The following is a 280,400-nucleotide window of genomic DNA, read 5'->3' as shown; positions in this document are numbered from 1 at the left end:
TTTCCCCGACTATACTTCAAACGTATGTACCGAAACGCCAGAATGTTTTAACCTTTCACAAAAATTAGCTGTAAGTAGAACAGATGGATTGTTAAAAAGTTACTCTTGTCAATTTGGGGCTCAGGGGAGGGATGGTGGCTCAATGGTAGAGCATCTGCTTGGTAAGCAGAAGGTCCCAGGTTCAGTCCCCGGCATCTCCAATTAAAAAGGGTCCAGGCAAATAGGCGTGAAAAACATTCTCCTGAGACCCTGGAGAGCCGCTAAAGGGGAGTGATGGTGGCTCAATGGTAGAGCATCTGCTTGGTAAGCAGAAGGTCCCAGGTTCAATCCCCGGCATCTCCAATTAAAAAGGGTCCAGGCAAGTAGGCGTGAAAAACCTCAGCTGGAGACCCTGGAGAGCCGCTGCCAGTCTGAGTAGACAAGACTGACTTTGATGGACTGAGGGTCTGATTCAGTAGAAGGCAGCTTCATATGTTCAATTGATGTGTCGGGCAAAGCTGTCGTCAGTAGCTTTCTCCGGTGCGTCTCAGCAAAGCCATGTGAAATCTTCACCCGGAAAGGCTGAAGGGAGGAGGCGCCTTCTCTCCCTTCTGCGAAGCTGGCCAGGGGTTCCTGACTGTGCACCTCAAACCCAAAAGTATCCTGACCGCATCTCTTCTTCCCCGCCCCTGCTTGTGGCAGGAGGGAAGAGAGTAATTTGTCAAAGATGAGAGAGCCGAGGAGGTACATTCAGCCTGCAGGCCCAGTTGTATCCTTTCAATCCAAGAGAGATATTGGGATTTATTGAAGAGTCAGAGGAGCCAACGAAGGCTGTAGGGTGTCTTACCGGGGGCAGGGAGAGCACAGCCTGGAAGTGTTTGTGTCTCTCTGAGCATTAGCTGGAGAACCTAATTATCTAAAACTTGTCCTTTGCAACCTGTTAAGAGGATAGTTACCAACCTCCTCCGAGTACCAGCAGCTAACCAGTCAAAGCCACTGCGCAGACAGGACTTGTGCCAGCGTTGATCCCTGACTACCAGGCTTCAGCAGCGATCCTAAGAGCACTGGTTGGCAGTCCCACCACGAGGACCAGTCGGTCTCCGCTCATTCGGTTTGATTAGCTAGAAAGAGCACTTTGTGCTTCCCTCCCCTCCCCAAATCTGAAAAGAAGAGGGGCCGTTGACAAGACTGGCTTTTCGGAGTCCTCGTGGTCCAGAAGGGTTAAGGGCTCGAAAGAGCCAACCTTGCCAACAGCCCCCTTTTCAGGATGTGGGGCCACCTCCCTCACTGCCAGGTGAGCGCATGCACTTTGGTGGCAGGCTGAGCTCCGCCTGAGCCAGCTGGGAGCTTTACAGTGGATCTGAGAGTCTCCCTGGCCATTAAGTGACTTCACACACAAATATGGTTCTAAGTGAAATGGAAATCTGTACAGAAGTCAGCCTTTAGTTCTTAGGAGTCAGAGGAAAGGCATTCCAGCAACGAGGAATTTAGAGGTGGGCAGACATGTTTCTGGACTCTGCAAAAATTCAAGCAGTTCCAGCTTTGTGCTTTTGAATACATGCATTCTTCAAGTTGCTTGTGATGCGCTCATGTCGAAAATCAAACCACTACAACCTCTGGGGTTGGATTCACCAGAAGATTTCCATGTGCAGCAGAGTCCTTGCAGAAGCAGAAGAAAAGCTCCGGCTACTCCGTTGTACTAAGTCAGGGGTGGTGGCCAAACTGCAGCTTAGAGAAGGCATTTGTCTCTTTAAATCACTTCTCCAAACCAGCTTTCTTTCCACCTCCCTTCCCCTCCTCCCTTCTTCTTTTGCGGCTCTCAAACATTTGATGTTTATTTTATGTGGCTCTTCCATTAAGTAGGCCTGGCCACCCCTGTACTAAGCCATACACAATCTATGCCAAGCTGTTCTGCTTATGCAAGGAATCTTCTGCTATATTTTTGCTGATTATTCCCCCCCCCCCAAAAGAAAGCGTGTGTTTGCGTGCCATATTTTAAACTTGACACTTGTTTGGAACTCTTGAAGTGGCCGCTGCAATCTGCTGCCAAAACCAGCTAGGTGGAGCAGCAGGTCTGGTCCAGGCATGAAAACGCTTTTTCAGCTGCCCGCCTCACACATCGCCAGATCCTAACCACTTTGGAAAGCCTTGCTTGCGATCGGCAAATAAATCTTAGCAGTAGTGGCCAAGTGGATTCTCACAAAGTACAATCCCAGAGGGATTCTGATTCGGCAAAGCCAGCTCTTGGGTGAACCAACAGAAACGGACGTCCTAGACAAAGTTAATGAGGCGGGTTAATGTGTTTACTGTGGATTGAAGATCTAAAAATTCCTTTTAACTCCCTTCCTTCCCCCACCAATTTCTACCATTGTAAAAACTGAGAACTGGAACCCATTTTACACGGAAATAAGCGACCGACCTTTGAAGAGAATGATGTGCCTTAAGTCCACCCGTGGCGTGGAAGTAAAGTTTTACAACAGCACCACTGGCCCCCGCTGTCGTTTTTAATTCAAAAGCTCCACAGTGAGAACAAGTCGTTTGCAGTTCTTCTTGCACTATTGTTTTGTACATTGTTCATTCTTACCCCTGCTTGAAGAAGCATTTCCTATCACGAAATGACCTTCTGGGGTTTTGGCTTCATAGTAAAACATGAACATTATTTTATTCACCGTACCTCTGCATGTATAAGCAAAAACAATTTCAGTATAGGTCATAGAATTGGATACTGTCTTTTTAACAGTATGTTGTCATTTTTCTATCCTTTTACTGCTAATTATATATATATATATATATTCTCCAGTTTTATTTTGTGCACAGATGTTAATATATTTATGTAATGTGATGTGTAAAAGTTATTCATAAATTCAATAGATAGTTTACTTTGGTGCAACGCTGTATAAAAATGCGAAGGGGTTTATAAAATCTTTCAGAAAATTATAATTATCAGAACATATGGTATACTTTTGAACTGTTATTTTTCATTTATTCTATAAAATGTTTTTTTTTTTAGTTCTTAAAAAGGCCATTGATTGTAGAGGAAACCAATTCTTAAAAGCCTGTTATTTAAGCAGCCTTCACTTTGTCAGCATTTTTGCTAAGTGTTTGGTGGTGGGGGTGACAATTTGTATCAAACTCAGATTAAAATGGTTGTAAACTACCTACTGACTTCTTTGAATGCTGAAAACTAAATTGGTAACAATGAAAGAGAAATTGAGATCTCCTCATTCAGTTTGCTTTGATTTAACGTGGATTCTCAGAATCTCCAAACGTAATTGACATACATTTTATAAGAATGTTTGAATCCAATGGCACCTTTAAGATCAACAAAGGTTTATTAAGAGAGTTTTAGGTTACAAAAACTTAACCCACCCTTACTCTTTTGAAAATGGAATATTGTGCTCCATTTTAAAACTACACTATCCTGTTATTCCGCCCTGATTCTACAGCCAAGTCATCAAACAAATTGAGTTTATTGGCATGTCCAAAATCCAGTTTAAAAAAAATCCACCACCATTGACTATCCTTGTGTGGGCAACTGAAGGATATAGAATCATAGAGTTGGAAAGGACCTCCAGGGTCATCTAGTCCAACCCCCTGCATAATGCAAGAAACTCACAAATACCTCCCCCTAAATTCACAGGATCTTCATTGCTGTCAGATGGCCATCTAGCCTCTGTTTAAAAACCTCCAAGGAAGGAGAGCCCACCACCTCCAAAGGAGGATGCCTGTTCCACTGAGGAACCTCTCTAACGGTCAGGAGGTTCTTCCTAATGTTTAGCCGGAAACTCTTGATTTAATTTCAACCCATTGGTTCTGGTCCGACCTTCTGGAGCCACAGAATTCCATACCATCCTCTAGATCAGGGGTGTCGAACTCATTTGTTATGAGGGCCAGATGTGACATAAATGAGACCTTGAGGGGCCAGGCCATGTGTGTACCTATTTAAGATTAGGTAGCTGAGATATAAATTTTATAAAGAACACAAACACAAATATATATTTTAAAACAACTTAAAACATGCTTTAAAAGTTAGACTCATTGGTCTTAAAGTTGCTTTCTTTACTTCTCCATGGGATCCAGGGAACTGGGCAAAGGAAGCTCTGGCTCTTTACTTCCTTCCCCAGGGATTGGGGTAGTGGGGGGGAAGCCTCAGCCAATAGAAGAGGCTTGGCTCAGTACCTCTGCCAATAGAAGAAAGAGAGGCTTGGCTCAGTACCTCTGCTGTGCAATTGAGAAAGCCTGGCAAAGCAAACTATTCCTCTCCCCTTCCTCCCCCAGGGAGGAGCCTCAGCCAATGGAGAAAATAGAGGCTTTGCTTTGTAGCTCCTGTGTGATTGAGCAAGCCTGGCAAAGCAAGCTGTGATGCAGAAGGAAGCAAGAGAGGGAGAAGGAAGCAGATGACAGCCAGTTGCTCGGGGGCCTAATAGGAGCCCTCCGGGGGCCTGATTCAGCCCCCAAACTGCATGTTTGACACCTCTGCTCTAGATGGCAGCCCTTCAAGTACTTGAAGATGGTGATCACATCACCTTTTAGCCGCCTCCTCTCCAGGCTAAACATGCCCAGCTCCTTCATAGGACTTTGTCTCCAGACCCCTCACTATCTTCGTCGCCCTCCTCTGGACCCGTTCCAGCTTGTCTAGATCCTTCTTAAAATGTGGTGCCCAAAACTGAATACGATTTGAGCATCTCTTTGTCTTTGTTGCCTTAGGGTTGGGAGAGAGAGAAGGTGCAGTGAAATGTACAGGTCAAGTTGCTGCACCCGCAGCCCCCGGCATGCCATTTCATGCAGGCACATCCTCCACAAACATCTACTCCGAGTTTCTCTCATGGGTGTCCATTACCTCCATGAAGGGACTGCTGGAATTATGTCCGTTGGATTCTACCAAAATGGCAAGACTTGCTTGAAGTTCTGTTTCTTCGTTTATACGAAAACCGTTAATTCAGTATCAAAAAAAGAATTTAATTCCACACACTTTATTTTATACAATTAGGACAAAGGCAGGGAGTTTCCACCAGCACCGTCAGCTGGGCCTCTGAGGAGCACGGAATTCAGCTGCATTTGGAGGATAACCCGGCTAGTATATTTTTTTTAAAGGCCGTTCTCACAAACTTCTACACTTCAGAAAAAGCCACACAAGAACACATTTTTCAAATACAGCTGTCCTGGTATAAAAACGTGTCTTAGTTTGTAAACATGTTGAATTCTGGTTCTGTGGACCCTTTATGGAAATTTATTACTATACTTTTCTGGTTTGGTTTTTTTACACAGACAAGTGGCTCCCCCTCAGCCACTGCAACTGACCGCTTGTCATTCAGCTGACTCCTGGTCCAGAAGTTTGCAGAGGTTCATTCGCGTTTTCTCCAGAGCTGCTGTTTTTGCTCGGCGAGATAATCTTGAGCTGGCCGGTGGGACAGGCTGCTCACTCTCTTCCCTGCTAAAGACAGGCAGATGGAAGTCACAGATGCAAACTGGTCCCATTCAATAGTTTTAAACTAGATGCTTGGCGAAAGGTTGACGGAGGGGTGACATGATCGTGGTTTACATGATTATGCATGAGACAGAGAAGGCAGAGAAAGAAGTACTCTTTTCTCCCTTTCTCACAATATGAAATTGCTGAGCAGATAAAAGGAAGTCCTTCTTCACCTAAAGGGTGATTAACACATGGAATTCACTGCCACAGAAGGTGGTGGCAGCTATAAGCATAGACAGCTTCAAGAGGGGAATGGATAGCATCTGGAGCAGAGAGGTCCATCAGTGGCTATTAGCCACAGGTTATGGGTGGAACTCTGTCTGGAGCAGTGATGCTCTGTATTCTTGTGCTTGGGGGGGCACAGTGTGAGGGCTTCTAGTGTCCTGGCCCCACTGATGGACCTCCTGATGGTACCTGGTTTATTTGGCCACTGTGTGACACAGAGTGTTGGACTGGATAGGCCATTGGCCTGATCCAACATGGCTTCTCTTATGTTCTTATGCAGCAACCAACGATGGGGCTGGTTATTTCAAACTCCCAGGGACTCTGGCCATCCCCTCTGTGGCTCAGCACTTCCATGTCAGGGGTGCCTATCTGGGCTCTCTTTCTTCACCCCTTTGCAGACTCCTCTCTCTGGCCTTCCTTCACTTCACCTAGCCCATTCACTCTCCACCCAACTTTGCTAAGCATCCCCCACCTTTGACCTGCTGCATTCTCACACGTCTGCCTTCCAGGAAGGACTAGAGCAGCTCAACCAATGGCAGCCAGAGATCCATGCAGCTGCCCAATCCCTCTGCAGCATTTTCAGACACCCCAGCCAATCGTGACATGCACCATCAGGCCAGTGCTATGTCTGCAGTACTGAAAAGCAGGTCTTCAGACATTCCTTTAACTTGCACTAATAAGAAATTGGAGGAACAAGGGAGATTCGCCTAGCTTGTACACTTTGGAAACAATGAAAAACAGCAGAGGGTTTTCTTTCCCTATGAAGAAAGGTTGAAACGCTTGGGACTCTTTAGCTTGGAGAAACGTTGCCTGCGGGGTGACATGATAGAGGTTTACAAGATAATGCATGGGATGGAGAAAGTAGAGAAAGAAGTCCTTTTCTCCCTTTCTCACAATACAAGAACTCGTGGGCATTCAATGAAATTGCTGAGCAGACAGGTTAAAACGGATAAAAGGAAGTCCTTCTTCACCCAAAGGGTGATTAACATGTGGAATTCACTGCCACAGGAGGTGGTGGCGGCCACAAGTATAGCCACCTTCAAGAAGGGTTTAGATAAAAATATGGAGCACAGGTCCATCAGTGGCTATTAGCCACAGTGTATGTGTGTATATAAATTTTTTTGCCACTGTGTGACACAGAGTGTTGGACTTGATGGGCCGTTGGCCTGATCCAACATGGCTTCTCTTATGTTCTTATGTTCTTAATAAAAACTATGAGCTACAGAAATCGTTGGAATAAAACATTTGCCATATACATACAAAAAATTTTTTGCTATCTGCATACTTGCACAATCATTGTCACAACACAACACCCAGAGATATAGAGATCCTATTTACAGTGGAGCAGGGGAGCTCAAGTAGCTCGCTTAGTCGAAAGACTGAGATTTGAAGCGTGGATATTGTCTATTAATATAATATATTACCTTGCATTTTCAGACGTACTTCTACAGTTTCGCCTTCTAGGGATAGACTTTGGTTCCACAGTTGTTTTTTTCAGACCTAAAAATTACAAAGGAGAGATTTTTTTTTTTTGCCTCCTCGGCTTAATTGCAGATTTCTGTTGCATCATTCTGTTGATGACCTCTTTTTAACAGGTGTTTCAGAAAGAGCTTATTTCATGAGTCCCCAAACCCACCCCTTTCACATTGCACCCTTCCACCATCACCAAAGGCAGGCAGGCCAAAAAGCTGAAAGTACATCCATCTATTAGGGACTGGTAAATCTGGAGCCAAAACTACCAGGCCTCCAAGAAGCAGAGGCCTATAAAATGACACATCCTTCCCTTCAAATAGAGGAATATTTGTGCCCAACACTGAAATGAATGCTAAATTTTCTCTAATAGAAATTAATGCTGAAATCTTCTCAAAGTCACAAAATTTAATGCCCAAAATGAAAATGTGCATATGCCAACATTTGGGAAAATAATAACAAGCACAACAATAATGCATTATTAAGATTTCCAACCCCTCCCATTCAAAGATCTCAGAGCAGCTCACAGCAACTGAGATATGGGTCAGGTCCAGGGGGAGAGAAACGGGGAAAGTAAGGCCCCAGTTACACACCTTTTATTGCAGCAAAAGCTCTGTCCACATAGAAGACACTCACAGGTGTCAACCAGAAATTTGGCAAGTTCCAGAATCTGCTGCCTTCCCTTTCCTAGTGCAGTCATCTGAAGAGCTTCTCCCACAAGAAAAGGGAGAATGGACAGAAATCCCTCCCTTGTGTCAGCTTTTGCCCCATTAGCAGAGCTTCCTCCACTCACACCAGAGGGTTGGGCAGGGCAAGGTTTCTGCAGATCTTAGAATCATAGAGTTGGAAGAGATCCCCAGGATCATCTAGTCCGACCCCCTGCACAATGCAGGAAACTCACAATTACCTCCCCCTAAATTCACAGAGTCTTCATTGCTGTCAGATGGCCATCTAGCCTCTGTTTAAAGGAAGGAGAGCCCAACACCTCCTGAGAAAGCCTGTTCCACTGAGGAACCGCTCTAATGGTCAGGAAGTTCTTCCTCATGTTGAGCCAGAAATCTTCTCTTTTATTCAATCAATCAATCTTTATTGCATTAGCAACAAAATGCCATAGGTACCGACAACCAGGCAAAAAAATAAAATAAAACATTCAATACAATAGAATTATATAAAGCATGATAAAATTTAGGCTGAATTATCAATAAAATTTATCCAATGACAGCCTAAGAAAACAATTCACAGTAGTAAAAAGGCGAGTAGTTAATATATATCTTTGCTCATTTTTTTATCTATAATGGCAGCCATATACTTTGCCACTTGGAAACTAATATATTTATCTCTATCTGACAATAGAAATACTAATTTTTCTTGATCCGACCTTCCAAGAAGGTGAGATAAAATGGCACACAAAGACCCATTTCGTTCTGCCTCATGTTTTACACAATAAAATATGACATGAGATAGGTCTTCAATAGACATTTGATCACAGGGGCAAACTCTTTTCTCATAAGGTATCCAGTTAAAACTACCTTCATTGGCTAATAATGGTAAAATATCAAAATGAGCCCTAGTAAAAGCTTTTCGATACTTGAAATTAATTAGATTAACAAAATATGGAGCAGATACCAGAGGTGAGGGTGACAACTGTCTATAAATCACAGAAATTCTCAATCTGCCAAATAGTCCCGTATCAGCTTGAATACACTGATCCAACCATCTTTGCTTAAAAAGAGATTTGGCATTGTAAAAACCAAGGGATCGCAGATAATCAACCGAGAAGCCAAACTTGGCCACTATTCTCAAAACAAAACTATGCCAAGACCTAGCCTTCATTTCCCCATATGCAAAAGTAAGTAATTTGGAAGCCATATGAAAAATAACCTTCAACCAAAAATTGATAGTTATTTTATGAACTAAGGTTGTTATCTGAGATAAAGATAATTCTATTCTAGTCATTACAGAAGGTGTTGAAGGTGGGACAGCAAGAAGCCTGCGTGTAAATTTATTTTGGGAAATTTCTAAAGTATGAAGATTTCCAGAAGCCCATACTGGCGCTCCATAAAGAAGCTGGGGTAATAACTGCATTTTGTAGATTTCTGCATTTTGTAGATCAAGCATCCACCTCTTCTCCTATAAAATGGCAATAGCCCCACTGCAGCTTTTTTGAGATTACGCTTAGCGTAGTCAATACGAGAGGCCCAAGAGGCTGATTGATGGAACAGCACACCTAAATATTTAAAAAGGGAACCTGTTCTAGTGGTTTCTCATCCATTTTCCGCTTATAGTAATGGGATCTTCTAGCAAAGACCATAATCTTGGTTTTATCATAGTTCACATGTAATAGATTGTCTTTGCAAAATTGGCTAAAATGTCTCAATAATCTTCTAAGGCCAATTTGGGTTTGAGAAATTAACAAGGTGTCGTCTGCATAAAGTAGGGTAGAAATAAATTTTCCTCCTACTTTAACTGGGAAAAACTATGGACCTGCTAGATAGTCTACTCTATCGTTCAGGTATAAATTAAAAAGAAGTGGAGCCAAAATGCACCCCTCTCAGACTCCTTTTGTTGTTTTAACTGGGTTGGACAATTGACCATGAGACCCAAGTCGAATCTTCATACTTGTATCGGAATAAAGACCTTTTATACGTCCAAGCAGCCTATGGTCAATATTCATATTGCTCAGTTTTGTCCATAGGTGGTTCCTTGAGATCGAAACAAATGCGGCTTTAAGATCTACAAATGCCACATACAATTTTTTGAAAGGACGAGTTGTATATTTACTAATAAGATGCTGCAGTAATAGACAGTGGTCAAGAGTGGAGTGATCATGTCTGAATCCTATTTGATGTGGTACTGTCAAATTATTCTCAGATACCCATATTTCCAATTTAGATAGAAGATGTCTAGCATACAATTCCCCGACCACATCCAACAAGCTTATTAGCCTATAGTTTGCAGGGTTGGTACGATCATCTTTCTTATAAATTGGGACCACAATAGAGGAGGTCCACTCTTCTCTTTTGTTATGTCTCACACTCTTCTCTATAAACCCCCAGTGCTCCAGAGCAGCTTTTGGAAAGGCAGGGGGAACTGATCTTGCAGCCCAACATTCTATGCAGTTGTGTTTTGTTCTTTTAAGACCTCAATTGTCTTCTATCTTGATTTCCTTTCTTGAGTTCCCAATATAACAGATCAATCCAAAGGCGGTGGAAGTGGGGGGGTCCAGGGGTTAAAAATCTCTGCAAAAGTGTTGATTACAATGAAGTCAAAGACCTCAGTGGCACCAACATTTCCCATGGGGAGAAAGAGAACTGCCTTAGACAAAACCAAACCCTACAGTGCTCTCGACACAGAAACAATGGGCATATCTGCTTCTTCACCCAAAGGGTGATTAACATGTGGAATTCACTGCCACAGGAGGTGGCGGCGGCCACAAGTATAGCCACCTTCAAGAGGGGTTTAGATAAAAATATGGAACACAGGTCCATCAGTGGCTATTAGCCACAGTGTGTGTGTATATATAAAATTTTTTGCCACTGTGTGACACAGAGTGTTGGACTGGATGGGCCGTTGGCCTGATCCAACATGGCTTCTCTTATGTGACACAGAGTGTTGGACTGGATGGGCCGTTGGCCTGATCCAACATGGCTTCTCTTATGTTCTTAAAAGTATTAGAAACTGGAAGGGCGGCAAAATCTTGCTGGAGTTTAACTTTTACATAAAAGGCAAGAGGGGAAAATGTGTCAGCATGGATATGTGCTCTGTTCTGCTGGTAGAATCATAGAATCATAGAGTTGGAAGGGACCTCTAGGGTCATCTAGTCCAACCCCCTGCACAACACAGGGGTTGGACTTACAAACCCTACCTTTGCTTCTTGTCGATCTCAGCTTTGCCGTTGTGCTCCCTCCTTCTTCGCTAGCTTCATCCGTTTCTTTTGTTCCTGTTTCAGACAGCAAACACCATCAAGATACTAAGAACAGAGTTGTGCAAGGCAGGCTTGTTCCGAGACAGGCCCTTTCCACAAATACCCGCTTCAGAGCACCACCTTGACATCTTGGGCCGCATCCTTCCTGAGCTAAGCAGAGATCCTTCCGGAAAGTGCATTGCTATTATTTTAGCTAGGCCACAAAAATACTGAAAAAGGCAAGGTAGAATTCTCACTACGCTGAAAGATTTGGTCCCCATCTTGTATTACCCAGAAGATGGTTTGTTTTATTAATGAAGAAAATTTATAATACATTTCTGAACAGTTACTTCTCTCTCTCTGGGCTGGATTTCAAATCAGCTCTAAGGGGAAGGATATGGGAGTGATGACCAAGGGATCCGCCAGGTTCAGGGGACATCTGGCAACAGGGCTCCAAAACAGAAGGCTTGTCCAGCTTGGAGAGCCAGTTGGGTGTATTGGTTAAGTGTGCGGACTCTTATCTGGAAGAACCAGGTTTGATTCCCCACTCCTTCACTTGCAGCTGCTGGAATGGCCTTCGGTCACTCATAGCTCTCATAGGAGTTGTCCTTGAAAGGGCAGGTGCTGTGAGAGCCCTCTCAGCCCCACCCACCACTGTTGTGGGGGGAGAAGATATAGGAGATTGTACGCCGCTCTGAGACTCTGATTCAGAAAGAAGGGTGGGGTATAAATCTGCCCTCTTCTTCAGCTCACAAGCCTGCCACTGCAGAGGGGACCAGCTGGCAACAGGCCCAGATCATGGGGGGCGGGGAGGGCTGTAAGAAAAGCTGGGCCCCCAGCTGCCTACTGAAAGCAGAACTTTCCTCCCAGACAGCCCTGCAAAGACGCATCTATGTATACAAGCATATGAAGCTGCTTTATACTGAATCAGACCTTTGGTCCCTCAAAGTCAGTATTGTCTACTCAGACTGGCAGCGGCTCTCCAGGGTCTCAAGCGGAGGTTTTTCATGCCTGGACCCTTTTTAGTTGGAGATGCCAGGGATTGAACCTGGGACCTACCGCTTACCAAGCAGATGCTCTATCACTGTCACTGCCCCTCCCGGTGTTGACTCTATAGCTCTTCTGCATCCCCAAATGCGAGCTGGAAACTGAAAGACAAACTTGTAGGCCTTTGCAGCCTGAAGGGATCATCTGTGTGTAGGGGGGAGGTGAAGGAGATTGTGACCGCTCTGAGACTATGAGATTCAGAGTATAGGATGGGATATAAATCCAATTTCTTCATTTTCTTCTTGCCCTTGCTCCTTCCATCCCTGCAGACACAGCCTGGATTGCAAGCCAGGTTGGTTTGTTTCCTGCTTAAGACTTCAGAAAATCTGACAGACATTTCTAAATGACTACTCTCCCCACCCCAGCTGGTCTTCTAATGAACTGTAAGGTGAAGGAACCGAGAACGGCAGCAAAAGGGTCTGCCCTGTGCCTTGACAGCTTTTCACCTTGTCCATGAGTCTCTGGGTAAGAGCTGAGCGGAAAAGAAGAGCAGCAGTCCCCAACTTTTTCCAGGCTGTGGGCACCCTGGGAATTTTGACACAAGGTGGTGGGCGCAACCACAAAATGGCTGCCACAGAAGGCGGAGCCATGAGCCACAAACAAACCCAAGGGCAGGGGAGAAGAGAGCTAAATTTAAAAAAAAACATTCAGGGAAAGAGGGAGAATGAAACCAACACCATGCTGGCAGCTGACACCAAACCAATGTTTTAATCTGGACAGCCAAGCAGATCTCTAATGGCCAATTAGAAGCCCAGAGAGCCAGTCTGGTGTAATGGTTAAGTGTGCGAAGTCTTATCTGGGAGAACTGAGTTTGATTCCCCACTCCTCCACTTGCACCTGCTGGAATGGCCTTGGGTCAGCCATAGCTCTCATAGAGGTTGTCCTTGAAAGGGCAGCTGCTGTGAGAGCCCTCTCCAGCCCCACCCACCTCACAGGGTGTCTGTTGTGGGGGAAGAAGATAAAAGAGATTGTCAGGCACTCTGAGACTCTGAAGATATAAATCCAGTATCTTCTGCTGCTGCTGGCCATACCACTTTCTAAAAATACTTGGCAGCATTGGGGGGGGGGGGTCAGGTGGTGCCATGGTGTCCACAGGTACCATGTTGGGATGCCAGGTACAGGTAAGCAACCTGTTGTTATTTAGATTTGACTAACTGAAGATGGCCTCATAGTAGATTTGCTCTTTTTGTGTTGCAATTGATCTACCTCATCGCATCCTATCGCATACTTCTAAATCCTGCATTGATATTCCTGAATTTTTGGGACTCTGTTGCTGTTCCGGCAATTCGACGTGAACCGATTGTTGGCTTGCTAGCAGCTGCCCAGGCTTCAATAGCCTCTTTCTGGAAGGCTTCCACTGCTCCAACATCAACACCTGCTTTCCAAAGTGTGGGAGTATTTTATAATGGACAAAATCAACTCCAACCTTCAACAATCTGATTCCTCCAACTTCTCAGCTAAGTGGTTTCCTTTTGTGAGCTATGTAACATCCCAAGAAATTCCTCCACCTAACCCTTCACAAATGTCTCTACTGTACTTTTAATTTTTCTTCTCTACTTCTGTTCTTTCCTCTCTTCTCTGGAGCACAGGAGCAGTTGTATGTTTGCGTTTAACTGTCACGATAGTTATGTATTTTCTTTATATATATTTTTGAGGATGTACTCTATAAACATTTATATATATGGTACATATGAAGCTGCCTTATACTGAATCAGACCCTTGGTCCATCAAAGTCAGTATTGTCTTCTCAGACTGGCAGCGGCTCTCCAGGGTCTCAAGCTGAGGTTTTTCACACCTATTTGCCTGGACCCTTTTTTGGAGATGCCGGGGATTGAACCTGGGACCTTCTGCTTCCCAAGCAGATGCTCTACCACTGAGCCACCGTCCCTCCATTCATTTATAATTTAGTTATGTATCTGTATTTTATTATTAACTTATTTTTTATTCGTTTTTAATTTTTTATTTTTATGTCTGTCTGCTTCATTCTGCTCTTGGAATCCCAATTTTAAATAGTATCCCTGGTGCTACGGTATTTGCTTTAGGTCCGATACACATTATGCAGTAATGCTCGAGTACTCAGACTCTTAAGCCATGTTATGCTTATATTGAAACTGCATTTTATCTAGCATTTCGTTGCTGTATAAGTTTGGTGACTTTTTTTATTCTGTATCTTTTGAAATTTCTTAATAAAATTACTTATGAACTTTAAAAAAAAAACCAGATTTGCTCTTTCTTATGCATACACCTGCACCCCTTCAAGGACTCTTACCCACATTACCTTCCTCTTGATTAACAGGAATCGAACTTGCTCCATCAGTCTCTTGCTCCTCGTCTTGAGTTACTGAAGACAAGCCAGTCTCTTGGGTAATTGCAGAGACTTCTCCACTGATGTGGCTCCCTTTGTTTAAGCTGCTCTTCACTTTTTCAATAATCCTTAGGCAGGTTTTATCCTTCACGGCCTGACACAAATAGTAACAATGGGTAGAAATGTAAATTAATTGGTTGCAAGCAACACCAGTACCTTTCCCATCTCAGACATATGCAGGAGTTTTAGTTAACTGCAGGTTTATACAGAGCGAAAAAAGGAACATATTATTCCACATTAGTTGCCAAAAATTAAATCGAAACTTGATATGCAGAGCTGATTGAAAACAGCAAAACGTTACCTCAAACTGAAAAGTCCCTTAATTCTACAGGCTTCTTTCAATTATAAAACAAATAAAGGTTATCGGCTCACAAACTGCATTCTCCAGAAATAAAACCTCAAAAGGGCAGTTCATTTGTCACATGAACAGGTGGGGATCCCCTCGTGGCGAGACCAGACTTCAGCCCAAGGGCTCCTTCCTGATTTTGTACACTCGAGAGCAGGCCTACCATCTCACAGAGCCTGGAAGATCCTGTGCTTAAAGCGACACAAGCTCTCCCAGCCTGTCCCCCATCAAGGATTAGGAGAAAACCGTGTTTGTAGCATTAAAGCTGTATCACTAATTACCGTTACTCAAAAGTATCACTAAATACCTAATATCATATTACGTGACTCTTTATATCATGGAATTAAACAATTTACTGATACTTCTTTATGAACACGCATGAAATGACTATATAGAGAACCTACAGTGTCGTCTTAATTGATACGGTGTTGTCTCTTATGGCGAACTGGTTCCAGGTTTAGGTCTTACCAGACCGCGGCAAATTGGCTGCTAAAGAGAACTGTTTCCTTGTGCAATTTATTTTATTCATTTATTTTTCGTATTTACATCCCGCCCTCCCCGCTGAAGCAGGCTCAAATTGACACACGTAATGGACTGAGCTGTGGTTCCAGAAAGATCAGTTTTTTATCGGACGAAGAATCGCCATCGAAACACGCCGACTTTACTGGAAGCATGTCACAAATTGTATTTTCTGGGAAAGAAACTCTGGCCCCTTGTGCGTATTTGTGTGTGCAAATACTCATTCCTGTGTCAGTGGACTTTGGATGGAGTTTATTGTACTTAACATTGTCCAAGTGGATTTTGGAATGTTTATATGGTCATTTCATGCAGGTTCATAAAGAAGTATCAATAAATTGTTTAATTCCATGATATAAAGAGTCACATACTATGATATCAGGTATTTAGTGATACTTTTGAGCAACATAATTAGTGATACAGCTTTAACGCTACAAACAGTTTTCTCCTAGTCCTTGATGGGGGGCAAGCTGGGAGAGCTGGTGTCACTCGCCTAGTCTTCAACCTTCTGTGTTTCCCCCCCTTTTTTGCGACACCCCATCAAGGACTGGCAGCCTCCAAGTGGGGCCTGGGGATCCCCTGGAATGACAGCCCACCTCCAGACCGCAGAGACCAACCCCCTGGAGAAAAGGGATACTTTGGAGGCGGGGGAACCTGTGGCACTGGACCTCCCCGAGCTCCCCTCTTCTCCCCCAGCTCCACCCCTATAGCTCCAGGAGTTTCCCAGCCTTGAGCTGGCAGTGGCTGGGGGGATCTAACCCTAACCCCCACCCCCTCTCACTTTGGGTACAATTTGAAGGGTCGAGAAAAGACTGCACAGGCCCAGAGAGTCTCTTTTCTGGGATGCCCGGTCAAGCTTGTATGTTCGGCTCTTATCCCAGTAACCTGCACCACCAGTCTTTGCTAGCAGCAATTAAAAATAGGTAAAAAAGGTGTAAGCACCAGTCGTTTCCAACTCTGGGGTGACGTTTTCACAGCAGACTTTTTAACGGGGTGGTTTGCCCTTGCCTTCCCCAGTCACCTACACTTTCCCCACAGCAAGCTGGATACTCATTTGACTGACCTTGGAAGGATGGAAGGCCGAATCAACCTCGAGCCGGCTACCTGAAACCCAGCTTCCACTGGGATCGAACTCAGGTCATGAGCAGAGAGCTTGGACTGCAGTACTGCAGCTTTACCACTCTGTGCCATGGGGCTCCTAGCAGCAATTACGGCACTCCCTTTTCTCTCTGCTTCTGCCCACATCTTTGCTCAGCTTCCCACTCCAACCAGTCTGTGTTTGTGGTTTTGTCGCAAATAGACATGGTTCCGATCATACATCTCTTCTCCCCCGGCCTCTTCTCTTCCAGAACAGGGTTACACAAGAAACTGGTCTTCCTTGTTCTCACCTAATTTCTCCTCCTGCTCCTCCCAACTCTTTCCCAGCCTCCAGAAACTGCAGTTTATTTGCAGTTCAAGAATTACATGGAGGCAGGATAACAGCCAAAGGCTAGTATTTGAGGGGAGATTAGAAAGAGAAATTTTATAAGGACACAGAACTCTACATACTCAAGTTATGGTTCGTTCAAGTTCGCTTTTTGGTTAAGTTGCTTACATTTCTTTTTGATATCAAATCCATGTTTTTCATGTAAATGTGTTTCAAAAGAACGGGGGGGGGGGGGGAGGAAATCAGACCATCTGGTTTCTACATACCTCAAGAATCTCGTCAAGCAGAATCTGGAGGTCTTTGGAGACGTCTTTATTTAATTCCAGGGAACTCAAAACTTTAGTATAGATACGGACATCTGGTGCACTTGGATCCGCCAAGATTTCATTGCAGACTTTCACTGCTAAACTGTCATGCACTGTAGAACCCTGGGGGGAAGAAGTCATCGCAGTATTGTGATATTTGGCTGTGTGTCACCTTCGAGGGAAAAGCTAAACTTTGTGGCTAATAGTAACAACTCTTTCCATCCTGCAGCCTTCTAACATACCACAGTTAACCTGGTGGAGCTAAGGTCATAGAATCATAAGAGTTGGAAGGGACCTCCAGGGTCATCTAGTCCAACCCCCTGCACAATGCAGGCAACTCACAAACACCTCCCCCCAAATTCACAGGATCTTCATTGCTGTCAGATGGCCATCCAGCCTCTGTTTAAAAACCTCCAAGGAAGGAGAGCCCACCACTTCCCGAGGGAGCCTGTTCCACTGAGGAACCGCTCTAATGGTCAGGAAGTTCTTCCTAATGTTGAGCTGGAACCTCTTTTGATTTAATTTCAACCCATTGGTTCGGGTCCTACCTTCCAGGGCCACAGAAAACAATTCTGCACCATCCTCTAGATGACAGCCCTTCAAGTACTTGAAGATGGTGATTGTATCACCTCTCAGCCACTGGAGATCTCTTGGTGATGGATATCCAGGTGATGGAGAAAATGGCTGATTTGGAAGGTGAGCTCCATGGCATTATACCCCCCAAAATCCCTCTCCTCACCAAACCTCACCCTCTGCAGGCTCCACTCCCAAAACCTACAGATATTTCCTAGCCCACTGCTGGCAACCCAAGCCAGAGCCCACCATAGGCGTTCTGCATGCAAAGACCATAAAACAGCAGCCAATGAGGTAACACTGAATTATTGTGCAACTTGACACATCCAGACAGTTGCTCATCTTCATGCACCCAAACAAATTTGTGGCCACGAGGAACGTCCCAAGGGCCACTTCTTCCGAGTGCTGCTAAGCACAAGCAGGGGGTAGGGTGGGATTTCTTCCCGATGCAAAGCAGAGGTATTCAGACAGCCTTCCTGCAAAGCCTTCCCAGCGAGGGGAGCAGGAATAATGGCTCAGCAGAACAGAGGGCCTCGGTCACAGCCAAGAAACCGCTCCTCAGCCCCGTCTCCAAACAAGATAGCAAAACCCCGAGAACGTGCATCCACATACCTGGAAATCCTGGGAAGTCCTGGCGCTTTGATTCAGCCCGCTTGGTCTTGTCAAATCCACAAACAGCTCGGATACGTTACTCGCATCCACTTCGGACAAGGGTGACGATGCGGGAGCGTTGAACAAGATGCGCAAGGTTGAAAGGTAAGCCTCCTCAAAGCATTCCTGATTGGCCCTAAACAAAGGGTTGATATCAGGTGTTACAGGTTGACTAAAAGGTGCCAAGATCAACAAGCTTCAAAATCCCCATGCCCTTTAAATCCAATATTCCAAGATTTGTTGTGTGCGTTTAAGTGCCATAAAGTCACTTCAGACTGACGGCGACTCTATGACTTAATGGCCTCCAAAACATCCTAACAGCCTCGCTGTGGTCTTGCAAACAGAGGGCCCTTGTGGCTCCCTTGATGGAGCCGGTCCAGCTCAAATTGGATCCTCCCTCTTCTCCTGCTGCCTTCGACTTTTCCCAGCACGACTGTCTTTTCCAGCGACTCTGGGCTTCGCATAATGTGACAAACCCACCATAGCCCCAGTCTAGTCTTTTTAGCTTTCAGTCTTGATTTGACTTTTTTAAAGCACCTGTCGTTTCCGACTCTGGGGTGACATCGCGTCCCGATATTTTCACGGCAGACTTTTTACAGGGTGGTTTGCCATTGGGGGGACGTATATCCCAACCTTCTTTACAAGTGATCTTAAAAGTGCCAGGTATCTAGGAAAGATACAGCCAATTAAGATCAGGCGGGTGCTGTCCTTGGCACGCTTGAACATTCTGGACACAGCAGTACTGAGGGGCCGTTTCCATAAGATTCCGCTAGAAGACAGGATCTGTCCGTGCGGCCTGGAGGAGGTTGATACTGTTCCCCATCTTATTCTGAACTGTCTTTTCCACACAGAGGTAAGGTACAAACTTCTGCAGAACCACCTAATGTTAGCTGAATCTTTAAATCAGGCCCAAGTCATGCACTTCCTCCTAGGGGACGGGTGTGATCAACTTTCCCTGGATCTTGCTAAGTTCCTATATGTTTCCGACCTTGACAGGAAGAAATTTAACACTGCTTGTATTTGAAAGAAAGTTGCCCTTAGTTAAGTATTGCCTATATCAGATAATTTTATTACTACTTTGATGGTTGTACATAGTTATTATATTGTTATGTGATATTTTAGCTTGGTGTTGTGTTGTGTTGTACTGTTATCGATGTGTTGTGTTGATTGGCCTAGAGCCGTATTAAACTGACTGACTGACTGACTGACATTGCCTTCCCCAGTCGTCTACACTTTCCCCCCAGCAAGCAGGGGACTCATTTGATCGACCTCGGAAGGATGGAAGGCTGGATTGCCAGGGCCATGGCATGGAGGCAGGCAAGGGGAAACCACCTCTGTCAGCTGGGACTGACAGCAATAGAGAGATACAGACCAATTCCCCGGGGCTGCAACTTGCTTCGCCTCTTTCGCATGGCAAACAGAAACTGGTTTTTAGAGGATCTTGTTTGCTGGGCGAAAGAGGCGGAGTGAGCTGCAGCCCCGGGGCAGATAGTGCGAAATCTGACAGAAGCCCTGCGGAGAAGAGGAGAGTGAGAGCGGCATTAAGGCTAGTGGGGAATCAGTCATAGATATAGATATATAACCCTGCCTTGAGTTTCAATCGTATTGGGCAGCTAACAGCTGTTTTAAGTAATCAAATAAGTTTTATTTCTGCTGAGCTGTGATTATATTTGTTGTATGTATAGTTCATGCTAGGTGGAATGTAGAGAAAGGAAGCAAGAGCCGTACCTACTAGAATAAGCAAATAAAGGGAAGAAAACTCCCAAGCAATGCCGGAGGTGTGTGTCTTCTTCAGTTAGGGGATTATACCACAGCAGAACGAGTCGAGAGAGGAGTTTGGCACTGATCAGTCGCCCAGAGAACATCAGCTTGGCCAGGCCCTCGGCAGCCTCGGTCCTGAGTTCAGAAAACTGGAAAAGAGTCGTCAGAGGGGCGGGAATTCCCAGGCTAAACAATGACACATTCCATTTCTACCCCATAAACTCAACAATCCTTCAGCAATGGCAGTGGACAGCTTCTTTTGGCAATCCAAAGACTGGGATCTCTTAGGAAACACATTTGTCAAAGATATAATGAAACCTAATGTGGCTAATGCATTTATTCTGGGCTCTATACCCCCCTTTGCTGCTACAGCTGGCGCTTAAGGAATGGAAGAGGGTGCACCGGCATTTCCTCCACTGTACTCCTTTTCTCACAAGTATGGGCTGCCCCCAGAGCATGTATGAGTTGGCAGCAGAAATCAGCTTCCCAGAGTAAAATCTGTTGGCTTCTTCCATCTCCTTCCTGCTCCCCTCCCTCCCATGGACACTCACAATGACTGAAGGTACAACAACTCTTCTCATTCTCATTGCTTGTGTGTCTTTAATGCTACTTCCCCCCCCCCCTTTTCTGCACATGTTCTGATCTTTCTAGTGGTCAATTTGATATTACATTGCTGTATGTCTGGCATAAAAACCTGCAGGGAGATATGCTGGGCATACAGTGATGTAATATTGAGTCAACCACTAGAGGGAGCAAAATACATGCTGGAACACGCCCCCCCCCCCCCTCCAGAAGCAACAGGGACAACACAGGTGAGAAAATGAGAACGTGGAAGAGCCTGGCATAAACAAAAGAGATTGCTTTCCTTAATATTTAAATGAAATGCTCATTCTTAAGTATTCAACTAGCCCCTTGCATTCCCAAAGCTCTTTAATTAAAAGGGTTATGGAAATTGAAAGACCTCCTTTGAGGACAAAAACAAAATGTTTTTCCTCCACCCCAAAATCCCACTGAGACGTCAGGCCAAACATACCCACAAAGTAAACCAAGCAGCAGCTCCCAACTCAATAGACATTGAAACATAGAAACAGCATTTTGAAGCTCTGTTAATCAGCAGAGGGGCAGTCAGACAGAACCATCATCTTGGAACACATGAAACTGCCTGATACTGAATCAGACTCTTGTCCCAGTCCATCAAACTCCATCTTGTCTACTCAGCCTGGCAGCAGCTCGCCAAGGTCTCCGTGAGAGAGCCTTCACCTCACCTCCTACCAGATGTTCTAACTAAAGATACCAGGGACTGAGCCTGGGACTTTCTGCATGCCAAGCAGGCGCTCTACCGCTGAGCCACAGCCCTTCCCCTTAACTGCTTAAGGATCTCCCCCATCCACACAACCTTCCGTAAAAAGATTAAGACCAAACTGCATCTTATTCAAACCTCCAAACTCACCCCCCCACCACCACCACAAGAGTGTTGCTGGTGCTCATCCTTTTACCTCACTGTCTAAGAACCCTGAAAGAAGCTGAAGGAGGTTGTGGGTGGTGGCCATTTCCTCTTCTTCTTCAGCTTCCTTCGTCCCCTCTGCAGACAGGCCATTTTCATCCTCTGCCTCCTTTCCACTGAGGGAATTGCCACCTTTTTTTGCTTTGAAGGGTTCTATCCCAAACAACATCAACTGGTCAAAGATGGCCTTCAGAGCGCTCAGCTTTACCTTCATTTCGTCAATCTGCAACACCTAGAGGATGTTTTAAACAAATAAACAACAAAGCCTGTTTAGAATAAATACATTGCTATGTCTTATTTCCTGGCTGCTTTTCCAGGAAACTGATCAGGGAGCATAACCAAACGACAGAACTAAACACACAAAACCCAGGCCCCATGCAATGAAACCCCAGACAATGCACCCAAAGAACAGTAAAGCAGACATGAGGCGACCCTCCAGGGAGACAGTGTTCCACAAATGGGTCACAACGGCTGAAAGATCCCATCTGCGGCTGCCTCCCGACCTTAATTTCATGTTTGTGTGTGTGTGTGTGGGGGGGGGTGTTCTGAGGCAGGGCTTGAAACAAAGTTCATTTCCGGCAGGCAGAATGACGGCAGCCCTTTGGGAATCACAAAGCCCCTGTTAAACTGTCTGCTAGTCATGTCGCCCTTTAACCTCCACTCTCTGATATGTCCTGAAGGTGTCATCCTGCCTTTTATTTGGCATGCTGCTTCTCTGTACCAAAAGTTATTGGAAATCGGAAATAGAAGCGTAGCAGCTTTCACTGCAATATCACCAAGTTCACAACAGGTTCCCGCATTAACATTCCTCTAGCTGTAAAAAGCAGTGAGAGTCAAATGCAGCACCCATTACTTTCATGAGTAACAAAAGCCTGCTTAGACCGGCAACGTGAAGAGGGGACAACAGAGACATCTTTACCTGCAATAGCAAGGGAAGGTGCTGGCTGGCGAAGTCTTTGCTCTGCAGACCGCAGGAGCCCAGACACAGAACTGCCATATTTCTTACGACTGGCTGGATGTTAGTAATTCCTGGAATCACCTGACGTGGTAAAGCACAGAAGACAATTCACAAAAGCCAGGCTTCTAAGCCGCGGGCTGGCCTTTCCCTAGGACTGCTCTGTGGATTCTTACTAGCTACGTTTTTGTAGACAAGGGTCACCATGATGTCCACCAACACCTTTCCTGGTGCCCACCAAGGGAGAACTTGGGCAGGGCCAGGTGGGGCTTTTGCCCAGCAAGGCTTCTGATTGGCTGTGCAGATTTTTTAAAAAAATGTTGCTTTGGCAGCAGGGATCTGCTTCCCTCCTTTGTGCAAGGGGGCAGTCAAGGGGGAGGAGACAGAGGGAGCAGGAGACGTACAAAGGGAGGGAAGGCAGCACTGGGGTGGGCAATGAGGAGGGAAGCAGATCCCTGCTGCCTCTGTGACTGAAGGTAACCTGCAGCAGCCATTTTGCGGCTGGCTTGTGCCTCTCATGACAGCTGTTTTGCGGCTGTGCCCACCAAGCTTTGCCAGAGTGCCAAAGGTGCTGACAGGCTCAAAAGGGTTAAACCAACAGAAATCAAGGGACTTAGACGAGAGTAACTCTACACTGTAAATCACCACATAGGAAAACAAGAGTTGATATTTCTCTCCACCTCTTCAACGTTCCTGTCTGTCAAAGTGCCACACACTGTAACAAATCCTGGGCAAGGCAACTAGGAAATGCTTTTCTGGGCTAACAATTCCTGTTGACATATTTCCAAAGAGTGAGCCACCGTAGATATGCTTGCAAAGTAAAATGGTACGTGAATTGTGGTTTTAGATTTTTGCAAGCCAAATGTAATCCAAATCTAAGCCAAATTCAGCCTCCCCCATATCGGGGCTCAACAAGTAATGCCTAGCAATTCTGTGAGGGCTGGAAGGCAGGGCACTTTGACATTGCAAGCATGAGCTGCCTTCTTATAGAAAGAACCTCTCTTTCCATTTCTGTATGTGCACAGACAGAGGGACCAGAAATAAGACACAGACACAAGAAGAAAAAGACCGCAGATTTATACCCTGCTCTTCTCTCTGAATCAGAGACTCAGAGCAGATATCTCCTATATCTTCTCCCCACCACAACAAACACCCTGAGGTGGGTGGGGCTGAGAGAGCTCTCTCAGCAGCTGCCCTTTCAAGGACAACTTCTACGAGAGCTAAGGCTGACCCAAGGCCATTCCAGCAGGTGCAAGTGGAGGAGTGGGGAATCAAACCCGGTTCTCCCGGATAAGAGTCCACACACTTAACCACTACACCAAACTGGCTAAGGGAATATTTGAACCCATAAGTGTTCTCCACTCACAATACATCTTTTGAACTCTCACACGGGTCTCACACTCTTGTGTCTGTTAAAAAAGAAAAGATAAAGGAAGTCCCCTGTGCAAGCACCAGATGTTTCCGACTCTGAGGTGATGTTGCTTTCACAACATTTTCATGGCAGACTTTTTACGGGGTGGTTTGCCATTGCCTTCCCCAGTCATCTACACTTTTCCCCCAGCAAGCTGGGTACTCATTTTACCGACCTCGGAAGGATGGAAGGCTGAGTCAACCTCAAGTCGGCTACCGGAAAATCCAGCTGCTGCCGGGGATCGAACTCAGGCCGTGAGCAGAGAGTTCAAACTGCAGTACTGCAGCTTTACCACTCTGTGCCACGGGGCTCTTCCTTGTGTCTTTTGCCACGTACCAAAGATTCCGTTATCCCATGCATCGTTGGACCCAATCCTTTGGAAAGGGAGAGCTGTTTGAGGAGTTCGTTGCACATCGTCAGACATTTCAGCAGCGTTTCAGGATCATCCTTTGAAAACATAGAAAGGGAGTTTATCAAGAAGGGAAACGAGTCCTGTCTGATGCGTGCCACGCCTCCTCCAAGCAAAACTATAACGACGCTACCTCCCACACGCCCATCCAGGCTGAATATTACACAGACACAGTCACTTTTATATACATGAAATAAGCACAAAATAGCACAAAAAATAAGTGGCAGCACCTTTTCCACAAAGACTTCATTAGACTGAGGCTCCTCTAACTCTTTTAACAGGTCGCTTTTAGTGCTTTCCAACTCCAGGATTCTCTGTTTCAGCAACGCTGCCTGGCTGAAGTCCTGGATGGCCACACACTGCTCGAGTGCATCTTTTGCTTCCATCAGCTTCACTTTTATTTCAGCCAGCTGGAAGGAGAACCAGGCATTAGGCCGCAAAGTCACTGGAAAAGATCCAGAGACGCTCAGGGCTCTGGACAGTTTTATCAAACAGATGTGCTCAGTCCCCTTGAGTTGAGTCGCCTCCACTTACTCTAAGTTGCTGCTTTCTTATTGTGGCTGCATCTACAGGCTGGTCGACTGTGACGAACCCTTGACGGACCTCTGAAATGGTTTCTGCCACCTAGTAAAGTAGACCAAGCTCAGACAGAGCCATGAGGAAGACCGCCCCCCCCTTTCTATGGCACTGGAGGAGGAAGTCCATGCTTTGCAGAGTGGAACTCCTCCTCCATGCGGCCCCCGTACCCAAAAGCACCAGCCTGAACAGCAGCTGACTGGCCCCTCCCCCAGGAAAGTGAAAAGCAGGTGTCAAGTCTGTCTATAATTCTGGCTCAGTCAAAGAGCATTCTGGGTAGAACCAAAGTATAACCAAATGCTGCTAGCTCATACTCTCCCTACCCCCTCCTTTCCTGTAGAGGGTAGCTTTGCTTTGAAATGGAAATATGTGAAAGTCTTATCTGTACCTTCTCAGGCCTGGCTCAAGGAAGCGAGTCAGGAGCCCACTACGATCAAGGCCATACAAGCCTAAGAACGAATTGGTAATGTGCCCTGCATAATCCCCCCCTTAGGAATTCCTTTGAAGTATCCCTTATATGCAATGTATCTACAGTATGTTCTTTAGTCTTTTCAATGCTTGGCTCAGGCCTCAAGTATCAGTATCAATAAAGTAGTTTCTTTGCATCAACAACAACTCGTTATTGAATCTGCCGACTTGACAGCAGGGATTTCTTATAGCAGAAACTCCTTTGCATAGAAAAAGCCCAGCAGAAACTCAGTTACATATTAGGCCACACCCTCTTGTCAAGAGTTACCCTGTATTGTACCCTCTTGCCATATACCATTGTATTGCTACTGTCTTTGAATATGCCTGCATTCCTGCTTTGCTCTTTGCACATCTTTCACGCTGCTTATCTGAAGAGCTTGTTAGCTAGCTGGGTAGCTGACTGGTTTCCTATGCAACCAAGGTCAAGAGCTGGAGGAGCAAAGATTAGACTAGACACCTGGGCCTCTAACATGAAGGGAGGGGTCCCGCGTAAATCTTCCCATGTTTGCTTGGCACGCTTGGGGGCTTGAATTGTAACGGTTGGTACGAGGGGTTATAAGCAGAGCCTGCTTGCTGAGACGTCAGTTTCAGCAAGACACTGTACTGACTATGATGCTTGGAATAAACGTCTGAGTTACCACCCTGCGTGTTCCTTGACTCTGGGGTCTGATCCCTCTGACACCAAGCCAGCTGGAACTGCGTTCCTGCTCAAACCCTGGGACGCACACCCCTGATGTAGCCAATCCTCCTGGAGCCTACAGTAGGCCTGGTACTAAGAGCCCTGTAAGTTCTTGGAAGATTGGCTACATCAGGGGTGTGTGGCCTAATATGCAAAGGGGTTGCTGCTACAAAAAAGCCGTGGCGAGAAGTCGCTATAACACTAGATCAAGCATACTGGATACTAAGATACTATGCAGCAATGAGGGGGCTTTATTAAAACGCAAGCATCAAAGTCAAACTTTTGGAATAGAAGACAAACTTTGGGACAAGTTATTTCAATAAATAAAAGCAAACTTGTCACAGAAAGACACTATTTTAAACAGTGGGGGATGAATTAAGAAAAGGGGTATTTTGAGATTTTTTTTTTCATATGTTGAAAGGAAAAGGCTAAATGCTAACAAATGACATACACATGAAAGAAAGAAACCAAAATGGAAGGACTGTGCTAATGCAACTGCTTACAATCTGTATTCTTCTATCATCATCTTTCAGAATACTGAGCAGTTTCTCCGTAACTGGTGGCACGAGGGAAGCTGAAGAGGTAGGAATCATCAGAATTTCTTGTAAGACAGTCAACAATCTTTTTCTTCATTATAAAAAAGAAATACATTAATGAAGTCTTGTGCATCTCTCATTATTAGGAAAAAATACTATTTTTTAAAAAAAGTGTTACTGATCGTGAACATTTTGATGACTTTTAAATTCCAAAGAGAGATAATTAACTGGTCTGGTCTGATAATACAAAGAATATTGGATTGGGAGGAGGAGAAGACTGGATTTATACCACACCCTTCACTTGGAGTCTCAGAGCAGCTTACAGTCTCCTTCCTTTCCTCTCCCCACAACAGACACCCTGTGAGGGAAGTGGGACTGAAAGAGCCCTGACAGAAACGGCTCTTGAGAGGAAGAGCTCTGTGAGAATTTGTGACTGACCCAAGGTCACTCCAGCAGGTACATGTGGAGGAGTGGGGCATCAGACCCAGTTCTCCCAGATAAGAGACTGACACTTAACCACTACACCAGACTGGCTCCCACTAGATCTGAACCGACCCAATAAGCCAGTTATTTGGACATTTGTATCAAGTTACATTTGGAAGCCACGTGGCCTAGTGAAAGCATAGTGTATTACATATCTGATGGACTCATGGCATAGCAGAGCAATCTCCCTTAATCCCTTAAAGCACTGTTAAACTGGGCCACATGTGCCATTTCAATATAATGCCAGGTGCTGAAGATATTTTACAGTCCCCCTCCTTGCTCCACATGGTTGCCAGCTCCGAGTTGGGCAACCCCTGGAGATCTGGGGGGGGGGGGGGAGAAGATACTGGATTTATATCCTGCCGTATACTCTGAATCTCAGAGTTTCAGAGTGGTTACAATCTCCTTTACCTCCCCCACTCCCCACAACAGACACCCCGTGAGGTAGGTGGGGCTGAGAGAGCTCTGACAGAAGCTGCCCTTTCAAGGACAACTTCTATGAGAGCTATGGCTGACCCAGGGCCATTCCAGCAGCTGCAAGTGGAAGAGTGGGGAATCAAACCCGGGTCTCCCAGATAAGAGTCCGTGCACTTAACCACAACACCAATCTAGGGAGGACCTGCATGTGGGGAAGGGAGCAACCTCAGCAGGAGATATAACTCCCTTATATAAGCCCTCCTGGTCCACATTTGGACTGGTTCCCCCCCAGTTGCCTGTGAGCAAGGTAAGAGACCTAGATGGCTGGTTCCAGCCCCCGGGCCATAGGTTTGATATATCTGCCTTAAAGGATTACATTATGTGAGCCCCGTGGTGCAGAGTGGTAAAGCTGCAGTACTGCAGTCAGAGTCCTCTGCTCACGACCTGAGTTCAATCCCAGCGGAAGCTGGGTTCAGGTAGCCGGTTCCAGGTTGACTCAGCCTTTCATCCTTCAGAGGTCGGTAGAATGAGTCCCCAGCTTGCTGGGGGGGAAGTGTAGCTGACTGGGGAAGGCGATGGCAAACCACCCCGTAAAAAGTCTGCCGTGAAAGCAACGTCACCCCAGAGTCGGAAACGACTGGTGCTTGCACAAGAGACCACCTTTTTTTTTTTTAAAGGATTACATTAAAATAAATACATTTTATCCGTCAGCTCCACTGTTCCCATATTAATTCAAAGCTACGCTGAATTCTGATACAAGATGAGGAGGCAAGAAGAATGCAACGTGCTTTGAGCAGAGCAGCTTCATGTTTTCTAAAGCGATTTCAGACCAGTTAGCAAAACAGGACTCATTTAGATGGCAACAAGGAACAGCATGCCACAAAAAACGATGCAGAAGAACAACAAAAAAATATCAGCGGTGGCACCACTGTTGACGTCTAGTTACCTTCCTCCCTCTTCTGTGGTATCCATGCAGCCTACCAGAAGAATCAGCTGCCGGCCTATAAATTCTTTGGTCATCAGGTGTTCGATACAGGCCATGTCCTCCTTTTCTTCTTGACTGAGAACCGGCATAGCCTGAAGGTAACTAAAACAAGAGGTTATTTATTTAGTGGCATCTGAGCAATGCCTTCCTGCACCTCCCCCCACCTCCAAAAAAGATCTGGGGCAGACTGGCCATTTAACTGATCTAGAGGGGCAAGCAGAGGAACCCAGAGGCTCACGGCTATGAATTACTGGCAAACAACAGTTTTACATAATTGTAAATATAATATTCAAAAAATTGAAATACAACCATTTCAAGTGTACAAAATAAACAATATAAGCAACTTCATGTGTGTTTTTTCTTTCTTTCTTCACCTTGACCCGACAAACTCCCACTGAAACTGGGAGGCGAGCAGCTCAAAACATATTAAACGCCACTGCAATCATTCAAGTGATTTGAAAGCAAAACCAGTGTTTATTTTGTACACTTGGAATTGTTGTATTTAAATTTTTTTAATATTATATTTACAATTTTGGAAAACTGTTGCCAGATGTAACGCTATCCCATCAGCAGTTACCTATGGTAGATATAAAAAAATCCCACTCTCATTAAGATTTTGTACGTGCAACTTAAAACAAGTTGATTCGTTGTCCCACATTCTTCTTTACTGCTCCCAATATGATACTATAAAGCCTGAGGTTTCTAGACCCAGTTCTGCTCAATAGGACAAGTTGCTCAGATGCTTGCAAAGGTTTGCCAGCTTCTGAACGATTTGGCATCTGAAATAACTGAAAAAGTTGCTTTATTCTTGAGTCTGGTAATCAAGGATGGATTGTCCAATGTATAGCTGAATATGACCGGTTTATTTTGTTATTTCTGTACCTCTCTTTTGCCTTATTTATAATCTGATATGTGCCAATAAAGGCTTGTATTTATTTGTTTGTTGTAAAACTGTTGTTTGCCAGTAATTCCCAACCGTGAGCCTCTGAGCTCCTCTGCTTGTGTCTATGTCACAGCTTCCTCTTACTGCTTCAAGAGGAGGCATCGGGAGAGCCCGTTCCCCCAGGCAGTGCAGCCAGCAATGTTTGTGAAGTGGGTCAGGAGCAGTGTTCCCTCTAAGCTGAGTTAGCATGAGCTAGTCTTTTTTAAGTCTCCGGCTCACGCATTTTTGCCTTAGCTCAGGAAAAATGGCCCCAGAGCAAACTAATTCATGCAGCAGCTCACCACTTTAACGCCAGTAGCTCATAAAGCAGAGGTTTTGCTCACAAGACTCCACAGCTTAGAGGGAGTATTGGTCAGGAGAGGCAGCCAGTGTGCTCCTGCCTAGACCACCCCTTCCCTATTCTTCATGAAGAGGGCAGGTAAGGCACAGGGTGAGGCTGACGCTGCGGCTCCAAGACAATTCTCTGGTGAGGAAGAGACCTCAGCCAGAAGGAAGGGCCCAAGGATAGGAGCTGATTCTGTGATGCAGGTTCCAGGGGCCATTTTGGTCTCTTAGTTCACCACCTGCTATTGATCCTAGAATGCTTTACTGGGCTGGAAGGTAACAACCTTACACCTTCAACTTGGTCTGTCTGGGTATCAACACTGCCTCAACACTGTAGTGGTTAAGCGTGCAGACTCTTATCTGGGAGAACCAGGTTTGATTCCCCACTCCTTCACTTGCACCTGCTGGAATGGCCTTGGGTCAGCCATAGCTCTGGCAGAGGTTGTCCTTGAAAGGGCAGCTGCTGTGAGAGCCCTCTCAGCCCCACCCACCTCACAGGGTGCCTGTTGTGGGGGAGGAAGATAAAGGAGATTGTGAGCCGCTCTGAGACTCTTCGGAGTGGAGGGTGGGATATAAATCCAATATCTTCTTCTTCTTATGATGCCTTCATTTCTAAATGAGGTCTCTTAAAAGAAATCCCTGAGCTTTGCAACACTGCTTGGGAGTTCGAAAACGCCCCTTAGGTGAGCCTTCTAAGACTTTTGCCCTATACTGGAAGAGCCTCTCTCACACAGATCCAGCACTGCCATTAAAACAACTTCGCCCAACTTCACTGTTTTGGCATTTTCCTCCTTTAGAAGCATTTCGGAAAGCAAGCTGAAGGGCTGATTTTTCACAAAAAGCAGGTGGCAACCCAGTACTTTCAGCTGGAAGGAAGAATGATAACCAATGTTCCCTCTAAGGTGCAGAGTCTTGTGAGCAAAAATTCTACTTTGTGAGCTACTGGTATTAAAGTTGTGAGCTACTGCATATGTTAGTGTGCTCTGGACAAAAATGTGTGAGCTGAGGGTTAAAAATCTTTGAGCTAGCTCACGCTAACTCAGCTTAGAGGGAACACTAATGATAACTACCTAAGGAAAAGCAGAGTGAGCTTATCTCCCAGTATAATTTACTGACTTAACACATGCATGAATTTACCTTAGCACATAATCTGCATAGATGGCAGGTTCCGGCAGAAGGTGCTCTAAAAACTCTTCTCCTTCTTCTCCTTTGGATTTTAGGTACTCACAAAGAGCCCTCCAGAATAAAGCATTCTCAGCAGTTAGTTTCTCTACTGGAATTACTTTCCTTTAAAATACAAATAAATAAATAAATACCACCTCTCTCTATACATATTTCACATTATCATCCAGGGAAAACACGAAGCCAAGTTTCATTTTACCCGTTAGAAGCAGTGATTTTTAGAAGGAAGTCAGTACATTTGTGAAATCCAAGATTCACGTTCAAATTCAGAAACTGCAGCAGGGCCAATAAGTTGTTGAAATACATGGCACATCTTCTCAACCTTAATGAACTACGTACAAGAGGAGACTGAGGGAGCTCTCTTGAAGTATTTGAAAGGCTGCCACTCAGAGGAGGGCAGGGAGCTGTTCCTGTTGGCAGCGGAGGACAGGACTCACAATAATGGGTTTAAATTAAAGGATGGAAAGATACCAGCTGGATATTAGGGGAAAATGTTATACAGTAAGAGTAGTTCAGCAGTGGAAAATGCTGCCTAGGGAAATGGTGAGCTTCCCTTCACTAGCAGCCTTCAAGCAGCGGTTGGACAAAGACTTGTCAGGGATGCTCAAGGCTGATTCTGCATTGAGCCGGGGGGTGGACTAGATGGCCTCTTTGGCCCCTTCTAAGACTTATTGAAACAATATTGAAACAGTTACTTAAGGCACAGGCATTCAGCTACTGGCAAGAACATTTCATTTAAGCAAAGGACTAGTATGCTCATTCAAAATACTTCCATTGCTACGTGGTAACTAAGTATAACACCCGCTTTATTCCCAGTTAATAAAATTTCTGTATAGATTATGTAATATACACAGGTACACACATACAAGCCAGTTTCCATTTTTTAAATTTCCTTTTATTCCAATTCATATATAACTATACAGGGCTTTTTTTGAGCTGGAACGCACAGGAATGCATTTCCAACTGGCTTGGCATCAGAGGAAAAGGAAAGGGAAAGGTTCCCTGTGCAAGCACCAGTCGTTTCCGACTCTGGGGTGACGTTGCTTTCACAACATTTTCACGGCAGGCTTTTTACGGGATGGTTTGCCCTTGCCTTCCCCAGGCATCTACACTTTCCCCTCAGCAAGCTGGGTACTCATTTTACCGACCTCAGAAGGATGGAAGGCGGAGTCAACCTTGGGCCGGCTACCTGAATCCAGCTTCCACCGGAATCGAACTCAGGTCGTGAGCAGAGTTCAGACCACAGTACTGCAGCTTTACCACTCTGCACCATGGGGCTGCTATCAGACATCAGAGCGGTGTGGCCTAATATGCGAATGAGCGTCTGCTGGGCTTTTTCTACAAAAAAGGCCCTGTAACTATATATACAAAGATGAGATAAAAAATGGAAAGCAATAGCAGTGCACCATAATTGGCAAATTCATCCCACTTTTGAATGGTCAAATGCCATACTGATTCAGTCTGCTGCACAACTCTCCATTCTCCGTGAAGTCTGTGCCTAGGATTCCAGAAAACAAATTGTCTAAATAAGTTATCCCCTGCCATTTGGTCCTTAACTCCTCTCAATTTGAGACATAATCTTCTAATCTTATTGTCTAGTTCCCCCAATTTGTTCTATAGTCTAATAATTTTCTCATAATTCTATGGCTAATAACCTTATTAACGGTACATTTTGTTTCTGATATCTCAGATCTATTCTTCAGTTCCTCAACTACAATTTTTGGTCCTTAAATTCTTTTAAAATCTGGAGGATTAATTTGGTCTTTCCCCCATTAGGGAAGGACGGTGGCTCAGTGGTAGAGCATCTGCTTGGTAAGCAGAAAGTCCCATGTTCAATCCCCGGCATCTCCACTAAAAAAGGGTCCAGGCAAGTAGGTGTGAAACACCTCAGCTTGAGACCCCGGAGAGCCGCTGCCAGTCTGAGTAGACAATACTGACGTTGATGGACCGAGGGTCTGATTCAGTATAAGGCAGTTTCATATGTTCAAATTGGATTCTTTTTTCTATGGATTTCATGTTATTATCTAATACTGTTATTGACTTCTCAGACTTTATTTTTTCTTCATACGTACTGAATTGTTTTAAGGAGAGCTCTCATGCTGTTCAAAGAAGAAACAACATTAACAGGATTCTTTTCCAGAAGAAAGTGTGTGATTCTATATTGTATATGCAACATGATCATTGTTATTACTTATGCTATTGTCTATTATGCTGTTGTCTAAAGGAGAGCCAGTTTGGTATAACGGTTAAGTGCGTGGACTCTTATCTGGGAGATCCAGGTTTGATTCCCCACTCCTCCACTTGCACCTGCTGGAATGGCCTTGGGTCAGCCATAGCTCTCGTAGGAGTTATCCTTGAAAGGGCAGCTGATGTAAGAGCTCTCTCAGCCCAGCTACCTCACAAGGTATCTGTTTGGGAGGGGGAAGGTAAAGGAGATTGTGACCACTCTGAGATTCAGGGCATAGGACGGGATATAAATCCAATATCATCATCTTCTTCTATTGTATGGTATACTATTCCAGCAACCTTCTAACTGACAACTATTACAATGTCTATTCTTTGCAGGGGCTTGTTATTTTGTCTAATTTAGTATAAGGCAGCTTCATATTCATATACCCAACAGACAGGGAGATCCTCCTCCTGCAAGAGCATTCGTTTTGCAATCTTCCACCCTAGCAAGCCTCATTTAACCACTCACAAGACTGAACAGAGGCACTCCCTGTTAGCCAACTGGATGCCTTTTGATCAAGAGTCTTCTGTCTGGGAACTCCAGCTGCATTTTCTTGAGACCTGAAAAACTACTGCAGCGCTGCTTGGAAAATCTCCAGCATATCAGTGTTTCAACCTGGGATATTTGACAAGTACTTGGAATAATGCCCTGGATGTTTATCACCATATCCATCCAAAACAATAAAAATTAAATAGAAGCTCTACCAGCAAGTGTTTTTGATTTACCTCTGCACCAGGGGTCATTCTGTAGAAAAACAGGTGGTGGAGCTCATTAGCATAACTCATTAGCATATGCCACCCCTCCACCAGTCAAAAGCAACCCGACGCAAGAAAGGAGAGCCCTGGGCGGGCGAGGCCTGCTTGGGCTGGCTAAAGATCCAGCCGGTCCAAGCAGGCCTTGCTCACCTGGGGCTCTCTTTGGCCATCCCTCCCCACAGTCAAAAGGCCAGCAAGCCAGCCACCACCCAAAATCACATAAGAAGCGGAGAAAGGGTGGCACGGGCTTCTCCAGGAGTTAATGAGGGCTGCTGGGGGCATGGCAAAGCTCCTGGTGGTTGGCTGGTTGCCCGCTCTCCTAATCCTGGGATTGTTATGCAGCTGCACCTCCTATTCAATGGACAAGGTAGGTGGGGAGGAGGGGGGGTTGTCAGAAAGGTTCAGGAGCTGCACTCCTGTGACCTCCTGCTGAATTCACGGCCTGCTCCGCACAATAAAGAGCAGAACAAAGTTTGAGCCAGTGACGCTTTTAAGACAACATTTATTCTGGGTATAATCTTCCTTGTGCGTGCACACAAAAGCTTATATCCAAAATAAAATTTTGTTGTTCTTATTGGTGCCACTAGGCTCCAACTTCATTCTACTGCTTCAGCTACCAATCTAAACAATAATGAACAAAAAAAACCCTGAAGTTAAAATCTGGATAGTGGCAAACAGAATTTTTTTTTTTTTTTTGGTCAGACATACCTTTCACTGAGGTCTGAAAATTTTTTAAGTAACTCGCTGCATGGAGACAGTGAAAACATGGCGTTGAGGGCTGAAATCCCCACCTCTGGGCAACTCTCCACATCCAGCCGGTGAAGCAACTCCAAGGTGTTTCCTTCAGCCAGACGCAGCCAGGCCAGCAGCAGCTGCTTCTGCACCACTCCTTTCACAGATTCTGTGGAGCAGAGGAAATTCAGCACTAAACAGAACTGCCCCAAGTGCTCTGTTTAAGTATTTTTGCAGAACACTGAATAGTCCCACGATTTCCAAACTGGATCTTTTAAGACTAAATAAGAAGAAGACGACGACGACTGCAGATTTATACCCCGCCCTTCTCTCTGAACCAGAGACTCTGAGCGGCTTAAAGATAAAGGTAGTCCCCTGTGCAAGCACCAGTAGTTTTCAACTCTGGGGTGACATTGTTTTCACAATGTTTTCATGGCAGACTTTTTATGGGGTGGTTTGCCATTGCCTTCCCCAGTCATCTACACTTTCCCCCCAGAAAGCTGGGGACTCATTTTACCGACCTCGGAAGGATGGAAGGCTGAGTCAACCTCAAGTCGGCTACCTGAACCAGCCTTCACTGGGATCGAACTCAGGTTGTGAGCAGAGGGCTCTGACTGTAGTACTACAGCTTTACCACTCTGTGCCACAGGATTCTTACAACTTCCTATATCTTCTCCACCCACAACAGACATCCTGTAAGGTCAGTGGGGCTAGGAGGACTCTCACCGCAGCTGCCCTTTCAAGGACAGCTCTGTCAGAGCTATGGCTGACCCAAGGCCATTCCAGCAGCTGCAAATGGAGGAGTGGGGAATCAAATTCAGTTCTCAGATAACAGTCCAGACACTTAGCCTGCAAAACAGCCCTCTTCCGGTTGGCATATAATTAATTGTTATCGAAATGCCTGAATATTCAAATCTCGAACATCAGATTTTTAATACTAGAATATTGAAGAATTGATTTAAAGAAGGTAGCATAGTACATACTGAAGTGAGTTTTACATGTTTTTATGTATTTTATATGTATTTTATGTATTTTATCATATAATTATAATTATCAATGTATTATTAATGTATTTTAAATTGAGTTGTTAGTTTTTGTGTTGTAAGCCGCCCTGAGCCCGCCTCGGTGGGGTAGGGCGGGATATAAATCGAATAAAATAAAATAAAATTAACCACTGCATTAAACTGCACTGCACTACACCAAACAGTATACAAACACTTTACCCAAAACTGAGCAACAGCCAAGGCTTCCTGATATGATTAAAATTTTGCTTGGAAATACCTTCTTCTGCTGTGCTTTCACGCCCTCTTCACATTGTTCCTAAATCCTAGCTCTCCTCACCTACAGTCAGAAGGTCAATATGTATGCCTTATGTTACTTCCAAGATGCTACCCATCCAACATGTTTTCAGTGGATTTTAACCAGTGGCAATGGCTTTGCTTGTTTTTATGTCGGTTGCCTGTATTTTACACACTTCTTGGAGATTGCTGTCATCTGCATTCTTGTAAAGTGATTGTTTGGGACAGGTGAGATAAGAACATATTCAGTAAAATAAACTGTGTGGTAGGAGAAGGCTTAGAAAAGAGTTGGATTCTGGCAGGAAAATATGCAGTCAATAACATGTGGGCGTGCACAAAGTCTCACATAAGGAATATCAGCAAATATTGCAGCCTGCCCATGTCTATGTTTGATCAAAAGAACATCCAACTGGTTTCAGTGACACAGTCTCAACCACATAGACATGCATGGCCTTGTTTCAATGCAATTAAACTTTGTAGATCTTAGAGGTGCTACTAGGCTCAGACTTTGTTCTCCTACATGTCTGACCTGCGCTGCCCTCTGCCCCCTCAGACAGTCAAATCAGTCTGCTGGGATCGGCCACAACTATCACACAGGGTTCTACAAGAACAAACTTGGAGAGCAAGTTTGGTGCAGTGGTTAACTGTGTGGACTCTTATCTGGGAGAACTGGGTTTGATTCCCCACTCCTCCGCTTGCACCTGCTAGCATGGCCTTGGGTCAGCCATAGTTCTGGCAGAGGTTGTCCTTGAAAGGGCAGCTGCTGGGAGAGCCCTCTCCAGCCCCACCTACCTCACAGGGTGTCTGTTGTGGGGGAGGAAGGTGAAGGAGATTGTGAGCCGCTCTGAGACTCTTCGGAGTGGAGGGTGCGATATAAATCCAATACCTTCTTATCTTCTTTTTTTTTTAATTTCAAATGATTTTATTAATGAAAATTCTGAAAATGAACATATCATAGATAAGTATAAAAGTTACATACAATAATAAAAATAACCAATACAATAACACACATTAAACATAGAAAATAAAAGGGAAAAAACCAATAGTAGGCTTACATAGTTAAATATATTAAAGTAAATTATAGCCACAAAAAATCTTTATATAATTTAGATTTGTTGTAAGAATTAATATAAAATGGATCACTATCGATTTTTTCTAAGATGGGGAACCAGGTCGCTATGTATCTTCTTACAAGCCTGAGGAAACTTTCAGGTATGCAGAAAATCTTGCTGTGAAAATACAATTTGGAGGCAACAATGTTTTTTAAAAAGCAACCTCTGCGCATGTACATGTCACAAGATGCTTGATTCTAGGCACATAAGCACACGAAGGTGCCGTATACTGAATCAGACCATTGGTCCACAACAGTCGGTATTGTCTATTCGGACTGATAGCGCCTCTCCAAGATCTCAGGCAGGCAAACAAGTGACTGTGGCTCAGCAGCAGAGCATCTGCTGGGCATGCAGAAGGTCCTAGGTTCAGTCCCCAGCATCTCCAGTAAAAAAGATCAGGTAATAGGAGACGTGAAAGAACTCAGCCTGAGAACCTGCAGAGCTGCTGCTTGTCTGAGTAAACAATACTGATGTGGATGGACCAAGGGTCTGATTCAACATAAGACAGCTCATAGCCCCTTTCACATCACCTACTGTCTGATCCTTTAACTGGAGATGCCAAGAATTGAACCCAGAGCCTCGTGCATGCCGTGCAGATGATCTACCATTGAGCTACAGCACCTCCTTCCTTTGAGCTGCCACAGCAACTCACAATGAAGCACAAAAATCATGGGTTGGAGTTCATGGGATCAACAAGAGGTCTGAGCAAGGGGAGAAAGAAGCAAGGGCCGAAGGGGGAGTGGGATTTCTCTTCCCCACAATTCCTTGTGGGTCCCCCACATGTTTCCAAGTGGCATCCAGGCAGCTCACTGGAACTAAAAACCCAAGAAACGTTTGAAAAAGTAGATTAAAACTGGCAGACAACAACAAAACAAAAATTAAGATATTTTCTCTTACCTGATCTATCGTTAAGCCCTTGCTGCAGAAGTCTGACTCTCTGAGCTATTGTCAAAGCTTTCATATGAACCTTTTCGGCCAGAACCTTTTTTAAAAAAAGAACACACAAGTGCTAATGCTTGGCGAACACAATTCCTTTCTATAAATCAGAGCCAACAACTTTTATATCTAAGCTCCTAGTAAAGATGATTGACGCTTTAAAAGTATCTCTCCACTATAAGCAATGCAATAAATACTTCCCAGCTGCTGGGTCAAAATACACTGCTGAAACTGTTGTTGAAACACTGGCTGATTTGTCTCTCACACATGCATACACTTCATCTGTATTTTGTCACATAACTGGGGGATGGAAACGGGCCGAAACTCAAAGGAAAGGATGAAGACTCATTGAAGTTGCATCGTTTGTACCATGCCTTTGTCCTAAGGAGCCCCAACAAGCAGCTTCTCATTTCTGCCCCACAACAGCAACTCCAAAACCATCAAAGAACCACCCATCGATAAGCAGTTTCTGGCAAAAGGTAAAACGTCTTACTCTTGTCACTCATTTTACTGACATCCTTGGGGGAGAAGGAAGCTTCCATGGACATAGACAGAATGTTTTTACAGCTGGATCAGGGACATATTTAGCAGTGAACCATGTTCTTCTAATGTCTGTCAAGACCCCAGTAGTTCAAAGAGCTCAAACAGTCCATCAATGGCTATTTATTGACTCCAGACAACCGTGTATAGGCAGGAAGGACTTTGCAAAGACTAGCTTGGTGGGCTTCCTGCCCCCTTATATAGACTTAGTTAAAGCCATTACATTTTCAAAGGAAAGTGAGAAGCAGCAATCCCTCCCCCCAAATTATTCCCATGCCCCTTTACACAGGTGCTCCTGATCTGGCAGAGTGACCTTGGTTTCCCTGGCAACCGCTCAAACCAATGTGGAGGATTTTGATAACTATTACGAACAGATAGGAGCAGCAGAAGCGAGGAGACAAAAGTAGAGTTCATCAGCAAACAGAAAAAAAGGCAAGGCACTTGACAATGTCAGTGGAAATGTGGAAGGAGGAAAAGGCCCAAAACAAAATCCAACCATATAACCTTCTAAACTGGATTTAATGTATTACCCCACCATATAACATGATTTCCAAAGCTGTTCTGACTAACAGCTCTGAATTCCTATGCAGCCTGCCACAGTTAAGTCATACACTTCCCCTTAAATAGCAAAGAAATGTAAAAAGGAAAGAAACGTATATGTTCCCCTACTCCTCCTGGGCCACCCCCACCACCCAAAATAAGTAATTGCCAGTCAAGAGAGGAAGTGGGCTATGAAGAAAGCAGAAAGCATTTTGCTACAATGATTCTAAACGCTGCCACAGGAGGTGGTGGCAGCTACAAGCAGACAGCTTCAAGAGGGGAGTGGATAAGTATATGGAGCAGAAGTCCATTAGCAGCTATTAGCCACAGCATATTGACGGAACTCTGCCTGGGGCAGTGATGCTCTGTATTCTTGGTGCTTAGGGGGGAAACAGTGGGAGGGCTTCTAGTGACCTGGCCCCACTGGTGGACCTCCTAATGGCACTGGGGATTTTTTGGCCACTGTGTGACACAGAGTGTTGGATTGGATGGGCCATTGGCCTGATTCAACATGGCTTCACTTATGTTCTTATGTTCTAACAGAGGGTTTACTGATCAGAGCTGAGATGTTTTGACCAAATTTTTAAAAGCCTCTTATACCAAGCAGTCTCTGCACAAAGATATTTTTACCCCAGAGAGAATCCGACCGAGTTCTACGTGGTTCCGCTACATTTTCAAAAACCCTTAGTTACCGACAGAAGCTTGTTCACCTGGTATGCTAATTTCCTGACTGCTTCTTTGACATCCATGGTACGGCCGACGATTTTGGACAGAGTTTTAGCTGACGGACCGATGCATGACAACACGGCACGCCTGACTTCTGAATTGGAGTCATTCTCAATCATGTTGCAGTAAACTGAAAGAAAAGGTGTTTGCGTGAAACTGGGAAGCTAAACTATGTAACTTTTTAAAAAGGAAGCAAAGCAGGAGCGATGCTGACGCACCTTGGAGTACTCATATTAGAAGAACTGTCCCTGCAGCTCCAGGATGCATCTGGAAGCCACAGTCAGTCAAGACTTCCCATAATGCTCTGTGAAAGTTTTTAAGCCAGAGCATCTCTGTCCATTGCATCTCCCATATTTGCTATGTGAAATACTGAGGAACAGTAATACGGTAACAGCAAACAGGCTGCCACTTTTGGAAAATAAAACGTACTGATGAAGACCCATCATGTAGACAAGCATAAGAGCTGATGATGGGAACTGGGCCATGGCTTCGTTTCCTTTAGTTTTAAAAGGCAGAAAAAATCTTTGTGAGGGTTAGTTCTGAAGTTTAACACTAAATACTTTCAGCCACTAAAAACTTTTACAGCTTAGAGATGTAAAAGTCCAGAAAAACAAAAGAAAATATCCAGCCCCTTCTACAAGGACTCCCCCTTCCAGTTTTTCTGTTGGAGATTCCTTTCTGTCCAATGGAAAACAGGAAAGCTTGTGCGTGTGTGTGTGTGTGTGTGTGTGAGGGGGGAACTCCTGTGAATTATTTCCTCCTTTGGAATGATGGAAATCCATCCTTAAGACTAGGTTTTTCTCACTCAAAACGTATAGCATGAAAAGAAAACTGAGTATTGATTCCATTTGACCAAATGGAAAACTGGGAAGTTTGGGGGAAGACTGAAAAAAACTTCTATGATTCCCCCTCCCTCTTTTGGCTGCAGTGAAGTGTTCTTTAAGGCAAAGTTTTATTTAGAACATGTTGCATGACATTTTTATGCAAGACAATCTACACCATTAATAATGGTAACACCTATATCAATTGTAGATATATACAACATATTTTCAAGAATATATTGTTTAAATGTGAACAGTTTTGGCAATTACATGACAATATATTATTAAAGAGTTCAGTGTTTGCAATGTTGTAACCATCCTGAGATCCAAAAATTATTACAATCCTACCTGCTGTGAATGTCTAAGAGTCCCCCTGTCAAATTGACACATGCTTTGCTTACTTCAGAGTTTGTTTCCTGCCTTCAATTTTTTACTTTTTCCTGCCTCTCAAATGGCTAAGGAAGCACAGAGTATAGCAGAACAAAACAGGAGTCAAGTTGCACCTTTAAGACCAACTTAGTTTTATTCAGAACGTAAGCTTTCGTGTACTCTCTAAGCACACTTCATCCGACGAGGAATCCGGTACAGTGAGCAAAGCCACACGTAGTCGGTAGTCAGTGGCTCAGAATGCAAACTGGTACAAACTTAAGAACCAATGACAGTATAGTAAAATTATCTGGTAGGGAGTGGTTTAGAATGCAAAATGGTAAAAAAAAAATTAAGATTCAATGACAGAATAGTAAAATTAACACATTGATCTGAGTAGCATGAGTAGTAGCTCAATTTGTTAATTTTACTATTCTGTCATTGAATCTTAATTTTTTTTTTTACCATTTTGCATTCTAAACCACTCCCTACCAGATAATTTTACTATACTGTCATTGGTTCTTAAATTTGTACCAGTTTGTATTCTGAGCCACTGTCTACCGGCTATGTGTGGCTTTGCTCACTGTACCGGATTCCTCATCTGATGAAGTGTGCTTAGAGAGCACACGAAAGCTTACCTTCTGAATAAAACTAAGTTGGTCTTAAAGGTGCAATCGACTCCTATTTTGTTCTACTACTTCAGACCAACACGGCTGACTACTTGGATCTATCTACATGGAGTGTAGCAGTTTGCAACGCTCCCAAGCATTCAATATATATTTTCTTATAGAATACAATGACACTTATAATATTACATTCCGTACAATTTTCCAAATTGCAGAATTTTAAAGCTAAAAATTTAGTAACAATCGATTCCAATGAAACTTTTTGAAAAAAGAATCTCAAAAGTTTAAAGACACACCACTGAATGAAAGCTCAACAACATACCATTAACTACAGGGCAGTCACTGTCCTTTGGATCTTGAAGTCTGGACAGTGCCAGCACAGCCTGGATTCTCACATTTGGAATACGGTCTTTCACTCGAACAAGCATGGCACTGTTAATTCTATCAAACAGCTCATCTTCAATCTGAGCATTCTCTGGCAGGCTCCCCAGAAGTTTATTAATAAGTTGGCACACTCGAAATCTAACTCCTTTGCTGTTAGCGTTATGACACTAACGAGACAAAAAAAGAGGGAGAAGGTCATTTTTACCATTGTTCGTGAATTTTCATTATTCATAAATATATATTCCATGCCTGTGCATATGTGTGAAAAAGATTCCTTAAGTTCACATTTAGCATGAATTTACTTCTCTTAATATCAAATTTGCCCTGACCTGGATAGCCCAGGCTAGCTCAGGCTCTCAGATCTCAGAAGCTAAACAGCATTAACCCTGACTAGGAAGTGGATGGGATTTCTCCAAGGAATACTAGGGTGGTGACGCAGAAACAGGCAAAGGCAAACCACCTCTGAACATCTCTTGCCTTGAAAACTATGGAATTGCCATAAGTCGGCTGTGACTTGATGTGGAAAAAAAATATCAAAGTTACTCGGGGGGGGGGGGGGGGGTTGGGGGGGGGGAGAGAAGAATCCCAATTTTTCTAAACTACAGTCTCGACAGAGATAAACTAATTGAAGATGAAGAGTATTTACTATGCCTAGGAGATATAAACTAGAGATGCTGAACACATTTCCCTCTGTGACTTTTCTGGAGAGCCAGTTTGATGTAGTGGTTAAGTGTGCAGACTCTTATCTGGGAGAACCGGGTTTGATTCCCCACTCCTCCACTTGCATCTGCTGGAATGGCCTTGGGTTAGCCATAGCTATCGCAGGGGTTGTCCTTGAAAGGGCAGCTGCTGGGAGAGCTCTCTCAGCCCCACCCACCTCACAGGTAGGTGTTTGTTGTGGGGGGAGAAGATATAGGAGATTGTAAACCACTCTGAGTCTCTGATTCAGAGAGAAGGGTGGGGTATAAATCTGCAGTCGTCTTCTTCTAAAGCTGCTGTCCAAACACAGCAGCTGTAGCTACTGTACACTAATATCCCATACCACTCAGGGAATGGAGTCCCTGGTGGATACACTACAGAAACCCCAGTCAGTCAGTCATAATGGAAGTTCTGATAGAGGATTGGGGACCAATCCATTTCTGCCTGTACTTTTCTTTTAGGCGAGAGAGATAACAAACGTTGTATCCTAAATGACGTTATCCAATAATACTGAATATTGAATTTACATTACTACTAAGAACATACATGCCGTTTCTAAGCAGATTCACATAACGTCTGTTGGATAATAATGTCACAAAGGGAACTGATCTATCCAGTGCTGGTTTTAGGATTATACTGATTAAGGTACCTGAAGAAGAAAGTTGAACAAATAGTTCAGGAACGAATTTTCAACTTCCTCCTCCTCTTTGTCTCCAGCGTCATCTTTCTGAGGCTCATAGAAAGAAACCAAAAACTTGGCCACAAAATCGATCACTTGTTCTACTGCAGGTTCTCGTTTGTAGATTATCATGACATACTTAAGGTAATGAACAAACTCCTCGTGGAAACGGATCTTGTCCTGCAACTAAAAGCAACATGTACACGGTAAGCTACATGAGCTCACCAGATACAGATGAGAAGAGACATTCGCTAGTACATGGCAGACCCAAATGGTTAACAATGACAGCTCTTCCATCAAGCAAAGGTGAAAGAACAAGTTGAAAATTAGTTATTGCAGTTGCTCAAGGACATGATGACCAAGAAAAGTCAGCCCTACAAGCTGACGAGAGTAGAACATGCCTGATAGGTACAGGAGTCAATTCTTTCTACACAAAAGCTTCTTTCGCCTCTGCTCAACACATGCAGCTCAATAAAAGCCCCAAATAGTCTTAAGTAGTCACTCATCCAATAACCTATGACAGCTAAAAACGCTGCCAGGAGATCAACCCAGAAACCTTTTGTAAAATGGAAGAGTTGGTTTTCTATTCTCATCAGCAGTGATGAAAACAGATTCATGCAGGCAGGGGGGACTAAAGTGTTTTCCGCATGCAACTCATTGTTCTGGACCTGTTATGGCCCTGGGTCAACCCTCTTCTCAGCAGTGAGCGCACAAGGTGGACTTAGACAAGCCACAGTTCTTACAGTCTCAGCTCTCTATTATGGAAAACAAGTACAACACAGGTGACCTTAGAAGGTTTACTTAGATAACTGTGAAGCACTTTGAACACACAAGAAAAAAATATATAAAGGCTTTATAAATGTTATAAACTTTATAAAGTTCTATACATTTTTCTAGCTATAAAATATGTTGATATTAATTTAACATGGTTCAGTACAGATATATGGAGACAGCGGTTTAGTTACCTTATTGTACGTTCGCTTCAAAGATGCCACTAGCTTTCCATGACTCTGATGAGGTTTCTGGACTTGCTCAAAGGCCTCCTTAATACAGATTGCCTTTGCCATAGCTGCAGAGAGAGAGAGATTTAAATAAAAATATGTCAAATCAGAACATCATAATACCCATAGTCCACTTAACTAGTTACCAGCTTCACCTTGCCACTAGTCTTTTTTCTAACAAGCCTTTTCAGTCAGAAAACATAATTGGAAATATGTTTTCTGACAGAAGTATCAGACCTGTGATTCTTAGTGCAAACCCTTTTATTCATAATCTCAACCGAGGACTAGTCAGTCACTACTGATACAAATAATGCCACCGAATGGATATAAAACTGAGGAATGTAACCAGATAACAGCAATCGCTGCAATCCTTCTCTACGCTAACGCTTGCTTTCTGTATGTTATAGTTGTTCAACTGTACAGAACTAATCCTTGTTCTGATGCTCGTCTGTCAGCTGCACATAATGGATTGGACTAGATCAGAACAAGGATTAGTTCTTGTGCATCTTGTACATTTTTAATAGCTCTACATGGAATTATACTTTCTGAATTATACTTTCTGACAAGTAAAAAGAGGGGCCTATTTTCAAGGTAGGATTTTTGGAACAGGCTTTCCACTAGGGCTAACACATGTAAAATTTCCTCCAGAACAATCACTTACTCCATTCTTGTTTATCAGGTAACTAATAAACAAACAGGAACAGGCTCAGGTGGTAAGGAACTTAATAAATCTCTTTAAACATATTGGGAATTACTTCAGAAAAGAATCAACAACTGATATTAATTAGGAGTTGGCAGGTGGGGATAATAGGTAGTAGTTCTGTCCAGTAAATTCCTAGTAGGTACACAGCAAAGCATCCCTGAGATAGACTCAAAAGTTTGCAACAGGTCCCCCATCCCAATACACCACAAAGATTTAGAGTTGCTATCCTCCAGGGAGAACCACTAATGCCTCTTGGGAGTAACTGACTAACTGCATGTATATTCTTTTTGAGCATTGGGTAAGCTGTGTTTCTCTTGAATGTGGTTTGTACTTTTTGAATTTTTGTAAGCAGTTTATCTCTTATATATCTCGGCTTGACTTCGCGAACGAAGATTTAAGAAGGGTGCAGTAGTCCACGTCTGCTGCAGGCTCGCTGGTGGCTGACAAGACCAATGCGGGACAGGCAGATCCGGCCACAGTGGCTGCAGGGAAAAGTATGATTTGGGGTTGGTGCTGTAGCAGTGCGATTCTTCCTCAATCTCCTTTTGTCCTCAAGACCAGCTACGCGTGCGTTCTCAAAGGAAGAGACAGCCTGGTGGATGGTGTGCCTCCATGCTTTGCGATCTGAGGCTAGGTCAGACCACTGGTGATGGTTGATGCGACAGGTGCCAAGGGATTTCTTCAAGGAGTCCTTGTACCTCTTCTTTGGTGCCCCTCTATTTCGATGGCCGGTGGAAAGTTCGCCATACAGAGCAATCTTGGGAAGGTGGTAGTTTTCCATCCTAGAAATATGCCCTGCCCAGCGCAGCTGCGTCTTCAACAGCAGTGCTTCGATGCTTGTAACCTCCGCCCGCTTGAGGACTTCAGTGTTGGTCACAAAGTCACTCCAGTGGATGTTGAGGATGGTGCGAAGGCAGCGCTGATGAAAGCGCTCAAGGAGTCGCAGGTGATGACGGTATAAACCCACGATTCGGAGCCATAGATGAGGGTTGTCATCACAACCGCTTTGTAAACATTGATCTTTGTGCCTTTTTTCAGATGCTTGTTGCTCCACACTCTTTTGTGCAGTCGGCCAAATGCACGGTTTGCCTTTGCCAGCCTGTTGTCAATCTCCTTGTTGATCTTGGCATCTGAGGAGATGATGCACCCCAGGTAGCTGAACTGCTGGACTGTCTTCAGTACTGATTCACCCACAGTGATGCAGGGAGGGTGATAATCTTCGTGGGGTGCAGGCTGGTGGAGAACTTCTGTCTTCTTCAGACTAACTTCTAGGCCGAATAGCTTGGCAGCCTCTGCAAAGCAGGACGTCATATGTTGCAGAGCTGATACCGAGTGGGAGACGAGTGCAGCATCATCAGCAAATAGTAGCTCTCGGATGAGTTTTTCCATTGTCTTGGAGTGAGCCTTTAGTCGCCTCAGGTTGAACAGGCTGCCATCAGTGCGATAGCGGATGTAGACACCATCGTCATCATCTAGATCTACTGCGGCTATATCTACTATATATTAGTTCCAGATTATGAAGTATTTTGATCAGAGGAAGTTGATATTGAAACACGTAAATTCTACCTGGGAAACATGGTATCAAATATACTTCTTATTCCTCCTTGAGTCTTCACTACACTGCAACATTGTTGTTTTGAGAGTCTTTCAGCAATAACTTTGTTTCTCCATGTCAACACTGCTACACTATAGCAGCCCTTTTGGGTGGACTCTTTAAGTGACTCTGGTTTTTGGTATGATTTGTAATGATTTCAATGTATGCTCATAAATTGCGAGTATGTAAAAATAGGCTTATTGCTTTAAATGAATTCATAACTTTATTACTTAGCCTTAAAGCAAATGTATCTTGGCAATGAGCTTTAGTAAGTGTTTCTAGTTTACTGTTAGTCCTTAGAGACTTCTTGAAAGATTTTACATCTCTTTTGAACACGGTTCTCTCTAGGTTATCCTCCAGGTAGGGCCTGGAATTCTCCTAGAATCACAACTGCTCTCCAGACAACAAGCATCCGTTGCCCTGGAGGAAGGGTTGGCAGGTCCAAGTCAAGAAATATCTGGGAACTTTGAGGGTGGAGCCAGGAGACTTCGGGGGTGGAGCCAGGACCAAGGATGTGACAAGCACAAGGGAGTTCTTTCTGGCCATCACGTTTAAAGGGACTGCATGCTTTTAAATGCCTTTCCTCCATTTGGAAATAATGGATAGCGGCACCTTCTTTGGGGACTCATAGAATTCGACCCCCTGCTCCAATCTTTTTGAAACTTGGGGGGGGGGGTATTTTGAGGAGAGGCATTAGATGCTATGTTGAAAATATGGTGCCTCTGTCTCAAAACACGGCCCCCCAGATACCCACAGATCAGTTCTCCATTATACCCTTTGGGAATTGCTCTCCACAGGGTATAATGAGAGCTCAGCAGACATCTCCCTCCCCACCTCCTGTTTTCTGATAACCCTGAAGTGAGGTTGGGGGGGGGGCCTTCAACGCAGGAGATCCCCTGCACCCATCTGGGGATAGACAACCCTGCCTGGAAGAAATGGCAGCTTCTGAGAGTGGTCTTCATCGTGGAGGTGCCAGCCTCCAGGTGGGACCGAAGGATCTCCCAGAATTACAGAGCTTGAACTACGGAGCTCAGTTCCCCTGGGGAAAACGGATACTTTCGAGGGGGGCCTCTATGGTGCTGCATTCCATGGAGCCCCCTGTCCCCCCAGGCTCTACTCCCAACTCTCCAAAAGTTTCCCAACCTGCAGCTGGCAAGTAAAAGTCCCTCCCACAATGGCCAGAGGAGACCTGGCAAGGCTAACTCTATGGAATAACATCATCACTATGCTCCACCCTCCCCAGGCACTGCCTCACCTAGGGTTGCCAAGTCCAACTCAGGAAATATCTGGGGACTTTGGGGGTGCAGCCAGAAGACACTGAGGGAGAGCTAGGAGCAAGGGTGCGGCAAGTACAACTGAACTCCAAAGGGAGTTCTGGCCATCACATTTAAAGGAACCGCACACCTTTTAAATGCCTTCCCTCCATTGGAAATAATGAAGGATAAGAGCACCTTCTTTGGGGCGCATAGAACTGGACCCCCTCATCCAATCCTTTTGAAACTTGGAGGGTATTTTGGGGAGAGGCACTGGATGCTATGTTGCAAATTTGGTACCTCTACCTCAAACAACAGCCCCCCCAAGGCCCCAGATACCAATTGATCAATTTTCCATTATACCCTATGGGAATCGGTCTCCATAGGGAATAATGGAGTGCCCAGTAAACACCCCCCCACACACTTTCTGATGACCTTATAGCAGGGGGAGGGCCTCCAAACCGGGGGGATCCCCTGCCCCCACCTGGGGATTCAGTAAATAAGGAAACTTGTGGTGAGGAGTTTAGGCAAAGCAAGAAAAACACCACGCACCAAATGTTGCAATATACTGTAAGTGCAAAGCACTCTTTTACTCAACCACTTTATCACTGTAATTCTTAAATGTCCTTCAAAGCAAGTAAACAGTCCTTAGTAGAAACTGAAACTTTAAATGTTGCCAGGTATGAAAATCTGCTGTCTTCCGGTCTTTCTGTTGAGAGACGCAGATAGCCTGCCTATTCCTCTTTGAAGAGCAATTTAACAGGTGTAGTAGCAGCAACACGACTCCTATGTTCAAGTTCGTGTTTCCTTTACACTTCCTCTGGCTGCTGTTTTTACACTCCGGAACCTGTGCTTAGGCAACAGCTCACAGTCATATCTTATCAGCATGCACGAACGGTTCTTAGACCATTCGTGCATACTGATAAGATATGACTGTGAGCTATGACAGCAGATTTTCATACCTGGCAACATTTAAAGTTTGAGTTTCTACTAAGGACTGTTTACTTGCTTTGAAGGACGTTTAAAAATTACAGTGATAAAGTGGTTGAGTAAAAGAGTGCTTTGCACTTATATTGCAACATTTGGTGCATGGGTTTTTTTCTTGCTTTGCCCACCTGGGGATTAGTAACCCTAGCCCCACTCCCCAAATCTCCAGGAATTTCGCAAGCCAGACTTGGCACCACTACAAGGTCTTTCCATGCAGGTAAAAAATGTAAACAGTTGATAGTTGTTGCAACTGCAAAGTTTCAAGATTCCCCAGGTTGGCTGTTTCAGTGAGCTGACAGATTTTACAGCTTTAACATTTCCTCCAGCTACTTCAAAACCACTTGCAGGCAGTGTTCCCTCTCAGCCGAGTTAGTGTGAGCCAGCTCACAGTTTTTTAGCCTCCGGCTCACACATTTTTGCCTTAGCTCAGGAAAAATGGCCCCAGAGCAAACTAATTGATGCAGGAGCTCACAACTTTCATGCCAGTCTCTCACAAAGTAGAATTTTTGCTCGCAAGGCTTCACAGCCTAGAGGGAGTATTGCTTGCAGGGAAAGGCCAGGAAAAACCATCATCACAGAAAACAAATGTACGCTTTTCTAATCTCCATGTAGTCCTGAGCCCCTGTTGCTCAGCCGAGCCTACCTCACAGAACTGTTGTGAGGACAAGGCAGTAACGATGATGCCCAGGGTTTTAGGAATCCAGGCTGCAAGTTAAACCACTGGAGGGGGGGTGATTTTTCTCAACCTTCATTAAAGGAGGATGTGAATAAATTTTAAGGTTTTGTTTTTAAAAAACACAGAACTTAATTGAAATACAAACCTGTAATATTTTATACATTATTTGTACTGTTTTACTGTTTTAATTGCTCTTCATATGTAAAGAGCAATGTAAAGGTGTTTTTTTCAGGTCTTTCTTCGTAGAAAAATCCCAGCAGGAACTCATTTGCATAGTAAGCCACATCCCCTGACCTCACCATTGTTTCACACAGGGCTTTTTTTGCAGGGACATGATGCCAAGTCAGTCAGAACTGCATTCCTGTGAGTTTCTGCTCCAAAAATGGCCTTTATTATTTGTTTTTTGGAAAAGAAATCATATTTTAAAAAGAGAAATGGTACTTAAAAGAGGGCGGGCAAAACGTACACCTTGGCCACACCCAATATTAAAACGCAATCTGAGAGGCGGTTTTTATTTAGGAAGGAAACCAATCAGCGCAGAGGGGAAGGGCTTCCCCTTTAGCCCATTGGCTGCGCCTTATGCCAATCCGCGACGCCCAAGGGCGCGCGCCACAAGCCCCGCCCACACCTTCCGAGGCGGATTGGGGGCGCTGAGGGGACACTTTCCCGAGCCTCCTTCCCGGCTGTTCCCTGCGGCTCTCACCTGTGACCGCGACAGCGGCGCGAAAGGGACCGAAAAAGAAAGCCGCTCCCGCGCTTCTCTCACGCCCGCCGCTCTTCTCGGTTCCCGCCTTCGCCTTCAAAAAACGTCACCTCAACAAGGAGCGCGCTGAAAATCTCGCGAGACCCGGGAGGGAGGTCTCGGCAGCTGGTTCTGGAAGGGGGCGTGGTTAACAATAAGCCGCGGGGGGGGGGGGCGGGCGGAGAGAGGCCTGGAGACTTTTCGACGCTCTTCGGTTGGGCTCTGTTGCCCTTGGCGACCGAGCGGCTTTCCTGCGCAGGCGCTGTCAACAAGCCTCGCGGGGGCGGCCGTTGGTCGATGAATGTTTTGGTCAGGCTCAGAAATACTTTCATGTCGTCCGGGGCAAGGCATAATTTAATGTGTTTTTACTAAGGAGAACGTGGGTGTGTCTGCCCTGCCCTTCCTCCACACCCACCCACCCCAGGGGCAATAATCCCTCTAAACTGTGGGGTCTTGTGAGCATAGGGTTGCCAAGTCCAATTCAAGAAATATCTGGGGACTTTGGGGGTGGAGCCAGGAGACTTTGGGGTGGAGCCAAGATCAAGGCTGTGACAAGCATAATTGAATTCCAAAGGGAGTTCTGGCCCTCACATTTAAAGGGACGGCACACCTTTTCAATGCCTTCCTTCCATAGGAAATAATGTAGGATAGGGGCACCTTCTTTTGGGGCTCATAGAATTGGACCCCTTAGTCCAATATTTTTGAAACTTGGGGGGTATTTTGGGGAGAGGCACTAGATGCTATACTGAAAATTTGGTGTCTCTACCCCAAAAAACAGCTCCCCCAGAGCCCAAGATACCCGCAGTTTAATTCTCCATGATTTTCTATGGGAATAAATCTCCATAGGGAATAACAGAGTTCCCAGCAGACATTTTCCTCCCCTCCTCCCGCTTTCTGACAACCCTGAAGCGGGGGGAGGGCCTCCAAACCGAGGGATCCCCTGCCCCCACCTGGGGATTGGCAAGCCTATGTGAGCAAAAATTCTAATTTGTGAGCTACTAGCATTAAAATTGTGAGCTACTGCATAAATTAGCTTGCTCTGGGGCCATTTTTCTTGGGACTGTGGACTGGTACCAGTCTGTGGCCTGTTTGCAACTGGGCTATGAGTTGTATAATTATTTCGTTATATATTACAATATAATAATAATAAGTGGCTGCAGTGTGGCCGGACCTGCCTGTCCCGCATTGGTCTTGTCAGCCACCAGCGAGCCTGCAGCAAACGTGGACTATTGCACCCTTCTTAAATCTTCGTTCGCGAAGCCAAGCCGAGAGAGAATAATAATAAGGCATTGGATTTATATAGTGCTCTCCAATCTCAGATTTATATAGTGCTCTCCAATCTCCTTTATCTTCCTCCCCCACAACAGACACCCTGTGAGGTGGGTGAAGCTGAGAGAGCTCTCCCAGAAGCTGCCCCTTCAAGGACAGAGTCTCAGAGCGGCCTACAATCTCCTTTATCTACTTCCTCCACAACAGACACCCTGTGAGGTGGGTGAAGCTGAGAGAGGTCTCCCAGAAGCCGCCCCTTCAAGGACAGAGTCTCAGCGGCCTACAATCTCCTTTATCTACTTCCCCCACAACAGACACCCTGTGAGGTGGGTGAAGCTGAGAGAGGTCTCCCAGAAGCCGCCCCTTCAAGGACAGAGTCTCAGAGCGGCCTACAATCTCCTTTATCTACTCCCCCCACAACAGACACCCTGTGAGGTGGGTGAAGCTGAGATAGCTCTCCCAGAAGCTGCCCCTTCAAGGACAGAGTCTCAGCGGCCTACAATCTCCTTTATCTATTTCCCCCACAACAGACACCCTGTGAGGTGGGTGAAGCTGAGAGAGCTCTCCCAGAAGCTGCCCTTTTAAGGACAGCTCTGCAAGAGCAGTGGCTGACCCAAAGCCATTCCAGCAGCTGCAAGTGGAGGAGTGGGGAATCAAACCCGGTTCTCCCAGATAAGAGTCCATGCACTTAACCACCACACCAAAATAAAGAGCACAGCTGTATCATCCCGAAACCATTGTGCCCCACCCTGGTCCGTGGAAAAATTGTCTTCCACAAAACTGGGCCCTGGTGCCAAAAGGGTTGGGGAGCACTGGGCTAAGGCAAAAATGTGTGAACTGTAGGCTAAAAAAACTGTGAGCTAGCTCACACTAACATAGCTTCGAGGGAACACTGGTCAGGGGTCATTTTGTAGAAAAAAAGGTGCCGGAGCTCATTGGCACAACTCATTTGCATATGTCACACACACCCGACATCACTGAAAGGAGTACTAAATTATATCAGCTCAGCATCTACCTTAAAAGGCTTCTTGAATGATAATCGTAATAAAACCTGACTCCCATCATACTTTTTCAATTACTTTCTCCTGTGTGGCCACAGTGACGTGAGGAAGATTTCTATCCGTCTGCTTTATATGTTTTGGTTATTTTCCATTTTTTGTGGGGATAAATATTAGATAGTTTGTCAAATCTTAAAAGTTTAGCCAAGTTCTCACAGGAGGTTTGAACAATGGAGCCCAGAAGCAAGTATTTGCCACGGGTGGGGGTGAGAAAGAGCGCAATAAAATGTAGAGGTTCCGGAGCTCCACTACTGTGAGCTCTTGCCCCAAATGAGACCTGCCCCCTCCTGAGTCCTTCAGGCTCGAACTGCAGGGAAGTGGCTGCTGACCAGAGCTTCAGGGTGACCAGCCTCATTCTCCCCCCATCACCACCTGCCCCACTGGGAAAGCCACCCGAGGACTGTAGGGAAGCGGCTGCCGACCGGATCGTCAGGGCAACCAGCCTCATTCTCCCCCCATCACCACTCGCCCCACTGGGCAAGCCACCTGAGGACTCCTTCAGCAACACAGCTGGATCTTCAGGAGAAGGGGACAAGGGAAGGTATCCTTCCTCCCATTCATGGGCTGGAGCTGACCAATGCTCCCTTCTAGGCTGAGCAAAAATCCTACCTCAAGAGTTACTAGCATTAAAGTTAGGGCTGACCCTGCCACTAGGAAAACTAGGTGACTGCCTAGGGCGCCAGCCTTCTGGGGTAATGAATTGGGTGCCCCCATGTGACTCAGTGACATTATCAGTGTGTGGGGTGGGGCGGGGCAGAAGCCTTGTCTAGGTTGCCAGACAGTCTAGGGCTGACCCTGAAAGTTGTGAGCTCCTGCATCAATTAGTTTGCTCTGGGGCCATTTTTCTTGAGCCAAGATAAAAATGTGTGAGCCAGAGGCTAAAAAACTCTGAGCTAGCTCACACTAACTCAGCTTTGAGGGAACACTGCTGACCCTTCCTTAGCAGGGCCCTTCAGTGCCTGGCTTAGAACTCCTGTGAAATTTGGTTTAAAATGGAAAGGTGGAGGAATAGTGGGATTTGGCAGTGCAATTTTTAAAATAAAACATCAAGAAAAAGCACAAGGAGCACAGCAGAAACTAAAAATATGAAATGTTCTGAGCCTGGGAAAAATGAAAGTTGGGGGCATAGTGGGACTTGGCGATGCACTTTTTAAAATAAACCAGCAAAATTAAATTGTGGGTATAACTTTCATGTGCACGTACACGTCTTCAGATACCTTGAGCTTTCCTTGATGTCGGGTGGTGTTTATATTATGTACGTAGCCTACACACAGGGAAGAGCTGTAGATGAGAGATGTCAAACTCATTTGTTACGAGGGCTGGATCTGACAAAAATGTCAGTTTGTTGGGCTGGGCAACGCGTGCTGTAAAATGCAATGCCAGGTACCGGAGATCAGGCCTGGTTCTGGGGGTTTCAGCACCCCAGGCCAAAACCTTCACCTCCGCCCCCTGCAACTTCTGTTTTTGCATGCTCTTGGCCCACCACTTTGCTTGGCCCTCTCCCGCTTCAAAGGGAGCTGGAAAGACCTCTTCCCAGCTCCCTCTGAAGCAGGAGAGGGCCGGGCATCCCCCCCACCCCCGACCTTGCCGAGGCTTGGAAAGCCTTGTTGAGGTTAAAAAGACAGCGGGCGCGCTCAGAGCCTCTGGCTCTGAGTGCGCTCGCTGCCACACACACCCGACTTCACCGAGGCGGGGTAGTGGTGGCAGTGAGAGCACGCACTCTGAACGTGCCCACTGTCTTTCTGACCTCACCGAGGCTTTCCAAGCTTCGGCAAGCTTGGGAAGCGGCCGCAATGGGAGAGGGGGCGCCTCATGGCTGCCTACTTAGCCTCCTTCCATGCGCCCGCCCTGCCAAAGATGTGAACTTTATAAAGGACACGGGCCAACCCAATTAAACGACTGATTCCTAGAAGTGAAAGCAATTGATTTCCTGGGGAACCTTCAAAAGCCTGGCTCTTCCAGATCCTTCACTCAGTTCTCATCTCTTCTGTGTTTCCCACAGAAGCAGCGGAGTGGGGTGGGGAGGCCTGATGAAGATCCTATTAACAATAACTTTGGGGGAGATTTTTGTCCTCCTGTGACCCCTTTTCCTTCATGGGCTGGGAACAGCACCAGTTGCTTGTGGGCCAGATAAGAGCCCTGGATAGGGCAATTCTGGCCTGTTGGCCATATGTTTGACACCCCTGCACAGTGTAGATTCATTTGGAGAAATGTTATTTATTTAGATAAATAGCCACTAGGGATCAGTATAACTACATTTGGATTTTGAGCATGCTTTGATGTCCTACCATCTATCTTTTATCTTCTTCTATATATATAAAAGCCCAACCCTGGTGGCAAATCTGAGAATTTTCATTCATTGGAAATCTGAGGATTTTCATTCGTTGGATGTGGCCTGCACAGAATTGGGTCGCACTGTCTCTGGCATGCCATTGGCTGACTCTACTCTCCCCTGCCCACTGCTGGGCCCCATCAGGCAAGACCCCACCAGAAGGCCATTGACCTTCAAGGGAGATAGTTCTCTGCTAACGGGGGGCTTACTGATAGTTCTCTGCTGACGGGGGCTTCTCTTCAGGAAGGCCAGGACAGCCTCTCTGAGAGCACGCAAAACAGTGAGAGAGTGGGCAAGGCAGAGCGAGAGCGGGGAGGCTGGTGCCATGGCGCAAGAGCAGCCAAGGTGGCACAAGAGTGGGGAAGGTGGCACAAGACGGGCACGAAAACAGGCAAGGCACTGTGAGAGCAGGCAAGGTGGTACAAGATCGGGGAAGCCAGCACCGTGGTGTGAAAGCATGCAAGCAGCGCAAGAGCAGGTAAAGTGACACAAGAGCAGCCAAGGGGGCATGAGAGCGGGCAAAGCAGTGGCACATCACAAGAGTGTGGGAGGCGGTGTTAGAGTGGGGAAGGCACCACCAAGGTGTGAGAGCAAGGAAGGCAGCACGAGAGCAGGGAAGGCGCCTCAACGGTGGCCACGGTGGGATGAAAGCGGGGAAGATGGGACAACAGCGGGCAAACTGGCATGAGAGCATCCAAAGCAGCACTGTGATGAGAGCCAGCACAATAACGGCCAAGTTGGCACGACAGCAGGGAAGGAGTGAGAGCAGGCAATGCGGTGCAAAATTGGACAAGGCGGTGTGAGGAACAAGGTGGCACGAGAGCAGGCAAGGCAGTGCGAGAGCAGGAAAGCCGGCGACACAGCACAAGACTGGGCAAGATGGCGCGAGAGCGGCTAGGGTGGCACAACAGCGGCCAAGGGAACTCATGGAGGTCACACAGATTTACAACTGCTCTCTAGATAGCAGAGATCACCTCCCCTTGAGCTGGGGGGAAATTAATGTCTCGGGTGGGTGGGAGCGAGGTTGGCAGGCACTTGCCCCTTCTTTCAGGGTCTTCTCCAGCGAGCACTCCCTTTACATTTGGTGGCCAAAGTCTTTGAGCTTCAGCTTCAGCATCTGACCTTCCAAGGAACAGTCTGGGCTGATTTCCCTTAGGACTGACGAACTGGATCTTCTTGCATTCCAAGGGACTCTCAAGAGTCTTCTCCAGCACAAATATGGGCAGACAAATGTTCTGGGGCAAAAGAAACTTGCTGCCTACCATAGGGGAAACTATCAAACAAGGTGCCACGCTATTTTCTCATTAAAGACCTTCAAATGTGGGGGATCTGTTCTAAGAGCTGAAAGCTGACTTGCCCTCTGCACAGATGCAACAGCAACGAAGAAGGCCACTTTCTAAGACAGGTGTGCCAGGGAGCAAGGTACTAATGGTTCAAGAGGGGGATTCATTCATAGGATTTTAGTGCTATGGGCAAAGATCATTGCTGTGTCATCCTCTTCATTTTAAACAAGGTTGCAACATGGGTTCTGATTCTGAAAGGGAGCATGATAATAAGCTTTGTGGAGGTGGAGCAGAGAGGCCCGGAGTTTTGCCAATGTGATTCGCTTTGGTTCTGTTGTCATGGGAGACCAATTAGCTTTCCTGCACACATCAAAACATTTGTGGGGCAGATAAGATCCCTGGACAGGCCAATTCCAGACTGTTGGCTGTATGTTTGACGCCCCTTGCGTTGATTCATTGGGAGAAACATTTTTGTTTTAAAAAATAGCCACTAGGGGTCAGTGTAATTGTGTATTTGGATGTTGAGCCTGCTTGCAACATGGGGAAAAAATCGTTAAAAATCGGTTTGCCATTGACTAAAATGGCCCATAGAGTATAATGGAGCCTGAAAAAACTGCTCTCTAGATCCCCGGCAGAAGCTGGGTTTTCAGGTAGCCGGCTAGAGGTTGACTCAGCCTCCCATCCTTCCGAGGTTGGTAAAATGAGTACTCAGCTTGCTGGGGGGAAAGTGTAGATGATGGGAAGGCAATGGCAAACCATCCCGTAAAAAGTCTGCCGTGAAAACGTCGTGATGCGACATCACCCCAGAGTCGGAAACGACTGGTGCTTGCACAGGGGACCTTTCCTTTTCCTAATATGAGATTCGGCTTTCCAGTGCTGCTATGGCATTGCAAAAAAAACAAAACAAAACAACAGGACAAAGATCAAATTGGGTAGGAGGAATTTCCTGTGGAACCATTGTTGCCAATCTCCAGGTGAGGGCTGGTGTGCTCTCCAGGTGGCAGAGATCAGCTCCCCTGGAGAAAACAGCTGCTTAAATTAGGGTTGCCAGCCTCCAGGTGGGGCCTGGAGATCTCCTGCTTTTAAGATCTTATCTGGCCTCCTTACAGGGGAAGTGCTAAAACTCTATGCCAACAATGTTACTCAAAGAATTTCCTGTCTCAGACCCTAATTATTTTTTAAGAAACTACTAATAGCCTTAACTAAGTTGTAAAAACTCAGAAGCGCCCACTGAACAACTCTCAGACCAACCGGCTTGCCCCTCAAAAACAACCTTCTGAAAGTCAAAACTATGCCCCCCAACAAAGCAATTAAACTTTTTAAAAAATGCCTAGGCAAGGGCAACCTTCCCCCCAACCCAAAGTAGCCCCCTCTTAACAGCCCTCCCTTTAATCCACTAGGCAAATTTAAAAAGACCTAACAGGAAAATATTTTGAAGCATTACCCGGCAAACCAGGAGATGTCTTCTTCCTTCAGCCAGGGACAGGACAGGAGTCGGGGGTATTCCTTCAGAAATGTTCAAGGAATTCAGCAGCAGGGTAACGCTCTCTGGCCATGTACAGAAGATTTTCAAAATGTGAAAAATTCACTGGCATGCACTTCTTTGCCCCTAATTGGTCAGACTGTCCGTCTCTCCCTCCCCACCCCCCTTCCTGCTGGCTCCTAGGCCTTACAAAGGAAAGCAATTTAACTGTACTGTGTAATTAGGAAACACAAAGGCATGACAAATTAGATAAATTACATACTAGCCTTGTTTTTAGCTACTGGTTTATTTCAGAAGTCCATTCCTTTGCTAATCCATTCCTGAGTATGTGTGAAATTATAAATATTAACCATTCTAGAACATTTATTCTTATTTGCAGTAAAATAATAAACTTGCTGCAACAAATCCCTCCCCCCCACACACACCCGTTGCCCTGATTGAGTTCACACTGATAAAACAGTCGTTAACTTGATGGTTGAGTGATTGAGAAACTCATTGAGAATCTTCATCTCTTAATGGATTCTAATTGTAGAGACAAAAGAAGATGAAAGATTCTCCTGAAGTATGCAAAGACAAAGTATTCTTATGTTAAAACAATTTTTATTTAGTAACATATGGTAACAATAGCTTATTCCTGCATCATTAATAACTTATTTTTATCTATCCCATATATTACTTTCTAACCACCCCTCCCTCCGTTACTTGACCCCCGCCGGTATTATTTACTTATAATACTAATATTAAAAGGTACCCTTAACTAATAAAAACAAAAATTTACATTCTTCTTCCTTCTAAGACTTAATCATTATCAAAAATTGTCCAATGTCCTTTTATTTTCCACTCTTTTTCTACATATCTTCTGAACTTTTTCCACTCCATCTTAAAAACTTCTAAGACATAGTCTCTTAAAATTCTTGTTAATTTGTCCATTTCACTCCATGTCATAACTTTTACAATCCAATCCCATTTCTCTGGTATTTTTTCTTGCTTCCACAACTGCGCATATAATGTCCTAGCAGCTGAAAGCAAGTACCAAATTATAGTTCTATCTTCTTTTGGAAATTTTTCCATTTGTAATCCCAACAGAAAAGTCTCTGCAATTTTCTTAAATTCATATCCCAAGATCCTAGAAATTTCTTGTTGAATCATCTGCCAATACTTTTTTACTCTTTCACAAGTCCACCACATATGGTAGAAAGAACCTTCATGTTTTTTACATTTCCAACATCTGTCTGGCATCTTATTGTTCATCTTTGCCAACTTTTTAGGAGTCATATACCATCTATACATCATTTTAAAACAGTTCTCTTTAATACTATGACACGTCGAAAGCTTCATAGAGTTCTTCCACAAATATTCCCTAATTTCCATCTGTATTTCTTTATTTACATTAATTGCCCACTTAATCATTTGAGATTTCACTACTTCATCTTCCGTAGACAATTTTAAAAGTAATTTATATAGTTTTGAAATTAATTTTTCATTGTCTCCAAGCAGAATTTTTCCCATTTCTGTTTGCTCTTTTCTTATTCCTTCCGTTTTAATTTCATTATCCACCAAGCTCTTTATTTGTTGCATTTGGAACCAATCATATTTATTATTCAGCTCTTCAGCAGTTTTCAATTCTATTTTGCCACTCTATTTTTAATAGTTGATTATATGACAACCACTTTTCGTCAACCGTCTCAGCTGTTATTTTTATTACTTCTGCTGGCACTATCCATAACGGTTTTCTCTCATCTCCATATTTCTTATATTTCATCCACGTATTTAGCAAATTATTTCTTAATAATGGTCAGAGCAAAAACCATCCTTTTTTCTCATAATACATATAAGTGTGCCAGCCAAATTTATTTCCATGACCTTCCAACGCTAAGAGTTTTTTGTTTAACAGCATCATCCATTCTTTTATCCACACTAAACAAACTGCTTCGTGATATAATTTTAAATCTGGTAATTGGAATCCGCCTCTCTCTGTTGCATCTGTTAAAATTTTCATTTTAATCCTTGGTTTCTTCCCAGCCCACACAAACTCTGAAATTTTCCTTTGCCATCTATTAAATTGTTTACTGTCTTTCACAATCGGGATAGTATGAAACAAATACATTATTCTTAGTAGAATATTCATTTTAATTGCAGCTGTTCTACCAAGCAATGACAAATTAAGTTTATTCCATTTTAACATATCTTCATCCATTTTACGCCATAGCGTCTCATAATTATTTTTGAACAAATCAGTATTCTTCATTGTTATCTCCACACCCAAATATTTTACCTTAGAGGTAACTTCACAACCCGTTAGCCTCTGCAATTCCTTTTGTTTATTTACTTGCATATTTTTACATAGAAGTTTTGATTTTTCTTTATTAATACAAAGTCCTGCCAATTCCCCATATTCCTGTATTTTAGCTAATAACAAAGGTGTGACTTTTATGGGATTTTCATTTATAAACATTATATCATCTGCAAATGCTCTATATTTGTAAGTAAATCCTTTTACTTTTAATCCTTCTATTCTTTATCTTCTTGGATTTGCATCAGTAAGGACGGAGTATTCTTCTCTCCTTCCCCCTGCCATTCTCCTGATTCCCAAAGAAAAAAAAGCCAATTTATTTTTTGTTTTGTTTTTTCTCTGGTATGTTTAATTCAGCTACCAGGTCAGATCAGAGAATCTGACTGAGCTTTATGAAAGCCTAAAATTACCGAAAAGGACATTTTTCGGGGGTTTTCCACATTTTATCTTTACCGAATGCACACCCCTATTCTACCATTATTTGCAAAATACTAACGTTTGACCTTGGTTCCAAGGTTTATAGAAAAAGGTCTGTCAGAATGGAGGTGAAAAGGGTCAGTTCCGCACAAAACAACTTAGAATCATAGCATTGGAAGGGACCTCCAGGATCATCTAGTTCAACCCCTTGTACAACTTCAAAAATACCTCCCCCCACACATACATCCCCAGTGACCCCTGCTCCATGCCCCATAGATGGCAAAACCCTCCAGGATCCCTTGCCGAAGTCTTCCTAATGTTTAACTGAATTTTGTTTTGATTTAATTTCAACCTATTGGTTCTGGTCCTACCTTCTAGGCAACAGAAAACAATATTGCACCATCCTCTATGTGACAGCCCTTCAAGTACTTGAAGATGGTGATCATATCCCCTCTCAATCATCTCCTCTCCAGTCTAAACATACTCTGCTTCTTCAACCTGTCCGCATAGGACTTGTTCTCCAGACCCCTCACCATCTTCATTGCCCTCCTCTGGACCCGTTCCAGCTTGTCTGTATCCTTCTTAAAATGTGGTGCCCAAAACTGAACACAATACTCCAGGTGAGGTCTTACCAGAGCAAAGTAAAGCGTGATCACTTCGCGTGATCACGCTTTACTCTGTTAATACAGCCCCAAACTGCATTTGCCTTTTTAGCCACTGCATCACACTGTTGACTCATGGTCCACTAAGACCCCTAGATCCTTTTCACACATACTACTGTCAAGACAAGTCTCCCCCATTCTATAATTATGCATTGGATTTTTCCTACCTAAATGCAGAACTTTACATTTTATCCCTGTTAAAATTCATTATTCATTTATACATTTTCCACCCTGTCAAGATTATCATGTATCCTGTAACTTCTTAATGCATAAAGGAGAAATGTGTATCAAAGAGTCACTTAAGTTCCCCACTAGACCTTTAATCCTGGTTCAGCCGTGTCCCCAGAATCATAAACTCACCAGAATCGTAAACTCATAGAGCTGGTTTCTGTGATTCCACAATTCAAGTGTACAATGTCAGTTTGGTGTAGTGGTTAAGTGTGTGGACTCCTATCTGGGAGAACCGGGTTTGATTCCCCACTCCTCCACTTGCAGCTGCTGGAATGGCCTTGGGTTAGCCATAGCTCTTGTAGGAGTTGTCCTTGAAAGGGCAGCTTCTGGGAGAGCTCTTTCAGCCCCACGCACCTCACAGGATGTCTGTTGTGGGGGGAGAAGACATAGGAGATTGTAAGCCGCTCTGAGTCTCTGATTCAGAGAGAAGGGCAGGGAATAAATCTGCAATTCTTCTTCTTCTTCAAGGTCTAGTGCAGAATTGGCCTATAATACTCTGTGTGTGGCCTATACACACCCACCCACCCACACCATGAGAGACACTTGTGGGTGGGAGGGGGGGAGGCACTGAGTGCCATGGAAACCCATTTCACGAGGTAGTAATTTGATTGAGTTCCAATCCACACTGTTAATCCAAGGGGAAGTGGCTGGGAATCCTTAAGGAAGGCAGAACAGCTGTGCCTTCGATTTTCATACCTTGGAAGAAGCATAAATATAGGATGAAAGGAATACCATAGGTTTGTCCATAGTGCCCATATTCATCCAGTCCTGGAAGCTAAGTGTGGTTGTCCCTGGTTTGTCCTTGGATGAGAACCACCAAGGGCCACAATGCAGAGGTAGGCAATGGCAGACCACCTCTGTTTGTCTCTTTCTTTGAAAAGAGGGCTCCCAGAAGCTGCTACACCTTCCATCCCCACCACCGCAGGATTCATAGGCTGAAATGTCTCATTTTAGCCCAGATTCTCTACAGTTCCTCTGGAATTGCCTGGACTTTTGTCTTATTACATAAAATGTTTTCAACAGCTTCAACAATTTTATTTAGCGAAATCACTTTGGGGCACATTATCCTGTGAACTTATGCTGAAAATGCTACAGTTCTAAGTTTTCTTTATCTCTCAAGGAGCTTCTTTTTTAAAAAAAAAATGAAGAGGTAAATGAAAATAATGTGAGATTTGTCCTTTCCCTTGCTTCTCCTTGGTTGTTCCTAGGGCTGAAATTTAGATTTTCAGGTAAGAACATAAGAGAAGTCATGTTAGATCAGGCCAATGGCCCATCCAGTCCAACACTCTGTATCACACGCGGGACAGGCAGATCCGGCCACAGTGGCTGCAGGGAAAAGTCTGATTTGGGGTTGGTGCTGTAGCAGTGCGATTCTTCCTCAATCTCCTTTTGTCCTCAAGACCAGCTATGCGTGCGTTCTCAAAGGAAGAGACAGCCTGGTGGATGGTGTGCCTCCATGCTTTGCGATCTGAGGCTAGGTCAGACCACTGGTGATGGTTGATGCGACAGGTGCCAAGGGATTTCTTCAAGGAGTCCTTGTACCTCTTCTTTGGTGCCCCTCTATTTCGATGGCCGGTGGAAAGTTCGCCATACAGAGCAATCTTGGGAAGGCGGTGGTTTTCCATCCTAGAAACATGCCCTGCCCAGCGCAGCTGCGTCTTCAACAGCAGTGCTTCGATGCTTGTAACCTCCGCCCTCTTGAGGACTTCAGTGTTGGTCACAAAGTCACTCCAGTGGATGTTGAGGATGGTGCGAAGGCAGCGCTGATGAAAGCGCTCAAGGAGTCGCAGGTGATGACGGTATAAAACCCACGATTCGGAGCCGTAGATGAGGGTTGTCATCACAACCGCTTTGTAAACATTGATCTTTGTGCCTTTTTTCAGATGCTTGTTGCTCCACACTCTTTTGTGCAGTCGGCCAAATGCACGGTTTGCCTTTGCCAGCCTGTTGTCAATCTCCTTGTCGATCTTGGCATCTGAGGAGATGATGCACCCTAGGTAGCTGAACTGCTGGACTGTCTTCAGTACTGATTCACCCACAGTGATGCAGGGAGGGTGATAATCTTCCTGGGGTGCAGGCTGGTGGAGAACTTCTGTCTTCTTCAGACTAACTTCTAGGCCGAATAGCTTGGCAGCCTCTGCAAAGCAGGACATCATATGCTGCAGAGCTGATACCGAGTGGGAGACGAGTGCAGCATCATCAGCAAATAGTAGCTCTCGGATGAGTTTTTCCATTGTCTTGGAGTGAGCCTTTAGTCGCCTCAGGTTGAACAGGCTGCCATCAGTGCGATAGTGGATGTAGACACCATCGTCATCATCTAGATCTACTGCGGCTCTTTGAAGCATCATGCTAAAGAAGATCGTAAAGAGAGTTGGCGCGAGAACGCAGCCTTGCTTTACACCTGTGCCTATTGGGAAGGGCTCCGAGAGGTCGTTGCAGTGTCTGACTTGGCCTCGCTGGTCTTCATGTAGCTGGATGATCATGCTGAGGAACCTTGGGGGACATCCTAAACGTTCCAAGATTTGCCACAGGCCTTTCCTGCTAACGGTATCGAAAGCTTTGGTAAGGTCGACAAAAGTCACATATAGACCCTTGTTCTGTTCCCTGCATTTCTCTTGGAGCTGCCTGAGAACAAATACCATGTCGGTGGTGCTCCTGTTAACTCTGAAGCCGCACTGGCTCTCTGGGAGGAGTTCTTCTGCAATGGTGGGCACCAGTCTGTTCAGGAGTATTCTGGCAAGGATTTTGCCTGCGATGGAGAGCAGGGTTATCCCCCGGTAGTTGGAGCAGTCTGACTTTTCTCCTTTGTTCTTGTGTAGAGTGATGATTGCATCGTGAAAGTCCTGTGGTAGTTTGTCTTGTTCCCAGCAGGTGACAAGTACTTTGTGAAGTGAGCTATGTAGTACTGTGCCCCCATGCTTCCAGATCTCTGGTGGGATTCCATCACCTCCTGCAGCCTTGCCACTTTTCAGTTGCTTGATGGCTTTAACAGTCTCTTCTAGAGTGGGGATCTCATCCAACTCTGTTTTCACTGGTTGAAGTGGGGTGAGGTGGATTGCTGAATCTTGAACGACGCGGTTGGCACTGAAGAGAGCCTGAAAATACACCGACCACCGGTTCAGTATGGATGCCTTGTCTGTGAGGAGCACTTGGCCGTCTGCACTACACAAGGGACTCTGAGCCTGATATGATGGGCCATATACTGCCTTCAGGGCTTCGTAGAACCCTCTTAAATCACCAGTGTCTGCACACAGCTGGGTTCTCTCTGCAAGCTTGGTCCACCACTCGTTCTGAATGTCTCGAAGCTTGCGCTGGAGGTTGCTACATGCAGCGCGAAAGATTGCTTTTTTCCCGGGACAGGAGGGCTGAGCAAGATGTGCTTGGTAGGCAGATCTCTTTTTCGCTAGTAATTCTTGGATCTCTCTCTTTTTTTTTTTAAATTTTAATATTTATTTTCAACATATCTGAGAGTACACCAGCGAAGAAAAGAGAGAAATAAAAAAAAAACAAATAATAGAAAAAAAAATATCAAACCTATTTTTTACATCTACTTTCCACGCTGCACGGTTTAAATATTACATACAAAGGCTGAATGTGGCTAAATACCAATATCCTTTCATAAGTCATACAGAAAGAAGAAAGAAAAAAAAGAAAAAAAGTAATTAATACAATTACAAACAGAAATATGGACCTTTAAATTAAAATCATTTTTTTTCTAACCAAATATAAAATTTTTCCCATTTCTTCGTAGCTTCATTTTTCGACATCCCGTTTACTAAATTTGTTAAAATATCCATTTCGGCAATTTGTAATATTTTCTGGATTAATTCATCTTGTTGGGGGCGACAGTTTTGTCTCCAATACTTTGCAAAAAGAATTCTGGCCGCTGTCAGAATGTAAACTACAATGTACTCGTCTTCTGAGGGAACTTCATTTCTTACTAAAGAAAGTAACATTGTCTCCGCTTTAAGCTGTATATTTGTCTTAGTTATTTCTGATACCATTCTGTGCACTTCTACCCAATATTTCTTAGTTATTTTGCAAGACCACCACAAGTGGTAAAACGAACCATGCATCATTCCACACTTCCAGCATTTTGGAGAGATCAGAGGGTTAATTTTGTTTAGTTGAACCGGGGTAATATACCACCTGTGGAAAAGCTTAAAAAAGTTCTCTCTATAATTAACCGGTTTTACAATCTTATAATTGTTTTTCCAAAAAAAACCCCACTGCTCTAAAGTTATGTTTTTCTTCAAATTTTTGGCCCATTTTATCATGGACTCTTTAACCACTTCATCCTCAAGTTTCCTTTGCATCATATAGTTATAGACTTTCTTAATTACTTTGTCATGACCTGTAATCAATAATCTGTCAAAATCGAAATTCACCTTAGTGAAGCCGAGCAGCTTATCTTTATTATACTTAGTTATTATTTGCGTCATAACCCACCAATCTAAACGGATCCCCAATGTCTCCAGCTCCTCTTTCTTTCTTAATTTATTACTTTCGTCAAGCAGATCTGAATATCTACACACCTTAGCCTTATTCCGTAATTGGGGTTGAATTGAGGCTTCTTCTGGTGAGACCCATCTGGGCGTTATTCTATCATATATTTTCCTTTTGAGTTTCAACCAGACCTCATATAGAGCTTTCCTAATCAAGTGATTTTTAAAGTATTTTTGACTCTTTTGAATGTACCAGAGATTAGCATGCCAACCCGCTTGCAAATCAAAACCCTCTAACGCTAAAATACGATTATCTTCCAGTGTAACCCAGTCCTTTAACCAAAGAGTTGAACATGCTATGTGATAAACCTCAAAGTCGGGAAGACCTAAGCCTCCGTTTTCCCTTACATCAGTCAGGATTTTCCACCAAACCCTAGGCTTCTTACCCTGCCAGATGAAGGTTCTAATCCGTTGATTCAGTTTATTAAAAAAGATTTTTTTCGCTGCGAAATTAACCATTTGCAGTAAAAATAAGACTTTAGGAAGGATATTCATTTTGACTAAAGCGGCCCTTCCCATAAAAGATAAGCCCAAGTTGTTCCATTTTTTTAGGGCTAAATCAGTTTCTTTTAACAGACGAATATAGTTATCTTCATATATTGAACTGCATTTGTTTGTGATAGTTATTCCAAGGTATTTTATCTTTTTTTCTGTTTTGAACCCCGTTCTAATTTCCAACTCCTGAATCTCTTGCAGGGATATGTTTTTAGATAGAATTTTTGACTTTTGCTTATTGACCTTCAAACCCGCAACCTCACCATAGTTATTTAATTCCTTTAACACCTCTTCTACTGATTCTAGAGGATTTTGGAGAATCAGGACCATGTCATCTGCATAGGACAGCACTTTATATTCCTCCCCTTTTATTTTTAATCCTGTAATTTTAGTATTCCTTCTAATAGCGTTATTTAAAACTTCTAAAGACAAAATAAATAACAGGGGAGATAAGGGACAGCCCTATCTCGTACCCTTACCTAAAGTTAGCTGATCAGTCAAGTCACCATTTACAATTATTTTTGTAAACTGTTCGTCATAGATTGCTTGGATATTCTGAATAAAATTAGTCCCAAAATCCATTTTCTTTAAAGTTTCAAATAAAAAAGTCCAGTCCAAATTGTCAAATGCCTTTTCTGCATCTCTTGATTGTTCTCATCAAACCAGTCCTTGTTTTTCCTTGTGGAGAACCCGAGGACTTCTTCAGAGATCAACAGGATGGTAGTTTTTAGGTGTTCCCAGAGTGCTTCTGGAGAAGGGTCTGTGGGGCAACTGGGGTCCTCAATTATTGACTGGAGTTTTGCCTGGAAGGCAGCTTTAACTTCGGCTGACTGAAGGCTGCCAACCTGAAGCTTCCTCCGAGGGATACCTCCTCTCCTGGGTGTGGGTTTAAAGTGAAGACGGAGATTGCAGCGTACAAGACGATGATCCGTATGACATTCCGCACTGGGCATTACTCGGGTTTGTAAGACATCTGGAAGGTCTCTCTGACGCACCAGAATGTAGTCGATAAGGTGCCAGTGCTTGGACCATGGGTGCATCCAGGTTGTCTTCAGGCTGTTCTTCTGCTGAAAGATAGTGTTGGTGATGGTGAGCTGGTGCTCCGTGCAGAATTCTAACAGGAGGCGCCCGTTATCATTGCAGTTGCCAATGCCGTGTTTGCCAAGTACTCCTTTCCAGGCTTCCGAGTCTCTACCTACTCTGGCATTGAAGTCGCCAAGGATGATCACCTTGTCCTCTGTAGGGGTCTTCCGTACGAGGTTGCGTAGATCAGCATAGAACTTGTTCTTTTCTGCAGAATCTGCTTGAAGGGTTGGGGCATACACACTGAAGAGTGTTGCATGCTGCTTGTTTTGAAGTGGGAGGCGCATGGACATGATGCGATCTGAGTTTTCGAGTTTGGAGGCAATGGAGTTCCTGACCATGAAGCCAACGCCAGAAAGGCGGCTCTCAGCCTTTGACTTACCCGACCAGTAGAGGGTATAGCCAGCACCATGTTCTTGAAGACTACCTTCCTCAGGGAAACGGACCTCACTGAGAGCTGCTATGTCAATATTCAACCTGAGAAGTTCGTGGGCAACTAGAGCAGAGCGTCGTTCAGGGCGACCACTGTCTACTGTGTCAAGCATGGTTCTGATGTTCCAACACGCAAGCTTAAGTCTTTGCACACTTTGTGAGGCAGGTGCATGCCTTTTCTTTGTTGTTATTTTTTGACCGCAAGTAAGGATGCCCGTTGACCGCGGCTAGCCAACTGGGGTGGGGGAGACGAGCTTTGTTTAGGCCACCTTTTCTAGGCCCCTCTCCGTGTGGAGCAAGCAGTGCTGTCCCTAGATAAGGCTGCTTGGTCATTCAGGGTGCTGCCGAAAGATGCTTTCGTCTCCGGGTCAGCATCAGGCGACCAATACCCTGAACCGCCTACATGCAGGATCGGGACTGCGGCTTTCAGTGGCATCTTCCACCTGCCGTTTCGCCCCTTGCCCATCGCTGCAGGACTTGGTGTGTTGTGGGTTGTGGATGTGGATATGCCCTTCAGGCCTGCGCAGAGGAATTTTTAGGTGAAGCACAGTGTGCGCAGTACTGGCTCCACCCTTTCACCTTGGGGTCATCTGCCATGGCCCAGTAAGCCGGGACGCTGGCAGCGAGTCCTCCAGGTGGTAGGTGTTACATTAACGAACTCTATCTGCCCGGGTTTGATGTTAGAGTTTTCCTTCTCTTGGCTGGCGAGGTTGGTGAGCCCAGCCTGCCCATCCGGTTATACCGCCGGACATTCGGTCGCACCATGACATGGCAAACTCTGTGAGAAACGGGGGGGACCAGCGGGAAGGTGTTGCCACGGATGCAGTAATGCAGGAGAGGCCATTGCAGTGACCATCTGCCAGGCATAGCCGGACAGTGACCACGCGGCGTTCACTACACAGGGAAGGAGAGGCTATGTATTGCGTATACACTTTCCCTGGGGGGGCAGGATACCCAAGAGGGAGCCCCCCCTCCCCCCATATATATATATATATATATATATATATATATATATATATATATATATATATATATATATATATAGACACACACACACACACACACTGTGGCTAATAGCCAGTGATGGACCTCTGCTCCATATTTTTATCTAAACCCCTCTTGAAGATGGCTATGCTTGTGGCCGCCACCACCTCCTGTGGCAGTGAATTCCACATGTTACTCACCCTTTGGGTGAAGAAGGACTTCCTTTTATCCGTTTTAACGGGACTGCTCAGCAATTTCATCGAATGCCCACAAGTTCTTGTATTGTGAGAAAGGGAGAAAAGTACTTCTTTCTCTACTTTCTCCATCCCATGCATAATCTTGTAAACCTCTATCATGTCACCCCGCAGGCGACGTTTCTCCAGGCTAAAGAGCCCCAAGAGTTTTAACCTTTCTTCATAGGAAAAGTATTCCAGCCCTTTAATCATTCTAGTTGCCCTTTTCTGGACTTTCTCCAATGCTATAATATCCTTTTTGTCTGTCTGTGCAAACACAATAGGGTGTTTTGTAAAGCTTTTACTTTGAGGTGGGTGGGTTTCTCTCTCTCTCTCTCTGTGTGTTCCTCCTCTGACTTGGCTAGCCCAGTCTTGTGGCATCTCAGAAGCTATGAAGAGTTGACCCTGGTCAGTATCTGGATGTAGGCTTCCCAAACCTCCTGCTCTGGCGGGAGACTTCTGGGTTCGCAGCCTCATCTCCCGCTCTTCAAAACTCTGGAAGCGGGGGTGGGGGGGGAGAACATACCTTTAGGCTTCATGTTGTAGATCCTGAGCCGTTTGCAAAATGTCTGCCCCTTTAAGGCTGGGCAGGAAGCAGGAAGCAGAAAGGGCTTCTGAGAACGGCCCCTCTCATTCTTTTGCTTTCGTTTTCATAGGAAGTAGAGTTGTCCGGAGGAAGATCTGGTAAGTGTGTGTGTGTGTGAGAGGGAGGTGGCAGGGGATTCCCTAGTTTGGAGGCCCTCCCCACCTTTAGAAAGCGTGGAGGGGGGAGGGAAATGTCTACTAGGCACTCTATTATTCCCTATGGAGAACGATTCCCATAGGGAATAATAGGAAATTGATCCGTGGGTATTGGGGGCTCGGGGGGGGGCTATTTTTTGAGGTAGAGGCACCAAATTTTTAGTATAGCATCTTGTGCCTCTCCCCAAAGTACCCTCCAAGTTTCAAAACGATTGGACTAGAGGGTCCAGTTCTATGAGCCCCAAAATATGGTGACCCTATCCTTAATTATTTCCTATGGAAGAAAGGCATTTTAAAAGGTGTGCTGTCTCTTTAAATGTGATGGCCAGAACTCCCTTGGAGTTCAATTATGCTTGTCACATCCTTGTTCTTGGCTCCACCCCCAAAGTCTCCTGGCACCACCCACAAAGTCCCCAGATTTTTCTTTAATTGGACTTGGCAACCCTATCTGGATGGAAGACTACCAAGGAATACCAGGGTTACAACCAGGGCCTGAATTCAGCAGGAGCTCACAGGAGCACAGCTTCTGAACCTCCAGCCAAGGTCTGCATGCAGTGGGGAGTTCTCTCCCCACTGCACACAGATCCTGGGGCATATGCAAATGAGATACGCTACTGAGCTCCTGCACCTTTTTTTCCTCCCAAATGACCCCTTCTTACAACGCAGAGGCAGGCAACGGCAAACAACCTCCAAACATCTCTTGTCTTGACAACCCTACAGGGAGGGGCCGCGGCACAGAGGCAGAGCGCCTGCTCGGCATGCAGAAGGTTCCGGGTTCAATCCCTGGCATCTCCTATTGAAAGGACCAGGCAGGAGGTGACAGGTGACTCTGCTTTTTACTTTTACTAACTGTCAGGTTCTGTTGCGCACGTTTGTGTGTTGCATGCCATTTGATCTTATATAGCGGTGGTGTTGTAGCATTACTTTTTAAAATAATAATAGTTCATCGTGTCATGCTATCCAGATCTTCATTATTTGGAGAATCTTGTTGGTCTGGAATATCACGTCACAAGGAAAGTGCTAGATTATGTTGTACTCTTTGGAATACTACAAATACTAGCAAATTATTTTCCACCAGAGAGTCTAATGAAGCACAATAGCTTGTAGATGCCCTGTACAGTGCGCCGCTGAGACAGGATTTGCCACCCTCTCCTTAGCATCCTACAGAGAACTTATAATACACTTTATATAAAGCACAGAATTTAAGAGAACAATTCTGGTAGGGTTGCCAATCCCCAGGTGGGGGCAGGGGATCCCACAGTTTGGAGGCTTTCCTCCCACTTCAGGGTCATCAGAAAGCGGAGTGGGGGAGAGGGAAATGCCCACTGGGCACTTCATTATTCCCTATGGAGACAGGTTGGGGAGGGACGGTGGCTCAGTGGTAGAGCATCTGCTTGGGAAGCAGAAGGTCCCAGGTTCAATCCCCAGCATCTCCAAAAAAGGGTCCAGGCAAATAGGTGTGAAAAACCTCAGCTTGAGACCCTGGAGAGCCGCTGCCAGTCTGAGAAGACAATACTGACTTTGATGGACCAAAGGTCTGATTCAGTATAAGGCAGCTTCATATGTTCATATGTTCAGGGTATAATGGAGAATCAATCTGTGACCAGGCCTCGGATTCAGGAGTGCAGCTCTTGAACCTTTCTGAGAGTTCCGCCTCTTTGTCGATTGAATAGTAGGTGCAGTTGCATAACAATCCCTGGATGAGCTCCACCATCCATTTTTCTACAAAATGACCCCTGTCTGTGACTATCTGGGACTCTGGGGTTAGAGGCACCAAATTTTCAGCATAGCATCTGGTGCCTCTCCTCAAAACACCGCCCCCCTAAAATTTCAAAATTATTGGGCCAGGGGGTCCAGTTCTATGAGCCCCAAAAGAAGATGCCCCTATCCTTCATTATTTTCCAATAGAGGGAAGGCATTTAAAAGGTGTGCTGTCCCTTTAAATGTGATGGCCAGAACTCCCTTTGGAGTTCAATTGTGCTTGTCACACTCTGGCTCCTGGCTCCACCCCCAAAGTCCCTAGATATTTCTTGAGTGGGACCTGGCAACCCTCGCCTACTCAGAAGCCTGCTCCGCTCACAGCTGACTGTTAGATAAATCCAGGTGGGCAGCGGTGTTGGTCTGAAGCAGTAGAACAAAGTAGGAGTCAAGGTGCACCTTCAAGACCAACCAAGTTTTATTCAGAACGTAAGCTTTCCTGTGCATGCAGACTTCTTCAGACGAGGGGATGGGGTACAGTGGGCTGAAATACATGTAGTTGGGGGGTTAAGAGTGTAAACTGATACAAAGTTAGGATCAAATGGCAAAATAGTGTATTTGGTCTGGATAGCAATAAAAGCTAATAAAAGTTGCTGTTGATTGTTGTTGCTGCAAGTCTAGGTAAAACAAAAGAACATGTAAGCTGCCTTGAGCCTGCCTCGGCGGGGAGGGCGGGGTATAAATAAAAATTTATTATTATTATTATTATTATTATTATTATTATTATTATTATTATTATTATTATGTATTTCCTAGTGATGCTCTTGTCCACCTAATTTACTTTTAACATCATTCTATACATTATAAACCTCCTTCTAGTTTGCCATTAGAAAAAAAGAATACATAAAATGAAAATGGATTAATGACATAAACAGCCAATATCCCTTATTTGAGTATGCCAATAAAAAAAATCATTCGGATACACTATTTTAAAAGAGAAATACATTGGAATACTGTGGATGTATAGCTATACTGGGTGAGAGTGGGTTTAGCATCTGTAATGAGACAAAAAGCCAATATCCCTGTTCAGTCCTGGGGAGGTGTTTGTTCCAAGTTTCATAATAATTTGTAATTCAGCAGTTTCTCTCTCCATTCTGTTCTTGAAGTTCCTTTGCAGTAAAACAGCTACTTTGAGGTCACCCATTGAATGCTTTGGCAGCAAAGTTGGCACTTAGGTTTATTGCAAGCTCTGGTACCGGTGTCCATGCTCAAATGAGATGTTGTATTTTTTTTTGTTGTTTTTTTTTAATCTTTCACATCTTTTATTAAATCATCAATATTTACACCCAATTACAATTAGTTTATGACAGAAAAATAAATAAATAAATAAATAAATAAATCTTTCTTCAACAAAAATATCATACATCCTTGAAGAGGTAGTTTGAGGTATATATCAAGCTGTGAAAAACGTAAAGAAAAAAAAAGAAAAAAAAAAGAAAAATCGACAACAAGTATTTACCTTGATTTATCATATATATATAACTAAAACAGATGTTTTCTGATATAATACATTAATTATTTCTCCCAATCCAATTATAAAATTTTTCCCATTTTCTACTAGCTTCGCATTCAGGCGTCCCTTTTAGCAAATTTGACAAGATGTCCATTTCTGCGGCCTGAAAAATTTTTTCAACTACTTCACTCAATTCTGGACAACTCTTTTGTGTCCAATATTTAGCGAAGACAATTCTCGCCGCAGTAAGAATATAAATTGTTATGTATTCATCCTCTGATGGAACTTCTTTTCTGACAAATGACAGGAGCATCAGCTCAGGTTTAAAATGTATATTGGCGTCAATTATAGCCTTCAACATACCATATACTCTCAGCCAAATTTTTTTAACAATTTTACATTTCCACCAAATATGATAGAAAGAACCTATTTCCAATTCACACTTCCAACATTTAGGAGATATAACTTGGTTAATCTTTGAGAGCTGGAAGGGCGTGATATACCACCTGTGAAATAATTTTAAAAAGTTCTCTCGAAAATTTATCGGTTTTATTACTTTATAATTAATTTTCCAAAAGGTCTCCCATTGTTCCAACTCAATATTTTTTTGAAGATTTTGGGCCCATTTAATCATTGGCTCTTTGACAATTTCATCCTCCAATTTTATTTGGGTGATGTAATTATAAACTGTCTTAATTACTTTGTCTTCTTTCAAAAGTAAAATCTTATCAAAATCAAAATTTGCCTTAGTGAATCCTACCCTTTTATCTTTATTATACTTTGTTATAATCTGGTTCATAGTCCACCAATCTAATTTTATCCCACAAGATTCTAAATCAGCTTTTTTTTTCCAGCTTATCCTCATCATCTAACAGCTCTTGATATCTTGCCCTCATTGAGGTATTCCATAGCACTGGTTGAATTGAGGCCTCCTCCGGGGAAAGCCACCTCAGTGTCTTATTATTATATATCATAATTCTAATTTTTAACCAGACTTCATAAATAGCTTTACGGATTAGATGATTTTTAAAATATTTTTGGGCTTTGGTTATGTACCATATATTCGCATGCCAACCGGCATGTAGATCAAAACCTTCTAAAGCTAGTATCCGGCTATTTTCTAAGGTTATCCAGTCCTTCATCCAGCGTATTACACAAGCCATATAATAACTATCCCAGTCCGGTAGGCCCAAACCTCCATTTTCCTTTTTGTCTTTCAAAATTTTCCATTTGACTCTTGGCTTTTTTCCTTGCCAAACAAAAAGTTTAACCAATTGGTCTAATTTAACAAAGAAGAATTTCCTTACCACAAAATTAATCATTTGAAAATAAAACATCACCTTTGGAAGGATATTCATTTTAATAAGCGCGATCCTTCCCATGAATGACAAATTCATATTTCCCCATTTTTTAAGTGTAAGCTCTATTTCTTTTAGAAGGGGTGTGAAATTCATCTATTTCGAACATTGTAAATGGACTATTCATCTATTTCGAACATTGTAAATGGACTATTCAAAATATTCTTCTGTTCTTCAGTTAATTTTTGTGTTACTTTATCTTTTAAATATGAACTTTGTTTATCACAATTTATATCTGTGGCCTTATATAAATCTGTGTAGAAGTCCCATATTATCTTTTTCATATCCTCTAAAAACATTTTATGCTTACCCTCTTTATCTTTCAATACCTTTATTGTCTTTCTTTCTCGCTCCTTTCTGATTCTATATGCAAGCCATTTGCCTGGTTTGTTCGCGTGCTCGAAGAATTGTTGTTTAGTATATCGGATTTTTTTCTCCATCTCTGCTAGGAATATAAGATGCATCTTATGTTGCAAAATTTTTAATTCCGTTTTAATTTCCTTTAATGTTGGACTATCTTTTAATAATCTCTCCTTTCGTTTAATTGTATCTGTTAATTCTACTAAAGCCTGATTCTCTGCTCTCTTCTTAAAAGCATTAAAGCTCATGACTAAGCCTCTTAGATATGCTTTACTTGTCTCCCAAACTATCTTGTTGGAAGACTCTTTCTGAGTATTCAACTGAAAAAAAATTCTCATCTCTTCCTCTATATATTTAATAAATTGCATGTCTTCTGTCAGTTTGGGGTTCATTCTCCAGCCCGATTTTTTCTTAAAATCTGACAAATAGAGCATAATAGGGTTATGGTCTGCTATTGTATTAGGTAAAATTTCAACATCCTCAATTAATTTCATTAATACTACCCCAACCAATACCATATCGATACGGGACCATGAATTGTGCCTGCCAGAGAAAAAGGTAAAATCTTTTTTATTCGGGTTTAATGTCCGCCACGCATCAACAAAAGCTAATTCATCTACCATCCTGAAAAATACCTCAGGTAAAGTGTTGCTTCTACTTGCCTTGGATTTATTCTTTTTATTTCTGGGACTTCTGTCCAGTTCAGGGCAGCACACTGCATTGAAGTCCCCAACGAGGCAAATCATCTCATTATCACAGGAGCTTATCTCATAGTACAACTCCCTATAAAACTTCGCCTGATTTTCACTAGGCGCATAAATGTTAACTAAGAGAATTTTTTGTTGATCTTTAATTAATTCAATACCTTGGAATCTTGCATCTTTGGCTTGAAAAATCAACTTGGCTTGACGGTCTTCCCTAATGTATGTAACTAGTCCGCGTTTTTTCTTCTCAGACTCTGACGTTATAAACGCCTTCCCTAATTTCTTATTTACTAATAACAGTTCATCTTTTCTTTTTATGTGTGTCTCCTGCAAACAAACTATATCCGCCTTAAATTTTTTCAGCTGTAGGAAAACACGATTTCTTTTCTGAGGAACATTTAAACGGTTAACGTTTAATGATAATATTTTCATTCTGTTTGCCATTTTTAAACTCTAAAAATCTTTACGTTCCCCTTGCTGGTTTCTCTTTTTTTTTTGTAACCTAGTTTCCCTTTGAGTCAAGCCTTCTTCTGGGGGGACCTCGCCTTTTTCCTGTTCATTTGTATATGAGAGATCTACCAACTCCGCTATCCCACCCTGGCTATCTCTAGTTTGCCTTTCATTAGAATTTCTCCTTTCTACTTTCTTTGACCAATTCCTGGTTTGATTTCTTATGAATTCATCGGCTTTCTCCAAAGAGTCAATTTTGAATCTGGTACTTGCATATGTGAATAATAATCCCTCAGGAACTAACCATCTGTATGTTATCCCCTTTTCTTGCAGCATCTGTGCCAATTTCAAATAAGCCTTCCTCCTATATCTTATCGACCATGGTATCTCTCTCATAACTTTTATCTTGTTTCCTTTAATCATAATTGGTTGCTCTCTTACTTCTCTCCAAACTTTATCTTTTAAACCCTTTCGAACAAATTTTACATGTACTTCCCTTGGGAGGTCATTCTTTTTTGCAAACAATGTGTTAACTCTATAAATAAAATCAAATTCTTTTTCTATATCCTCCTTTTTCATCTTTAAAGTTTCCGCCAAAACCTCCCTCATGACATTAACAATATTTTCGTTTTTTTCTTCTGGAATATTCAGGAATCTAAGGGGTACTCTGCCTGAGCCATTTCAAACTTTACCATTTTACCATCAAATTCTTCCTGTTTTATCTCTATCTCTCTTACCCTATCTTCTGTTAAACTGAGCTTATCTTCAATAGATCGGGTGATCTGTACCACCTCATTTATATCTTTCTTTGTATCTTTAAATTTATGGTCAAGAGCCTCTAACTTGGATGCCAGTCCTTCAATCTGATTACTCAGGGACGTCTGCACCTGGTTCAAGGCTTCCAAAAAAGAGTGCTGAATTTCTTTAAGAGATTCCTGGGAGATTGTTGCCCCAACTGATTTGGGTTGCCCAGGAGAAAACTTGGTTTTCGCTTGTTGGGACATATTGTTTATCTTTTACAAGCCCCCCTCCCTTTAATCCTCTCAGAACCACCTTATTTTTCCCAGGAAACAAAAACAAAAAACAAACCCCTCAGAAACTTCTCTCTCCTAATACTAACCACACTTCACACATCACACGATCACTATATCAGTCCGTCTAAACTTCTATTTTTCAAAATAGAATAGTTCAGAATAGTTCAAAATAGACTCAGTTCAGAGTGTCAACCCTATCACTAACTGACCGTAGTCTCTATTAACTTTGCTTCTCTCCTCTTGTTGTGAGGGCATTTCTTCTTCCGCCGTTGCTCCTGTCTTCTCCCCACCACGCCAGAAAAATCAGTCTAATTAGAACCAACTGACCCTCATTCGGTCCCCGTCTTCGGCTGATTTTATCCCACCGTAAATAATAATCACGAAGAGCCGACTCGCAGCTTTTTAGTCTTGCAGCTTGTTAGACCAACCCAGCTCAGCACAGCTCAACACAACTCCGCAGTCCCCGCCGCCCAATCTTTAGTTCCTTTCTTTGATTAGAGCCGTTCCTCCTCCTCTCCACGCACCGACCTCCTCAGCCGCAAGTACAGCACCACCGCACCGCAGCGGTCTCTTCCTCCTCCATGCACTTCAAAGGGAACCGCCTCAATCTCCCTTGCTTACTCGCCGGATGAGTAGAGTAGAAACAGAAAAACAACAAAGAACCCAAAACTGCATCTCCGTTGTTGCCTTCCACCAAACGCCCCAGTGTTCCAGCGGCTGGAGCTAAACCGCCCGTAGGCGCCTCTCGGCTCCGGGACAAGGTAAAAGGGGGATACCGTGCGAGCTCGTTCGCGCTCTGGTACCTTCCCTCGCCCCTTCTGTGTACTTGCTTCCTTAGACTGGAGGTCTATACGGGCCCTAGGGCCCCCCAAAGAGCCTTAGTTCAACGTGTCTCAGAGAGCTTCCCCGAGATGACGCCGCTCCGCTCCGCCACGACCGGAAGTCCGAGATGTTGTATTGTTGTGGGTGAGGAGTTGTTTGAGATAAGGAGGCTGTCCCATCGGAGCATAGATTTATACTATACAATATTTTGCAGTATTCAGCCGTTAGCTTTTGCTTTTGGGTTTCAGTCCCCAGGTGGGGGCAGGGGATTCCCTGTTTTGGAGGCCCTCCCCCTGCTTCAGGGTTATCAGAAAGTAGGGGGAGGGGAGGGAATGTTTGCTGGGCACACCATTATTCCCTATGGAGACCCATTCCCATAGGGTATAATGGAGAATTAATCCATGGGTAACTGGGGCTCTGGGGGGGCTGTTTTTTGAGGTAGAGGCACCAAATTTGCAGCATAGTATCCAGTGCCTCTCCTCAAAATACCTCCAAGTTTCAAAAACATTGGACCAGGGGGTCCAATACTGTGACCTCGCCCCACATTTCCAAATGAAGGGAAGGCATTTAAAAGGTGTGCTTTCCCTTTAAAAGTGATGGCCAGAACTCCCTTTGGAGTTCAGTCATGCTTGACACACCCTTGCTCCTGGCTCCACCCCCATTGTCTCCTGGCTCCACCCCCAAAGTCCCCAGATATTTCTTGAGTCAGACCTGGCAACCTTAGGTGTGGCCTAGGAGGAAGACTCAGCATGTGTTCTGTAATGGAAGATCTTGCCTCACTAACCTGTTACATTTCTTTGAGGGGGTGAACAAACATATGGACAAAGGAGACCCGATAGATGTTGTTTACCTTGACTTCCAGAAAGCTTTTGATAAAGTTCCTCATCAAAGGCTCCTTAGAAAGCTTGAGAGTCACGGAGTAAAAGGACAGGTCCTCTTGTGGATCAAAAACTGGCTGAGTAATAGGAAGCAGAGAGTGAGTATAAATGGGCAGTCTTCGCAGTGGAGGACGGTAAGCAGTGGGGTGCCGCAGGGCTCGGTACTGGGTCCCATGCTCTTTAACTTGTTCATAAATGATTTAGAGTTGGGAGTGAGCAGTGAAGTGGCCAAGTTTGCAGATGACACTAAATTGTTCAGGATGGTGAGAACCAGAGAGGACTGTGAGGAACTCCAAAGGGATCTGTTGAGGCTGGGTGAGTGGGCGTCAACGTGGCAGATGCGGTTCAGTGTGGCCAAGTGCAAAGTAATGCACATTGGGGCCAAGAATCCCAGCTACAAATACAAGTTGATGGGGTGTGAACTGGCAGAGACTGACCAAGAGAGAGATCTTGAGGTCGTGGTAGATAACTCACTGAAAATGTCAAGACAGTGTGCGTTTGCAATAAAAAAGGCCAACGCCATGCTGGGAATTATTAGGAAGGGAATTGAAAACAAATCAGCCAGTATCATAATGCCCCTGTATAAATCGATGGTGCGGTCTCATTTGGAGTACTGTGTGCAGTTCTGGTTGCCGCACCTCAGAAAGGATATTATAGCATTGGAGAAAGTCCAGAGAAGGGCAACTAGAATGATTAAAGGGCTGGAACACTTTCCCTATGAGGAAAGGTTGAAACGCTTGGGACTCTTTAGCTTGGAGAAATGTCGACTGTGGGGTGACATGATAGAGGTTTACAAGATAATGCATGGGATGGAGAAAGTAGAGAAAGAAGTACTTTTCTCCCTTTCTCACAATACAAGAACTTGTGGGCATTCGATGAAATTGCTGAGCAGACAGGTTAAAAAGGATAAAAGGAGGTACTTCTTCACCCAAAGGGTGATTAACATGTGGAATTCACTGCCACAGGAAATGGTGGCGGCCACAAGCATAGCCACCTTCAAGAGGGGTTTAGATAAAAATATGGAGCAGAGGTCCATCAGTGGCTATTAGCCACAGTGTGTGTGTGTGTGTATAACTTTCTTTGGCCACTGTGTGACACAGAGTGTCGGACTGGATGGGCCATTGGCCTGATCCAACATGGCTTCTCTTATGTTCTTATGTGACATAAGTGTTGGACTGGAAGGGCCATTGGCCTCATCCAACATGGCTTCTCTTATGTTCTTCTGTGACACAGAGTGTTGGACTGGATGAGCCATTGGCCTCATCCAACATGGCTTCTCTTATGTTCTTCTGTAACACAGAGTGTTGGACTGGATGGGCCATTGGCCTCATCCAACATGGCTTCTCTTATGTTCTTCTGTGACACAGAGTGTTGGACTGGATGGGCCATTGGCCTGATCCAACATGGCTTCTCTTATGTTCTTATGTGACACAGAGTGTTGGACTGGATGAGCCATTGGCCTCATCCAACATGGCTTCTCTTATGTTCTTCTGTAACACAGAGTGTTGGACTGGATGGGCCACTGGCCTCATCCAACATGGCTTCTCTTATGTGACACAGAGTGTTGGACTGGATGGGCCATTGGCCTGATCTAACATGGCTTCTCTTATGTTCTTATGTTCTAGGAGACAGGGGTTATAGGCAGCCTCACCAAGTGACAAGCTGGCTGAAGGGATGGGGGCTGGCCCTGCCACAAGCAAACTAGGCAATTGCCTAGGGCGCCGGGCTTCTGGGGTGCCCCCAGGTGACTCGATCAGTGCAGGGGGGAGGCACCAGAAGTTAGCCTTACCTAGGGTGCCAGACGGTCTAGGGCTGGCCCTGTGAAGGGGTAACCTAGAGAGAAACACAGGGACCCAAAGAACCACCAGTACTTAAGAAATGGAGCTGAAACAAGAGCGAACCAAGAAGAAACCAGAGCAAAATTTCGTGGGCTCCTCAGGGCAAAGGCAGTTGGACTCTCCTGGCAGGAAGGGACTGGGCAAGAGCCAACGGGAGGCCCGTGGACTTCAAATGGTTCTCAAGAGGGCACCATCCTACAGTCTAGCCCCCGACAACTTAGGGCTGCTGTTCCTTGCACAGAAGAGGGATTCTGTCCGTTGAGGCGTCATCTCTCCCTGCAGCACCGTGACCTGAGGTCTGCAATGAGAAGCAGGGGGTGGGGGTGGGGGCTGAATTTCACCTTCTGAACCGAGCAGCCAATTCCTCGACTGCCAGCTCCCAGCAGAATTGATTGCAGGCTCTTTAAAAAATTTATGTCCATTGCCTTGCCAGCCGGAGGTAGTGTCTGCTGACCTCTGAATCAGCCGTGCAGAATAAATGGCTGCCCATGGAAGTGGGGGCTGGCGAGCTGGCAACACCCTTTGCCATTACAGTGAGATCTGTGCAAAAATGCATCAAGAGAGGCATGTTATACTTGGCCCAAGTGCAGCAATCGCCTCTTAACTCGTCACAGCATCTCCCAGGCACTGTATTCTTTTCTTTCAGGGTTTCCTCACTCTGAATTCTGTTGTATGAAAACTATCTATGGCAGGGGTGTCAAACTCATTTTATGAGGGTCGGATCTGACATAAATGTGACTTGACCAGGCCATCTGTGTCATAAAATGTAGCGCAAGTTAGGGGAGGTAAAAACTTTATAAAGGATACAGACAAACACTCACAGTCAGCCTAATCCACCTCACTGGCTTGTTGAGCCTCAGCCAACAGATGGAAGAGAGTCTTGGCTCAGTAGCTCTGCTGTGCAATTGAGAGAGCCTGACAAAGGTAGCTCTCCTTCCCCTACTTCCTCCCCAAAGGAGGAGCTTTGCTCTGTTGCTCCTGTGGGATTAAGCAAGCCTGGAAAAGCAAGTTGTGATGCAAAAGGAAGCAAGAGAGGGAGAAGGAAGCAGAAGACAGTGAGTGACTTGTGGGCCTGATAGGAGCACTCTGGGGGTCTGATTCGGCCCCCGGGCCGCATGTTTGACACTCCTGATCCACAGACAGTAGATTCTCTGTTTCTTTGAGGGATCTCAGATATGTGGGTGTGGTCAGAGGCACAAGTGCCACGAGTTGAGGGGCAAGAGCCAAAGGGCTTTGGGTCAATGTTCTAATTTTCTGTCCCCCACTGATGGGGGCAGATCACCTCCTGAGCAGAAGAGAACTGCTGCAGTCTTCTTTCTAATATTTCCCCCCACATAAAATGAGATAATAACCCAAAATATATCAAGCAGACAAATCTTCCTCATGCCGCTATGGCCGCATAAGAGAAAGTTATTTTAAAAGTCTGATGGGAGCAGTGTTTCCTCTAAGCTGAGTTGGCGTGAGCGAGCTCACAGTCTTTTAGCCTCCAGCTCACACATTTTTGTCTTAGCTTAGGAAGGATGACCCCAGTAGCTCACAACTTTAATGCCAGTAGCTCACAAAGTAGAATTTTTGCTCACAAGACTCTGCAGCTTAGAGGGAACATTAGATGGGGGTCAGGTTTTCTGATGACAATTATAATTCAAGAAGCATTTTAAGGTAGATGCTGAGCTGATATCACTTAGCCCACCTTCCGGTGATGTCAGGGGTGTGTGGCATAGGCAAACGAGTTGTGCTAATGAGCTCCGGCACCTCTTTTTCTACCGAGTGACCCTGAAATGGCTAGTGCGAGACCCTGTGTGGCTCTGGACTGCTGCTGAGCGGGGCTTCCTCTGTTAATGCACGGCTGCTCATGCGTGCAGCTTAGAGGGAACACTGTTCCAGCCCTTTGGCTCTTACCCCTGTGGTCTGCACCCATGTCTTGCAACGGTAACAGTGGAGAGCCCTTCTGGACGTCATCATTTTCAAATCATCTAAACCAGTGTGGCCATCCCAACATCTTGTGGGAGCAAATCCCATCGATTTAGTACGCTGCTGTCCTTACCTTTCCTTGAAAGAAAATCCCTATAGATTTACTTCCAAGTAAACATGCCTGGGATTGGTCTATACTTAGACATACAAAGAAAACTACATTCCGTCCTTGGGATATCTACCATATCTCCACTGCAGAACATGATAGACGAGGGGGCGAGCATTCTCAGGTTTGAAATAAATGTTAGGATTGTGTGTTTAGAATTAAAACGCACACCCACTTGTTGCTCTCCCTCTCTTTGCCTGCTGTTGGCTTTAAAAAAAACCAAACACATTTCTGTCTGCTCCGACAGCTTGTGGGAGGAATGTGTTTTTCTTGAAACAAATGCAACTCCCGCATGCCTGCAGTCTTCAGCCTTTGCTGCCCATCCTCCCTTTCCTAGGGAAGATGCTGTGAAACCTGATGTCCACTTAACAGTGAAGGAACTATTTGTAGAGGGAACAAAAGACATGGAAGAACATAATTTAAGAGAGCGTTTTGAAAAATTTGGCTAGATCAAAACCGCAAAGTAATGGAAGACAGGCAGAGTGGAAACAAAAGAGGGTTTGCTTTCGCGACGTTTGATACAGGAGACAAAATTGTTGCTCAGAAGTACCACATTGTAAATGGGCATAACTGTGAAGTGAAAAAAGCCCTCTCCAAGCAAACAGTGCAAATTGTTATTGGTCAGAGAAACTGGTAGAGATTAGCCACCTTACTGTATATGTTCTCTATTTCATGTCTTATCACTGTAGCATTTAATTGTGTTCACTCAATGGTACATGGTAGCCAAACCAAATTCATGGTAAATAGTTTTTTGGGGTTTTTTTGTTAATCACAATTTTATTGATAACATATGGTAACCATATCCATTAATACCTTCTTTTTATCTATCCCATATACTATTTTCTAATCCCCCTCTCCCCCCGTTACTTGACTCCCGCCGGAGTTATATACTTAAAATACTAACATTTAAAGGTACCCTTAAACCATAAGAACCTATATTCATATTCTACTTTTTTCTAATACTTGATCATTATTAAAAAATTGTCCAAAATCCTTTTATATTCCATTCTTCTTCTACATAGCATCTAAACCTTTTCCACTCCTTTTCATACACTTCCAAATCATAGTCTCTTAAGATTCTTGTTAGTTTGTCCATCTCACTCCATGTTCTAACTTTTACAATCCAATCCCATTTTTCTGGTATTTTTTCTTGCTTCCATAACTGCGCATACAATGTCCTAGCCGCTGAAAGCAAGTACCAGATCAAAGTTCTATCTTCTTTTGGAAATTTTTCCATTTGTAATCCCAATAAAAAAGTCTCTGCTACTTTCTTGAATTCATATTTCAAGATCCTTGACATTTCTTGTTGAATCATCTGCCAAGACTTTTTCGTTCTTTCACAAATCCACCACATATGATAAAAAGAACCTTCATGTCTTCTACATTTCCAACATCTGTCTGGCATCTTTTTATTCATCTTTGCCATTTTTTTAGGAGCCATATACCACCTGTACATCATCTTAAAACAATTTTCTTTTATATTCTGACATGTTGATAGTTTCATAGAGTTCTTCCAAATTCACGGTTAATAGTTTAAGAAGTTTTGTTCGCTGGATTCTAGGTACTTTTAACACGGTGTGATTTCAAGGCCCATAGTATGCAGACCTCATCAATGGGGGGTCCAGATTTGGTCTAGAATAGATCCAAGTGGGCAGCCGTGTTGGTCTGAAGCAAAAGAACAAAGCAGTAGACAAGTTGCACCTTTAAGACCAACTAAGTTTTATTCGGAATGTGAGCTTTCGTGTGCTCTTAAGCAGACTTCACCAGACAAAATGGAACGGCAAGCCATCTTTAAATATAGAGAAAGTGGGCAGTGAGTTGGTATGTAGAGTCATGGGAATGTTTTTAGCAGATTAAAAGAATCACAAATTGGGGTCTGTGTTTGTTTGTTTAGTATTGGTAACTGGTCTGCAACAGCAGTGGAGGGTGATAAAAAGCAGTAATGTCATAGGTGTGAAGTGCCATAAATCTGGGTGTCATTCTGGCTTCTTAGTTGTGGGTTGTAAAGGAGGGCTGGGATCATGACCCCAGTTGTGGGTTGTAATGGAGTATCTCAAGAAGTTATAACAACATTATAGTTTGCCATTAGAAGAAAAGAATACATTAGAATATAGTGGGAGATGGGCTAGTATATGTAATGAGATAAACAGCCCATATGCCTTATTTGAGGATATCAATACAAAACCCCAAAATATTCTGATACACTGTTCTAAAAGAGAAATACATTCTAGTTTGCCATTAGAAAAAAAGTTACCTTAAAATATAGTGGTGGGTGGGTTGGTATATGTAATGAGATAAAAAGCCCATATCTCTTCTTTGAGTAGATCAATTAAAAGCAACAACAACAAAAGGATTATATATTGTATTGTTTAATATTGTAATGTTTCTGTATTAGTGATTTTCAACTACTTATGCAGCTCGTTGAAGCCTCGTGTGAAACAGGGCAATTAGCACATCCCCGTTGCGTCCTACTGTCTTGCTGCATTCCATCTATATATTGGCTAACAGAGAATTGGAGCACTGGACTCTGCCTTCATGGCGTTGCACACTACTCCCCGACTTCAATTTCTAGGAACAAACTGTCGGACATTAATACTGAACTTATTGTTTCGGGAGTAGTTTCTCTTTTGCACTTTGTGTCACATTGTAATTTCTATGAACGATCGTATATAAATAATTTAATTTCTAAGGATTTGAGGTTGATTTAACGTGAATGCCCGTGTGGCTTTTTCTTCTTCTTCTATCTTTTCACGTTACTCTGGCTGCTATATCCCCAGGTGAGGGATTTAGGGGAGGAACGGTGGCTCAGTGGTAGAGCATCTGCTTGGGAAGCAGAAGGTCCCAGGTTCAATCCCCGGCATCTCCAAAAACGGGTCCAGGCAAATAGGTGTGAAAAACCTCAGCTTGAGACCCTGGAGAGCCGCTGCTAGTCTGAGAAGACAATACTGACTTTGATGGACCAAGTGTCTGATTCAGTAGAAGGCAGCTTCATATGTTCAACACAGGTGAACCTTTTAGGGGAGGGACGGTGGCTCAGTGGTAGAGCATCTGCTTGGGAAGCAGAAGGTCCCAGGTTCAATCCCCGGCATCTCCAAAAAAGGGTCCAGGCAAATAGGTGTGAAAAACCTCAGCTTGAGACCCTGGAGAGCCGCTGCCAGTCTGAGAAGACAATACTGACTTTGATGGACCAAAGGTCTGATTCAGTATATATGTTCTTATGTTCAGGTGGGGGCAGGGGATCCCCCAGTTTGAAGGCCCTCCCCCACCACTTTAGGGTCATTAGAAAGCAGGGGGGGGGAGAAAATATGCTGGGCACTCCATTATTCCCTATGCAGACCGATTCCCATAGGGTATAATAGAGAATTGATCCAAGGGCACCTGGGGTTCTGAGAAGGCTGTTTATTGAGGTAGATGCATCAAATTTTCAGCATAGCATCCAGTGCCTCTCCCCAAATTATCCTCCACGTTTCAAACAGATTAGACCAGGGGGTCCAATTCTACGAGCTCCAAAAGAAGATGCCCCTATCCTTCATTATTTCCAATGGAGGGAAGGCATTTAAGGCGTGCGGTCCCTTGAAAAGCGAGGGCCAGAACTCCCTTTGGAGTTCAGTCATGCTGGTCACAACCTTGCTCCAAGCTCCACCGCAGAGTCTCCTGGCCTCACTGCCAAAGTCTCCCCCAAAGTAGGGTTGCCAATCTCCAGGTGGGGGCAGGGGATCCCCCAGTTTGGAGGCCCTCCCCCCGCTTCAGGGTCGCCAGAAAGCGGGGGGAGGGGAGGGAACTCTGTTGTTCCCTATGAAGATTTATTCCCATAGAAAATCATGGAGAATTGATCCGCGGGTATCTGGGGCTCTGGGGGGGGGGCTGTTTTTTGGGGTAGAGGCACCAAATTTTCAGTATAGCATCTAGTGCCTCTCCCCAAATACCTCCCAAGTTTCAAAAAGGTTGGCCCCGGGGGGGTCTAATTCTATGAGCCTGAAAAGAAGGTGCCCCTATGCTTCATTATTTCCTATGGAAGGAAGGCATTTAAAAAGGTTAGGGATAGTCCTTTTAAATGTGAAGGCCAGAACTCCCTTTGGAGTTCAATGATGCTTGTCACAGCCTTGATCTTGGCTCCACCCCCAATATCTCCTGGCTCCACCCCCAAAGTCCCCAGCTATTTCTTGAATTGGACTTGGCAACCCTACCCCAAAGTCCCCAGAGATGACTTGATCTGGACTTGGCAACCCGAGGTGGCGTCGGCCATTCGTGGCCACAAGATCCCGACCTTGGCTCTCCCCCCGCGACGCTCCCCTGGAAGGAAAGTTCAAAAATCCCGGCGGCTGCGCTGCTGCTGCTGCTGCTGCTGCTGCTGCTGCTGCTTCTTCTTCTTCTTCTTCTTCTTCTTCTTCTTCTTCTTCTTCTTCTTCTTCTTCTTCTTCTTCTTCTTCTTCTTCTTCTTCTTCTTCTTCTTCTTCTTCTTCTTCTTCTTCTTCTTCTTCTTCTTCTTCTTCGGCGCGCTCAGCCACTGGAGCGGCTGCTCCTCCTCCTCGTGGCGGAAGCGGAGGGAGCCGCCGGGGGTGGGGAGGCGAGGCGAGGCGAGGCGGGGCGGAGAGTGGGTGGGCGGGGGCGCAGGCTGGCCGAGAGCAGCGGCGGTGCCCGGAGGAGCCTGGCTGGCCGAGCGGAGCTTCGTGCGTCCGGCGGGGCGCTGCGCTCTCGGGGACCCCCCGCCTCTCCTCTCCTCTGGGCGCCCTCGGTTCTTTTCTCCCCGCCCGATGGCCTCGGCGGCCGGCCAGCTCCGCCACCAGCCCGGGACTTGCTGCAACGGGGCTTCTCCCGCGAGCCCGGAGGAAGGCGAGCAGCAGCAGCAGCTGCACCTGAAAATGTGCAAGAAGATCGCGCAGCTCACCAAGGTAAGGGAAGGCAAGGGGAAAGCGCCTGGCTTGCAAACTAACTCTGCCGCAGGGGAGAAAGGAGCAACGGGCCCTCTAAGCTGCAGAGTCTTGCGAGCAAAAATTCTACTTTGTGAGCCGCTGGCAATCAAGTGAGCTCCTGCGCCAATGATTGCGCTCTGGGGTCATCCTTCCTGAGCTAAGAGAAATTTTTTTTGGATTTATATCCCGCTTTTTACTCTGAATCTCAGAGTCTCCCAGCGTCACAGTCTCCTCTACCTCCTCCCGGCCGCCCCCCAAACAAACACCCTGTGAGGTAGGTGGGGCTGAGAGAGCTCTTACAGCAGCTGCCCTTTCAAGGACAGCTTCTACGAAAACTCTGGCTTACCCAAGGCCATCTCAGCAGGTGCAAGTGGAGGAGTGGGGAATCAAAGCCGGTTCTCCCTGGTAAGAGTCCGCGTACTTATCCACTACACCAAACTGGTGTAGAGAGCTGGAGGCTAGAAATCTGTGGGCTGGCTCACGCTGACTCAGCTTAGAGGGCACACTGGAAGGGAGAAGTTCAGGCGTAGAATCATAAGAGTTGGAGGAAGGAACCCCCCCCCCCCAGGCAGGGTCATCTAGTCCAACCCCCTGCACAGTGCAGGGAACTCACAAAGGAAAAGCAAAGGTCCCCTGTGCAAGCACCAGTCGTTTCCGACTCCGGGGTGACGTTGCTTTCACAACGTTTTCACGGCAGACTTTTGACGGGGTGGTTTGCCATTGCCTTCCCCAGTCATCTACACTTTCACCCCAGCAAGCTGCCTCCTCATTTTACCGACCTCGGAAGGATGGAAGGCTGAGTCAACCTCGGGCCGGCTACCTGAATCCAGCTTCCGCCGCAATCGAACTCAGGTCCTGAGCAGAGAGTTCAGACCTCAGTACTGCTGCTTTACCGCTCTGCGCCAGGGGGCCGCTAACTCGCAAAGCCCACCCCCTGAATTCATAGGATCTTCAGCTGGCGGCGGGAGAGGGGGGGGGGGTGGAGGCAGGCAGAGGGGGCCCCGATCCGTCTGCAAGCGCAAAGTGGCGTTTGCAAACCCTCCCCCTCCCCCTTGGCAGCGGCGAAGCAGCCTCGGTTGGGGGATCGGCCGAAGGAGCCCGCCGGGAACTCTGATGCCCTCCGAGTCCTTCTTTGCGTCTGCGAAAACCGGTTGCAAAAATGCCAACAGAACGTGGCGCTGGCCGCTGGGGAAGTTGGAAGCCCCAGTTCGCCATCCCGGCCAATCCCGTTTGAAAAGCGGATCCGATAGCTTCGTGCTCCAACCACCCCACCCCCGCTCCTCTGGAAGTCTGCTTGCTTGGGGGGGGGGGGGGACACGCACCTGCCCTCCCCCCACCTTGGATCGGGCCAGGGCCGGATTAACAATGAGGCCATAGCGGGCACTGGCCTTTGGACCCCATGCCTTTAGGGGGCCCAGGTAGAGTTGCCAATCCCTAGCTGGGGGCAGGGAATTCCCCCTCCCCCCCCCCCCCCCCGCCGCTTCTGGGTGATCAGAAAGCTGAGAGAGGGAATGTCCGCTGGGCACTCCATTATGCTCTATGGAGACTTATTCCCATAGGAAAATAATGGAGAATTGATCTGTGGGTTTCTGGGGCTTTGGGGGGGGGCTGTTTTTTGAGGTAGAGGCACCAGATTTTCAGTATAGCATCCAGTGCCTCTCCCCAAAATACCGCCCAAGTTTCAAAAAGATTGGACGGGGGGGGGGTCCAATTCTATGAGCCCCAAAAGAAGGTGCCCCATCCTTCATTATTTCCTATGGAAGGAAGGTGTTTAAAAGGAGCGGGGTCCCTTTTTAAAGTGATGGCCAGAACTCTCTTCAGAGTTCAATTCTGCTTGTCACACCCTTGCTTCTGGCTCCACCCCAATGTCTCCTGGCTGCACCCCTAAAGTCCCCAGGTATTTCTTGACTTGGCAACCCTAGCCCCAGGCCAGCTCCCCCCCCCCATTTCCCCCCCTGCTTGCAGCCCTCCCAACCTGCACAACATGCAGCCAGCAACTGAGCCGCTCTTTGGCCGACTTGCCTGGTGCAGCTGCTGGGATTGCAGCCAGGTTTGCCTCTCCCCTGCAGCTTGGTCAAAGGGGCTTTTGAGAAGGGATAAAAAGAAGTCCTTCTTCACCCAAAGGGTGATTAACATGTGGAATTCACTGCCACAGGAGGCGGTGGCGGCCACAAGTATAGCCACCTTCAAGAGGGGTTTAGATAAAAATATGGAGCAGAGGTCCATCAGTGGCTATTAGCCACAGTGTGTGTGTATGTGTGTGTGTGTATATAATTTTTTTTGGCCACTGTGTGACACAGAGTGTTGGACTGGATGGGCCATTGGCCTGATCCAACATGGCTTCTCTTATGTTCTTATGTGACACAGAGTGTTGGACTGGATGGGCCATTGGCCTGATCCAACATGGCTTCTCTTATGTTCTTATGTGACACAGAGTGTTGGACTGGATGGGCCATTGGCCTGATCCAACATGGCTTCTCTTATGTTCTTATGTGACACAGAGTGTTGGACTGGATGGGCCATTGGCCTGATCCAGCATGGCTTCTCTTATGTTCTTATGTGACACAGAGTGTTGGACTGGATGGGCCATTGGCCTGATCTAACATGGCTTCTCTTATGTTCTTACGTGACACAGAGTGTTGGACTGGATGGGCCATTGGCCTGATCCAACATGGCTTCTCTTATGTTCTTATGTGACACAGAGTGTTGGACTGGATGGACCATTGGCCTGATCCAACATGGCTTCTCTTATGTTCTTATGTGACACAGAGTGTTGGACTGGATGGGCCATTGGCCTGATCCAACATGGCTGCTCTTATGTTCTTATGTGACACAGAGTGCTGGACTGGATGGGTCATTGGCCTGATCCAACATGGCTTCTCTTATGTTCTTATGTGACACAGAGTGCTGGACTGGATGGGTCATTGGCCTGATCCAACATGGCTTCTCTTATGTTCTTATGTGACACAGAGTGTTGGACTGGATGGGCCATTGGCCTGATCCAACATGGCTTCTCTTATGTTCTTACGTGACACAGAGTGTTGGACTGGATGGGCCATTGGCCTGATCCAACATGGCTTCTCTTATGTTCTTATGTGACACAGAGTGTTGGACTGGATGGGCCATTGGCCTGATCCAGCATGGCTTCTCTTATGTTCTTATGTGACAGAGTGTTGGACTGGATGGGCCATTGGCCTGATTCAACATGGCTTCTCTTATGTGCAAGATTTCGACTGCCTAGGGGCCTCCACAGGGTTTAATCTGGCGCTGGATTGGGGTGTGAAATAGACAGCTGCCGCCTGACCGTTTGGATAGCGATGAAAAATAGGTTAAATTGTGCATTTAAAAAAAAATCAAAATAGTAATTCTTGAGAGTTCTCGAACAGCCTTTAGGAAAAAGAGCCATCCTGGTGTGCAAGTTAAAGTGCCAGATGTGAGGTTGGGGTCATAGCTGGCGATCTCCCGATATTACCACTGCTCTGCTGGTGAAAGAGATAAAGTTCATCTGGAGAAAACAGCCAGGTTGGAAGGTGGACTCTGTGGCCTTGAGATCCTTCCCCAAACCCCGCTCTTCTCAGGCTCCACCCCCCCAAATCTCCAGGTGTTTCCCAACCCAGAGCTGGTAGCCCTACACCTGGGAGACTCAGGTTCAAATCCTCACTTGTGCCACGGAAGTTGGCTGGGTGACCTTGGGCTGTTCACACGCTCTCAGCCTCGCCTACCTCACAGGGTTGTTATGAGGATAAAGGGGAGGAGGAGGAGAAAAATGCCTAGAGTCCCCATTGCTGCGAGATGTGGGATACAAATAAAGCAAATAAATAAGAAATACATGATAGGTTTTGGTTTTTCAGAAGCAGCGATGCTCCTAAGAAGAAGACTGCAGATTTATACCCTGCCCTTCTCTCTGAATCAGAGACTCAGAGTGGCTTACAGTCTCCTATATCTTCTCCGCCCACAGCAGACACTCTGTGAGGTGGGTGGGGCTGAGAGAGCTCTCCCAGAAGCTGCCCTTTCAGCGACAACTCCTGTGATAGGTATGGCTAATCCAAGGCCATTCCAGCAGCTGCAAGTGGAGGAGGCGGGAATCAAACCTGGTTCTCACAAATAAGAGTCTGCACACTTAACCACTGCACCAAACTGGCTCTCTTAAAGGTCCACCCAGCCATTTTTAAATTCACCCCAAACCTGATCTCAGGGAGGGAGGTAAATGAGACCACTGTTCCAAGCACAACAGTGAACGGTTATGGCACTACCTCCCCTCCCCCTACTACGACGCAAACACGAGTGAGATATAGTCTTACAGTAGCGGAGTCATGGAGAGATGTTTGAGAGCAGGCTGCGATCTGTAAGAGAGATGGCCCTTTCTCTTCTCCTCCTGCAAGGACTTTTCAATAAATCTCCAGCTGAAGCCTTAGCAGCTAGCCCACATTTTTTACTGCACTGGAAATGTAATAAATACAGTGCGTTACAGCTCAGCGGTTAACTGTTTTAACTTTTTCTAGGAGGCTCTGACAGTGAAATGTGAGAAGGCCTGCCACAATAGTATTTGCCTTGCTTCTGCAAGCTGAATGCAAACCACAATTGCTGCCCTGGTTGTAAAAATGGTACTGTGGCTAGGGCCAGCCTGGCCACTAGGCAAACGAGGCAACTGCGCCAGCCTTCTGGGGGTGCCAAATTGGGCACCCCCCATGTGACTCAGTGAGGTTTTCCATGCAGGGGTGGGGTGCCAGAAGTCAGCCTTGCCTGGGCTGCCAGACGGTTTAGGGCCGGCATTGACTGTGGGCCTGAGGTGTGGGATATGACATCTCAACTCTGTATACCTTAGCTTCCCCTTGCTAGCTCTAGGGCAGGGGTCTCTAGCCTTTTTGAGCCTGTGGGCACGTTTGGAATTCTGACACAGCATGGTGGGTGCAGCGACAAAATGAGTGCCACAGGAGGCGGAGCCAGCTGCAAAATGGCTCCCACAGCTTAACTGCAGTAACTCGGTGCTGATCCTTGTGTGCCGAGGTGGCAGCTGTTGCCAAAGTGACACTTTAAAAAAATCTGCACAGCCCATCAGATCGCCAGTAGTCAATCAGAAACCTGCTAGACAAAAGCCCCATCTGGCCCCACCCACTTCCTAAAACCACTTGGTAGGAGTCAGAAAAGATGTTGGCAGGCACCAGGGCACCACACTGTGGACCCCTGCTCTAGGGTAACATCACTTGATGAGGGCTTGTGTGCTTTTATTCAGTAGATCACTTCATCTGAGTGCGGTTTGTAGGCGTTGCTTCCTGCAAACCTGATCTAGTTATCGGCAAGTTCATCCAGTTGGCTTTATGTGGAGGACAAGTGGGGAATTAACCCCCCCCCCCCTTTCTGGTTCTCCAGATCAGAGTCTGCCCCTCTGAACCACTACACCATGCTGGCTCTCTTATCAAACGGGGTGTGGTTTATCTTCCATCTTCTGTGCAGTCCCACATTGGGACTGCACATGTGCGGGCTTGCCCTCAGAAAGGAAGTTTCTAGCTTAAAAACTCCAAAAGATGCCCCTCCTCCCCCAGAGTGCTTGCGACACTGTTTTCTGCCTCAACTATCACGTGCACTGCGGGAGTGACACCCCCTTCTCTCAGGCCCTTCTCCGCCATGGTACGGATTGGATCGAAAGCCAGTTTGGTGTAGTGGTTAAGTGCTCGAACTCTTATCTGGGAGAACCGGGTTTGATTCCCCACTCCTCCACTTGCAGCTGCTGGAATGGCCTTGGGTCAGCCATAGCTCTGGCAGAGGTTGTCCTTGAAAGGGCAGCTGCTGTGAGAGCCCTCTCAGCTCCACCCACCTCACAGGGTTTGATCCCCCACTCCTCCGCCTGCACCTGCTGGAATGGCCTTGGGTCAGCCATAGCTCTGGCAGAGGTTGTCCTTGAAAGGGCAGCTGCTGTGAGAGCCCTCTCAGCCCCACCCACCTCACAGGGTGTCTGTTGTGGGGGAAGAAGATAAAGGAGATTGTAAACTGCTCTGAGTCTCTGATTCAGAGAGAAGGGTGGGATATAAATCTGTAGTCTTCTTCTTCCTAGCTTCCTTGCCGTTGGTTCATCTTTTAGGTTTTCTGCAGCTTGTCTGAATTGTTAGGCGTTTTTCTTCCTTGTCGGGAAACAGAAGGGATAGAGCAACACTTCTATCTAGACCCAGCAACACTTCTATCTTGAGCAACACTTCTATCCTAGACCCATGTCAGTCTGGCTTCCGGCCGGGCCATGGGACGGAGACGGTGTTGGTCGCCTTGGTAGATGACCTCCAACGGCAACTGGATCGAGGCAGCGTTGCGGTGCTGATGCTGTTAGACCTATCGGCTGCATTTGATACAGTCGACCATCGGCTACTGACGCGCTGCCTCGCCGACATTGGGGTTGAGGGGTCGGCCTTGCAGTGGCTTTCCTCCTTTCTCCTGGGTCGGGGACAGAGGGTGGCTATTGGGGGTGAGCGGTCCCGGAGGCGCACACTGGATTGTGGGGTGCCTCAGGGAGCAGTGCTCTCCCCGATGTTGTTCAACATCTATATGCGTCCCCTTGCCCAGATTGCCCGGCGGTTTGGGCTGGGTTGCCATCGATATGCAGATGACACCCAGCTCTATCTACTAATGGACGGCTGGCCCGACCCCGCTCCAGGGAATCTTGACCGGGCCTTACAGGCTGTTGCGACATGGCTCAGGCTGAGTGGGCTGAAGCTGAACCCAGCCAAGACAGAGGTCCTTTGCGTGGGTCGCGGCGCTCTGGGAAGGGAAATAGCTCTCCCGGCCTTCGATGGTGTGCTATTGAAAGCAGCGCACCAGGTAAAGAGCCTGGGTGTTTTACTGGAGCCTTCATTATCGATGGAGGCCCAGATAGCAGCCACCGCCAAGTCAGCATTCTTCCATCTGAAGCGGGCAAGGCAGTTGGCCCCTTTCCTTGAACGCCGGGACCTCGCAACAGTGATCCACGCAACGGTCACCTCAAGACTAGACTACTGTAACGCTCTCTACTTGGGGCTACCTCTGTGCCGGACTCGGAGACTGCAGCTAGTGCAGAACATGGCGGCCAGGCTGTTGTTGGGACTCCCAAAACGGGAACATATATGGCCGGGGCTACGTGAACTGCACTGGCTGCCGATTATATACCGGGTCCAGTACAAAGTGTTGGTCATTACCTTTAAAGCCTTATATGGCCGAGGACCTGCCTACCTGAGGGACCGTCTTTCCCCATATGAACCCCAGAGAGCACTGAGGTCAGCCGGGAAAGACCTAATGACCATCCCTGGGCCGAAGGAGATTAAATACCAGAATACTAGAGCACGGGCATTTTCAATCGCGGCCCCTACCCTATGGAACCGACTCCCCGAGGATGTGCGGGCCCTGCGGAACCTTGATCAGTTCCGCAGGGCCTGCAAGACCGCCCTTTTCAAACTTGCACACTTGGACTGCTAAGAAGATCGGTAATTAAAGATCCGCCAGTGCGGTTTGAAGACCTATACCGCTGAATAACTGTACTTATTGGATTGGTTTTAATGTTATTAAGTTTAATGTTTTAATGTTTTATATTGTTAAATCTAAAGGTTTTTATCTACTATTGTATGTTTTTATAAAATGTTGTTAGCCGCCCTGAGCCTGCCGAGGTGGGGAGGGCGGGATATTAATAAAATTTATTATTATATTATTATTATTATAAAAAAGAAAGAAAGAAAAGAACTCAAGGTACTCATAAAACCACAACCTGTACCCCCACGTCAGTCTTGGTTACAGGCAGAATGTCACTTAAGGCCCTGTTTCAAAAGCATTTGCATTGCTGTGCAAGAATGACCCGCACTAACAAGCACAGTCTGTGCCTACTTTGTGTGAAAAAGGGTCCTAATGTCACCTCATGTAAATTCTGCCAGTGGTTTACAATTAAGGCAAGAAGTGATTAGGGCTCCATGTCAGCCCCGTAGCCAGGATTTGAAGAATTAGGGAGCCCTGATTTTTCTCAGGGGGCACATAGTGGTCCCAACCTCCATGGCCTTCTCTCCTACCACCGCTGAGGAGGAAAGCTGCCAGCTCACTGCCAAACAGCCTCCCCCCTCCCCACAGCTGCCCCAAGGTGATCCCTTTCCACCCCTCTTCCAGCACCTCTAGTGGGGAGCCACTCAGAGGTTTAGATACGTGCCGCACAGTCTGCTACCCTTACCTGTAGCATGATTTTGCTAGGCAAGCCCAGCGAGATGAGGGGGGGGGGGGTGGAAGGCGCCACCAAGTCGCAACTGACTTCTGGGGCTACAAGACCTCCAATTCGGATTTCTTCCTGTCAGAAGGCGAGCCGAGGCTGCTCAAGCGCAGCTCCCACCCTCGCTCGGATGGCCAGCGAGACCAGGCCAGAAAACCCCTGCAGGCGAACATCACCTCTCCACTGATCCCCAGCCCAGGACTGCAGCCGGGACCTCCACTTGTGTGTGCCAGCCTACCTTACCCTGCCCTGTCTGCAATGGAGCCATCCGCTCCCTACTCCTGCCGCCCCACTTGAGGGCCAGAACGGCCTCTTCTTGCAGGCACCCTCTAGCCCAATGTCAGCCCAATGTGGAGCTTAACTTTCAGTCCTGGGCGCTGAAAGTGCCCCCTTGTTTCTGCTTGCTGAGGGGTCAGAGATTTCTTCCAGCCCCTTGCAAACAGAAGCAAGCTGGAGCTTAACTTTCAGTTCTGGGTGCTGAAAGTGCCCCTTTGTTTCTGCTTGCTGAGGGGTCAGAGATTTCTTCCAGCTGCTAAGCAAGCAGAAGCAACTTTGAGCTCAACTTTCAGTCCTGGGTGCTAAAAGTGCTCCGTTGTTTCTGCTTGCTGAGGGGTAAGAGATTTCTTCCAGCCCCTAAGCAAGCAGGTGGAGCTTAACTTTCAGTCCTGGGCTCCGAAAGTGCCCCGTTGTTTCTGCTTGCTGAGGGGTCAGAGAATTCTTCCGGCCCCTAAGCAAGCAGAAGCAACCGTTTATGACAACAGCAGAATGGAGAAGGATGCAGCTGAGGCCCTGGAGGCTGGTTAGGGGCCCCAAGTCAGGGGGCTGTGCCTAGCAGTCAGGGGGCTGTGCCCACACAGGCCCCCTCGTAGCTATGGGCCTGCTCCAGGTTAGAGTTCCTTGGGAAGAAGCCCCCTCCACCTCCAAATATTCCAGCAATCAGACCATTGGCCACGATGGAGCATCTTTCTACCCCAGCCTCTTAGCACTGATTCCCTCAGTATCAAGGTCAGAAACACCCCCCCCCCTCCGATGTCAGTCTTGGCAGCAGTTTACAGTGCCAAGGAGCATTTCATAACAACAAGCCAAGAAATCTAAAACCAAGACCAAACACGGAGAAATCCAGATTGGCTATGAAGGAGCATCGGTCTCAACAATTTGGCTAATCAAAAAGAAGAAGACTGCAGATTTATGCCCCGCCCTTCTCTCTAATCAGAGTCTCAGGGCAGTTTACAATCTCCTTTATCTTCTTCCCCCACAACAGACACCCTGGGAGGTGGGTGGAGCTGAGAGAGCTCTCCCAGCAGCTGCCCTTTCAAGAACAACCTCTATGAGAGCTATGGCTGGCCCAAGGCCATTCCATCTGGTGCAAGTGGAGGAGTGGGGAATCAAACCCGGTTCTCCCAAATAAGAGTCCGCACTTAACCGCTACACCACACTGGCAAGAGGAAGTGATTCTTGTTCCTCCCAGGACGCCATTCGTGCACTCTACGGTAGTTCCCCAGAGCACTTGGTTTTGCAGGACAAACTCAAGCCGGAACCATCCACTTAAATGGAGAGCCACCCACCACCGTGTCTTTATCCGTCCATTCCAACACCTTCCCCACATGCCTTTCCTCCCATGCTCTGGCAACTGTATCCGTGTTATAGGTCACGTTTCTGGACAGTTTCCTGGGCGTAACTAATGCTGTGTGGGAGAAGCCATCTTTCATCCCACCCACATCCCAAAAAACTGGCAATTTATATGAGGTGAAGTAAGAAGGGTGCAATTCTTTGTTTACTTGCCCTCCACCTTCTTCATTGGTAACCAAGGAAATGTGCACTCTGCTCCAGTTGACAAAGAAGGGAGAAAACGGCATGCGGTGGGTTGAAAAATATATTCCTCTGTAGTCCGTAATCTTATAATTGATAACTACCAAATGATTCTGAGGGGGTGGGGGGATGACCAGGTATTTCTCTCTGGAAGCAATTGGCCCCATACCTTGAGATTCTGCCTGATGACAAGGAATCTTGAGCAACATGATTCAGATGGAGATCTCCAGGAAAAGGAAAGGTCTCCTGTGCAAGCACCAGTCATTTTCGACTCTGGGGTGATGTTGCTTTCACAACGTTTTCACGGCAGACTTTTTACGGGGTGGTTTGCCATTGCCTTCCCCAGTCATCTACACTTTCCCCCCAGCAAGCTGGGGACTCATTTTACCAACCTTGGAAGGATGGACGGCTGAGTCAACCTCAAGCCAGCTACCTGAACCAGCTTCCGCTGGGATTGAACTCAGGTCGTGAGCAGAGCTTAGGACTGCAGTACTGCAGCTTTAACACTCTGCGCCACGGGATCTCCAAGCAACAGGTTAATGCAGGGTGGCGTGCTGTTGATCCATGGCTTCCTCGGTAGTTCTCCATCACCACACATGGCATCAGTCCATGGCTTTGCCATATGACAGAGGTCACAAGATTAAGGATCTGTCTTTTGCAGGCATCTCTTTTCTGAGCCCCGTGGTGCAGAGTGTTAAAGCTGCAGTACTGCAGTCCTATGCTGCACTCACAACCTGAGTTCGATCCCCGGTGAAGCTGGGTTTTCAGGTAGCCAGCTCCAGGTTGACTCAGCCTTCTATCCTTCCGAGGTCGGTCAAATGAGTCCCCAGCTTGCTGGGGGAAAGTGCAGATGACTGGGGAAGCCAATGGCAAACCACCTCGTAAAAAGTCTGCCGTGAAAACGTTGTGAAAGCAACGTCACCCCAGAGTCAGAAACGACTGGTGCTTGCACAGGGGACCTTCCCTTTCCTTTTCTGTTACCACTGATGACATGTTATTTCAGAAGAAGGAAATTTGATATCAGAGTTGCTCGATGTGATCTCTTCTGCGTCACAGCCATTTAGGCAAGGGGTGCCGAACTCGTTTGTTATGAGGGCCGGATCTGATATAAATGAGACCTTGTTGGGCCGGACAGCGGAGGAAAGGGGACACCGTTTCCTCAGAGCACCTGATCGTTTAGGCGGGAAACAGTGTTGCAAGAGCTTTGAGAGGAGGGGCTCCCCCTGCTTTGTTTCAGCTAGAAATCTCCTTTCTGTGGGAGGCCTGCGCATGTCCATTCCCAATATGTAACTGCACCAAAGACAAACCCGATGAACAACAGTTACAGGAAGTGCAGCCTTGTTTTCTTCCCTAATCTCAGAGAAATGGGTGCCGATTGTGGTTTCTTTTGTGGAAAGGGTTGCTGCATGTACTCCGAGAATCTCCTTGCTGCACCCCCCGGAGTCTTAGAGCAATGCAATGTGCAAATTTGCTTCCGCCTGGATTGTTGCTTTTGGAACAAGTATTTGTGGCATGAGAGAGGCTTTTTGGATATGGCATCCGAGGGCCACAGGGGTAGGCAAAGTCTATGGACTAAATGCCAAAAAAAAAAGAACAGCCCTCTCCGAAAAAGCCTTGAATCTTCTGCAGACCTTTTTTTAGTTTCTAATTTTGCTCATTTAGCTTTGCACGGCTGTTGTGGTTTATGGATTGAGTGTGAAACTGGTGGGGCATCCGGAGTTCTTCCGTTCTGCCTATGCCTTGAATAATTTATCTGCTTACAATCACTTTTTTTGTAGGGCACGAAAGAAACCTTTTCAATCCAGCCTCCGTTTAGTCGAATTAATTGGAGGTCCAATTAGGCAGCCCATGGTCTGTAGTGTCTGTGCTATACCACAATCTGAAGAAGATATTAGATATATATCCTGCCCTATACTCTGAATCTCAGAGCAGTCACAGTCTCCTCTACCTCCTCCCCCCACTCCCCACAACAGACGCCCTGTGAGGTGGGTGGGGCTGGAGAGGGCTCTCACAGCAGCTGCCCTTTCAAGGACAACCTCTGCCAGAGCTATGGCTGACCCAAGGCCATTCCAGCAGCTGCAAGTGAAGGAGTGGGGAATCAAACCCGGTTCTCCCAGATAAGAGAGCTATGGCTGACCCAAGGCCATTCCAGCAGCTGCAAGTGAAGGAGTGGGGAATCAAACCCGGTTCTCCCAGATAAGAGAGCTCTGGCTGACCCAAGGCCATTCCAGCAGCTGCAAGCGAAGGAGTGGGGAATCAAACCTGGTTCTCCCAGATAAGAGTCCGCGCACTTAACCACCACACCAAACTGCTTTCCGGAATGCTTCTGTCGGTCCACATCCTCACCAAACAAGAATATCCCTTCCGTTCTCCACTTATTTTCTTCCAACACAAATCTCTCCCTTTTTAAAAATGCATGCTTCACCTATTTTGGCAGGAATGTATAAAAACAGGATGTCATTGAAATGTTTATTGAAGATGGCAGACTTCTGGGACCTGCTGGTCCTGAGTTCGATGTTCACACCTGAATAGTGACAAATGGGGTCCTTTTATACGTTTGCGTGCAAGTAGATTTCTGTGCTTCTACAGATGTGTCAGTGTGGGGGTTTTTTTGTAAGAGGTTTACCTGCATGGGTTAGGGTTGCCAGCTCTGGGCTGGGAAATTCCTGGAGATTTAGGGGGAATGGAGCCTCGGGAGGGTGGGGTTTGCGGAGGGGAGAGGTCTCTGGAAAGCATATTGCCATAGAGCCCACCCACCAAAGCAGCTCTCTTTTCCAAGGGAACGGATCTTGGGTGTTCTTCTTCACTCAAAGGGTAATCAGCACATGGAATTCACTGCCACAAGGAGGTGGCGGCGGCTCCAAGCATAGACAGCTTCAAGAGGGGATTGGATAAGCATATGGAGCAGAGGTCCAGCAGTGGCTAGGGTATAGATAGAATTTTCTGCCTGGGCCGTGATGCTCTGTATTCTTGGTGCTTGGGGGGGTTGGGGCACAGTGGAAGGGCTTCTAGTGTCCTGGCCCCACTGGTGGACCTTCTGATGGCACTTGGTACTTGGGTTTTTTGGCCACTGGGTGACACAGAGTGTTGGACTGGATGGGCCATTGGCCTGATCCAACGTGGCTTCCCTTATGTTCATCTGGAGATCATTTGTGATAGCGGGAGATCTCCAGGTGGCACCAGGTGGCAAGCCTAACACATTGTGCATGGACTTCCCTCCCCATGCTAGCAGTTTGCTTCATTGCATGGTAAATGCCCAATATATATATCCCGCCCTATACTCTGAATCTCAGAGTCTCAGAGCAGTCACAATCTCCTCTACCTCCCCCCCTCCCCACAACAGACCCCCTGTGAGGCAGGTGGGGCTGAGAGAGCTCTTATGGCAGCTGCCCTGACAACTCCTACAAAAGCTATGGCTGACCCAAGGCCATTCCAGCAGCTGCAAGTGAAGGAGTGGGGAATCAAACCCGGTTCTCCACCTGGAGATTGGTAACCCTAGTTAGAAGTTCTGCTGTTCATAAGGCTATATTGCTGTTTGGCTGTTTATGAAGGCGCTGGATACTATGCTGCAAATTTGGTGCTGCTACCTCAAAAGTAGCCCCCCCAGAGCCCAGATACCCACGGATCAATCTCCATTATATTGGTCTCCAGCGGGAATAATGGAGGGCCCAGCAGACATTTCCCTCCCTCCGAGAGCCAGTTTGGTGTAGTGGTTAAGTGTGCGGACTCTTATCTGGGAGAACCAGGTTTGATTCCCCACTCTTCCACTTGCACCTGCTGGAATGGCCTTGGGTCAGCCACAGCTCTGGCAGAGGTTGTCCTTGAAAGGGCAGCTGCTGGGGGAGCCCTCTCAGCCCCACCCACCTTGCAGGGTGTCTGTTGTGAGGGGAGAAGACATAGGAGATTGTAAGCCGCTCTGAGTCTCTGATTCAGGAGAAGGGCGGGATATAAATCTGCAATTCTTCTTCTTCTTCTTCTTCTTCTTCTTCTTCTTCTTCTTCTTCTTCTTCTTCCTCTTCTTCCTCTTCTTCCTCTTCTTCCTCTTCTTCCTCTTCTTCCTCTTCTTCCTCTTCTTCTTCTTCTTCCTCTTCTTCTTCCTCTTCTTCTTCTTCCTCTTCTTCTTCTTCTTCTTCTTCTTCTTCTTCTTCTTCTTCTTCTTCTTCTTCTTCTTCTTCTTCTTCTCCCCCCCCCTCCACTTTCTGATGACCCTGAAGTGGGGGAGGGTCTCCAAACCGGGGGATCCCCTGCCCCAACTGGGAATTAAACCAAGAAACAAGGAAACCACTTGGTATCCGTGCAATGAACTCAAGTACACATGTAACCTCTCACTTATAGTCATTCATAAATTTACTTTGTTGACAAAGCATACCCTGTTTAGTCACTATGCAATTTAATTAATCTCGTAACATGAAAACAGTCATTAAAGCAGCATGCTGAACTCAAATGTGATGTGCAATAAATCCCCACTGTCGACTACAATGATGATGTGGCTCAATTTCACGCCGGGAAACAGCTTCACGTAGCAAGGTGATGTAAATCACACTGAAGTGTAGTGAAAATATCCCAAGTATGCAGAACTGTTCAAAGTGACTTGGGAGGTTGGCAGCATACATTCCAGATATATGCAGGCCTTGAATTCAACAGGAACTCACAGGTACACAGCTCCTGAACCTTTCTGAGGGTTCCTCCTCTCCCCCCCCCCGCCTACCTTGTCCATTGAATAGTAGGTGCAGCTGCATAACAATCCCTGGATTAGGAAAGTTGGCAGCCAGCCAGTCACCAGGAGCTTTGCATGCCCCCAGCAGCTCTCATTAACCCCTGGAGAAGCCCACACCACCCTTTCTCCACTTCTTATGTGATTTTGGGTGGCGGGTGGCTTGCGGGCCTTTTGACTGGGGGGGGGGCAGCCAAGGAGAGCCCCAGGTGAGCGAGGCCTGCTTGGGCTGGCTGGATCTCTAGCCAGCCCAAGCAGGTCTCGCTCGCCCGGGGCTCTTTCTTGCATTGGGGTGCTTTTGGCTGGAGGGGGGGGCAGCATATGCTTTTGAGTTATGTTAATGAGCTCCACCACCTATTTTTCTACAAAACGACCCCTGGATATAGGCATGTTTCGACAGAATCCCGCTTCTTCTGGCCACCTGACTTTGATGGAACCTGTGCTCACAACAATTCTCTGTAGGAAAACTCCTATCGCTCAAACCGGCACCAGGCTCTCACTAATGGGGCACCTTCTTTAGAGGCTCATAGATTGGGACCCCCTGGTCCAGTCTTTTATTGTGTTTTTTTGTGAGCAGTATTAGAACAAACAGCTGTTTGCAGCCCGACTGGGGGATTGACAGCCCTTCACAGAGCTGCTGTGCCAGGATTCCGGCAACGTTCCAGCCCACTGACTACACCCCCCATGAAGCAAAGCTGCCGTGGCCTCCCCTCAAGGGCTAGCGTGAGCAGGAACAGGCCTCGTTCACCCTGCAGGTGCTTGAATTGGTTTTCTGGCCTGTCCAGTTCTTACCATCTTCAGGGCTAAGGGTGGGGGGAGGAGAGCTGGGCGTGAGGAAGTAAACTTCCGGAGGCTTCTCTAGAGGATGTATTTTCATTGGATGCCATCCTCACCTGACATGGCTGGCCAAAAACTATAATTTAGCTTAGGCCCAGGAGAAGCTAACGCTCGCTGAGATGCTGATTGAGAGAGGCGAAAACTGTGTCCTGCTTGAACCACAGCTGCTAGCCGTGTAGATGACGCTCTGAACGGTGGTCTTTGACTTTGGAATTTAAGGTTGGTGCTGTCTCAACGTCAACCTTGAAAGTGTTAGTGTCAAGCATAGATTTCAAAATAACCAGTCCTTGGATTTTGAAACAAAGCTTGGTTTATTGATAATCCATGTGTCTCAGCCGAGCTAGGTATTGGAACTGATACCTTGTAACATTAAAACACAGGCTTTAAGTTGCCACATCAAAGGTTCTATAAACAATTCTACATTCTCTAAACAATTCTACATTCTCTAAACAATTCTACATTCATGTGTGAAATTTCACACTGTAACTTCCTTATCTCTATTGCTGTTGGCGCATCCTGGGTTCAGGCCTGGCTGGCCTGGGAACTAGTCCCAGGAGGTTTTATCTTCAAAGAGAACATTCCTGCATTTGTTAGTAAAAGCGAAAGAAGTAAAGGAGGGGGTTTGCTACTTTGATGTGCCTGAATTTATTTCATGGTTAGTAACATTTCTGTGATCTGGCAACTACAACCAGAGATGAATATGCAATGCTTGACAGTTAGACAGTTGATCTAGCTTTCTTATTTTCTTGGTTTTAGAAAGACGTGTTGGCATTAGAATACATTGTTTGTTAATAGACATTGGAATAATCTTTATATAGCTTTTTTAACCAGGTGGAACTTTCTGCCCAATGGTATCTGCGCCCTGCAGGACTTAATGCAGCTTAGCAGGTTGGGTTGCCAGGTCTGATTCAAAAAATATCTGGGAGTGGGGACTTTGGGGGTGGAGCCCGGAGACATTGGGGGTGGAGTCAGGAGCAAGGGTGTGACAAGCATAATTGAACTCCAAAGGGGGAGTTCTGGCCATCACATCTAAAGGGATCGCACACCTTTTAAATGCCTTCCCTCCACTGGAAAATGAAGGATAGGGGCACCTTCTTTGGGGGCTCATAGAACTGGACCCCCTGGTCCAATAATTTTGAAACTTGGAGGGTGTTTTCAGGAGAGGTACCAAATGCTATGCTGAAAATTTGGTGCCTCTACCTTAAAAAAAGAAAGGAAAGGTCCCCTGTGCAAGCACCAGTCGTTTCCGACTCTGGGGTGACATTGCTTTCACAACGTTTTCACGGCAGACTTTTTACGGGGTGGTTTGCCATTGCATTCCCCAGTCATCTACACTTTCCCCCCAGCAAGCTGGGGACTCATTTTACCGACCTCAGATGGATGGAAGGCTGAGTCAACTTCGAGCTGGCTACCTGAACCAGCTTTCGCTGGGATCGAACTCAGGTCATGAGCAGAGCTTAGGACTGCAGTACTGCAGCTTTAACATTGCGCCACGGGGCTCTTCTACCTTAAAAAACAGCCCCCCAACCCCAGATACCCATGTATCAAACATGTGGCCCAGGGGCCAAATCAGGCCCCCGAGCAACTGACTGTCATCTGCTTCCATATCCGTCTCTCTTGTTTCCTTCTGCATAACAGTTTCCTTGCTTTGCAAGGCTTGTTCAATAGCACAGGAGCTACAGAGCAAAGCCTCTATTTTCAACATTGGCTGAGGCTGCTCCCTTGGGGAGGAACCGGGGAGAAAGAACTTGCTTTGCAAGGCTCTCTTAGTCACACAGCAGAGCTCCTGAGCAAAGCCTCTCTTTCTTCTGTTGGCTGAGGCTCCTTCCCCTTATGGCCCCCTGCGGAAGGATGGAAAGAGCCACATCTTCCTTTGTTCAGTTCCCTGGATCACAAGGGAGAGATACAAAAAAAAGCACCTTTAAGACGAAGAAGCACTAATGTTTTAAGCATGTTTTATTTTAAGTGTTTTTTTAAAAAAATCTTTAATTGCGTTTGTCTGTGGCCTTTATAAAGCTTATATCTCTGCTACCTAATCTTAAATAGGTACCCAGACAGCACGGCCCAACAAAGTCTCATTTATATCAGTTCCAGCCCTCATAACAAATGAGTTCGACACCCCTTGGTTTTAGGGTTGCAAGTCCCCTTCGCTCTCTTGTGGGGGACTTTCGTGTGCGTGCAAAGTGCACGCGTGACACAATGACGTCACACGGAAGTGATGTCATTGCGCTGGCTCCCACGGCCGCTCTAGGCGTTTCCAGGAAAACTCCATGGTTTTCCCGGATGCTCTAGCCATTCGGGAGGGAGAAACTGTATGGTGCCTATTGTACCAAAGAGTTTTCCCTCCCAAATGGCTAGAGCGTCTGGGAAAACCATAGATTTTTCTCAGAAATGCCCAGAGCGGCCGCCGGCACACCATCGCTGGCATGATGACATCACTTCCGGGTGACGTCATTACACTGACAACATTGGGGGAGGTTCCCCCCACCGGCCCAATGTCCCTACTTGGTTTCCATAGGGAATAATGGAGTGCCCAGCGGACATCCTCTCCCCGCTGTGCTTTCTGATGACTTGGAAGCGGAGGAAGGGCCTCCAAACTGGGGGATCCCTGCCCCCCACATGGAGATTGGTAACCCTATCTGCAGGGAATGTAAGGCAGAGATGTTTCTGCAGTGTGTTCGGTTGAGGACAGCGATGGTGTCCCATCTAACCGGCACCCCTGTTTTTCTTCTTCCCCCCCTGCTTCCCCTCCTCCAAAGGAAGCAGCATATTTTAGGCAGCCTGTCACCATCTCAGTGCTTATAGATTTACTACAGTTTGGTTCATTATATGGAGAAATTTATGTTAAATGTATTATATTCTGTTAAAGTTTTTATTACGTAGACCACCCTGAGCTCTGTTCGCAGGGGTAAGGGGCTTTAAAAATCCAATAAATGAATGAGTAGTTGGATTACTCGTGGGCAACTGCTTTAGGGACCCAGGGGGTTCAAGGTGGAGCTCTTTGACAAACCCCCTCTCCATTATGAAGATGAGCATTTTGCTATTCGTTATACGAAAGCCTTTGAGATTCTTGTGGGTGAAAGCTGCCACGTAAATTGTCACAAAGAATGAGGCCCAGCTATTAATAACTACCTGGGGGCTATATTAAAGTGTGTCAGATTGGCAGTGTGAAGACGACTAATTTCATTAGAAATCCAGAATAACGAGGTCTGATTCACCAGAGTCGAAACGGAGTTTGGAGTCCTACGTAAGCGATGTCACCAAGAGCGGCGAGGGTGAGGTAGTAAAAAGGAAATGTCGTGATTTCTTTTTCTTTATGTAGATAACAGATTTTGAGAGACTCTGTGTGATTTTGAGAGCGGTAGACTTGCTTTATCGCTTCATTTCCCCCCTGGATCCCTTCGCTCTCCTTGCTTTATGACGCGATAAAAATCTTTGTGCCGACATCGCTGTAAAATGATGTCGTATTTCTCAGAGATAAAGCCGGTATCTGCTTTTCAGTATTATCTGTTATTCTAATGTTTGATATTTGTAAACCAGACAGCAGGGGGGGGGGGGGGGGCGCAGAGAAAGTTAACGTTTGATGGCCCTCGTGCTGCAGGCTGGCTTTTCTTTTTCATGGTTTCATTATAAGAAAATAAGCCAAATTTACTGAGTAACAAAAAAAGTTACTGGATTCAGGTGGGTGGCCAATGCTGGTCCAAAGCCACAGAACTATGTCTGAGTCCAGTGGCACCTGTAAGAAAAATAAAGCTTATAAAAGGTAAAGGTAGTCCCCCGTGCAAGCACCAGTCATTTCCGACTCTGGAGTGATGTCACATTATGAAGTTTTCACGGCAGACTTTTTTACGGGGTGGTTTGCCATTACCTTCCCCAGTCAGCTACACTTCCCCCCCAGCAAGCTGGGGACTCATTTTACTGACCTTGGAAGGATGGAAGGCTGGGTCAACCTTGAGCCAGCTACCTGAACTCAGCTTCCGCTGGGATTGAACTCAGGTCATGAGTAGAATTTAGGACTGTACCACTCTGTGCCACGGGGCTCCCAATAAAGCTTATACACAGAATTAAACTTTGTTTGGTCTGGTCTTGAAAGGTGTCACTTTTAAGTAACAAAAAATGTTACTGTAGCTATAATCCAGTGGTCTCAAGTCAATGGTGCATGAGCAGAGTCTCCAGGTCCCCCTGGCCTCCAGTTAGGGTTGCCAAGTCCAACTCGAGAAATATCTGGGGACTTTGGGGGTGGAGCTGGGAGCAAGGGTGCACAATTGAACTCCGAAGGGAGTTCCGGCCATCACGCTCCTTTGAAATGCCTTCCCTCCACTGGAAATAATGAAGGATTGGGGCTCATAGAATTCGACCCCCTGGTCCAATCTTTTTCAAACTTGGGGGGTGCTTTGAGAGGAACTGAATGCTATGCAAATTTGGTTTATCTCAAAAAACAGCCCACCTCCCGAGCCCCAGATACCCATGGATCAATTTTCCATTATACCCTATGGGAATCGGTCTCCATAGGGAATAATGGAGTGGCCAGCAGACATTTCCCCCCCCCCTTTTCCGAAATGGGGGAATCCCCTGCCCCGACCTGGGGATTGGCAGTCCTACCTCCAGTGGTGAGTGGGGGGCAGGGTTGCCAGATCCAGTTGGGAAACTCCTGGAGATTTGGGGATGGAGCTTGGGGTGGGGGGACCTCAATGGGGTACACTGCCATAGATCCCACCCTCCAAAGCATCTGTTTTCTCCAGGGGAGCTGATCTCTGCAGTCTGGAGATGAGCTGTAATTCTGGGGGATTCCCAGGCCCCATCTGGAGGCCCTTCAGAATCAAGACCATAGGATCACACAGCCTCACTGTGTGTCATGATAGCCTGTAGTGTTAATATTTTCTGCCCCTTTTTGGAAGGATCTGCTGTGAGTGTGCGTGTGCGTGAGGGTGCCCTGCCTCTTTTGCCTCTTTGCACACGTGCGGAAGCGGCAGGAGAACGAGGAAAGCTCACTCAGCAGAAGAGAGGTTCTCATTTAGCACGGTCAGGTTCACAGCTGGCCCTCCTGTCACCTCTGAACAAAGCTTTGTTCTGTTCCCCAGCCCAGGCCATCTCCTCACTCCCATTTGCTCCAGGGGAACTGAGCTCTGTAATCTGGAGATGAGCTGTCATTCCGAGGGATCCCCAGGTCCCACCTGGAGGCTGGCATCCCTAGACTGTGGACTCTGGGTCATTGTACCTTGCTGAGGTCCTCTCTAGGTTCCACCCCCAAATCTCCAGGAGTTTCCCAACCAGGAGCTGGCAACCCTACCCCCCCCTACTTCATCTGTGACCAGGGAGGCCCTGGAAACCCTAGGCTGCATCCACACTGGCATTGCACTTACAGCACTCATTTGCAACTGGGCTGTCTTGCCTCGTGGCGCAGAGTGGTAAAGCTGCAGTCCTGCAGTCCGAGCCCTCTGCTCACGGCCTGAGTTCGATCCCGGCGGAAGCTGGGTTCAGGTCACCGGCTCCAGGTTGACTCAGCCTTCCATCCTTCCGAGGTGTTTAAAATGAGTCCCCAGCTTGCTGGGGGGAAAGTGGAGATGACTGGGGAACGCAATGGCAAAGCACCCCATAAAAAAGTCTGCCGTGAAAAAGTCATGATGCGACGTCACCCCAAACGACTGGCGCTCGCACAGGGGACTACCTTTTACCTTTACTGTCTTGTCCAACCAAGGAAAAGGAGCAGGGGTTATTTTGTAGAAAAATAAGTGGTGGAGCTCATTAGCATAGCTCATTAGCATATGCCACCATCCACCAGCCAAAAGCAACCTGACGCAAGAAAGGAGAGCCCCGGCCGAGCAAGGCCTGCTTGGGTTGGCTAGAGATCCAGCCAGCCCAAGCAGGCCTCGCTTGCCTGGGGCTCTCCTTGGCCGTCAAAAGACCAGCAAGCCCCCGCCACCCAGAATCACATAAGAAGTGGAGAAAGGGTGGCGTGGGGGAGGGCTGCTGAGGGCGTGGCCAAGCCCCTGGTGGCTGGCTGGCTGCCCGCTCTCCTAATCCAAGGATGGTTATGCAGCTGCACCTACTATTCAATGGACAAGGTAGGTGGGGAGGAAGAGGGGGAACCCTCGGAAAGGTTCAGGAGCTATGCTCCTGTGAGCTCCTGCTGAATCCGAGGCCTGAAAAGGAGTGCTGTAGCGCAGCAGTTGTCCAGCCCAGGAGATCCAGGCCAGGCAACCAGCAGCCCCGTTGCCCATAATGCATTTTTGATCCTTCTCTTGGGCCCGATTAAACATCTGCCGCACCTCTGTTACTCTTGCATTATGCATTAAGGGTTGTTTGGTATGCCTTGCATTCCCGCCTGTCCTGATCCCTGGAGATGGAATTACTTTTCCTCCAGATAAGTAAACATAAATATTTCTTACTGCCGCTTTGCAGAGGGGGGGATCAAAGCCTTTCCCTCTCGGGAGAGCCGTTCCTGCAGAGTTAAATCCTCCAGCTCCCCAAACTGATTCCACTCCATATTTATGCCGCTGCATAGATAAGGTGATGAACGTGCGCCGTCGATACATCCGCAGCTCAAAATATGAAAAAGAGGGGGGGGGGGTGCCAAGGACATCGCTCTGCGTTACATTATTCTGCCAAAACAGACGAGCAAGAAATGTGTACTAAATTACTGGGTATTTATTCTCCTGGGAACATTTAAAAGTACTTTTGAAGCATTTCCCACAAACAGTATATCAATCTTTGAAGGATTCTCGAAAATGTACTCACAATTTCCGACATCCTCTATAAAGCTGCAGTTTACGATGTCTGATAGATTTTGTTCTGTTTCATGGGACGTTGCCGTTTAGTTAATATTAGAGACTTTTTTTGGTAGTAGGCTGCATAATTCTGCTCCACCTTTGGGGCTACAGTTGTGTGATTCTGTTCAGAAGTGCTGAGAGGGTCCATATGAAACCGCTCTATCCTCCGTAGTTGACTGTGGGATGTGGGAGTCCAACTAGAATTTTACTAGATAGAGCCAGTTTGGGGTAGTGGTTAAGTACGTGAACTCTTATCTGGAAGAACCGGGTTTGATTCCCCCCTCCTCCACTTGCACCTGCTGGAATGGCCTTGGGTCAGCCATAGCTTTTGTAGGAGTTGTCTTTGAAATGACCTGCTGGAATGGCCTTGGGTCAGCCATAGCTTTTGTAGGAGTTGTCTTTGAAACAACCTGCTGGAATGGCCTTGGGTCAGCCATAGCTTTTGTAGGAGTTGTCTTTGAAATGACAGCTGCTGTAAGATCTCTTTCAGCCCCACCTACCTCAAAGGGTGTCTGTTATAGGGGGGAGGTAAAGGAGATTGTGACCACTCTGAGAATCTGAGATTCAGAGTATAGGGCGGGCCAGGATGGCCAGGTTATAAACTCTTGAGAATACAGACTCAGATCTTTTCTTCTTCTGCAGACCAACCTGGCTACTCACCTGAAACTCACTAGATGAGGTGGTTGTCAGATAGGAATTCAGTTGTGGCCCGTCTCTTGGATAGGGATCATAGAATCATAGAGTTGGAAGGGACCTCCAGGGTCATCTAGTCCAACCACCTGCACAATGCAGGAAACTCACAAACACCTCCCCCTAAACTCACAGGATCTTCATTGCTGTCAGATGGCCATCTGGCCTCTGTTTAAAAACCTCCAAGGAAGGAGAGCCCACCACCTCCCGAGGAAGCCTGTTCTAGTGAGGAATCACTCTAACGGTCAGAAAGTTCTTCCTAATGTTGAGCTGGAAACTCTTTTGATTTAATTTCAACCCACTGGTTATGGTCCTACCTTCTGGGGCCACAGAAAACAATTCCACACCATCCTCTCTATAGGACAGCCCTTCAAGTACTTGAAGATGGTGATCATATCACCTCTCAGCCGCCTCCTCTCCAGACTAAACATCCCCAGCTCCTTCAACCTTTCCTCATAGGACTTGGTCTCCAGACCCCTCACCATCTTCGTTGCCCTCCTCTGGACCTGTTCCAGCTTGTCTATATCCTCCTTAAAATGTGGTGCCCAAAACTGAACACAATACTCCAGGTGAGGTCTTACTAGAGCAGAGTAAAGCGATACCATCACATCACGTGATCTGGACACTATACTTCTGTTGATACAGCCCAAAATTGCATTTGCCTTTTTAGCCACCGCATCACACTTTTGACTCATGTTCAGCGTATGATCCACTAAGACCCCTAGATCCTTTTCGCACAGACTACTGCTAAGACTAATCTCCCCCATTCTATAATCATGCATTGGATTTTTCCTTCCTAAATGCAGAACTTTTCATTTATCCCTGTTAAAATTCATTTTATTGGTTTTAGCCCAGTTTTCCAGCCTGGCAAGGTCATCCTGTATCCTGTGTCTGTCTTCTGTGTTTGCAACCCCTCCCAATTTAGTATCATCTGCAGATTTAATAAGCATTCCCTCTATTCCTTCATCCAAATCATTGATAAAGATGTTGAACAAAACAGGTCCCAGGACACTCCTCTCCAAAAGGATGAGGAACCATTCACAAGCACTCTTTGATCAGAGACTCTGTGGTGTCTAGGATGACTATGGAACCGAGACCTCTCCCCACCTTGTAGATCCAGAGGCAAAATATCTGTATGTGTGGCAGGGTGAGGGCAGCAGCAAGTCCTAGCTGCCTGTTTTGGAGGATGGGCAGAGCTTCAGCTTACCGTCCCCTACCCGCTCCTCTAACTGACCCTCCCATCTTGTCCCCACGGAGACAAAATAATCCAGACAACATGGCCAGCCATGGCTATCATGTAGAAGAAGAAGATGAAGATATTGGATTTATATCCCACCCTCCACTCCGAAGAGTCTCAGAGCGGCTCACAATCTCCTTTACCTTCCTCCCCCACAACAGACACCCTGTGAGGTAGATGAAGATATTGGATTTATATCCTGCCCTCCACTCCGAAGAGTCTCAGAGCGGCTCACAATCTCTTTTCCTTTCCTCCCCCACAACAGACACCCTGCGAGGTGGGTGGGGCTGGAGAGGGCTCTCACGGCAGCTGCCCTTTCAAGAACAGAGTCTCAGAGCGGCCTACAATCTCCTTTCCCTTCCTCCCCCACAACAGACACCCTGTGAGGTGGGTGGGACTGGAGAGGGCTCTCACAGCAGCTGCCCTTTCAAGGACAACCTCTGCCAGAGCTATGGCTGACCCAAGGCCATTCCAGCAGGTGCAAGTGAAGGAGTGGGGAATCAAACCCGGTTCTCCCAGATAAGAGTCCGCACACTTAACCACTACACCAAACTTGCTCTCCATGTAGGCTTCTGGCACCCAGGGTAACCCTAGCTTTGCAGAATTTCTTTTTAAAAATAGGTTGAAAACCCCTGAAAAAAACTTCCTGCAAAAAAACCCTTGAATTTGTACAGCATATGTGGTTGCCATAGATACCCGGAATGATGCCCACATTGTGACCGCCTCTTTCTAATACCTGTTACAGAGAGAGAGAGAAGGAGGGAGGGGGGTTATTTCAAAGTTGGTGCCTCTAAATAAAAGGGAGACCAGATTGATGCCAGCCGTGTAGGGTTGTCCCAATCTTCAGGCAGGGCTTGGAAACCGCCCAGAATTACAACTGATATCCAGACTACAGAGATCAGTTCCCCTGGAGAAAATGGATGATTTGAAAGGTAGGCTTTACGACACAATACTTTGCAGAGGCGGCTTTCTTCCCCACATCATGCCTGTACCAGGCTCCAAACCCAAAGCACCAGGAATTTCCCAACATACATGGTGTGTGGTAGAGCTTTTTTTGCAGCAAAAGTTCCCAACAGGAATGCATTTGCATATTAGGCCACACCCCCTGATGGCACCATTGTTTTGCACAGGGCTTTTTTTGGTAGAAAAAGCCCATCAGGAACTCATATTAGGCCACACCCCCTGACACCAAGCCGGCTGGAAGTGCGCTCCTGCTCAAAAAAAGCCCCGGTGTGTAGGGTAGAGACCATAGAGAGGCGCAATTCTTTTAATTTGCTTCCTCTTCAGAATGTTTTCACTTCTCTGTTCCTCCAAGTGGCTGCCCAAAGGTTCTGTTGCTACCCTTGAAGGTTTAGTGAGTGTATCTGTTTCACAAGCTGCCCTACTTCGTTATCCCTTGTGTGAGCAGTCCCTTGCGTGGTGAGCAGAAGGGTGTAGTAAACAAGCCAGGCTTTGTGTGTCTTGTCTCTGGAACACCAGAGAATGTAACTGTAGATAAATGCAGGGAGTGTTCATGGGTGGGGGTGGAAACAGTGGGGAGAGAATGCAGGTAGGAGGTAGAATTGAAGGAAACAGATGTAGTAGTTTTTGACACATTTAATTACATACAGTCGCTTCTATGGCAAAGGGAAGGATTTGCCCTTTTTCCCCCTTCTTCCTCTGCCCACAATTTGGGAATAATTCAGGCACTGGATAGTAACAGCTTCAAGAGTGTCTAGTAAAGTAACAGGGGGTCGAGACCCTTTTAACACATCTCTCCTTGTGATGTTTTGCATTGGTAAGCAGTGTAGAACTCAATCATGGAGAGTGCAGGCCACATTTCAAGAATTTGATTCCAGAATTAGCATCGGGTGATTGATATGGCTTTCACAGGCACTTATTTAATTGCTCACCGGCTGGTCGGAGACTGCCAAGACTACCATGGGGGGAGGAGGAGGAGAATTGGATTGATACCCTGCCCTTCACTTGGAGTCTCAGAGCAGCTTGCAGTCTCCAAACACCCTGTGAGGCAGGTGGGGCCGAGAGAGCTCTGAGAGAACTGCTCTTGAGAGAACAGCTCTGAGAGGAGAACTGTGACTGGCCCAAAGTCACCCAACACACTTCAAGTGGAGGAGGAAGAGTTAGGGTTGCCAATCCCCAGATGGGGGCAGGAGATCCCCCAGTTTGGAGGCTCTCCCCTTGCTTCAGGGACATCAGAAAGTGGGGGGAAAATGTCTTCTGGACACTCCATTATTCCCTATGGAGACCAATTCCCATTAGTATAATGGAGGATTGATCCATGGATATCTGGGGCTCGGGGGGGGGCTGTTTTTTGAGGTACAGGCACTAAATATGCAGCATAGCATCCAACACCTCTCCTCAAAATACCGTCCAAGTTTCAAAAAGCTTGGACTGAGGGGTCCAATTCTATGAGCCCCAAAAGAAGGTGCCCCTTTCCATTATATCCAGTGGAGGAAAGGCATTTAAAAGGTGTGTGGTCCCCTTTAAATGTGATGGCCAGAATGCCCTTATGCTTGTCACAACCTTGCTCCTGGCTCCACCCTCAAAGTCTCCTGGCTCCACCCCTAAAGTCTCCAGGTATTTCTTGAGTTGGACTTGGCAACCCTAGGAAGAGTAGGGAATCAAACCCAGTTCTTCAGATTAGAGGCTGCTGATTTCAACCACTACACCAAACCAGCTATCAAGAGGAGAAGCTTTTTCCTTATTATTTCCTGAACTCTCAGTAAATCAAGGACTGCTGCCTTGCCCGGATATTGCAATCTTCAATTGGCAGCTGAAGCAGGGGATGTGCTGAGCTCCCATATCGAGGCCGATGGGCGGCATTTGGCTCACAGGTTGTCTCCGTCTGGTCCAAGCGAATCCTCCTTCCTGCCAGATATTGACAAGAGCGCTCCTCGATATATCTCGGAGTGTGGTCTGCTGCCCATCAAAAGTCAGACAGTTTCCCTGTTCTTCAGGGTTTTCTCTTTATCTTTCCCCACATCTTCTCATGACACCTTTTACTCAGCTAATGAGTTCTGTTGCTGAAACAGCTCTTTTAGTGCTGACAGGTCAATTCCCTAAAGACTAATGGGACAGGCATAACAGGGAGAAATCAGTGCAACCGAGTTTGAGTTTGCTGGCACCTTTCAGACCAACAAAGTTTTATTCCGAGTGTGCCCGTGAGAGCCGATGCACGGAATTAAACTTTGTTGGTCTTAAAGGCGTCGCGGGGCACGCGCTTTGTTTGTTGCTTCAGGCCAACATGGCTGTCAAACTGAATGTCTCTACAGGGATAAATCAGGCTGTTTCTCCCCAGAATCGCTTCATGTGCCCCCCCCCCATGTTTTGTGTTGCTAAGAAGCACAGCGGAAGTACAGAGAAAGGCGACCAAGGTGATTAGGGGGCTGGGGCACTTTCCCTGAGTGAAAAGGTCGAAGAGTCTGGGACTTTTCAGCTGAGAAAAGACAAGACTAAGGGGGAATATGATAGAGGGTTATAAAATTATGCCTGGGGTGGAGAGGGTGGATGAAGTGATTTTCTCTCTGTCTCTCAAATACGAGAATTTTAAGCTGGAAGTTCACCTGTCGCAATTAGGGTTGCCAATCCCCAAGTGGGGGCAGAGGATCTCCCGGTTTGGAACCCTCCCCCCACTTCAGGGTCATCGGAAAGTGTGTGGGGGGAAATGTCTGCTGGGAACTCTGTTATTCCCTATGGAGACTTATCCCCCTAGGAAATAATGGAGAATTGACCAGCAGGTATCTGGGGCTCTGGGGGGGTGTTTTTTGAGGTAGAGGCACCAAATCTGGAGCATAGCATCTGGCGACTCTCCTCAAAACACCCTCCAAGTTTCAAAAAGGTTGGACTGAGGGGTCCAATTCTATGAGCCCTCAAAGAAGGTGCCCCTATCCTTCATTATTTCCAATGGAGGGAAGGCATTTAAAAGGTGTGCGTGTCAAGCATTAGATTTCAAAATAACCAGTCCTTGGATTTTTGAAACAAAGTTTGGTTTATTGATAATCCATGTGGCTCAGCCGAGCTGGGTATTGGAAGTGATACAGTATAACAGTGAGATGCATACTTAAAGATGGCACATCAAAGGCTACTATAAACAATTCTACATTCTCTAAACCATTCTGCATTCACGTGTGAAACTTCACACTGTACCTTTCTTATCTCTATTATGGCTGGCGCTTTCTGGGTCCAAGTCTGGCTGGCCTGGGAATTGGTCCCAGGAGGTTTTACCTTCAAAGAGTACATTCCTGCATTTGTTAGTAAAAGCAAAAGAGTTCTCTACTTTGATGTGCCTGAGTCTTATTCATGGTTAGTAACATTTCTATATTTCGATAGCTACCATCAGAAAGAAATAAGCAATGCTTGACAGTGCGGTCCCTTTAAATGTGATGGCCAGAACTCCCTTTGAAGTTCAATCATGCTTGTCACACCCTTGCTCCTGGCTCCTCCCCAATATCTCCTGGCTCCACCCCCAAAGTCCCCAGATAGTTCTTGAATTGGACTTGGCAACCCTAGTCACAATAGGAAATGCTTTGGTCACTGAAACCCTACTGACTGTAAAGGGCTGATGGGCAGTGGGTTTAGGATGGACAAAAGGAAATACTGCTTCACACAGCAAGTGATTAAAATGTGGGCATCGCTGCAAGGGGGTGTTGTGACGGCCACAGGATTAAACAGTTTTCACAGGGGATTTTTTTTTTAAAGGGATTTGATAGATTCATGGAGGATGAGTTTTTCACTGGCACCTACGCTGATGTGAGACTGAGGGGAACTTCCACATTCAGAGACGCTGATTCTCTGAATCTGGGAGGCAGGAGGCAACCTTAGGGGAAGGCCTCGGCCTCTGTGTGCTGCTGTTGGTTCTCCAGAGGAACTGATTGGCCACGGTGCGAGACAGGATGCTGGATCAGATGGACCACTGGTCTCATCCTGCAGGGCTGTTCTGATGCTTTTATGTATCTTAAAAGGCTGCACCCTTGGTATTGTTCTTGAGTTGATAGACTTAGTAAAGCAGGGTTCCCCAGTGTGGTGCCCATGTTACCTTTCCTGGTACCCGCCAAGCGTTTTTGAAAAGTATCAATTGCTGGGAGATTGAATTGGCTGTACAGATTGTTAAAAAAAACAAAAAAACAAAACCGTTGCTTTGGTAGTAGCTGCCACCACATTGCAAGGGTCATCACGGTTTGACTGAAGGTAAGCTGAGGCACCGTGGCACAGAGCGGTAAAGCTGCAGTACTGCAGTCGGAGCCCTCTCACGACCTGAGTTCAATTCCAGCGGAAGCTGGTTCAGGTAGCCGGCTACAGGTTGACTCAGCCTTCCATGCGTCCGAGGTCGGTAAAATGAGTCCCCAGCTTGCTGGGCGGGGGGGGGGGGGGGAGTTTGGATGACTGGGAAAGGCAATGGCAAACCACCCCGTAAAAAGTCTGCCATGAAAACATTATGAAAGCAACGTCACCCCAGAGTCAGAAACGACTGGTGCTTGCACAGGGGACTACCTTTACCCCCCCCTTTTTTTTTTTAAAGCTGAGGCACAGATTTTTAGGCTGGTTCCGCCTCCTGCGGCAGCCATTTTGTTGCTGCCACCAGCACTCTGCCGCAGAATTGTCTGGGTGCCCTTCAGTTCAAAAAAAGGTTGGGGGCTCCCCTGCAATAAAGCAACACAGTTTTCTGTGGGATTTTGAACATTTTAAACTGGGAGGGGCTCACCCGTCACAATAGGAAATGCTTTGGTCACTGAAACCCTACTGGCTTGTTAGGATGCAAAGAAGGAAGAATCTTGGATGGCTCTGGAGAAGGGAAGGTGGCTGGAGCAGCTTACCTTGCAGGGGGTGGGGAGCTCTGTCATCCTTTCGTATGCGTAGGGACACACACACCCTGCTTCACAGTCCAACAGTCCCACAACTCAACAATAGCCTCAAACTGTCTCTGGAGCCAGCAATTGAGGGACAAATTATCTGGACCATTACTCTCAATTGTCAGTTGGTGAGGTGCAGAATTATTTAATCCCAATTTCCTGCCATTTTCTAACCATTGTTGAATAATTAAGTCATATTCACACACCTGGGCTAGTTATTGCTCCTTTAGGATTAGGGTTGCCAGGTCCAACTCAAGAAATATCTGGGGACTTTGGGGGTGGAGCCAGGAGCAAGGGTGTGACAAGTACAATTGAACTCCAAAGGGAGTTCTAGCAGTCACATTTAAAAGGACTGCACACCTTTTAAGTGCCTTCTGTCCACTGGAAATAATGAAGGATAGAGACACCTTCTTTTGGGGTTCATATAACTGGACCTCCTGGCCCAATCCTTTTGAAACTCGGAGGGTATTTTGGGAAGAGGCACTGGATACTATGCTGAAAATTTGGTGCCTCTACCCCAAAAAACAGACCTCCCCAGAGCCCCATTAAACCCTTTAGGAATCGGTCTCCATAGGGAATAATGGAGTGCCTAGCATTTATTTCCCTCCTGTCAAGCATAGTTGACTATTATTGATAATTGATTGTTTTAGGGTCCTGCCTAAACCTGTTCTGTGAATTGTCATGGAGGATCCAATGTTGTTAGTTTGTTATTCTTTCCCTTCCCCCTGTCCTGCTTTATGGCTGTTAATTAAGAATAGCGAGAAGGGAACCAAGTAATCAGCACCTTCCCATACATCCTCCTAAGGGAGGACGAGACATCTGGAAGAGGCAAGGACGAAGTCCTGATAACGCCCTGGGAACGTAGACAGTTTGATAGTTTATGTGTGAATGCTACCCCGCAGCCCCAACCCTTGGAATCCTTTTGAAGTAAGCCTTAAAAGTATTGTATTAATGTATCAGTTTCATTACTCTCAAGAAATGGTTTTGCCTAAAGTATCGGTCTATCAATAAACGTAGTCTTTGTATCAACTTCAACTCGTCATTGAACCCGCATGCTTGACACCTCCCCGCCCCCCGCTTTCTGATGACCCTGAAGAGGGGGGGAGGGCCCCCAAACTGGGGGATCCCCTGCCCCCACCTGGGGATTGGCAACCCTGCTTAGGATATAGTGTCCAGGCAGTCAATTTTCTTTGGATGCCAAAAAGGGGTGTGTGTGTGTGTTGGTACAGGAGAATTCACAAGGGGCGATCCGAAGTGCGCTCATAGTTTGAGGCATTTGTCCCTCTGTTCCTGGAACATGTTGTGGTCTCTGTTTTGTAGCTGTTAATTTATCTGGAATGTTCCCAGCTCCAGCTGTAGTATTCCTATTATTTTTACTAAGTCTCCTGTCTTTAAATATCACCAGGAAGTGAACATAATATACACATGGCTTTCACTCTCACATCTGTTCCTTTTGCATAATGGATGACAGACTTGAGGAATCCCACAATCATAACACAGCAGTGAGTGGACATGTTGTGTGACGGTTGGAAGGGAATTCCGGGGTCCCCCCACTTCCTCAGGAGGCACAACCTCAAGCCCTTAGTCACCTCGCATTTACTGGGCAGTCTTGTGGATTTACAGCCTGACTTTCATACTGAACTGAGATTTCTCAGTACTTTCTTCTGAGAAAGAAGGAAGAAGACTGTAGATAGATACCCTGCCCTTCTCTCTGAATCAGAAGTAGAAGAAACACAAACCTGTGGTATTGGTATGCACAAACCCGTGGTATTACTTTCATCCTATATTTATGCTGCTTCCAAGGTATGAAAATCGTAGGCACAGCTGTTCTGCCTTCCTAAAGGATTCCCAGCCACTTCCCCTTGGATTAACAGTGTGGATTGGAACTCAATCAAATTACTACCTTGTGAAATGCGTTTCCATGGCACTCAGTGCCTCCCCCCCCTCCCACCCACAAGTGTCTCTAATGGTGTGGGTGGGTGTGTATAGGCCACACACAGAGTATTATAGGCCAATTCTGCACTAGACCTTGAAGAAGAAGAATTGCAGATTTATACCCCGCCCTTCTCTCTGAATCAGAGACTCAGAGCGGCTTACAATCTCCTATGTCTTCTCCCCCCACAACGGACACCCTGTGAGGTGGGTGGGGCTGAGAGGGCTCCCCCAGCAGCTGCCCTTTCAAGCACAACTCCTGTGAGAGCTATGGCTGACCCAAGGCCAGCAGGTGCAAGTGGAGGAGTGGGGAATCAAACCCGGTTCTCCCAGATAAGAGTCCACACACTTCACCACTACACCAAACTGAGTCTCAGAACAGCTCACAGACTGATTTCCCACTCACCTTACACTGCTCTCACGTTCCTCTTCTCAGCTGGGTTTCCTTCCGATTTCACACTATCTGTCCCGGGGCTGAAATGTCGGTGTTTTTGTGCACCAAACAGAAACTGGTTTTTAGAGGTTTCTGTTTGCGGCACGAAAATGCCAACGTTACTTGCAGCCCTGGGGCAGATAGTGTGAAATCGGAAGCGAGCTTTCCTGAGAAGAGGAACATGAGAGCGGTGTAAGGTGAATGGGAAATCAGTGACAGTCTCCTTTATCTTCCTCTCCCACAACAGACACCCTGTGAAGTGGGTGGGGCTGAGAGAGCTCTCCCAGAAGCTGCACTTTGAAGGACAGAGTCCCAGAGCGGCCTACAATCTCCTTTATCTTCCTCCCCCACAACAGACACCCTGTGAAGTGGGTGGGGCTGAGAGAGCTCTCCCAGAAGCTGCACTTTCGAGGACAGCTCTGCAAGAGCCATGGCTGACCCAAGGCCATTCCAGCAGGTGCAAGTGGAGGAGTGGGGAATCAAACCCGGTTCTCTCAGATAAGTCTGTACACTTAACCTCTACATCAAACTGGCTCTCATCTGTTCAGGGAGATAGATGGGGTCCTTACGGGTTCACCTGTCCTCGGTGGCCTCTTGAATGCCATTAAATCTCTTCATTCCATTAACCTACTTAGTTCTGTCTTGAAGTAGGATTGCCAACCTCCAGGTGACACCTGGAGAGCTCTCACTGGTCCCCAACCCCTGGTCCATGGACTAGTACCGGTCCGTGGCCTGTTAGCAACCGGGCCATGAGTTGAATAATTATTTCATTAAATATTACAGTGTAGTAATAATAATAAGACGATGACGACATTGGAATTTTATCTTGCCCTCCACTCAAAATCTCAAGAGTGGTTCACAATCTCCTTTATCTTCTCCCCCCACAACAGACACCCTGTGATGTGGCTGGGGCTGAGAGAGCTCATACAGCAGCTGCCCTTTCAAGGACTACCTCTGCCAGAGCTATGGCTGACCCGAGGCCATTCCAGTAGCTGTAAGTGGAGGAGTGGGGAATCAAACCCGGTTCTCCCAGATAAGAGTGTGCACACTTAACCACCGCACCAAAATAAAGTGAACAATTGTATCATCCCAAAACTATCGCCCCCACCCCCCTCCCCCCCAATCCGTGGAAAAATTGTCTTCCACAAAACCGGTCCCTGGTGCCAAAAAATGTTGGGGACTGCTGCTTTGGCGGTTGGATTCTATGGCGTTATTTCTTCCTGAGGTCCCTCCCACCCCCTAAATCTCCCAACCTGGGACTGGTAACTCTACTTGGGGGAGTCTGCTTACTCACTGAGGGTGTTGTCAGGGCAGCCACATATAAGTGGGTGGGACGGTGGCTCAGTGGTAGAGCATCTGCTTGGGAAGCAGAAGGTCCCAGGTTCAATCCCTGGCATCTCCAAAAAAGGGTCCAGGCAAATAGGTGTGAAAAACCTCCGCTTGAGACCCTGGAGAGCCGCTGCCAGTCTGAGAAGACAATACTGACTTTGATAGACCAAAGGTCTGAATCAGTATAAGGCAGCTTCATATGTTCATATGTTCATAAGTGATGGTGGCAGGCACCCAGCTAGGTTTACTTGTGGTGAAGCTGGTTGTGTGACTGGACCGTTGTGGATGCTCCTGATACTCTGGAATATTGTCTGCTTCAAAGCACTTCCTTCTCAGTAATTCCATTTAACTGCATAATTACTTGAATTGTATCCTGTTATCTTCCCGGCTCTGAGGATAGCTTGTTTTTGAATGTCTGAATACACAGAAATGTCCTTGAGAGTGCTCACAGCAAAATTGGACTGTGTAGATCAGGAGTGTCAAACATGCGGCCTGGGGGTCGAATCAGGCCCCTGGAGGGCTCCTATCACACACACACACACCCCTGAGCAACTGGCTTCATCTGCTTCCTTCTCCCTCTCTCTTGCTTCCTTCTGCATCTCAGCTGGCTTTGCCAGGCTTGCTCAGTCACACAGGAGCGACAGAGCAAAGCCTCTATTTTCTCCATTGGCTGAGGCTCCTCCCTTGGTGAGGAAGGGGGGGAGGAATAGTTTGCTTCCCCAGGCTCCCTCAGTCACTCATCAGAGCTATTGAGCCAAGCCCTTCTTCTATTGGCTGAGGCTTCTCCCCCCTCCTCAGCCCGGAAGGAAAGAGCCAGAGCTTCCTTTGCCCAGCTCCCTGGATCCCATGGGAGAAATACAAAGAAGGCGCCCTTAAGTCCAATGAGTGCTAATGTTTTAAGCATCATTTAAGGTTTGTTTTTTTAAAAAATATCTGTAATTGTATTTGTCTGTGTCCTTTATAAAGTTGATATCTCTGCTGCCTAATCTTAAGTAGGTACACCCATGGCCTGGTCCAATATGGCTCGGCCGGACAAGGTTTCATTTATGTCTAGGGCTGCCTGGAAGATTCCCAACCCACTGGCCCATACTGGGGAACCTCCCCCAACATCACCGGTGTCATGCCATAACCTGTGAGTGATGCCATCGTGCCGGCCGCTCTGGGCGTTTCTGGGGAAACTCTATGGTTTTCCTGGACGCTCTAGCAATTTGGGAGGGAAAACTCTATGGTAGAAATAGAGTTTTCCCCTCCAAAAATGCTAGAGCATCCGGGAAAACCATAGAATTTCCCCAGAAACACCTAGAGCGGCCAGTGCGCGGCATCGCTGACGCGATGATGTCACTCTTGGGTTACGGCATTGCACAAAACAAGTCCCCTGCCAGAGGCTGGAGGGGACTCGGCAATCCTATTTATGTCAGATTTGGCCCTCTTTACAAATGAGTTCGACACCCCTGATTAAGAGGGGAAGAAAGGAAGAGGGAAACAAAGGCAACAGAAGGGATACTGTAGAGCTGGGGAAAGCACTGAAGAAAGCAACCAAGAGGATTAAGGAGCTGGAGTGCTCTTCTTCTGAGGGAAGGAGGAAGAGTCTGGGGTTTCAGTTTAGAAAAAAAGACAGCTAAGGGGGGACATGAGAGAAGTCTATAAAATTATTTATGATGTGGAGAAAGTGGATACAGGGGTTTTTTCCCTGCTCCCATATGATTAGATCAATAAAGTTGATGGGCAGTGGTACAGAACAGATAAATCACTGCTTTACTCAATAAGTAATTAAACTTTGGAATTCGCTGCTAGTAGCTATAGGGATGGCCACAAGCACAGATGGCTTTAATAGGGGGCTAGGCAGATTCATGGGAGAAAAGTCCATCAGAGGATACTAGCTAGCTGTATTGAGTAGGAATAAAACTGAATACCAGAGCTGGGATGCAGCCAGAGGGGCTGTTTCTTGAGGTAGAGGCACCAAAATTTCAGCATGGCATCCGGTGCCTCTCTTCAAAACACCCCCCAAGTTTCAAAAAGATTGGATCAGGAGGTCCAATTCTATGAGGCCCCCAAGAAGGTGCCTCTATCCATTATTTCCTATGGAAGAAAGGCACGGTCCCTTGAAAGGTGACAGCCAGAACTCACTTTGGAGTTCAGTCGTGCTTGTCACACCCTTGCTCCTGGCTCCACCCCCATTGTCTCCTCTCTCCACCCCCAACGCCCACAGATGTTTCTTGAGTCGGACTTGGCAACCCTAGAAAGATGGGCAGCACTATTGCACTGCAGATCTGAAAAGGCTGGCGAGTCTGGCGAGCTGTGTCCTTCGGTGATCCACAAGTGGATCTTCTGCATGTTTTTTTAGGAAAATAGCAGCTGCAGGGTGCGCTGCGGATTCAGTTTGGGGCCGTGCCAGGAAGAAGGAGCAGTAACCTTTCCTCTTAGGCTCTGTTTTCCTGGCTTCGGTGGGATCCTGGGAGCAGCTGTGTGCCCCATGGTCGGGTGTGGGGGCAGGGGACAGACATACAGACACCCATGTATTAGGTGCCTGTATATAGCATGGGGGGAATACATAGGCCAGTTGAGCTTGGTCAAATAGTTCAGGATTAACGAACCAACCCTTCTCCCTGCATGCAGCAGCTATTCCAGTCTCCCAGCCCATTGGCTGCTATCTTCAGCTAGTGGTTCAGATTTTGCTCAGCTTTCGCCTTCTTTTTTTAACTTTGCTCCAGTTAATTCTGCATCCTGGTGAGCACACAGTATGTGACAGGGCAGGGGATCAGCTTTTAGGCTCATGTGCCTGCTTCCACTGTGCATAAAAGGGAAAGGCAGTCCCCTGTGCAAGCACCAGTCGTTTTCGACTCTGGGGTGGCGTTGCTTTCACAATGTTGTCAGAGTCTTGTGAGCGAAAATTCTACTTTGTGAGCTGCTGGCATTAAAGTTGTGAGCCACTGCATAAATTAGTGTGCTCTGGGACCATCCTTCCTGAGCTAAGACAAAAATGTGTGAGCCGGAGGCTAGAAAATTGTGAGCTAGCTCATGTTAACTCAGCTTAGAGGAATTCACTGCTACAGGAGGTGGTGGCAGCTACAAACATAGACGGCTTCAAGAGGGGTTTGGATAAACATGGAGCAGAGGTCCATCAGTGGCTATCAGCTGCAGGGTATTGATGAAACTCTCTGTCTGGGGCAGTGATGCTCTGTATTTTTGGTGCTTGGGGAGGGGGGAGCAACAGTGGGAGGGCTTCTAGTGTCCTGGCCTCACTGGTGGACCTCCTGATGGCACCTGGTTTGTTTTGGCCACTGTGTGACACAGAGTGTTGGGCTGGATGGGCCATTGGCCTGATCCAACATGGCTTCTCTTATGTTCTTACGTGACACAGAGTGTTGGGCTGGATGGGCCATTGGCCTGATCCAAGATGGCTTCTCTTATGTTCTTACGTGACACAGAGTGTTGGGCTGGGTGGGCCATTGGCCGGATCCAACATGGCTTCTCTTATGTTCTTACGTGACACAGAGTGTGGGACTGGATGGGCCATTGGCCTGATCCAACATGGCTTCTCTTATGTTCTTACGTGACACAGAGTGTTGGGCTGGATGGGCCATTGGCCTGATCCAAGATGGCTTCTCTTATGTTCTTACGTGACACAGAGTGTTGGGCTGGGTGGGCCATTGGCCTGATCCAACATGGCTTCTCTTATGGTCTTACGTGACACAGAGTGTTGGGCTGGATGGGCCATTGGCCTGATCCAACATGGCTTCTCTTATGTTCTTACGTGACACAGAGTGTTGGGCTGGATGGGCCACTGGCCTGATCCAACATGGCTTCTCTTATGTCCTTACTTGCATTACATGCATGAAACCAATTGGTTAATCAGCGACCTGATTATAAAGGAGGGGCTCTCAAAGTATTACCCATCAAGCTTTTTTAGAAAGTGAGTGCAGTCAGAAATCTGGGGAACTTCTCCTCCTCACTTGGCTGGACTGCCACCTTACAAGCCAGTTCTGTGTTCATCATGGAAAACTGAGAGCTACTTTAAGAACTTGAATCGCCTCATACTGTAAAATTGGTGGGGATACCGGAAGGACTGTCTGTTTCCATACCAACCTGTCCCTTCTGAGGCCCTGCTCTGCTCCCTCCCACTTTGGAGGTTAGGCCCATGGTGACCTGGGACGGGGCTTCTCCTGAGCCAGAAAACCCTCCTCAGACACAGACCGATTTCCCACTAGCCCGACCTCGCTCTCACTCTCAACTTCTCAGCAGGGCTTCCACTGAATTTCACACTATCTGCCCCGGGGCTGCAACTCGCTCCGCCTCTTTCGCACAGCAAACAAGATCCTCTTAAAACCAGTTGCTGTTTGCTGCATGAAAAAGGCAAAGCTAGTCGCAGCCCAGGGCTAGGTAGTGTGAAATCCAAGGAAGCCCCGCTGCGAAGAGGAGCCTGAGAGTGGTGTAAGGCTAGTGGGGAATCAGTCTCTGTCTGGTGGAACTCACTGCACTCTCTGGCCAGTTTCCCAATAGCCTTATGCTGCTCTCATGGTCCTCTTCTCAGCGGGGCTTCTGTCGGATTTCACACTATCTGACCCGGGGCTGCAACTCGCTTTGCCTTTTTCACGTGGCAAACAGAAACTGGTTTGTGGAGGATCTTGTTTGCAGCGCGAAAGAGGCCGAGTGAGTTGGAGCCCCAGGGCAGATAGTGTGAAATCCGGCAGAAGTCCTGCGGAGAAGAGGAGAGTGAGAGCAGCGTAAGGCTAGTGGGGAATCGGTCTCTATCAAGTGCCTGATCAAAACATCTGGAGTTTTCTGTGCCTTTGGTAGATGGACATATGGACATATGAAGCTGCCTTATACTGACCTTTGGTCCATCAAAGTCAGTCTTGTCTTCTCAGACTGGCAGCGGCTCTCCAGGGTCTCAAGCTGAGGTTTTTTCACACCTATTTGCCTGGACCCGTTTTTGGAGATGCCGGGGATTGAACCTGGGACCTTCTGCTTCCCAAGCAGATACTCTACCACTGAGCCACAGCCCCATTCTTGGCTCTCCAGGGTCTCCAGCTAAGGTTTTTCACAGCTACTTGCCTGGACCCTTTTTAGTTGGAGATGCCGGGGATTGAACCTGGGACCTTCTGCTTCCCAAGCAGATACTCTACCACTGAGCCACCGTCCCTCCCCAAAACAGATGGCTGTTTTGAGTGTGCCTTGCCTGTTTTACTGGTGTTTCTGCTGTGTGTGTGTGTGTTAGGGTTGTCAGGTCCCCTCTTGACTACCAGCAGGGGGCAGGGAAAAGGTGGCCAACTCCAGGTGTGGAAAGTCCTGGGGACTGGGGGATGGAGCCTGGGGAGGACAGAGACCTCAGCGGGGCTCAAGGCCACAGAGTCCACCCTCCAAAGCAGCCCTTTTCTTCAGCGGATCTGATCTCTGTAGTTCAGGAGATCCCGACAAAACTGTGGAAAATTGACGAAATGAACACCGAAATGAATTTATAAATGTAAGTTAATTATGCCAAAGGCATTTCACAAAACCGTATCGTTTCATAATATACAGCAGTTCACGAATACAAAGGCTGATGTGCAAGAAGGGAAATTAAAAAGTGATCTGCCGTTCATCGTGCCAGTTTCCGACTTAAAGGGCTTGTCACCATTCGCCCGACTCCGCGGGTTAATTTAAGTGCCAGTGCCAAGCGTATTTGGCATGCCGTCAGTTTGGATTTTTCAGAGTTATTTTTCCATTTTCAAAGATGCTGCATTAAAACGTCAATTTTTATGCAAGCCCTTTTGTAAAGTGGGTAGCCAACAGCCTCTGACAGTAAAGCCGCCTGTAATGGAGAGCCAGTTTGGTGTAGTGGTTAAGTGCGCAGGCTCTTATTTGGGAGAACCGGGTTTGATTCCCCACTCCGCCACTTGCACCTGCTGGAATGGCCTTGGGTCAGCCATAGCTCTAATAGAGAGCCAGTTTGGTGTAGTGGTTAAGTGCTCGGGCTCTTATCTGGGAGAACCGGGTTTGATTCCCCACTCCTCCACTTGCACCTGCTAGCATGGCCTTAGGTCAGCCATGGCTCTCCTAGGAGTTGTCCTTGAAAGGGCAGCTGCTGTGAGAGCCCTCTCAGCCCCACCCACCTCACGGAGTGTCTGTTGTGGGGGAAGAAGGTAAAGGAGATTGTGAGCCGCTCTGAGACTCTTCGGAGTTGAGGGCGGGATATAAATCCAATATCATCTTCTTCTTCTTCTAATACTGTTTCAAAAAAACTCTTTTGTCAAAGAGACATATCCCACTCATCACAACATCACGAAATGCTTCACGTAGCACTGGTTCTGGAGAAAACCCTACCTGGAGGCTGGCATCCCTAGTGAGTCTGTGCGAGGTAGGGTTGCCAACTTCCAGGTAGCACCTGGAGATCTCTCACCATTACAGTCGATCTCCAGACAAAATCAATTCCCCTGGAGAAAATGGCTGCTTTGGAGGGTGGATTCTATGGCATTCTACCCTGCTGAGGCCCCTCCCCTCCCTAAACCCCGCCCTCCCAGGCTCCACCCCCAAATCTCCAGGTATTTCCAAACCCAGTGCTGGCAACTCTAGTGTGAATTATTTTTTATACTTCTTGATTTTTTTAATGATGGCCTGAAAGTGTATTGCCGTACATCGGCAGCATTTTATTCTATTTTTGTTTCTCTTGTGGGTCCAGGTAATCTATGCTCTGAATCTGAAGAACGATGAGCATGAAGCCACCATCCAAGCTCTCAAGGAGGCCCATCAAGAAGAGATTCAGCACATACTTGCTGAGACGAGGGAAGCCGCCCTCCATTATAAGAGGAAAGTAGAGAAGGAACAGGAGCTCCGGCAGCGGATCCAGACCCTTGAAGAAGCGTTGGAGCATTGCAGGCCGTTGAAAGAAAAATCCCTGGGAGGGTTCACCACGCTCGGGCATCAAGAAGACCAAAAGGCGCCACTGACTGAGAGTGAACATGCTGTGGAGGAAATTTCACTCCCCACGGATACGTTACACATGAAACCGGACTCCGAAAACAGAGTCCGGACTTCAAACCAGGAGTCAGACAGTCTCTTAAATGAACCGGGGCCGTTTGAGGGAGAGAAACGGAATAACAAAGGGGACTTAAATGAAAAGGGCAACGTGGAAATGTGGACTCTGATCAGGGAGACGGAAGCCCTCAAGCGGGAGAACCAGAAATTAGTAGAAGAATATGCCGAGAAAGCCTGCCAGCTCCGAGCCTCTCACGAGAGAGACAAAGAAACCTGGAGGAAAGCCACACAGCAGGCCCTGGCCGACTCAGGCCAAGAGTGGCAGCAAAGGGAAAGGGAGCAAAGGGCCCGTTTTGAGGCTCGAGATGCAGCCTCACAGCAGCAGGTGAGGAAGCTGGAGGCCGACCTGGAGACCAAAGGCCAACGCCTCAGTGAGCTGAAGAAGCATTCCCAGAAGCTGAAGGAGACGATGCAGGTAGGACGTGACATTCCCGGCCATGTTGCTTGTAAAGTGAGCCAGTGATTAAATCTCAAAGCATCCGGTGCTTTGACTCATCGACTCATCTGGCAGCATCCAAGTGTATAAAATCAGTTCCTGGCATTTTGTCACACTCTTCCCAAATTCTTTCACCCACTGGTATGATAAAAAGAAACATCAATTCCAATTTATTCCAGTCAAGTTCCAATTTATTCCAGTTTCTTACTGTCAGTTGACCAGCCATAACAATATACAGGGCTTTTTTGTAGAGAAGACTCAGCTGGAACTCATTTGCATATCAGGCCACACCCTCTGATGTCACCATTGTTTCACGCAGGGCCTTTTTTGTGGGAAAAGCCCAGCCAGAACTCATTTGCATATCGGGCCACACACCCCTGACAGCAAGCCAGTTGGAACTGCGTTCCTGTGTGTTCCTGCTAAAAAAAAAAAAAGCCCTGACAATACACAAAATCTCATAGTCACAGACCACAATTTCTGACTACATAAAAGCGTTCTCATCTAGGCTGTTGTTAGGACTTGGCATGTTCAACAAGGACAGAGAACAAATTTAGTCTCTAATGTACTGGTGTCTTTGGTGCACCCAGTGGGCCGGCCCTCAAGCTTACTGTGCGTCAGTGCTTTCTTTTTGCAACAGGAACTCTTTTGCATATTAGGCCACATACCCCAGATGTAGCCAATCCTCCAAGAGCTTACAGTAGGCTAAGAGTCCTGGACTAAGAGCCTTGTAAGCTCCAGGAGGATTGGCCACATCAGGGGTGTGTGGCCTAATAGGCAAAGGAGGTCCTGCTAGAATTCCTTACAGGGCTCTTCTCACAGGGCCTGCTGTAAGCTCCAGGAGGATTGGCCGCATCAGGGGTGTGGGGCCTAATATGCAAAGGAATTCCTTCTACAAAAAAAGCCCTGATGGGCGTGTTCCTGGCGAGCCACTTGCCCTGAAGGGCTGCTAGTGGCCATGGTCGAGCTGAATGGGCTGGCCTGTGTGGTAGTGGCCGCAGGATTGGTTCAGACCCGGGCTGTCCTGGGTTTGCCGGCTCTAGAATGTGAAATGCTAGGAGATGCTGAGGGTGGAGCCTGGGGTGGAAAGGGCTTGGGGAGGGGAGGGGCCTCATTGGGGTAGAATGCCACAGCGTCCGCCTTCCAAAGCCGCCATTTTTGCCAGGGGAACGGATCTCTTTTACCTGGAGACAGGTTGTAATTCTGGGAGATCTCCAGCCACCACCTGGAGATTGGCGACCCTAGCTGCAGCAGCCAAGGTGACAGGGCTTTTTTGTAGCAGGAGCTCCTTTGTATATTAGGCCACGCCCCCCTGATGCAGCCAATCCTCCAAGAGCTTACAAGGCTCTTAGTCCAGGACTCTTAGCCTACTGTAAGCTCTTGGAGGATTGGCTACATCTGGGGTGTGTGGCCTAATATGCAAAGGAGGTCCTGCTAGAATTCCTTACAGGGCTCTTCGTACAGGGCCTACTGTAAGCTCCAGGAGGATTAGCTACATCAGGGGTGTGTGGCCTAATATGCAAAGGAGGTCCTGCTAGAATTCCTTACAGGGCTCTTCGTACAGGGCCTACTGAGAGCTCCAGGAGGATTGGCTACATCAAGGGGGTGGGGCCTAATATCCAAAGGAGGTCCTGCTAGAATTCCTTACAGGGCTCTTCGTACAGGGCCTGCTGTAAGCTCCAGGAAGATTGGCTACATCAGGGGTGTGTGGCCTAATATGCAAAGGAGGTCCTGCTAGAATTCCTTACAAGGCTCTTTGTACAGGGCCTACTGTAAGCTCTTGGAGGATTGGCTACATCTGGGGTATGTGGCCTAATATGCAAAAGAGTTCCTGTTCCAAAAAAAACACTGCCGCACAGTAAGCTCAAGGCATATTAGCCCACGCCCCCCTGATGTAGCCAACCCTTCAAGAGCTTGCAGGGCTCTTCCTACAGGGTCTACTGTAAGCTCCAGGAGGATTGGCTACATCAGGGGGCCTTGCCTAATATGCAAAGGAGTTCCTGCTACAAAAAAAACAAGTGTCCCGGCAGGGTCTATTGGATTTGATTGATTTTTATTTGATGTATTTGATTTCTAACCTGCCGTTCCTGCAAACGGGCTCAGGGCTGGTTACAATGGAACTGTAAGGCAATAAGTTAGACATTTAAGTATGTTTAAAACTCTCACAATTTAAAACCACCAGAAAATTGTGGCGACCAGAACTAATGACTGTATATTCCAGGCAATCCAATGGATCATAAATTACCCCAATAAATTGTCTTCAGTTCTTGAGGGACTGAGTCTACATAAAGTAGACTTCATTTGCAGAGAAGTAACTGTCTAACAGGAGGAGCCAAATGACGCCTGTTGCCTCATTCAAAAGCCCAGCGGAAGAGAAGAAGATATAGGATTTATATCCTGCCCTATACTCTGAATCTCAGAGTCTCAGAGCGGTCACAATCTCCTTTACCTTCCCCCCCCCCCCACAACAGACACCCTGTGAGGTAGGGCTGAGAGAGCTCTTACAGCAGCTGCCCTTTCAAGGACAACTCCTACAAGAGTCTCAGAGTGGCTTACAATCTCCTTTCCCTTCCTCCCCCACAACAGACACCCTGTGAGGTAGGGCTGAGAGAGCTCTTACAGCAGCTGCCCTTTCAAGGACAACTCCTACAAGAGTCTCAGAGTGGCTTACAATCTCCTTTCCCTTCCTCCCCCACAACAGACACCCTGTGAGGTAGGGCTGAGAGAGCTCTTACAGCAGCTGCCCTTTCAAGGACAACTCCTACAAGAGTCTCAGAGTGGCTTACAATCTCCTTTCCCTTCCTCCCCCACAACAGACACCCTGTGAGGTGGGTGGAGCTGAGAGAGCTCTCCCAGAAGCTGCCCTTTCAAGGACAACTCCTGCGAGAGCTCTGGCTGACCCAAGGCCATTCCAGCAGGTGCAAGTGGAAGAGTGGGGAATCAAACCCGGTTCTCCCAGATAAGGCTCCAGATAAGAGTCAAGCTCTGTCTTGTAGGCCCTATGGAATCACAGAAGATCCCGCAGGGCCCTGTTTTCTGTGGGGGTGCTCATTCCACCAGGCTGGGGCCAGGGCTGAAAACGTCTTGGCCCTAATTGAGGTTAGTCGGATATCTTTTGAGCCTGGGATCACCAGAAGATGTAGATCTGCTGAGGGCAACACTCAGAGGAGCACATATGAGGAGAGGCGGTCCCAAAAGTATGTTGGTCCGTGGCTGCTCACTGGCTTGCTCCAGGACTGTTTTATTGCCGCTGACCATTTCTAGGCATTACAGAGATCAGTTTCCTAGAGAAGAGGGGTGCTTTGGAGGGTGGACTCTGCAGTATTGTACCCCGCTGAGGTCCCTCTCCTCCTCAGACTCCATCCCTAAAACTCCAGGAGTTTCTCCACCTGGGACTGGCAACTCTACCTGGTACCAGTGTTCCCTCTAAGCTGAGTTAGTGTGAGCTAGCTCACAGATTTTGAGCCTCCAGCTCACACAGTTTTGTCTTAGCTCAGAAGGATGACTCCAGAGCACACTAATTTATGCCACAGCTCAAAACTTCAATGCCAGTAGCTCACAAAGTAGAATTTTTGCTCACAAGACTCTGCAGCTCAGAGGGAACATTGCCTGGTACCCAGTGGGACCAGTGGAAGGCTGCTTGCATTTTTGTTTTTTGAGTCCTGGATTTGCTGGGGAAATGATGGAAAAATCTCTCCCAACAACCAGATTTCCAAGAGTGGACATTAACACAAAGGGACAAAAATAATTGGAAGCTTTTCATTTTATTCCAATTCATGAGCTAATGCAGAATGTACAAGAGAAAGAAAAAATAGTTCCTTAACAGAACTTGGGGCAACCAGAACAGAAGGGCTACATGAACATAAGAGAAGCCATGTTGGATCCGACCAATGGCCCATCCAGTCCAACACTCTGTGTCACACAGTGGCCAAAACAAACCAGGTGCCACCAGGAGGTCCATCAGTGGGGCCAGGACACTAGAAGCCCTCCCACTGTTGCCCCACCCCAAGCACCAAGAATACAGAGCATCACTTGCCCCAGACATAAGAGAAGCCATGTTGGATCAGGCCAGTGGCCCATCCAGTCCAACACTCTGTGTCACACAGTGGCCAAAAAAACTCAGGTGCCATCAGGAGGTTCACCAGTAGGGCCAAGACACTAGAAGCCCTCCCACTGTGCCCCCTCAAGCACCAAGAATACAGAACATCACTTGCCCCAGACATAAGAACATAAGAGAAGCCATGTTGGATCAGGCCGGTGGGCCATCCAGTCCAACACTCTGTGTCACATAAGAACATAAGAGAAGCCCTGTTGGATCAGGCCAATGGCCCATCCAGTCCAACACCCTGTGTCACATAAGAACATAAGAGAAGCCATGTTGGATCAGGCCAGTGGCCCATCCAGTCCAACACTCTGTGTCACCCAGTGGCCAAAAAAAGCCAGGTGCCATCAGGAGTTCCACCAGTGGGGCTAGAAGCCCTCCCACTGTGCCCCCTCCAGCACCAAGAATACAGAGCATCACTGCCCCAGACAGAGAGTTCCAACAATATGCTGTGGCTAATAGCCACCTCTGCTCCATATGCTTATCCAGTCCCCTCTTGAAGACGTCTATGCTTGTAGCCACCACTACCTCCTGTGGCAGTGAATTCCACATGTTAATCACCCTTTGGGTGAAGGATTTCCTTTTATCAGTTCTAACATAGAATGCAGTGTGTCAGATGTTACACATTTCTCGTGAAAATCTTGTTTTGCACATGGTCGACTTGGCTGGGGGTTTCTTCAGCCCTGTGAGATTTTATTCTCCTAGAAGGATATGGAGGATAAGTGGCTTTAACACGTACTATCCAGTGACAGATAATTCTGCTCATTAATTAATTCTTACGGCAAAGTTATGATATGTATGTATTGAAGGTCAAAGATAAGACAGCCAGTTTTATCGGTGGGTTTTCCTTTTTCTTGGTCTTGAAGCAAACTAAAGCATATAACTGGTGTAAATTATGAATTATTGCCAATTATAAAGCTGGTGTAATTAAGTATCTGGGAAGACAGTAATTCTGACCTCACTTTTGCTTACTAGGCTGCTGGAGGCCTAATAGGGCCTTCCCAAAATAAAACGCACCTAGCATTCAGGTTTGTCGTAATTAAGGATTAACAGCATAACGGGCTTTTCTGCATCCTCATTTCCTCAGGGGGAAGGAACAGGAATAATTTGCTCCCCCTGGTGGTTGATGCAATATTACACTGCTTGTGCAGGGTGTCCTGAAAGGCTGGATTGTTCTCCTACAGGTTTCTCCGTTTTGAGATTCCTGATGTCAGATTGTGTCCATGTATCCTTTGGCGCAGGGTTTGCCCTGCATAGAGAACTGAAGGGCATTGTTGGCATTTATAGAGTGTTAGAAGACCAGCAAGTGAATGATCCAAATAGGCAGCCGTGTTGGCCTGAAGTAGTAGAACAAAATAGGAGTCAATTGCAGCTTTAAGACCAACTTAACGTAAGCTTTCGTGTGCATGCACACTTCTTCAGACAAGGAATGAGGTACAGTAAGCAGAACCGCATATAGCTGGTGTGGTTTGGAATGCCAAGTGGTACAGAGTTAAAATCCAATAGCAGAATAGTAAAATTAACAAATTCAGAAAACCTTTGATCTGGGTTGCATTAGCGTGGGAAAGAAATGCCAGTTTGGTGTAGTGGTTAAGTGTGTGGACTCTTATCTGGAAGAACCGGGTTTGATTCCCCACTCCTCCACTTGCACCTGCTGGCATGGCCTTGGGTCAGCCATAGCTCTGGCAGAGTTGTCCTTGAAAGGGCAGCTGCTGTGGGAGCCCTATCAGCCCCACCCACCTCACAGGGTGACTGTTGTGGGGGGGAGAAGATACAGGAGATTGTAAGCCGCTCTGAGTCTCTGATTCAGAGAGAAGGGCGGGGTAAAAATCTGCAATTCTTCTTCTTCTTCTTCTTCTTCTTCTTCTTCTTCTTCTTCTTCTTCTTCTTCTTCTTTTTTGACCCAGGTTTATTAGCAATAGAATAATTAACAGGCATTCTCACATTCTGGCATGTTACTGTTTTACTAACGCAACCCAGATCAAAAGTTTTCTGAATTGGTTAATTTTACTCTTCTGCTATTGGTTTTTAACTTTGTACCACTTGGCATTCCAAACCCCACCAGCTATGTGTGGCTCTGCTTACTGTACCTCATTCCTCGTCTGAAGAAGTGTGCATGCACACGAAAGCTTACGTTCTGAATAAAACTGTTGGTCTTAAAGGTGCGATTGACTCCTATTTTGTTCTAGCGAGTGAATGAGTCTGAGATGGTGTAGTTGATGCTGTTCGGTCCAGGGATTGTGTTGTCTGGGTGCCACTGCTTTCGAAAATGAAATTGATCTCGTGGGGAGAATTTTCCCACCGCAAGTGCCATGAAATTCCAAAAGCGCTTGACATAACATGTGCTTGCAGGACTTGGAACAGCAGCTCATGGAAGCCCGGCACGTGACCACGGAGTCCAAGAGGGCCATGAAAACACTGGAGGAGGAGCTGACGACAGCCAAAGAAAGACTCCTGATGCAGGAGAACGAAATTCTGCAGAAAACGGGTACGTCAAAGAGTGTAGTTCTGGAAGGCTGGGAGCGCATTCTGTTGGTGAGCTGGGAAGTCCCCAGGTCCTCTCTGAAGTACCAACACAGATTGCCAGAAAAGGGAGATGGAAACCTAGCAGGGCTGGCCCTAGACCAGGGGTGTCAAACATGTGGCCCAGGAGCCAAATCAGGCCCTCGGAGGACTCCTGTCAGACCCCCAAGCAACTGGCTGTCATCTGCTTCCTTCTCTCACTCTCTTGCTTCCTTCTGCAGAACAGCTTGCTTTGCAGGGCTTGCTCAATCCCGCAGGAGCTACAGAGCAAACCCCCTATTTTCTCCATTGGCTGGGGCACCTCCCTTGGGGGAGGAAGGGGGTGGGTGGGAGAGCTTGCTTTGCCAGGCTTTCTCAATTGCACAGCAGAGCTACTAAGCCAAGTCTCTCTTCTTTCTATTGGCTGAGGTTCCTCCCTCTCATTCCTGGGGAAGGAAAAAGCAGAGCTTCCTTTGCCCAGTTCTCTGGATCCCCTGGGAGAAATACAGTGAAGGCACCTTTAAGACCAACTAACGTTATAACGATGTTTAAGACCAACTAACCTTATAAGGATATTTTAAGGTGTGTTTTTTTTTTTTTTAAAATCTGTGTCGCTTTGTGTCCTTTATAAAGTTTATATCTCCGCTACCTAATCTTAAATAGGTACACACACGGCCCGGCTCAACCCGACATGGCTTGGCCTGACAAAGTCTCATTTATGTCATATTCGACCCTCATAACAAATGGGTTCGACACCACTGCCCTAGACTGTCTGTCAGACTTTGGAACCCCAAATGAAAACGAATCATTTTGTTTCAAAAATTAATTCATTTATTGAGAACTGGTGGTCTGGGATAGAAGCAGATTGAGCTTGATACATTCCAAGGCTTTGCCTGGCGTTTTGTAGAGTACATGAAAGCAAAACAATAAAACCATTTTCACACTCTGAGAGACAGTTGTCTGTTCCCAGACTCCCTTATCTCTTTCCCAAGGAGGGAACCCCGCTGGTTACCTTGGAGCATGCCAGCTTCAAAGGCTCCAGGCATTTGTTAGCGCCAAGCGAAGAATTCCTCTCCTTGCGGTTAGCAACTGTCCCCTTCTGTTTGAAGTGCAAATCTTTATTCCCAGGGTTAGTAATAGCATACAAAATGGCGTTGGTTAGGACAAGGAAATACATCTACTCATGGTCTAGCTATATGTGAGTTACAATGTCTGACACTGTCTGGCACCCTAGGCAAGGCTAATTTCTGGCATGCTCCCCTCCGCACTGATAACATCAGCGAGTCATATGGGGGGCACCCAATTCGTCACCCCCAGAAGGCCGGCGCCCTAGGCGATTGCCTAGTGACAGGGCTGGCCCTGAGACCCAGGCTCAAGCTCCAACTCAGCCATGAAGCTCACCAGGTGACTTGAGGCCCGTCCCTCTTTCTCAGCCTGACTCGCAGTGTGTGTATGTGTGTGTGTGGGGGGGGGGGGGGGTTCAGAAGAAGATGATGATATTGGATTTATATCCCACCCTATACTCTGAATCGCAGAGTGGTCACAATCTCTACCTTCCCCTCCTCTCCACAACAGACACCCTGTGAGGTTAGGTGGGGCTGAGGGAGCTCTCCCAGAAGCTGCCCTTTCAAGGACGAGCCCTGCGAGAGCTATGGCTGACCCAAGGCCACTCCAGCAGTTGCACATGGAGAAGTGGGGAATCAAACCTGGTTCTCCCAGATAAGAGAGCTATGGCTGACCCAAGGCCATTCCAGCAGGTGCAAGTGGAGGAGTGGGGAATCAAACATGGTTCTCCCAGATAAGAGAGCTCTGGCTGACCCAAGGCCATTCCAGCAGTTGCATGTGAAGGAGTGGGGAATCAAACCTGGTTCTCCCAGAGAAGAGAGCTATGGCTGACCCAAGGCCATTCTAGCTGGTGCAAGTGAAGGAGTGGGGAATCAAACCCGGTTCTCCCAGATAAGAGAGCTCTGACTGACCTAAGGCCATTCCAGCAGGTGCAAGTGGAGGAGTGGGGAATCAAACACGGTTCTCCCAGATAAGAGAGCTATGGCTGACCCAAGGCCATTCCAGCAGTTGCATCTGGAGGACTGGGGAATCAAACCTGGTTCTCCCAAGAGAGCTATGGCTGACCCAAGGCCATTCTAGCTGGTGCAAGTGAAGGAGTGGGGAATCAAACCCGGTTCTCCCAGATAAGAGAGCTCTGACTGACCCAAGGCCATTCCAGCAGGTGCAAGTGGAGGAATGGGGAATCAAACCCGGTTCTCCCAGGTAAGAGAGCTCTGACTGACCCAAGGCCATTCCAGCAGGTGCAAGTGGAGGAGTGGGGAATCAAACACGGTTCTCCCAGATAAGAGAGCTATGGCTGACCCAAGGCCACTCCAGCATCTGCATGTGGAGGAGTGGGGAATCAAACCTGGTTCTCCCAGAAGAGTCTGTGCACTTAACCACTACACCAAAGTGGTTCTCAGGACAAATGGTGGCAAAAGGATGACCCATGTGACCCTCATGGAGGAAGGGTGGGACAAAGTGAGAGAAACAGATAGACATTGTCCCTTAATCATAAGCTCGTTAAGTGGCTTTACGCAAGTCAGCGTCGGTCTCCTTGTATGGTGGGGGAGAAATCCCAATGGCCTGTCTTACAGGGCTGTTGAACACATGGGTTGGCGCCTGCAGATCTGCTGGAGCCTCTGGCGTCGAGGGAAAGCTCCGAACTGGATGGAGGTGCCATTATTGACAAAGCAGATTTGTATTCCAGCCCTGGCCTGTGGTGGTTTCTGTGTGGTACCCGGGCCACCTGAAATACGCCATTAAAATTCAAGACATGGGCATTATTGAGTAATTTATTATGTTAATCAAATATATGAGAAATGATAAAGATGGTGAGGGGTCTGGAGACCAAGCCCTATGAGGAAAGGCTGAAGGAGCTGGGCATGTTTAGCCTGGAGAGGAGGCAGCTGAGAGGTGAGAGGATCACCATCTTCAGGGACTTGAAGGGCTGTCATATTATAGAGGATGGTATGGAATTGTTTTCTGTGGCCCCAGAAGGTCAGACCAGAACCAATGGGATGACATTAAATCAGAAGAGTTTCTGGCTCAACATTAGGAAGAACTTCCTGAGGGTTAGAGCGGTTCCTCAGTGGAACAGGCTTCCTCGGGAGGTGGTGGCCTCTCCTACCCTGGAGGTTTTTAAAGAGAAGAAGAAGATGTTGGATTTATATCCCGCCCTCCTCTCCGAAGAGTCTCAGAGCGGCTCACAATCTCCTTTCCCTTCCTCCCCCACAACAGACACCCTGTGAGGTAGGTGGGGCTGAAGAGGACTCTCACAGCAGCTGCCCTTTCAAGGACAACCTCTGCCAGAGCTATGGCTGACCCAAGGCCATGCTAGCAGGTGCAGGTGGAGGAGTGGGGAATCAAACCCGGTTCTCCCAGATAAGAGTCCGTACACTTAACCACTACACCAAACTGGCTGGATGGCCATCTGACTGCGAAGATCCTGTAAATTTAGGGGGAGGGGTTTATGAGTTTCCTGCATTGTGCAGGGGGTTGGATTAGATGACCCTGGAGGTCCCTTCCAACTCTATGATTCTATGATGTGTAATGTGTGTTTTGTGAAATTTGCAGAGGCCATGGAAAAGGTCCTGGAAAAGGCCATGCTAGCAGGTGCAGGTGGAGGAGTGGGGAATCAAACCTGGTTCTCCCAGATAAGAGTCCGCACACTTAACCACTACACCAAACTGGCTGGATGGCCATCTGACTGCGATGAAGATCCTGTAAATTTAGGGGGAGGTGTTTGTGAGTTTCCTGCATTGTGCAGGGGGTTGGATTAGATGACCCTGGAGGTCCCTTCCAACTCCGTGATTCTATGATGTGTAATGTGTGTTTTGTGAAATTTTCAGAGGCCATGGAAAAGGTCCTGGATTCCCAAAGCCAAGGCCGGGATGAAGTGGGAGATCTGAAAAGCCGGATCCTGCACTTCCAGCAAGTCTCATCCTCCAAGAGGAGCCCTGGAGGCAAAGACCCGCAGGTGCACAAGCATTCCTTCCCTCCCGACTGGACGTGAGAGCCCGCTGGAACAAAACGCATAGCGGCCAGGCCCTGAGAGCCGATTCACATGTTGCAAAGTCCTTGAGTCCCGGGCAGTAAATGTGGTCTGGGAGTTCTTTGCTCAGGATTTAATTCCTGGATGTGCAGGACCTCAGCAGGCGTAAAGAGGGAATTGTCGTCTTCCTGTTTGTTTTGGCCTGCAACAGACCCAGGGAGTGACTGTTTGGCCCATCAGAGCAAGCAGCTGCTGCAGGAGCTGCTTCAAATTGGGGGAAATTGCATTTAGGGACGGGAGGCTGAAGAAGAAGACTGTAGATTTATACCCTGCCCTTCTCTGAATCAGAGTCTCAGAGCAGCTCACAATCTCCTTTGCCTTCCTCCTCCACAACAGACACCCTGTGAGGTAGATGAAGATATTGGATTTATATCCCGCCCTCCACTCCGAAGAGTCTCAGAGGGGCTCACAATCTCCTTTCCCTTCCTCCCCCACAACAGACACCCTGTGAGGTAGATGAAATACTGGATTTATATCCCGCCCTCCACTCTGAAGAGTCTCAGAACGGCTCACAATCTCCTTTCCTTTCCTCCCCCACAATAGACACCCTGTGAGGTAGATGAAGATATTGGATTTATATCCCGCCCTCCACTCCGAAGAGTCTCAGAGGGGCTCACAATCTCCTTTACCTTCCTCCCCCACAACAGACACCCTGTGAGGTAGATGAAGATATTGGATTTCTATCCCGCCCTCCACTCCGAAGAGTCTGAGAGCGGCTCACAATCTCCTTTACCTTCCTCCCCCACAACAGACACCCTGTGAGGTAGATGAAGATATTGGATTTATATCCCGCCCTCCACTCCGAAGAGTCTCAGAGCGGCTCACAATCTCCTTTACCTTCCTCCCCCACAACAGACACCCTGTGAGGTAGATGAAGATATTGGATTTATATCCCGCCCTCCACTCCGAAGAGTCTCAGAGCGGCTCACAATCTCCTTTACCTTCCTCCCCCACAACAGACACCCTGTGAGGTGGGTGGGGCTGGAGAGGGCTCTCACAGCAGCTGCCCTTTCAAGGACAACCTCTGCCAGAGCTATGGCTGACCCAAGGCCATGCTAGCCGGTGCAAGTGGAGGAGTGGGGAATCAAGCCCGGTTCTCCCAGATAAGAGTCCGCACACTTAACCACTACACCAAACTGGCTCTTACTACACTCCACTACACTCCTACTCCTTTGGCCATGCACTGTGGTCCCAGTTGAAATTGGGCCCTGCGTTCCTCGGGATTAAGTTCTGAGCATGGACCTTAGAAGGCATCTGAGTGACAAGCCCTTGGGGACAAGGTGGGTGACTTCATACCATGAGAACTGGCTCTGATTCATTTGTAGAGGGGGGCCATGGCTCAGTGCTTTGCATAAGAAGGTCCCAAGTTCAATCCCTGACATCTCCAGTTAAAGGTCCAGGCAGCTGGTGATGGGAAAGACCTCCGCCTGAGAACCTGGAGCAGGGGTGGCCAAACTGCAGCTCAGGAGCCACACGTGGCTCTTTCACACAAATTGTGTGGCTCTTGAAGCCCCCACTGTCCCATTGGCCAGCTTGGAGAAGGCTTTTGTCTCTTTAAATCAGTGGCTTGGAGAATGCATTTTAAATTGCTTTCTTTCTATCTCTCCCTCCCTCTGCCACCTTCCTCCCTCCCTCCTCTCAAACATCTGGTATTCATGTCTTTCAGCTCTCAGACATCTGACATTTCCATTTATTCCATATGGCTCTTATATTAAGCGAGTTGCTGGAGAGCGGCTGCCAGCCTAAGCAGACAAGACTGACCTTGATGGACTGATGATCTGACTCATTAAATGGCAGCCAGTCTTCCCTCCAATAAGCTGATGTGTGGATGTGTAAAGTGTCAGCTCATGGGGACCCCAGAAAGGGGCTCTCAAGGCAGTTGAGAAGCAAAGGTGCTTGGCCATTGCCTTCCTCTGCAGAGCCTTCCTTGGTGGTCTCCCTTCCAAATACACGCTCCGCTTAGCTGCTGAGATCTGACAGGATCAGGCTAGACCAAGCTGCCTTCCCTCCACGTCTCTGAGAGCTACGGCATTTTTGTTCACCCTTTTGCTGCACTGCAACGTGGGGCTGTTTTGATCAGCTGTCGTATCTGGATTGTGTCTCGTAGCCCAGTGCGGAAGCGGAAGCGCTTATAGAGCAGCACAGGGAAGGGCTTTGCAAAGTCCAGCATGAATCGGATGAGGAGAAGATGCTTTCGAAAGAGCAGCTGGAGAAAGGCCTGGACGATCTGGTCAGGAAGCACGCTCTCGAACTCCAAGCTGCCCAAGGCGCTGTCGATGCCAACAGGGAAAAAATGCAGAAGGTGAGCTTGTTCTATTAATAGGCACCATGATTCATTCCTTCCTTTAAATCTCTTTGGCCAGGGTGACGTCATTCAACTTATTCTCAGTTGACGAGGGGCTTTAAATCACATCAAGGATTTTATGGCTTCGTTTTCCTTTCCCCCTCCGAAATGAGCTAAGCTGATGTCTTCTTATTAGATAGAAAGCTTCTGAGGCAGGGGAAGGTGAACTTACCCTTGACATATTTCCTCTTTTCCTGGTTTATGGTTTATTAGATTTATATCCCGCCCTCCCCACCGTGGCAGGCTCAGGGCGGCTCACACGACCAGGAAAGTCACAGTAACATCTTAACACATAATTACATCATCATTAGAATTAAATTAAAACATTAAAACAGTCCGTGCTAATATCATTTGATGTGATTTCATTTCTGATGGCGTTCAGTATTTCTTAATCAGTTGAAGGCCAGCCGGTCTTGCAGGCCTTGCAGAAGTGGGCGAGGTCCCGCAAGGCCCTAACTTCCTCCGGCAGCTGGTTGCACCAATAGGGGGCAGCGATCGAGAAGGCCCTGTCTCTGGCCCAGGGGTGGCCAATCTGCAGCTCGGGAGCCACATGTGGCTCCTTCACACATATCGTGTGACTCTCAAAGCCCCCACCGCCCCACCAGGCTGGCTTAGAGAAGGCATTTGTCTCTTTAAATCCCTTCTCCAAGCCAAGCCAGCCTGCAGCTTGGAGAATGTATTTCAAGTTGCTTTCTTTCCACCTCTCCCTCCCACCCCCTATCTGTTTGCTTTTTTTCCATTTTGCCTGCCTTCCTTCCTTCCTGTCATGAAGCTCTCAAACATCTGACGCTGATTCTGTGTGGCTCTTATGTTCAGCAAGTTCGGCCACCCCCGCTCTGGCAGATGTCAATCTTGCTTCCCTCGGCCCGGGGATCACTAATTGATTTTGTTCCGGATCTACATACCCTCTGGGGAACGTGTGGGGAGGGACGGTCCCTAAGGTCAAGTCCTCGGCCGTATAGGGCTTTAAAGGTAACAACCAGCACCTTGTAGCGAATCCGGTATACTGTTGGCAGCCAGTGCAGCTCCCGCAGCTGTCTGTGCTCCCACCTGGGGAGCCCAAATAACAGCCTGGCCGCTGAGTTCTGCACTAGCTGTAGTTTCCTGGCATATCTCTTGCCTGGCTGCCCAGCTGGTGACAGCGCCCTGAGTTTTTTGTAGAAAAAGCCCAGCAGGAGCTCCTGGGCCTATTAGGCCACCCGGCCAGGTCTGGGAGTACCTGGATGCCGCACTGGAGGGTTGGGCCAGCCGGAGCCGTGGCCGGATCAGGTGGAGCTCTGCTCCGGCAGGGGGAAAAAAAAGCCCTGGCTCTTGACAGATGTGCAGTTGCCCCAAAGAATGACGGGATGGGGAACGCTGATTCTGACGGGTGGTTTGCCTTTGTTTCTTAAAGCTTGAGTTGGAGTGATGTGACCGAGGGTGGAATTCTAGCAGGAGCTCCTTTGCATATTAGGCCACACACCCCTGATGTAGCCAATCCTCCAAGAGCTTACAAAAAAGAGCCTTGTAAGCTCTTGGAGGACTGGCTACATCAGGGGGTGTGGCCTAATATGCAAAGGAGCACCTGCTAGAATTCCACCCCGGATATGATTTCCCAGTTGGCAACTCATCTTATTTATTCATTTCGCTGGTCTCGTCTTTGGGACTGATCCAGATTTGAAGCCCCATCTCAAGAGAGCCAGTTTGGTGTAGTGGTTAAGTGCGCAAACTCTTATCTGGGAGAACTGGGTTTGATTCCCCACTCCTCCACTTGCAGCTGCTGGAATGGCCTTGGGTTAGCCATAGCTCTCGTAGGAGTTGTCCTTGAAAGGGCAGCTGCTGTGAGAGCCCTCTCAGCCCCACCCACCTCACAGGGTGTCTGTTGTGGGGGAGGAAGATAAAAGAGATTGTGAGCTGCTCTGACTCTTCGGAGTGGAGGGCGGGATATAAATCCAATATCTTCATCTACCTCACAGGGTGTCTGTTGTGGGGGAGGAAGGTAAAGGAGATTGTGAGCCGCTCTGAGACTCTTCGGAGTGGAGGGCGAGATATAAATCCAATATCTTCATCTACCTCACAAAGTGTCTGTTGTGGGGGAGGAAGGTAAAGGAGACGGTGAGGCGCTCTGAGACCCTTCAGAGTGGAGGGCGGGATATAAATCCAATATCTTCATCTATCTCACAGGGTGTCTGTAGTGGGGGAGGAAGGTAAAGGAGATTGTGAGCCACTCTGAAATTCAGAGTGGAGGGTGGGATATAAATCCAATATCTTCATCTACCTCACAGGGTGTCTGTTGTGGGGGAGGAAGGTAAAGGAGATTGTGAGCCGCTCTGAGACTCTTCGGAGTGGAGGACGGGATATAAATCCAATATCTTCATCTACCTCACAGGGTGTCTGTTGTGGGGGAGGAAGGTAAAGGAGATTGTGAGCCACTCTCAGACTCTTCGGAGTGGAGGGCGAGATATAAATCCAATATCTTCATCTACCTCACAGGGTGTCTGTTGTGGGGGACGAAGGTAAAGGAGACTGTGAGGCGCTCTGAGACTCTGAAATTCAGAGTGGAGGGTGGGATATAAATCTAATATCTTCATCTACCTCACAGGGTGTCTGTTGTGGGGGAGGAAGATAAAGGAGACTGTGAGCCGTTCTGAGACTCTTCGGAGTGGAGGGCGGGATATAAATCCAATATCATCATCATCAGGTCTCAGAAACTAAGCAGGGGCAGTCCTGGTTAGCACTTGGATGGGAAGCTACCAGGGAAGTCACAGAGAGTGATGAAAATGTGGGATTTGCTGCCATAGGATGTTGTGATGGCCACAGGAATAAAGAGCTTGAAAAGGGGGTTAGATAGATTCACGGAGGACTAGCCCTGGTGACTGAGGGGAACCTCTACATTCGGAGGCAGTATGAATCCCAGAGCTGGGAGGCAACCTCAGGGGAAGGCCTCAGCCTCTGTGCTCTGTTGTAGGCTTTCCAGAGGAACCGGTCAGCCATTGCATGAGACAGGAGGCTGGACTAGACAGACTATTGGTCTGATCCAGCAGGGCTCTTCTTATAAAGTTCTTATGTCTGTCTACGTACCTCCTCATTTTGAACTGCTGGGCTGCGGCTGGCAGGAGAACAGAAGAGGAAGCAGATTGTGCTTGGAGATGAAGAGTTTATAATCTTTGGTTTGGAGAGGAACCCTCCGTGCGCTTTACCTACCAAGGACTATGTAGGAGAAGAGCGCTGCTTTCCCACTGCAACACATGTGGGAGTTGGTGGATGGTATATGCCTTCAGGGAAATGCCAATGATAAAGATGTAGAAATATGGGAAAGTATATATTATAAGGTGGAATGTGGACAGCGGGCTGGATCCAGCACACAATCTCTGTCAGTGCTCTTGCACAAGAGAAAATGCGAGTAGAAGACCACAGTAGTCGTTTATCCTAAGTGACTCTTGCGTTTCTGCTGACACAAGATCTCGGGCAACCAGTTTTGAGGCAAGATAGATATAGAAGAGAAAGCGCTTCTTGCGCAAGCAGAACTGCACTAAGTCTGTGTTTTTGCTCCACATTGCTGGATCCGAGCCGATGGGTTGAATCTAGCCGGTTTTCCTGTTGGTAAGAAAGGGTTCAGCCACCAAAAAGGCTATGCTGGGCTGGGGATCATAGGACCTACATGAGCCTACATATAGTAAAGAGATGAATTGGGCAGGATTGAACAGAAAAGCTGTCTGGATCTAACACATTTCGTTCCAGTGGGATACAGTGTAGGAGACTGAATTGTAGTGGAAAACAGAGGACTCCAAATTTGCAATTTCTGTAGATGGGAAAGGCAGAATTTCCGTGTCATCATAAACGAACGGAGCACAAGTCCATGACTCCTTATTAGCCACAAGGTATAAATGGGACACTGTCTCTAGGGGAGTTATGCTCTGAATTCTTTGTGCTTGGTGGTGGTAGGGGAATAGCGGGTGGGCTTCTGGAGTTCCGGCTCTGCTGGTGGACCTCCTGATGGCACCTGAGTTGTAGCCACTGTGTGACAAAGAATGTTGGACTGGATGGGCCATTGGTCTGATCCAACATGGCTTCTTATGTTCTTATGTGACACAGGGCGTTGGACTGGATGGGCCATTGGCCTGATCCAACATGGCTTCTCTTATGTGACACAGAACGTTGGACTGGATGGGCCATTGGCCTGATCCAACATGGCTTCTCTTATGTTCTTATGTGACACATAGTGTTGGACTGGATGGACCATTGGCCTGATCCAACATGGCTTTTCTTATGTTCTTATGTGACACAGAGCGTTGGACTGGATGGACCACTGGTCTGATCCAACATGGCTTTTCTTATGTTCTTATGTGACACAGAATGTTGGACTGGATGGACCAATGGTCTGATCCAACATGGCTTTTCTTATGTTCTTATGTGACACAGAACGTTGGACTGGATGGACCATTGGTCTGATCCAACATGGCTCCTCTTTATGTTTGATGATGTGTCTTTTTTAGGGATTGGTTGCTTTTGTAAGTTAAAAGCCAGATGTATTCTGGAGCTAGTGGGGCAACTTTGTTCTGTTTGAGACAGACGCTAAAGACTCAGGATGTCTTAAAAAAAGATATTCTGAAAAGGAAGCACGTAAAACAGATTAGGAAAAGACAGAAAGGGAGCACGGGGTGCTTATTAGATGGTGGAAAGGAGACTGTATCTGCCAGATTACAACTGGGAGAAGTAAGATCTATGGTTTGTCATACAAGTTTAATAATTCCAGATCTGCTGTAAAAAGCTCAAGTACAACATAGTAAAGATAGTGTCATGTTTATTTGTCACTGTGCAAAATTTATGCTAAAATGCTCCAAATGTTTTAAAGGTTGCTTCTGTTGTTGGCGCAGAGTGGTAAAGCAGCAGTATTGCAGTACTGTGGTCTGAACTCTCTGCTCATGACCTGAGTTCGATTCTGGCAGAAGCTGGATTCAAGTAGCCGGTCCAAGGTTGACTCAGCCTTCCATCCTTCTGAGGTCGGTAAAATGAGTCCCCAGCTTGCTGGGAGGAAAGTGTTAAAGAATGGGGAAGGCAATGGCAAACCACCCCGTAAAAAGTCTGCCGTGAAAACGTTGTGAAAGCAACGTCACCCCAGAGTCAGAAACGACTGGTGCTTGCACAGGGAACCTTTCCTTTTCCTTCTCTTGTCATCAAAATTTGATACTAGTTTACGTTTCTTGTATAATTTAAAGCATTATATGATCCCCAAACTTCTAATCATGCTTTTGGATTTAAACAGATTCCTTTGCAGACTATTTAGATCAGGGGTGTCAAACTCATTTGTTATGAGGGCCAGATCTGACATAAATGGGACCTTGTCGGGCCGGGCCATGCGTGTCATAAAATGTAATGCCAGGTAGCAGAGATATAAACTTTATAAAGGACACAATTAAAGATTTTTTAAAAACGAAAATAAAGCATTTTTAAGGTATTAGCACTCTTGCAGCATTGTGGTCACTGGTCAGTATCAAAGCAAGCTATCCCTCCCCCCAACTTTTCTCCCCAAGAGAGGAGCCTCAGCCAATGGGGAAAATAGAGGCTTTGCTCTGTAGCTTCTGCACAACTGAGAAATCCTGGCAAAGCAAACTATGACACAGAAAGAACCAAGAGAAAGGGAGAAGGAAGCTGACTTGCTTGCAGGCCTTATAGGAGCCCTCTGGGGGCCTGATTCGGCTCATGGGCCGCACATTTGACACTCTGATTTAGATGTCAGACTTTCAGCCTAACTTGCCTCACAGGGGGAGAGAAAAATGGGGAAAGGATAATGATGTAAGCTGCTTTGTCCCCACCACCACCACTGTGGAGAAAGATTGTCCTTTTCCTATGTAGAGGCTGCAGGGAGGGGGAGGTGATGGAAAGCTGAAGTCAGAAGGGCAGATAAAGGGAAGGAGATAGGGTTGCCAACTCGAAATTCCCAGAGATTTATGGGGTGGGGCCTGGAAACGGTAGGGTCTGGGGAGGGGTGGGACCTCAGACAAGTACAATGCTATTTCCTCCTAAGGAACCACAGTTGCCAGTCTCATGGTGAGACTGGCGATCACTCAGAAACTGCTCTCCGGATGGCAGAGATCAGCTTCCCTTGAGGTGGGAGGAGTCAATGCCTTCACTTGGGTGGGTGGGAAGACATTCAGGGTGGGGGGGCACTCACCCAGAGCCTCCTTCTAGAGCCCGTTGTATTTTTCTTCCCAATGGGCCTTACTTCTAGTTATATATAATGATGATACCTTTTGACTGCGATATAAAGCCTCAAAGCCTCAGGCTTTGCTGTCATTCTGTTGTATACTGAAGATGGAAGTTTTCCCTGTTATGTCACTGAGCAAAAGGTGCTGCTAGTCCGTTCCTTTGATTTTAACAATGCTGGCCTTATTAGTGCCGGCAAAAGGAGACACTGGAGGCTGTCTTCCCCAAGAAATTGGGCTTTGATTGCAATACTATGAGAAACTTTTTAATGGAAAGAAGGGATGTCACTGTTCTCATAATTAAAAATTAATAGCGAAGCCTTTTTAACTATGCCTGCAGTAACTGCTGTAGAAAATGAAAACAAGGAAATGTGCTTTTCTTTTCAAAAGCACTTCAACCATTTTGGTAAGAAATCCCTTCAAAAGAACACAGCTCCTCCTGAAACACAACCTGCCCACCCTCCAAAGAAGAACAAGAAGATATTGGAGTTATATCCCGCCCTATACTCTGAATCTCAGAGCAGTCACAATCTCCTATATCTTCCCCCCCCCTCCCCAACAACAGACACTTTGTGAGGTATGTGGGACTGAGAGAGCTCTCACAGCAACTGCCCTTTTAAGGACAGAGTCTCAGAGCCTACAATCTCCTTTCCCTTCCTCCCCCACAACAGACACCCTGTGAGGTGGGTGGGGCTGGAGAGGGCTCTCACAGCAGCTGCCCTTTCAAGAACAGAGTCTCAGAGCGGCCTACAATCTCCTTTCCCTTTCTCCCCCACAACAGACACCCTGTGAGGTGGGTGGGGCTGGAGAGGGCTCTCACAGCAGCTGCCCTTTCAAGGACAACCTCTGCCAGAGCTATGGCTGACCCAAGGCCATTCCAGCAGGTACAAGTGGAGGAGTGGGGAATCAAAGCCGGTTCTCCCAGATAAGAGTCCGCCCACTTAACCACTACACCAAACTGTCTCTCCCGCCCTCCTTCCGCTCTGAATCTTAGAGTCTCAGAGAAGCTCACAATCTTCTTTATCTTCTCCCCCCACAACAGACACCCTGTGAGGTAGGTGGGGCTGAGAGAGCTCTCACAGCAGCTGCCCTTTCAAGGACAACTCCTATGAGAGCCATGGCTGACCCAAGGCCATTCCAGCAGGTGCAAGTGGAGGAGTGGGGAATCAAAGCCGGTTCTCCCAGATAAGAGTCCGCACACTTAACCGCTACACCAAACTGGCTCTCCCGCCCTCCTTCCTCTCTGAATCTTAGAGTCTCAGAGAAGCTCACAATCTTCTTTATCTTCTCCCCCCACAACAGACACCCTGTGAGGTAGGTGGGGCTGAGAGAGCTCTCACAGCAGCTGCCCTTTCAAGGACAACTCCTATGAGAGCCATGGCTGACCCAAGGCCATTCCAGCAGGTGCAAGTGGAGGAGTGGGGAATCAAACCCGGTTTTCCCAGATAAGAGTCCGTACACTTACTCCAAACTGGCTCTCTATGTGTATGGCCTGCATTTCAAACCATAGTGTCAGGCTGCACGGGGTGGGGGTGAGTTAAGGTTCATCTAGATCCTCTGCTTCGCATGCAGAAGATCCCAAATTCAATCCCTAACAAAGGACCAGGTTGGGGGTGATGTGAAAGACCTTGACCTGAGATCCTGGAGAGCCACTGTGAGTCTGAATAGGGAGTATTAACCTTGATGGACTAATGGTTGGTTTCAATATAAGGGCAGCTTCATGTGTTCATGTGACACTTTTTTTGGGGGGGGGGCGTGGAAGTGGATCAATAGCAGCTTTTTGTCATGTTTAAGTTTTAAGAAATGAAGGACAGGTTTTATTCATACTGTCCCTCCTAAGGACCCCATCTCCGTCAGGGGAAGAGTAGGCAGTAGCACGACGGGCTGAAGAAGGGGACAACAGGCAAAAACAAGCGGTTAACTGTGGCTACTAGTCATGGTGACTAAAAAGAATCTCCGCATTCAGAGAATCCCTGAGCCAGGAGGCAACATAAAAGGAAGGCCTTGGTCTCTATGCCCTGTTGTTGGCCCTGCAGAGGAATTCACTGGCCACTGTGTGAGAGAGGATGCTGGATTAGATGGACCACTGGCCTGACCAAGCAGGGCTCTTCTGATGTTCTTATGAAGGCCTCAACCACTTTGCCCTGTTGTTGGCTGTCCAGAGGAACTGGTTGGACCACTGCTCTGATCCAGTAGGGTTCTTATGATGTTCTTATGAAGGCTTCAGCTTCTGTGCCCTGTTGTTGCCTGTCCAGAGGAACTGGTTGGACCACTGCTCTGATCCAGCAGGGTTCTTATGATGTTCTTATGAAGGCTTCAGCTTCTGTGCCCTGTTGTTGCCTGTCCAGAGGAACTGGTTGGCCACTATGTCAGACAGGACACTGGACTAGATGGACCACTGTTCTGATCCAGCAGGGTTCTTATGTTCTTATGAAGGCGTCAGCCTCTGTGCCCTGTTGTTGGCTGTCCAGAGGAACTGGTTGACCACTGCTCTGATCCAGCAGGGTTCTTCTGATGTTCTTATGAAGGCTTCAGCTTCTGTGCCCTGTTGTTGGCTGTCCAGAGGAACTGGTTGGCCACTATGTCAGACAGGACACTGGACTAGATGGACCACTGCTCTGATCCAGCAGGGTTCTTATGTTCTTATGAAGGCGTCAGCCTCTGTGCCCTGTTGTTGGCTGTCCAGAGGAACTGGTTGGCCACTATGTTAGACAGGACACTGGACTAGATAGACCACTGCTCTGATTCAGCAGGGTTCTTCTGTTGTTCTTATGAAGGTGTCAGCCTCTGTGCCCTGTTGTTGGCTGTCCAGAGGAACTGGCTGGCCCTGTGTGAGACAGAAGGCTGTCGGGACCCCCACAGTTCAAAGAGCACAAATGGTCCACTTTATAAATAGTTGTTTATTGACTCTCGACAGCAGATTACAGGCATGACGGTCTTTGCGAAGACTGGCAATGGCGGGCTCTCTGCCCCCTTATGTAGTTTATCTCAAACCGCTGTAAGTTTAAAGAAAAGAAGGAAGCAAAACGTGGGAGCAAGAAAGCGGGAAGCACCATCCCTTCCCCCCAACATCCCTGTCCCTTTCGCAGGTGCTTCTGGGCTGGCGGCGCGACCTTGGTCTCCCTTAGCAACCCCGTCAGCCAGTGTAAGGAATTTGGATAACTGTTACAAGGAGATAAGCATGGGGCGGCAGCAGTGAGCAGACAGTAAGACTCATGCATAATAAAAAGTGGCAAGGCACTTGACAGAGGCTGGACTAGATGGACCACTCGTCTGATCCAGCAGGCCTCTTCTCATGTTCTTAGTGATCTGTGCCGTTGCTGATGACAGGGGAGCAACTTGATCCGTTGCAATAGATCGGCGGCGTCTGCACTGTGCCGCCCTGAGCACGCACTTGGTTAGCTAGGCTGGTTCATTGTTTGTCCCCTTGCATGCATATGTGTTTGAAACATTCACACTTTCTCCATCGTGGCGCCTGCAGGACAGGAGTCCCCAGCCTTTCTGAGCCTGTAGGAACATTTGGGATTCTGCCCCAGGGTGGTGGGCACAGCCACCAAACGGCTGCCTCGGGAAGCAAAACCACACACAGAAAGGAAGCCCAAGCGCCGGGGAGGCGAGAGGGGTAACTTTAAAAATGCCCTGGGAGAGAAAGATGAGAGGGAACAAAATGAACACTGCAGTGGCAAAATTCTTTTAATCTGCAGAGTCCGTCAGATCTTCCACGGCCCAGCAGGGCTTACGATGGGGGTGACAAACATGCGGCCCTGAGTCTGAATCAGGCCCCCAGAGGGCTCCTAGCAGGCCCCCGAGCAACCGGCTGTCTGCTTCCTTCTCCCTTGCTTCCTTCTGCATAGCTTGCTCAATTGCACAGGAGCTACAGGGCAAAACCTCTGTTTTCTCCATTGGCTGAGGCTCCTCCCTTGGGGAGTAGGGGGGAGAGCTTGCTTTGCCAGGCTCTCTCAGTCGCACAGCAGAGTTACTGAGCCAAGCCTCTCTTCCTTCTATTGGCTAAGGCTCCTTCCCCTCCCGGTCCCCTGGGGAAAGAAGGAAAGAGCCCAAGCTTCCTTTCCTCAGTTCCCTGGATCCCACGGGAGAGAAACAAAGAAAGCACATTAAGACCAACGAGTGCTAATGTTTTAAGCATGTTTTATTTTAAGTTTTTATAAGATCTTTAATTTGTCTATGCCCTTTATAAAGTTATATCTCTGTTAGCTGAGGCGACTGAGAGGTGATGTGATCACCATCTTCAAGTCCTTGAAGGGCTGTCATCTAGAGGATGGTGTGGAATTGTTTTCTGTGGCCCCGGAAGGTCGTACCAGAACCAATGGGTTGAAATTAAATCAAAAGAGTTTCCGGCTTAACATTAGGAAGAACTTCCTGACCATTAGAGCGGTTCCTCAGTGAAAGAGGCTTTCTTGGGAGGTGGTGGGCTCTCCTTCCTTGGAGGTTTCTAAACAGAGGCTAGATGGCCATCGGACAGCAATGAGGATCCTGTGAATTTAGGGGGAGGTGTTTGTGAGTTTCCTGCATTGTGCAGGGGGTTGGACTAGATGACCCTGGAGATCCCTTCCAACTCTATAATTCTATGTCTTGGGGAGTGAGTTGCAGAAGATACCCAGCTCCTTGTCCCTGCATTTCATTTGAAGTACACAGGGCTTCTTTTGTAGCAGGAACTGCTTTGCATATTAGGCTACATCCCCCCCCAACATAGCCACTCCTCCAAGAGCTTACAGTCTTTAGCACCAAAGAAGAGTTTCCGGCTCAACATTAGGAAGAACTTCCTGACAGTTTGAACGGTTCCTCAGTGGAACTGGCTTCCTCGGGAGGTGGTGGGCTCTCCTTTCTTGGAGGTTTTTCAACAGAGGCTAGATGGCCAGCGGACAGCAATGAGGATCCTGTGCATTTAGGGGGAGGTGCTTGTGAGTTTCCTGCATTGTGCAGGGGGTTGGACTAGATGACCCTGGAGGTCTCTTCCAACTCTGTGATTCTTCCTGGCATTACACTTTATGACGCATATGTCCTGGCCTGACAAGGTCTCATTTTTGTCCGATCCGGCCCTCATAACAAATGGGTTGGACACCCCAGGGTTAGGATTTGCCACAGAAGATCTAATTGGTGGGGACCCCTGCTGTGGGACCGAGTCTTATTCCCCCATGACGACCCCTTCTTTTTCCAATTTCAGGAGGCTCAGGCGCAGTTCGAGGAGTTAAAAAAGAAACACGAGGATGAAATCAGGCAGCTGCAGAGAGAGAAAGACGCTATGCGGGGAAAGCTCCAGGACCGTTCTCAGGAGGTACGTGAAGCAGAAATCCAGCTGTGATCATAAATGGGATTTCAATTCCTTTTCCGCCCCCTGGGAGATTTTTTTGATGAGATTCGGAAGTGTCGTCTCTAAGGTATCCGTGGGTGAAATCTCGCAGCACTGAACGGTGGGCATAGGATACAGATCATTTCACATGCAGGTCTCTCAAGGAGGCTCCACGTGGGCTGCATGCATGATTTCCCTGTAGAAGCCAAAAAAAAGCACTTTATCTTCCTAGGAGTGTCCCTGCAGCCCCTCTTGCAGTCGTCCCCCAAAGTCCCACCTCCAGAGTGCTGAGCCAATCCATGTGATTTTGGCCTCAAATCCAAGTCATCGTCAGCCAACCAGAACCCATAGAACTCCACTGGATGGGAGGGGCTGAACAAGCCTCAATTTAAAATGTGGTTGCCAGGGCCAATACAATTAGCATCTGGGGGCTTTGGGGGTGGAGCCAGGAGACATTGGGGTGGAGCCAGGAGCAAGGGTGTGACAAGCACAATTGAACTCCAAAGGGAGTTCTGTTTTAAGGGACCGCACACCTTTTAAATGCTTTCCCTCCATTGGAAATAATGAAGGATAGGGGCACCTTCTTTGGGGGCTCATAGAATTGGACCCCCTGGTCCAAACTTTTTGAAACTTGGAGGGTGTTTTGAGGAAAGGCACCGGATACCATGCTGCAAATTTGGTTCCTTTAACTCTACTGATAGATTCTCCATTATACCCTATTTCCCTCCCCCCCCCCTCCCTGGTTTCTGATGATCCTGAAGTGGAGGGAGGGCCTCCAAACCAGGGGATCCCCTGCTCCCACCTGGAGATTGGCAACCCTAATTTCAAAAGAGGGAGGAAGAACTTCTTTCCTCAGATGGGATTTTGTGCCTCTGGACAAGAACGTCAGTTTAGCTTCTTTTTTTAACGTGTTTAGGTTGGGGGAGGTCAATTTAGAGATTGACGCTTGTTTTAGTGAGACAAATGAGTCCCGTCAAAGGCCCGACATGCCTAATTTTTGTATACTGGTTGTGTGGACAGGAGCTCTGTCTGTTGAAAGAGCAACCATGAACCTGGAGAAGATCCTGTCTGTTATGGAAACAGGTTCCAGTGACATGAGGTAATCTGAAGTAATCCGTCTGGTGAGAGGCAAATCAAATCTCCCCTCTGGGTTTATCTACATTAACTGAGGCTCAGCTATAAAGAAGATAAGAACATAAGAGAAGCCATGTTGGATCAGGCCGATGGCCCACCCAGTTTAACATTCTGGGTCACACAGTGGCCAAAAAAGAGGGGCCATTAGGAGGTCCACCAGTGGGGCCAGAGCTCCAAGAGCCCTCTCACTGTGGTCCCCCTAGTACCAAGAAGACAGAGCATCCCTGCCCCAGACAAAGTGTTCCCTCTATACCCTGTGGCTAATAGCTGCTCAGGGGCCTCTGCTCCATATGTTTCTCCAATCCCCTCTTGAAGCTGTCTATGCTTGTAGCCACCATCAATTCCTGTGGCAATAAATTCCACGTGTTAATTACACTTTGGGTGAGGAATTACTTCCTTTTATTTGTTCTAAGTGATGACTTGCATTGGGAAGAGCTTGTAAACATTGGGGATTAAGTTGAGAAGCAGTTCACTTTATATACTGAAACATGTCCACACAAGATCCTTACCCTGTTAAATACTCTTTTTTTCTTTTAAATAAACATTGGTTGTTCATCTCCATCTGTGCCTCGCCTTAGGCAAATATTTATGAAAAATCAATTTCTACTTACCTCATAAATAATTACAACCTTGGTCTGGCCTGTTCCAAAATAAGAGACCTTGGGAGCACATAGCTTATATACCAAGCCTTTAATCGAAGGTTATCTCCCCCCGTCACGACTCGGGGGGGTCTAGGGTTGCCAAGTCCAATTCAAGAAATATCTGGGGACTTTGGGGGTGGAGCCAGGAGACATTGGGGGCGGAGCCAGGAACAAGGCTGTGACAAGCATAATTGAACTCCAAGAGAGTTCTGGCCATCACATTTAAAGGGATAGCACACCTTTTTCAATGTCTTCCTTCTATAGGAAATAATGGAGAGGGGCACCTTCTTTGGGGGCTCATAGAATTGGACCCCCTGGTCCAATTGTTTTGAAATTTGGTGGGTACTTTGGGGAGAGGCACTAGATACTATACTGAAAATTTGGTGCCTCTACCGCAAAAAACAGCTCCCCCAGAGCCCTCGAAACCTCCAGATCAATTCCCCATTATACCCTATGAGAATCGATCTCCACATAGGGACTAATGAAGTGCTCAACAGACGTTTCCCTCCCCGCCATTCCGTTTCTGGCGAGTCTGAAGCAGGGGATTGGCCTCTCTACTCACGAGTTGCTGCCAACTTCTTCACAGCAACACAGACACAACGTCCCAAGAGGAAGCCTTTCAATCAGAGACTGAAGCCCCTGGAGGTGCAAAGGCACATGGTCCTCTGGGGGCGGGGCTTCCCCCCGCTGGCCAGCTGACTGGGGGCAGGAAGGAGCCTGGGAAAGCTGAAGAATTCCCGCTGGGACCTGGGGATTGGCAAGCCTAGGGGGGTCTTACCAATTGCTGCCACCACTCTGGGTTAAGAGTCTCCCTTGAGAAGGCCCAGAGTACCCTCCCAAGCCTCCCTTAGCTTAGGCCAAATAATGGGCGTGAGGACCTGGCAGAGTTAACAACAGGGAAAAAAAGGTTTATTAAAAGGTCAATGCAATATAGCAACCAAGGTGCATAAAACAGTAAAAGGGTGAAGGGAAAATAAACAAAAGTCCTAACGCGTCTGAACTTACAGTCCCTAAACTACTAACCACCACTCACCCCTTCCCTTGGGTGAGGGAACTTTCCCCTGCTCAAGCTTTTCAGGCACAGCCTACCTCCAGCTCAGTCTTCCAGGGAAAGAACACCCACTTCCTGGGCTGGGCCTTTATATTCTCTTCCCAGGCCCCACCTCTCTCTGGGCCTGTTTCCCTCCAAACCCCTTGCTACCCAATAAGAGGGTCAGAGGGGATCCTGGGAGATGTAGGCTTTTCCCAGTAACTTCTAAGCAGGCTTCCCTGGGGCCTGGGCAAGGTTCCGCAAGGCCCGCACTTCCTCTGGCAGTTGGTTCCACCAATGGGGGGCTGCAATCGAGAAGGCCCTTTCTCTGGTGACTTTCAATTTGGCCTCCTTCGGCCCAGAGATTACCAATAGATTTTGTGAACCAGATCAAAGTGCCCTCTGGGGAATATATTGGAAGAGACAGTCCCTAAGGTAGGCAGGTCCTCGGCCATATAGGGCATTAGAGCATAGACAGAGTGCCAGATAGAATTGCACTAATCCTGATCATAGAACTTACTTGCACTAACCTCCCTTAACATTATATTCCCAGTATTATCACTACCATTACTACCAATACACTCAATACATTATGCTTGCATAACTTGCCTTAAAGTATAACTTGCCTTTCCCCCTCTATTCTAGGCCTGAAGTGGTCTGGCTGGGGGAACAAAAGAACTATGGGCTTCTATTAGACTCTTTGCTAAGCATATTAGATATGAGAGTAAGTCTCTTCTTTAGCATAAACTTGTTATCTTCATTGTGTTCTGTAAACATCTTTCGGTGGAAAGTAAGCTCTCTTTTCTACCTCTGGGAGCCTATCTTTCGAAGAAGGTCAACCTGCACCCCCCCTCTGTTCTTGCTAGGGTTGCCAAGTCCAATTCCAGAAATATCTGGGGACTTTGGGGGTGGAGCCAGGAGACACTGGGGTGGAGCTAGGAGCAAGGGTGTGACAAGCACAATTGAACTCCAAAGGGAGTTCTGTCCATCACAATTAAAGGGACCTCACAACTTTTTAAATGCCTTCCTTCCCTCCACCCTCCCCTAGAAGGACCCAGATTCGTGGCTCGCCATGCTCCTGGCCTGCCTCCACCCTCCCCTTCTCTGATTTTACCTCAGAGGCGGAGCGGAGTGGGCGATGCCGCTGCGCTGCTGCCGCCTCTTCTCCGCTTCATCTTAGCTGCTCCTCCGAGATGGGCTCAGCCTGAGCCCATCTCGGAGAAGCAGCTACGGTGAAGCGGAGAAGAGGCGGCAGCTGCGCAGCGGCGTTGCCCGCTCCGAGATGGGGCGGCTCGCCACACTCCTTGCCGCCGTTTCCCCCCCTCCCCCCGCTTCCGTTTTTTTTGGGGAGTGGGGGAAGAGGCTGGAAATCCTGGGGTCCCCTGCCAGGGCGGGAGGGTTGGGAAGCCTAGTTCTTGCACATTCTGGAGCTGGGCCAGAGGCCTACACTGGAGTCACACAGGGAAGAGGGGAAAAACCGCAGATATGAGGTATGGAAAGTGGGACATGGAGGTCCAGATTAGTGACCCCCGGGTGATATCAATTAATCTCTCGCTTCTAAGTTGGGATATGGGACTTATTTGACCAATGAATGTATTCAGAATGTCAAAGGCGAAGACGGGTGTAGCCATTCTGTAAGTTGGCCTTTGTTTACAGGAAGGTATAAGATGTTGTGACTATGGGGAAGGATTTTGAAGGAGAAGGGAGGAGGGGGTGAAGGATTTGTTTTCTCCTTCCCGCATCAATGTGAAAAAGGAACAATAAAAGAGATCTGCGCATCGTTTCTGCACCTGCGTTGTTTGAGAAGTCCTTTGTTTGGAAAGAAGGGGACTTCGCCTATGTGCAACAATAGGGACCCCGCTCCCTTGCACTGGCTTTCCTCGGGCCGCCTTTGCCTGGCCGTCTCCCTTGTCAAAGAGGTGACATGATTGGCCTGCGTGCGCGTGAAAAAACTTAGGAGGGCGGGGGGCAGAGGGTGGCCTGGAGCGCTACAAACCTGAATGTCAGGCCTGTTGCCAAGATTACATGGATGAGAGTGAGCTTTCATTGGCCGGGGGCTATGACTCAGTGGTAGAGCAAAGCTGGAGTCCAGTAGTACCTTTAAGACCAACCAATCAGCTGATCGGTGGGTAAAATCGCACTGCACGCTCACTCAGCGCCCAGGCAGGCGAGCAGCAGCACAAATGAACTGTGTCCCTCTTCCCCACTTCCTGGATGGGAAGGAAGTGGGGAGGAGTCCGTGATGGCGCCCTTTTGGGTCGTGGTTCATTCATGTTGCTGCTCGCCTGCCTGGGCGCTGAGTGAGCTCGCAGTGCAATTTTACCCACTGATCAGCTGATCGTTGGGGGGGGGGCGCCTTTAGACAGCCTGGGAGAGGCGCTTGATTGCCCTGCCAGGCATTGAAATAGACCTGGGGTGGGGAGGAAGGGAGGAGGAGGCTGGGGAGCAGGCAAACTAGGTGTTTGCCTAGGAGGGGGGGAGACTGAATTCGGCGCCCCCACCCTGCCAGCGCCCTAGGCTCGCCTTGTTTGCCTAGTGGGCGAGCTGGCCCTGTCTCCACTCCTCCACTTGCAGCCGCTGGAATGGTCGTGGGTCAGCCATAGCTCTTGCAGAGCTGTCCTCGAAAGAGCAGCTTCTGGGAGAACTCTCTCAGCCCCACCCACCACACAGGGTGTCTGTTGTGGGGGAAGAAGATAAAGGAGATTATAACCCACTCTGAGACTGATTCAGAGAGAAGGGCGGGTATAAATCTGCTGTCTTCCTCTTCTACCATGAATATGGATGGCCCTATATAAATCAGTTGGCTGTCTAATCATCCATAGCTAAAGACAGTCAAGGTGAGCACGCTTCTTGTCAAGTAGCTCTAAAGGAGGCTGTCAGAAGCAGAAAGAATGGCAGGAAGAGAACTCCTCCCTCCTCCATCATGTGACCCTGTTGAGCCCTTCCTCAGTTAGGTGTGGTGATGTGCTGGTTGCTAAATGGATAATAGATCTTAGCATATTAGGCCACACCCCCTTGCCTATTAGGCCACACTCCCTGATGTAGCCAATCTTCCAACTGCTTGCAGTAGAGCCCTGTAAGCTCTTGGAGGATTGGCTACATCAGGGGATGTGTGGCTTAATATGCAAAAGAGTTCCTGCTACAAAAAAATACCTGAATCCGGGCACATGAGACTCTACTGCTCATCAGAGCGATGTATCTTCTTGTAGCATCACATCTAGTTAATGTTCACCGTCTACTCTGGGCCAAGGTTGGAAATTCTGTAAAATAGCGTGACTAACACAGACTCCTCTGGGAAATGAAGAAAACTGATTGTTCCTGTGGAATAATTGCATATTACTTAGGACTGTATTTGCATTATACAGATGAATCCATCTGCCAAAGGATTTCTCCAAGGGAGTGCAGCAAACCTGGTACGCAAAGAGGCTGAGCGTCCTGGCTCAGATCTTGCCTTGGCTATAAGCTCGCTAGATTCAAACAGACCAGTCCGAGACCATGCATCTCTTTTCATCCATCAAATGCAAAACGCTGAGGCATTCAAGAAGGGCTAATCCAACTTCCACTTGGTTTTGCTATTCAAAACCACCACCTCTGCTCTACTGCTAACACTTCAAAGGAAAATATATATATATTTTTTAAAGGACATCTGTGTTTTCCATTAAAAGTGCTAGTAACAGTTAGGAGGACCGGTTTGGGATGGCAAAGCCAAGTGGAAATTGAAGAAGAAGATACTGGATTTATATCCCGCCCTCTACTCTGAACCTCAGAGTCTCAGAGTGGTCACAATCTCCTTTACCTCCCCCCCCCCCAAAAGACACCCTGTGAGGTGAATGGGGCTGAGAGAGCTCTTACAGCAGCTGCCCTTTCAAGGACAGCTCTGCGAGAGCTATGGCTGACCCAAGGCCATTCCAGCAGCTGCAAGTGGAGGAGTGGGGAATCAAACTCCGTTTTCCCAGATAAGAGAGCTATGGCTGACCCAAGGCCATTCCAGCAGCTGCAAGTGAAGGAGTGGGGAATCAAACCCGGTTCTCCCAGATAAGAGAGCTATGGCTGAACCAAGGCCATTCCAGCAGCTGCAAGTGGAGGAGTGGGGAATCAAACTCCGTTTTCCCAGATAAGAGAGCTATGGCTGACCCAAGGCCATTCCAGCAGCTGCAAGTGGAGGAGTGGGGAATCAAACTCCGTTTTCCCAGATAAGAGAGTTATGGCTGACCCAAGGCCATTCCAGCAGCTGCAAGTGAAGGAGTGGGGAATCAAACCCGGTTCTCCCAGATAAGAGAGCTATGGCTGACCCAAGGCCATTCCAGCAGCTAAAAGTGGAGGAGTGGGGAATCAAACCCCGTTTTCCCAGATAAGAGTCTGCACACTTAACCACCACACCAAACTGGCTCTCGAGAGTGAAAAGCTTTTTCCTACGTGGCCCCCGAGGCAAACTGAAGATGAATGAGTCTGCAGTTTGTATTTTCTAGGCAGAGGAAGAGATGTGAACTTTCTCTTGCCCATTTGAGTCTCAAGGGCAAAATCCCACCCATGCTTACTTTAGAGTAAGTTCTACTGGACTCAGTGGGACTTGTTTCCAAGCGGACCAGCAGGGAATGGAGCTGTTACCTCCCAGTTTACAATCTCAGTCTTACTTCAAAAGTATGGGCCTGATGCTTACCTCCCTTAAAAGTATTTCTTAGGGAAAACCAAGCAAATGCTATATCAAGGCAATGGAATACTATATCAGCGCAATCATGTATATATTTATGTATATATTTATGTTAGATGTTAAAAGGTAAATTAGTTGGACAGGAAAAACTTCTTGGAAAGAAATGCCCTCAATTTGACCCGGGTTTATTAGCAATAGAATAATTTACAGGCATTCTCACATTCTGACATGTTACTGTTTTATGGTTTCCCACGCTAATGCAACCCAGAGCAAAGGTTTTTTGCATTTGTTCATTTTACTGTTCTGTTATTGGATTTTAACTTTGTACCACTTTGCATTCCAAACCTCACCAGCTATATGTTGCTCTGCTTACTGTACCTCATTCCTCTTTTGAAGAAGTGTGCATGTGCATGAAAGCTTACGTTCTGAATAAAACTGATTTGGTCTTAAAGGTGCAATCGATTCCTATTTTGTTCTACTACTACTTCAGACCAACATGGCTGCCTACTTGGATCTATCAATCAATCAAGTTTATTATGGTCAAAGGACCACCAAGAAATTCTTCTGAAGGCCTTGGCCTCCGTGTCCTGTTTTTTGCCCTCCAGAGGAACTGGTTGGCCACTGGGTGAGACAAGATGCTGGACTAGATGGACCACTAGTCTGGTCCACCAGTGCTCTTCTTATGCTTTTATGAAGGCCTTGGCCTCTCTGCCCTGTTGTTTGCCCTCCAGTAGAACTGATTGGCCACTGGTTGAGAGAGGAGGCTGGACTAGATGGACCACTGGTCTGATCCAGTGCAAAGTATTATCCATATAAATCAACCGAATGAAATGTATTTTTTAAAATGCAGCTTTATATATGATCCAGAGGAAGATATGTGGCATCTCTAAGGCACTGTCCTCCCGTCCCCATTTTTAAAAAACTTCTTAAAGAGAAGGCTTTATTTCCTGGCATTAAAAGTGATTGGAGACACAAAAACGTTGCCATCTGTCTCCCATGTCTGTCTCCCATGAAGGTGTGTCGGTTTTAGAACAAACTGAATTGGTCAATAATTCCATGCAAGATTGGAAGTGACTAAGAGGGCTGGGACCAGCATATCCAAGTGAAAGGCGGTAAAAGGAGGGAAAGAGTGGCAAGAAGGCCGTGGGAGAGAGATAGAAATGTGAAAGAAGGATCGTGCACAAGCAAGTGTGAGAAGAAAGTCCACCCACAGGTTGTTGATTTGGTAGCTCAGAGCAGCAGGTACATATGAGGGAGAAGGGTCAGGTGTAATGGATCCAGTCCACCAGAACATTATTTTCAAGCCAGTACAGTGTGTGTATGTGTTGAAATAGATCTGGCAGATTCAGTCTGAATCCCTCCCCGCCATGGTAGCTTGCTGGGCAACCTTGGGACAGTCACACCCTCTCCCCTTAACCTACTTCACAAGAGCAGAGGTCCATCAGTGGCTATTAGCCACAAGATATTGATGGACCTTGGAGAGCACAAAAGTAGGCTTGAAACTCAACATCAAAAAAACTAAGATCATGCATCTGGCCCCAACACACCTTGGCAAATAGAAGGGGAAGACATGGAAGTAGTGACAGACTTCACATTTCTGGGATCCAAGATCACTGCAGATGGTGACCGTAGCCATGAAATTAAAAGACGTTTGCTCCTTGGGAGGACAGCTATGGCGAACCTGGGTAGTATAATAAAAAGTAGAGACATCACCCTGCCAACAAAAGTCTGCGTAGTCAAAGCGATGGTATTCCCAGTAGTAATGTATGGCTGTGAGAGCTGGACCATAAGGAAGGCCGAGCGCAGAAGAAAAGATGCTTTTGAGCTGGTACTGGAGAAGAATCTTGAGAGTCCCTTGGACTGCAAGAAGATCCAATCAGTCAGTCCTAAGGGAAATCAACCCAGACTGTTCCCTGGAAGGTCAGATGCTGAAGCTCAAATACTTTGGCCACCCAGTAGGAAGGGAGCACTCACTGGAGAAGATCCTGATGCTGGGAAAGACAGAAGGCAAAAGAAGAAGGGGATGGCAAAAGATGAGATGGCTGGACAGCGTTACTGATGTAACAAACACGAATTTGAGCAGACTTTGGAGGATGGTGGAAGACAGGAGGGCCTGGTGTGACTTTGTCCATGGGGTCGCAAAGAGTCGGACTCGACTGTGTGACTGAACAACAACAAAATTGATGGACCTCAAGGTTTGAGGGGCTACAGTGGGAGGGCTTCTGGAATTCTGGCCCCGCTGGTGGACTTCCTGCAGGCACCTGGGTTTCAGCCACACTGTGTGATACAAAGTGTTGGACTGGATAGGCCACTGGCCTGATCCAACATGGCTTCTCTTGTGTTCTTATGATTGTTGTTAGGATGAAATGGAGGAAAGGAGAAACAATGTAAGCCATTTCAAGTAAGTAAATAAATAGATAAAAGAACATCAAAAGACACCTGCTGCATCAGACCAGTGGTCCGTCTAGTCCAGCATCCTGTCTAAACCAGTGGCCAGCCAGTTCCTCTGGAGGGCAAACAATAGGGCAGAGAGGCCAAGGCCTTCATAAAAGCATAAGAAGAGCACTGATGGATCAGACTAGTGGTCCATCTAGTCCAACATCCTGTCTCACCCAGTGGACAACCAGTTCTTCTGGAGGGCCAACAACAGGACACAGAGGCCAAAGCCTTCAGAAGAACTTCAGAAGAGCCCTGCTGGATCAGACCAGTGGTCCATCTAGGCCAGCATCCTGTCTCACCCAGAAGCCAACTAGTTCTTCTGGAGGGCCAACAACAGGGCACAGAGACTGAGGCCTTCCTAATAACATCAGAAGAGCCCTACTGAGTCAGACCAGTGATCCATCTAGTCCAACATCCTGTCTCACCCAGTGGCCAACCAGTTCCTCTGGAGGGCAAACAACAGGACACAGAAGCCAAGGCCTTCCTAAGAACTTCAGAAGAGCCCTGCTGGGTCAGACCAGTGGTCCATCTAGTCCAGCATCCTGTCTCACCCAGAAGCCAACTAGTTTTTCTGGAGGGCTAACAACAGGGCAGAGAGGCCGAGGCCTTCCTCTAATCTTGCCTCCTGGCACTGGGATTCAGGGGATGACTGCCTCTGAGTGTGCAGGTTCACGATTTCTGGATGAAACCATACATTATGCTTAGTTTCATGAAACATTTAGTTTCCCCCACTTTGTGAATGCAGCCAGTGTGGCTGCTTTTTCAAAAGGGAAGAGGGGAAAAAATCACCATACTTTGTTCACTTCTTTGGGTGAAAAAAGTGTAGACATGTTGTGGTTTTTACCCTCAGGAACAGGGCAGGGGGGGGGAACACTCCTAATGGCTGCATTTGGAAAAAAACCAATATGAGTGTTATTGCTCTGTGTAATTCTGCCTCCACACAAGCATGGACAGCTTAAAGAGGGGATTGGAGAAGCATCTGGAGCAAAGGTCCTTCAGTGGCCATAAGCCACAATCTATTGATGGAACTCTCTGTCTGGGACAGTGATGCTCTGTATTCTTGGTGCTTGGGGGGCAACAGTGGGAGGGCTTCTAGTGTCCTGGCCCCACTGATGGGCCTCCTTGATGGCACCTAGTTTGTTTTTTTGGGGGGGGGTGTTGGCCACTGTGTGACACAGAGTGTTGGACTGGATGGGCCTTTGGCCTGATCCAACATGGCATCCCTTATGTTCTTATGTGTGACACAGAGTGTTGGATTGGATGAGCCATTGGCCTGATCCAACATGGCTTCTCTTATGTTCTTATGTGACACAGAGTGTTGGACTGGATGGGCCATTGGCCTGATCCAGCATGGCTTCTCTTCTGTTCTTATGTGACATAGAGTGTTGAACTGGATGGGCCACTGGCCTGATCCAACATGGCTTCTCTTATGTTCTTATGTGACACAGAGTGTTGGACTGGATGGGCCTTTGGCCTGATCCAACATGGCATCCCTTATGTTCTTACATTCTTATCCTATTACCTGGCTGCTTTGTTATCTAATAGGATGGGGATGTTTAGGATTATGTCCATCAGCATACGCTTTCCATGATGTGTAGGTTTTTTGGGGGGGTTTAAACTATTTTTTCTGTTGCTGACATAGCCATAGCCAGTTTGGTGTAGTGGTTAAGTGTGTGGACTCGTATCTGGGAGAACCAAGTTTGATTCCCCACTCTTCTACTTACAGCTGCTGGAATGACCTTGGGTTAGCCATAGCTCTGGCAGAGGTTGTTCTTGAAAGGGCAGCTTCTGGGAGAGCCCTCTCAGCCCCACCCACCTCACAGGGTGTCTGTTGCGGAGGAGGAAGGTAAAGGAGATTGTGAGCCGCTCTGAGACTCTGCAATTTGGAGTAGAGGGCAGGATATAAATCCAATAACTTCTTTTCTTCTTCTTCTTCTTAGGTCTTAAGGCTAGAGGATTTCATCAGACAAAACCGAGACATCGCCAAATATGCAGAGTTTTTGAAACATCTGGCCAGAAAGCCCAGCGAGAGGCAGCAAGAGGTAAGGTGCTCCTGCTGCTGAGCTCTCAAAGGCCAGCACCATGTCCCCATTTTACGGTCCCCTCTAAATGAATCCAGTCAACACAAGCCTTTAAAATAGCACTTTCTCAGTCAGCTCATTTGAATGTCTCATGTCAGGATTTTACAGACTCCAGATGGTTGACCTAATTATGCGCCAGATCCCAGAGGAAGACCAACCCCATCCCCCCCTCCCTCACGTTGCCTCCTGCACATCTAAATTTATTGCCATATTAATGTCCTCCTGCTTTATTTGTCCACAACAGAACCTCAGTTCATGTGCACTCCACATACCATGACCCAGTCTGCCTAGAGTATCTTCATCCCCTGTTCTGCTTTACTGTCTCTGTGAGACCCAATTTGTCTATCCAACAATATGATTTTAAAAGAGTTAAGCCAGAGACAGGGCCGGCGCGTGGGAGTAGGCGGGGTAGGTGGCTGCCTAGGGCGCTACCCCACCTGGGGTTGCCACGAAGAACCCCCTTACTCCCTTTGCCCCTTCCCTGGCTGGAAGGTACCATTCAGCTGCCACGCTCTTTGGTGGCTTCCTTAGAAGCCTCCGAAGAGCACGGTGTTTTAGCGCTGCCTGGCCGCTTTTAAGCCGAAAGCGGATGCCACGCTCTTTGGAGGCCTCCTTGGAAGCTTCCAAGTAGCGTGGTGCTTTAGCAGCACCCGACTGCTTTTGGGTTGAAAGTGGCTAGGCAGTGCAGGAGGCGAGTGGCAGTGCGGCAGCAGTCTTGTGCGCCACCCGCCGCCCTCTCCTCCACGCCGCCCTGCACGAGAGAGAAAAATCCAAAAGGGAGCATGTGGGGGGGAGGGGCAGGGCTCTGCCGGAGATTTCTTCTAATTGCCTTCTCTGAGTCAGAGGTGGCCCCTGAGTAGGGTTGCCAAGTCCAATTCAAGAAATATCTGGGGACTTTGGGGGTGGAGCCAGGAGACATTGGGGGTGGAGCCAAGATCAAGGCTGTGACAAGCATAATTGAACTCCAAAGGGAGTTCTGGCCATCACATTTCAAGGGACGGCACATCTTTTCAATTCCTTCCTTCCATAGGAAATAATGAAGAAAAGAGGCACCTTCTTTTGGGGCTCATAGAATTAGGCCCCCTGGTCCAACCTTTTTGAAACTTGGGAGGTATTTTGGGGAGAGGCACTAGATGCTATACTGAAAATTTGGTGCCTCTACCTCAAAAAACAGCCCCCCCCAGAGCCCCAGATACCCGCGGATCAATTCTCCATGATTTTCTATGGGAATAAATCTCCATAAGGAATAACAGAGTTCCCAGCAGACATTTCCCTCCCCTCCCCCCACTTTCTGGCAACCCTGAAGCGGGGGGAGGGCCTCCAGACCGGGGGATCCCCTGCCCCCACCTGGGGATTGGCAACCCTACGCCTGAGAATAGGGCAACCAAGGCTGAAATCCAGTGATCTGGTGTATCAGCAACTGAGTCAGACTGTTACTCTGCTCGACATCAGAGCATGCATCACTGTGCCATATAAAGCAGCATCTTCTGTATCAAAGAAGGTCTCCGGAGAAGCAAAGTTTGCATTCTTTGTGTGTCTGCCCACAGAAAGCCAGAAGAAGTGGAGCTATGGCCGGTTTCCGGTTTGGATTTCATGGAGAATTGACAAGCTTTCCAGTGGGGGAGCTCACCAGACCCTCTATTCTGGACAGAGAAGGTGTTTTAATACCTCCTGTCTACATCATCTAGGCAAGATGATGGCCAAGATATGCTTAAAGTTCTGAGGAGAGGTACTTTGGCTAACGAGAAATCCCAGGGGCGGTGGTACTTTTTGGCTTTGAAGAGTCTCTGGAGAAAAACCGCTTCCAACGTCTTTAGAGGGTATCTGGGGTCGTTAAATCGACATAAATTCAACGTGTGCCAAGCTTCTTAAGGGCTAATTAATCGTGGATGAGAAACAGACCAGTGTGTTTGATGTCGGGACTTCAAAGGTAAAGAGATTTTTATCTGTTGCTCCGGGAGTAAATTGGGAAATATTTGGAAGGCAAATGAAGGTCTGGACACATAAACAACTTGTAATAATAAAGAAGAAGGAGGAGGGGGAAATCTTGGACTGAGAAACAGATATAAGGCTTAAAAAAGGCAAAAGCTGATATTGTTTGGAATTTTTGTGGTCACTCCCCCCAAGAGTGGAAGAACTGCAGATCAACAAGTCATTACAGGAAATAACGTCTGGGAACATCGTGAACTTGGTGACTTCAATTGTAAAGCCTATATTTATAATGGGAAGGCAGTAATGTCAGCCCAAAAACCATTACAGACAAGATCCAAGACACTAGAAGAGGGCAAAAAGGCTGATAAAAAAGAACAGATGGATGCCATGGAAGCTAGATTGTCTAAACTGATTAAAGATTCTATAAGTGATTGTAAGAAGGAATTAAAAAAAGACATAGAAGTTCTCAGTAAAGAGGTTAAATCAGTATCCAAATAATACAAGAGGTGGAAGAGAATGTGAAAGACCATGATGAAAGAATTAATACAGTGGATTCCACTGTTAAAAAATTGCAGGACAAAGCAGGACTGCAGGACTGCAAATCAGTGGAAAATCAGATACGTTTGAGAGGTGTGCCTGAAAAGGATGGTGATTTAAGGAAATACATAATAAGGATTATTGCTGAATATGTTGGAGATGATCCTGAGGAGACTAATTACTTTTATGACTATATTTACAGGGTCAATTCAGAATATGCAAGGAAAAATAAACTACCAAGAGATGTGGCAGTGAGATGTGTAACAAGAGACTTGGTGGGAAGGATTCTAAGTAAACAGTATGAAGGCAAGCTGATTGTGGAAGGCAGTGATGTTAGAATTATGAAACAGTTACCAAGGAAAGTCTTAAGTGACAGAAGTTTATATAAAAAACTGACTGAGCAATTGAGAGAGAGTCAAATGAGATATAGATGGTTTCTCTCAGAAAGATTGGTTTTTGAATACAAGGGGAAGAGGATTACCATCACAAGCACTCAGGAGATGGAGAAGTTTTTGGTGGAGAATAAAGAATGTGGAGGTTCAGATTAAAAGAGAAAACCATGATGGATTACAAATTATTATCTTGGAATGTAAATGGACTTAATTCACCACAAAAAAGAAAGGCAACTTCATTGGATTGGGAAGCAAAAATGTAACATAATTTGTCTACAAGAAGTACATATTAAACAATTGGATTACAAATATTTGTGGAATAAGCAATTTGGTATGGAATTTTTTTCATTGGCTAAGGAGAAAAACAGAGGCGTGGGTTTTTTTATGTAAAACAGGAATTGGAACCAAAATTGATTTTTAAGGACTATGATGGTAGATATATTCTAGTGCAAGTGATGATGAACCACAAGAAGACTTTGCTATTGGGACTGTATGCTCCTAATGGAGCGAAAGGTTCTTTTTTAAAGGAAATTATGCAGCAACTTGATCAAGAGACATATGAGCAAATCATGTTAATGGGAGACTTTAATGGTACAGTTAAAAATATTTTGGATAGATCTGGGAAGAATAATAATGAAGGTAAACTACCAAAGTATTTTTTTGAATTAGCCAAGCAAGAAAATCTTGTAGCAATTTGGAGGGAGAAAAATCCTACAGTTAGAGACTATACCTTATTCTCAGCTCGACATAACTCTTTCTCAAGGCTTGATATGTTATGGAGTACAAAAAATTTGGGACTTACAACAAAAAACAGAGATTCTTCCAAAAATAAGAGCAGATCATAATCCAATAATGTGGTCTGCGAAACCTACCAAAAAGACTTTAAGATGGCGAATAAACGAAGATTTACTGCAGAAAGATGGGGTAGTAGAATCTCTGCAAAAAGAGACTAAAGCCTTTTCCCAAGTAAATGAAAATAAGGATGTTCAATATCAAACGGTGTGGGATGCTTATAAAGTGGTGATGAGAGGTATTTTAATCACATTGAATAATAAAGACAGAAAAGCTAAAGAGAAATAAATGACAGACATACAGAAGGAAATTAAGAAGAAGGAGAGAGAGCTTATAAAGAGACCAAGGGAAAAGAAGATTTTAAAAGAAATTGGAATTCTACAGGACCAACTAAGACACTTGTTAAATAAAGAAGTAGAATGGAACTTAAAAAGGCTTCAACAAAAATCTTTTGAGAGTGCAAAAAAAGCTGGAAAATACTTGGCCTGGCAAATGAAAAGAAAAAGGTGAAATAAAATTGTTAATAAAATTAGTTTGGGCAACAAAGAAATTGTTGACCAGGAAGGAATCAAAAGAGTTTTATAAGTATTATGCAAATTTGTATAAAAGTCATATGGTGGAAAAAGAGAAAATAGATGCCTATTTACAGGAAATTAATGTTAAACCCCTAACGGACAATATGAAAAAGATCTTAAACGATCCAATTGGTAAGGAAGAAATCAAAGTGGCAATTAACTCAATGAAGCCAGGGAAGGCTCCGGGTCCTGATGGTTTTACAGCAAGATATTATAAAGTTCTTAAAGAAACTCTACTTCCAAAACTTCAGAAATTAATGAACATTATAAGAATAGATGGGAAGATACCTAATACTTGGAAGGAAGCAGTAATCTCGTTGATACCAAACGAAGACAGAGATGTGACTAATGTAAAAAACTATAGACCAATTTCATTGCTAAATAATGACTACAAAATATATGCTAGAATTTTAGCGGAACGCCTGAAGCAGTGTTTGAATAGTTTTGTTAAAGAGGAACAAGCAGGGTTTCTCCCCAGAAGGCAATTAAGACAAAATATCAGAACTGTAATAGATATAATAGAATATTATGAAAAACATCCTGAAAAAGAAGTAGCTTTGCTTTTCGCTGATGCAGAGAAAGCTTTTGACAATGTTCATTGGGACTTTATGTTTGCAGTAATGGAGAAATTGGGATTGGGTGAGGACTTTGTTAGAATGGTAAAGGCCAACTGACCAACAAGCAAGACTTTGTATAAATGCAGATTTGACAGAGAAAATAGCAATTTGTAAAGGAACAAGACAAGGGTGCCCTCTATCCCCTTTGATATTTATAATGATGCTGGAAATACTGCTTATTGGATCATTAATCGAATGAGGTAATAACCAAAAAGAAGTATAAGTTCCTTTTTTCTTTTTAACCAGTTTTTTAAAAAATGTTAAATTACCTTTTTTGCTTTTATATTGTAAGTAACACTGGGGAAGTCTTGAAAGGGAGAGGGGAGGTGGAAATACGATGCAACATATTGACTTTTATTTGAGGGAAGTAAATGAAACAGTGATATAATACGTTGTAGAATAATAAAAATAGTTTTTACAAAGAAGTGGAGCTATGGCCTAGGCGTAGGGAGCAGCTCAAGCAATATGAATTCTCTGAGGGGTCGTTTTCAGGTGGGTGAGAATGTTTACAGCTGGGAGGCCCCCGCCAGCCATATGGGAAAGGTCGCATTTTGCAGAGGGCAGGAGATCTCCAGCGGAGAGCACCGGAACGGAGCAGGCATTAGTTTCTCCCTGGCAGATGAAGCGGTGTGCTGGCACTAATGCAGTTCTAACTCGGGCACGACTTCAGATTAAAAATAGCTTCCCCCGGCCACATAATGCTCATTTGGGGTTGGCCTAACACCAAGCCTAGGCTACGCAGAATGGATGGAAATGATACAAGTAAAGCTTTATACTTAAGGTCCTGCCCTCCTCTTCCCGGCACTGTTTTGTTGATACATTGCCGGGTTAATTCTTTAAAAACCCTTTCCCAAAGAAGGACCCTTGTCTTTCACGAGGTGCTCTGTCCTGTGAAACAGTGGCTGTCTCTTTGCAGAAGAGCTGGGCAGAATCCAGTGGCTGAACCTTCTGGAGCAAGAAATGATGGGGACAGAGAGGGTCAGGGCCTCTGGGGCTCAACCAAGGCTGGGATCTAGTCTGCCTCAAGTCTCAGACCTCTTTTCAAGTGCAGAAAAGGGGGAAAAGGTACTCAGAGGAGTAGCCTGTCAAGAAACGGGTCTCTTTAAGCTGTTTCTTGTTCAATCCAAGCAGTGGTTTGGGCTGAGGCCTAGAAACGGGGTCGCCAATCCTCAGGTGGGCAAACCGGACACCTGCAGTGTACTGATTAGTGTAGCAGGGAAATAACGAGGCACACACTTACTGATTGAAAACGAGGTATTTTACTATTTGGCACCAATAGCAAGGTTCATTTGAACATCAGGGCTCCCCAAAATAATGAACCCCGGACACTTCTCAAACCATCAGCTTGAAGCAAAAGCGAGCCTGCAGCCTTACACATTATCTGATTCACTTCCCCCCTCCCCTTTCTCCCTTGTAGTATTCCAGTGTGTCTGCTTATCTTTATTCAACAAGGAGTTTCCTGTTATCAATACACATTCGTCTCACACCCATTCAGGCTGCCTGGCTTTGACAGTTTAGCAGAAGCTCCTCTGAGGGGCCTCTTAACAGTCACTCTCAATGTTGCATCGGACATTCTCTTTTGAAGGCACAAACCCATATTTTCATTTATTATTATTATAGGGGTGTTCATAATTATTCAGGGGTCTCCCCTTCATTAGCAAACACTAGAAATACACAACTGCATTTTTATGTTGCAAATAAATGCTTAAGCAATTTCTTTCGTAATGATCCGATTACGTTATTACCATCACAAACCAAAATTCATTACACGTCCATAGAAAAAATCAAAAAGTTATTTCACGCCACTCTTGTAAGGTAGTACTTTCAAAATCAGAATGTTATTTCACACCACTCTTGTAAGGTAGCACTTTACAGTCCACTGTCTCAGTTCTCCTTGGCTTGAAAGATGCAGACAGTACCACACTTGTATGTGATTCCTCCTATAGGTAGCAATCCAAAGTATGACATTCTGACATCCACCTTTGTGGATTTCTTCTTCTTGCAAGGTTAGGGAAAGGAATAAGCTCCCCCTCCCCCACATCCGTTTGCCACTGATTTACTGCCTAAGTATTTCCGTCAAGGCACATAAACTTTTTGCATGTAGGAAAAGGAGAGAGAGAGAGAGCAGAGATCAGGCTGTCTAAACGTTGCCTTTAGGGCCTGACTTTTATGGCATTTCGGCATATGCCTGAGTGCCTCTTCTGGGATCGGAAGATGTCACCCAGTCTTTCACAGCAATAAAGAGGCCCATTTGTGTTAGAAAGTGAAACAGTTCTAATGATTTGTGATCCCATTCTGGGCTTGCTGTGCTTGTCCCATAAAATGAGAGGCATCCACTAGGCAGAGGTCTACTTTTACGCTAGGAGCCCCATGGCGCTGCGTGGTAAAGCTGAAGTACTGGGCTTAGACTTAAGTCAAAAAGAATTTGCTCCTGAGAGGAGGAGGCGTTCAGTGGCACCGTTTGGTTCTGCAGCCTGCCTCGTCATTCCTTAACTGCAGTGGCTGACCGTGATCTCGGTGGGAAGGTGGCAGGACGGTGGTGGTGGTAGAACGAATTATGCACACAGCCTTCTCCGGTTTCTGTTTTGCTGGCCAGTCTAACCGGGGTCAGGCACAGGGCATCTAGGGAAGCTACCTCGGACCCCTGTGCTGGGGCAATCCTGTGTCAAGTACTGCACAGTCTACATTAATGATGAGCTCCAGGGCTGGAATTCTAGCAGGAGCGCCTTTGCATATTAGGCCACACCCTCTGATGTAGCCAATCCTCCAAGAGCTTGCAAGGCTCTTTTTTGCAAGCTCTTGGAGGATTGGCTACATCAGGGGTGTGTGGCCTAATATGCAAAGGAGCTCCTGCTAGAATTCCAGCCCTGGTGAGCTCTGTGTTTATGCAGTCATAGAAACTTTATTCAATAACAAAGCTGCGTCAGACAAGACCAGGTCTTGCTAAGACTTAGGGGCCACAGGTCAACAAGCAGATATATAGGTTGGTTCAGACCGTTGCTTTGTTTGAGTAAAAAACACCTTTTTTCTCTACCAACGAAGCCCTCCAACCGACGACGATGGTCTCCTAGAGCACGACCTTGAAGGCTCCAGTGAACCAAATATCTCAGGGTGAAAAATGATACTTGTACGCAGGGCTTTTTTTGTAGCAGGGACTCCTTTGCATATTAGGCCACACTCCCCTGATGTAGCCAATCCTCCAAGAGCTTACAGTAGGCCCTGTAAGAAGAGCTCTACAAGCTCTTGGAGGATTGGCTACATCAGGGGAATGTGGCCTAATATGCAAAGGAGTCCCTGCTACAAAAAAAAGCCCTGCTTGTAAGTTTTGCAGACTCAGTAAGCATGATCAGAGCTTTTTTTTTGCAGAAAAAGCCCAGCAGGGACTCATTTGCATATTAGGCCACACCCCCTGGTGTCAAGCTAGCCGGAATGGCATTCCTGTGCGTTCCTGCTAAAAAAAAAAACAGCTCTGAGCATGATTAAACAGCCAGCTGCTTCTACAAGCACAAGAGCATATTGTTACAGATTCTGAACCAACATGGAAGTACTTATGGCAAAGGAACATAGGAACATAAGAGAAGCCATCTTGGATCAGGCCAAAGGCCCATCCAGTCCAACACTCTGTGTCACAGAGTGGCCAAAAAAACCAGGTGCCATCAGGAGGTCCACCAGTGGGGCTAGAAGCCTTCCTACTGTGCCCCCCTCAGGCACCAAGAATACAGAGCATCCCTGCCCCAGACAGACAGTTCCACCAATACGCTGTGGCTAATAGCCACTGATGGACCTCTGCTCCATATGCTTATCCAATCCCCTCTTGAAGCTGTCTATGCTTGTAGCCACTGCCACTTCTTGTGGTAGTGAATTCCATGTGTTGATCACTCTTTGGGTGAAGAAGGACTTCCTTTTATCCGTTCTAACCCGACTGCTCAGCAATTTAATTGAATGCCCACAAGTTCTTGTATGGTGAGAAAGGGAGAAAAGGACTTCTTTCTCTGCCTTCTCTATCCCAGGCATAATCATGTAAACCTCTTATGTCACCCTGATACTCCATTGGCCCACTTTTGCCCACCACTGGTGTAGATAACATCTCCTTTTTGTCCCCGCTGTTATTTCTGGGAAAACAATGTTTTGCAGGGTTTTGACTCAATACTAAAGCTGAAGAAATGAATGTACCTGAGGCAAAAGTGGGTGGAATGCACACAGGAGACCTAGGAAGCTGATGGTTGAAGGCAGGGGAACCATTGACCGCCTCCATCTTCCGTGTGACTCACTCCCTCTGAATTTGAGTTTACCCTTGACATTCGCAGGGCGCTGAGTCAGACATTCTCCCCCTGGTAGTTTTATAACCTAATAAGCGTGACTGGAGTTCCGGTGCTAGGCTTAATTTCTTCATTAATGATTGATTCGCAAAGGAGGGGTGGGAGGGGAATGTGTCTTTTTTCTGTTAACTGGGGAAATATGAATCCTCGCTAACATTTGGGTTTCCAGTTCTTGTGTGTAACTTCAGCTCACTTTGTTATCAGGGCTGAGATGAAAGAGGGGCCCCCGGGGAGTGCATTAACATTAATGTGCTTCAGACCTACACTCTCCGAGAAGAGATTAAAAACCATTAGCAACCTTCCAGGCTAGCTCGGAAAAGCAAAAGAAATGAGCGCTCCAGTATTTCTCTTTGCGGTGTACGGACTGGATTTGGGAGCGGCAGACAGCAAAGGGGAGACCATCCCTTAGGGTTGCCAATCCCCAGGTGGGGGCAGGGGATCCCCCGGTTTGGAGGCCCTCCCCCCGCTTCAGGGTCGTCAGAAAGCGGGGGGGGGGTCGGGGAGGGGAGGGAAATGGCTGCTGGAAACTCTATTATTCCCTATGGAGATTTATTCCCATAGAAAATCATGGAGAATTGATCCGCGAGTATCTGCGGCTCTGGGGGGGGCTGTTTTTTGGGGTAGAGGCCCCAAATTTTCAGTATAGCATCTAGTGCCTCTCCCCAAAGTACCCCCCAGGTTTCAAAAAGATTTGACCAGGGGGTCCAATTTTATGAGCCCCAAAAGAAGGTGCCCCTATCCTTCATTATTTCCTATGGAAGGAAGGCATTGAAAAGGTGTGCCGTCCCTTTAAATGTGATGGCCAGAACTCCCTTTGGAGTTCAGTTATGCTTGTCGCAGCCTTGATCTTGGCTCCACCCCTAATGTCTCCTGGCTCCACCCCCAAAGTGCCAGATATTTCTTGAATTGGACTTGGCAACCCTACCATCCCTATAGGGGTCTTTCTCTTTCTTCACTGTGCTCCATTTGGCCAGGGCTTCGTCTGTTTCCCATGCTGCAGCTGGTGGGAAGTTCTTTGAAGTCACAGCTGACTTATGGCTACCCCAGGGCCAGAATGTAGGAGGAGGCCAAGTAGGTGGCTGCCCATGATACCACCTGGCCTACAGGGCTGCTACTGGGTACCTCCCGCTGCCGCTCTCACCTTCCTGGGTCTGCGCAAACCTGTGAAGGTGAGAGCAGCTGGGTGGCATGTGCTCCTCCGAGCCTTGCAAGGGAAGGCAGGCTCGGAGAAGAGCGCTCCCTGCCTGACCGCTCTCGCCTTAAAGGCAAGAGTGGCCAGGTGGTGCGTTGGCATGTGCACTTCTCCAAGGGCTGGATTAACAATTAGGCCAAGTAGGCACTGTCCTATGGGCCCCAGGCCAGCTTCCCCCCCTGCTTGCAGCCCTCCCAGCCTGCAGGAGCAGCCGGCACCTGAGCCGCTCTTTGCCCGACTTGCCTGGTGCGGCTGCTGCTGGCGTTGTCGCCAAGTTTGCCTCTCTTTACCTCTTCCCTGCAGCTTTGTCAAAGGGGCTTTGGAGAAGGTGGCTGCAGGCTGCAGCGGGGGCTGTGGGGGGCAGGGCAGGTGCTCAGACTCTGAGGTGATTTGTGAGCCCCCCGCCCGGTGATTCTGACTGCCTGGGGGCCTCCACAGGGTTTAATCAGGCACTGGCTTCTCCAAGCCCACCTTCTCTTGCAAGGGAAGGTGGGCTGCAGAGGAGAAGGGGGCCCATCCCGCTGGTCTTGCTTTGAAGGCAGGAGCAGTGGGGTGTTGGTGTGTGTGTGCTCCTCCAAGCTGGCCTTCAGCAGGCTCCAAAGAGCACTCAGGCCATCCCCTCGCTCTGCCTTTGCCTTCCCAGGTCTGCAGGGGCAGGGCCTAGGGTTCCAGGCGCTACGGTCAAGCCTGGCAACTCCACAAGGTTTTCTAGGCAAGAGACGTTCCGAAGCGGATTGTCCTTGTCCAAGCAGTTGACATGCATAGGCTCTGTCACGATTGATGCGTGTATGGTAGTGGGGAAGACTCTTGAGAATGCAGAATTCTTCCACTCCCACTCTTAGAACATGGATTCTACTCTGACACAGCCTCTGCACGGTTCTCTTGAGGAAAGGCCTTACATGGGACAGGCATGGAAAGCAGCCAGGTTGCGTCCTGCCTCTGGAAGGGAAGGGCTGAGAGGGTCAAATGGGCGGCCAGACTGGCGACGTCCCTGAAAACCTGGACCGGGCGCTGCAAGCCGTGGCAGAATGGATCAAGTCGAGTGGGCTGAAGTTGAATCCAGCGAAGACAGAGGTCCTCTGCGTGGGTCGCGGCGGGCCAGGGGAGGAGATCTCCCTACCAGCCTTTGACGGTGCGTCGCTGATACCAGTGCGCAGGGTCAAGAGCCTGGGAGTGCTTCTGGAGCCTTCCTTGACAATGGAGGCACAGATAGCAGCCACTGCTAAAGCCGCCTTTTTCCATCTTAGGAGGGCGAAGCAGCTGGCCCCCTTCCTGGAACGTGGCGACCTAGCAACAGTGATCCATGCAACGGTCACCTTGAGGTTGGACTACTATAATGCCCTCTATATGGGGCTGCCCCTGTACCGAACTCAGAAACTGCAGCTAGTGCAGAATGCAGCGGCCAGGCTGTTGGTGGGACTACCTCGGTGGGAGCACGTGCAGCCTAGGTTGCGGGAGCTGCACTGGCTGCCAATCGTGTTCTGAGTTCGTTACAAGGTGCTGGTCATTACCTTTAAAGCCCTTTATGGCCGAGGACCAGCCTACCTTAGGGACCGCCTCTCTCCATATATCCCCCAGAGAGCACTGAGATCAAGCTCCCAAAATCTCTTAGAAATCCCTGGACCAAACTGAAAACAACTCGAGAGCAGGCCTTCTCAATAACGGCTCCCCATTGGTGGAACCAGTTACCAGCGGAGGTTCGAGCCCTGCGAGACTATAATCAGTTCCGCAAGGCCTGTAAAACTGTCCTTTTTCAAATGGCCTACAAGATTGAATCCTGAAGTGACACCTAGCCATCTGATATACACTGTCTTGTATTATAGCACCTTAACTGTTGTGGTTTTAATTAAATTATTTAATGTATTTTATTGTATTTTATTGGATAATATATTTCTTGTAATCATGGCACTTTCCATGTCTGTAAGCCGCCCTGAGTCTTCATGTACAACACAGCGAACGCTACAGAGGCGACCAGTGGAAACCCACTGGTCCCCCGGATGTAGCTCGCTAATACGCTCCGCCAATCAAGATCTGTGGTGGGAAGTTTAACTGGCCAGGATTGGACCTGGTCAGACGGAGGGTTGTTCCAGGGCATGTCGTCACTCCGTACATTACAATCAGTATAATGAATTTGAATAGGCTGTGCATGCAAGTATAAAATGAAGGAACAGACAAATGGGTACGCACTTATTTCACTCAAAGTGGACTGTATTTTTTTTTATTTGTCAATTGTGTGGAAGTTGAGAAACTGACAAGCCCATTGGACTGGGAACTCGGACCACCTCTAATCCTCAGAACTGAACCCAATCCATTTTGCTACAAGTCGCTATAAAGATTTGTCTAAACTCTGGTTATCTTTGTCTTTAGTCCCAAGGTGCGTCTGCACAGCCGAAAAATGTTTCCAAACAGCATAAAGGCAGAACGAAATGCAGGGAGCAGTCGGCAGCGACGTCATGCACCAAGAGTGAAGAGAAACGAAGGTACAGGGGTGGCAGGGGGTGCTGTTCTTGTCTGTCCCTTTGTGAACACGCTTGATATTTCTGATGAAGTTTCTATCCAGATATATTTGTATTTTTGTCCTCAGTGAAGCGACCGCTGCTGCTTCTAGGTCAAACTCTGGAAGTGCACTGAAAAGGGAAGTGGAGCCATCTCTTGCAAGTTCCCAAAAGGAGAACGCTAAAGAAATGCAGCCTTTGCAGGAGGAATGGGCTTCCCAAAAGGCAGAATTGCAAGCTCAGGTACGGTGGCGAGTTCTGTGTTGATACCTTTGTGATAGCTGGATCCAGGTGGGCAGCTGTGTTGGTCTGAAGCAAGAGAACAAAGCTGGAGTCCAATAGTACCTTTAAGACCAACCAAGTTTTATTCAGAATGTCAGCTTTTGAGTGCATGCCCACTTCTTCAGAAAGTGGAATGGGGAACAGTGAACAGAGCTACATATGGCTGGTGGACAGTGGTTAAGATTGCAAAGTGGTACAATGTTAGAATGATGGTGAGAGTGTCATAAGGTAATAAAGGCAGCCTGTGAATTGTTCTGTTGCTTGCAAGTCTGGTTCAACTTTTATTGCCTTACAACACTCTCGCCATCATTCTCCCGTTCTGACATGTTACTGTTTTATCGGTTTCCCAGACAAATGCTACCCAGACCAAATGTTCTTTCAGTTTGTTAATTTCACTATTTTGCCATTGGATTATAACTTTGTTGGTCTTAAAGACAGGCCTTGAATTCAGCAGGAGCTCACAGGAGCATAGCTCCTGTACCTTTCTGATGGTTCCCCCTCCTCCTGCTCACCTTTTCCATTGAATAGAAGGTGCAGCTGCAAAACAATCCCTGGATGAGCTCCACCACCTATTTTTCTACAAAATGACCCCTGCTTAAAGGTGCTGCTGGATTCCTACTTTGCTTGTGATAACTGCTTTCCTTGGAACAGAGTGGTAGGTTTTATCTTTAAAATGGTGAACCCAGGTTCAAATCCCCCTACTCTGTCCTAGCAAGGCTGGTTCTGTGGGAGAGCAAGAAGTGTTGCTTCAGCGCTTAGTTCTTATGAAGACATTGAAGAAGATTTATATCCCACCTTCCACTCTGCATCTCAGAGCGGCTCACAATCTCCTTTATCTTCCTCCCCCACGACAGACACCCTGTGAGGTAGGTGGGACTGAGAGAGCTCTCCCAGAAGCTGCCCTTTCAAGGACAACTCTGCGAGAGCTATGGCTGACTCAAGGCCATTCCAGCAGCTGCAAGTGGAGGAGTGCGGAATCAAACCCGGTTCTCCCAGATAAGAGTCCGCACACTTAACCACAACACCAAACTGGTTGTGGTCCACGACAAAATACTGGGAGGTTGCAAGCTACACATCTTATTTCTGAAGGGGTGCTCCCTGCAGACACTAACATGATGCCTCCTGGACTCTTTGGTCTTGAGAAGAAGGAAAGGGGTGCCAGAAGCCATGGAGCCTGTGGGGACCACTCTGGGAGGGATCAGTGTTTCAACCCATCAAACCAAATGCCCTTTCAAGGACAACTCCTATGAGGCTGACCCAAGGCCATGATAGCAGGTGCAAGTGGAGGAGTGGGGAATCAAACCCGGTTCTCCCAGATAAGAGAGCTATGGCTGACCCAAGGCCATTCCAGCAGGTGCAAGTGGAGGAGTGGGGAATCAAACCCGGTTCTCCCAGATAAGAGAGCTCTGGCTGACCCAAGGCCATTCCAGCAGATGCAGGTGGAGAAGTGGGGAATCAAACCCGGTTCTCCCAGATAAGAGAGCTCTGGCTGACCCAAGGCCATTCCAGCAGGTGCAAGTGGAGGAGTGGGGAATCAAACCTGGTTCTCCCAGATAAGAGAGCTCTGGCTGACCCAAGGCCATTCCAGCAGGTGCAAGTGGAGGAGTGGGGAATCAAACCTGGTTCTCCCAGATAAGAGAGCTCTGGCTGACCCAAGGCCATTCCAGCAGGTGCAAGTGGAGGAGTGGGGAATCAAACCCGGTTCTCCCAGATAAGAGAGCTCTGGCTGACCCAAGGCCATGCTAGCAGGTGCAAGTGGAGGAGTGGGGAATCAAATCCGGTTCTCTCAGATGAGAGTTCACACACTTAACCATTACACCAAACTTCCTTATACACCCAGGAAATGCTGTTCACCTCTTTGGAGATTAGGCAGCAATTCTTCTCCAGGCCAGTTTGGCCAGGGATCCTGAAAGGTTTCTTTTCTTTTCTTTTTTGCCATTTTCTAGGCATGGATCAATCCTAGAGTATCACAGAATGTATAGCAGAATTATCCCCAAAAACCCTGTGCAAAATAACGATAAATAATCAAAGCATAAGTAATACAATGTAGATATGTTTCAAACAATATCCCTTCAAAATATAATAAGTACCAACACTTAATTCTACAAATATCCAAATTTACGTCAGTAAAGTATCAAAGATTTAAAAGTTCATGAATGCACATCTTAGTCCGACTTCAGATACTTAGAACAACTTCGCCTGCTCCGCAGGTCGGTTCAAGTGCCGGTGCTTCAAAGATCTTGTGCCGAACAAACTCTTAAATCTTCTCTGGAGTCGTTCATCACTTTATACATGGCATGAAATGTCAAGCTTCAGTCCTTCACAGAGAGTTATTGAAACGGGGCTCACATTTGTTGCTGTTTCTGCAACCGCCTTCTTCCAAGAGGCATGGCCCACATATCACAGCATAAAGAATCATCCCGCACCGCACTAGACATGGAGAAAAATCTCTTCTGGGCCTGGAGCAGGGGTCACTGGAGATGTGTGTGAGAGAGGCGTTTGTGAGTTTCCTGCATTGCGCAGGGGGTTGGACTAGATGACTCAGGAGGGCCCTTCCAACTCTAGGATTCTATGTTTTTAAATTCATCCCCTCCTGGTTCCTCAGAATATTTCATGAGCATCTGGAAAGGCACGCAAATAACTCCTCACCAGTATTTTGGAAAACGATGCAGAGGGAGAGAGGGAGGCACTGTGTTCTCATCCGTCATCAGTTACTCCCATTGGGGTAACTGCAGGTTGGGAAAGTCTTGGCGAATTGGCCCACTTCGGTGGACCACAGAGTACACCCTCCAAAACACCCCTTTTCTCCAAGGAAGCCGATCTCTGTAGTCTGGAGATGAGCTGGAATTCCAGGGGATCCTCAGGGCTAACCTGGAGGCTGGTGTCTCAAGGCTCCAAAGGTGTTTAAAATGCTGCTGTGGGGAAGATCCAGGGCTTTTTCTTATGCAGCAGGAACTCCTTTGCCTGTTAGGCCACACCCCCCTGATGTAACCAGTCCTCCTGGAGCTTACAGTAGGCCCTGTGAGAAGAGCTCTGTAAGGAATTCTAGCAGGACCTCATCTGCATATTAGGCCACACCCCCTGATGTAGCCAATCCTCCTGGAGCTTACAGTAGGTCCTGTACAAAGAGCCCTGTAAGGAATTCTAGCAGATCCTCCTTTGCATATTAGGCCACACCCCCTGATGCAGCCAATCCTCCTGGAGCTCTCAGTAGGCCCTGTACGAAGAGCCCTGTAAGGAATTCTAGCAGGACCTCCTTTGCATATTAGGCCGCACCCCCCTGATGTAGCCAATCCTTCTGGAGCTGACAGTAGGCCCTGTACGTAGAGCCCTGTAAGCTCTTGGAGGACTGGCTACATCAGGGGTGTGTGGCCTAATAGGCAAAGGAGTTCCTGCTACAAAAAAAAGAAGCCCTGGGAAGGCCAGTCAGAACTGGTGAACCCAGACCCAACTTGTTAACATCTTGTGTCGTTTGACCCTGAGCAGTGAAACTCACCGTTTGACCTCGTTGGGCCTTTTGTCAGGTTTTGGCTTAATTTACCGCACAGGATTGTCACGAGCGGGGTTTTCCTTCTGGAAAAAGAGGTGCCAGAACTCTCAAGAAGGCAGTGAGGGAGAAAGACACGGTTACCCCTAATGAACTTTAAAATGTTTTACGAGAATTTTGTTTCCGCGAAGAGGTTCCAGAACTCCATTCTGCCACGTTTGCCCAGGAAAAAAGCCTTGGTCTTGGGGATAAAATGGGGTAGGCTGCATTGCCCTCAGCTGTTTGGACACTGAGGGCTTGCTTCAGGCAAGAGACCCCATTGGCTGATGGAGGGGCACTTCCAGGATTAACTCAGCTTTGTGGTTGAGGGGGTGGGAGCGGATTTAAAGTCAGGGCTTGATGGGGAAAGTGTGTCCTTTTCGTCCTGATGGGGCCCCAGAATTGGCAGCAGGCAGAGACTTAGAATTTTGTTATAATATAGTGGGTTCAACGCAATGAAGAGGCGAGGTGGGAGTTATCATGGCTCTTTATTAAAAAGGTAAAGGCAGCCCCCTGTGCAAGCGCCAGTCGTTTCCCACTCTGGGGTGACGTTGCTTTCACAACGTTTTCACGGCAGGCTTTTGACGGGGTGGTTTGCCACTGCCTTCCCCAGTCATCTACACTCCCCCGCAGCATGCTGGGGACTCATTTGACCGACCTCAGAAGGATGGACGGCTGAGTCAACCTCGAGCCGGCTACCTGAACCCAGCTTCCGCCAGGATCGAACTCAGGTTGTGAGCAGAGAGCTCAGACTGCCGTACTGCAGCTTTACCACTCTGCGCCACGGGGCTGTGGCTCTTTATTAGGTACTGCATTGTATAGAGCTGCACTCAAAGGGCTTTACCACTCTGCGCCTCAGGGCCGTGGCTCTTTATTAGGTACTGCATTGTATAGAGCTGCACTCAAAGGGCTTTACCACTCTGCGCCTCAGGGCCGTGGCTCTTTATTAGGTACTGCATTGTATAGAGCTGCACTCAAAGGGCTTTACCACTCTGCGCCTCAGGGCCGTGGCTCTTTATTAGGTACTGCATTGTATAGAGCTGCACTCAAAGGGCTTTACCACTCTGCGCCTCAGGGCCGTGGCTCTTTATTAGGTGCTGCATTGCATAGAGCTGCACTCAAAGGGCTTTACCACTCTGCGCCTCAGGGCCGTGGCTCTTTATTAGGCACTGCATTGTATAGAGCTGCACTCAAAGGGCTTTACCACTCTGCGCCTCAGGGCCGTGGCTCTTTATTAGGTACTGCATTGTATAGAGCTGCACTCAAACAGGGCCCATACAACTCTGGGTTCCTGCGCAAGCACGTTATTGGGTCATTCAAACCAGCAGGGGGCCTGTGATTGGAGCAGGGCAGCAGGGATTTGGATCCTGCTGCCCATTGTTCCCAAGTCCCCAAGCTCAGTCCTCAAGGCTCCAATGAGCCCGGCAAGAACACCCAAATCAGTCTTCACTTTGGTCCGCATACATACCATTTACAAATCAAGTTTGGTTGGATTCCTAGAGGAAAGAAGAAGAGTAGGTTTTTATACCCTACTTCTCTCCATCCTAAAGAATCTCAAAGCAGCTTACAATCACAATCCCTTTCTCTCCCCACAACAGATATCTTGTAAGGCGGGGGTGGTCAAACTGCACCTCTTTCACACATATTGTGTGGCTCTGAAGGCCCCCCACCATTCCACTGACAGGCTTAGAAAAGTCTCTGTAAATCACTCCTCCAAGCCAAGCCAACCGGCAGCTTGTAGTATGCATTTAAACTTAAAAGTTGCTTTCTTCCCCTCCCTCCCTCCCATCTCTTGTGGCTCTCAAGCATCTGTTGTTTATTCATTGTGGCTCTTATATTAAGCAAGTTTGGCCACCCCTGTTGTAAAGTATGTGGGGCTGAGAGAGTTCAGAGAGAACAGTGATTGACCGAAGGTTATCCAGTAGGCTCCTAGTGGAGCCTGGCAGAGACTGACCAAGAGAGAGATCTTGGGGTCGTGGTAGATAACTCACTGAAAATGTCAAGACAGTGTGCGTTTGCAATAAAAAAGGCCAACGCCATGCTGGGAATTATTAGGAAGGGAATTGAAAACAAATCAGCCAGTATCATAATGCCCCTGTATAAATCGATGGTGCGGTCTCATTTGGAGTACTGTGTGCAGTTCTGGTCGCCGCACCTCAAAAAGGATATTATAGCATTGGAGAAAGTCCAGAGAAGGGCAACTGGAATGATTAAAGGGCTGGAGCACTTTCCCTATGAAGAAAGGTTGAAACGCTTGGGACTCTTTAGCTTGGAGAAACGTCGACTGCGGGGTGACATGATAGAGGTTTACAAGATGATGCATGGGATGGAGAAAGTAGAGAAAGAAGTACTTTTCGCCCTTTCTCACAATACAAGAACTCGTGGGCATTTGATGAAATTGCTGAGCAGGCAGGTTAAAACGGATAAAAGGAAGTACTTCTTCACCCAAAGGGTGATTAACATGTGGAATTCACTGCCACAGGAGATGGTGGCGGCCACAAGCATAGCCACCTTCAAGAGGGGTTTAGATAAAAATATGGAGCACAGGTCCATCAGTGGCTATTAGCCACAGTGTGTGTGTATATATAAAAATTTTTGCCACTGTGTGACATAGAGTGTTGGACTGGATGGGCCGTTGGCCTGATCCAACATGGCTTCTGTTATGTTCTTATGAGGAGGAGTAGGGAAGCAAACCCCTCCAGTTCTTCAGATTAGAGTCCACCGCCTTTGATCACTACGCCACGCTGGGAATGATGTAAGGATGAGCTATTTCTTACAGACACAGATCTCTCACCGTATCACAGAAACCAGCCTTGCAAGCTATACTGCAGTTTGTTTCACGGGCCGTAAAAGCGTAAAGCAGCAGCTCTCCCGCGATCTGTGGGTGCCCAGTGCCATCTGTTTACCGGGCAATGCTGCAACGCTTTGTGCAGACGCAGGGATTCCTGTTCCGAAGTTCTGGATTCCTTTCCAGCAGCTGGCTGCTTTCGCTGGCCTAAAATAAGCTGCAGCTTCCGTCGCTCTGAGAGCAGGCCAGACAGCAGCAGGCCCACTCAGTCTGGTAAGAAGACGCGAAGCAATTAAACGCAGCTCCGTGCAAGATGCGTCTCTGTAATGAGAGCTGCTTGTGAATAATGCAAACTATCCAGAGGGACTTTCCCTTCTCCCTCCCCGTCAGTGTTCCCTCGAAGCCGAGTTAGCGTGAGCCAGCTCACCATTTTTTAGCCTCCGGCTCACACGTTTTTGGTCGTGGCCCGGGAAAAATGACCCCAGAGCAAACTAATTTGTGCAGGAGCTCACACCGTTAATGCCAGTAGCTCACCATGAAGACTTTTTGCTCACAGGACTCCACAGCTTAGAGGGGTGTCAGACTCATGAGGGCATAAATGAGACCATGTCAGGCTGGGCCATTCGTGTACCTATTTAAGATTAGGCAGCAGAGATATCTGGAGCCCCGTTTCGCAGAGTGGTCAAGCTGCAGTACCGCAGTCGGAGCCCTCTGCTCACGACCTGAGTTCGATCCCAGCGGAAGCTGGTTCAGGTAGCCAGCTCCAGGTTGACTCAGCCTTCCATCCTTCCGAGGTTGGTAAAATGAATACTCAGCTTGCTGGGGGGGGGGGGGAGTGTAGCTGACTGGGGAAGGCAATGGCAAGCCACCCCGTAAAAAGTCTGCCGTGAAAACGTCGTGAAAGCAACGTCACCCCAGAGTCGAAAACGACTGGTGCTTGCACAGGGGACTACCTTTACCTTTTAGCAGAGATATATATTTTATAAAGAACACTGACAAACACAAATATATATATTTTAAAAATTAAAAGATGCTTAAAACTCGTTGGTCTTAAAGGTGCTTTCTTTGTATTTCTCCCATGGGATCCAGGGAACTGGGCAAAGCAAGCTCTGACTCTTTCCTTCCTTCCCCAGGGGATGGGGGAGGGGGGGGGCTTCAGCCAATAGAAAGAAGAGAGGCTTGGCTCAGTAGCTCTGCTGAACAATTGAGAGAGTCTGGGGGGGGGAAGCTCTGCCTCCCCCCCTTTCCTCCCCAAGGGAGGAGCCTCAGCCAATGGAGAAAATAGAGGCTTTGCTCTGTAGCTCCTGTGTGACTGAGCAAGCCTGGCAAAGCAAGCTGTGATGCAGAAGGAAGCAAGGGGGGGGGGACAGATGACAGCCAGTTGCTTGATTTGGTCCCGAGGCTCCATGTTTGACACCCCTGGCTTAGAGGGAACCAAGTTTTCTTCTGTCCTGGAAACAGGAGCAGGAATAAGAAGAGCACTGGGAATGAAGCTCTCCACTAAGCACCACAGAGGATAATTCTGCAAGATAGAAAATTTTGTCTAAAACCTAGAGCAGATCTTTTCATGGATTTTCTAGGGAATACACAAGCTACCCTGCAGTGGCTGACAAGTGACTGGTACCTCATGAGCTACCAGTTGGAGACAGCGTTCCCCCTAAGCTGAGTGAGGGTGAGTTAGCTCACAGATTTTTAGCTTCCAGCTCACACCTTTTTGTCTTAGCTCCGGAAAAATAGCCCCCCGAGCACAATAATTGATGCAGGAGCTCACAGCTTTCATGCCAGCAGCTCCCAAAGTAGAATTGGTGCTCACAAAGACTCTGCATTGTGGTTTTTCAGCCTGTACTGAGCTCTGTCATAACTGGAGGGAGAGAAGTCTGTCTGCCCTGGCTAAAGAAAGTGTCCCTCACGGATGGATTTATCTTGCACACTATTTTTGGCCTTATTATTATTTATTTGCTTCATTTAATGGGGACCCCTCCCATATATCGTTCTCTTCTCTGTCAACCCTGTGAGGGAGGTTAGGCAGAGAGTGCGTGACTGGCCCAAGGTCACCCAGCAAACTTCCGGGCAGAGTACGGATTTGAACCTGGCGTCTCCCAGATCCTAGTCTAGCGTTCAGATCATTGCACCACGCTGCCTCTTCCGTGGCCCTGCCTAGGTCAAAGGTAGCATTGAGAGAGCAGCGCTTGGATCCTGTTGCCATCCAGAAGAGAGAGGTCTTCCCAGTAGCCTTTGTGACGACACGTGGGGGACTCGAAGGTTGCCCACTGGGAGGGGCACTTGCCGGAGAGCCTGCGGAACTTCTACCAAGGCTGCATAAAGCGAGGGCAGACAGTCCAGGAGCCTGCTTTTCTCAGACTGAGGAGCCAAGGCAAAAGGTGGTGTCTTCCGACAAGGGGCCACATTTTGTGGTTTCCCCATTGCTGGTGTGGCTGCAGTGGGGCTCCCACACAGCAGGTTTCCCTGCCCCAGTTCCCAGGAAGCAGACTCACACAACCCTTCCCTGGGTGTGAAAAAATTAGCACTAGAATATTATTACATTGAAATACCATTTTAACTATAGGTGTAACAGACTTTCTGAATTCTCAGCTTCCTTCCTTCCTTCCCTCCTTCCTTCCTTCCCACCTTCCTTCCCTCCTTCCCTCCCTCCTTCCTTCCCTCCTTTCTTCCTCCCTCCCTCCCTCTTGTCTCTCCCTTCCTTCCTCCTCCCTCCCCCTCCCTTCCTTCCTCCTCCCTCCCCCTCCCTTCCTTCCCTCCCCTCCTTCCTTCCCTCCTCCTTCCTCTCTTCCTTCCTTCCCTCCCTCCTTCCTCCCTCCCTCTTGTCTCTCCCTTCCTTCCTCCTCCCTCCCCCTCCCTTCCTCTCTTCCTTCCTTCCTTTCCTCCTTCCTTCCTCTCTTCCTTCCTTCCCTCCTTCCTTCCTTCCCTCCTTCCTTCCTTCCCTCCTTCCTTCCTTCCTTCCTTCCTTCCTTCCCTCCTTCCTTCCCTCCCTCCTTACCTCCCTCCTTCCTCCCTCCTTCCTTCCTCTCTCTCTCTTGTCTCTCCCTTCCTTCCTCCTCCCTCCCCCTCCCTTCCTTCCTCTCTTCCTTCCTTCCTCTCTTCCTTCCCTTCTTCCTTCCTTCCCTCCCTCCTTCCCTCCTTCCTTCCTCCCTCTTGTCTCTCCCTTCCTTCCTCCTCCCTCCCCCTCCCTCTCTTCCTTCCTTCCCTCCTTCCTTCCTCTCTTCCCTCTTCCTTCCCTCCCTCCCTCTTTCCTCCCTCTTGTCTCTCCCTTCCTTCCTTCCTCCTCCCTCCCCCTCCCTTCCTCTCTTCCTTCCTTCCCTCCTTCCTCCCTCCCTCCCGTCTCTCCCTTCCTTCCTCCCTTCCTTCCCTTCTTCCTTCCTCTCTTCCTTCCTTCCCTCCTTCCTTCCCTCCTTCCCTCCCTCCCTCCTTTCTTCCTTCCTCCCTCCCTCCCTCCCTCTTGTCTCTCCCTTCCTTCCCTCCTTTCTTCCTTCCTTCCTTCCCTCCTTCCTTCCTTCCCTCCTTCCTTCCCTCCTTCCTCCCGTCTCTCCCTTCCTTCCTCCCTTCCTTCCCTTCTTCCTTCCTCTCTTCCTTCCTCTCTTCCTTCCTTCCCTCCTTCCTTCCTTCCCTCCTTCCCTCCCTCCCTCCTTTCTTCCTTCCTTCCTCCCTCCCTCCCTCTTGTCTCTCCCTTCCTTCCTTCCTCCTCCCTCCCTCTTGTCTCTTCCTTCCTTCCTCCCTCCCTCCCTTCTCTGGCTGCTTCCCTTGCAAAAAGACATGCCTATGGTGAGATTCACCAGCAGATCTAATTGCAGCTCTGGGGATCAGGCAGATTTAGCTTGGGAAAACAATAGAGGAGTGAAGGGTTGAACAGACACCGCCCACCCCGGCTCTCCTTACCTTGTCTTCAAAGTAACCGTGGGGAAAGGGGGACTGTTCACTGATTTTTAAAAGTGGGAAATCCTGACCGTGCAGCCTACCATATCCATTGAAAACCTGAGCCTAGCTTGCCGGCAAATAACACTTTCAAAGCTCACAGTTATAAACTGTAGTCTCTTTTTGATAAAGGCACACTTTACAGCAGGGGTGTCAAGCGTGCAACCTGGGGGGCCGAATCAGGCCCCCGGAGGGCTCCTCTCAGGTCCCCGAGCAACTGGCTCTTGTCTGCTTCCTTCTCCCTCTCTCTTGCTTCCGTCTGCATCTCAGCTTGCTTTGCCAGGCTTGCTCAATTGCACAGGAGCTAAGGAGCGAAACCTCAATTTTCTCCATTGGCTGAGGCTCCTCCCCCTTCTGATCCACTGGGGAGGGAGGGAAAGAGCTGACCAGAACTTCCTTGGCCCAGTTTCCGGGATCCCATGGGAGAAATACAAAGAAAAACACGTTTAAAACCCAACAAGTGCTAATGTTTGAAGCATGTTTTATTTGAGTCGTGTTTGTCTGTGTCCTTGAAAAAGTTTATATCTCTGCTACCTAATGTTAAAACGGTACACCCCCGGCCCGGCCCGGCCCAGTCTCATATATGTAAGATCCAGCCCTCATAACAAGTGAGTTTGACACCCCTGCTTTAAAGGGCTTCTGATGGTGCAGTCATTGCAACACAACGCAGTCATTCGTATCTATGTCCCACTGAAATGAAGGTGGCGCAGCTGAAGCAGACCTTAGAAGAGCAAGCAAGCGGTTTCCAGGGAGCCCTTTACGAACAGAAGCGACAGTCCGGTGCAGAGAAGGAAAAGCTCTTGCAAAAACTTGAAGACGTCGTGAAGCAAAGCCAAGATGTTAAAGCGCAGCTGGAGGCCTCTCACCAGACCGCCCTAAATCTCCTGGAGGAAAGCAAAAACCAGGAGCTCAAGGTCAGATTTGTGCGGCGGGGCTGGGTTTCGTTTTTAATCAGGGGCTTATGATTTGAGCAGCAGAGCTCCCATCAATTCTATGCCAAGCGGCTGGGAGAAGATGTGACATTTGTCTACCACTAAACACCTGTGATCTGGGATTGAAAAAGATTTAGAGCATGTAATGTGGCCCAGAGTGGCTCAGAGTGGTAAAGCTGCAGTACTGCAGTCACGACCTGAGTTCGATCCCAGCGGAAGCTGGTTCAGGTAGCCGGCTCCAGGTTGACTCAGCCTTCCATCCTTCCGAGGTCGAGAAAATGAGTACCCAGCTTGCTGGGGGAAAAGTGGAGATGACTGGGGAAGGCAACGGCAAACCACCTCGTAAAAAAAGTCTGCCGTGAAAACGTTGTGATGCGACGTCACCCCAGAGTCGGAAATGACTGGTGGTTGCACAGGGGACTACCTTGACCTGTTTTAATGTATGTGAAAGAATGTTGGTATGATAGATTTCCATTCACTGAAGTTGTGCTGTACTTTCAGTGTCCTTTGCAGCCCATTCCTTCTCACTAACCACCGCAGAGGAGGCAAATGCAGACAGAATGGAAAGGAGGATACAGGATGATCTTTTCCCTTCCTGAACAAATTTCCAGTTTAGCAACTTAGTGGATTGATAGCAAGCTAGATCAGCCTCGAGCACTCAGATAGGCCCCATCAAGGGTGGCCAAACTTGTTTAACTGTAACAGCTGCATAAGAATAAACGCCCGATGTTTGAGAGCTGCAAGACACAAATGTCAGAAGTTTGAAAGTCACAAGGAAGGAAGGAAGGCAAATAGATGGGGGAGGAGAGGTGGGAAAAAAGCAACTTTAACTTTAAATGCATTTTCCAAGCTGCTGGCTGTCAAGCATGTTATTTCTGAGCCTTGAACCATACAGTTATTAAAGTTAGTTTCTTTTCTTCTTACTGTAAACCGTTCCCCTCTCCCTTGTTACATTTCAAAGAGTACTGTTCCCTCACCACCACCACCACCCCCCCCCCCCCCGCTGTCTTTTTGCGCCTGGCTATACTTTCCCACCTTAGGGTAGAATTGTAGGGCTTGCAAGTAACGTTGATGATAGAAGAAAGGAGGCGCCTCCCCCAACTAGTTCTCATTCATCCTGCTTGTCAAGGAATGTCTGGGAACCAGGGAAGACTTAACCGCATGATAGTATTCTTTGTATATTTGTAGCAATTCACAGGCACATGTTATGACCTACAGCTATCTCAACTGTTACCTTTGAAGTATCCTTTAAAACACTATGCTTTCTGACTCTTTGTACCACTCTCAAGTTGTCGTCCCTTGAGGCAGTACTGGATTATCAATAAAATGAGCAATTGTATCAACTTTGAATCGTTTGATTGAAATATCAATGCTTGACACTGGCTGGCTTGGCTTGGAGAAGTGATTTAAAGAGAGAGATGCCTTCTCCAAGCCAGCCAATGGGGCGGTGGGGGCTTTGAGAGCCACACAATATGTGTGGAAGAGCCACACGTGGCTCCCGAGCTGCAGTTTGGCCACCCCTGGGCCAGATGAAGATCAAGCATCTTGGTCCATCCATAAAATACCAATTGCAGGCTCTTGAAGCCTCAGTTTGCCTGGGGGCAATGCAGAAGAAGCGGTTTAACCCTTCAGCCTCACCTGGGCTTTGCTGCTTGAATAAGCCTCCCAGTTCTGTTATTAGCATTTGGGGGAGGAGGGTTTGAAAAGGATGCCTCTTTTCTCCTTTACAAAGCCAACTGCAGAGCAGATAGCAAAACGAAGTGGCAGTTGAAGGGTTAAACCCCGCCTCCATTCCCAGGGCGGCTGTGAGGCAAACCAGTCTGCAGTTTGGATTTGGGGAATGGAAGGGGACAGACAAATACGCAAACTTTGTCTTGTCTGTTTCGGCCTTCCTACTGAATCAAGGGCCTACAGTGCCACTCAGTGGGGATTGGTGAGAGAAACTGGGAATGCACACAATGGGCACCATGCCAACAACTGATTTATTAGCTTGGGTGAAGTTGAGAATCGGAAGTGTTCAGGCAACAAGATTCCTGGGGCTTAAAAAAAAAAAAATCCCATTGCTATATACCTGCACTCAGTCAAGACTTCCAAAGATGACAAGGGATTAGACAAAAGTACAGAAAAGGAAAGACATTGAACAGCGATAGAATGCACGCAACAGAGAAATCCGTGCCCTTATTGCCAATCGAAACTAATACACAGCTATGTTTTTAGATTCAGGTGGTCTTCAGCAATAGAACCAGGGCTTTTTTTTGTAGCAGGAACTCCTTTGCATATTAGGCCACACACCTCCTGATGTAGTCAATCTACAGCCTACAAGATGGAGTTTACAGTAGGCCCTGTACTAAGAGAAGAAGAAGGCGGCATTGGATTTATATTCCGCCCTCCACTCAAGAGTCTCAGAGCGGCTCACAAGCTCCTTTATCTCCCTCCCTCTCAACAGACACCCTGTGAGGTAGGTGGGGCTGAGAGGACTCTCACAGCAGCTGCCCTTTCAAGGACAACCTCTGCAAGAGCTATGGCTGACCCAGGGCCATGCCAGCAGGTGCAAGTGGAGGAGTGGGGAATCAAACCCGGTTCTCCCAGATAAGAGTCCGCACACTTAACCACTACACCAAACTGGCTCACTACACCAAACTGGCCCTGCAAGCTCTTGGAGGATTGGCTTCATCAGGGGGGTGGGGCCTAATAGGCAAAGGAGTCCCTGCTACAAAAAAAGCCCTGAATAGAACTGAGTCCAGTAGCACGTTTAAGACCAACACAGTTTAATTCTGGGTATAAGCAAGAGTTTCGTGTTCTGGATATTTTGTATTATGGGAATGGGTATGTGAGAGTTTGTAAAATTATTATAATTTTACATTGATGATTATATAGTGCAGGGGTGGCCAACGGTAGCTCTCCAGATGTTTTTTGCTGGCTGGGGCTGATGGGAGTTGTAGGCAAAAAACATCTGGAGAGCTACCGTTGGCCACCCCTGATATAGTGTAATGCACTGTTTTTGAGCTAGCACAGCATTTTTTCTTTGTACTGTGGCCTTAAAGGTGCGCCTGGACTCAAACTTAGTTATCACATCTGTTTGTTAATGCTTTTATTTGTGTGCTGATTTGCTGCCATTTACAGGTCTTGCCAGCTTGTTTTAATCCATTCTTAGCTGCACTTATCGCTCAGTTACTTATGCATCTTGAATCTAACTAGCCCTTCCAGGCAAGGCTTGAGAAAGTCTGTTTCAGTGTATCTGAGGAAGTGGGCGTGTACATAAAAGCTTCTACCCAGAATCAAACTTCGTTGGTCTTAAAGGTGCCCCTGGATTCATACTTCATTCTACCGCTGTGTTCTGTAAAAGTTTGTGTCCTTATTTTTTACAGAGAGCCCAATGCCCTTGCAAACAGGTTCAGGAAACATTTTCTCTATTACTGTAGACTTCTGTTTCTCACACTTCATTTTGTAGTCTTTCCTTGTAAATCTACTATTTTTTTTATCATCTACATCAGGGGTGTTGAACATTCGCTATGAGGGCCGGATCTGACATAAATGAGACCTTGTCGGGCTGGGTCATGCCGGGTTTGAGGCGGGCTATGTGTGTACCTATTTAAGATTAAGTATCAGAGATATAAACTTTATAAAGGACACAGACAAACACAATTAAATATATATATATTTTAAAACTTAAAACATGCTTAAAACCTTAGCATTCATTGGTCTTAAAGGTGCTTTCTTTGTATTTCTCCCATGGGATCCAGGGAACTGGGCAAAGGAAGCTCTGGCTCTTTCCTTCCTTCCCAAGGGGACCAGGAGGAGGAGGAGCCTCAGCCAATAGAAGGAAGAGGGGCTTGGCTCAGTAACTCTGCCGTGCGATTGAGAAAGCCTGGCAAAGCAAGCTCTGCCTCCCCCCCCCTTCCTCCCCAAGGGAGGAGCCTCAGCCAATGGAGAAAATAGCTTTGCTCTGCAGCTCCTTTGCGATGGAGCAAGCCTGGCAAATAGCTGCGATGCAGAAGGAGGCAAGAGAGAGGGAGAAGAAAGCAGATGACAGCCAGTTGCTTGGGGGCTTAGCAGCCCTCCAGGACCTGATTTGGCCCCCGGGCCACATGTTTGACACCCCCAATGTACACTGTAATATACCAAGTTTTTCTGTGGGCCGGTATTGAACCCTTTGGCAGCCATTGGCAAAGGCAGTGTTCTGTCACAGGGGGTGGGGCAACGCAGGCAGGCGGATCTCTGGCTACCTTCCTCAGCAGCTTGGATCTTAGAGAAGGAGAGGGAAAGAGGAGGGCGCTCAGAGAACAGGGGCAGACAAAAGCAAAGACCTCGAATTGGAGGCGCCTGCTGGGAGGCTAAGAAAACATTGAAGGTGTTGGAAGACAGACTGGACCAGAGGGAGGACTTTGATCGGGAATGGAGAAGTGGTCAGGAAGGTTAGGAAGTCCACGTATTTATTTGAAATGATTAGTTACATCTTCAGCTACAGGCATATAGTGTTCAATAGTAGTGTTGGAAGTTTTACTTTGGTCGATTCAGTTGGGCAGTCGTATTGGTCTGAAGTAGTAGAACGAAGTTTGAGTCTAGGGGAATCTTTAAGACCAACAAAGTTTCATTCTGGGTATAAACGTTTGCGTCCATGTAGACTGCATCGGAAGAAGTGTGCATGCACAGGGAAGCTTATACCCAGAATTAAACTTTGTTGGTCTTAAAGGCGCCGCTGGACTCAAAGCTTTGTTCTGTAAACTTCAGTGAACAGCCTTTGATTAATTTCAACACTGAAAGTACAAAAAAAAAAAAAAGTCCCAGACCTTGTTTTCCTTTGATTCAGGAGGCTGAAGAGCACTGGAAGAAGGAGTCTACGGAGAGCTGCAAGGCCCAGGAGGAGTCCTGCAGGCAGGAAGAGAAGGCAAGAGAGGCCTTGCAGAGTGAACTGGAGAAGAGATGGCAGCAACAGTCGCTGTTGATAGGTACCCTCAGTGAGACTGTGATATTGTCTTGCTGCCTGGCAGCAAGGAGGGAATTGGAGAATTGCGCCTTGATTGCTGTGTCGCTTTCCTCTCCCTTTCCTCTGGTTCTTCAGCCGCTTTCCCGTGGTTTGTTATGTCGCTGAGAGAGCCAGTTTGGTGTAGTGGTTAAGTGCGTGGACTCATATCTGGGAGAACCGGGATTGATGTCTCGCTCCTTCACCTACAGCTTCTGGAATGGCCTTGGGTCACCCATAGCTCTGGCAGAGGTTGTCCTTGAACGGGCAGCTGCTGTGAGAGCCCTCTCAGCCCCACCCACCTCACAGGGTGACTGTTGTGGGGGGAGAAGATAAAGGAGATTGTGAGCCGCTCTGAGATTCAGAGTGAAGGGTGGGATATAAATCCAATATCTTCTTCTTCATCTTCTGAGTCATGAGATAGTTGCATTACCTTTGTTAACCAATGCACTTCTGTGACAGTCTGCTGGAATGGCCTTGGGTCAGCCATAGCTCTCATAGGAGTTGTCCTTGAAAGGGCGGTTTCTGGGAGAGCTCTCTCAGCCCCACTCACCTCACAAGGAAAGTAAAGGAGATTGTGACCGCTCTGAGACTCTGAGGTTCAGAGTGAAGGGCAGGATATTGTTTTCTGTGGCCCCAGAAGGTAGGACCAGAACCAACGGGTTGAAATTAAATCAAAAGAGTTTCCGGCTCAATATTAGGAAGAACTCCCTGACCATTAGAACAGTTCCTCAGCGGAACAGGCTTCCTTGGGAGGTGGTGGGCTCTCCTTCCTTGGAGGTTTTTAAACAGAGGCTAGATGGCCATCTGACAGCAATGAAGATCCTGTGAATTTAGGGGGAGGTGTTTGTGAGTTTCCTGCATTGTGCAGGGGGTTGGACTAGATGACCCTGGAGGTCCCTTCCAACTCTATGATTCTATATAAATTCAATATCATCATCATCATCTTCTCCTCCTCCTCCTCTCTCCCATGGCAGCAGTGAAGAACTGAGGAAAAGGTCCAAAAGAGCATAGAGGAGAGAGAAGGCGCTCCCTCTGGAGTTTTTGAGTTTCAGAATCTCTCCATAGTAGGCTTGTGCAGGCACAGTAACACAGGTGCAACTCCACAGGTGGCGTCTCATTGAACAACGGTCACAGATAAGTGCACCCCAATTTGCATCTGAATGTACATTTCTACCTGCATCAGGGTGCTCATATAGACTCCACTGGAACTGTCTGGGTGCATCTTGCTATGCAAATGGGATGTGTACCTCTTCCCATCGATGCGCAGCTAGAGAGGAACCCGGGATGCAGTTGCAAAAGAGTTTTCCTCTCTCTCAGTGTCCATTTTTAAGAGTCTGCTAGAACATAAAACTGTTTCACCCTAAAGGCATTTCCCCAATTCTGCCTGTCCTTCTCCACCTCCTGAAAGCTTGTCGTTGTTTCTAGACTCTCTGAGAACGGAGCTGGCGGAGCAACGAGCATCTTGCATCCTTCACAAAAAAGAAAAAGACGAACTGCAGGAGGAGCTGAGGAGCGTGACGGTCCTGAAGAAGCAACAGGCAAGCTTCCGGCTCTTTCTTCACCGAAACGCGCCACTGCTGAGCAGGTGGTACAGATTCTGCTTTCGATACTAGATGGCCTTTTAGCACTTAAGGGGAATAGCGGGGCGTTTCTGTTTATATCTTGGTGAAAAAAGAACACTGCGGCACTCTTTTGTAATTTTCTAAGTAAGTCACTACTGATCATGTGTGTTTTGAGTGCTGTCGAATCACTTCCGAATTGCCCAACCCTGTGAGCGAATGATCTCCAAAACTTCCTGTTGTTGACTATTCATCAGAGCTGGAGAAAGTGGCAGCAGTCTCCCTTCTGAAAGAGCAAGTAGTAGCAGCCAGTTGGAGAGCCAGTTTGGTGTAGTGGTTAAGTGTGCGGACTCTTATCTGGGAGAACCGGGTTTGATTCCCCACTCCTCCACTTGCACCTGCTGGAATGGCCTTGGTCAGCCATAGCTCTGGCAGAGGTTGTCCTTGAAAGGGCAGCTGCTGTGAGAGCCCTCTCCAGCCCCACCCACCTCACAGGGTGTCTGTTGTGGGGGAGAAAGGGAAAGGAGATTGTGAGCTGCTCTGAGACTCTTCGGAGTAGAGGGCGGGATATAAATCCAATATCTTCATCTACCTCACAGGGTGTCTGTTGTGGGGGAGGAAGGGAAAGGAGATTGTGAGCCGCTCTGAGACTCTTTGGAGTGGAGGGCGGGATATAAATCCAATATCTTCTTCTTCTTCTTCAGCCAGGCTGGCTCCTCAGGGAAGGTGCCACCCCCAGCTTGTGGTCCACACCTTCTCTCCATTGTGAGCCCAGTGGCACAGCGTCTCAGAGTGCGCACGCCCAACCACCACTGGGCCACTGCCGCTCCACCTCCTTGGAGCTCCTGGGCATTGAGCAAAGAATACCCGCACAGGTCCAGAAGACAGTGTTGCTTGGAACAGCAAGGATCCTGTGAAAGTGCATCTGCAATTTCCAAGAACTTGGCTGGATCTTGAATTGCAGAACCGTCCACCAGTCGAATATCTGACCGTGACAATTAATGATGGTGGTGCTGTAGTGTGGCCTGACCTGAGACCTTAGGTCAAATGAGTTGACTAGTAAAGAAAGAAACACTGACCATACACAGGCCTATATACAGTTTACATACGATCAGTGGTGACATATGTATGATCAGTGCTAAAAAATTTTTTAAATGTGCTGTGTAAATTCAAAATCTGTTTAAAAAGCATTTCAGTGACATAGCAACAAAAAACCCCAATAACCCACCTTTAGCTTCTCAATACGATATGAAGACTTTGATTGCTTGGTAAGCATCAACTGCATGCTTCCAACCTATTTAAATTTACGTTAAAGCGACAAAAAATGTCTTCAAAAGTGACATGTGTCTCCCAATTTAATATAAGAAGCTCTGGGAGTACCTACCTAATCGAAGGGCTTTCATTTCCATTTTTGATCTTCATTAAAAGACAGCAGCTGAGCAGCGTTCTGCAACACACCACTCTATTCGCAAGGGGCTCCCTGGAACAACTACTGTGACACCTACAGATCACAACCGAGACACCTCCAAATCACAACCGAGACACCTACAGATCACAACCGAGACACCTACAAATCACAACCGAGACACCTATAGATCACAACCGAGACACCTACAGATCACAACCAAGACATCTACAAATCACAACCGAGACACCTATAGATCACAACCAAAACACCTACAAATCACAACCGAGACACCTACAGATCACAACCGAGACACCTATAGATCACAACCGAGACACCTACAGATCACAACTGAGACACCTACAAATCACAACCGAGACACCTATAGATCACAACCAAGACACCTACAAATCACAACCGAGACACCTATAGATCACAACCAAGACACCTACAAATCACAACCGAGACACCTATAGATCACAACCGAGACACCTACAAATCACAACCTAGACACCTACAGATCACAACCGAGACACCTATAGATCACAACCAAGACACCTACAAATCACAACCGAGACACCTATAGATCACAACCAAGACACCTACAAATCACAACCGAGACACCTTCAGATCACAACCGAGACACCTACAAATCACAACTCAAGCCAGATCAATGCATCATTAATGAGCTACAACCCATGCTGGATAGCAACATTTCCCTCACACAGGCACTTGCTTACAGACAGCCTGCTGACCTAAGACAGCTTCTCACCCCCAACGGGTGCATTCACACTACACAAAATAATACATTTTGCAGCTGGAATTTCACTAACAAATAGCAAAAATCCAGTTGCAAAATTACCTCCTTTGCACAACTGTTCTGGCTTTTGCTAATTGCAGATGGGCAAGAGCATTGAAGGACCTTTTGAGACCCCATTTGGCAATCCCTTTGGTATCTGAGATTTCACTAGACATTCTCCACAAACTTTCATACATACCTTTGCACCTGTAAGGGCTAGAAACGTGGGAGGGGGTTTGTTGTGAAATGAAAGCTGAGTATTAGAAAGCAGACTAAGTTGCAACATTCCTTTGAAGAGTGCCACAGAATCATGGCATATCTGCAGCCCTGATGCTGCATTATCATTTCAGTGCAACAGAGCACTTGATATAGCTGCATTTTCTCAAATGGATTCTTTCTCAGTCAATCCCACGGTCTAACAGAAGGTCCAAAAACTGGGTCTCGTTCCTTGTCCGTGTTTGCTACGTGAAAGGTGGTTGCCGTATCCTGCACTCTCGCAAACGCCTCTCTTCTTCCTCTTAGGAAGAAAAAAACCAGGATCAGGTAGAGTCTCTTAAGGACGAGGTGGTGAAATGCCAGGCTGAAATCTGCGGGCTCAAGAAGGAGAACGCCCTTTTGAAGGAGACGCTGGATCTGCTGAGGGCAGATGCAGCATTACAGAAGCAAACATCTGGAGAGCTTCAAGAGCCAGAGGGCCAGCACAGAAGGTAGACCTGGGGGGGGGGGAGGTTGCCTCTCATGTAGCACATCAGGAATCAGCAGCTGTGTAACAGGGTCTGCCAACCTTTAGGCCGAGTTTTGCCGACAGAGCTGTTAGCAGATAGCCTAAAACATAAAGCCTGGTATTGCAAACCTGAAACAGCGGGAGAGTAGGCTGCCACCAGGCTGGGTCACTCCCTAGCACAGAGCAAACCTCTGCCTCATTGAGACAAAGTAAGGAAAACCAAGCCACTCTTTTGCAGCAAGGAGTTCCCTAGGTGATTTTACAGAAAATGGTAGTCGGCACTCCCAGGCTAATGGGTAAGTTTTGGCAAAGTTGCTGTGACTGCAAAGAGCAAACAACAAAAGGTAACTTAATTAAGGAAATGTATTTAAAGAGTAGGCATAATAATAGCATTTGATATGTGAGCCAACGAAAATAAAGACATTGTAAATTATATCTAGCTAAACAGTGCGGCATAGTTTACCCGCAGACAGAGTCCACTGTCCAGATGTTGTCAGGTAGCTGCACAACAGATTCAAGTCAGGAGGTTTTCAGGCATAACAAAGACTCTCGACTCCGGGCGCTAGGCTAGGCAAGGTGTTACACATGTATAATTCCTTTTATGCCTCAGGGACCCTCATGGGGTAACTAGAGAAAACCCAATGACATCCCAATTTGATGATTCATTCATTCTATTAAAATTCTAAAACAATAACTTTAATGATCTAAGTTAAGTTAATAATGATCTAATAAATAATAATGATCTAAGTCCATTCTGGAAAGCCCGTCAAAACCAGTGATGGGCACTCACGGTAACCAATTAGGGCTGATCTGCAGTTTCAGCGATAATTACGTTCGCATGGTGGGCAGGAAAGAGAATATAGCTGGTATACTCCTACAGCGACCTTGCAGGCGTTCCACACAAAGCACACAAAGCAGCCCAAACCTTGACCATTGTTAACATCAGAAAACATTCTTGCACTACAAGCTGGCTGTCCCATCCCCCTGAAAAGCTCTGTATGCCTCCCATCCTCGGGGCAACATGTTGTATTGAGTGGGAGAGGAGGAGCAGCAGGCGTGGGGGTGGCTTGGGGACTCCCTCACCAGCCTCCACCTTCTCCTCACAGTGGTCGTCTGTCAAGAGAACCAGTCCAGGATTTTGTCTGTCACATCTTCAGATGCTTGATGGTACAGAGGGGAGAAGGAGAGGGCAAACAGCTCCGACTTCCTGCTCCACAGCCCCCCCCTGTCAAAACCAGAATATTCTACAAGAAACACAAAACATAACCGTGATATATATATATATATAGGCGACCGTACTTTTACTTATGAATTTCACAATAATAGTAAAAAACAATTTTCAATTTCCACAGAGCTCATTGTTGTTTAGTCACACAGCATCCGATGAACTAGTTACAATAATAGACATGTTTCATGTTGCCACTTCATTAGTGTTGTTACTGTACAAAAGTACAGAAAAGGAAAGACATTGAGCAGCGATAGAATGCACGCCACAGAGAAATCTGCGCTCTCATTGCCCATCAAAACTAATACACAGCTGTGTTTTTAGATTCAAGTGGTCTGCAGCAATAGCGGGAACTCCTTTGCATATTAGGCCACACACGCCTGAAGTAGCCAATCTTGCAAGAGCTTACAGGGCTCTTCTTACAGGGTCTACTGTAAACTCTTGAAGGATTGGCTACATCAGGGGTGTGTGACCTAAGATGCAAAGGAGCTCCTGCTACAAAAAAAAAACCACGCCCTGGTTGTGAATTTTCTGCATTGTGCAAAGGGGTTGGACAAGATGACTTTCGAGCTCCCTTCCAGCTCTTATGTTTCTATGCGTGAATGTGTGTTGAAATATATTCCTGATACCGGATACTACAGCATGCTAAACTACATCCTTAAAAATATTGGTGGAAAATTTACTATATTTTCATACTGAACAATGCATGAAGCTGCCTTATACTGACGAAGAAAAAGGGGAAACACATTTAACCCAAAATATACCGATAATGTTACAAAGGCCAAGCTACAACAGATAAAATAATATCAACATAAATATTTGTTATACGGTGTACACCAGGGGGTTTTTTTGCCAGAAAAAAGCCCAGCAGGAACTCATTTGCATATTAGGCCACACCCTCTGACATCACTATTGTTTCACACAGGGCTTTTTTGTGAAGAAAGCCCAGCAGGAACTCATTTGCATATTAGGCCACATCCCTTAATGCTAAGGCAGCCAGAACTGCATTCTTGCTAAAAAAAGGGTCCTGGCTTGTTTGCTACAGACTTTTGGTTCAAGGGCCCTTATATTGAATTCCCATCGATATGAGGGGACAGCTTTTAAGTGGGTGGAACTTTAAAGTGCTGAACTTCAATGGGATCATCGCTTATTTGAGTGGCTTTGGAGCGATGGTTTTAGATTTCCTTAATCAGATCGACATTTGAGAAATGAACCAGCCCCTTGACAAGCCTATCCTTTAAAATTTGGGAACTTGACATGAAGCTAAGGGCACTGCAACTTCTTTGAGGCTAGAAACATGTGCTTCAGAGGTATCACAAAGCACTTTTTTCCCCCCGTTCTGTAACTGACACAGATTTAAAGAACTCGAAGAGACGCCGAGAAAGAAGGAGCCTCGGCCGGAAGATCTACGTCTTATAAGCTGCTTGCAAGAGAAACTGAATGAAAAAGAAGAGATGATCAAAGAACTGATGGTGAGATCTGGGGCAGCAGAGGTGGGTGGTTATGGGATGCCACCACGACACAGAAGGTAGAAAAAGAGTTGGGATCAGGCCTCATTTTGGGCAGGAGCTCACGGGAGCAGAGCTCCGAATCTTTACATTTTATTGCGCTCTTTCTTTCTTAACCTCCCCACCCTCGATACTTGCTTCTGGGCTCCACTGTGAGAGTTTTGCTGAATTTTAAGATTTGACAAGCTTTCTAATATTTCCCCCCACAAAAAATGGGAAAATAACCCAAACAGATAAAACAGACAGATGGGAATCTTCCTCATGCCCCTGTGGCCACGTAGGAGAAAGTAATTTAAAAGTATGATGGGTGTAAGGTTTTATTGTGACAGTTATAATTCAAGAAGCATTTTAAGGGAGATGCTGAGCGGATGTGTTTTTTTAATATATATTTATTAAGTGTGCATATATCAACATATTAATACATCCTATTTAAATACATTTTGGTTTTTGCTTGTTGTCTTCTACAAATCAAACTAAATACTAACAACAAATAAATAAACTCCTTCCTCTTTATCACATTTCCTTTCTTTACCCGATTTCACCCGATCCCCGGAGCACTTTTCCTGATTCTTTTTCTAATCCTAATTATATTCTTTCTTTTTGTTTCCAAAACTTCCTTTTACTTCTTTCACAGACTTCCATCTATACACACTTAATTTTTGAAACTTTAACTATCTTCTCTCGTGCCTGCAAAAGAACGCTGGACAGGGTGACCTCCAGAACTGGGTGCTGCAGAAAAATCTCTTCAGTCGGAGGTCTTGGGGGGGGGCACACCCACCACCTCCTTGCTAACCCATTGGCTTTAACAATTCAATTTCCATATAATTTAGTCCACCTCCCAGTGATGTCAGGGGGGTGTAGCATATGCAAATGAGTTGTGCTAATGAGCTCCAGCACCTCTTTTTCTATGAAATGACTCCTGGTGGGAAGTTCTCAAAGCGATTGATTTACATTATGAGACTCAAGGCAGACTACACAGGGCACATCAAGAGGACGGAGCACCCAGTTAGCCAGAGGGCCTATGGACACCGCAGTGCCTGCAGACTAGGGTTGCCAAGTCCAATTCAAGAAATATCTGGGGACTTTGGGGGTGGAGCCAGGAGATTTTGGGGGTGGAGCCAGGAGACTTTGGGGGTGGAGCCAGGAGACACTGGGGGTGGAGCCAGGTGCAAGGGTGTGACAAGCATAATTGAACTCCAAGGGAGTTCTGGCCATCACATTTAAAGGGACAGCACACCTTTTTAAATGTCTTCCTTCCATAGGAAATAATGAAGGATAGGGGCACCTTCTTTTGGGGCTCATAGAATTGGACCCCCTGGTTCAATCGTTTTGAAACTTGGGGGGTACTTTGGGGTGAGGCACTAGATACTATACTGAAAATTTGGTGCCTCTACCTCAAAAAACAGCTCCCCCCAGAGCCCCCGAAACCTCCAGATCAATTCCCTATTATACCGTATGAGAATCGATCTCCACATAGGGAATAATGAAGTGCTCAGCAGTTTCCCTCCCCCCCCCTTTACTGGCGACTCTGAGGCGAGGGATTGGCCTCTCTACTCACGAGTTGCTGCCAAATTCTTCAAGGTAACACAGACACCCCATCCCAAGAGGAAGCCTTTCCAATGGGAGACTGAAGCCTCCGGAGGTAGAAAGGCACATGGTCCTCTGGGGGCGGGGCTTCCCCTGCTGGCCAGCTGACTGGGGGTGGGAAGGAGCCTGGGAAAGCGGAAGAACCCCCGCTGGGGACCTGCAGATTGGGAAGCCTACTGCAGACTCCTTTCCCGGCCCCTGCCAAGTGCTTTAGACGGCGGGCAGGACTAGGTAGGGATTGGCTGGGCAGATCCTATTCAACAGAGCTTCTGCCTGAAATTCTGAGAAGGTGCTGTTAAGAGTTATATGTAACCCATCTGCCTGACATTTTGTGGTTGGCTTCTTTGCTAACATTACTGGACTGCATCCTCTTTTCGGTTCTCAAAGCTTCTTCAGGGTTCTGCTTTTGACAACTGTAAAATAAAGTTCAGGGCAACCCGGGAGAATCAATCTCCGCATGTTTTCCTTTGACAGGATGGCAGAAATCTTCAGCCTCCCTTCGAGTCCAGCACCGGACCTCCTCGCAACCGGTCCTTTTCATTTAACACAAACCCTTCCACGTGTCTGGCTCCAATTGCAAAGGTAACACAAATAAAGATTCCAAGGGATGGGGTTGCGGGGTAACATTCACACATAAAGCATCATAAATGTCTACATTCCCATAGCGTTATCAGGACTTCGTCCTTGCTTTCTCCAGATGTCCCGTACTCCCTTAACAGAATGTCTGGGAAGGTACTGATTACTTAGTTTCGGTTCTCACTACTTCTAATTATAAGCCATAAAACAAGATGGGGGGGGGGGGGGGGAGGGAAAGAATAACAAGCTAACAAAATGGGTCCCTCCATGACACTTCACAGATCAGGTTTAGGCAGGACCCTAAAACAATCAATTATCAATGGAATTTCACCATGCTTGACAGTGAGAAGAACATAAGAGCCCCACTGGATCAGGCCAGTGGTCCACCTAGTCTGAGGCTGTGGCCAACCAGTTACTCTTATCTTTCTGACTGGCAACCCAGGTCTGCCCAGTCCAACTCTGTAACCACTACACCAGACTGCCTCTCCTGTGAGTCCTGTTCAATGTCAGGCCATAAGGAATGACATGCAGGGGGGGCGGTTTCCAACTCCCTGTCTTCAGGAAACCTTTTCCAGGTTGCTTCAAAACTCTTGACAGGTCGCACAAGATTCTGGAGCATATTCCAGGCGTCACGGGCCGTAAGACCATTTTTTTGTCTTGTGACAACCCTCTGGTGAACCAAGAATGCCCTCATGAAGTCTAGTCGTGACTTGCAAAGGAAGCCTGGAAGGAGGGGGGCAAGATTGCTGACTTTTTTTTCCCTGCTGAAAGCTCATGCTACGTTTTCCAGGGAACCCAAGATTACCACGAACGCACACGAAGGTGCCTTCTTCTGACCCAACCTGTTAGGTTTGTCTTGTCTGCTTGCCTACTGACAGCAGCTCTCCAGCCTCAGCTACGGCTGCCAAGCCCTCGATCTGGGCAGGGGTTCTCCCACCCGGGAGGTTCCCAACCCACCAGCCCACACTGGGCTGGCAGGGGGAACCTCCCCCGACATTGCTAGTGTGATGACGTCACCTGTGAGTGATGTCATCATGCCGGTGATGTTGCACACCAGCCACTCTAGGTGTTTCCGGGGAAACTCTATGGTTTTCCTGGATTCTGTTGCACAGGGGTGCCCAACGGTACCTCTCCAGATGTTTTTTGCCTACAACTCCCATCAGCCTCAGCCAGCATGGCCAACGGGTGGGGCTGATGGGAGTTGTAGGCAAAAAAACATCTGGAGAGCTACAGTTGGCCACCCCTGCTCTAACAATTAGAGTTTTTCCCTCCCAAAATGCTAGTGTCTGGGAAAACCATAGAGTTTTTCAGGAAATATCTAGAGTGGCCGGCGCGCGATGTCGCTGGTGGGATGACGTAACTCACAGGTGATATCGCATCGCGCAGGGAGAGCCAGAGGCTGGGGTGGACTTGGCAACCCTAGTCTCAGGCTGTGGTCTTTCATGTCACGTGTCACCTGAGTCAAGTCAAGTCTAATACGGCAGAGAACCATCCAAAGAGAAAGAAAACAGGTAACAAGTGGCATAAACAAAACAAAAACCCAAGGTATATAGTTGAACTTGGGCACAATACAAAGTACTATACATAAAAATTTCAGTTTCCATTTCTGGTTATAAAAACATAAATTAAAATATTTCATAGCCATTTAAATGTTTTTATCCATTAGTTGCTTACGGAGTCTTATGGCTTGTACAGCAAACGTTGCCGCCTTCCTAGTAATTTCCTGGTTCCTATCAGCTAAAATCTTATCTAGATAAAAGCTAAAATCTCTCCCCAGGAATTGGTCACAAGTAAGAGCAATATAAGTCGAGCGAAAGTTCTGACAAAGTTTACATTTGAAGAGAATGTGCTCTCTCGTCTCTATCCTCCCATCCCACAAATACATAACCTTTCCTCATAGGGGTGCCTTTTGTATTTACCTTCTGTGGCCGCTGAAGGGAGCATATTACCTGTGTCTTTTAACTGGAGATCTCAGAGGTTGACCCCCTAGGTACACAAAGCAGATATTCTCCCACTGAGCCAGGAACCCTACCTAGACAGGTGGAGAACCATTATATTCATGTCAGGGCTTTTTTTTCCTAGAACTGCGTTCCAGAACCTCTTCATGGAAACAGATTTTTTAAGAAGATGTTTTAAAGTTAATGAGGGGCACCCGTGTGTTTCTTCTTCATTTCCCTCTTGAGAGGTCTGGCACCTCTTTTTCCGAAAAAAAGCCCCGATTGGATGAAGGCTTGGGTGCCTTTTCAGAGTTCAGCAGAAAATGCAGAGAGATTTGAAGGGCTGATGGAAATTCACAGCGATGTTCAAAGTGTGGCTATATTGAAGATTAGGCCAGTACAAGCCAGCTAGATCCCACAATGACAATCCCGCACAAAGTTAGGAAAACAAGTATTTCACGGGGCCATTTGGATTGCGGTCGGTAATTTAGATTTTTCTTCATGTGAAAACTAATTTGGCCTTCTTGAATAAACATTTTTGCCTCTCATTTGAAAGTTCCCGTTTCTTCATTGTTATTTTTTCTGTTCCGCATGTGTTTTGCTCCCTCTAGTGGTCAATTTGATATTACTTTGGTTTATGTCCAGCATGAAAACCTAGTTTAGATCTGCAGGGACCTGGGGATGCCCCGGAATTACAGCTCGTCTGCAGATTACAGAGATCAGTCTTCTTGGAGAAAGTGGATGTTTTGGAGGGGGGACTCTGTGCCATTGTACCCTGCGGAGATCCCCGTCCTCGCCCAGCTCCACCCCCAAATCTCCAGGAGTTTCCCAACCTAGAGTTGGCAATCTACCTCCCCATTCCCCAATGGTATCCAAGGGGATCCTGGGAGCCCTACCTATGTATCATACTACACAATGACACCTCCAGTCCAAAAGTTGGTTCAAACGTGAACTCACAAGCTACTTTTTAAGACAAGCCATTATTCCCTCCACACACACCCCCCCCCCATCTGTAGTATGTGGATAAACACCTTCCAGGATTGTCTGAAAAATCACCAATACAATGTGTGCCAAGAGCCCTGAATATTCTTAAATTAAAAGCTGCAAAATTAGATTTGGGGAGAAGCTGCAGTAGAGCCGATGTTGCTAATTCCCGACAACCTTTAAGTGTACGTTGTGTCCTTTTGTTTTTATCATAAAGCAGAAGAAGAAAATGGACGACATGCCCAGCCGTATTGTCAGCGTTCCAAATTTAGCCTCCTACGCAAAAAGCTTTCTGAGCGGCGACTTAAGACCGAAGAGGAACCCCCCTCAGATTACAAAATCGACAAGTTTAGATCCGAGTCCTGGCTGCGTCCGAGTGTGCTATCCACCGGTACAAGTGCTGGAGACCAAGCCAGGCCCACGGTAAGAAGTTTGCCTGCATTGACTGGGAGAAGAAGGGTGACATTAGCTAAAGATACCATTCTTAAAACTCTGTTCCCTCTCAAAGCAGTCTGGTGGTCCTGATTGCTCTGGTAAGCTTCAGAGATTTCTGATAGAAAAAAAACCCCAGAAAAAAGTTACTAAAATTATGTGACTATTGGCGGTTCCTGAACCTAGCTTCCGCCAGGATCGAACTCAGGTCGTGAGCAGAGCTTAGGATTACAGTAGTGCAGCTTTACCACTCTGTGCCATGGGCTCACATCGCAACCTGAGTTCGATCCCGGCAGAAGCTGGGTTCAGGTAGTCGGCTTGAGGTTGACTCAGCCTTCCATCCTTCCGAGGTGGGTCAAATGAGCACCCAGCTTGCTGGGGGGGGAGGGGAAAGTGCAGATGACTGGGGAAGGCAATGGCAAACCACCCCGTAAAAAAAGCCTGCTGTGAAAACATTGTGAAAGCAACCTCACCCCAGAGTCAGAAACGACTGGTGCTTGCACAGGGGACGACCTTTTTGATTTGCAGCTCCAGCGCCAAGGGAAGGGGCCGAGGTGGGAACCCCGGGCAAAATTCCTTCCCACCAACACATTCTAGTTTAATTTACAGTTTCAGTTGAAAAACACAATTGTCAGAAAAGGTGGAATAAAATTGACCAAAACTTTATTGGTTAGAGCTGTGGTGAGCCTTGGCATGGCATGGGGCAAAGATCCCACTCTCTGACTGCAGAGCTCTTCTTACAGGGCCTACTGGAAGCTCCAGGAGGACTGGCTACCTCAGGGGGGTGTGGCCTCATATGCGAAGGAGTCCCTGCTACAAAAAAAGCCCAGGCTGTTTGTGTGGTGGGACTTTTTGGGTGGCCCCTCCTTCACATCAGATCACTGTGACCCTCAAAAAATCCACTTATGGGGCTGGGAGACCTCCCTGGACAGTCTTGGGGGCCATCAGAAGCCAAACTCTGCATGAGCCCAGTTGAGCATAAGCCTGCTTTGGCATTCTTTAGATCCTGGTGGATATTTTCAGTGGCTGAACTTCTTTTTCAGTACAATTCTTGTAGGTATTGGATTTATATCCCACCCTATACGCTGAAACTCAGAGTAGTCACAATCTCCTTTACCTTCCCCCACCCCCCCCACACCACAACAGACAGCCTGTGAGGTAGGTGGGGCTGAGAGGGCTCTCACAGCAGCTGCCCTTTCAAGGACAACTCCTGTGAAAGCTCTGGCTGACCCAAGGCCATTCCAGCAGCTGCAAGTGGAGGAGTGGGGAATCAAAGCCGGTTCTCCCAGATAAGAGAGCTCTGGCTGACCCAAGGCCATTCCAGCAGCTGCAAGTGGAGGAGTGGGGAATCAAACCCGGTTCTCCCAGATAAGAGAGCTATGGCTGACCCAAGGCCATTCCAGCAGCTGCAAGTGGAGGAGTGGGGACTCAAACCCGGTTCTCCCAGATAAGAGAGCTCTGGCTGACCCAAGGCCATTACAGCAGGTGCAAGTGGAGGAGTGGGAAATCAAACCCCGTTCTCCCAGATAAGAGGCCGCGCACTTAACCACTACGCCAAACTGGCTCTCCATATATGTGGTCCATATATAAGTAACCAGAACGGTTGAAGAAATGGGGGAGGGGGGACCCTATGTGTTATCACTGTCAATGAAATAGCAAAAAAGTTTAATAAGAAATCTTTAATCAAATTACAGATACTAAAACTCTGCATCACAACACAACGATCTTTGGCTACAAATATATGTATCTTCCAGTGATGTATAAAACTGTTCTGCATTTGTACACACAGGAATGTCATATAGTTGCAATATATATTAATCAGGCCAAGTAGCCCTTAATTGGTCTGTATCAGCACCTTTACAGTTTGGAGGTGAGAAGGCATTTCCATAAAGAGAGGCGCTGCCGTGCCATTATTATTCAAAACTATTCAGTTTGAATTCAGTGGCACCCGAATTCAAACTTTGTTCTACTGCTTCCGACCAACAAGGCTGCCCACTTGGATCTATGGGCAGAATAGAGTTGCCGGGTTCAGCTCTGAAAATACTTGGGGACTTAGGAGTGTGGAGTTAGGAGACTTTCCCATTCCCTAAAACAAAATAAATAAAATACAGCAGTGCAGTCCCCTTGAATACAGTCATCATTTCCTCATCCCCCAGCAACTGCACTTCCACCCAATGAAAGTGAACACATTCACAAAGCAGCCAAAATAAGACACTGTTAGCTTGGAAGCACACTTTTGTGATCTCACTGGGGCAATTTACTCATGGGAATTGCTGAATGTAACCATCTGCTGTATTTCAACCAACTTCTTCAGACTAACACAGGGAAACGAAAGGAGTTCTCTCACTTTTACATGTGATCTCCAGCTGGCAGAGATCAGCTTCCCATGCTTCACACATCCCACCCCCACCAGCTACTTCACTCTGCTGATTCTCCCCACTCATTCACCTTTCCTCCTGAGATTTAAAGGCACACACACCTTCCAAAAGACAAGCAGTTTCCCCAACCTTCTTTCCCATTCCCTTCCGAGGTGGAAAAGCATACTGTGACTATTGGGGTGGGACTTCCCCAGCCGGCCAGTTGGCTGGCTGCAGAAAGGAGCTTGCAAAATCAGGGGATCCCCCGCTGGGAACTGGCAAGGAGATTGGATAAGCATATGGAGCAGAGAAGATCCTGCTCCGTATCACTCACTGGAGAAGACCCTGATGCTAGGAAAGACAGAAGGCAAAAGAAGGGGATGGCAAAAGAAGAGATGGCTGGACAGCGTTACGGATGTAACAAACACGAATTTGAGCAGACTTCGGAGGATGGTGGAAGAGGGCCTGGCGTGACTTTGTCCATGGGGTCGCAAAGAGTTGGACTCGACTGTGCGACTGAACAACAACATGGAGCAGAGGTCCATCAGTGGCTATTAGCCACAGCTTATCATTGGAACTCTCTGGGATCTTTCTGAGTATACCTGCTTAGGTTACTCCCATAGTGCCCTTATGTAAGAGTTAGAGATAGAAATTATTAAAAATGTTATTAAAAATATGGAGCAGAGGTCCATCAGTGGCTATTAGCCACAGTGTGTGTGTATGTATAAATTTTTTTGCCACTGTGTGACACAGAGTGTTGGACTGGATGGGCCATTGGCCTGATCCAACATGGCTTCTCTTATGTTCTTAAATCAGGTTAGAGTTAATCTTTGTTTATATGAGCCTCTTTTTAACTTTGTCATCTTTGAACAGGGGCTGACTACTCAGATGTTCCATCCCATTTGAAGGCATTTGCTTTCTGGAATAGTTTAGCAGGCTAAGCTTCAGGTTAAGACATCCTTCCAACTCATTCAGAATGGTTCACTATGGTGCGACGTTTAGCCACTTAACCACTACACCAGACTGGCTTGCCAATAGGCCTTTGTGTGTGGTCACGGACCTTGTGCACCCAAATCTGAACGACAATTATTCCAGCCTCTGACTCGTCTTTTTGTGTTTTTTTTCAGTCTGCAGAGCAACGAAACGGCAAACCCCAAAGATGCTCAGAAGCTGGACCCTCGACCCCAGGAGTGGTTTACCAAATACTTCTCTTTCTGAGGAGGGCCATTTCTATATCTGTATGGATGCCATTCTTGTTGCTATTACTAAGCCCTTTCTGAAGCGCTTCACAGAACACCCTAAGCCAAAAAATGGGTTCTCTGGCCTAGTGTTTACCAGCTGACATTTTTAAAAACTGCGATGGGTTGTCCAGCAACAGATTCTCTTGGTACTCACCAGGTCTAGATACTATGAATTACCAGTATTTTAGAAATATACAAATAGGCTACACTATAGGACAGGGGTGGCCCAACTTGCTTAACGTAAGAGCCACATAGAATAAACGTCAAAGGTTTGAGAGCTGCAAGATACAAACATCAGATGTTTGAGGAATGTCGGATATTTGAGAGCCAGAAGGCAGGAAACAGAGGAAGGAAAGCAAATAGATGGGGGGAGGGAGAGGAGGAAAGAAAGCAACTTTAACTGCATTTCCCAAGCCACTGGCTGGCTTGGCTTAGAGAAGAGATTTAAAGAGACGTGTCCCTTCTCTAAGCCAGCCAACAGAGCAGTGGGGGCTTCGAGAGCCACGCAGTATGTTTGAAAGAGCCACGTGTGGCTCCTGAGCTGTAGTTTGGCCACCCGTGCTGTAGGATGATGGGCATTGTATCCCAGCTGCTGCAAAGGAAAAGTTCGTCAATAACTCAAAAGCGTTATACTCCCCTGTTCGTTCTTTAATTTCCAAATTTCCTTTTCCAAATTCTTGTTTTATAGTTTTTCATCAAACTTCCATTTGCTGTATGTATGTAAACAGCGGCTTTGAAAAATTTCTATTGTACAGAATCTGGAATCACTTACGGCCTGCTGGTTCAGAAACGGATGTTATGAAAGTGTGATATTTATTTGTATTTATACCAAATGCACGATATGAATATTTATAACCTTGCATTCATCGTACACACCGATGTCTGTATTTTTTTAATACAAACTAAAGTAGAATCATAGAGTTGGAAGGGACCTCTAGGGTCATCTGGTCCAAACCCTGCACAATGCAGGAAACTCACAAACACCTCCCCCTAAATTCACAGGATCTTCATTGCTATCGGATGGCCATCTAGCCTCTGTTGAAAAACCTCCAAGGAAGGAGAGCCCACCACCTCCCCAGGAAGCCTCTTCCACTGAGGAAACTCACAAATACCTCCCCCTAAATTCACAGGATCTTCATTGCTATCAGATGGCCATCCATCCTCTGTTTAAAAACCTCCAAGGAAGGAGAGCCCACCACCTCCCGAGGAAGCCTGTTCCACTGAGGAACCGCTCTAACGCTCAGGAAGTTCTTCCTGATGTTGAGCCGGAAACTCTTTTGATTTAATTTCACCCCTTTGGTTCTGGTCCTACCTTCCGGGGCCACAAAAAACAATTCCACACCATCCTCTAGATGACAGCCCTTCAAGTACTTGAAGATGGTGATCACATCACCTCTCAGCCGCCTCCTCTCCAGGCTAAACATGCCCAAAATTGCATTTGCCTTTTTAGCCACTGCACCGTTGACTCATGGCAAAGCCAAATAGAAAACAGCTGCCACCTCCAGGCACACAGTGAAGTCCTTGTCCTGTGATGGTGCCAAAGCAATCCCCAGGGACCAATCAGAGGCTTTGTTGGGCAGAAGTCCCAGCTGGCTCTCCCACACGGCAGGCAGCAGGAAAGGTCTCGGTGGACACACCGGGGACCCCTGCAGTAGCTATTCATTTACTTAACGCATTTTTCAACGGCTCCTCATGATCAGGCACTTCTTTCAGAGATCACCGCCCACCATTAGAGAGGCTTACATGCTTAAACCCAATTTGGAAATAAGCAAGTGATTCTGCAGTCCCCGTTTCCATCCTTTCCGTTCACGATGAGCCAAAGGCCTTACAAGCGCTTCTGTGTACTGAGCCGTCCAGTGGTCTGCTGAACCCGGTACTCTCTGCTGCGGGGGCCCCTCATCTTGGGGAGGCAGCGGCTACTTTAGGAAATCGTTGTTGATGGAAGTTGATGCTGCCAGGAGGTTCTGGGGCCTATATTCAAGGAAAGTCTTTCCGACTGCCCGCTCCCAGCAGAGGAGTGCAAGGATGCCTCCGGGGTTTGCAGGAAGGGCTTCCTGATCCAGAGACGTGGAGCAATTCCAGGAGCGCCTGCTTGCTTTGGGAGAGGCAGAGGGGTGCCAGGAGGCCCACAGACAGGTGCCACATTAGGAAAGGCCATGCTGAGTCTTCCTTACAGGGTTTGATGCTGAACAGTGCTGCTATGGGAGCCCTTTCACTGGAGAGCTCAGGGATTGGAAACAGGACCGTCTGCAGGCAAAGGCGTGTTTTGAAGGCTACCTAGGAAGCCGGGGAGCTCCCCTTCACTGGCAGCCTTCAAAACGCAGCTGGGTGATTATCTGTCGGAGATGCTTGAGGCTGCTCCTGCATGGAGCAGGGGATTGGACTAGATCAGGGCTGTCGAACATGCTGTTTGGGAGCTGAATCAGGCCCCCCGGAGGGCTCCTATCAAGACCCTGAACAACTGGCTGCCATCTGCTTTCTTCTCTCCCTCTCTTACTTCCTTCTGCATAACAGCTTGCTTTGCAAGGCTTGCTCAATCACACAGCAGAGCTACTGTGCCAAGCCTCTCGTCCTTCTATTGGCTGAGGCTCCTCCTCCTCCTGGTCCCCTGGGGAAGGAAGGAAAGAGCCAGAGCTTCCTTTGCCCACTTCCCTGGATCCCATGGGAGAAATACAAAGAAAAGATCTTTAAGACCAATGGGAGTTAATATTTTAACTATGATGTTTTAAGTTTTTTTAAAAATATATTTGTGTTTTTGTTCTTTATAAAATTTATCTCTCTGCTACCTAAATAGGTACACACATGGCCCAGTCCGATATGGCCTGGCCCAACGAGGTCTCATCTATGTCAGATCCAGCCCTCATAACAAATGGGTTCGACACCACTGGACGAGATGGTCTATATGGCCCCTTCCAGCTCTGTGATTCTATAGCATCTGCTCTGTCTCTATACACGGGACCCACATACTGTCTCTGACACCCCAAGGTGATTCTTAAAACAGCTGCTTTATATCTATTGCCTCTCGTGTTTTTACAATCCAGCACAGTCTCCCCTTGGTATATACCTGCACATGCTGCTACGGTGTTACTTTTAATTTTTTAAAATAGATTTTATACCTTGCCAATATGGCTCAAGAGACTGGAGTTTATGGCTGATTCATAGAGCTGTTTAGGGAGATGTGAGACTTTCCATACGCAGGGCAGGGAATTTTGACTTTTGAATGGCTGAAGTTTCCCCCCGCTTGACCCATGATCACTGCATCATACTGTGCTTTTAAAGCATCTTTCAAAAACCAGCATACCTTGCAGCACAGGGCTGCCTGTGAAATGCAGATCTGAAGTCCCACCCATCCTCAGACTTACTTTCACAGTGTTATCTGTGTACTGAAGGGAAGGATCCTTGGGAACAGACTGGGATGTGAGAACTGCAGCAAGAAATGAGAAGACGCAGAAATCTCTACACGTACCTGGCACAACCTTCGGTTCCATTTACAAAACTTATGCACAAGGGGTTTCAAGCCCACTCCCGCTCCGTTCCCGAAGCTTCCCTGACTCTCTGGAGCAGCTTTTCAGGGAAGGAGGAAGAGACAGCCATTCTGTGAACTTTGTGTCCATTTATGATTCACTAGATCCTACCTGCTGCACTTGAAACAAAATATTTAAGGATTACAGCATGAAAGGCCAGATTGAACCAACACAGTTAGCTGTAAGAGCACACAAATAAAAAACAATTTTCATGAACGTCAATGATGACAGAATCTTGCTATATTTTTACACAATATTATTGCCTCTTAACATGGAGGCGATTTAATTTCTCTTCATTTCTTTGTTTATTGGCCGTTATGTACTCTGCCTGTTGCTTTAATGCTCCATGTGTTGGTTCAATTTGCACTTGAAACAAAGCCAGTTTTGTAAGCAAAATAAAATGGGTTTCACCAAAAGACCCTGCGGTGATGATGTCAAAGACAACCGGTTTTATTTATGATATGTGGTTTTCTTCTCCGCTTCGTTCATTCCAAGTATTCAACAAGGAGCTCTCGGCTTGCAGAGAATTCCATTCTAGTAACGCCACTAGGGTGAGCTACCTGTTTCTCTTGGGCATCTCCTGTCCTTCAATCGCGTGACTGTGAACAACAAAGCTGAAGTTATCTTGAAGAGATCGTTAAGAACACAGCACTTTCAGGAACCAGAGGACGTGATTTCAGCCAGGAGCAATTCCTTCTCAGTTGTTCTTTTTTGGGACTCCTTCCCTGTGCACCCATGCAGTATTTAAGATGGAAGCTTGCTGGTGTTCTTCCAGATTACTATTTAGTAGAAGGCATTTGAACACCCAAAGCAGCAGTGCTTTCAATCTACACTACAAGTTGTAGCTTCATTTTCATTTCTCCAGGAGACTGGATAAGCATATGGAGCAGAAGTCCATCAGTGGCTATTAGCCACAGCTTATCGTTGGAACTCTCTGTCTGGGGCAGGGATGCTCCATATTCTTGTGCTTGGGAAGGGCAACAGTGGGAGGGGCTTCTAGTGTCCTGGCCCCACTGGTGGGTCTCCTGATGGCACTTGGGTTTTTTGGCCACTGTGACACAGAGCGTTGGACTGGATGGGCCTTTGGCCTGATCCAACATGGCTTCTCTTATGTTCTCCCCCTTGCCAGATAAACACAAAAAGAAGCCCACTCCCTGGATGACAAATGGCATTTTTGGCCTTAGCAATATTGCTGAACGTTTTTTTTTTTAATTATACCCAACAAACTGTACAAGGTTTTTAGAAGATCCACATCACTTGGTCAAAAAGTATAAATCCTGTTCTAAGAGCAGAATGAGCTTTCTCGCTCATGTCTGCTTAAGAGGCGCCGGGATATTTGCTGAAGCTTGCTCGAGGTAAGCTAAAGGTCCTTGTGGCATTTCAGCCGGCTTTTTATGCTGCACGTTGAGGTCTTCCAGCACTTGATGCCAGTGCCGCAGCTTCCCCAAGTGCTTCTGGATCAGCGCTTCTTTCCTCTGCAGCTCATTCCTCAGTTCCGAAACATCCTATCAGAGGCAGGCACACAAAAACCAGCACACACAATCAGGAACTGTCTCTCTAAAGCCTTGGGTACTTATTCAACTCTATCACTAGAAACAGTTCTCTGTAACACATCATTCTCCTATATTTTCTACTGTCTTAAGTACTGAAGTATCTGCACTAAATGGAAGAAGATTGCAGATTTAAACCCTGCCCTTCTCCCTGAATCAGACTCAGAGCAGCTCACAATCTCCTTTACCTTCCTCCCCCACAACAGACACCCTGTGAGGCGGGTGTGGTTGATAGGGCTCTCCCAGCAGCTGCCCTTTCAAGGACAACTCCTGCGATAGCTATGGCTGACCCAAGGCCATTCCAGCAGGTGCAAGTGGAGGAGTGGGGAATCAAACCCGGTTCTCCCAGATAGGAATCCGTGCACTTAATCCCTACACCAGATTGGCTCTCTCAGTGCTTATCTTCAGAGGATTCTGATGGACAACCATCCACCTGTTTTCTATTCTGGCTGCAACAGAAGCAGACTTTCAGCAAACCTGATGTTTTCTGGAAAGATGAGCCCTTTTCCCAAGTGTTTATTTCCTTCATCGATATCCTGCCTTTCTGCCCAGTGGGAACCCAAAGCGGTTTACATCCGTTCCTTCTCCATTTTATCCTCACAAGAGCCCTGTGAGGCAGAGAGGTTGGGCTGGGAGGTTGGGCTGGGCCACTGGGGAAAACCAGATGCTGGGCTAGACGGGCTATTACTCTGATCCAGGAGGGCTCTTGTGATGTTCTTAAGAGAGTGTGTGCCTTCAATGGCAGAATGGGGATTTGAACCTGGGGGTACAGTCACACTACACTAACTAATGAACATATGAAGCTGCCTTATACTGAATCAGACCCTGGGTCCATCAAAGTCAGTATTGTCTACTCAGATTGGCAGCGGCTCTCCAGGGTCTCAAGCTGAGGTTTTTCACACCTTTTTGCCTGGACCCTTTTTTTTTTTTTTTTGGAGATGCCAGTGATTGAACCTGGGACCTTCTGCTTACCAAGCAGATGCTCTACCACTGAGCCACCATCCCTCCCCAAAGGTTTTGCTAACAACAGCAAAAATCCGGATGTAAAGCACATTAGTGTAGTGTGAATGCACCCTGAGTCTCTCAGATCCGCAGCACTCCAGCCGCTACACTACTGCCTCTCACGGTACTTGCAAAAGGGAACGTACCAATCTATTTCCGAGCTCTGATTACCTTTCTTTCAAAGTACATTTACCCAACTTCAACTCAGTTGCTAACAAAAGTAGAAGAACAACAAGAGGATGCGTCTGAATATATTACACGTAGCCTTGACCAGAAAATGCTGCCAGACCAAGTTGTTATTAAAAGAGCGAACAGCAGAGAACAGCTAGCGGAGAAATGCTGCCTTGCCTTAACTCCTCGAATTAAGCAGTAGTTGAGGTGAAATATGAATCTGAAACTTCCAGACTCCCTGATTAGTTTCTTAGCCATGAATCTACATCAGCTCTCAAATGAGATGCTAGTCCTTTCTTTACTAACTGCTCAACTATATCTACTGGCAGAACAACCCCATAGCTTTAAAGCATTGCTTTCCTATAAGAGGACATTCAAATATAAATTGCTCCCTAAGCTATCCAGAGTTCTAAAATGCTGATAACCAGTGTTCCCTCTAAGCTGAGCTGGCATGAGCTAGCTCACAGATTTTGAGCCTCCGGCTCACACCTTTTTGTCTTAGCTCAGGAAGGATGACCCCAGAGCACACTCACTGATGCAGGAGCTCACCACTTGAATGCCAGGAGCTAACTAAGTAGAATTGTTGCTCACAAGACTCCAAAGCGGAAAGGGAGTATTGCTGACAATGCTTTTTCATTGCTTTAAATGGAATTGTGAAAAATATGCTCTTCGAGTCAAACTAATTTAAACCAATTAAATTTCCAGCGCAACACAAATCTCTCTGTTGATAGTTCCAAACTGCTGCAAAAATGAACAATCTCAATCCATTAGGGTTTGTAGAATCTTTTGGGCTCAAGTGCCATGTTCTACTGGAGAAAGTTTTCCTTCCAGACGTTTCGTTCTCAGCTGCGGAGAACATCCTCAGTGGCGTTGCAGCCGGAGCAGGCGTTCTGACCTTCTTGGCTGCTGTGCATTGAGTGAGGCCAGGGCTGCTGGAGAGCTGCTATTTCTAGGCTGGAGGGGGTGTGGTGAAAGGGCAATAGGTTTGTGGATGTGCCCATTGTTTGCATACTGTTAAGATTTTTTAAGCGAAAAAAACCTCATTGACAGGTCAATCTGTAAACAAAGTAAGCTGAAATACCTCAAGTTCTCTAAACCAGCGGTCTCCAACCTTTTTGGCACCAGGGACCAGTTTTGTGGAAGACAATTTTTCCACAGCCTGGGGTGGGGAGTGCACAATGGTTTCAGGATGACACAATTGTGCACTTTATTTCTATTAATTTTGTGCAGTGGTTATGTGTGCGGACTCTTATCTGGGAGAACCTCAGATAAGAGGTTCTTATCTGAGGTTCTTATCTGCTGATAAGAGGTTCTTATCTGCTGCATACTGCAGTCCTAAGATAACCTCAGATAACCCCACTCCTCCACTTGCAGCTGCTGGAATGGCCGTGGGTCAGCCAGAGCTCTCTTATCTGGGAGAACCACGTTTGATTCCCCACTCCTCCACTTGCAGCTGCTGGAATGGCCTTGGGTCAGCCAGAGCTCTCTTATCTGGGAGAACCGGGTTTGATTCCCCACTCCTCCACTTGCAGCTGCTGGAATGGCCGTGGGTCAGCCATAGCTCTGGCAGAGATGTCCTTGAAAGGGCAGTTTCTGGGAGAGCTCTCTCAGCCCCACCCACCTTACAGGGTGGGGAGGAAGATAAAGGCGATTATAAGCCACTCTGAGGTTCAGAGTGGAGGGCAGTATATAAATCCAATGTCGTCGTCTTCTTCTTCCATTGTAATATATAATGAAATTATTATACAACTCATGGCCCGGTTGCTAACAGGCCACAGACTGGGACCGATCCACAGACCGGGGGCTGGGGACTTCTGTTCTAAATGCCTCTGTGCTATATCAACTTCCTTGAATGAATTAACACCTCAGCTTCAATGAGTTTACATCCAATGACTTCAGAAAGGCTAGAGTTCTAATTTTGAACATCTTCTGCAAAACGATGTTCCACTGAAACCACCCGCAGAATTAAGCCAGATTTACAAGGAGATAAATTAAAAGTTGCATCTTACCTCTTTAATGACTTGCTCTGGTTTCTGGACACTGAGCTGTAACCTTTTTTGCAGGAAGAAGCATTCTGTTTGTCTGGCAACATCCAAAAACTTCTGAATGCACTGGTCGACACCTAATGTACAGGCAGAGGAACAGGATTTTAAAACTGTTTGCAAGGAAACCTCCAGACAAACACATTTACAAAGCAACCCAGTTACAAAATAACTTAAGGGCCAACGTATTAGCGCTTAGTGAAATGTTAGCACTTAAAAACATGTCACGTGGAGATGACACAACTTTAAAAATATAACAGCTGAGGGGTAGACCATGAGCGCAGAAAGAACTAGAGGTCTCTATTTAGCATCTGCATACTGCAGTCCTAAGCTCTGCTCACAACCTGAGTTCGATCCCAGCGGAAGCTGGGTTCAGGTAGCCAGCTCGAGGTTGACTCAGCCTTCCATCCTTCCGAGGTAGGTCAAATGAGCACCCAGCTTGCTGGGGGGAAAGTGTAGATGACTGGGGAAGGCAATGGCAAACCACCCCGTAAAAAAAGGCTGCCGTGAAAACGTGAAAGCAACGTCACCCCAGAGTCGGAAACGACTGGTGCTTGCACAGGGAACTACCTTTTTTTTAAATACACAATATGCGGAGAGTACTTTAAGAAAGGTGAGTGGTCTGGAGACCAAGTCCAATGAGGAAAGATTGAAGGAGCTGGGGATGTTTACCCTGGAGAGGAGGCGGCTGAGAGGTGATAGGATCACCATCTCCAAGTCCTTGAAGGGCTGTCATATAGAGGATGGCGTTGAATTGTTTTCTGTGGCCCTGGAAGGTAGGACCAGAAGCAATGGGTTGAAATTAAATCAAGAGTTTCCGGCTCAACATTAGGAAGAACTTCCTGACCGTTAGAGCGATTTCTCAGTGGAACAGGCTTCCTCGGGAGGTGGTGGGCTCTCCTCCCTTGGAGGCTTTTAAACAGAGGTTAGATGGCCATCTGGCAGCAATGAAGATCCTGTGAATTTAGGGGAAGTTTCCTGCATTGTGCAGGGGGTTGGACTAGATGACCCTGGAGGTCCCTTCCAACTCTATGATTCTAAGTTTTACTTCCAAAGCCCTCCAGGATTTCAGTTTTTGAACACAACTGCATAGTATGATACCACTACTTGTAGAGAAAATATAGTGCCATATTTCAAAAGGTTCAAATGATGGGAAAGCAAGAGCACAGCCTGGTCTGGCAATCTCCAACCTAGGTGCAGCCGGAGGGACTGAAGTGCTTTCATGATGCTTAGCCAGAGTTTCGGATGAATCCACTGCTGGATGCCCCTTCGAACAGCGAGGCATCGCTCACTCCTCTCTTGAGGGAAAATGGGCATGGACATCATTCCAATGTACAGTAAAGATACGCCATGTGCCACCAGGATTTCTTGGGTCAGCTCAGGTGACAGACATGGAAAAATCCATGAATCACACAAAAAAACAGCAGTCCCCAACCCTGACACCTAAGTGAATGGGATCGCCCATGGCAATATTCACTGGACGATTGAGGGACAACGCCCACCCAACGGCTGGGGAAAATATCTGTTCTCCTGAGCATACAGTGAAATATGCCTCTTCAGGAAGAAGGTGCTCCAGGTATATCAAAATCTGTGAACACTGAGGCAGCCAAAATGAATGATTTTCCAATCCTAGCAATCCCTATAGCCAATAAAGACCGGCACACATGCTTACCAGTTCTAATTTCTTCTTGGTCTGTTCCATTGACATAATCTTGACTCACAAGGGAAGCAAAGCAAGCCTACATGATCAGAAAAAATATAGAATAAAACACTAAAGTCAGCGTGGTGCCGTAGTTAAGAGCAGTGGACTCTAATCTGGCCTGGTTCCCCCATTCCTCCTCCACATGAAGCCTGCTGGGTGACCTTGGGCCAGTCAAAGTTCTCTTTGAACTCTCTCAGCCCCATCTACCTCGCAAGGTGACTTTTGTCAGTAGAGGTAAGGAAGGCGATTGCAAGCGACAGCTATTCTCTTGGCGATGATGAGTAGGGTTTCAAAATATAGCCGATTCACCGATGAGGTTGACCGATTAAAAATATTTTGGAAATTTAGACAGGTACACCAATTTATTCTGGCAGCCAGGTTTTTTAAAGTATATTTTTGAATTCAAGTCTTTACCAAAACTGGAGATGGCAAGCACTATCCCAGAAGGGCATTTCCCTTTGCACTTAAACTGGAGAGAATGCCTCTTTGGATGGTGGCCGCTACAGCATATACAGGTGTAAATGTTTTTGCTTTGTTCTCTGGAGCTATTACTGTACTTTATTCCTGTGGGCAGTAAGTCAATTAATTCACCAATTCCAAATTCATATGATTAGTCAACAGAGATAACAGGGTGGCAGCTCCAGCGAGAAGTCACTAGAAACCTCACACAACCCACTTTTGTACAACAGAGAACTTGGCCACAAAGAGATGTTTTGCATCAATTATCAACAACGTGTGCACTGGGTACTGTTCTGCAAAACTATTCTTGCTTGTTGCAAACATCACCAAGGACACAAACCGTTTGATTAATCTGTGTTCAGGGAAGTAAATCTCATAAAGCGGTATTTTTTTTGTTTTGTTTTGCCAACAAATCACAGTTAATAGAACAAAGTAGCAGACAAGTGCACCTTTAAGACCAACTAAGTTTTATTCAGAATGGAAGCTTTCGTATGCTCTTCAGCTTCCATTCTGAATAAACCTTAGTTGGTCTTAAAGGCGCACTTGTCCACTGCTTTGTTCTATTGCTTCAGACCAACATGGCTGCCTACTGAAATCACAGTTAACTTATGGCAACCCCGTAGGGCAGGGGTCCTCAAGCTACGGCCCGTGGGCCAGATGCGGCCCGCTGAGGATGTTTATGCGGCCCGCTGGGTTATGGCAAAATCAGACCGGAAGTGACGTTCGACCTAAACTCGCGTTAGCAACGCACACTTCTGGCACTGGGCTGAGGCGGCGGAGACAGAGTGTGAGGTGATATCGAGGTGAGGTGAGTTCCCAGGCCGGGGTGTGTGGTGTGGGGAAGGGAGAGAGATGCAGAAGACGGAGAACTGATGGCCCACGGCCTTGTACAGTAATGGCAGTCCGGCCCTCCAACAGTCTGAGGGACAGTGAACTGGCCCCCTATTTAAAAAGTTTGAGGACCCCTGCCATAGGGTTTCCAGGACAAGAGCGATTCTGAGCTGGTTTGCCATTGCTTGCTTCTGCCTCATGACCCGGGACTTTCTTGGTCGCCCATCCAGCTACTGACCAAAGCCAGCCCTGCTTAAGCTTCCGAGGTTTGAGAAGACTGAGCTAGCCTAGGCCAGCCAAGTCAGAGCACAGCAAAACAAAACGGAAATCATGAACATTTTGCCTGAAACTTGGGTCTACAAAAGCAGCAGAATTCTGGTGGTTGGATCCTGAGGCTTCAGCATGGGCTTCCAGCTGCAGATGAGATGGTACAGGGTCTTATTTAAATAGTCAAATGCTGCCACAACGTTAAAAAAAGTACAATTAAAACTAATGCATATTAGTTGTCCATCGACAGGCAATTATTAATGTACAGGAACTCTCTGCGCTTTGAGAAACAGTTTCTCCACTGTGCATTCTGGTACCTCACGACACTGCCACCTTATTACCATGTCTTCTGCTGCATATATCAGTCAAGCCTTAGATCAGGCTAATTGGTGTTCAAATTGAACAGTTCAAAAGTGAAAGATTTCACACAATCAAGACTGACAACTCTAAAGACAAATGATCGTATGTGTATTCTGGCGTACAATTTACAAAAGACCGCCTTGGTTTGGAGCATTTTAAGCCTACCTTTCTCCAGTCGTCTTGGACTCAAGCTTAGTCCCAATTATGACTAAAAACATAACCATAAAAGGAATGCATATTTGCTTGTTCTTTTGGTGGGAACAAGTATGACCAGTTCTATACATAAGAATGAATTTCAGAGGAGCGGAACCGGGGGTGGGGAGGGTTTCACCTTTGAAAAGGGTAAAAAGGGAGGAAATACAGCCAAGAGTCTCTGGAAAGCCCACAATCCTTGGAGGTTCCTGAAGAGCTGGGGAAGGAGCCTGGGGAGGACAGTGACCTCGGTGGGGTGCAATGCCACAGAGTTCAGTGTAGTGATTGTGCGCAGACTCTTATCTGGAAGAACCGGGTTTGATTCCCCACTCCTCCACTTGCACCTGCTGGAATGGCCTTGGGTCAGCCATAGCTCTCTTATCTGGGAGAACCGGGTTTGATTCCCCACTCCTCCACTTGCAGCTGCTGGCATGGCCTTGGGTCAGCCATAGCTCTCTTATCTGGGAGAAACGGGTTGGATTCCCCACTCCTCCGCTTGCAGCTGCTGGAATGGCCTTGGGTCAGCCATAGCTCTCTTATCTGGGAGAACCGGGTTTGATTCCCCCCTCCTCCACTTGCAGCTGCTGGAATGGCCTTGGGTCAGCCAGAGCTCTCTTATCTGGGAGAACCGGGTTTGATTCCCCACTCCTCCACTTGCAGCTGCTGGCATGGCCTTGGGTCAGCCATAGCTCTCTTATCTGGGAGAAACGGGTTGGATTCCCCACTCCTCCGCTTGCAGCTGCTGGAATGGCCTTGGGTCAGCCATAGCTCTCTTATCTGGGAGAACCGGGTTTGATTCCCCATTCCTCCACTTGCAGCTGCTGGCATGGCCTTGGGTCAGCCAGAGCTCTCTTATCTGGGAGAACCGGGTTGGATTCCCCACTCCTCCACTTGCAGCTGCTGGAATGGCCTTGGGTCAACCAGAGCTCTCTTATCTGGGAGAACCGGGTGTGATTCCCCACTCCTCCACTTTCAGCTGCTGGAATGGCCTTCGGCCAGCCAGAGCTCTCTTATCTGGGAGAACCGGGTTTGATTCCCCCCTCCTCCACTTGCAGCTGCTGGAATGGCCTTGGGCCAGCCAGAGCTCTCTTATCTGGGAGAACCGGGTTTGATTCCCCACTCCTCCACTTGCACCTGCTGGAATGGCCTTGGGTCAGCCAGAGCTCTCTTATCTCGGAGAACCGGGTTTGATTCCCCACTCCTCCACTTGCAGCTGCTGGAATGGCCTTGGGTCAGCCATAGCTCTCTTATCTGGGAGAACCGGGTTTGATTCCCCACTCCTCCACTTGCAGCTGCTGGAATGGCCTTGGGTCAGCCAGAGCTCTCTTATCTGGGAGAACCGGGTTTGATTCCCCACTCCTCCAATTGCAGCTGCTGGAATGGCCTTGGGTCAGCCAGAGCTCTCTTATCTGGGAGAACCGGGTTTGATTCCCCACTTCTCCACTTGCAGCTGCTGGAATGGCCTTGGGTCAGCCAGAGCTCTCTTATCTGGGAGAACCGGGTTTGATTCCCCACTCCTCCACTTGCAGCTGCTGGCATGGCCTTGGGTCAGCCATAGCTCTCTTATCTGGGAGAACCGGGTTTAATTCCCCACTCCTCCACTTGCAGCTGCTGGAATGACCTTGGGTCAGCCAGAGCTCTCTTATCTGGGAGAACCGGGTTTGATTCCCCACTCCTCCACTTGCAGCTGCTGGAATGGCCTTGGGTCAGCCAGAGCTCTCTTATCTGGGAGAACCGGGTTTGATTCCCCACTCCTCCACTTGCAGCTGCTGGCATGGCCTTGGGTCAGCCATAGCTCTCTTATCTGGGAGAAACGGGTTGGATTCCCCACTCCTCCGCTTGCAGCTGCTGGAATGGCCTTGGGTCAGCCATAGCTCTCTTATCTGGGAGAACCGGGTTTGATTCCCCATTCCTCCACTTGCAGCTGCTGGCATGGCCTTGGGTCAGCCAGAGCTCTCTTATCTTGGAGAAACGGGTTGGATTCCCCACTCCTCCGCTTGCAGCTGCTGGAATGGTCTTGGGTCAGCCATAGCTCTCTTATCTGGGAGAACTGGGTTTGATTCCCCACTCCTCCACTTGCAGCTGCTGGCATGGCCTTGGGTCAGCCAGAGCTCTCTTATCTGGAAGAACTGGGTTTGATTCCCCACTCCTCCACTTGCACCTGCTGGCATGGCCTTGGGTTAGCCAGAGCTCTGTTATCTGGGAGAACCGGATTTAATTCCCCACTCCTCCAATTGCAGCTGCTGGCATGGACTTGGGTCAGCCAGAGCTCTCTTATCTGGGAGAACTGGGGTTGATTCCCCACTCCTCCACTTGCAGCAGCTAGAATGGCCTTGGGTCAGCCATAGCTCTCTTATCTGGGAGAACTGGGTTTGATTCCCTACTCCTCCACTTGCACCACTAGAATGGCCTTGGGTCAGTCAGAGCTCTCTTATCTGGGAGAACCGGGTTTGATTCCCCACTCCTCCGCTTGCAGCTGCTGGAATGGCCTTGGGTCAGCCATAGCTATTGCAGGAGTTGTCCTTGAAAAGGGCAGGTGCTGTAAAAAAAAGCTCTCTCAGGCCCACCCACCTCACAGGGTGTCTCTTGGGGGGGGGGGCAGAAGGTAAAGGAGCTTGTGACCGCTCTGAGATTCAGAGTATTGGACGGGCTATAAATCTAATACCATGGTCTTCTTCTTCCGCCCTCCATTTTTTCAAGCGAGTAGTCTGTAGCAATATTCCCTCTAAGCTGCAGAGTTTTGTGAGCAAAAATTCAACTTTGGCATTAGAGTGCATCAATTATTGTGCTCTGGGGCCCTCCTCCTTGAGCTAAGACAGAAACGTGTCAGCTGGAGGCTAAAATCCTGCGAGCTGCCTCGGCCGAATTCTAGGCGCTCCCCAGGCCGCCCCTGGAGGCTGGCATCCCTGCAAGCTGGACGAAATGGACACAGACCAAATGCCCTAGAGCGTCATCATGGCACAACTTCCGGTTCCGGGCAATCACGCAAGCCATAGAGCTTGGTGGGGCTGGCCGGCCATGCAATTCTGGGAAGGCCTTCGAGCCCCCCTGCCCTCCCCTCCCCGCCGCGCCTACCTCGAAGGAGGCCTCCAGCTCATCCACCAGGGTGCCGTTGGGAGCCCGCGCCCCAGCGGGGTTGAGGGGCAGGAGGCCCGCAGGGCCTGGCCCGCCGGGGGCGACCGGAGGGGGAGGCGGGGGCGGCGGCGGAGGAGGCGGAGGGCCCGGGCCCTGGTTTCCGAACATCCCGCTCAAGCCGGCAGCCATGGCAACCGCCTAGAGGCCGGAGGGCACTAGTGCGCAGGCGCGCTGTCGACAAACCGCCGGGACGCAGGCTTAGAGCGTCATGAGGGAAAGGAGGGGCCTGCACCGTAGACTTGGCCGTCCTAGAGCGTTTCCTTGTTCGTACTGTGGGCTCCGGTTTGGACGCCATTTTGGGAGGGTAGCTCGCAAGGGAAAAAGGGGAAGAGTCTAGGTTTCTGATTGGACGATAGCAACTTTCGCCCCGCCCTCCGGTAGAATCCCGCCCTGAGGGAGGGAGGGGGGCGGGTGCAAGTTTTAACTGTTTAAGGACCATGCTGCAAATACACCTCGACTCGCAGCCTCAGTTATGCAGACTTTGCTTCAGCATCTTTATTGGGGACTTTGCACGTTATGCAGGCTTTGCGTCAGCATCTTTTAGGGTTGCCAAACCCCCAGGTGGGGGCAGGAATCCCCTGGTTTGGAGGCCTTCCCGGCCCCCTTCAGGGTCATCAGAAAGCGGGGGGGGGGGGATGTCTACTGGGTGCACTTCATTATTTCCTATGGAGACCAATTCCCAGGGATAATGGAAAACTGATCAACAGTTCTCTGGGGCTATGGGGGAGCTGTTTTTTTAGATAGAGGCACCAAAGTTGCAGCAGAGCATCCAGTGACACTTCTAAAAACGGGAGGTACTAAAACTCAGAACAGCGCCTGCCCATAGAGAAAGCACACCTGCCCACAGGGAATAATGGGGACCCCATTTCACCATAGGGAAAAAGGGAAATTAAACTTGACCTAAGGACACCCCTTGCCCATAGACTAGTAGTGGCCCTGTGGCACAGAGTGGTAAAGCAGCAGTACTGCAGTACTGTGGTCTGAACTCTCTGCTCACGACCTGAGTTCGAGTCTGGCGGAAGCTGGGTTCAAGTAGCCGGCCCAAGGTTGACTCGGCCTTCCATCCTTCCGAGGTGGGTAAAATGAGTACCCAGCTTGCTGGGGGGAAAGTGCAGATGACTGGGGAAGGCAATGGCAAACCACCCCGTAAAAAGTCTGCCGTGAAAATGTTGTGAAAGCAACAGCACCATAGAGTCAGAAACGACTGGTGCTTGCACAGGGGACCTTTCCTTTCCTGCCCATAGACAAAGCACACCTGCCCATAGGGAATATTGGGGACCACATTTCACCATAGGGAAAAAGGGAAATTGAGCTTGGCCTAAGGATACGCCTTGCCCATAGCCTATACACGCTTGCCCATAGAGAAAGCACACCTGCCCATAGGGAATAATGGGGACCACACTAACCTTAGGGGAAAAGGGAAATTAAGCTTGGCCTAAGGATACCCCTTGCCCATAGACTATACACACCTGCCCATAGGGAATAATGGAGATTACTTTTTCTCTGGGGGTACTTTAGACCAAATTTTTCAATAGGCAATAAGGGAGAACACATTTGACTACTGGAAATAGTGGGGTCCACAGCTTCTCTCAAGAAATATGCCCAGCATGGAGAGCTATTGCCCTTACACAGTATATGATTTACAATAGATAATGCATCATCTCCGATAGGGACGAATTAAAAGTGCACTTGCCTGTGAGGAATAACGGAGAGCCGGCTTGGCCAGAGGGAATAATGGAGTTCATGTTACCAAAATATCTGATCTCCTCACTCAAACATGGAAACACCTAATCTGTGATTCTCTAAATGGCACTGAGCATGGGACAAAGAGCTCCTCTTCATTCCAGCAACCTAGATCCTCCCTGCTGTCTTTCCATTCTGTTCTTTCTGCCAATGTTCTTGTCACCACCTCCTGTGGGCAGTTGTGGCAGGGAATAGAGCGGCTCCCCCTCGCGGCACCTCCAGCTTCAATTCTTCTTCTCCTGCATATCTCTCTTTTGTCCCTGTTCACCTAACAGGCTACCCTGGCACTGATTGAGATGAGTGGAAATGCCTGGCTTACTGGGCAACATGGCACCTCTAATTTCAAGAGTCCACCTGAAAGTCCAGCTTTTTCTGGGTCTTCGGTGAACATCGCTGTCGTTCAGTGCACAGTGTAGAGAAAGGGAAACTGGAGGTTAACTGAAGATGTTGCTCTACTTGGAGGGGCGATGTCAAAATAGCGATAAATCTCAATAAGGGATCATCACCAAATTCGCAACAGTCAATAGCTTATTTCCCATGATAGAGAACGCCTGACAAATCCAAAAAGTGCTACAGAAAGCCCTGCCTGCTGGGAGAGCAATAGTAATCAATCACAGTGCAGAAGACAGAGGTCAAGGCCTGCAACTACCCAAGAGGAGTGCTGTTGCTTAGCTGCTAATTAGGATCTTAAAAGTTTATATTCTAGGTTTCTGTTTTGAAGACTCTGCTGGCTGTGTTCTCTGCTGACCAGGAGTAGGTCATTTCTGCACATGTTGACCTTTGCAGTCAGATCGGACTGTGTATAGTTGTGGCTGCCTTTTGACTTTATCAAAGATTTCAGGTTTTCACAGCTGGTAACATCATTAGGATTTGTAGAATCTTTCGGGATCAAGTGCAGCTCCCCAGCAGCCCTGGCCCCATTCGATGCACAGCAGCCAAGAAGGTCTGAGCGCCTGCTCCGGCTGCAACGCCACTGAGGATGTTCTCCGCAGCTGAGAACGAAACGTCTGGAAGGAAAACTTTCTCCAGTAGAACACGGCACTTGATCCCGAAAGATTCTACAAACCCTTTTGACTTTGCTGTTCTGCCCCTTCTACTGGCTGGACTTTGTATTTTTGGATTCCAAGGGAGCTGTGAAGTGGGCCCTGAAGTATCAACATGGCAGACAGCAAGGATACAGATAAGTGCTCAGTTAACAATCCATATATTCCTCATTTATGCTGAAGTCTTGGCAACAAGAGCTGACCTCTTTTATTTGGAAATACAAGAAAGCCAGAATAAAACTAACAACTATATGTAGGTCAAATAGGGTTGCCAAGTCCAATTCAAGAAATATCTAGGGACTTTGGGGGTGGAGCCAGGAGACATCGGGGCGGAGCCAGGAACAAGGGTGTGACAAGCATAATTGAACTCCAAGGGAGTTCTGGCCATCACATTTAAAGGAACCATACACCTTTTTAAATGTCTTCCTTCTAGGCTTCCCAACCCCGCCCCCCCCGCCCTGCCGGGGGACCCCTGGATTAGCAGCCTAATCCCCCACTCTCTAAAAATCTGATAGCAGGGTGGGGGTGGAACGGCGCCGTGTCTCTTTCCCTGCCTGGCTTCAGGCTTCTCCCTTCCTCCGGGTCACAAAGACCCGCCCACCTCCATCAAGGCAGGCATGGTGGCTAAAGCTGTGGGACTACTTTGTCTTAGATAAACTCACTCATGACTTAGATCCTCGTAACACCTCCCAATCTGCTTCTCTGGACTTTGTGTATAAATGGCGTCCCTTTATTGACAAGGTCTCAAAGGACAGCAAAAGTCCTAATGACCCATATCATGCTATACTGATGTCATGTCAACTGTTGTTGTAACCTGGATTTTAATAACTAACTTTGTTTATATCCATCTTCCTGTTGTATATGGGTACATGTTACACATCTGCCGATGCATTTTCATACTTGTACCTTGAAGTTTATATTAATAAAGCTTTTTATTAATAAAAAACAAAAAAACAAAGACCCGCCCACCGCCGGCCTGCTATTTGCTCCAGTCCGGCCTCCCTTCGCGAGGTGCATTCTGGGACTTGTAGTCCTTGCATCCTCTCCGGCTGCCGGGTAGCATCTCCTTGGGAAGTCTTGACCATGTGCGTTTCTACCTCCGGAGGCTTCAGTCGCTGATGAAAGACTTCCTCTTGGGATGGTGTGTCTGTGTTACTTTGAAGAAGTTGGCAGCAACTCGTGAGTAGAGAGGCCAATCCCCTTCAGAGTCACCAGAAATGGGGGGGGGGAGCATTATCCTCTATGTGGAGATTGATTCTCATAGGGTATAATGAGGAATTGATCTGGAGGTTTCGGGGGCTCTGGGGGAGCTGTTTTTTGAGGTAGAGGCACCAAATTTTCAGTATAGTATCTAGTGCCTCTCCCCAAAGTATCTCCCAAGTTTCAAAATGATTGGACCAGGGGGTCCCATTCTATGAGCCCCAAAAGAAGGTGCCCCTATCCTTCATTATTTCCTATGGAAGGAAGTAGGGTTGCCAAGTCCAATTCAAGACATATCTGGGGACTTTGGGGGTGGAGCCAGGAAACTTTGGAGGTGGAGCCAGGAGACTTTGGGGCGGAGCCAGGAGCGAGGGTGTGACAAGCATCACTGAACTCCAAAGAGAGTTGTGGCCGTCACATTTAAAGGGACTCGGCTCCTTTTCAATGCCTTCCCTCCACTGGAAATAATGGATAGCCCCAGATACCCACAGATCAATTCTCCGTTATACTCTATAGGAATCGGTCTCCATAGGGAATAACGGGAGTGCCAGCAGCCATTTTCCTCCCCCCACCCCCGCTTTCTGATGACCCTAAAGCAGGGGGAGGGCCTCTAAACCAGGGGATCCCCTGCCTCCACCTAGAGATTGGCAACCCTAGATGAGGGTCTTCAAAACCCAGCCAGTCACAAGAAGGGGGAGGCCAGAGGCAGTGGGAAGGTGGTGCAGCAGGGGCAAGTGGACACGGAGGCAGGCAGCTCAGAGGCAGGCTGGCCTGGGTGCCCCAAGGAACCAGAGGCAAGTGAATCCAGTGACCGAGGCATGGCACGTGCAGCAGGTGTGGAGGGCGCAGGGCAAAGAAGAAGAAGATATTGGATTTATATCCCGCCCTCCGCTCCAAAGAGTCTCAGAGCGGCTCACAATCTCCTTTCCCTTCCTCCCCCACAACAGACACCCTGTGAGGAAGATGAAGATATTGGATTTATATCCCGCCCTCCACTCCGAAGAGTCTCAGAGCGGCTCACAATCTCCTTTCCCTTCCTCCCCCACAACAGACACCCTGTGAGGAAGATGAAGATATTGGATTTATATCCCACCCTCCACTCCGAAGAGTCTCAGAGGGGCTCACAATCTCCTTTCCCTTCCTCCCCCACAACAGACACCCTGTGAGGTAGATGAAGATATTGGATTTATATCCTGCCCTCCACTCCGAAGAGTCTCAGAGCGGCTCACAATCTCCTTTCCCTTCCTCCCCCACAACAGACACCATGTGAGGTAGATGAAGATATTGGATTTATATCCCACCCTCCACTCCGAAGAGTCTCAGAGGGGCTCACAATCTCCTTTCCCTTCCTCCCCCACAACAGACACCCTGTGAGGTGGATGAAGATATTGGATTTATATCCCGCCCTCCACTCCAAAGAGTCTCAGAGCGGCTCACAATCTCCTTTCCCTTCCTCCCCCACAACAGACACCCTGTGAGGTAGATGAAGATATTGGATTTATATCCCACCCTCCACTCCGAAGAGTCTCAGAGGGGCTCACAATCTCCTTTCCCTTCCTCCCCCACAACAGACACCCTGTGAGGTAGATGAAGATATTGGATTTATATCCCGCCCTCCGCTCCAAAGAGTCTCAGAGCGGCTCACAATCTCCTTTCCCTTCCTCCCCCACAACAGACACCCTGTGAGGTAGATGAAGATATTGGATTTATATCCCGCCCTCCACTCCAAAGAGTCTCAGAGCGGCTCACAATCTCCTTTACCTTCCTCCCCCACAACAGACACCCTGTGAGGTGGGTGGGGCTGGAGAGGGCTCTCACAGCAGCTGCCCTTTCAAGGACAACCTCTGCCAGAGCTATGGTTGACCCAAGGCCATTCCAGCAGGTGCAAGTGGAGGAGTGGGGAATCAAACCCGGTTCTCCCAGATAAGAGTCCGCACACTTAACCACTACACCAAACTGGCTCTCCAAAGGCTGGTCAGGACATCCCCAGCTGACTTGGACTGAAGTGCTGAGCCAGGAGTGACCAGGGTGAATAAAAATCAATGATTTTTTTTTAAATAAAAAAAATCGGATTTTTAAAAATTTAAATCGGATTTTTTAAATAAAAAGCTTTTTGAGGAAAATATATTATCGTCCAAAGGTTATTCCATCATGAAACAAGGATTACTTTTTAATTGTGAAGCGTAATAAGGCTGTATATTCATGCGATGTTTAAATTTTTTGGCAATAAATTCTATTCATCCATTCACAATGTCATGCTCTTCCAGGGGTTTCTGTAGGATTACTGGGCAGTTTCTCCGTCTACAAGACATTATCACAGAACACAGATGCTTGGTTTTGCAGTTCTCAAAACTTTAATTTGTTTCTGCAGAGATGGCATGCCTCTTCTACACAGCACAAATGTTATAAAATGAACAGTTGAGGAAAAGACCTTAATCTCATTGTTCTACAAACCTATGCACACAGAATCAACCCCTTAAGTGCTAAGTTTCAAAAAGTTCAATGAATAGAAAAAGACTGCTTGGAGTGGAATAGATTTGCGCAAGAAGAAACTGAAGTGTGAGGAGGGAGGGGCAGGCAGTAGAAACGAAAGTGAAACTTTTTGAGAATACTCCAGAAGTACAGCAGAAAAGTTGTTCAGATACGAATGATTAATCTATTAAACTGGAGATAATTCACCTCGCAATCATTTCATAATTGCCTATCTATAATGTGTTTCTAATAGTATTTAAAAATCAATATTTTTAATATAACTGTAAAACTAATATGAGCAGTTATTCTAAAAATGAAATCTTCATCTAATTGTGAATATTAAGGTTATACCAGCAAAAATGAGTCTTTACGTAGAAAACTATGATTTAAAGCAAGTCTTACTGACTAGTGATTTAAATCAAACCCACCCTGGGAGAGACCCCAAACAGGAGGGCACTAGAGGTTGTTACAGGGGCGGAGACTTTTCAATTTCCCCAGGGGGGCTGGGCTGGGGCCCAGCCAGGGACATTTGATTCAATGACATAATAGGGAGGAGCCAGTGACATCACAGGGAGGGGCCTCCATTATCACTACCTATGAATTTATAGAGAAGCTCCCTCCCCATAAATTTAGGGAGCACCCCCCCCCAACAATGCCCATGGACCGGGCCAAACCGAGAAAAAGGTGGGAGTTGGCCAGTGGTTATAGTGGTATCTCAGAGGTCTCTTGCTGTGTCCTGTTTTTGAAATTCACTTTTAGAATAGTCACTTTAAGATCTGCAAATATACATATCATCCGCAGAGGACAAACTAATGGTCACAAATTTGACAGTAAAAGGCAATACAGAAAAGCTTTAGGGGAACATTTCCCTTCCCCCCGCTGTTTTCTGATAACCCCGAAGCACAATCTCCTTTACCTTCCCCCCCCCCCCCCGCCCCCAACAGACACCTTTGAGGTAGGTTGGGCTAAGAGAGCTCTTACAGCAGTTGCCCTTTCAAAGACAACTCCTACAAAAGTGATGATTGACCCAAGGCCATTCCAGCAGCTGCAAGTGGAGGAGTGCGGAATCAAACCCGGTTCTCCCAGATAAGAGTCCGTGCACTTAACTACTGCACCAAACTGGCTGTCACCAACTGAGCTCAGTATATGCTACAGTTTACAGCTGCTGCTGATACCGGGGCTTGACACCTAAATCATTCAGTTTTCACTTATACTCAGAAACCAAACTTTCATTTCATTTCATGTATTCAACGTATCCTGCCCTCCCCACAAAATGGGCTCAGGATGGCTCACGTCATAAAACCAAGAGCAGCAAAACAATCAATAAGACCAATAATTAATAGCAAAAAAAAAGGTTCATGTCAGATAAAATAAGTGTGTGTGCAATCTAAATGAAACAGTGTACATGCACACAAAAGCTGATGCCCAGAATAAAACTTGGTTGGTTCTTAAAGGTGCCACTGGCCTCAAATTTGTTCTTAAAGACCTCAGATCTTCATGGCCACACTCAATCTCACTTTCCCCCCAAATGTAAATTGGAACCAAGCAAGTATTTTGAATTCACCACCAATGTTCCCTCTAAGCTGCAGAGTCTTGTGAGCAAAAACTCTGTGAGCTACTGGCATTAAAGTTGTGAGCTACTGCATAAATTATTGTGCTCTAGGGCCATTTTTACTGAGCTAAGACAAAAATGTGTGAGCTGGAGGCTAAAAATCTGTGAGTAGCTCACGCTAACTCAGCTTAGAGGGGACACTGTCCACCAAAGAGCCTGCAGTCTGACTGTTGGTGCATTAAAAGTGGAGGGGAAGGAGTGTCACTATTATCTTGGCAATTGCTGCCCTATCCAAGGCTGATTGGTTCATCGTATTTTCCACCTCATGAGATTTTCAAGGCAAGAGAAGCAGTAGCTCAATTAGCATTTCTAAGGAGCTAAGCTTGGGTTGTAAAGTCATAAAGTCATTCACTGACTTTGAAGCTCAGAGGGAAAAAATCCATTCATGCCTTTGAAGCCCCAGGTCCTGTGTTGATTGCCCAGTGGGGGCTTAGCCCCGGGTGGGAAAATCCGGGAAGGGGGCTGAAGCCCCCCCCACGTACTTTACGCCTATGGGTTGTTACACCCCGGTAGGCACAGGTACTGACAGGCTAAGGAGGAACTGTGGTGGGACCCAACCCTAGGAGCATTCCTGGGTTCCCAGTCTGAAGCCCTCATCATCAAAGCCTTGCCCTCCCTGCTCATATAACTTGATATTCCCGGCGTTGAAACCAGAACCAGTTCAATTTTGGAAGGCCCCAAGCGGAGAATGTCTAGCATCCCTACGCCCACCTCCCTTTCCACCCTCTGCATTCTTCCCCTGCTGACGAGCCTTCCTTTCATCACCATCCCCCACAGCTGCCCACACATTCCTGCAAGCCCTCTGCCTGATGGAGCTGCTCTGCACCAACTGCTGGTTCCTCCCCAAGGACATGCTGGACATTGTTAACTCCGCGTGCCAGAGGATCCGGGAGGGAAAGGGCTAAGAGAATTCTCATGGGTTACACGTTGAGCCTCGTTGGCTGTTAGCTGCCTTCTTTTTCTCATCTTATATAGGACCTCTCTTCTCTTTCTTACCTGGGCTTGGAGCTGTAGCGAGCAGACCTTCTTGAAGTCTGTTCACAATAACTTAAATGTCCCTACATGAATATAACCCCAAGTGGGCATTCCGAATAAAACTTTGTTGGTCTTAAAGGTGCAGTTGACTCCTACTTTGTTCTACATGAATACGTCACGTTATATGTGTGTCTATTTTTGAAAGTAAAATTTCTTTCTCTTGTTACCGTTGGAGTCAGACCCTCTTTGTGATTGGTATGAACAGCATTTTCCCCCTACTTGGAAAATGTGGTGGATAAGGGGTACTGCATTAAGCTTTGGTGCTTTCAAGGCGGATGAGCTTTTTTTACATAGTATAACAGGCTGCATGCTTGGCTGGGGGCATGGGCAGTGGAGAGGGGTGGGCGGCAGAAGGGGCACGTGGTTGGGCAGGGTTGGAGGCAGTGGGTACCTCAGGGTATTGATCCCAGCCCTGCCCGCAGCCTTCACCCCACCACCTCCAGCTGTCTTGTCTCCAATGACTTTGCCCTTTTCCCCCTCATTGCCCTGACACCTTGAACTGACTTTAAGAACCGCTTTGTGCCACATCTCCCTCCAATCACATCTTTCCCTTGACGTTTCTTGCACTCCTTTGCTGAAATTAATCTGAAATGGCTGCATATTCTTCACCCCTCTACTTTCACTGTAAGTTCAGTGCAGGCAGTGGTCTTTATCATACACCCTATAAGTCAGGAGTGTCAAACATGTGGCCCAGGGGCCGAATCAGGCCCCCAGAGGGCTCCTATCAGGCCCCCGAGCACTGGCTGTCGTCTGCTTCCTTCTCCTTTTCTCTTGCTTCCTTCTGAATCACAGCTTGCTCCATTGCACAGGAGCTACAGAGCAGTCTCTATTTTCTCCATTGGCTGAGACTGTTCCCTTGGGAAGAAAGGGGGGGGAGGCAGAGCTACTGAACCAAGTCTCTCTTCCTTCTATTGGCTGAGGCTCCCCTCCCAGTCCCCTGGGGAAGGAGGGAAAGAGCCAGAGCTTCCTTTGCCCAGTTCCCCAGATCCCACAAAGTACCTTTAAGATCAACAAGCGCTAATGTTTTAAGCATGTTTTAAGATTTTTTTTTAAACTTTTATCGTGTTTGTGTCCTTTATACCTGGCATTACATTTTACGACACGCATGGCCCGGCTCGACAAGGTCTCATTTATGTCAGATCTGGCCCTCAAAACAAATCAGCTAGACACCCCTGCTTAAGCACTGTGCTCATAGAGGATGCTCCAGCAACAGCAGCACTCACGTCACATTAGACTGAAGAGAGATGTGGACACAGTAATGTTCCATCTTTGCTCCCGTCCCTTTCAATATTGCGCCAGGACAGCTGTGAACAACCTTTCTCAAAGCCGAGGTTATGAATCAATACTCAGGACTCAGGAGGTTTCGCAGTTCAATTTATTGCCTGTGACAGATTTATAGTCCTGGTTTCCAAGTCTGATTGCGATCGCTGCGTCAGTACTAAGTGTACAAAAACAGCTCTGAGATGTCTTGTTGGCATAACAAAAAAAAAGGGGGGGGGACACAAGAGATCTTTGTTTGGTGAGGGCCTTTTACAAATGAATTTGTAGTCCATCATTATAAGGTTTTTTTTTTTTTTAATTTGCAGCAAACACCGTGTTGTCCTTGGCGTATTTTGGTCGACAATCTACACCCACGCGGACATTAGCTCATTTCGGAATCAGTTCCAGGATTAACCAAAGAACTGATTTTTAAGGCTGGTGGTTACACAATGGTAGATCTAGCCACTTCCTAGAGGCTTTTCTTGTCTCGGCTCAGTTGGGTGATGAGCTCGACTAGGGTCCGCGTGGGCCGCCCCGCCATGCCTTTGCGAAGGTACGGCACTTCGTCTTTATTTTCCATCACACCGGCAATATCCAGGTGAGCCCAGTGAGGGGCGGTTACAAATTCTTTCAAGAAGGCAGCAGCTGTGCATGCACCACCAGATCTGACAGGAAAGACAAAGCACGACCGTTATTAAGGTAAAAGATAAAAAGTCCCCTGTGCAAGCACTGAGTCGTTATCTACCCATGGGGTGACATCACATCAGGACATTTTCTTGGCAGGCTTTTTATGGGGTGGTTTGCCATTGCCTTCCCCAGTCACCTACACTTCCTCCCCAGCAAGCTGGGGACTGGAGAGCCAGTTTGGTGTAATGGTTAAGTATGCGGACTCTTATCTGGGAGAACCGGGTTTGATTCCACACTCCTCCACTTGCACCTGCTAGCATGGCCTTGGGTCAGCCATAGCCCTGGCAGAGGTTGTCCTTGAAAGGGCAGCTGCTGTGAGAGCCCTCTCCAGCCCCACCCACCTCACAGGGTGTCTGTTGTGGGGGAGGAAGGGAAAGGAGATTGTGAGCCGCTCTGAGACTCTTCGGAGTGGAGGGCGGGATAGAAATCCAATATCTTCTATTTTCTTCTTCTTCTCATTTTACCGACCTCGGAAGGATGGAAGGCTGAGTCAACCTGGAGCCGGCTACCTGAACCCAGCTTCTGCTGGGATCAAACTCAGGTCGTGAGCAGAGCTTGGACTGCGATACTGCAGCTTACCATTCTGCATCATGGAGAGCTCTCATTACTGTTATTAGTCCTCTTTAACTATTTACTTAAGAGTGAAGAATCTTGCATCGTACATTTATTAATTTATTAGACATTTATTAATTTAGAAAATGTGTGCCCCCTCTCCAAGGAACTTGCCTGATGCGGCTTGCAAAACAAAATGCAAAACACTGTAAGCTATTAACTTAAATGCAGCAGTAAAAACCCAGCCAAGGCATAAAAATGTTAAAATAAGGAGCCAGGTCAAATGAGTCTTGGGAAGTTCCTAAGGTGGAAACAGACTATGATGCTACGAGGTCATGGGTAATACAAAATGTTTTGGCCTGGCATGTAAAAGATGGTAGGGTAGCTGCCAGGCAAGCCTCCTGGGGAAAGGTGAGGTGCCACCACTGAAAAAGCCCTGTCTCTGTTTCTCCAACCACTTCACCTTTGAAAACGGAGACAGAGAGAGAGGAAGATACTACCTGGAAGGCTGAACAGTTTGCAGGGGGAAGTGGTCCTTCAAGTACCTCAACCCCAAGCCATTTAAAGCTTTAAAAGTAAGAAACAGCTATCTGAATTGTGCCCAGAAACATATGGGCAGCCTGTGCAGATCTTTCTGTACCAGCCTGATACCAGAGACACGGGTTTACACAGCTACAGTTTAGAAACCAAACCAGCATTTCAGCTTCCAGATGTAAAAGCCACAGATACCTGTTGTTTAAGATTTCCATCCGCTTGGCTTTGATCCTATCTTTGTGGGGCAACAAACAGCCTGTGTGGGCAGAGGGGGCTCCCAAATAAGAGGTTTACAAGATTATGCACAGGATAGAGAAGGCAGAGAAAGAAGTACTTTTCTCCCTTTCTCACAATATGAGATCTTGTGGACTCTCAATGAAATTGCTGAGCAGTCAAGTTAGAACGGAGAAAATATATGAACATATGAAGTTGCCTTCTACTGAATCAGACCCTCCGTCCATCAGTCAGTATTGTCTACTCAGACTGGCAGCAGCTCTCCAGGGTATCAAGCTGAGGTTTTTCACGCCTGCTTGCCTGGACCCTTTTTAGTTGGAGATGCCGGAGATTGAACCTGGGACCTTCTGCTTACCAAGCAGATGCTCTACCACTGAGCCATCGTCCCTCCCCAAGGAAGTCCTTCTTCACCCAAAGGGTGATTAATACATGGAATTCACTGCCACAGGAGATGGTGGTGGCTGCAAGCATAGCCAGCTTCAAGAGGGGATAAACATATGGAGCGGAAGTCCATCAGGGGCTATTGGTCACAGCTTATCGTTGGAACTCTTTGTCTGGGGCAAGTGATGTTCTGTATTCCTGGTGCTTGGGAGGGGCAACAGTGTGAGAACTTCTAGTGTCCTGCCCCCACTGATGGACCTCCTGATGGCACCTGGGTTTATTTGGCCACTGTGTGACACAGAGTGTTGGACTGGATGGGCCATTGGCCTGATCCAACAGGGCTTCTCTTATGTTCTTAAACACCGATGGCAATTCAGACTTTGCACTGACCCACAGTTTCTCCTGATTTGCAGGGTACATTTCTTGAAGTAAACTGCCTTGCCTCTAGCCACTGTCCCACTTGAATGCAAATCCAAACATGCTCTTTAAGCTACTCTTGTCTGCGTGGCTTGAGAGTCCCTCTAAGTTCCCTCCTCATGGACTGCATCTTCTCACTCTTCTTATTCCTGTCTGACACAAGGACTCAAAGGAGAAGTTTAGTATAAGCAGCAGCGACTACAGATTCCTTATTTCGGTTTAGAAACATACCTGTATTTCCCAATGTTGTTGAGATCAGCAAGTGGAGCATCCGTCACCTGCTTGGTGTAATGTTCATAGAGAGGCATTCTCCAGACACGGTCCCCAGTCACAACGCTAGCCTGTAGAGAAAGCATCAATATGGCACTGTGAGCTAAAGGAAGTCAAGAGGGTGGATCCTACTCCCATCCCGCCATTCCACCAAATAAAGTCTGAGGCCTTTCTCCAAGTGCTGAAAGAGTCGCTTAAGTTGGAGGAAACTCCCTAAGCTCCTCACTCGCTGGAGTGGCAGGACAGAGGTCAGATCTACTCAGGGCTTTTTTGTAGCAGGAACTCCTTTGCATATTAGGCCACACACCTCTGATGTAGCCAGTCCTCCAGGACAGAGATGGCCAAACTTGCTTAGCGTAACAGCCACATAGAATAAACGTCAGATGTTTGAGAGCCACAAGACGGTGGCTCAGTGGCAGAGCATCTGCTTGGTAAGCAGAAGGTCCCAGGTTCAATCCCTGGCATCTCCCAAAAAAGGGTCCAGGCAAATAAGTGTGAAAAACCTCAGTTGGAGACCCTGGAGAGCCGCTGCCAGTCTGAGTAGACAGTACTGACTTTGATGGACCAAGGGTCTGATTCAGTAGAAGGCAGCTTCATATGCTCATATGTTCAAGACATGAATGTCGGATGTTTGAGAGCCACAAAACGGAAGGAAGGAGAGGCGGAAAGAAAGTACAGTATTTTTTGCACCATAAGACTCACTTTCCCCCCCCAAAAAAGTGGAGGGAAAGGTAACTTTAAATGCATTCTCCAAGCCACTGGCTGACTTGGTGTGGCAAAGTGATTTAAAGAGACGAATGCCTTCTCCAAGTCAGCCAATGGGGAGGTGGGGGCTTCAAGAACCACATGATATGTGTGAAAGCCACATGTGGCTCCCGAGCAGCAGTTTGGCCACCCCTGCTCCAGGAGCTTACAGTAGGCCCTGTTAGTAAAGCCCCAGTAAGCTCTTGAAGGATTGGCTACATAAGAGGGGTGTGGCCTAATATGCAAAGGATCTCCTGCTACAAAAAAAGTCCTGGGTGTACTTAAAACCTTTCCATGGGTACCGGACAAGATGGAGTCATGATTCTGATCTGATCCCGGAGCTTAGGCTCGCTGGCTAATGACTCCCATACACACACACGATATCCCCTGGAACAAAGCGTTTGTCTCCTTTCTATCTGGCTCAGAGTTTGCATGAAACAATCAAATGTGCTTGGAAAATCCTGTGTCCGAATCCCCTTTGAATGTATGACTTGAAACTCGATCGGCACACGGTGGAGAACAAGGTTAGTGGGAAGGAACTGCTGGAACGCTGAGGTGGGAGGAAGGACTGGCCAAAGGAAGCATTTCTTTACACAGCGTGCAGTTAAATTTGTGAACTCGCTGCCACAGGGTGTGGTCAAGGCCGCCAACTTGGAGGGCTTTAAAAGGGGAAGTGCGCGCATTCACGGAGGCCAAGGCTACGAGTGGCTAGAAATCATGATGGGGATCTACTCCCTCCAGTACCAGAGGCAGTACACTGCCTTGAATCAGTTGCTAGAGAACACAGGGGGGATGTTGCTGCTGCTGCCGCCGTCTGCCTGTTTCTGGACTTCCTAGTTAAGTTGCTGGTTGGCCACAGTGCGAACAGAACACTGGACTTGATTCTTATGTTCCCGCCACTTTTGACTGCAGGTGAACATATGAACATATGAAGCTGCCTTCTACTGAATCAGACCTTTGGTCCATCAAAGTCAGTATTATCTTCTCAGACTGGCAGCAGCTCTCCAGGGTCTCAAGCTGAGGTTTTTCACACCTATTTGCCTGGACCCTTTTTTGGAGATGCCAGGGATTGAACCTGGGACCTTCTGCTTCCCAAGCAGATGCTCTACCACTGAGCCACAGCCCCATTCATGGCTCTCCAGGGTCTCAAGCTGAGGTTTTTCACACCTATTTGCCTGGACCCTTTTTTGGAGATGCCGGGGATTGAACCTGGGACCTTCTGCTTCCCAAGCAGATGCTCTACCGCTGAGCCACCGTCCCTCCCACAGTGGAGGACTGTGTTTTTGAAATGGCTCCCATACCTGAAAAGCTCTCCGCCCACAGAAAGCCAGCACAGCGGACAGAGAGACATTTTGAAAAGGAGGAATCTAAGAAGCGCCTTGTCAAATTGGATCCAAGAGCTTCTGCTGGTCCCCCTCTTTATCCCCAGCGTGACCAGGCAGATTCCCACAGCCAGATTACCCACGGGACACGCCACTTGTCCCAGGATCTGGTCATGCAAGAGGCCTCCCATCTCCAGTTCTGTGTTACGTTTCCAAGGCTTCTGACTGATCTGTCCTCCACAAAGACCTTGAAGCCTCCAAGCCAGTAGCCACTGCCTTCCCTTGTGGGCCACAAAGTTGTTATTTGTCCTATGACTGACCTCGTACAGCTGATCCCACAGCTTTTTCGAATTGGTAAAAACCCCCGTGGCTGCAGATCCCAGCGCAATATCCATGGCACCTAGAGAAGAGCAGAGAGCCCCAATTACTGATCTGGTTTTCCCCCATAGGGTGAGAGGAGCATCTCTTGGGCTCTCTCTTTACTTCTAGTCATGATTTGATAACGTCAACGTCAACATCACACCTTTATTGGCGTAACCGAAAGAAATACACAGAAACTTGTCAGCCAGACAACAAGCAATCCAATCTATCTGTTCAAAGCAGGGCGCTTTTTTTTGTAGAAGGAACTCCTTTGCATGTTAGACCACAACCCCTGATGTAGCCAATCCTCCTGGAGCTTACAGTAGGCCCTGTACTAAGAGCCCTGTAAGCTCTTGGAGGATTGGCTACATCAGGGGTGCGTGGCCTAATATGCAAAGGGGTTCCTGCTACAAAGAAAGCCCTGATTCAAAGCATAAAAGATGGAACCCTGCAAGCACCTCACAGGCCAACGGCAAAGCAGAAACGCCCCCAACACTCCTTTCTGAGACTGATCCCCAGAGAGGACTCAACCCACCACAGCATGCCCCCCCCCCAGTCCCAGGATCAAGAGGCAGTTGAGTAGGATACTAGGGTATTGAGGGCCACTGAGAGAGCCACACTCACACTCCCCTGCCTAGTTCTCAGGAGAGGGCGTCAACCAAGGCAGCCAAAGCAACCTCTGTTCCAAAGCCTGGCCTGCAGCCAGACTGAAATGGCTCCAGAAAAATCAGCTTCTCCCAAGAACCCCTGAATTGGTCACAGTTCAGCAGGTACTCGGGGACCACAAAGGATGGAAACCACAAACAAATGAAAAGGTACAATACCTGTTAATGTCGCAGCATCCACGATGGCCCTTGGATTAAAGCTGTGTGCATAGAAAAGAGCATCCGCCAAGATCAGCCTTCCCTCTGCATCCGTGTTATCGATCTTTCGCCGCCAGAGGAACAAGGGAGAAAAGGTTAGATCCTCTTTTTTATTGAAGATGAAGAAGATGAAGATATTGGATTTATATCCCACCCTCCACTCCGAAGAGTCTCAGAGCGGCTCACAATCTCCTTTCCCTTACCCCCCACAACAGACACCCTGTGAGGTAGATGAAGATATTGGATTTATATCCCGCCCTCCACTCCAAAGAGGCTCAGAGCGGCTCACAATCTCCTTTCCCTTCCTCCCCCACAACAGACACCACGTGAGGTAGATGAAGATATTGGATTTATAACCCGCCCTCCAGTCCAAAGAGTCTCAGAGCGGCTCACAATCTCCTTTCCCTTCCTCCCCCACAACAGACACCCTGTGAGGTAGATGAAGATATTGGATTTATATCCCGCCCTCCACTCCAAAGAGGCTCAGAGCGGCTCACAATCTCCTTTCCCTTCCTCCCCCACAACAGACACCCTGTGAGGTAGATGAAGATATTGGATTTATATCCCGCCCTCCACTCCGAAGAGGCTCAGAGCGGCTCCCAATCTCCTTTCCCTTCCTCCCCCACAACAGACACCACATGAGGTAGATGAAGATATTGGATTTATATCCCGCCCTCCACTCTGAAGAGGCTCAGAGCAGCTCACAATCTCCTTTCCCTTCCTCCCCCACAACAGACACCACGTGAGGTAGATGAAGATATTGGATTTATATCCCGCCCTCCACTCCGAAGAGGCTCAGAGCGGCTCACAATCTCCTTTCCCTTCCTCCCCCACAACAAACACCCTGTGAGGTAGATGAAGATATTGGATTTATATCCCACTTTCCACTCCGAAGAGTCTCAGAGCGGCTTACAATCTCCTTTCCCTTCCTCCCCCACAACAGACACCCTGTGAGGTGGGTGGGGCTGGAGAGGGCTCTCACAGCAGCTGCCCTTTCAAGGACAACCTCTCCCAGAGCTATGGCTGACCCAAGGCCATTCCAGGAGGTACAAGTGGAGGAGTGGGGAATCAAACCCGGTTCTCCCAGATAAGAGTCCGCACACTTAACCACTACACCAAACTGGCTCTCCATTATTGGGCCATCGTCGTAACATTATTTCAGCGTGCCACAAGGGACAAAGCCCTGGCCTGGGCAGCCCCGGCTAGCTTGATGATCTCATCAGACCTCAGAAGGAAGCAGGGTCAGCACTGGTCGGTACTTGGAGGGGAGACCACCGAGGAAGCCCAGGGTCATGACCCAGAGGCAGGCAACCACTTCTGTTCCTCTCTGGCCTTGAAAACCCCACCGGTTGCCATAAATCAGCTTGACAGCAAAAATAACACCACCACCACTAGGGAGAAAAATATATAACCAATCTTCTTGTTTGGAAAGCACAATTTGAGCTTTTAGGGTTTTTCCCACGCACTATCCCCAAACACCTTAACTGCTACCTGTAAAGCAGAACTCATATGCCACAGATGGGGGGGGGGCAGAGCCCCAAAGCTACTGAATAGGGGTCAATCCATGCAGAACGTAAGCTTTCGTGCGCTCTCTAAGCACACTTCATCAGACGAGGGGATCAGGTATTGTGGCTGGAATGCATGCAGTTTGCTGATTAAGAGGGCAAACTAACTGATCACATGGTCACATGAAACAGTGTGGCTTGGCCATTTGGTCTGGAGAGCCATGAAAGCCTGTTATGGCTCTCCAGACCAAATGGCCAAGCCACACTGTTTTATGTGACCATGTGATCAGTTAGTCTGCCCTCTCAATCAACCAACTGCATGCATTCCAGCCACAAGACCTGATCCCCTCGTCTGATGAAGTGTGCTTAGAGAGCGCACGAAAGCTTACATTCGAAATAAAACTTGGTTGGTCTTAAAGGTGAAACTTGACTCCTGCTTTGTTCAACGGCTTCAGACCAACACGGCTGCCCATCTGGATCTAATCCATGCAGAAGAATGAAGTAGACGAATGGAGAATAGCATTTTGAGGGGGTTTTTTTGGAGGGGAGGGATGCATTTAAAAAAAAAAAATTCTATGCATAAGAACTTCTATTGTTAAAAAGACTAGCCCAGAAACTAAAAGAACACACTACAAACCCAATTGAATTACTAAAAACCCAGTTAATCCACTATGAAAAATCTTGTTGATTACATTTCTATATGAAATCACATGTAGATTAAAGAAACATCAGTGGATTTAAAATAACTGTGAGTCCCTTTAAAAAATGTTGTTAAGCGCTTTGGCCTGACTGTGACTTTAATCTGCCGATGTTTCTTTAATCTACATGTGATTTCATATATGAATGTAATTGACAATATTTTCCATAGTGGATTAACAAGGTTCTTAGCAATTCAATCAGGGGTTTGCAGTGTAATCTTTTAGCTATTTTTCTGTGGTGTTCTCCTAGTGTAGGCTTTAGCCCAGAAGTTAAGTAGGGTCAGCCCTGATTAGTTTTTGTGTGGGAGACCACCAAGGAAGGCCAATTTGAGCAAGGTCACGATGCACAGGCAAGCAAACCCAAATAACTTTTGAATCAAGTGTTCCCTCTAAGCTGGGTTAGTGTGGGCTAGCTCACAGATTTTTGGCCTCCAACTCACACCTTTTTGTCTTCGCTCAGGAAAGATGACCCCAGAGCACAATAATTTATTCAGTAGCTCACAACTTGAATGCCAGCAGCTCACAAAGGAGAATTTCTGCTCACAAGACTCCATGGCTTCGAGGGAACATTGTTTTGAACATCTCTTGCTTTGAAAACCCCACTGGGGGGTTACCCATAAATCAACTGCAACTTGACAGCAAAACCCCCCCAAAACTAATGCATCAAAGAAAAAAATTTAAGTGCTTGTTCTAGCTGTCTACTTATAAGCACTCTTTTAGGCTAGGAAACATTTGGAAAGAATTGCAGGGACGGGCAGTAGGACATAAATCTAATAAATGGTACATTATTTACAACGCGGATTCTCACCAGCAGTCTGTTGAGCAATATTCTATTGTGCTATGCAGGGCTTTCTTTGTAGCAGGAACTCCTTTTCATATTAGGCCACCCACAGCAATCCTCCAAGAGCTTACAGGACTCTTCTTACAGGGCTTACTGTATGCTCCAGAAGGATTGGCTACAGGAGGGGTGTGTGGCCTAATATGCAAAGGAGTTCCTGCTACAAAAAAAAGCCCTGGTGCGATGTCATTTTGCTTCTCATATATACGAGGCCTGAGTGTGTGATTCAGACGGTATTTCAATCAGGGACATCTGAGCTCACCTATTACCGCACTCTAAAAGCTGCCACTTTGACAGATAAAGCATCCGCAAGGCCAAACACCAGGCCTGTAAAAACAGGGACTTCTATCTAGCGTCCACCAAGACCAGATTTTCTCTACAGGGGTTGATCTCCAAGGGAAACTGCTTTCGCTGCTCAGAGTCAACAGACCCCTGCTTCCGTTGCGCAAGCAGTCAGGGAACAGCCTCTTGAAAACACCAACCTGAATCGTCTTCCCGCTCTTGGCCCTCACGACATCTCCGGGCTTGTTTGCCTTCCCACTGGGCAAGTTTTCACACAGAGGTGCCAAACCTGAGATGGAAAAAAATAAATGGTTTATCGCTGTCAGACATCGCAATCACGGCAATATTTTCACATCGCAATTTGCGCCGTTTATGACAGCGGGTGCGATTGCAGTTGTCTTCTGAGAGCTGCCGTCCTCTTTTGGCGCCCAGCTACTGAAATGCTCTGCTGGGGATCATTAGGAAGGGGACTGAAAACAAAGCAGCCCCTGCCCCCTGTATACATCTGTGGCGTGGCCTCACTAGAAATGCTGTGTTCAGTTCTGGTCACTGCACCTCAGAAATTAGAACATTGGAAAAGGTGCAAAAAAGAGCAAATAAAATTATTTAAGGAGATGAAATACCTTTCCTATGAGGATAGGTTAAAGAGGTTAGGGCTCTTTAGCTTGGCAAAATGACCACTGAGGGGTGACATGACAGACAGAAGTTTACAGAATTATGCATGGGACAGAGAAGGTAGGGAAAGAATTACTTTTCTCCTTTCCTCACAATACAAGAACGCGTGGGCACTCAATGAAATTAAGGAGCAGTAGGCTTAGAACGGATAAAAGGAAGTACTTCTTCACCCAAAGAGTAATTAACATGTGGAATTCCCTGCCACAGGAAGTGGTGGCAGCTATTTTATTTATTTTATTTATTTTATGACTTTTATCCCGCCCTTCCCAACAAGTGGCTCAGGGCGGCTTACAACACAAAAATATAACATAAATAGAAGTTAAAGATAACACATTTAAATTTAAATATTAAACCATTAAAAACATTAAAACATTTAAAACATTTGGCATTTAAACATTTAAAACATTGAGGCAGCGGACATCCAGTATAGCTACAAGCATAGCCAGCTTCAAGAGGAGATTAGATAAACATATGGAGCAGAGATCCATCAGTGGCTCTTAGCCCAGGGTACACATGGAACACTATGTCTGGAGTGGTCTGTCTTCTTGGTGCTTGGAGGAAGGCAATGGAGGGGTGGGTGGGCTTCTGGAGTTCTGACCCCACTGGTGGACCTCCTAGATGGCACCTGGGTTTTGGCCTTCACCTTTTTATGTGTATTTGAGCTTTGGTTTTAATTCTTTTAATAAGGCATAACCGGCAACCTGTGGAAACAGGCCCTCCTGGAAACTGCTGTGGTCGACAGACCCTAAAACAACCACCTTGGCCTCTCCTCGGCTCCTCGATCCTCCTTCCTGTCCTCTCTTTCACCTTGACTGGGATTCCGCAAACCTGTTTCACTAATGGTGACACCTTCTCCTCTGGCGCAAGTGGAAGAACCTTTTGTCTCAGGGGAAAAGCAGCTGGCACTGGAGGAAGACCCCAATGGTAGTGGAACTGGGCAGGGGGGTTCAGCTCCATGGGCTCAAGGTGAACAGCGTATTACCTCTTGACTTGCTTCCCACGTGTCCTGCCTTCTGAGATTAGTTGGGGGTGGGGGGGGGGAGCAACCAGGGAGAGGGCCTTCTTAGTCATGGCACCATATCTGAAACTTCCTTCCAAGGAGATTCACCTGTCCCCTTCTGTTGCCAGGGGAAGACACTGTTTCATCCGGTGTTCCCTCAGTGATCTTCCTGCCCTATGGTTTAATCGCTGCCTTTATGTTTCTGTATGGGTGTTTGAGGAGCCCCGTGGAGCAGAGTAGTAAAGCTGCAGTACTGCAGTCCGAGCTCTCTGCTCATGACCTGAGTTCAATACCACTGGAAGCTGGGTTCGGGTAGCCGGCTCCAGGTTGATTCAGCCTTCCATCCTTCCGAGGTCGGTAAAACGAGGACCCAGCTCGCTGGGGGGGAAAGCAATGGCAAACCGCCCCGTCAAAAAGTCTGCCGTGAAAACGTCGTGATGCGATGTCACCCCAGAGTCAGAAATGACTGGTGCTTGCACAGGGGACTCCCTTGACCTTTTTACGTGTATCTGAGCTTTGGTTTATAATTCTTTTAGTAAGGCAATTTTAAAAAATGATTTTTAAGACCTTTGTATGTTCCTAAGCGGTTAGACACCTGGTGGGGGCTGAAAGGCAGGGCACACATTTTGCAAATAGATAAATGCATTCTTCCCCGCCCCCTTCTTCTTCACTGACCAATCAGATTGATGGGGATCTTCAGCTGTGCCGCCGTCACGATGGCCGAGGAGATAGTGGCCGCTCCTCCCATATCAGCCCTCATGAGGTCCATGTTGGCAGATGGCTTGATGGAGATGCCGCCGCTAGAAACAAGGAATCACAGGGTTTAGTGAGCAACAGGATTTAATGAAAATGTGAATTACTGAGGGGTTGTACACACCCCTAACCAACATGCCATTTATTTTTTTCCCCTATTGTGTGGAGTAGTTTACCTCCTGAGCAGAACAGAACCGCTGCAATCTTAGAATGAGTGATGGGCAGAAGGCTGCTGCTAAACGGGGCTTCCTGTGCTAATGAGTGGTCGCTCACGCCCACAGCTTCAAGGGAACACAGATGGTGACCCTTTGCATTTTGCCAGTCCTGATCCTCCAAAGGCGCCAAATGCCTACAATTCATATCGGCCAATGATGTGGAAAGCCCTCCCAGAGGCCGTAAGAGCCCTGCGGGATCTCTCCCAATTCCGCAGGGCCTGTAAAACTGAATTATTTCAACAGCCCTTTAATACCTAAATGGGAAAGGACTGCCCCTCTACACTGCTGAGCGACATCACTCATGAGGAATTATAATCGCCACAGGATCGCTGTCAGAAGAAAGTAAGTCACGGTCCCGCCTATACCGAAATTTTCGAGTAGCACCATGAAATGCATTGTAATGGTTAATTTAATTGTTTTTAAATTGCAACCTTAAATTGTGTTTTGGTTGATTGTTAGCTGCCCTGAGTTCCTTGACAGAGAGGGCGGGATAGAAAACTAACTAACAAAATAAATTAATAATGGCCCTTTGGAATCCGAAACTAGGAATATATTCCGAGTGGATTCCAATCCACAAGTCACTTTTGCACGTTCTAGACTGCTACTCACAGATTCTAGAATCTGCAAAGATTACCTAAAAGAGTGATCCTGGGCTCCATAAATGTACGATTTATAATACGTATGTATGATTTACGATGTTTGTTTTAACTGCTGAAGTGTGTTATATTATGTTATTCTATGTGAGCTGCCCTGAGCCTGCTTTGGCGGGGAGGGCGGGATACAAATTAAATATTATTATTATAAAGGACTTCTGTATCCTTCTTTATGCTTGACGTTATTAGTTCTTTTAAATTTAGTATAATATTTTATGTAATTGTCTGTATCGCATGCAGGTCATGCTTCTTTGAATGTATTTGTATTGGCTATGGGCTGTAACATTAATACATTTGAAATTTAATCCTCCCGAAAAGAGCACACATGTGGAAAGCGTAACAACCACCCCCTCCCCAAATGCAAATGAGCTTCCATTTGTGTCCCTATTTTCTCTCCTCCGCATCGTGGTGTTGGGAACTGGCTCCTCCTCTCTGTGTGTCAAGACAGTAACTGGGTGCTGGCTCCCAGGAGCACCTGGCAAAAGCCCAAAAGCACATCATAAGAACATAAGAGAAGCCATGTTGGATCAGGCCAATGGCCCATCCAGTCCAACACTCTGTGTCACAGAAGAACATAAGAACATAAGAGAAGCCATGTTGGATCAGGCCAATGGCCCATCCAGTCCAACACTCTGTGTCACATAAGAACATAAGAGAAGCCATGTTGGATCAGGCCAGTGGCCCATCCAGTCCAACACTCTGTGTCACAGAAGAACATAAGAGAAGCCATGTTGGATCAGGCCAATGGCCCATCCAGTCCAACACTCTGTGTCACACAGTGGCAAAAAATTTTATACATACACACACACTGTGGCTAATAGCCACTGATGGACCTCTGCTCCATATTTTTATCTAAACCCCTCTTGAAGGTGGCCATGCTTGTGGCCGCCACCACCTCCTGTGGCAGTGAATTCCACATGTTAATCACCCTTTGGGTGAAGAAGTACTTCCTTTTATCCGTTTTAACCTGTCTGCTCAGCAATTTCACCGAATGCCGACAAGTTCTTGTGTTGTGAGAAAGGGAGAAAAGTACCTCTTTCTCTACTTTCTCCATCCCATGCATTATCTTGTAAACCTCTATCATGTCACCCCGCAGTCGACGTTTCTCCAAGCTAAAGAGTCCCAAGCGTTTCAACCTTTCTTCATAGGGAAAGTGTTGAACCCACCGCTCCCATGTGGACAGAAACAACCCCCAAACCCAGGGGTGCTGGAGATGGTTTTCAAGCAGGGTGACGCTTCCGTCTGAGGCACCTGATATATGGGGGCGGGGGGGCAGCGTTCTTTGCAAATCTTCAGACTTTGTTCCCGCCAAGACCTGCCACCAGACACTCACCTATCAAACGTGATTCCTTTCCCAACAAACACCAGCGGGGGCTCCTTGCTGTCGCTGCTGCCGCTGTAGTGAATCTCTAAGAAGACCGGAGGCTCCTCGGAGCCCTTGGCGACGCTGAGGAAGGACTGCATCTCTTGGGCTTCAATCCAGGCCCGATCCCTGAAACGGAGAATGAGCTCGGTCATTTCTTCCTCAAACAGGACAGAAAGGATAAAACAGAACTTCCATAGCAGGAGCTCCTTTGCATATTAGCCCACGCCTTCTTGATGTAGCCAATCCTCCAAGCGCTTACAGTAGGCCTTGTAAGAAGAGCCCTGTAAGCTTTTGGAGGACTGGTTACATCAGGGGTGTGTGGCCTAATATGCAAAGGAGCTCCTGCTACAAAAAGAGCCCCGTGTGTGAATAAAGGGTTTTTTTCGTCCTCCCCCTTGAGTGACAGGGTGGCTGAGTGGCAAAAGACCCAGCTTCAACTTTAGCCTGGGGATTGTCACGGTACCAACTGCTTGAAAATATTCTCGTCTAGGGGTCCCCAACAGGGTGCCTTGCACACAATGGTACCCGCCAATGCCTTTTAGGAAGTGGGTGGGGCCAGGTAGAGCTTTTGCTCAGGAAGGCTTCTGATTGGCTGTGCAGCTGCCACCCCAGCACAAGGATCTACACTGCGTTACTGAAGTTAAGCTGTGGCAAACATTCTGCAGCTGGCTCCGCCTCCTGAGGCAGCCATTTTGCGGCAGCCATTTTGTGGTAGCACTTACTGTGCTATGTCAACATTTCAAAATGTGCCCATAGGCTCAAAAAAGGTTAGGAATCCCTGTTCTTGTGAGTTCTAGACTCCATCTCATGCCATTTTGCCTAACAAGCATTCTTAAGGTATTTAATGGGAAATGCCGTGAATACAGAGTAAGGGTACTGTGGCACTGAGATCTGGGTTTCAATCCCCCCTCAGCCACCTTGCTCACCGGGTGACCTTGCACCAGCTGCTCCCTCTCAGAGAAGGCCTGGCTTGAGGTAATTTCAGCAGCAGACTGGCATGAGATGTAGAAGGCTGTGTGGACTAGAGCTGTGAAATCTGGCAGGTTGGGTATAGTGACTTATCTTTCACCAGCAGCTCTGCCAGAGCTAAATGTTGCAAACTTTGCTAAACCAGAAAAACTCAAACAACAAGATTTGCACCTGGGATGCCGGGCCTCATGAACAGAGCATGAAAAGATAACCAGTATCAACTGGCGAGGAGAAAGAGACGAATCTGGAAAGATCCCTCTGAATAGTTTAACATTTTCCAGACATTACAGTCTTGCAGGAAAAGTTGCAATTTTGTACTGTTCCTCCACCCCCGACCTAGATCAGGGCTGTCAAACTCATTTGTTATGAGGAATGGATCTGACATAAATGAGACCTCATTGGGCCGAGCCATGTCAAGCTGGGCCATGTGTGTTTACCTATATAAGATTAGGTAGTAGAGATATAAACTTCATAAAAGACACAGTTATTTTTTTAAAAAATGCTTAAAACATTAGCACTTGTTCGTCTTAAAGGTGCTTTCTTTGTATCTCTCCCATGGGATCCAGGGAACTGGGCAAAGGAAGCTCTGGCCCTTTCCTTCCTTCCCAAGGGGACCAGGAGGGGGAGGAGCCTCAGCCAATGGAGAAAACAGAGGTTTTGCTCTCTAGCTCCCACGTGATTGAGCAAGCCTGGCAAAGCAAGTTGTGGTGCAGAAGGAAACAAGAGAGAGGGAGAAGGAAGCAGATGACAGCCAGTTGCTCAGGGGCCTGATAAGAGCCCTCTGAGGGCCTGATTCAGCCCCCAGGCCGCATATTTGACACCATTGCCCTACATGTCTTATAGCATGTATATTAGAGTGAACTGCTCTCAAGTGTTGTCATATAGAGGGGCTGTCATATAGAGGAGGGTGCAGAATTGTTTTCTGTGGCCCTGGAAGGTAGGACCAGAACCAATGGGTTGAAATTAAATTAAATCAAAAGCGTTTCCAGCTCAACATTAGGAAGAACTTCCTGACTGTTAGAGCAGTTCCTTAGTGGAACAGGCTCCCTCGGGAGGTGGTGGGCTCTCCTTCCTTGGAGGTTTTAAAACAGAGGCTAGATGGCCCTCTGACGGCAATGTGCACTTAGGGGGAAGTGTGCAGGGGGCTGGACTAGATTGTCAAGCATGTCATTTCTATATGCTATTCCTAATGGCGTTCTGTAGACAGGCCAGATACAAAGCAGAACACTCTTCATGCTCTCTTCCCTCCTCCCCCCCCCCCCCCGCCTGTGCTTTCTCCTTCTAACCAAAGGGTGCATAATAAATCGATCTGGGTCCAGAATGTTTAGAATAACCTTGTACTAACGGTGTAGAGTGCCTCTCCCCCATATTCACAGCCAAGTCTTATGGGTTCCCAGAGAATGTGTGAGAAAGGGAGATGTTTTTATTAACTGACATTCCTTAGTTACAAAGAGATACTAGTGAGTAGCCTTTGAACCCTCAACTCAATTTGCATCTTTATATTATCCTTTTGAAGTTATCTGTAACCTTTCCCTTTGAAATATGCCTATAAGTTACTATGCAATACTATGTATGTCATTACTTCCAAGGAGTCCATCCTTGGCAAGCTATGGCGTTTCAACAATAAAGCAACTTTTGATTGAAGAACAAAAGCTTGATTATTGCGAAATATCGATGCTTGACATAGATGACCCTGGGGGGGTTCCTTCCAACTCTATGATTCTAAGGGGACTCAGGCTGCGGCTCAGTGGCATAATGTCAGCAGAAGGTCCCATCCATGCCAAGTCCGGCTTAAAAATGGATCTGGCTGGAGGGGATGGGAAAGACCTCCCAATCTGAGACAGCCGCTGCCAGTCTGAGCAGACAAGGCCAGCCTTGACGGACTGAGGTTCTGATCCAGTCCAAGGCAGCTTTATGAATTCCCAGCGTGGAGCAATTGCTGTGCCCTGACCCTGGGCCCTAGAATTTTAGTGAATTCTAGAAACTGACAGGGAGCAGAACAAAGACTGAAAGGGAGAAGAAACGGCCACAGAAGTTCTTCTGGGGAAGAAGCAAAAAACAAAACAAAACCCTGCCAGTTACATGCATGTACTGGAGAAGATGCAATATTTCGTCTAGGCAAGACAAAAATGTGTGAGCCGGAGGCTAAAAAGCTGTGAGCTAGCTCACGCTAACTCAGTTTAGAGGGAACACTGGTCCCTCGTCTGTTAGGCCACCAGGCCTCGGCCTGCTCACTCTCTCCCTCAGAGTGGCTCTTCCTAAACAGCGGCCATTCTGCCTGCTTGACCTCTCAAGAGGAAAAAAACAGCATTTGTCTCCTGAGAGAGCTTTTAAGCCATTCTCCTCAGAGCCTATTTGGATGCCGATTGGCTGAAACCAGAGCCAAGCATTCTGGGGATTGTAGGCTGTCTCTCCCTACTGCGACAGGCCTCACAGGCACCCTAGGCCCAATAGGCCCCCGTCTCCCAGCACAGATCATGACACCACGTATGGACACGTGAAGCTGCCTTGTACTGAACCAGACCCTTGGTCCATCAGGGTCAGTCTCAGACCGGCAGGCGCTCTCCAGGGGCTGAAGCAGAGCTCTTTCCCATCACCTGCTGTGTCTCCCTTTTAACTGGAGGTGCCAGGGATTGAACCTGGGACCTTCCGCACGCCAAGCAGCTGCTCTCCCTATGAGCCATGGCCCCTCCCTCCCTTTCTCCTTCTGTGTAGCCGCCAGGCAAACAAAACCGGTTATACCCTTCGCTCTTATGGTCTGGATTACTGTTGTATTTATGCAGCCTACCGAATCCTGAAATAAGTGGAGATTTTGTCTTATAGAACCTAACTCACAGAGGTACCGCAAGGATCATGCCCCATACAAGCTGGAGCTTTTTTAAAAAGCAGCACGTCTCCCGGCTCTTTTGATCCAGCCTCACCTTACATGGACCGTCACGTTGCTGCTGACGCTCTTCAGCTTCTCTTCGATAACTGCCGCAAATCTGGTGGGTGTGACATGGTTTGCTGGGCCCTCCATCAGGGTTCGGGCCAAGTTCTGGCCCTGGGCGTAGATCAGGCCTTTCTGCCAAGCCTCAGCTCCATTGCTAAACAGAAAGACGGAAGGCAGTGTCATGCAGCGGCCCTGCAGAGACGCGTCACAATTCAGCCGTTCCCCAAAGGGAGCTGGGTTTCAGAGCCTCACCATTCACCAACAGGAGCACCGGGAGAGCAAAGGCGGTGGTAAATCTGGGAACAGGATACGGATTGTGGGCAACACCTGGCAGCACAGGGGTGCACCCTAAACCTTCTGGAGCCTGTGGGCGCCTTTGGAATTCTGACACAGCACGGTGGGGGCAGCCACAAAATGGCTGCCGCAGCAGAACCAGCCACAAAATGGCTGCTGTAATTCACCCACAGTCACACAGTAACAAAACTGTGTGCTGTGATGGTAGATGCTGCCAAAGGAACTTTTTAAAAAATCTCCACAGCCAGAAACCTTGCTGAGGAAAATGCCCTATTTGGCCCTGTACGCTTTCTAAAAACACCTGGCAGGCACCAGAAATGGTGTCAGTGGTCATTATGGTGCTGGGGTCTGCACAATCTGTAACCCCCCACCCACTCACCCATAGACAATGTATTGCTGTTGTTCTAGTGTTCAACTGTGTAATCTGCCTTGAGTACCTGTAATCCACTATGTGTAATCCGCCTTGAGTACCTGGGAGAAAGGCGGACTACAAATCACATAAACAAACAAAAAAAATTAACTGGAAGTTCTATAGCAGCTGACCACCTAACAGGTGGGGTTCTACAACCTACCGGAGGATCCTGGCCCACGGATAAAATTCTACAGCTTTTCAGGATCTAACAAAAGAACACCTTGTTTTAACTACTTTTTTTCTCTAAGAAGAAGATATTGGATTTATATCCCGCCCTCCACTCCGAAGAGTCTCAGAGCGGCTCACAATCTCTTTTACCTTCCTCCCCCACAACAGACACCCTGTGAGGTGGGTGGGGCTGGAAAGGGCTCTCACAGCAGCTGCCCTTTCAAGGACAACCTCTGCCAGAGCTATGGCCGACCCAAGGCCATTCCAGCAGGTGCAAGTGGAGAATCAAATCCAGTTCTCCCAGATAAGAGTCCGCACACTTAACCACTACACTAAACTGGCTCTCCAGCTCTAAGAAAGAAAGTCCCAAACCGTTGGGATGGAGGGGGAAAACTCAGGGCTTTTTTTGTAGCAGGAACTCCTTTGCATATTAGGCTACACACCCCTGATGTAGCCAATCCTCCAAGAGCTTACAGGGCTTTTAGTACAGCACCTACTGTAAGCTCCAGGAGGATTGGCTACATTAGAGGTGTGTGGCCTAATATGCCAAGGAGTTCCTGCTACAAAAAAAGCCCTGGAAAAACCTATAAAACCAGACTAACTTTTTTTTTAAAAGTCGCCATCAATATGACTGAGTCTGAGGAACCTGGACAGTCTTGCATTGTACAGGTCGGATTGTCTTGGCTAATCACCTTCCATGCAGCTGAATGTCAATCGCCGTCTTCTTCTTCTGCTTAAATTCATCGTATTCGTAGACTCCCAAGAAGGCTCCTTCTGCAGCAGCCTGGGGATCTCCGCAGGGGTCCACTTCCACATAAGGGTACTCCAAGTCCTGAACCTGCCTGCATCCAGCTGGGAAACAAAATATATTTGCATTCTGCTACATGGGTCCCCAAGACTTCAGCAGTCCAAGAACCTCCGGCTCCGCATCAAAGCTCAGCAAAGTCATTAGTGCAGTCTTAAACAAGAGTTAAATCCTTCGATGTTCACAAACGACAAAGGGGCTGCAATGAAAGGGGGTGTATAAATCGATGGTGCGGTCTCATTTGGAGTACTGTGTGCAGTTCTAGTCGCCGCACCTCAATAAGGATATTATAGCATTGGAGAAAGTTCAGAAAAGGGCAACTAGAATGATTAAAGGGCTGGAACACCTTCCCTATGAAGAAAGGTTGAAACGCTTGGGGCTCTTTAGCTTGGAGAAACGTCGACTGAGGGGTGACATGATAGAGGTTTACAAGATAATGCATGGGATGGAGGAAGTAGAGAAAGAAGTCCTTTTCTCCCTTTCTCACAATACAAGAACTTGTGGGCATTCGATGAAATTGCTGAGCAGACAGGTTAAAACGGATAAAAGGAAGTACTTCTTCACCCAAAGGGTGATTAACATGTGGAATTCACTGCCACAGGAGGTGGTGGCAGCCACAAGCATGGCCACCTTCAAGAGGGGGTTAGATAAAAATATCGAGCAGAGGTCCATCAGTGGCTATTAGCCACAGTGTATGTGTATATATATTTTGGCCGCTGTGTGACACAGAATGTTGGACTGGATGGGCCATTGGCCTGATCTAACATGGCTTCTCTTATGTTCTTATGTTCTTAATGAAGATTTTTTTTAAAGAGTATTGTGGATTTAAAAAAAAAAATCTAATTATATACATATATCTGGTGGTTTTGTTTCTGGGCTGCTTACCAATTTTTATTCTTCCAGCAGTGTTTTGGTTATGTGTGACCTTGGAAGGAGTTGTTCTAATCTCCTTCTAATTAATGGTTCCTCTCAGCTGCACTAGGAGAGTCAGCTTGGGTTGATTGGTTTTTCCGGGATGCCCATTTTTGGATTGTCATTAGCCAGCTGAGGGGGATTCATACTGTTTCCCAAAACCACTTTTTTTTATTATTGTTTTCTTGGCAAAAAGCTGTCCTGCTTACTGGCTGGTGATTATGGGTGCTATGTAAGTAATGTTAGTTAGTTATATTTCATTGATTAAAACAATTTTATTGGTAACCTATGGTAACAAAATTATTTCTTAAATCTTAATAACTTCTTTTATCTACCCCATATATTACTTTTTACCCACCCCTCCCCCCGTTACTTGACCCCCGCCGGTGCTATTTACTTATAATGCTAATACTTAAAGGTACCCTTAACTATTAAAACAAAAACTTATATTCTTCTTCTTCTTCTTCTTCTTCTTCTTCTTCTTCTTCTTCTTCTTCTTCTTCTTCTTCTTCTTCTTCTTCTTCTTCTTCTTCTTCTTCTTCTTCTTCTTCTTCTTCTAAAACTTAATCATTATCAAAAATTGTCCAATGTCCTTTTAACTTTCCACTCTTTTTCTACATATCTTCTAAACTTTTTCTATTCCGTCTTAAAAACTTCTAAATCATAGTCTCTTAATGTTCTTGTTAATTTGTCCATTTCACTCCATGTCGATAGTTATATTTTATAACGTTATTTTGTTTTCACCAGCCTATTCTGAAACTGCCTGCCAGCTCAATAAAGAAATATTTTTGCTTCTCTCTGAGTTGCGTTGCCTTGTCTGCCACTGTAAAGAAAACACCTCGCTCTGCCTCGGTGTGGGGGAGTAGAGGTTGTTTACAGGGGGTAAGTCTCCTTAGGACCCAAGCTCACAGGTTATATAGCTAGCGTGGCCAGCTCCAGGTTGGGAAATACTTGGCTATCTGGGAGGTGGAGTCCATGGAGGGCAGAGCCTGAAGAGGGGTGGGACTTCACTGGGACATGATGCCACAGACTCCACCTTCCAAAGCAGCCATTTTCTCCAGGGGAACTGATCTTTGTCACCTACAGATCAGCTGTATCAGTGTTTCCTCTAATTTTTTTTTGCCCTACTGAGCAGAGCAGTTCACCTCCTAAGCAGAATAAAAAAAGGTAAAGGTGCGCAGGCACCCTGTGCATGCGCCAGTCGTTTCCGACTCTGGGGTGACGTCGCATCATGACATTTTCACAGCAGACTTTTTTTTGCGGGGTGGTTTGCCACTGCCTTCCCCAATCATTTACACTTTATTCCCAGCAAGCTGGGTACTCATTTTACTACCCTCAGAAGAATGGAAGGCTGAGTCAACCTGGAGCCGGCTACCTGAACCCAGCTTCCACAGGGATCGAACTCAGGTCGTGAGCAGAGAGCTTGGACTGCAGCTTTAACACTCTGCGCCACAGGGCGCCTCCTAAGCAGAACAGAACCGAGGTAATCTTAGAAGGAGCAACGGGCAATGCAAGACCCTGTGCGGTTCTGGACTGCTGCTGAGTGGGGCTTCCTGTGTTAATGTGCGACCACTCATGGGCACAGTTTAGAGGGAACACTGGTTGTAATCCCAGGAGATCAACACACTTGCCACCTGGAAGTTGGCAACCCCAGTTATAGCTGAGAAAAAGGAAGCTTTCCAGCTGGAAAAGAAGTCCACCAGGCTGTATAGATTTGTTTGTGCGGTTAAACTCAGCAAAACTAATATTCTGGTAAGTATCTGGAAACAGTTTTCAGTCAAACTGCTCCAAGTACAGAAATTTGTATTTGCATCAATGCGTGGGAAATTGGGGGACTGCGTATGCAAAACAACAATAATGAGAATATTACCGTATGCTTGAAGCAACCGGCAAAGCTAGCCTGAAGGAAGACAAAGAAGAGACTGGATTTATACCCCGTCCTTCACTCAGAGTGGCTTACGACTTCCTTTCCCTTCCCTTCCCTTCCCTTCCCTTCCCTTCCCTACAACAGACACCCTGCGAGGTAGGTGGGGCTGAGAGAATTCTTTCAAGAACTGCTCTTGAGAGAACAGCTGTGAGAGGAGAAGGAGGAGGAGAAAACTGCAGATTTATACCCTGCCCTTCTCCCTGGATCAGAGATTCAGAGTGGCTTACTGTCTCTTATATCTTCTCTGTGACTGGCCCAAGGTCACCTGCCAGGCTTCATGTGGAGGAGTGGGGAATCAAACCTGGGTTCTCCAGATTAGAATCCACCACTCTTAACCACTACACCAAACCAGAGTGGTTTGGAAGGGCAAATTCTTGCTCCAGCCTTTTCCTCACATGGACATACAGATGCTTGTCTTATATAAGTGATTCCCGAGAGTGAGGTCATATCACACTTTTTGTATATGCTTCTACTTGATTTATTTTGCTCACTCGACTAGCACACTGTTGCGCTTTAAGAAACCAGGCTGATTTGTAAATTTGGTTCTCAGTCTGCGGGTGTGGTTGGGCCTGGCTTTGAACAGCAACCTGAAAAGAAGCTGGAACGCTGGGCTCCAGCTCCAAAGAGCAGAGGCGTCTCACAAGCCTTAAAAAAAAACCCAAGGGTGGGAGGAAGAAAAAGAAATGATGGGAATCAGGGGGCCTTCCTTTTAGGCGATCAAGTTTCAGTGGATGAGGCTTGGAAAATAAAAATCTGTTCTGTTTATACCAGCAAACGTGGAAAGTCCCGTTAAGTTGCAGCCAACTTTCAGCAACCCCATACAGGGTTTTCAAGGCAAGAGACCAAACAGAGGTGGGCATAAGAACATAAGAGAAGCCATGTTGGATCAGGCCAATGGCCCATCCAGTCCAACACTCTGTGTCACAGAAGAACATAAGAGAAGCCATGTTGGATCAGGCCAATGGCCCAACCAGTCCAACACTCTGTGTCACACATAAGAACATAAGGGAAGCCATGTTGGATCAGGCCAATGGCCCATCCAGCCCAACACTCTGTGTCACAGAAGAACATAAGAGAAGCCATGTTGGATCAGGCCAATGGCTCATCCAGTCCAACACTCTGTGTCACATAAGAACATAAGAGAAGCCCTGTTGGATCAGGCCAATGGCCCCTCCAGTCCAACACTCTGTGTCACATAAGAACATAAGAGAAGCCATGTTGGATCAGGCCAATGGCCCATCCAGCCCAACACTCTGCGTCACGTAAGAACATAAGAGAAGCCATGTTGGATCAGGCCAATGGCCCATCCAGTCCAACACTCTGTGTCACACAGTGGCAAAAAATTTTATATATACACACACGCTGTGGCTAATAGCCACTGATGGACCTCTGCTCCATATTTTTATCCAGCCATATTTTATCCAGCCAGCCACTGCCTGGCTCCATGTCACAGCTCTGGTATTCCTTGGAGGTCTCCCATCCAAGCACCAGCCAGGGTCGCTCCCTGATTAGCATCTGAAAAATGACAAGAGCGGGCTAGCCTGGGTGTCCAGGTGAGGGCAAACAACACACCTCAAGGGGAGAAGAGATTTATTAATCCATGATCCATTAGTGCACTTTGGTTGCATTTTATCTTGCAGTTTTGCCTGCTAGCGATTTTGCCAGAACAGCCAAGGGCTCTGCCCAGCCGCCCCACACAGAAAAAGGATAACGGCTACCTTCACTGGCCAAGGTACAGCCACTCTTGAAAAATTAGGCCATAAAACTAATGCTGAGCTAGCATTGTGCCATGAAATTAATGCTTGATTAGCATACTCAGAATTTCACCTGAGTACATTTCTTGTTATCAGTTTGATTCATGAGGCAACTTTGTTAATCAGCCTAACTCTGATAATAACTAATATAATCTTAGCTGCAAAGGAACTTGACAGGGCTGAACTCCACCAGATCTCAACTAATTCCCCTCTTTACTGCAGAAGTAATGGTCAGTCCTTATTGTAAACATATGAACATATGAAGCTGCCTTCTACTGAATCAGACCCACAGTCCATCAAAGTCAGTATTATCTACTCAGACTGGCAGCGGCTCTCCAGGGTCTCAGGCTGAGGTTTTTCATGCCTACTTGCCTGGACTCTTTTTAGTTGAAGATGCTGGGGATTGAACCTGGGACCTTCTGCTTACCAAGCAGATGCTCTACCACTGAGCCACCATCACTCCCCTTTAGCGGCTCTCCAGGGTCTCAGGGGAAGGTCTTTCACACCTATTTGCCTGGACCCTTTTTAGTTGGAGATGCCGGGGATTGAACCTGGGACCTTCTGCTTACTAAGCAGATGCTCTACCACTGAGCCACCGTCCCTCCCCATCTCCTCTGGAGAAGAGGAAGCTGAGGGGAGACAGGATTGCTCTCTTGAAGTATCTGAAGGGCTGTCACTTAGAGGAGGGCAGCGAGCTGTTCCTGTTGGCAGGAGGGTGCTCCTTTTGAGCATTTAATAGTTCATCGTTTATAGTTTGGGAAAGTTTAATCATTGCCAGCAGAATCTACAAAGGTTTTTGCCAGCTCATCCCCGAAAGAAGGACTCAGCCACCGGTTGACAGAACAGTTCAAAGCAGAGAGATTCAGGTGTGTGCTCGTGTTGGCCTGAAGCAACAGAACAAAAGTGTGAGTTGAGGGACCCCCTTGAAGAGCCACAAAGTTTGATGTGAGCTTTTGTGTGTAGGTACACTTCTTCACCTGTCAGTGGGCTTAGAAGAGGAAAACTCTGGGATTGGGCTGTCAATAGATTACGAAACAACGGACAAGTAAAAGTTGAACTCTAACCTGCAACTGCTGCCCTGATATTCTCCTTGTCTTCATTCCAGTTTTCTTGCTCATTCACTCCGACTCCCTTCTTCCCTAAACCAACAACGACCACGCTGGAGAAGTTCTGCAGGAACCCAGCAAAGAAAAGGAAACATTCAGTCACACACTTTCATAAGTAAATAAATATAAGGAATTATGAAGAATTTTTTAAAAGATATAGACTAATCCAACTTCAAACAAAAACAATACTTCTGTATCTTCTTTCTATCTTCTGGGCAAAAAAGATGCATTAGACCTGACATAAATGGCACAGGTCCAATCACCCAAGATTCATGGAAGAAGACTGCAGATTTATACCCCGTCCTTCTCTCTAAATCAGAGACTCAGAGCGGCTTACAGTCTCCTATATCTCCTTCCCCCACAACAGACACCATGTGAGGTGGGTGGGGCTGAGAGAGCTCTCCCAGAAGCTGCCCTTTCAAGGACAGCTCTGCCAGAGCTATGGCTGACCCAAGGCCATTCCAGCAGGTGCAAGTGGAAGAGTGGGGAATCAAACCCGGTTCTCCCAGATAAGAGTCCACACACTTAACCACTACACCAAACTGGAGGAGAAGTCTATCCATGGCTACTAGCTATGGTGGCCAAAGAGAACCTGCACATTCAGAGGCACGAAGCCTCTGAATCCCAGAGCCAGGAGGCAACATTAGTGGAAGGCCTCAGCCTCTATGCCTTGTTGTTGACCATCCAGAGGAAGTCACTGGCCACTGTGTGAGACAGGATGCTGGACTAGATGGACCACTGGTCTTATTCAGCAGGCCCTTCTGATGTTCCTCAGTGCAAATCCAAATAAAACAAATGGCAGACTTTTAAAATTAGGCCCTTCCTGGACTGGGGCCTGCAATTGGGGAGGGATGGTGGCTCAGTGGTAGAGCATCTGCTTGGGAAGCAGAAGGTCCCAGGTTCAATCCCTGGCATCTCCAAAAGAGGGTCCAGGCAAATAGGTGTGAAAAACCTCAGCTTGAGACCCTGGAGAGCCGCTGCCAGTCTGAGAAGACAATACTGACTTTGATGGACCGAAGGTCTGATTCAGTATAAGGCAGCTTCATATGTTCATATGTACCTCCAGAGGGTGCCTCTCCTGTTAAAAGTTCCTAGTTCTTAGCAGCCCGAATAACCCAGCTCAGCCTAGGCTCACCAGAGCCTGGAAGCAAAGGAGGGTCAGCCAATAAGGTCAGTAGGGAAGTCTTGGGTTGCAATGGCTGAACACCTCGGTTCACCTCTTGCCTGGATGACCCTGTGGATGGGGTCAACCTGAGTCAGTTAGAATCATAGAGTTGGAAGGGACCTCCAGGGTCATCTAGTCCAACCCCCTGCACAATGCAGGAAACTCACAAACACCTCCCCCTAAATTCACAGGGGGATTCACAGAGACTGGATGGAATCTTCTGCTGCTGCCGTTGCTTCCATAGGCCAAGGGGGGCGGGGCTTGCTCCATGTCCCTTATGCTCCCACACAGGGGTGGAATTCTAGCAGGAGCTCCTTTGCATATTAGGCCACACACCCCTGATGTGACCAATCCTCCAAGAGCTGACAAAAAAGAGCCTTGTAATCTCATGGAGGATTGGCTACACCAGGGGGTGTGGCCTAATATGCAAAGGAGTTCCTGCTAGAATTCCACCCCTGCTCTCACAGCAAAATGAGTGGGCAGCAGGAGAGGCAAGGGCATGGCCTTTTCTGTGGTAGCCTCCAGGTAGAGCAGCAGAGCACTTCCCATTCAACTTTTAGGAAACTGTCAATGCAATCCTGAGAAGAGTTATAAGCTTCTAAGGCCACTGAAGCCATTGGTTTAGAGAGAACTACCTTGTGTCTAAGTCAGAGCTCTTAAAATCCTGCATTTGGAGCTTACCTCTTGTTCCGATTTTATACTGCAAATGTTTGTGTTTTTAAAACTTTCAACTACATCACCACGTCAGTTTTTTTACTTTGCTAAGTACTTGGTCAAAATATAAAAAATATGGTGATGAGAGAAAGCCGCTATGGATTGTGCCAACCGAAGTAATAAAATTATCCTCAGAAACAAGTGACGGGACGTGGTTAACGTATAATCAACTATTAAAAATACATGGAGGAAAGGTGGAACTAAAATCAGCTGAAGAATTACAATATAAATACAATTGGTTTCAACTACAACAAATTAAGAGCTTGGTGGAAAAGGATATTAAAAATGAAGGTATAAGACAGGAACAAACAGAACTGGAAAAAATGCTGTTGGGTGATAATTAAAAGTTGATCTCAAGGATTTATAAATTACTATTGAAGTGGTCTACAGAAGATGAAGTAGTTAAATCTCAAATGATAAAATGGGCAATTATTTTCAACAAAGAAATACCAATGGAATCTTGGGAGTATTTATGGAAGAACTCTATGAAGATATCGACATGTTATAATATTAAAGAAAACTGTTTTAAAATGATGTATAGATGGTACATGACACCAAAGAAACTGGCAATGAATAATCAGCTGTTAGATAGATGTTGGAAATGTAAAAAACATGAAGGATCTTTCTACCATATGTGGTGGACTTGTGAAAAAGCAAAACAATTTTGGCAAATGATTCAGAAAGAAATGTCAAAAATTTTAGGTTATGACATCAAGAGGTCTCCAGACTCTTTTTTGTTGGGATTACAAATGGAAAGTTTCCCGAAACAAGATAGATTTATATCCTGCCCACTCCAGAAGTGGACTCACGGCAGCTAATATACTAAAACCAACAATTTCAGTTACAAATTTAAAACAAGAAAACATAAACGATTAACAATTTAAAAAACTAGATATTTGGTGCTATACAAAATCTTGAACATAGGTGGATCGGATTATATTATAGGTCTTCTGTTTATCTGTCGGTGGTCCTTCTGATGGTAGAATTTTAGCTCACGAGACTCCACGGCTTAGCGAGAGTACTGGTTCCACCCAGGCCCATTCTGAAGAAGACTCCTTAAGGGCAAGCTTTTTAACCTCACAAGTGGCAGCGGAATGCCTCCCGGGCAGAAAGGAGAGAGATCCAAAGCCCCGGCACTGGACGCTTTTGTCTGCATTCCCACAGCCTCGGAGAAGGCCCTGGAGCCATGCCCCAGAGTCACCAATCATAACTGGATTTCCCTGCATCAACAGGACAACCCAGTTATTAATGACTGCTGCAGGACGACACCAGCACAAAGGTGCTGAGGCAGCCATAAGCTCTTGCCTCACGTGGCCTGATTCGGTTTCAGATCTTCCCATCATGACTCAGTCCTCTGCATTCATCCTGCTCACTCAGCACTAACCAATTAACTTCCCGCCGTACCTCTAAACTGCCTACCTTGCAGTTTCCCCCCCCCCTTCTCAAAACAATTATTTTAGGCCTGAAGCCTTCCCTGTAGTTGAAGCAGCCCAAGGGCATATGGAAAGAGGGTGGCAGCCAAACTCCCTACAAAGGGGGGGAGGGGAGGTCCTGACCATGTAAACAGAAAGGGAAGGGAAGAAGAAGATATTAGAAGATATTGGATTTATATCCCACCCTCCACTCCGAAGAGTCTCAGAGCGGCTCACAATCTCCTTTCCCTTCCTCCCCCACAACAGACACCCTGTGAGGTGGGTGGGGCTGGAGAGGGCTCTCACAACAGCTGCCCTTTCAAGGACAACTCCTGCGAGAGCTATGGCTGACCCAAGGCCATGCTAGCAGGTGCAAGTGGAGGAGTGGGGAATCAAACCCGGTTCTCCCAGATAAGAGTCCGCACACTTAACCACTACACCAAACCGGCTCTCCAGAAGCAGGAGTTTCACCTCAGCCACACCTCCTGCCTAAAGCAACTTTTCTTTAGTTGTCTTTCTCCTGAGGAAAGCTACTTCTGAGGGGTTTCTGCTTACCTCCCTCCTGCCCACCCACATCGGGCTTTAGATCAGGGCTTCCCAACCTGTGGGTCGCAACACCTCTGAAAGTGGGTCGCAGGCCAGTCCTCCCTAATGCCAGCAAGCCCAGTACTTATGAACGCATATGAACTTATGAAGCTGCCTCCTACTGAATCAGACCCTGGGTCCATCATAGTCAGTATTGTCTACTCAGACTGGCAGCGGCTCTCCAGGGTCTCAAGCGGAGGTTTTTCACGCCTCTTTGCCTGGACCCTTTTTTAGTTAGAGATGCCAGGGATTGAACCTGGGACCTTCTGCTTACTAAGCAGATGCTCTGCCACTGAGCCACCGTCCCTCCCTTTTCTCTTTTATATTCTGGAAACCAAGATCTGACTCTGGAAACGGTTTCTTCCACATCATATGTTACTTGAATTTTTTTTCTTCACTGCACGTACTTCAAGCAAAAAGTGTCCTAATGGTTACTAGAGTGAGTTACTCATCTTAAGGGGTCATGGAGATGGAAAGGCGGTTCAGAGGCTGAAATCTTAATCTCCATATGTGATGGCTGTAGATGTCAGAAAGCTCCGTGCTTGGGGTTCATAGTTGGGGCCACTGGGTCCTTTGTGCGATGCCAAGGGTGCCAAAAAAAACCTGGGGCCAAGGTCCTAGTTTGCCCAGGCTGCCAAAAAAAACCTGGGGCAAACGTTTGGGCGAGGGTTGCCAATCCCCAGGTGGGAGGTAAGGAGCACTAAGGCATCCATGATAAACCAATCTCAAGTATGAAAATTCACAAATCTATATTATAGAAAACTTATACAAAAGTGCAATGCATCTCACACCCCGAATACAATGTCCTTCCATTTACAACAAATGTTCTTATTCCTTAAAGTGGTAGATCCGAGGTGTGAGAAGAAAGGCCGTGAAAATAGAGTCCAGCGCTCCAACTTCTTTCAGCAGTAGCCGGCGTAGAGAAGAACGACAGCAAGGCACAAGGCCGCAACAGGGATTGCCCTGTTTCACACGAGGCTTCTACAAGCTTCGAATAAATTTAAATCATTCACATGGGGCAAGTAGCTCAAATATTCTGCAGATAAGCGACGGCAGAATATTTGAGCTACTTGCCACATGTGAATGATTTAAAGAATAAGAACATTTGCTGTAAATGGAAGGACGTATTCGGGTGTGAGATGCATTGGACTTTTGTATAAGTTTTCTATATTATAAATTTGTGAATTTTCATACTTGAGGCTGGTTTATCGTGGATGCCTTAGTGCTCCTCACCTGCTTCCTTTTTCCACGTTACTCTTTGGGTTGCTAAATTCCCAGGTGGAGGCAGGGGATCCCCTGGTTTGGAGGCCCTCCCCCCACTTCAGGGTCATCAGAAAGCGGGGAGGGAAATGGCTGCTGGGCATGCCATTATTTCCTATGGAAACCAATTCCCATAGGGTATAATGGAAAATTGATCCGTGGGTATCTGGGGCTCTGGAGGAGCTGTTTTTTGAGGTAGAGGGACCAAATTTTCAGCATAGCATCCAGCGCCCCTCCCCAAAATACCCTCCACGTTTCAAAAGGTTGGACCAGGGGAATCTAATTCTATGAGCCCCCAAAGAAGGTGCCCCTATCCTTCATTATTTCCAATGGAGTGAAGGCATTTAAAAGGTGTGTGGACCCTTCAAATGTGATGGCCAGAACTCCCTTTGGAGTTTAATTATGCTTCTTGCACCCTTACTCCCGGCTCCACCCCAATGTCTCCTGGCTCCACCTCCAAAGTCTCCTGGCTCCACCCCCAAAGTCCCCAGATATTTCTTGAATTGGACTTGATAACCCTTCTCTGGGCAGCCCTGGATGGGTCACCATCCTAAGAACATCTGGACTTGTGGGTCACCACACCAAAAAGGCTGGAAGCACCTGCTTTAGATGGAGCCCTCTCCATTCACACCCAACTTTATAGGGCTTGGGTGGCAGGTGCCTTCCAGTCTGGCCTGAAGAAGCTGAACTCGGTCATTCCCAGAGGATGGCATGCAAAGGAAACCAACATGCACCCACTGGAAATGCAAGCAGACACTTCGCTATCTTATTGCAGCATCACAAACTGAAATCTGCTTACAAAAGAAACAAAGGGAAAGTTCAGCTTGTGGGGAGGGGAGAGGGCTACGTACCTGATGCAAGGCATGAAAGATGCGTGTCTTCCCTTTCTTCAGGGGAGGCCCCGAGCTAGAACACAAGGCACATTTGTAAGTTCTTTAACACACACCCAGAGTTGCCAGTTCACCAGGAGAAAAGACAGATTGGCCGGCTCTTGTGACCTGAGCAGACACCTCCTCTACAGAAATCAGACAAGGAAACCTGCCGGAGCCCAGAGATCCATCACCGCTTCTTAACCTCTGCAAAGGAAGCTGCTGGTAGAGTCAGGAGAGCGGAGCCTGGAACGGTGGGAACTTTAGAAGGAACCGCTTTCCACGCCCACGGCAAAGCCCCAGTTGCTGCAGCTCGAGTGTGGGAATGCTGGCAGCCTTCGCTTGAAGCTTTGAAGTCCACATCTACATACTGCCCCTTCCACCCACGGTTCTCTCAGCAACAACACAGCAACAAGGCAATTCTGCTGAGACAGATCCAATCAGAGGTGATGCTTCACACATATAATTTGCCAGCCTCAGGACTCACTGTTGTTGATCCCGGAGGAGTGGAGCACCTGCTACTCCTTCCCCATAGGTCAGGCAGCTCCCGGTATCCAATCACAGATGGCGGTTTGGCAGCCCTTGTCATCCAGGAAAGCACCGGGGAAAAGAAAGGGCTTTCCCGCATTCTCATTTCCTGGTGTGTAAAGTTCTCTCTTTTGAGTTTTTCACTTTTGTGTTCTGCACATGTTTTGCTCTCTAGCGCTCAATTCAATATTAAAAAGGTAGTCCCCCTCTGTGAGTACCAGTCGTTTCCGACTCTGGGGTGACGTTGCTTTCACAATGTTTTCACGGCAGACTTTTTACGGGATGGTTTGCCATTGCCTTCCCCAGTCATCTACACTTTCCCGCCAGCAAGCTGGGTACTCATTTTACCGACCTCAGAAGGATGGAAGGCTGAGTCAACCTTGAGCCGGCTACCTAAACCAGCTTCCGCTGGGATCGAACTCAGGTCGTGAGCAGAGGGCTCCGACTGCAGTACTGCAGTCTGCGCCATCATAGAGTTGGAATCACAGAGTTGGAAGGGACCTCCAGGGTCATTTAGTCCAACTCCCTGCACTATGCAGGAAATTCACAAATACCTCCCCTCTACACACACACCCAATGACCAGTGTTCTCTCTAAGCTGAGTTAATGAGTTAGCTCACAGTTTTTTAGCCTCTGGCTCACACATTTTTGCCTTCGCTCACAAAAAATGGCCCCACAGCAAACTAATTTATGCAGGAGCTCACAACTTTAATACTAGTAGCTCATAAAGTAGAATTTCTGCTCACAAGACTCCGCAGCTTAGAGGGAACATTACCAGCAACCCCTGCTCCACGCCCAGAAGATAGCCCCCCCCAAAAAACCCCTCTTGGGAGAGCCAGTTTGGTGTAGTGGTTAAGTGTGCGGACTCTTATCTGGGAGAACCGGGTTTGATTCCCCACTCCTCCACTTGCACCTGCTGGAATGGCCTTGGGTCATCCATAGCCCTGGCTGAGGTTGTCCTTGAAAGGGCAGCTGCTGTGAGAGCCCTCTCCAGCCCCACCCACCTCACAGGATGCCTGTTGTGGGGGAGGAAGGGAAAGGAGATTGTGAGCCGCTCTGAGACTCTTCGGAGTGAAGGGTGGGATATAAATCCAATATCTTCATCTACCTCACAGGGTGTCTATTGTGGGGGAGGAAGGGAAAGGAGATTGTGAGCCGCTCTGAGACTCTTCGGAGTGGAGGGTGGGATATAAATCCAATATCATCATCATCATCATCATCATCATCATCATCATCATCATCATCTTCTTCTTCTCCTCCTCCTCCTCCTCCTCTTCAGGATCCCTGGCAAAGTTGGCCTACAGAAAAATGGCTGCCTGACCCCAAAGCGGTGAACAGCATTCCCTGGGCGCACAAGAAAGAGCTGCGAGAACTCAGCACTGATGCAACCCTTCCTGCCCTCTTTCTTATGATCTGCCTAAACTCACAGAATCAGCATGGCTGCCATATTACACCGATTTATGCCCAGCATTATTCTCCCTGCAGAGGTTTTTAGGGCAGACTGTAATATCGAACTGACCACTAGTCAGAGCAAAACACATGCAAGAACAGAACCTCCCCCAAAGCAACAGGAACACATGAACGAGAAAAAAAATGAGACTACAAAAAAACCCCGGAAAGATGGAGGCTAATCCTGCAACAGCAAGGAAGAGAGCACAGCAGACACAGGAGGTGATGAAACAAGAAAGAAGGTTGGGGGGGGGGCAGCAAAACACATGCAGGCAGTAGGTATTCTTAGCTACTTAATCTTGTGATGCTCAGTCTCATACACGGGAAGGAACTGGTTTCGGTACTTACACTGACAGCAATTCCTTGAGCTTTCCAGAAACGACCTGATCGAAAGCATCTCCAGCCTTGGTCAGCTGCACAGCCTCATCTTTCTCGGTGGCATAGACTCCCAGGACAAGACCCTAAAGGAAATTGCATTGCTGTTAAAAACACTGCTCCACAAACAATTGCAACTGCAGAACCCAGTAGTAGCTAGGTTCTGGGTTCTGATTGGGTTTGGAAAATGGACTATATGACTGCCATGTGATCAACTAGATGGCCATCTGACAGCAATGAAGATCCTGTGAATTTAGGGGGAGGTATTTGCGAGTTTCCTGCATTGTGCAGGGGGTTGGGCTAGATGACCCTGGAGGTCCCGTCCAACTCTATGGTTCTATGAACTGTTCCTTATGCAGCCACATCCTGAAAACATGGAGCACACTGGGTAAGCGCTTTTATATGCTGGCAATCCAACTGGACCCAACTCACACATCTGGATTTGCCCAAGTTTACCCACAACCATTCAGCAGTTCCCTGATAAGTACGAAAGAGAGATTGCACTCGCAAGCGTAACACCTAATCCAGGGCACCAAACAAGATGGACTGGAGTAACGACTCGCTTATCATCTAACGGAGCAAATGCTGCTTAACAAGTTTTAAAGATCCGTATTGTGCGCGCCTGTCTCGGGCACTGACAGCCACTTCCACTAGAAGTTGTCCTTCCCAATATGACATTTCACTTTTGGAAGCTGGGGGAGGGAAAATACAAAAAGCTGCTGGAGGAGAGCAGCTCTGAGCTTTAAAAAAACAAATGACCAGAGAGGAATGGGCCAGCAAAACTCTTCTCGGCCATGTTTTGACCAGCTGGGACTGTATTTGGTTCCAAAATACAAATGCAGACAAAAGAAGCTCAGAACTTTTTGCAACTTATCGTTTTAGCTCCAAGAGGATATGAAAGCAAAGCACACAGAGAAAAAACTGGACATTCAGATCAGATGTTATTTGCTTAGGAAAGAAAAATGAAACACTGCCTATCCTGAAGCATCAACTAACAAATAACAGATCATGTTTTTGTCCCACTTTGTGTCCTGCCCTACCTCCCAAAGGTTTTCAGACACAGACCAGTACAGAGCCACGATCCAGTCAAAGCAGAGCACTGCTAAGTCCCATTCATTTTAACTGGAGATAATTAACTCCTGGCATCAAAATTTATTTAATTTGTTTATACTCTGCCTTTCCCCCCAACAGGACCCCAAAGCAGCTGACATCATTTCTCCTCTCCTCCATTTTATCCTCAAAACAACCCTGCAAGGCAGGCTAGGCTGAGAGTCTAAGTGGCTCAAGGTCACCAGCCAGCTTCCATGAAACCAGTAGGGATTCGAACCTGGGTCTTCCAGGGACTAGTCCAACACTCTTAACGACTACCCCACGCTGGCTCTCCAGTCTTGTGGACTTGTTTTTTTTTTTAAAAAAGCTTTTTGGCTGGCCAACTGGCCACAAAAACCCGTATTCACTTAAGCCAGTTGATAAAATGCTCATTTATTTTACTGGTGGAAATAGAAATTCAGGGGGAAAGCCCACCCGCAGCACCAACACAACCATTCTCACAGCCTGGAGGGCCCCAGAGACCCCTACAGCAGCCCTCCCCACCCCTACCACGCCCGTCAGCCTACCTTCTTGGCACTGCCTGTGGCAATGGAGGTCTCCTCTGCCTCTGTGGGGAAGGCAGGGCAGAAGGGAAGCAAGGAGAGAAAGATGTACGATGCCCACTGCATGGCTGGCACACTTCTCGGGGCCAGGAGGGAACACTGTGACTTTATAGCCTTCTGAACCGCTCCCGGCATGCCCGGTGCCTTTCATTAGCCGTCATCCGGCCAGTCAGAGAGGGAGTGCCCCCCTCAAATTGAACCAGAGCCAACGGAGTTGGGCAGTTTCCAAAATCAAAAAAGGGAGGACAGGCCTTGACCTAGTTTCCAGCTTCTCTGGCCGGGCACGTGCAGAAAAAAGCCGGGAAGGGCAAACGGGGTTTCCGAGAAAACGTGGGAACTTGTGCCAGGCCCTGGGAAATGGAGGAGGGCTGGGGCGGGCTGGCTGGCACAGAAGCCTCGCCCACCCACTGCTGCAGGACTGCCTCCATTCATGCCCATGGAACCTATTACGATTACTATTATTAGCATCTGTTATAGTATTGTCATCGATTATTCTGTGGAGCCTGTACAAACTGTCTAGACAGTGGGGAGAAGAGGAAGCTGAGGGGAGACATCACTGCTCTCTTGAAGTACCTGAAGGGCCGTCACCAATGTTGCCTCTAAGCTGCAGAGTCTTGTGAGCACAGGTTCGACTTTGTGAGCTTTGGGGCCTTAAAGTTGTGAGCGACTGCATCAATTAGTGTGCTCTGGGGTCCTCCTTCTTGAGCTAAGACAAAAACGTGTGAGCCGGAGGCTAAAAATCTGTGAGCCAGCTCACGCTAACTCGGCATAGAGGGAACACTGGCCGTCCGTTAGAAGAGGGCAGGGAGCTGTTCCTCGCAATCACGGGTCTAAATTAAAGGTGGGAAAGTACCAGCCGGGTATGAGGAAAAACCTTTTTACAGTAAGAGTTGCTCAACAGTGGAATCCGCAACTGAGGGAAGTGATTTGCTTCCCTTCACTGGCCATCTTTAAGCAGTGGCTGGACAAAGACTTGTCAGGGATGTTCTAGGCTGATCCTGCGCTGAGCAGGGGGTCGGTCGGATGAGATGGTCTGCACGGCCCCTTCCAACTCTGTGATTCTATCTGCAGTTATGCCACATGCTTCGCAGAGTCATTATGATGGGAGCCAAAAGGTCAGAGGGTGTGGGGGTCAAGTTTTAAATATGCAAAATATACGACACAACAACAACATCACTTCTGGTCATGCAGCTGGAAGCAACGTCGCACATTGCTGTGCCACTCTGGCAGTCCCCCAGGTCTCTATGGTAAAAGGTCTAGTTCCGCTTTCCCAAAGCTCCAGGAAGTTGCCCTCAGCTGGCAACCCTAACCAGGTACTTGGCGGTCACCAAGGCTTGAAGCGGCGCCTAGATTCACGCTTGTCAGAGATGCTCTAGGCCAGGGGTAGGGAACGTTGGCTCTCCAGATGTTTTTTTGCCTACAACTGCCATCAGCCTCAGCCATTGGCCACGCTGGCTGGGGCTGATGGGAGCTGTAGGCAAAAAACCTCTGGAGAGCCAACGTTCCCTACTCCTGCTCTAGGCTGGTCCTGCATTGAGAAGGGGGGGTGGACCAGATGGCCTCTCCGGTTCCTTTCAACGTTCATCCTCATCAGAACATGGGACCTGCCTCCAACATTTCACCACATACTCCAACTTTTTCTCCTTTTCCCTTCAGGGTGACCAGGTACAAAAGGCAGGGAGGAGGGCAGAGATCTGTCCTTTTAAAAGCAGCACAGAAGAGGTGATTTAGGCAGACAGAGCCTCTCCTGCAGGTGAGAGGAAACCCACAGACCTTCTTATTAGCCAGTTTTTCCTCTGCTTCTGGACACCCTTTTCTCTCTCTCACTCTCCTTCCCTTTCAGAAGAACCTGGGGCGGGGGGAGCGAGGTGGTGCCGCAGAGTGACTCACCACAGACGTCCAGCAGAAGGCCAGTGCTCTAACCACAGGGGTCCCGATCCAGCTGCAATCGCTTACCACATCCAGCAGCCCTTGGCAGGGCACCTACCGCTGCCTGAGCCAAAAGATCCAGCCAGTCCTACGAGATCCAGATAAGCATCGTGATGCAATGTGGATCCCGCCCAGATGTAAATCTGCACTTCCTTCAGGTGCCAGCTCACTTCTGGGAGCAGAGGGCAAGCTCCCTGGCTGGGCTATGGCAAAAGGTTATACTCTCAAGGGAAGGGGAGGCATTCTCTACAAGTGGAGATCTCTCGGAGGGCGAAATTGTGTCCCTGATATCAGGACCCTGGACTTTTCTGCAGACAGGGCTGCTTTGGAAGGCCGTACCCCCAGAATGTGACACAACCACCGTCATATTCCTCAGAAGCCGCTCTCTGGCATGGGACCAATGTGCAGCTCTCCTTGTGTGGCTGTGTCTGATATGCCCCCCTGCTCTCCTTCCAAACAAATGAACTCAAGGGGCTGAAGCCCACTCTGCCCTCACATCATGAGCCCTCCACCTTCAGGATTGCAGGGGTCCTCAACATGGTGCCCGTGGACCCCTTTCCTGGCACCCACTAAGGGTTTTTAGAAAGTGGGCAGGGCCAATTGGGGCTTTTCCCAGCAAGACTTCTGATTGGCCACTGAAGACCTGGTCAGCTGTGCAGGTTTTTAAAGTGTTGCTGTGGCAGCAGGGGGCACAAAGATCTTCACTCTGCGACTGAAGGGCAGCCATTTTGTGGCTAACTCCATCTTGAGCAGCGGCCATTTTGTGGCTAACCCCTCTCATCATGTTGTGCCAGAATTCCGGTGGTGCTCACAAGCTCTAAAAGGTTGCGAACCTCTGCGGTAGGCTAAGTTGAGAGACAGCAAACAGTTGGATTTGGGGCCATTTACAAATTCGAACTCAGCTATCCCCCTGCCCAATTTTAACACTGTAGCAAGCACAACCCACTGCCTACCCTGATTGCTGCAGAACAGGAAGCACATCTTAACAAAAAATAACGCCCCCATGCCAATCCTCAGTAAAGAGTTGCAACATTTCTGTCCAAGTGTGCACCGTTCCCCCAAGGGGACCACATTCAAAAAAGCTTAAGTGGAGAAATACCTAACAGTGCAATCCTAACAAAACTTCCTGGGAACAGGCTTGTACAGAATTACGGGGAAGATGCTTAGTAAATGCATGCCCGGCACCTTATCTTTGCGAGAGTATCAGACTTTGCCTTTGAGCATGTACTTTGCCCTTCTGTGGCACGCAGCTACTACAATCGACACGAGGTTCTAAGCGTAAAAGACGTTTCCAGCAAAGGAACCTCTCGTCTTTTCAAAAAAGAGAACCTCCACTTCAGAGTGCAAAAGGAATTAAAAAAAAAAAAAGACCTTTGTTTTTTCTAATTAACTTAATTTTTCTTACGTTCCAGCAATGAGATAAAAAAAAGATGACATTTTGATCAGGATCATTAACTTGTCCAGCTGAGTTGGCACACCGGCCGCATTCAGACTGGCATCCAGCTCAGGTCCTGAGTCTTCCAAAATGCAAAACCTTCCTTGGTTGAAACTGATCCCAGGCCTTTTCCCTGCAGGGGGGAGAGAGGGGAACTGGGCGCCCCTGTGTCAGCATATCGCCACCGCCTCCTTCCCCGAGCCCCAGCCCTGCCGTCCGCCAGAATTCCTGCTGTTTTGTTGGAAGTTCTCATGCAAAGGAGAAAACTTTCTTTTGAGAAATAGCAGCTCTCCAGCAGCCCTGGCCCCACTCAATGCACAGCAGCCAAGAAGGTCTGAGCGCCTGCTCCGGCTGCAACGCCACTGAGGATGTTCTCCGCAGCTGAGAACGAAACGTCTGGAAGGAAAACTTTCTCCAGTAGAACGCGGCACTTGATCCCGAAAGATTCTACAAACCCTAATGATGTTACCAGCCGTGAAAACCTGAAATCTTTGATTTCTTTTGAGACTGCAAGATGATACTGAAATCTTGACAGGTCATTTTGACAGACCAGGACTTGTCCCCAACCAGGCTGAAACAATTTCTTAAAACGTTCAGACCTCTCCTCTAGATTCAAGAGGGCTTACGAGGCGCAATTAAAGCATTGCACATTTATGGAATGCAAAATATAATTATTATGCCATAGTGGAAGGTGTGTAGCAGAACGGGCGCTTTGCAAGGGGAAGAAACTTGGTTCCTTCCCAGAATGAGGAACTGGCGGACGTGAATGAGAAGTCTTGTCTCTTCCCCATCTCCAGCTTTGCATACGCATGCAGGAGTCCTTGTAGGGGAAAGGAACAGGGGCCCCACCCAACGTTGCACCTTCCCCCAGCCCCGGAACCCCTTCCAACAGCTCTCTTCCCTTGCGAGCTGGCCAGATGCACAGACAGCAAAGGTTCCGCTGAGCTATCCCAGTCAACACCAGCTCTCCGTCCCTCCAAAGCTTTGACACATCTCCTCTGCCTCATTCGTAAGACCTGAAGTTGGAGAGCATCGAATGAAATCGATGGGCCATCGATCTGGGACAAGCAGAAGTTCTTCACTCAAGAAGAGCTGTGAAATTTCTTCCTTTCTCACAATACAAGGGCTCGTGGGCACTCAACGAAATTGCTGAGCAGTCGGGTTAGAACAGATAAAAGGAAGTCCTTCACCCAAAGAGTGACTCACACATGGAATTCACTGCCACAGGAGGTGGTGGTGGCTACAAGCATGGACAGTTGCAAGAGGGGACTGGATAAGCACCTGGAGCAGAGACCCATCAGTGGCTAATAGCCACAAGGTATTGATGGAACTCTCTGTCTGGGGCAGTGATGCTCTGTATTCTTGGTGCTTGAGGGGGCGACAGTGTTAGGACTGCTGGTGTCCTGGCCCCACTGGTGGACCTCCTGATGGCACCTGGTTTTTTGGCCACTGTATGACACAGAGTGTTGGGCTGGATGGGCCATTGGACTGATCTAACATGGTTTCTCAGATGTTCTTAAATTATCACCAAGTTGTTGGTCTGCGGGAGAAGAAATCTAGAAGCATCTTAGAGACCAACAAGATGGGGGTGGAGGGGGGAGGTATCAGCTTTCCCTCAAGTCCAAGTTGCCTTTGCTAGACTCTCAAAACCATGGCGGTGTCTTGGGTACTCCTCCTGGCCCTGACCAGAGGGCCTAGGCTCGCCCCATCTCCGAAGCTATGAAGGGTTGGCTCTGGCTAGTATTTGGAGGGGAAACCTCCAAGGTTGTCCAGGGCTGCTACACAGAGGCAGGCCACGGCAAACCACCCCTGAAGGTCTCTTGCTTTGAAAACCCTACAGGTTGCCATAAAACAGCTGCGGCTTGACAGAGCTTTCCATCACTACTCAGGGGTTTCTGGATTCAAATCTCGTTCTTCTCCTGCAGACCGACAAGGCAACCCTCCTGCAACTTTGCTCAGGAAAGGTCCCCTGTGCAAGCACCAGTCGTTTCTGACTCCGGGGCGATGTTGCTCTCACAATGTTTTTACGGCAGACTTTTTAACGAGCTGGTTTGCCATTGCCTTCCCCAGTCATCTACACTTTCCCCCAGCAAGCTGGGTTATCAATTTACCGACCTTGGAAGGATGGAAGGCTGAGTCAACCTCGAGCCGGTTACCTGAAAACCCAGCTTCCACCAGGGATCGAACTCAGGTCATGAGCAGAGCTGAGGACCGCAGCTTTAACCCTCTGCGCCACGGGGCTCTTATAATTTTGCTCAACAAGTGATTAAATAGGAGCATTTGCTACCAGCAGATAGAGACTGTTGCAAATGTCGATGGCTTTAAAAGGGGGCGAGAAAGATTGATGGGAAGAAGGTCCACCAATGGCTGGTAGCCTCGCTGAGTAAAGGAAGCCTCAGTCTACCAAGGCAGCAGATCGCTGAATCCCAGAAATGGGAAGCAACCGCAGGCCTCTAGTACCATGGAGGAAAGGGGCCCCTGACCCCAAGAGAGCTGCATGGAAGACAGGTCTACCAGTGGCTACCAGCCAGGGGGATAAAAGGAAACCTCCCTGTTCAGAGGCACAAAATCTCTGGATCCCAAGGCCAGGAGAAGAAGAAGAAGAAGAAGATATTGGATTTCTATCCCGCCCTCCACTCCGAAGAGTCTCAGAGCTGCTCACAGTCTCCTTTACCTTCCTCCCCCACAACAAACACCCTGTGAGGTGGGTGGGGCTGGAGAGGGCTCTCACAGCAGCTGCCCTTTCAAGGACAACCTCTGCCAGAGCTATGGCTGACCAAGGGCCATCCCAGCAGGTGCAAGTGGAGGAGTGGGGAATCAAACCCGGTTCTCCCAGATAAGAGTCCACACACTTAACCACTACACCAAACTGGAGGCAATCTCAGGGGAAGGCCTTGGCCTCTGTACCCTGTCGGTGGCTCTCGGAGCGATTGGTTGGCCTAGGAGGGTTGTCAGGTCTCCATCAACCACTGGAAGGTGGCCGGTTCCAGCTTGAGAAACTCCTGGAGCTTCAGGAGTGGAGCCTGGGGAGGCCAGGGAGCTCCATGGGGTCCCTCTCCAAGGACCCCCTTCCTCCAGGGAAAGCGGTTGCCAGCTCCCGCCGGGAGGCTAGCAAGCACCCCTGCAGGAGACCCGAGAGGGATCCGGAAGGGGGGTTGAGCCAAGAGCAAGGGTGTGACAAGCATCACTGAACTCCAAAGGCGTTTCTGGCCCTCACAGTATTAAAATGCCTTCCTTCCATAGGAAATAATGAAGGATAGGGGCCCCTTCTTCGGGGGCTCACAGAATTGGACCCCCTGGTCCAATCCTTTGGAAACTTGGGAGGGTGTTTCGGGGAGAGGCCCTGGAAGCCACGCAGCACACCTGGGGGCTCTGCCTTAAACAACAGCCGCCCCAGATACCAGCGGATCAATTCTCCACTGTCCCTTAGGGCAGGGGTGGCCAACAGTAGCTCTCCAGGTGTTTTTACTACAACTCCCATCAGCCCCAGCCAGCATGGCCGATGGCTGGGGCTGATGGGAGTTGCAGGCAAAAAAAAAACATCTGGAGAGCTACCGCTGGCCACCTCTGCCCTAGGGACTCGGTCTCCCCACGGAGCGCCCAGCAGACCTTTTTCCCTTTCCCCCCTCCCACTTTCTGATGACCCTCCAACCGGGGGATCCCCTGCCCCCACCTGGGGATTGGCAACCCTAACTGGCAGCCTTGCAGCGGCAGCAGCTCCCAGCGGCCCCAGCGGGTCGGGCCGAGCGGGGCCTCCTCCACGTGTGCCCCTCTGCCTACCTGTCTCTTGGGCGCCGCGGCGGTGGCGTGGAGGGCGGCCATGGCGGGGCGGAGGAGCGGCAGGAGCAGCGGCTTGCGGGCGGCCAAGAGCGCGGGGAAGAGCGGCAGCAGCATGCCGGCCTCCGCCCAGCCAGCGGGAAGGGGCGGGCCGCAGCTCCGACGCGCCCCCTTCCCAGCCCGCCCCGGGCAGGCAGCCTCAGCCCGCAGCGGCGCCCAGAGGCCGCTCGCTGCATCGGGCTGGTCGGCAGGGCGCCCAGAGGGACGCCCGGGGAAAGCCCCCGGCCGGCCCTGCAGCTCCCGACGGGAGAGGCCGGGAGCATTGGCAGGCTGGGTCTGCAGATACTGGTGGCCGGGAGACAAAGCGGGCCCACCCACAACTACAAGTAGGGATGCCAATCTCCAGGTGGGGGCAGGGGATCCCCCGGTTTGGAGGCCCTCCCCCGCTTCAGGGTCGTCGGAAAGCGCGGGGGGGGGGGAGAGGAGGGAAATGTCTGTTGGGAACTCTGTTATTCCTTATGGAGATTTATTCCCATAAAAAAAATCATGGAGAATTGATCTGCGGGTATCTGGGGCTCCGGGGGGGGGGGCTGTTTTTTGGGGAAGAGGCACCAAATTTTCAGTATAGCATCTAGTGCCTCTCCCCAAAATACCCCCCAGGTTTCAAAAAGATTGGACAAGGGGGTCCAATTTTGTGAGCCCCAAAAGAAGGTGCTCCTATCCTTCATTATTTCCTATGGAAGGAAGGAAAAGGTGTGCTGTCCCTTTAAATGTGATGGCCGTTCTGGCCATCACATTTAAAGGGACAGCACACCTTTTCAATTCCTTCCTTCCATAGGAAATAACGAAGGAGTTCAATTATACTTTGGAGTTCAATTATACTTGTCACAGCCTTGATCTTGGCTCCGCCCCCAAAGTCCCCCAGATATTTCTTGAATTGAACTTGGCAACCCTAACTACAAGCCAAGGCTGTTCTTTCATTAATTTTTATAAAAAATAAATAACATTTTCAAAAACACATAAGTGCAATTAGAACTTTTGCGAAATAAATGTATATATATATATTAGTAATTACAGTGCTCATCTATTGCACATTTGACTGGCAGTATGCAGTACATATTAAATTAAATTTAAAAAGGCAAAGGTAGCACCCTGTGCAAGCACCAGTCGTTTCCGACTCTGGGGG

The 280,400-nt window shown here is 47.3% G+C and overlaps 4 protein-coding genes and 1 non-coding gene across 6 annotated transcripts; 1 reads left to right on the top strand and 4 right to left on the bottom strand.

The window, feature by feature from the left end:
• Window positions 1-4,936: 4,936 nt before the first annotated feature.
• Window positions 4,937-50,431, bottom strand: NCAPG (non-SMC condensin I complex subunit G). Of its 2 annotated transcripts, none has more exons than XM_060246203.1 (22): window positions 50,272-50,431; window positions 44,320-44,423; window positions 43,325-43,540; window positions 41,915-42,143; window positions 39,764-39,909; window positions 37,935-38,019; window positions 34,604-34,796; window positions 30,866-31,015; window positions 28,423-28,563; window positions 26,544-26,667; window positions 24,852-24,941; window positions 24,548-24,727; window positions 24,245-24,355; window positions 22,462-22,581; window positions 21,535-21,774; window positions 20,006-20,187; window positions 18,239-18,413; window positions 17,015-17,176; window positions 14,374-14,554; window positions 11,010-11,084; window positions 7,099-7,174; window positions 4,937-5,413 (listed from the first exon to the last, which is right to left on the bottom strand). In XM_060246203.1, the coding sequence occupies exons 2-22, from the start codon at window positions 44,419-44,421 to the stop codon at window positions 5,287-5,289; spliced, it is 3,105 nt and encodes a 1,034-aa protein (XP_060102186.1). In that variant the 5' UTR covers window positions 44,422-44,423; window positions 50,272-50,431; the 3' UTR covers window positions 4,937-5,286. The 2 variants fall into 2 exon arrangements, with proteins under 2 accessions (XP_060102186.1, XP_060102187.1); XM_060246204.1 differs by having other exon boundaries at window positions 4,937-5,410; window positions 50,272-50,392.
• A 36,866-nt stretch (window positions 50,432-87,297) lies between these two features.
• On the top strand, window positions 87,298-210,859 carry FAM184B (family with sequence similarity 184 member B). Its single transcript, XM_060247277.1, has 16 exons — window positions 87,298-87,435; window positions 127,924-128,694; window positions 135,167-135,302; window positions 139,213-139,340; window positions 153,127-153,237; window positions 165,088-165,189; window positions 177,952-178,064; window positions 178,193-178,322; window positions 189,307-189,519; window positions 194,348-194,486; window positions 195,929-196,041; window positions 198,789-198,973; window positions 201,570-201,687; window positions 203,785-203,892; window positions 207,025-207,230; window positions 210,724-210,859. The coding sequence occupies exons 1-16, from the start codon at window positions 87,298-87,300 to the stop codon at window positions 210,812-210,814; spliced, it is 2,802 nt and encodes a 933-aa protein (XP_060103260.1). The 3' UTR covers window positions 210,815-210,859.
• Window positions 210,860-215,546: 4,687 nt separating this feature from the next.
• On the bottom strand, window positions 215,547-226,225 carry MED28 (mediator complex subunit 28). Its single transcript, XM_060246202.1, has 4 exons — window positions 226,013-226,225; window positions 220,799-220,865; window positions 219,094-219,206; window positions 215,547-215,866 (listed from the first exon to the last, which is right to left on the bottom strand). The coding sequence occupies exons 1-4, from the start codon at window positions 226,199-226,201 to the stop codon at window positions 215,669-215,671; spliced, it is 567 nt and encodes a 188-aa protein (XP_060102185.1). The 5' UTR covers window positions 226,202-226,225; the 3' UTR covers window positions 215,547-215,668.
• Window positions 226,226-236,538: 10,313 nt separating this feature from the next.
• On the bottom strand, window positions 236,539-272,208 carry LAP3 (leucine aminopeptidase 3). The gene is made up of 13 exons (XM_060247276.1): window positions 272,038-272,208; window positions 270,395-270,507; window positions 268,053-268,107; window positions 262,024-262,129; window positions 256,254-256,413; window positions 254,677-254,841; window positions 250,754-250,912; window positions 248,475-248,599; window positions 246,325-246,413; window positions 242,763-242,865; window positions 241,899-241,978; window positions 239,474-239,583; window positions 236,539-237,102 (listed from the first exon to the last, which is right to left on the bottom strand). The coding sequence occupies exons 1-13, from the start codon at window positions 272,206-272,208 to the stop codon at window positions 236,907-236,909; spliced, it is 1,632 nt and encodes a 543-aa protein (XP_060103259.1). The 3' UTR covers window positions 236,539-236,906.
• On the bottom strand, window positions 241,311-241,382 carry TRNAP-GGG (transfer RNA proline (anticodon GGG)). The gene has a single exon. It is a non-coding gene; the product is annotated as a tRNA-Pro (tRNA).
• Window positions 272,209-280,400: the final 8,192 nt, after the last annotated feature.

This window comes from Heteronotia binoei, chromosome 9, assembly GCF_032191835.1.
Source record: "Heteronotia binoei isolate CCM8104 ecotype False Entrance Well chromosome 9, APGP_CSIRO_Hbin_v1, whole genome shotgun sequence".
NCBI lineage: Eukaryota > Metazoa > Chordata > Lepidosauria > Squamata > Gekkonidae > Heteronotia > Heteronotia binoei.
The sequence above is the reverse complement of the archived record's forward strand: the minus strand, read 5'-3'. Positions and strand labels throughout refer to the sequence as shown.

What these genes read in the sequence shown, in the direction of transcription:
- NCAPG (XM_060246203.1), bottom strand. Translation starts at nt 44,421, where the DNA reads ATGGCAAAGGCAATCTGTATTAAGGAGGCCTTTGAGCAAGTCCAGAAA. An exon ending in AGGGCTTAACGATAGATCAG is followed by an intron (nt 34,797 to 37,934) that starts GTAAGAGAAAAT and finishes TCTGCTCCACAG; the next exon opens with AATCTGTGAAAGGAGTGGTG. An exon ending in TGCTTGACGAGATTCTTGAG is followed by an intron (nt 14,555 to 17,014) that starts GTATGTAGAAAC and finishes TATTTGTGTCAG; the next exon opens with GCCGTGAAGGATAAAACCTG.
- LAP3 (XM_060247276.1), bottom strand. Translation starts at nt 272,208, where the DNA reads ATGCCGGGAGCGGTTCAGAAGGCTATAAAGTCACAGTGTTCCCTCCTG. An exon ending in AAAGGAATCACGTTTGATAG is followed by an intron (nt 248,600 to 250,753) that starts GTGAGTGTCTGG and finishes CCTTGTTTCTAG; the next exon opens with CGGCGGCATCTCCATCAAGC. An exon ending in GATCCCCATCAATCTGATTG is followed by an intron (nt 246,414 to 248,474) that starts GTCAGTGAAGAA and finishes TTTCCATCTCAG; the next exon opens with GTTTGGCACCTCTGTGTGAA.
- MED28 (XM_060246202.1), bottom strand. Translation starts at nt 226,201, where the DNA reads ATGGCTGCCGGCTTGAGCGGGATGTTCGGAAACCAGGGCCCGGGCCCT. An exon ending in AGCTGGAGGCCTCCTTCGAG is followed by an intron (nt 220,866 to 226,012) that starts GTAGGCGCGGCG and finishes CTGATCATGTAG; the next exon opens with GCTTGCTTTGCTTCCCTTGT. An exon ending in CCAAGAAGAAATTAGAACTG is followed by an intron (nt 219,207 to 220,798) that starts GTAAGCATGTGT and finishes CCTGTACATTAG; the next exon opens with GTGTCGACCAGTGCATTCAG.
- FAM184B (XM_060247277.1), top strand. Translation starts at nt 87,298, where the DNA reads ATGGCCTCGGCGGCCGGCCAGCTCCGCCACCAGCCCGGGACTTGCTGC. An exon ending in CGAAATTCTGCAGAAAACGG is followed by an intron (nt 135,303 to 139,212) that starts GTACGTCAAAGA and finishes TGAAATTTTCAG; the next exon opens with AGGCCATGGAAAAGGTCCTG. An exon ending in GTCTGGCTCCAATTGCAAAG is followed by an intron (nt 203,893 to 207,024) that starts GTAACACAAATA and finishes TTTATCATAAAG; the next exon opens with CAGAAGAAGAAAATGGACGA.